The 275,972-nt window shown below is 45.9% G+C and overlaps 9 protein-coding genes and 1 long non-coding RNA gene across 42 annotated transcripts; 3 read left to right on the top strand and 7 right to left on the bottom strand.

Annotated features, from left to right (window-relative positions):
* Window positions 1-5,537: 5,537 nt before the first annotated feature.
* On the bottom strand, window positions 5,538-33,099 carry SYT5 (synaptotagmin 5). The gene is made up of 9 exons (XM_081836472.1): window positions 32,991-33,099; window positions 14,722-14,880; window positions 13,420-13,601; window positions 12,447-12,566; window positions 12,183-12,350; window positions 11,431-11,598; window positions 10,394-10,511; window positions 8,669-8,802; window positions 5,538-7,651 (listed from the first exon to the last, which is right to left on the bottom strand). The coding sequence occupies exons 2-9, from the start codon at window positions 14,870-14,872 to the stop codon at window positions 7,442-7,444; spliced, it is 1,251 nt and encodes a 416-aa protein (XP_081692598.1). The 5' UTR covers window positions 14,873-14,880; window positions 32,991-33,099; the 3' UTR covers window positions 5,538-7,441.
* Window positions 33,100-39,234: 6,135 nt separating this feature from the next.
* On the bottom strand, window positions 39,235-72,952 carry PTPRH (protein tyrosine phosphatase receptor type H). 3 transcript variants are annotated; one of them, XM_081836903.1, is made up of 19 exons: window positions 72,611-72,952; window positions 67,477-67,513; window positions 64,206-64,256; window positions 61,955-62,167; window positions 60,868-61,116; window positions 58,809-59,060; window positions 56,914-57,192; window positions 55,590-55,865; window positions 52,918-53,181; window positions 51,120-51,201; window positions 48,892-48,939; window positions 48,617-48,707; window positions 47,787-47,877; window positions 47,065-47,141; window positions 45,853-45,987; window positions 44,680-44,802; window positions 42,872-43,032; window positions 41,549-41,684; window positions 39,235-40,932 (listed from the first exon to the last, which is right to left on the bottom strand). In XM_081836903.1, exons 1-19 carry the CDS (start codon window positions 72,689-72,691, stop codon window positions 40,795-40,797), a joined length of 2,784 nt encoding a protein of 927 aa, XP_081693029.1. In that variant the 5' UTR covers window positions 72,692-72,952; the 3' UTR covers window positions 39,235-40,794. The 3 variants fall into 3 exon arrangements, 2 of the variants coding, with proteins under 2 accessions (XP_081693029.1, XP_081693030.1); XR_014150584.1 differs by having other exon boundaries at window positions 40,805-40,932; window positions 41,549-41,679; XM_081836904.1 differs by lacking the exon at window positions 48,892-48,939.
* On the bottom strand, window positions 51,902-81,344 carry TMEM86B (transmembrane protein 86B). Of its 3 annotated transcripts, XR_014150587.1 has the most exons (4): window positions 81,228-81,344; window positions 77,831-78,083; window positions 74,973-75,720; window positions 51,902-52,078 (listed from the first exon to the last, which is right to left on the bottom strand). XR_014150587.1 is itself a non-coding variant. In XM_081836917.1 (3 exons), the coding sequence occupies exons 1-3, from the start codon at window positions 81,257-81,259 to the stop codon at window positions 75,320-75,322; spliced, it is 681 nt and encodes a 226-aa protein (XP_081693043.1). In that variant the 5' UTR covers window positions 81,260-81,344; the 3' UTR covers window positions 74,847-75,319. The 3 variants fall into 3 exon arrangements, 2 of the variants coding, with proteins under 2 accessions (XP_081693043.1, XP_081693042.1); XM_081836917.1 differs by lacking the exon at window positions 51,902-52,078 and having other exon boundaries at window positions 74,847-75,720; window positions 77,831-78,078; XM_081836916.1 differs by lacking the exon at window positions 51,902-52,078 and having other exon boundaries at window positions 74,850-75,720.
* A 968-nt stretch (window positions 81,345-82,312) lies between these two features.
* On the bottom strand, window positions 82,313-138,250 carry PPP6R1 (protein phosphatase 6 regulatory subunit 1; the record flags this gene model as incomplete). 11 transcript variants are annotated; one of them, XM_081835891.1, is made up of 24 exons in its annotated part: window positions 138,094-138,250; window positions 116,827-117,059; window positions 115,139-115,325; window positions 113,472-113,609; window positions 112,561-112,626; window positions 104,012-104,124; window positions 103,160-103,273; window positions 102,401-102,566; window positions 101,778-101,930; window positions 100,771-100,914; window positions 100,225-100,289; window positions 99,293-99,408; window positions 97,356-97,441; window positions 96,755-96,844; window positions 95,997-96,094; window positions 94,772-94,795; window positions 93,839-93,896; window positions 93,593-93,741; window positions 90,964-91,115; window positions 90,064-90,238; window positions 88,957-89,039; window positions 87,558-87,654; window positions 85,341-85,466; window positions 82,313-84,980 (listed from the first exon to the last, which is right to left on the bottom strand). In XM_081835891.1, the coding sequence occupies exons 2-24, from the start codon at window positions 117,051-117,053 to the stop codon at window positions 84,977-84,979; spliced, it is 2,631 nt and encodes an 876-aa protein (XP_081692017.1). In that variant the 5' UTR covers window positions 117,054-117,059; window positions 138,094-138,250. The 11 variants fall into 11 exon arrangements, with proteins under 11 accessions (XP_081692017.1, XP_081692022.1, XP_081692021.1 ...); XM_081835896.1 differs by having other exon boundaries at window positions 85,341-85,463; XM_081835895.1 differs by having other exon boundaries at window positions 90,964-91,112.
* Window positions 138,251-139,955: 1,705 nt separating this feature from the next.
* Window positions 139,956-142,634, top strand: LOC309327907. Its single transcript, XR_014150669.1, has 2 exons — window positions 139,956-141,281; window positions 142,366-142,634. It is a non-coding gene; the product is annotated as an uncharacterized lncRNA (long non-coding RNA).
* Window positions 141,716-155,907, bottom strand: HSPBP1 (HSPA (Hsp70) binding protein 1). Of its 3 annotated transcripts, none has more exons than XM_081837456.1 (8): window positions 155,788-155,907; window positions 153,518-153,688; window positions 152,320-152,536; window positions 151,159-151,383; window positions 150,418-150,573; window positions 149,620-149,716; window positions 148,859-148,970; window positions 141,716-142,586 (listed from the first exon to the last, which is right to left on the bottom strand). In XM_081837456.1, the coding sequence occupies exons 2-8, from the start codon at window positions 153,644-153,646 to the stop codon at window positions 142,509-142,511; spliced, it is 1,014 nt and encodes a 337-aa protein (XP_081693582.1). In that variant the 5' UTR covers window positions 153,647-153,688; window positions 155,788-155,907; the 3' UTR covers window positions 141,716-142,508. The 3 variants fall into 3 exon arrangements, with proteins under 3 accessions (XP_081693582.1, XP_081693583.1, XP_081693581.1); XM_081837457.1 differs by having other exon boundaries at window positions 155,779-155,801; XM_081837455.1 differs by lacking the exon at window positions 155,788-155,907 and adding an exon at window positions 154,189-154,254.
* Window positions 155,908-162,395: 6,488 nt separating this feature from the next.
* Window positions 162,396-213,628, top strand: BRSK1 (BR serine/threonine kinase 1). 8 transcript variants are annotated; one of them, XM_081837362.1, is made up of 20 exons: window positions 162,396-162,529; window positions 166,082-166,598; window positions 181,022-181,116; window positions 183,953-184,038; window positions 189,020-189,160; window positions 190,606-190,722; window positions 193,192-193,225; window positions 195,380-195,448; window positions 196,128-196,274; window positions 197,609-197,640; window positions 198,396-198,560; window positions 199,471-199,568; window positions 200,435-200,585; window positions 201,400-201,460; window positions 203,862-204,285; window positions 205,406-205,454; window positions 206,520-206,643; window positions 207,663-207,843; window positions 209,635-209,724; window positions 210,720-213,628. In XM_081837362.1, the coding sequence occupies exons 2-20, from the start codon at window positions 166,481-166,483 to the stop codon at window positions 210,902-210,904; spliced, it is 2,367 nt and encodes a 788-aa protein (XP_081693488.1). In that variant the 5' UTR covers window positions 162,396-162,529; window positions 166,082-166,480; the 3' UTR covers window positions 210,905-213,628. The 8 variants fall into 8 exon arrangements, with proteins under 8 accessions (XP_081693488.1, XP_081693490.1, XP_081693491.1 ...); XM_081837364.1 differs by lacking the exon at window positions 162,396-162,529 and having other exon boundaries at window positions 166,048-166,598; window positions 204,078-204,285; XM_081837365.1 differs by lacking the exons at window positions 162,396-162,529; window positions 166,082-166,598; window positions 181,022-181,116 and having other exon boundaries at window positions 183,956-184,042.
* A 1,732-nt stretch (window positions 213,629-215,360) lies between these two features.
* TMEM150B (transmembrane protein 150B) lies at window positions 215,361-231,799 on the bottom strand. Of its 4 annotated transcripts, none has more exons than XM_081837480.1 (8): window positions 231,103-231,799; window positions 225,060-225,183; window positions 223,086-223,163; window positions 220,503-220,562; window positions 219,780-219,847; window positions 218,268-218,395; window positions 217,752-217,929; window positions 215,361-216,634 (listed from the first exon to the last, which is right to left on the bottom strand). In XM_081837480.1, the coding sequence occupies exons 2-8, from the start codon at window positions 225,173-225,175 to the stop codon at window positions 216,435-216,437; spliced, it is 828 nt and encodes a 275-aa protein (XP_081693606.1). In that variant the 5' UTR covers window positions 225,176-225,183; window positions 231,103-231,799; the 3' UTR covers window positions 215,361-216,434. The 4 variants fall into 4 exon arrangements, with proteins under 4 accessions (XP_081693606.1, XP_081693607.1, XP_081693605.1 ...); XM_081837481.1 differs by lacking the exon at window positions 231,103-231,799 and adding an exon at window positions 230,757-231,089; XM_081837479.1 differs by lacking the exon at window positions 231,103-231,799 and adding an exon at window positions 225,872-226,348.
* Window positions 231,800-235,038: 3,239 nt separating this feature from the next.
* KMT5C (lysine methyltransferase 5C) lies at window positions 235,039-262,833 on the top strand. 7 transcript variants are annotated; one of them, XM_081837408.1, is made up of 10 exons: window positions 235,039-236,051; window positions 240,434-240,539; window positions 242,984-243,130; window positions 243,289-243,454; window positions 244,013-244,122; window positions 251,383-251,546; window positions 253,679-253,698; window positions 254,343-254,479; window positions 255,025-255,209; window positions 257,188-262,833. In XM_081837408.1, the coding sequence occupies exons 3-10, from the start codon at window positions 243,021-243,023 to the stop codon at window positions 258,027-258,029; spliced, it is 1,734 nt and encodes a 577-aa protein (XP_081693534.1). In that variant the 5' UTR covers window positions 235,039-236,051; window positions 240,434-240,539; window positions 242,984-243,020; the 3' UTR covers window positions 258,030-262,833. The 7 variants fall into 7 exon arrangements, with proteins under 7 accessions (XP_081693534.1, XP_081693533.1, XP_081693538.1 ...); XM_081837407.1 differs by having other exon boundaries at window positions 240,282-240,539; XM_081837412.1 differs by lacking the exon at window positions 240,434-240,539 and having other exon boundaries at window positions 235,039-235,426.
* Window positions 262,370-275,145, bottom strand: LOC309327867 (T-cell-interacting, activating receptor on myeloid cells protein 1-like). The gene is made up of 7 exons (XM_081837459.1): window positions 274,804-275,145; window positions 274,640-274,675; window positions 272,932-273,222; window positions 269,731-270,021; window positions 267,959-268,072; window positions 266,797-266,834; window positions 262,370-264,910 (listed from the first exon to the last, which is right to left on the bottom strand). Exons 1-7 carry the CDS (start codon window positions 274,964-274,966, stop codon window positions 264,752-264,754), a joined length of 1,092 nt encoding a protein of 363 aa, XP_081693585.1. The 5' UTR covers window positions 274,967-275,145; the 3' UTR covers window positions 262,370-264,751.
* Window positions 275,146-275,972: the final 827 nt, after the last annotated feature.

The following is a 275,972-nucleotide window of genomic DNA, read 5'->3' as shown; positions in this document are numbered from 1 at the left end:
ACAATAGGATCCAAAATGCAGTAGTCTGATTGGTCCTAGAACAATAGGATCCAAAATGCAGCAGTCTGATTGGTCCTAGAACAATGCAGCAGTATGATTGGTCGGCAGGAGCCACCCAATCCAGCTCCAGATAGAAGTGCATCCACAACCTGATTGGCTTACAGGAGAAGTCCGGAATTAGCCAATCACGTGCAGCCCATTGTGTAAATAATGTATATAAAGCAGATACTGTGAGGGGACTTCCATTCCTCCTCACCACTATGAGCTGAATAAAGAGCATGAAATCACTTTGCGACTGAGTATATTTCAGTGACAATCTGTATTAGTGGCAATAAATACTTTTTTTCAAATTTAATAAGCCTCAGAAGTTCCGCAGTCCACTGCCTTTCCCCACGAACCTCCCAACCCCTATTTTCCACCTCTTTGTCTAACACTGCCATTGCCGGCACCAGTGGCTGCTCTCCATTTTGTCCACTATGGTCTATTATCACATTCCACTAGAAGCCTCATAAACATTTATTGGGTAACATATCCAGGACTGGCAAATATCCAGATGTTGAAGCTTCTTTCATCACAGTATCTTCAAGCTAGGAAGAACTTTCACTTGTTGGAAGCATCCGGCCAAGAACTGAGCAAATGTCCAGGAAAATCCTGATGTATGGCAGCCCATGTTGTTTTTGCCATTTCTCCATAAAAATAGCTCAAAAACAATTTTGCCCAAAAATCTCAACAACTTTGCCCCCCCCAAAGGGTTGGTGGGAGTCCAACAGTATCCAGAGAGAGCCAAAAGTTTCCCATACCTGTGGAGTCTAGCCACTCCACCGCAATGTGTTGATCTAAACATTATCTTTGTACATTTGTCATTTTACCCATTTTATCCATCTGCCCCCACTCTCCCATCCCTTGCCCATCATTTGATCCTTATGTATCCCATTTCCCCTCCTTTCCGATTCTGTTTTGTTCCTCCCTCTAATTGTCTCAAACAAATTAAATCTCCAGGAATGAAAGAGCTTTTTTATCCTTGTAACATAAAGCCCCTTTTTACTCTGGGATTGGGAGGGATTTGCTGAGGGCGAAAGATATTTAATGCAGCAGCCTGGGCGGTACGGGGTCGGCAGGTCTGTCCCCTGGGTTCTTACGCAGGCTGTTCTGGCAGGTGGCTCTAACTTGCTTTGCATGTACTTTTACCTCAGGCTGGGATTACTGTTAAATTGGGAAGTCTCTGTACACAATAAATAACTTGACAGATTAAGTGTTCTTGCAGCCACTTTGGAAACAAAGTCTGTTGTTGCTGTGTTCCTTCTAGCAAAAGATCAAGTCTCAGGCCCAGCGAAAGCAGGGATCTGTTTAGTTCAGTGCAACATAGGAATAACTAATGAAACAAATGAAATTAGCATACCCTCCAACATTTCTCTGATGAAAATAAGAACGTCCTAAGGAAAAGTGCAACATTCCAGGATCAAATCAGAAACCGGGGCGGCTGCTGTAAATCCAGGGTTGTCCATGGAAAATAGGGGCACTTGGAGGGTCTGAATGAATTATTCCCAGTGCTTTTTTCTGGGGGGACACAGGGGTACACATACCCCTAAACATTTTGTGAATCTAAGTTTGGTCTCATTGAGGGGCAGTAGTTCAATATGCGTAGGAAAATGAGAGTACCCCTAAACATTTTTTAGGGGGGGAAAGCACGGCTATTCCTCTTCTAACCTACATCAGGAGCCAGCCAGGAGTGGTGGTGGTCTGCAGGGCCATTAAGCCTAGGGTCTCAGGCTCAAAAGGGACTAGACACATGTGCATTTTCTGGCACTGGATAAGTTTCACAACTTGTTTTTATGCACATCAGACGAAAATGTGACACACACCCTCAGCTAGAAAAGTATTTGTGTGTGTGTGCATGCATGTCTGTGCTTGCATGTGACTCACTCTATTTTGGATGTCTTATTTTATTTTTGGGTGATGTCATTTCAATTTGTGTTATAGCTAAGGGTCTCAAAAGCTGGAGGTGGCAGTTTTTATTCACTTATTTACCTGTGCGTTTAGTTGTTCAGGCAAAGAACCACCTAAAGCATGCATAAATATCAGTAGATCAAATTCAAATGAGAAGTGGCCACTTTCCCCTCAACTACCAGTCTATGACTCTCACCTGAGTATAATAAGGAATAATAATGACCTCTTGGCTTTAATGGAATGGAATGGCCTCTTATACAGCCTTGAGAACGCTGGCAGTAAGGGCGCTGGTGCCAACCAGAAGCAATTCTTCACAAATCATTACACAGTGGGATTTTTTGTATGTTTCTCAGTCGAGCACCCCTACCTCACTGCAACCCAAAGCAATGACAATGAGAAGCAACACATTTGAAATATAGAGATCTCTTCTTTATTAACAGACAAAGAGTACTGTTTGGTCAAATACATCAATATTAAAACAGGCTTCAAAAGGGGGAGTGGAGGTGACTTTCAGAGGACGGCACCACTTAAATGGGTGGTTTGGAGGATTGAAGGGGATATTAGAAACAACACACACCAAAGTTACAAAGCCTTCTGCACTTTACACAATCCCTTCAATCGTTACAAATTACACAACCCCTCAAAACTTGGAGGTGGCCTGTTTTCATAGATGGGTATGTTGACCTGGGCACAGACATGCTCGCTGGTGCCAGATTGTTGAAGATGGATGTTAGCAGGGATTTAGGAAAAGGTTATGTTGTTAGTGGAATACAGTGGGTGAGACACACACAGCACAAAACTCACTAACAGATCAACACTGGCCTTCCTAAAAGGCCATTGCTTTGTCCACTCATCAGTTATCATGGACCATGAGGAAAATAATGGAAAATGAGATGGTAGTTCAGCTACCTGAAATGATCACCTTCTAGCATGGCATATTAAACAGTATACATATCCCCTTGGCTCTGCAACTGCCATCTCTTATTGTTGACGAACAACTGAAAATAAAAGATGTAGGAGCAGGGTTGAAATTAAGGTGAACCTGAGGAGATCAACAGAGCAGTAAATATTCTAAACCCAAGTGGGATGGAGATGGCGGTGCAATTCCATGAACACTGCAACTACAAAAACACATTGACTACACAACAAAATGGCCACCATGCCCCTTGGGTGGGCAACTGACCTTGGCCTAGTCTTTTTATTGGTTGGTTGGTTGGTTTTCTTTCTTTTCTTTCTTTCTTTTTTTGGTTTCATGTTTTAACTCTCTCTCCAAAGCATGGAAGGAGATAGGTTTTTGCACGTCTGCAGGAAGGTACTAGTTAAAGAAAAATAAAATCTCACTGCTTACAAATCTGGCATTGGAGCAGCAGTTCTGCTAGCCGGTGAGATTACCCTGGGTTGCACAAATAAGTGTTAATAGGTATTTCCTGTCTTGGATGAAATGAATGTGATGCGTTTAAAAGCAGGGCCTGAAGTGCTAATACTTTACAAGAGCCTTCTTTTTAAAGACTTAAGTGTACAGTGGTACCTTGAGTTACAAATGCCTCAGGATACAAATGCTTCAGGTTACAAACTCCTGTAACCTGGAAGAGTTACCTCGCGTTGAGAGCTTTGCTCCAGGACGGGAACGGAAATTGTGTGCCGACGACGCAGCGGCAGCAAGAGGCCCCATTAGCTAAAGCACACCTCTAGTTAAGAACAGTTTCAGGTTAAGAACGGACCTCTGGAATGAATTAAGTTTGTAACTAGAGGTACCACTGTATTTGGTTGTGAAAGGGTGCTTCTAGCCGACTTTTCAAGATATTCATCTTGATCTGTTTGCAGGGAGATTACACAATGCTGGCTATTTAATAAGCATTCATTCTGATTGTTTGCGAAGGGGTTAGACAATGTTGCATCAAGTGTTGTCCTATAGTTCCCAGTGCATTTTCATGTCACTTTCCTTACTGCAATAAATCCAATCTTTTGGGGAATCGGTTATGTTGCACAAGACATCCCAATCAACTATAATTGTGAAACCTGAATTTACCAGCATGTGACCAAATTCTACCCCAAAACGGTGACAGCCTGGAACTCTAATCTTAGAGGGAAGTCAGATTCAAATTTCACACGCAGCTCTGGGTGGTGGTGAGCCCTACATGATTTGCATTAACAGTAGAGCTAATCAAGCTTGTTTCTTTTGGAGTGCAGATGCACAACTCCCGATGTTGTACAATCAGATGAAAAGTAATGCGAACAGTGGCTTAGAGAGTTACAAAGAGAAAGTAACTGGGGAGCTCCTAAATTCCCAAATAATTGTGTGGAAATTTTTTAGATGGCGGGCAAAGAGTTAGTAAGCTGGCCTCCTGTGCCCTTTTCCAGTCACTCTGGCAAAGCTCCAAGTGGCTTGTATGCTTCTCTAGAATACCCTGTTACTCAGGAAATAAGTAATTTTGTGGACTATGGCCTGTAGACGCTTGTCGCTGCTCAACAGGACAGTGGCTTTCTAAGGTGACCCAGTATTGTTACAGTATAAGGGAGACAACGGTAGATGACTAGGGAAGGGCCTTAGGTCTTTGGTGAGGCATCAACTTGCATGCAGAAGATCCCAGGTACAGTTCCTGGCATCTCCACATAGATCTGGAAGAGACCGTGGTCTGGAATCCCAGAGAGCCCTGTCAGTCAGTGTAGACCGGAGGTCGCCAACGTGGTATCCCTCTAGATTTTGTGCACTACAACCCTCAACATCCCTGACCATTGCCCATGCTGGCTGGAGGTGATGGGAGTTGTGGTCCAAAACATCTGGAAGGCACCACATCGGTTAGCTCTGATGTAGACAATACTGAACTAGATGGTCCAATGAATGATCTGACTTGGCATAAAGCAGTTCCTATATTAATTGGACCTTCACAGCCAAGATGTGAGGACAAAACCAGCAGGATATCTCTCTACCTCAGAGATCTTTCAAAACATCTCTTCCCCAAACAAGAAGTGAGTGACTAAAATCCTTTCCCCTCCCATTCCCCTTTCTCCTAGTTGCTCTTATTTTAAAGCAGAGAGTTCAGAAACATAATACTGATTTGCTTCCCCATTTGAGGTACATTAACTTTGACTAATTTAGAGTTAGTTCTTCTGTTGCCAAGATCAGGAAGTTAAAGTCAACCATTTTGTTATATATATTTTTTAAAAGCATCGAGAGACTACAGAACTATAATTCTATAGTTTTATAGTATATGATATACATAGACAAATGTGCTGAGAAATCAAGAATGCTACAGCCTTTGTCTTTCTGCTGACATCATCAGCAAAAATATGCTTATAGATGAGACTAATAAAATGCTTGGTAACTTAGCCTAGAAATGGGTTCCTTTGAAAACTGGACCTCATCTGCAAATTGTCATTGGGAACAGATTTAGAACTCTTTCTACTATCTAAGCTCATTTGCTTGTGAGTTCAGTGGGCGGTTCAACACTGATGTTTACTTGTAGGCACAAAACCTTTGGTAAAAGGATTGTAACTGAGACCAGAAATGATGCTTTGTCAAATATTTGGGGTGGGGTGCGAGGGAAATAGAGCTTCCAAATATCAATATCAAAGGTTCTAGTTGGATGTTTTTCTTTCTTTCTTTTTTAATTCTTAGGCTTCTTTCTTTTTTATTGTGGACTTACTTGGCCTTTGACAGATGTTTTGGCCTAAGTATTTCAGTATTGCCTTCCTTTCCTATTCGGGCTCCATGCAACATGAAAGTATTAAAAAGAAGACCAAAGCACAGAGTCATGCCCAGAATTCAGATTTCAGATTTGGACAAAAGTATTTCAATTCAGGATTTCAAGCCCAAAACATTGGCTTGCTGGCAATCCCATTTTTAAAATAAAAATAAAAATCCAGCTATTAATGTACCTGCTAAACAGTTACCCAGCATATGATTATGTCTTAAACAATAGTTTTTAGAATTACAGAATATTTGCTATAAAACCAATTGATTTTGTATCATTGTCATAGCAAAGGTGTTGTAAACATGTTTCGATCCATGGGAAACCACTGTAAACCAGCTGTAAATCCTATAGATAAATGCTTTTTCCTCATTTATAAAATGCATCAAACTGGTTGCTAACAAACAGTAAACCCGTTGCAGTTTTATAATAAACCAGTCTTAAGCTTGTAGCAAAAATGTAAACATGTTGTAACATAGCAAAATTATTTTAAGTTGGTTAGTAAATCACTAGTAAATCTGTAGTTAATCTGCTTTAAGTCTACATAAAGCCTATAGCAAATTTTCTCTAATACTCATATCAAACATTTCATAAATAAGTTGTAAAGCATGTGCTGTAAAACGGATACATGGTTCTGTCAAAACTGTTATAAAACTCCAAATTAAGTCAATATAAAGTAGAATAAGCTATATACGAACAGCTTAATACGTTGGCTGATGCTTAAATCTCTGTTAACATCAACATCCATAAAACTGTTGTAATTTGGGAAGGGGACACCCTATAGTAAATATATGCTAGTAAACACATCCACAGTAGTTCTCCAAAGACAGCTAATTTTTATATGTCAGATAAGTATGTGAACATTTTGTAATAAAATAATTAGGATATACTACAATATGTTTTATACATGAAGCCCACACACAGCATATTTGCAACCTTATCCCGATTAAACTGTTTTAGGCAGTTTAAACTGCAAAGGAGGACCAAATTTTAAATATTTCATAACACAGTGGCCAGAAATGTAAAGCTATTTTAAGCATCATGTAGAGCCACGGTCAAGTTGCATTTTCAAACTATGTTTTAAAAGATTTCCAGTGTTTTCACCTAAGATCTAGCTTCCTAAATCAGTATTATAATGGAGTGTCCAAAAGTTAATATTATCAGAGAACAGAGTTTGCCGCAACTCTTTTGTAAATCTATTGTAAACACATTTGTAGGCATTTGTTTGCAATAGATTTACGTATGAGGTCTAGAATTTAAACATGGCACCAGAGTACAATACCCAAAATGTATATGAAATGGTGTCCTTTAAAGAAACCTGTAATGAACCTATAGTATACTCATAGGTAAAAAAAGATAAACAGTAGGTTTATTTGAGGCTGGTTTTCCCAAAGATGGCATGGTTAATGTAAAGATCGCTTTGTCAAAAAGTCAGCCTGCCTGGCACATAAGGTTCAGCTTTCAAGTGAGAAACCAATCCAAAAATATAAACCTGTGCAAGTTGTGTTGTAAGCCTCATAGTAAACCTATAGTAAATCTCTAACCTGTCTTAAGCTGCTAGGTAAGCTTCCTTCTTTTTCACACAGTGGATAAAAAACAGAGGGGTGTTTTATTTTCGCTCTCTTGGAGATGTTTCTTTTGTTTTCAACAGGAAATGGCTCTGAGAGAAGAGAGAGGCTCACAGGCTCTCCCCCTCCCCACACACGTGCACATTTTCAGGGGTGCCTCAACCACACACTCCCATTCGCTCTGGACGGGAGAAGCAACTGTTGCCAGATCCTTCGGCCAACAAGGAAGGGGCATCAAGAGGTCTTTATGCCAACCGCCACATCCACCTCTTCTTCAGGCTGCAGGGTGTGCCACTGGGCAATGGGTCTCCGAGGATTGGCCAGCATGTCGGACCAATGGCGCAGCTCGGCCCCCGTGGCGTTGCAGCCCACAAAGATCTTCCCGATGGCTTCGTTTTTGCCCAGTTTGTCATAATCCAGGACCGTCAGAACAACCTGGACTTTCTGTGAAAGGGGGGAAACAGGCACGATCAGCAGCAGAAGAGCAATAGGCGAGTTTAACCCTCTCCCTTCCCTCCATTTCCCACCTACAACTTTTCCCATCATTTACTCTCTCACACAGCTTGGCTTCCAGATGCATCTTTGCCAAATTGCTAGGGGAAAGCACTTGGGGAGTGGAGGTGAACAGTTTACCGGTGTATAGTGGCTGGTGGGTAAAGGATTAAGCATTCTCTGCTGAAAACTTCACCCTCTCCCCACCGCTTTGCCAAAACAATTGGGTCCTTATTATCAGAAGGAAACAAGATTTAAGTACTTTTGACCTGGGGAGAGGTTAGGACATCTAATTTTAATGAGGCTATGTCTTTCCAGCTCCTTAAAGCCTGGAGCTTTTCAAAGGGTTGCAAACTGAAGTGTGTGTGGGGGGGTATCTAGAAAAGACTGGTACATAACCCAGAACTAGCAGATTCTATCGTGATTTGAGGACTGGGTTTCTTTCTACTCACAGGAGCATATGAGGGATGCCGTGATTATCCCTTTTATCAATTATTCTTTTAAAAGTGAGATTGCCATAATTTGTAATGGCAAAGAAGTGTTCTGAAGATGTTGAGGGTCTTCCCAAATGTTATCATTAATCCACCCAGAGTGGGGGTGGGGGTGGGAGGATGTGCAAGTACTTTTACAGCCAGAACTCTCAGAATGAAGAAAGATCCACAACAGCTCAGCACCCAGGCAATAATAATAGCAAGCCAGTTAGCTATCTGAACATGCAGTGGATCAGTGACAAGAAACAGCAAACTAGTTTGCCCAATATGTCCTGACTTGGGCCCAAACAAATACACAAATGTAGATGCAAACTAACCAGACAGAAACCCCTATGCAAAATTCAGCACTTGTGCATAAGTGTAAAAAAGTAACTTTCTAGCAAGATTGCAAAAAGTTTGTCCACACATCTCCAGTTCAGAATTTACTGCCTTTGGGTGAAATGGGGGGTGGGGGTGGAGAGAAGGGTGGGGGGGTTACCTGGATTTGTTCAAATGGCACCTCAAAACTGAATGACTCGTTGTAATAGGGATTCAGTGTGTTTTTCTTAATGGTTGTTTTCTTCTTCTTGATACGTTTCCCTCCTTGCATGAGATGGATTTTAACATAGGGGTCTGGGATAGGAGTAGAAAGATATTTCAGAATCACACAGGGGTTCCATTATGCAATGTATTGCGGAAGATCTATGTTCCCATCTCCCCCACCGCTAATGAATTGTGATTTTGATGTCTATTGAAGGGCCACAGCTAAGAGGTAGTAGAACACCTGTGCTTTGCATGCAGAAGGTCCGTGGTTCAATTCCGGGCACCTCCAGGTATGGCTGGGAGAGAGCCCTGTTTGAAATCCTAGAGGGCACCTGCTGGTAATAAGAAGAAAAGCAACAGTCCATCTAGTCCAGGACTCTGTTCTTATAGGACTCAGCTATACAGCTGCAAATAAAACGTTTTAAGTGTGTTGTAAAGTGCAATATACAAATGTGACACTAGATGGCAACAGTGGGTTATAGGCAAATTCAATATATTTTTCAAAACATTAAAAAAAGCATTTTCACAGTACAGTATTTTTTATTATGTGCGCAGATTCCATACCAAGTGGCCACCCAGATGCCCATGGGGTCATGATGATGATTGTGCTTATTATTATTTATATGCCACCCATCTGACTGGGTTGCCCCAGCCACTCTGGGTGGTTCCCAACAAAATATGAAAAACACAATAAAACATCCAACAAAAAAGTTCCCTATGCAGGGCTGCCTTTAGATGTTTTCTAAAAGTCATGTAGTCATATAGTTGTTTATCTCCTTGACATCTGACGGGAGGGCGTTCACGCCACAGCAGACAGTAAGACATACTGAGAAGGCCTGGTTTCCTGTAACTTCAATTCTCGCAATGAGGGAACCGCCAGAAGGCCCTCTGAGCTGAACCTCAGTGTCCGGGCTGAACGACACTCCTTCAGGTATACTGGGCCGAGGTCATTTAGGGCTTTAAAGGTCAGCACCGACACTCTGAATCATGCTTGGAAATGTACTGGGAGCCAATGCAGATCCTTCAGGACCAGTGCTATATGGTCTTGGCAGCCACTCCCAGTCACCAGTCTAGCTGCCGCATTTGGGATTAGTTGTAGTTTCTGAATCACTTTCAAAGATAACCCCACATTGAGTGCATTATAGTAGTCAAAGTGGGAGATAATCAGAGCATGTACCACTCCGGCAAGACAATGTTCAGGCAGGTAGGGTCTCAGCCGTCGCACCATGTGGAGCTGGTAGACAGCCTCCCTGGACACAGAATTAACCTGAGTTTCCATGGACAACTGTGAGTCCATAGCAACAACACTCTCCTCACCTGTGACTCCCCAGCAACAGTGGAAGTTAAATATTGTCTGTCGAGGATAAGCTTATACTGAGCTGGGAGGGCCAATGCTCTAATTTGGTATATAGCAACCACAACCACCAATTAGACCCACAAATATGAAAATATACTTGTAATCCACTTCAAAGAAAAAATACATATTTAAAAAAGAGTAGCAAACCATAATACCACAGCACAACCGGTTATAGATCTGCTTCAGCCGTTAAGTCTTTTTCACAAATGGCTCCATTAGTCATAGAAACATAGAATCATGGAACTAAGTCTTTAGGAAAGGTTTCCAACTAAAAGAAACCCATGCTATGTCCTGATTCAGTTTACCACAATGGTGAGTTCTTACCTGAAAGGCCCCCCACATCCATTTTTTTCAGGTTTTTCGCTTCTAGCACAATAACTGTCAGCTTCCCAGCCGTAGGGACATACCGGAGAGAAAAGCAAATGTCTCCCAGCTTCTCGTGCTACAGAGAGGAAAATAGGGCTAGTTTAGAGCGAGGATGGAAGCACCAAGAGCCAGTCTCCATATTCAAGGGGTGGGTGGGTGATTTAGTGCAGGCAAAACCCTTCAAATGGTTGGCAACCTCCTCTCTGCCATCCACAGGATGCCAATTCTGTGGTCAGGACTCATGTGAGTCTCCTCCTCACAGCCCCAGATGTTGAATCATACAAACTCCACATGCCAGCGAGGTGAGGCAGTTAGAGTGTGGATAAATGAGAGCACAAAGTCCACCACTGACCTAAATTACCTCACAGGTTTGTTGCAAGCAAAAGAAAAAATGGAGAGTGCAGGAGAGCCATATGTGCTGCCTTGAACTCCTTGGTGGGATATTAATGTTAAATAAATGGGATATAAATGTAAATGTAAATAAATACACAAGTAAATTCATCCCAGCTATCTGATGTCAGCTGTTTATGGAAAAGAAGAAGAAGAGTTTGGATTTGATAGCCCGCCTTTCACTCCCTTTAAGGAGTCTCAAAGCAGCTAACATTCTCCTTTCCCTTCCTCCCCCACAACAAACACTCTGTGAGGTGAGTGGGGCTGAGAGACTTCAGAGAAGTGTGACTGGCCCAAGGTCACCCAGCAGCTGCATGTGGAAGAGTGGGGAATTGAACCCGGTTCCCCAGATTAGGAGTCTAACTTGCCCTTCACTCTAAGGTCCCAGGGTGAATTGCAACAATTAAAACACAATGTTAAAAACTGATTTAAACAACTCACAATCACAGAAACGAGGTGGGTCCTACAAGTATCAAAAGCTGGGGTAATAAGCTGTGAGTTCAGAATTCACCAAAATAACATGTAAAGGGCCCCAACTGTGATGTTCAAACCCGCTTTCAGAGTCAGGCACTTCTGAAAGAGGGTCCACCCTGATGGATCCCTACCTCTTCTTTCTCCGCCGACTGCAGGTCCCGCCACTCTTCAATGACATGGGCCAGGTCCACCGTGTTCATGGGGATGCGTATCTCACCAATGGCATCGTGCTTGGAGAAGCGGTCAAAGTCATAGACGGCCATGACGAGGGTCTTGCCGCCCAGTTCCGAGTAGGGGACCTAAAGGCCAAACACACAACGGGTTGATTAAATGGCAGACGGCATCGCAAGGGTGCGGAACCTCCCTCCTGAGGGTCAAATGTGACCCTCTGGACCTATCAGGCTCTCAGAACTCTCAGCAGGCCCCCACCCCCTCTGCTCAGGCCACACCCCCTCACAGGCTCTGCTTTGCCCCCTGAGTGTTTTGGCCTGGCTGGAAGGTGTCTTTCAACAATGATGATGCTTCTTCCTTGCCTGGCTGGAGGATTCAAAGGGAGTTATTAGTGTCTGGGTAGGCACTGGCTACTGTCCTAAGGAAAAATTTGCAATTTTTGCCCCGCCCACTCCTGGCCCCGCCCACCACTGATATATGGCCCATGGTAGTTTGCCCTGAAGGGAATGTTGCGTCCCCCTGCCTCTGTGCTATTGGTTGATTCAGTGGTAAAACTGTGTGATAGGGTGGGGAGGGAGAAGAGGATCCGCAAAGTATGGGGAGAAGCCAATGGTAAAAAAGGAAGGCGATGGAGTAGATGGGGAAGAAATGTTCAGCAAAGCTCAGGCACTTTGGCCAAAATGGAAGAGGGAACATACAGAGGACAACTCGCCTTAAACGTGAAGGACTCGTTGAACGTGGGGTTGAGGGTTTTGCGGTGCACTTTGGTCTCGTATTTCTTCTTCTTCTCTGGGAGCAAGAAGACTTTGACGTAAGGGTCCGAGGTGCCCCCAATGTCCAAGGCTGGCAGGTCAGCAGCTTGCAGAATGCCCACCACCAGCTAGGGAAAGGTTTAAGAGGAACAGAGGTAAGCTCCCTTGCCTTGGATCAGACCCCTGGCCCGTCCAACCCAGCTGGCAGCACTGACCATCCCTACCTGGGTGCTTTGGAAGTCATAATCAAGTGAGTACTGGAGTTTCCCCAGCTTCTCCTGGGGCTTTTCTTCCTTGGGCTCCTGCAGCAGAGATGGATCCAAATCTTCTATCTCAGGCTGGACCTGGGAGGGAGGGAGGGAGGGAGGGAGGGAGGGAGGGAGGGAGGGAGGGAGGGAAGGGTCAGAGCAGCCAACAGGGAAGTATTAGCATCAAAGACAGAGAGCAATCCGCACCATATATCTAAAGTACCCTGGGAACTGTAGTTCCCCCTCACACTGCTAATATTCTCACTGCCCATAAAAAACTACATGTGCTTTTAAGGTATGGTGTAGATCTGCCCAGAAATGTTGACGTATGTAACACAGCACAATCTACAATTCTTAAAACGCGCATGTTGATCAGGTATATAAAACGTATTTTGGAGGCACAGAAGCAAGCGCCTAATAAGGTAAAGATTAAGGGACCCCTGACCATTAGGTCCAGTTGTAGCCGACTCTGGGGTTGTGGCGCTCATCTCGCTTTATTGGCTGAGGGAGCCGGCGTACATCTTCCGGGTCATGTGGCCAGCCTGACTAAGCCGCTTCTGGCGAACCAGAGCAGCACACAGAAACGCCGTTTACCTTCCCACCAGAGCAGTACCTATTTATCTGCTTGCACTTTGAACTGCTAGGTTGGCAGGAGCAGGGAATGAGCAATGGGAGCTCACCCCATCGCGGGGATTCGAACCGCCGACCTTCTCATCGGCAAGTCTGTGGTTTAACCCACAGTGCCACCCGTGTCCCTCTATCAAGTGCCTAATAGGCAGTGCTAAATTGGTAGCAGCTTTTGTGTAGTTCCCTAGTTCAAAGTCAGTTTATATATGGGTTATGGATGCCTGCCTGCCTGCCTGCAAGTGTGCAAGTTCAGAAATATCTTAGGAAAGCGATGACTTCCCCTGGTGCCGTGAGAGGGAAGCAGCCGCCAGCCTTGACTCACCTTGTCGATGTAGCTCTTGCCCAGTTCCTTCACCTCCTTCATGTTGATCTGGGCCTTCACTTTGTCTTTGCCTTTCTTGCCTTTCTTCCTCTTGCCACAGCACTTCTTACAGGTGCAGAAGCAGCAGCAGAGAAGCAGGAGGCCGGCCACTATGAGGATGGTGGCCAAAGCCCAGGGCGGGACTGGAGAGGAGCAGAACAGAGAGGCAGTGAAGGTGGGTGAGCTTCAACAGCTTTACTCTCTTTTTGGATGTAATATATATACAGTGCATCTTCTAAGTTCTGAAAGCATGTTAGTTAATGCAACAATCTTGATGACAGCCCAGTAAAGCAGGCCAGAATTATCATCCCCCCACCCACCCCCATGACAGAAGGGGAAATAGTGGTTTGCCTAATTATACTGGAGGAGTTGAGATTTAATTGTGAAATCCTTTACTTCAGGGGTGAGGGAACTTTTTCAGCCTTCCCTTCTTGAGCAACTTCTGTAAGATATTCTGCTACAGTTGCTTTTGGTCCTTGAATAAAAGAATCCTAATGTTCCCTGAGCTGAAATGGAACTTACTCCCTAATAAGCATGCTTAGGATATAAGCCCAAGCTTAGTAGTGAGGCCATTTCCCCAAATCCATCCATGAGCCTTCCAAGCCCTTCCTCCACATGACGGTATCCTTGCAGGCCCTTGCAAGCCTTCCTGCTTTTGTGTCACTGTCACATTTGGGGGGACACCTCCCATTTCCCACTTCAGGCCTAAGCTCTGGCTTCTTTCTCCAGAGTTATCTAATTCCATGGAGCTCTGCCTGAAGAAAAAGCTTTCTGTCGATTATACATCTCAAAAGGTTCCGCTGATTAGGTTAGCGAAGAATAATACAGGCACCTGGACTGTTATAATGTTATATCCACACGTGGAACAAATATAAAGCATCCATCTCTAGGCCATGGGGCACTAATCAGGGCTATGTATACTTTGCATTAAAACTGTTAGCCAATATAACATCCACACTACACCCTTTAGCTTCAGAGATTTGACCAATCCAAGCCCATATATTTTCAAGCAGAGCTTCACAAGGGCAGGAGGGGGTAAACAAACTGGTATTTCAGTAGTACATTCTGCAAGCTTCCTTTGCTCCACTTGTATGGAATTAGAGGACACACACAGAGTCTTTGCGCGTTCTCTATGCAAAAATTAAAACCAAACCCTCATTTTAGTGCCAAGAAATGCCAGCGTATGCGACTCAAATAGATTAGGCATTGTTTGTATAATATCTTGATGCCCTCTCAAGCCCGTTTCGCTCAAGCTCTACCCACTTGGCAGGTCGCTCAGCTTGTTCATGAACTTGTCTTTCAAGTCAGAAAAAACGTTCTCTTTGGTGGGCATTTCGGTGGTGTTGAGGGACGGCTCCATCTGGGACTCTGTCACCTCCGAGTCCACCTTGGCTGACCTCCGGGCTGCATTCATTGTGGAACCTGGAAGATGAGAGAGAAGGAGAAAAGGCTAATTTGTTAACTACTGATGATTGCTGCAAGTGCAATCAGTTAAAAACAACAACAACAAAACCACCCTGTACAGTTTAACACCACTGACCCCATTCCCTAAGGTAGCGTCCCTTCCTCCCTTTTCAGATCCTCTCTTTGTTTTCTCATCAAGCCTTTGACTTGTCCCTTTATACCTTATACCTAGCTGTAAACAGGTCCAAGTTCTCTGCTTCTCTCCAAGTTCTCTGCCTTTGACTTGTCCCTTTATACCTTATACCTAGCTGTAAACAGGTCCAAGAGCTCTGCAATGCATCTCTTAATAGGTCACACTGTCATCACCTAAGATTGGGGTGGATGACCTTTTTCAGCCCGAGGTCCAGGTTCTCTTCTGGGCAACCTCCCAAGGCCCAGTGATGGGCACAGCCAGAGGCAAAAGCAGAAAGTGCAAGAAACATCACCTTTGTACAGTGGGCTTGTTTCTACACATACATACACATTTACCCTTCCTTGCCCTCCATGTAGTCAAACAAGAATCATTATCTGAGAAGGACAAAGTAATTATCAAGCCTCAAGCTTAAAAAGGTACCACACCCCTGGGGTGCAGAAAGCCACATGTTCTGGAACCCCAGGGTTTCTCACAGAGTCCTGCACACACAAAGGCTCCCCATATTGCTCCAGGCATTTGCACTGTATGGATAGACAGATGGATGCAAGCTGGAGTGGGGGAATCACTCAGCACAGTCCTGTTTTTGTTGCTCATGTGTTCTCCATAACTGTGAGAAGAACATCCAAACAGAGCTAAGGTTGCTGTAAGAAATTGTGAGGTCCTATATATGACCCTTTGGTTGGCATCTGAGGCCCTTCTCTGTGTGCCACCTTCACACGAGGTCTGGAGACTGGCAATGCAAGAACTGGCCTTTTCAGTGGTGGCTCCCCACTTGTGGAATGCTCTTCCCAGGGAGACTTGCCTGTCAACACTTTTTATATATATATTTTAGGCACCATGCAAAAACTTGCCTGTTTTTCCAGGCTTTTGGCCCTTAATTTGAAAGGTTTTCAAGTATTTGTGGCCTCTTTTAGTTGCGTAGGATCTGCAAGACCTATGCTTAATTTTTAAAAAAGGTTTTATTGATTGTGTTAATTACAATAACACAGTATTTCTTTTGCATCCTGGAAAGAAACTGGGAGCCAGCGCAGATCTTTAAGCTCTGGCAAGATGTGGTTGGCTCTACAAGTCTCTGTTAATAAGCTGGCTGCTGTATTCTGAGCTAGCTAGAGCTTCCAAATGATCTTTCAAGGCAGCCATCCAAGGCATTTGTCTTCTCTCTTGAATAAGCTTAGAGGTGTACAAGGTTATAATAATCCATTATTCATTTTTATTGTTTATTTTTCATTCATTTCTGTTTCCATCCATTCATAATTAGTTCATTCATTCATTGCTTTTCCCAGTGATTTTGAAAGTAAATTCAATCAGTCTCCTGCTGACTATAACTTTAGTAACGGTGTCCAGGGGAGCAGTTGCATTCATCTGTTGCAGCAAAGAGTCATGTTGCATCTGGAAGACTGATCCATTTATTCAAGTAGAAGCTTTTATGAACGAGAGTTGCATCTGGTGAAGTAGGCTGTCACTGTGAATGAAAGCTTACTTCCTAATAAATATGTTAATCTTTAAGGCATCACAAGACTCTGTCCTGATTTGTTCCAGAAGAACTAAAATTACCACCCCTGTGTAAATTGTTACCAAACTCTTTGTTGTTTTATAACTTTGCCAAAACACAAAGGAAAACCCCCAGCTTTACTGTGAGATAAACTGAAAAGGACTGCTTTGCGCCCTTTAGCAGAGCAAAGAGAAGGGCGAGAGGAGATGTAATGAGGATGATTTACAAATACATCTGGGGGATTAATACAATGATGAGATGGGGGGAACTAGGTAAAATGAGCGCATGGATAAAACCATAAACGGTTTCGCTCATTGGTTCTCTGGTTTTCTGGATCAGTTGCCCCAGGTTTGCCTATGCAGAATTGTGTTTTGATGTGAGATATTTGGGCAGGGGGGTGGGTGTGAAATGCATTAGGTCATTCTGAGCTAAAGTTTCTCATAATGCATTTTTTGGGGGGGGGTATAATCTCTGACACACACCCTCACCTCTTTCTCAGAGCCTTAGAAAAAGAAAGCCAAAGTACTGCAGAATTTTCTCTGAATATTCTCCATGATTTATTTTGTTATATTAATGTTTTTTGGTGAGTGGGTGGGTGGCTACCACCCCCAAGCACACAATGCCCTGAGCTTTGCTAGGTCCAGTGCACTGTGGAGGGTGGAAAATGGTGGCTACACGGTTAGCACTTGTAGCAGCAGCAGCAAAAAAACCTAAAAAACAACAACTTGGTAGTGGGGGGGGGGAGTTGTGATACTGCCATGGCTAATTGTGAGCCCCCATCCTGAAGAAACTGAGATAATTTACCCTCTCCCTGGGAAAAAAATCACTGAAAATGTCTGTGCCCCCCCCCCATTTCTCTTCCTTCAATTTGAGAGCCATCTGTGCCCAGCACTATGTGCAGCAGATTGTGGAAATTGACGTTATTGGTTTGTTTTTGTTCTTGTTTTCATTATAGATTTTGTGTTTTTTATATTGCAGTTTTATGTTGTGAACCACCCTGCGATCTATGGATGGTATACAATCTATGGGTGGTATACAAATTTTGATAATAATAATACTTTGTTTGAAAGCAGGAGCCTGGATCCTTGGGCTCTCATCCAATAGAACGGCAGTGTTGGGAAACCTTAGCCTGAGGGCTGCATTCTGGGAGGCAAAATGAAATATATATATTTGTACAGTTGGCTAGCTTCTGCACCCCCCCCCCCCAATATCTATCCTTCTGCCAGGCAAGTATGAATCCTTATCCTATCAGGACACATCCCAGCCAGGCAAAAGCACTCGCGAGGAGAGTGCAAGTGAGGGCTGTTAAGGAGTGTGACTTCAGAGTCCTGAGGGCCACACTGGAAGGTGTGGAGGGCCAGATCTGGCTCCCCCCTCCTTGCAAGAGGCTGTAGTGCATCTACATTGCAGAATGGGGGCGTGTTGCTTCTCCTTCCCAGTCTTCTTTCTCTCAGCTTCTCTGTCACACACACACACGCCCCTCACTCAAAAACAAAGATGTTCCCTTCTGCTGAGAGCCATCTTGCCTCAATGAGGCTTTGGCGAGGGGAAGGAAGACGCAGCTGCCGGGGCGCACGGACTCCCGCGACAGGGAAGCCGCTGATTGGACGGGGGCATCTCCCCTGACGCTTGATGGACAGAAAGGCAACAGCTTGCCGAGGAGGGAGGGAGGGAGGGAGAGAGGGGGCGGCAGCCCCTCGGGGACTTTCCTCGTAATCAGGCAGGCAAGCAGGCACGTAACGCAGGGACGCAGCGCTGGATTTCAGGACCTTGGAGAGCAGCAGCGCCCGGCGGCCATGGACGAGTGCGCTATTGATCGCCTTAGCAGAGGGCTGCTGCTGCCCCTCCTCCTCCCCTTTTAAGACACTCCATCTAGAGAACCCAGGCGTCCTGAGTGCAGCCATCTCTCCCACCCACCCCCCACCCCAATCCCTGCTTTTACTACCTAGCCTTTCCGGGGAAGATCGGAGTCTGGCTCCCAGCCACTCTCCTCCCTTTTAACTCACTAGCCCTCCCGCCCCGCCTCCACAGTGCAAACCACTCAAAATGGCCTTCTCCCTAGATCCCTTTAGAGTGGTAATGATTTCCACTCTAAATAATTAAGGAGGACCGAAAAGAGCTGGGTGCGGAGGGCGAGAGGGAGCCCGAGGGAGCGCCCGCCTCGGATTATCATCCCCAGCGCTTGGCCACCGTCTCTCCGCACATCAGACTGACAGGCCGTTTCTCTGGGTTGGACACTCCCGTTTATCTCCTGACAAATAGGCCGGAACGGCCTCGGGATTCGAAAGCAGAAGCCGCCACCCGAATAAATGAATAAAAGAGCACAGTTCAAAACCCAACTTGCTCCTGGCGGCAGCATTTGAACTCAAGACTCGCGGTCTGCTTTAAAAACAACATCATCAACTTCCCTCCCCCATTCTGTATGTGGCTGAAAGGAAAACATGAAAGAGGCACGGAGAGAGCTGTGATTTGACTCTTTGATTGGGGATTTTAAGGGCGCTGTTCTGATAGCCACTCACGGGGAAATTTACTGGTTTGGTTATTATGCAGAAGCTATATGTGCTTATAGTGGTTATGAGAAAGAGCTGTGAACAAGAAAGCCTGCATTTCAGACTCCAGCTGAGCCACATAGATAGATAAATGGTGATCTGCTGTTAGTATTGATTGCGGATGCTGCTTCCCACCATTTCAATAATAATAATAATAATAATAATAATAATAATAATAATAATAATACATCAAATGCTAGTCCTACTCAGAGTAGATCCTTTGAAGTTAATGACCTTGATTAACTTAGGAGTCTACTTTGAGTAGAACTGAATACAACCCATGCTGTACAATCCTGGCTTATAGGCAGGGCTTAAAGCATCTCCTGTTTCACATATAATGTGTATCTGGCTTAGCAAACCTCAGGCGTATTGCATAAAAATGTGGTGGAAAGAGCAGGGAAGGGGACCATGCAAACACAGTGGTTATTTGTGGTCCAATAAACCATGGTTTATTTTACTCACTGAGATCCTTCCATCTGAACTGGGCTATTGTGTGCAGGAAGAGTTAACTACAGTTCAATACACATGAAAGGATGGATGTTTGATAGAGAGGGGTGGATATTAGGGGGGGGGTTTAAGGAAAAGAAAATGGGAGCTGCATTTAACTCTCCATAGATTCAAAAAAAGAAGAGAGAGGGTTTTAAAATGTTATTACATAAATGACACTATTTATTTTTATAAGTGAAAGGGATCCAGTTATTTAAATATGCTGTGTGGGCTTGTTCTGACTGCCATGAACAGTGATGTTCACAGTCTATCAGGCACAATTTTACTTTTAAATACTGTTTCGGTTTTGATGGAGAAACTGAACGGAAGGGAAACGGCGTCTGTGGAGCCAGAAAGACACAAAGAAATCGATGGACTGACAGATGTTCTATTTATTAGTAGTAGAAAGCTCTGCGCTCTGCGCTCTTTGCTCCTGCCCTTCTCATCTCCACCTCCTGTGTCCGCCTCGCATGACAGGCCCTGAAGTCTGTCACCCACCTGCCACACTCATTCTGCCTCAGCTCACAGATGGGCTTGGCACGGCTTATGCGCTTCTCCACAGCCCAAATCCTCCAGACATTGTTTCAGAAGCAAGGATTTAACACCTTGCAGCTGCTGTGCAGAGAAAGAGATGCTTGAGTGCAGGAGATGATTCATGTCTTTACCAGGGGATGGTCTGGAGGAAAGCAATGCAGCTGCCTTGCTGTAGCTAAGCAGGTCTGGGCCTCACCTTTCCTCCATGGCAACACGGAAGCAAACGTTCTTCCAGGGAATCTCTCATCCAGGCGCTGAACAGACCCAGACCTGCTAAGAAACTGCATCCTGCGTCTTCTGTGCTCCCAAACTAACACCCTCCAAGCATCCTGCCATTGCAGCTCCACAGGAAGGTGTCTTCTATGGAGTCAGACTATTGATCCACCCAGCTCAGTACTGTCAACTCGGACTGGCAGCAGCTCTCCAGGATTTCAGGGAGGGAGCCCCTCCCAGCCCTATGTGGAGATGCAGGAGGCTGAACCCAAGACCTTCTGCATGCCAGGCAGATGCTCTACCACTGAGGCAGGGCTCTGCCCCCAAAGGATCACAGCACCTGCGGTAAATGGATCTTAGGCAGGGCTGGGTGATATCTGGTTTTCAACTTCTTGATGTACCACCAGCTAAACATCACAATATACTGATATATCACAATGTCTGAACTAAGGATGGAGCTAAGTACAGTGGTACCTCGGGCTAAGTACTTAAACATTCCGGAGGTCGGTTCTTAACCTGAAACTGTTCTTAACATGAGGTACCACTTTAGTTAATGGGGCCTCCTGCTGCTGCTGCGCCGCTGGAGCACAATTTCTGTTCTCATCCTGAAGCAAAGTTCTTAACCTGAAGCACTATTTCTGGGTTAGCGGAGTCTGTAACCTGAAGCGTATGTAACTTGAGGGACCACTGTAGATGCACTGGCTGGCTTCAAGTTTTTCTTCACATTGTGATTTCTGCATAGCGCGCGCGCACACACACACACACACACACACACCATGATTTGCAATACATTGCAAGCGCAGAATTATGACACTGATATCACAATATGGATTTCAAACCGGTTTGGGACGATATATCAATATATCACCCAGCTCTAGTCCTAGGTTAGAAACTCTGTTAATGTGATGTGGTACAAACAGTTCTCTAAGCAGAAACAAACATCTCTTGTGGGTCCTGTTGATCTTGGTTCCACAACACCACCTTTTCCCCATATGCATACTCATTTAGCACCAACCTTTCCTATCTGTGGCCAGGCCTCTGCCTCTGCCTCTGCCTTTTCTTTTTCTTTTTAAGAGAAACATATGAAATACAGTGGTACCTCAGGTTAAGAACTTAATTTGTCCTGGAGGTCCATTCTTAACCTGAAGCAACACTTTAGCTAATGAGGCCTCCCGCTCCCGCTGCGCTGCCAGAGCATGATTTCTGTTCTCATCCTGAAGCAAAGCTCTTAACCCGAGGCACTATTTCTGGGTTAGTGGAGTCTGTAACCTGAAACATCTGTAACCTGAAGCGTCTGTAACCCAAGGTACCACTGTAATATGATATGAGAAATGAATGTACCTCTGAGCATGTACAGAGTGGTTTCCTTTTGCCACTGCATCCTCTCCCCACAAACAACAGGAACTTCCTTCCCAAGCAGACGGCAGGACTCTCAAATAAATGTCTTGGGTCCATGTTAACACAGGAGGCGACCTACTGGATCAGGCCAGAGAACCAGATGCCTGTGAAAAGCCTGAAAGCAGGCCCTGGGTGCAACAGAGCCTTCTCCCCGCTTGTGATACTGCCCCCCATACTGTAAGTTATTTGGCCAACACCTGTAACTCGCTTCCACTCCTTCAGCCCCCTGCTCTCCCCCCACCCATTTTGCTTTTCATGTGGCAGTGGCAGGGAGAGGAGATAAAATGAGGCACATTAAAGAAAATGAATCTAATTTGCTTAATTTGCCACATTTATTTATTAAGCTGACTAATTGCGGAATCTCGGTCTGTGTGCGTGTGGTTTCAGATTTCCAGAACTCCTGTTTATGCAACAGTGTGTCCTGAGATCAACCCTCTTTTTCTCCCTCCCTCCCCCCCCCCATTTCCTGGACGAATGCGCAGTGACGCCCCTCTCCCCCAAGCTCCAGCGACGCCTTCCCAACCCGGGGGCCTGTTTCCAACTTGTCCCCAGATTTCCTGTCAGCTTCGGCTTCACTCCCCGTCCTCCAGTTTGCTCATCCATACTTCACAAGGCTGTCAGAAAGGAAGAGCCTTGCTGGGAGGGAGGAACTGAAGGGGGGGTGGGGGAAAACTGGCCATTCCCCCCCCCCCTTCTAGGAGAATTCGCTTCCTCTCTTGAGCTGGTTGACTCGGGTGTGCAGGGGAAGGAATCAGATTCACAAACTAAATTCTCCCCCCTCTCAAAAGCGCCTTCTCTTATTTCACGCCTGGTTTAAGTGCTGGAGTTAGTATTGTTTTTAAGGCAGGCATAGCAATAAAACTCTGAGTGGGGTGGGGAAAGCGTGCAATTCGCGTAGCTATGGAGGGAACTCCTTTTTCTGTGGGGGTGCAGGGCTCAGCGTCTACAGCAGAGATGAAGAACCTTGTTTTTTCCTGTTGAGAGCCATATTCCCTCGGGGGAGAGGGCAGTGGTCAGGGAGGGGCTACATGCCTGCATTGAGAGGTTGGCAGGACCAGAAGGAAGAGTGGGCGAGGCTCCTCCTTCCTCTCTCTTTCTGCCACCGCTTTTCTCTCTGCTTCATGCCTTCTTGGTTTCTCTGTGTACCACACCTTTCTCTCCCTCCGACACCCTTCTCTCTGTGTCAACCCTTCTCTCTCTCTCTGTCACTTTTTTCCCACCACCCCTTTCTCTCACACCCTTCTTTCTCCCTGCCCAGTGGGCTGACAGATGAGAGACTTCACTCTTGCCAGTCCTTCTTCCACCATCCCCTCCTCCTTCTCTATTTCTCTCCTTCTAGTGTCCCCTTCACACACAAAATGAGGCTGAAGGTTTTTCCTGCAGTTAGGCTGAGGGTTACATGCAGCCCTTGACCCACAGGGCCCTCGCTTTCAATCCCTAGCCTGCTCCAGTACAAACACTTTAAAGGTAAAGGGACCCCTGACCATTAGGTCCAGTCGTGGCTGAGTCTGGGGATGCGGCGCTCATCTCGCTTTATTGGCTGAGGGAGCCGGCGTACAGCTTCCGGGTCATGTGGCCAGCATGACTAAGTCACTTCTGGTGAACCACAGCAGTGCACGGAAACACCATTTACCTTCCCGCCAGAGCAGTACCTATTTATCTACTTGCACTTTGACGTGCTTTCGAACTGCTAGGTTGGCAGGAGCAGGGACCGAGCAATGGGAGCTACCCCATTGTGGGGATTCGAACCGCCGACCTTCTGATCAGGAAGTCCTAGGCTCTGTGGTTTAACCCACAGTGCCACCCGCGTCCCACAAACACTTTAGCTAACCCTATTTACAAGGGACAGTTCCCATTTTCTAATCATGACCCCTATTGAAATACTGTCTCTGTAATCCCCACCTCCCCTTTTGTGGTAAGGACTTTGTCCTTACCATTTGTTGCCAGGGCTAGTCACAAGAGCAGTCATGCTTTGAGATTCAGCCACCTCCTTCCCAATTAACACTAAGCAAGTCAATGAGTGTATCTCATCTCCAGAGAACGTGCAGCTTCACGCATTGTGTGCGAAGGTATCAGCAGCAGCACATTACTTGGGTATCTTCACAGTGGCGTAGCTTGGGGGGTGCAGGGGGGCCCGGCCGCACCGGGCACAACATCTGGGGGTTAGGGTTAGGGGGCGCAAATCCACGGGTTAGGGGGCCTTGCCCCGGGTGCCGACAACCCACGCTACGCCACTGTATCTTCAGCAGGGATGGAGAAGAACCAGTGGTCATCTGGATGTTGTTGGCCTGTCTGTTGGCCATGATGAGTAGGGCTGATGGGAGCCTGAGTCGTACAACCTCTGGAGGATCATTAGGCCCCACCCCCTAATCATCAACGTTGCCTATGCTTGTTTTGTGACTATTTGGTTTATGAAGCCTGGCTCCTGACTCTTGTCTCAACAGCACTACTTTGAACATCTCATCCAGGAAGTTGGGAACACTGTCTTCGAACAGAGGAACAAAGCATTAAGACCTTGCTCTTAATGTTGTAAACAGCAAGGAACATAATAGCCAGAGTGGATGGCAAAGGCCCAGACTCATTTTTCCCTCTCTGCCTCTTCCCCCTCCAAGAGCAGATGTCTTACCAGATTAGCAGTTTCAGTCTCTTGCCTTGTGGGTGGCTCACACTTACTCGCATTACACGTTGTGAAGTGTCAAGGAATAGATTGGGGGGGGGAGACAGAGAAGAGCATTTCCTTGCTGAGCTGGTGGTTGTTCCAGCAAAGGTTCACCTTCTTTACACAACAGATCTTTGGACTCAGTCAGTCTCACACGGCCGGCCCTACTGTGAGACAGGGTGCACCAGCTTGTTCCTGGAGGCAGATTGTAGGGTGCCACTGAAGAAGAACAATTTATCAATTGCCTAGTAATTCATGATCTTTCCCTCACACTACTAAGTTTGTAATGTTTTGTAGGGTCAACCCAGTCAGATGGGCAGGGTACAAATAATAAAATTATTGTTGTTGATGGTGATTACATCAATCAGTTAAAACTACCCTGTTTCGAATAAAAATGCAACTGCATTAATTGGAATATCTATCACAAACTTGGGGGAGGGGGAAGCCAGCTTCTCCATTGAAGGGGATTCGTGTTCTAAGATGGCAATGGCTGTGCAACATGAGTCATGATGTCTGGGTACAATGTCCAGCACTGGAAGTGGTATGACTCTAAATGCCACTTGCTCAGGATCACAAGTAGGGAGAATTGCTCAGGTCCTGCCGGTGGTCTTCCCAAAGGCCTCTGGTTGGCCATTGTGAACAGGATTTTGGACGCAATGGGCCTTTGAAGTGGGCCATCTTATGACCTTATGAGCACAGCCAGTGAAGTATGTATCTTTCCCTCTTCAGCAATATTATTTATTCACAGGTGCATTTATACAGATGTAATAAATTGCAGTTGTCTTCAGTTCATCAGCTAGAACTCAAACAACATCCTGTTTTTCCGCAGTGGCTAAGCAGATGCCTCCAGGAAGCAAACAAGCAGCTGCTTGGCTAATCCTTGGAGGTTATATTATCCTTGAATATGGAAGCCTATTTAGCTTTGGTGGACAAACAGGGCTTTGAAGCCACCTAAACCAGGAATCACCACATGGCAATGAATTCTGTAAGTTGATTTTTCAAAATAGGATAAAGGTAAGTGAACCACACTTGTTTTTACGAGGGTTGTTTATATACTGCTCTTAATTTAGATAGACCAGGGGGTCACCAACAGTTTTTAGGGCCATTATTTTTTTGAAGTACCATGGGCACAACCCACTCTGGTCACTTCTTGCTTACCATTCTTCCACCCAAAGAGACAGAAAATACACATGTGTGTACTCAGAAACACACTTCACTTTCCCAAGGGATCTGTGTAAAAGTTGAATATGGCAGAATTCATCCGAGCCACCATGAAAAGCACATAGAGCCGACACAGGAAGTGGGAAAGAGAACCACTCTTTCCACTTCCTCCTTCATCTCTATGTATTTTTCAAAGGAGAAAAAGGTATCCATCCTTGCAGGAGCCAAGCGAAGACCTCAAGGGTGCCATGCCACTAAGAGGTACCACATTGGCAACTCCTTATTTAGGAAATCCCTGAGCAGGTTCACAAATCAGGATGTTCAGTCTACATCACAAAATCAGCCTGTTAGTTTGTCGAACTCGTGGACAGGCTGCTTTGAAGGCTTATTTTGGTGACATTTTCCCTCTGGGGGCAGCAAATAGGGCAGACACAGACAAGGACTCAGCATCCCAACTAAGACTGTGCCATAACTTTACAAGTAAGGCGATATTGTGTGGCATCAGCACAGAGCTCATCCAAGTGAAGACGGTAGAGAGAGTGCCATAATTACATCACAATGGCTGTGCCAGCCATTCTATTCAAAGAAATTAACACAGAGACAAACATTTCAGGCTGACTGCCAAACAAACCCCCAAACAACTGGTAGCCAGTGGAGTAATGAGTTAGAACATGTCTGAGGCCTTTCTGCTGAGCCCTGGCCTACCACCACCTAGTGAGATGTGAGATGCGAAAGGAAAATAAGTGGCAGGAATACTCAAGATCCATATTATAAAACAAATCAATGGTTAGACCTTCTGCCTGTATGCAACAGATCAGAAGGATGGCATGCAAATGGCTGCAAATAAGCTAACGGTTCAAAATGTTCCAGGAAAGCTCTTGGAATTCAAGAACAATTTCTGCAGCGTTCTATGGTGAGATCCACTCTTGGGGGGAAAGTTCTGTGAGCAGAGCTGGGTTCAATGCAGGGCTGGCTTCTCAAACCACACAGCACAGCAAGGATCCTATACAGGTCTACAAAGAAGTCATTCCTTCTGGACAGAGTGGAGCTTACTTTGCAGTCTTTCTGCAGGAGGCACAGAATCCAGAAGCAGATTTAGCACAGTGCGAGCTGTTCCATCGCACCGAGCGCTGAGCCTAGTGGACGGCGCAGGGCATCACAACTATGGCAGAGGGATTTGAGCAGCACAGAAGGTGAGAGGTGGGAGGGCACTGAATTGTGGCCACTGAAATTTGAAAGACCAGAGTCTGCCCCTGCTGAATCCCACCCCTGCCTGAAATCTGAACCCCAGGCCTGGTCAGCAGGCATCTTGCTGAAGCTAAGGAGGTCTGGATCTTGTAAGTGCCTGCTTAGGCATTTATCCAGGCAAAGACATCCATGCTGCTTTCAGTTTCATCGTGAAAGAGAGATGGAATATAAGATGGGATGGGATGGAAACATATCCCGGAAAACGCAGAAGGTTCCAATGGACGGTCATGATTTTTGAGGGACGGATTCAGGAACATAACAACACTTTGCATTTGCATTCAAAGTGGATTAAAGGACCCTGTTGTTGTCCCAGTGAGACAGATCCAATTATAAGTCAATAACATACCTTTTGCAATTTGGAAAGCGATGGGGAAATGCATTGAAATGTGTGGGGTGGGTGAATCACCAATGAGAAAGATGTGTAAAATCAGGAGGAATGCAGGACGGAGGTTCACAGTTGCATCATGACAGCCCTGTAAACAGATCTGAACAAATGCTCCACAAAGACTGGACGTAGCGACGGCCTAAGCTTTGTGCAAGCAAATCAGGATGAGTGCTCAATAATAAATAGGTCACCTGGAGGAGCCCAGAGTTCCTGTTGACTAAATTACTAAAATGAGCCTGCAGGAACATTCTGGAGCTCCAGCTATGAAGGGATAGGTAGGCTGACTTCAAACTATTCTCTTGTGATATTAAAACCAGTGCTTTGAACTCCCTGGCTCATAACTCAACGTCTCACAGGGCAATCCTCTCTTTGTCTGCTCAGAAGGAAGTCCCGTTGACTTTAATGCAGGCATGCCAACTCTAGGGGGTGTTAGCCCCCCAATATTAATTAGCAGGCGGCTCAGGACACCCCCCCAATATTGAGGGGGTGGAGGAGACTGATATGCACAGCTGAGTGTGGTGTAGCATCAAAGGCAGGTTCCTCTTAAGAACATGAGAGGAGGTGCCGCCACTATTGAAGCTGCGTAGCACTGGGCAAGGCCTCCTCCCGACGACCCACACACATGCCGTGCCACTGGGGGCCCCCAGTCTTTGACCCAAAACAGTGCCTCTGCTCCAACGGTCTCTGGTCCCAAATAAGTGTTCATAAGGTTGCTCTGTGAGTCACTGAGCTGCTTTAGGAGTTTGTAACAACTTCCCAAGGGGTAGTTGCCTTCTTGTAGCAAAAACAGGAGAACAAGGTGAGCTTATGCTATACAGTGTGGTGTAGTGGTTAAGAGCAGTAGACTCGTGATCTGGGGAACCGGGTTCGCTTCCCTGCTCGTCCACATGCAGCTGCTGGGTGACCTTGCGCTAGTCACACTTCTGTGAAGTCTCTCAGCCCCAGTCACCTCACAGAGTGTTTGTTGTGGGGGAGGAGGGGAAAGGAGATTGTTAGCCGCTTTGAGACTCCTTTGGGTAGTGATAAAGCGGGATATCAAATACAAACTCTTCTTCTTCTCCTCTTCTATACATTCAAAGCAGTATTGTATCACTTAAAATGGTCATATGGCTTCCCCCAAAGAATCCTGGGAACTGTAGTTTGTTAAGGGTTGCTGAGAGTTCTTAGGATACTCCTATTCTCCTCACAGAGCTACCGTTCACAAAGTGATCTAACTGTCAGTTCTTCTTGGCACCCTTAACAAACTACAGTTCCCAGGGTTCAGTTTCTTGGGGGATGGGGAGCCACTGAGGTTTAAAGAGGAATCGCAGTGCTTCAAATGTGTCATGCCAGAGAGGCCTAAGTTTGCCAGTCTCTAAGACAGGGGTGGAGAACCTTCCGGATGTTCTTGGACTACAACTTCCACCAGTCATGACCACTGACCATGCTGCCTGGGACTGATGGGAGCTGGAGTCTAGCAACATTTGGAGGGGAACAGGTTTTTTCCATTCCTGCTTTAAGGCACCACATGCCTCGGATGATTTTAAGTGTTTGTGTTCAAAGTGTGTGTGTGTGTGTGTGTGTGTGTGAGAGAGAGAGAGAGAGAGAGAGAGAGAGAGAGAGAGAGAGAGAGAGAGAGAGACTATACCACTATACATAATACATATGATTAGGTTTGGAACATGATTAAATATGTAATCCCAAAAGATGTCCAGCTTGAGAATAACAGCGTTGTTGGTCACTAAGCTCTTTCCAGTTAACCCTCAGCCCATCCCCCCCCCCCACTCCCTGCATCAGAAAACGACACTGGAGGTGTGTTCGACCTTAACTCTCTTTCCAGCTCTAACTTGCTCCCTCACCTCTCAGAAGACTCAAGAGACCTGGCTTCCTCCCAAACCTCTCACCCGCTGGATTTCTTTATGTATTTTAAATCAAGGGATATTGGGACATCACCAGAGGCCTTCTTTGAATCCCAGGTGCAATGTATCTGGCTGTTTGTTTACTGGCAAGACACTGGGGGGCGGGGAGCACTCTGCACGTGGCTCGGAATGCTCTTTCTCACCACTCCAACCTTGCTAGGCACTGAAAGCGGGTTCTGGCCAGTTGTCCACTACAAAGCCCAGATCAATTGCCTCAGGAGATACTGGACTGGTGGCATGAGCTTAAAGTCCTAAAAGCTGGCTCAAATTAAGCCCAATAAAACCAACTGGATCCTTCCAGTCTTCCAGAGGAATCAGGACAGTGGTGGCCCCTGCCCTTTGGGAGTGGCAGGGTAGAAGGCAGGAGGCCCAAACAGTAGGTGGAGCTAGAGAGCCAATGAGAGGAAGGACCAACCAAGTCTAGATTTGTGGTGTCCCCCCCTCCCCTGCTGAGTTCTCTTCCTAAGGAAGTGGTGGAAGCTGACAGCCAGCTCCTGCCCCCCCCCCTTTAAGTAAGAAGGCAGGCAGGTGGAGACTGACTGAGGGCAAACTGAGGTTGGTGGGCAATGCCCCATTTGTCCTAATAGAGAAGCCTCCACTGAATTAGGAAGCTGAGTGCCCCTCTTCACCTCACCTGCTCTAATTCACTCCTGTTGGAGCTGGTTTCAGGGGCTCTCTCCTCAGATTTTACTGCAAGCTCTGAGCTCAAAGAAAACCATTGCACAGTGGAGACCTGCTGAGAGTCCAAGCAGAGACTTCAAGCACAGAATGAGAGAGAGAGAGAGGGAGTCGCCAAAGGGGCAGAGATGCAGTTTCATTCATGCACACACACAATGTACCGTATTTTCTGTGTATAAGACACCCCCATGTATAAGACTCCAAATTAAGAAAACAAGCCTCAGCACTACCCGTGTATAAGACGAGCCCCAATTTTAAACCTAATTTTTTGGTTAAAAAAACTAATCTTATACGCAGAAAAATACGGTAAATGCCTGGCAGAGGACTGGGGTGGCTGGCTTGGTGATATAGGAGCATTCACAGCAACCCTCTTGATCTCCTTAGGAAAACTATGGCAACCAAATGCAAGCCTCCTCTTTGAGCCATCTGCAGGGACACACACGCACACCAAGCGCAACACGCCCTTTGCACAAGCAAGGCCTGCAATCCTCCCTTCCACCTCCTTCCAAGAGTAGAGCGTGCACAGAGTGCTTAAGTGTGAAAAGAAAGAGGTGTGGTGGGGGGTTCTCCCATCTTTTCAGAAGCTGCATGTCACAAATCTAGGAGCCCTTGGCTCACAGCCCTATGGGAATAGAAGCATGCTGAAATGTTATCCATGTTAAAGGGTCTGATGGTTAATAATTTTTGAAGCACTGCATGGCCTTAAAGCTTAGCTTTGCCATGGCAGAATGTTCCCATTTTACAGATGAGGAAGTGGGACTAAGTGACTTGCCCAAGGCCACACACAAGTCTGTAGTGGAGCAAAATAGCTGGTCCCCCCCCCCTATTTTCTACCCATTGTGTCACTCCAGTTTTCATACCCAAAAATGAAGTCCTGACTGCAGCTGCTGTCCTCAAAAGCCAACTCACCTCCTAATAAGTGGGAGGGACGATAGCCCATCCCTCCGTTAAAAGGCTCTCCAGATCTTTCTCTGCCTGAGAGGCTTTATCTCAATGCCTGGAAGAGCTCTGTCTGCTTAATTTCTGCATATCATGCTATCAAAGAACCAAGCCAGTTGTTTCAATTGTTTCAAAGCAGCAATCCTAACGGGCGTGAGGTTTGTTGTATTGTGTTGCCTTCTTTTTGATGGTTGGATTTCTGTGCTTCTAACAGTTGAACCACAGACACAATGTTAATGCGTGGCCCCCACACCCAGCTAACATAAGGATGCACTGAGGAGAAAGCTTCACCTGTTGAATTCCTTGCCTGTCAAAGAGGGGTTAAACAGCCCTGCCATGAACAAAGGTGAGAAGCCAAAGCAGACGTTGAAATTTAGCACTCCTTTCTTCGAAGAATTTATTTCCCTTGCTAATTACAGGTTGGGCGGGGGAGCGAGGGGGGGTTGATTGGTACTCAACAGCTACTCTGGCAACATGTTTCCAATTTGAGCCCAAATCGAAATTAATCCCTTTTAATCACTGTCACTGAGCTGGGCTAACAGCAGTCGGTAGAACATGATACTCTTAATCTCTGGGCCGTGGGTTCGAGCCCCATGTTGGGCAAAAGATTCCTGCATTGCAGGGGGTTGGACTAGATGACCCTCGGGGTCCCTTCCAACTCTACCATTCTATGATCCAGTGTGATATTGGCCTTCCCCATACAGAGCATGCATGTGTATGGGTAGGAGAGAGAGAAGTTGGCAAAGCAGGAGATTTAGTGTTTCTTAACAGGGGCCAAACCTGCCTGGACACTCTGAAACGCCCCCTCCACTCTCAGCCAGTCTAGCATAGTGGTTAGGGCGCCAGAAGGTCCTGGGGAGGCCTGGGTTTAAATCTCTGCGTTTGGCCATGGATTTAGCTGGGTGGCTTTTGCGCAGTCTCCATCCTAAACCTACCTGGCGAGGTAGATCCCAGCATAAATTAGGGAGGAAGCCACAATGGACAACACTTCGAGATCTTTGGAGAAAGAGTGGAAGACTAATGACCGCCTGCCCCCACTCCCCGCAATTCACTCAGTGACGAGATGCTCTCTTAACGTGCTCAGAAGCCCTCTTAGCATTACTTCCTATGCTACAAAGCCAAGGCCTGTTACTGAGAGGAGGGCTCAGCCTGCCCTGACGCGCGTCGAGCTGGACGACACCTCCGTTCACCTCCGCCAGCTGTGTTAAAGTTCCGCCCCGCCCTGGAGACAACAGACCGCAGCTTGCCTCGCCGTGAATTGTGGATGGTACTATAGCAACTCCCATCGGCTCAGACGCCAGACTGAGGACGTTATTGCCAAATGAGCCTCTTTCGCCTCCTGCCTTCCCGGAGGATAGCCGAGCCACCGCGGACCCCAAATCTTGCACCCTACCCAGACTCCCTGTCGAAGTCTATCCCCCCAAGGAGATGGCAGTTGGATGCGTCTCGCTTTCCCCAAGCAGTGGCTGTTTCCTTTAAACGCCCCCTCCCTCTCTCCAGCCAAGCAATCCACACACCTCCCTTCCATCTCCTGCACGGTTGGGGGTCGGGAGACCCACATCTTCCCCTCGACACGCACCCTCCCTCTCCCATCCCCGTCAGGGGTTGCTGGCTTCCTGTGCGCTCAAGCCTTATAGATGGAGTTCACTTATTTAGATCGGTTTAAAAGGGGTGGGGTGTCATATTTGCAGCGTGCGAGTGTGTGTGTTGGAGGGGGGTGGGGGTCAACTGGCCATGCCCCATTGAGCTGCCGTGGGAAGGTGGCGGAGGATGCCATGATTCTATTAAGTTCGTATTCAGCACTCAGTTCTTCAAAATCACAAATGCGCTTTCTGTTGAACATGTCTCCCCCCGCTCACCCTTTTCGATGCCAAGCGGGTCTTGCCTGGGCACTAACGCCCTCCTGGGCCTCAGACCCCCCCCTGGCATCGCTTGGGTAGGAAAAACAAGCGAGCGTCCTCCTCTGTTTCCACCTCCCACCTGGTTCCATCCGCTGTGCAAAGCTCACCGGTCACGTCTCCTTGTTCGCCCTGGACACAGGTAAGCCACCTGCCTTTGTTCCCCAAGCTTTGGGGAAAGCGGCCCCCTTCCGGGGGGAAGGGGTTCCGCCCCCTGTTCTCAAGAGCCCATCCTGCCAACCCTTGATGGCTTGAGAGAGAAAGATATATCCTCTCAGGCAAAAGGAAGAAGGAGAAATTCAGCACAACTCATAATCTCTTGGGTGCGGAACCACCCTCTCTCGCACAGCACTCACTTCTGGCTAGAAAACCGAAGTCCCAAAGGGGCGCATCTTACCCTTTTTTCTTTCCGCTTTCTCGGCAGAAGAAGTGAGATTTGCTGGGCAGATCAAAGGCAAAGATAGGACGGAGGCAAATCAAAACTGTTCTTCTTTTGAAAAGGAGCAGCGCGAGCGAGGAAGAGCGCAGGCTGGTAGCTTATTGTGCTTGTGTGTTTGGGGAGAGCGAGCGAGAAAGCGCAAATGAGCTGTCCGTTTTCCGTGGTGCTGAAACGTTGCTGGCTGCGGGGTGGGGCCGGGAAGGAAGAGGTGGGGTTAACTAGAAAAGTGAAGAAAGGAGGGGTCGAGGGGTGTGTGTGTGTGTGTGTGTGTGTGTGTGTGTGTGTGTGTGTGTAGCGGGGGGCGGGGACGGGGCAGAGAAGAGATCTTCGAAATGCCGAATTGAAAACAAAGCCAGATCAGTTCTTAGAAGCGTTCAGGTGTTTATGGGTCTAACGCCGGAGGGAATCTTTTGAAAGTGATGATAGGAAGATGGCGGGGGCGGAACTAGCGTTAGCAGGTGGAGACCCACCCCACTGTTTAGGTCTTTGAGAGAAAAGGACCGAGCCGGAGAGAGCTGTCAGTCTGCCATGGGGGGAAAAGCAAACCCAGAGATTTATAGATATAGCCATATTATACCCGCAAACTTCAACCAGTTTCAAACAAGTGAAAATATGGCTTCCTCCTTCCACTTTGCGCCGCCCTCCAACAAACGCAACAGGGACCTGCTTTAAAATCCACTGGATACTCTCCTAAACACACAGATAAAGGGGATCCTTGCGAGGAACATGCAAGCGATTTAAGTTGCAGGAGGTGCAGATATGGCCACTATACGGTCCGTATTCGAGAGGTGTGTTTGTGTGCATCTCGGCATGTGGGGAGGGCCCTAGTTCGATGCGATAGCATCTGCCTTGCATGCAGAAGGTCTCGGGTTCAAGGTAGGGCTGAAACTCCCTGCCTGAAACCCAGTAGAGCAGCTGCAAGTCACTGTGACGAATACTCCCGCTGGATGAACCGGTGGATCTCAGTATAAGGCAGTTTTCCTATGTGCGCATGAGACAGAGAGCCATAAGATCGCCTATAAGCCACCCTTTGCCCACCATGCCATAGCAACCACCAGGTAGGTTCAAAAGATAGGCTAGTTGGGGAAGGGGGTCGGTCTATGCCCACCCCCTTCACCAAATGGTGCAGAGATTTTGAGCTGCTAAACACTGCACGGCGGAAGTCACCTCATCGGGGAAGATTCAGCAACACCCAGAGGGTGATCGTGTGGTGATCGCCTCTGGAAATTGTTTATATTGTACGCTGGAATCTAATCTGCGGAGCCAGGGGGAGGTTAGGATTCTGTTTGGGACGCATCAGATACACAGGTGAATTAATGTCCGGTGAAATAATGTCCGGAGAATTGTGAATTAATGTCAGTTAACGAGGATGTGTATGTGTGTGTAGAAAGAGAAATATTGAGGTGCGTGTGTGTTGTAGAATGATGGGCTTATGGTGGGGGTCAGTGTTGCGGGTGCGCGGAGCTCTCGGCAAAGTGAAGAGGTTTGTCATTCACATCTGCGAGGGAGAAAGGAGCATATTTCTTAATGTGACTATAGCACAGGGTATACAGAAAAGGACCTTACGAGAGCTGGTTGGGAAAGGCAGGAGGAGACGGAGAGGAAAGACGGCGTTGCTCTTGGCGACAGAAGGAGGGGCGCGCCGCTTGTATGAAGGAGAGGAAGATGGAAGAGGGCGTGTGCATGGTTTGGAGGGTGGACACAGTGTGGGAGGTTGTGTGAGATTGTGTGTGTGAGAGAGGAGAGACATGAGTGCCCTCCTGTGGAGAGAGCGAGTTCTGCTACTTACTGTGCCACCAGCGCGACGCGCGCGCGTCCCTGGTGGCCAAGAGTCCCCTGCTGGGAAGCAGCCACCAGACTCTGTGCGCTCTGGGGGAATCCAAAGCGAGGATGCCTCCAAGCTTCTAGGCTGCCAGGTAATCACTCTCCGTCTGGATCCCCGCACCGAAAACCCATCTGCACATTCCCCCTGTCCCTCGTGCAAGGCATCCTCGGATCCTTCATGCTTGAAGCAAGGTTTTCCTTTCGGGAGGTCTTGCCACACCATTTACCTCTGCGAAAGCTTCAGGGCAAACGTCCTGGATCATTTCCAATCAGTGAACACCCCATAGCTTCATTCTAAAAACATGCAACTTTTCATACCACAAATGTGTTGCAGTTCATTTTATATCCCACTTTTGTTTGTGTTTCTGTCTGTGTGCGCGTGCGTATGTGTATATATATATATATATATATATAGAGAGAGAGAGAGAGAGAGAGAGAGAGAGAGAGAGAGAGCCCCTTGATGGCCATGATGCCATCATGGTAAAATTGGGGAAGCATTGCAGAAGAAATGTTTCCCCAATGCTAACAAAGCAGAATAGTGTGTGGATGGTCCAGTGTCAATCCATCACTAAGGCGCAGTTATTGTGTCAAAGACATTTTGGTATATAAACAGTATACATTAAAAAAACAAAAGTATAATGTTGCAGAGTACAACCACAAAAACCACACCACCACACCAGTGTAGAGGGGCCTAGTGTCTCATTCTCCTCCTAAAGAATTCAGGATTCATGCTTCCAGCACCCCCCTCTCCTATCTAAGAATCCTGACTTCCAGCACCTTCTGGGGCCTAATTGCATCTATGAGTTCTAACCCTCACCACCACTCTAAGTTCTCACCCTCAGCATCCCAAGTCATCAGGGTCCCTAGACCTCACCCTCCATCCCAAAGGAACTCAGCATTCTTGGCCGGGCACCACCGCACTTCATCCAGCAACCATCCTAGAGAGAGCCCCTTGGACACCTGGCTGGCCTCCTCCCCATATCCCTTTAGCCGTGCTACAGCCCAGAGTCAGATGTGGTCGTTTGCAAAGAGCCATGACCTGATGTGTAAAAAATAAAATAAAAAAAATAGTGAGGAAAGATCTGACAGCACCATGGCAACATTTGGGAGCTGACACTTAGGTTGCCTCAGCAACCAAATAATTCTCTGTCCTTTCCATGAAAGGGGAGGGGGATGATTCAACCAATTTATCTTTCGGTAAGAGAGATGTTTTTAAAATGCCCACAGTCTAACTGGGTGAAGAGGGGCTTTAGGAGATTCCCCAGGTACCCCAGTCCCCGCAGCGTGGGGGGAGGGCAGAGAGCAGGGAGAGGAGTGTTTGGGGAGAGAAATGAAGACCAGCTTTCTGTATACATCAAGCACCTGGGCTTGCTGGCAGCATGGGAAATTATGTTTTCACTGCTTCTCGCGCAACCCACTGAAAGTAAGTAATTCATGCCCCAGCCATCATTGACTCACATGCTGCCTAATGTGTTTGTTTAAACTCTGTAACTTGTTGTGTCTTAATATATGTGGGAAGGGTAATGGTGCTAGTCTGCTGCAGCACAAAACAGCTATCTATGTGCACACAAACACACACACATAAACACACACAAATGTACCAGCATGTTTTCTATTTTAGAGCTGTGTCATCTAATGGGTTAGATTAATAAAAATATTATAATAGACTAAAACAGATTCGCTGGTTAATTGGATTGCATGTGATTTTTTTAAAAAATAAAATCAATGAAGAAGAAGAAGAGTTTGGATTTGATATTCCGCTTTATCACTACCCGAAGGAGTCTCAAAGTGGCTAACAATCTCCTTTCCCTTCCTTCCCCACAACAAACACTCTGTGAGGTGAGTGGGGCTGGGAGACTTCAGAGAAGTGTGACTAGCCAAGGTCACCCAGCAGCTGCATGTGGAGGAGCGGAGACGCGAACCCGGTTCACCAGATTACGAGACCACCACTCTTAACCACTACCCCACACTGGCATAACAGGAATAGTAGGTGGAAGTCATTGTTTCAGAACAGGAGTGGGAACCCTTAGCCCACCTGGCCTGAAAGGGGATCCAGATTTGTCCCTGGGGCTATTTCCCCCAAACTGCAGTTGCTTGCCCACCATCTTGTGGCAGTTCAAGGTTCCTTTCTGTGCCGGCTGGGGGGCTGCTTGCTTTGGACGCAGCTGTTTGTTGCCTACAGGGAACAGGCACATGCAGTCGAAGCAGCAGGACTTAACCCCAGCTCTCTCTCATTGCTTGACAGTTGATGATCGAGGTGGGAGATTAAATCTGGCTCAGTTTGGCTGTATGCGCCTGTTCCCTGCAGGCAACAAAGAGTTGCAGTCGAAGCAAGCAGCTCCAATCAATGAATCAATCAATAATAAAAAGACATCGACTGAGCAAAGGATATCTACGACTTCTCCTTCACCTAGCCCTGCCTGTAAAATGTAGCCTCCTTTCCCTTATTTCCCCACATGGGAAGGGGGAAAAAGAAGTGCTTTGCCAGCCCTATGCTCAGCATTTCCCATAGCACCAACCATAGGGCTGGCAATGCCCCTTGTGCTGGCAATGCCCCTACCTAGCTGGCTGTTGAGTGCCTGGGAACCCTGTGCAATGAATTTTGACAGGTGGGCATCATGGCCCGCCTATCCATCACGCAACGTCATGCCGGTTGCACCTGTCTGCCTAAGCTGGCCCAAGGGATGGGGCCTGAGAATGATCTGCCCCCCAGGACCAAAAAGGTTCTCCATCCGTTTTAGGATAAGAGCTGCCCTTTCTCTCTCACATTCACAAAGGTAGTCTTTCTCTATGGGGAGCAGCCCAGCAGAACTGGGCTTCTAGCTTGGTGGTACCCACCCTTTGGAAGTCCCTCCCATGATGCACCAGGCAGGCACGCTGCCCTTGTTGCCCTTTTGGCACCCGTTGAAGGCCTTCCTTTCCCAACAAGCCTTTCACAGCCCTTCCCTTGTAATGATGGAGAGAAAGAGACCACAGACCATGTCCTTTTATGATTCCCCATAACCAAAGAATTGATGCTTTTGGATTATGGTGCTGGAGGAGACTCTTGAGAGTCCCATGGACTGCAAGAAGATCAGACCTCTCCATTCTGAAGGAAATCAGCCCTGAGTGCTCACTGGAAGGACAGGTCCTGAAGCTGAGGCTCCAAGACTTTGGCCACCTCATGAGAAGAGAAGACTCCCTGGAAAAGACCCTGATGTTGGGAAAGACTGAGGGCACAAGGAGAAGGGGACGACAGAGGTCGAGAATTTGACCAAACTGCAGGAGGCAGTGGATGACAGGAGTGCCTGGCGTGCTCTGGTCCATGGGGTCACAAAGAGTCGGACACGACTAAACAACTAAACAACAACAAAAATTACCAAGATGCTCGTACAAGACCATTGCCCCATTTCTTAGAAGAATGCCCAGAAGTTCTAGCTTGGAGCTGTCCAGTTTACTTCTAGAAGACGGAAAACCAAAGATTACAGCATGAGTTACAAAATTTTACACGACAACGTATGAAATACATCAGTCATTCTTGCCTACTGGGTCTACATAGACTTTCTATCTCTTTTTCAAGTTATTAAATCTTCAGTTTTGTTTACCTACCATTTTATTTCTCTCTATTTTATCCACATTAGTATTTGTTGTATTAGAGTATGCTCATTTTTAACCGTATAATAAATTATACTCCATCCATCCATCCATCCTTTTTGTTTTTACATATGGAATTGTTTTTCATTGCAGATTGTTTTTGCTGTGAAATTGTTTTGAGATCTTTTATGGGAAGTGATTCATAAGTGGATTCAGATAAACCATCTAAAAAACCCAAAATAAATCAGAATTATGCTCCCCCCGTGGTACTGGCTTACTCATACGCAAATCAATGTAGATTTAATCAACTGATTAGCTGACCCAAATGCACACAGTGATCCAGCTGTGGCTGCAGTCCTACACCTCCAGCAAAGTCTACAATCAGTGGGGTGTCCATTTGTAAAATTTCTTCGGTTTGGCAACAGCCCTAATTTGTATAAACAATGACTTGTAAGTCCGGGAAGAGAGAGGCTGTTGACATTTGTGATGGGAGGGAAACTGACAGGGCTTCAAGGCATGAGCTTGAGAAGACGAGGCATCTGGAATACCAGAAGCCATGAGGAGGTTTTATCTACTGAGGATTTTCATACTGAATTTGCACCAACACCCTTTGTATGACCTGTCCTTGAAAATCATGTGGGGGAGCTGTTGCCATCCTCATCTTGGCTCTGGTTGTTGTGGGGATTTCTGCACAGGGCTTGTGTGAATCTGCACTCCTACGGCAAATGAGAATCGCCTCTCTGGGATGATACAAGAAATCTTTTGAAAACAGGGAAAGAATTTAATCCTCTCCAATTCCTTCTGCTTTTGTTTCATTACTTTGTGAATGGCATTCCCACCCCCCTACTCAATATATCTTCACAACAACCCTGGGAGGTACGTAGGTTCAGCTTGGACAAAACAGTGGGCATGAGATGGCGCAGGCCCAGTGAGCTTCATGGCTGAACCAAAGGCTCCTGAACCAAAGATTCTTCCTGTAAACACTACAGTGGATTTCATCACCATACCGTCAATATGCAACAAACATGCAGGCCACTTAATCTGCTTGTGGTTTAGTCAATTTTATCTTTTATTTATTTATTGCATTCATTTTTCGCTTTTCCTCCAAGGAGCTCAAGGTGGAGTACATGGTTTCCTTCCTCCCCATTTCATCCTCACAACAACCACGTGAGGCAGGTTAGGCTGAGAGGCAGTGAACAGCCCAAGGCCACCCAGTGAGTGGAGATTTGAACCCTGGTTTCCCTGGTCATAGTCCGGCACACTAACCCCTACACCACACTGGCTCTCAAGTCCAATGCTGTGGACTTATAGACAAAGTTGAATTCGTTTCTTCTTGGGGTGAATAACAGAATTCGAAAGGACCCCAGGGATCATCTAGTCCCCCCCCCCGCCGCAATGCAGGAATATGCAGCTGGCCCTTACAGGGATTGAACCGGCAACCTTGGCATTATCAGCGCCATACTCTAACCAACTGAGCTAAGTGGCTTTGACTTCCTATAGCTAGGACAAGTGGTTGCCAGTCATCGCCCACTGTTTGCTCTCTACACTACTGGAGGCTTCCCTGCTTTTGATTAAGCTCATTATAAGTTTCTTCATGATAGATCCTGCTAATTTCATTTGCTAGATGCGTCTTCTTTCGCTCTCCCCCACCCACTTTAACCCCTGGTCAACTCAGAGGTGACATTAAGCACATCTTTGAATCCTGTGTGTGTGATTCTCTTCCTCTACTTCTCCTTACCTTGGGAAGCCTGAGATAGGATGTTAGAGTGGTGCAGTGAGGAAATGGGGGGCTTGTCCCAGTCCCCCATTATGTTCCCCCACCAAAAATCACCCCCTCTCTCACACTTGAAGCTACCATATGCCTCCAAAGCTGCTACAGAAGAGCTACCACAGTCGTATCCTCAGATACATGCGTGCTGATCGGTTATTTCATTTTATTTGTAAAATTCTGTACCTGCTTTTCACCCATAAAGCCAAAGGACAGGTCGCTGCAAGAGCAAATCTGTCCATTTAGGCTCCTCTCAGCTTCTCAGTCCTAAGCTCCACATTTCCATTTCGTATGTTCCCGACAGATACAACGCGTGCAATTTAACTTCCAACCCACAAAGAGAGAAGGGGGCAGGGAGACACACACACACACACACACACACACACACACACCCCTCATCACTTCCTCAGCTGGCTGGCACAATCATGTCAAAACTGGGCTGGGGAAGGGGTTCCAAGTGAGTTTGCATCTCCTCTAGGAACCAGCGTCTCCCTCCCTAGGGAAGCACATCCCAAAGTCTGCTGTGGTTTTCAGGCCCTTGGGAACATGGGCCTCCTTGGCGCTTGCCGGGAGAAGAAGACAAAAGAAGACAGGCTGTCACACCCGGGACACCTCGTAGCCTTGCAGGGCCCAGGTGTTTTCATACACTGCCGTGTGCTCTGTCTTCTCACTGTCACTCTGAGGAGGAGGCTGGAGGGCGTCCAGGAGACATTGGTGAAGAAAGACGAATTGGGACTGCAGAGAAAAGAGGTGTTAAGGGTGTGTGGATTAGAGCACTGCCAGGAGGACAGAATTTCAACTTGCTTTGTCACATATATAGCTCAGGAAGATTCAGCTCTCTGTCAGGGCAGCTTTGAGCACTTCTTATGTCAAAAAGAGCCCTGCTGGATGAGGGCCATGGCCCATCTAGTCCAACATCCTGACCTCACAGGGGTCAGCCAGAGGCCCCCAATCAATGGGCTGTGCTCCTTCTTTCAGATGTGATGGATGGCGCAGATGTTTGCCTGCCTCCTCTTAAGTCGTTTAACAGAGAACTGAAGTCTCCAAAGAGAGCCAGAGGGAAGCTGTTTAGTAACTAAAGGTAAAAGGTTAAGTCCAGTCAAAGATGACTGTGGGGTTGCGGCACTTATCTCACTTTTCAGGCCAAGGGACAGCTTTCCAGGTCATGTGGCCAACATGACTAAACCACTTCTGGCACAACGGGACACTGTGATGGAAACCAGAGAGCATGGAAACACCGTTTACCTTCCCACCGCAGTGGTACCTATCTATTTACTTGCATTGGTGTGCTTTTGAACTGCTTGTTCAAGACAGATCTGCTTCACGTAACAACATATTCCGAGCCTCTCACCTCAGTCTGAATCATGAGCGGACGGTTCATCCTCAGCTTCCGAACGAAGGAGAAGACTCCAAGCTCACCTGTGACCTGGGCTTGGCGCAGCAGGGAGTCCAGGGAGATGAACGTCCCCGTCCGGCCAACACCTGCGCTGGAGAGGTGGGAGAGGGAAGGAGAGGACAGTGTCAACCAAGGCCACATTCCCACGACACATTTATAGCGCTATGATGCCACTTCAAAGAGTCACGGCTGCCCCCAAAGAATTCTGGGAGCTGTAGTTCGTTAAGGGTGCTGGGAGTTGCTAGGAGACTCCCTATTCCCCTCCCAGAGCCACAATTCCCAGAATTCCCTGGGAAGAGGTGTTATGGATAGTTAAGCCACTCTGGGTTGAAGTGGCTCTGCCGTTTGTGGTCCCTCCGCCAGTGGCGTAGCGTGGGTTGTCAGCACCCGGGGCAAGGCAAGTAATTTGCGCCCCCTAACCCGTGGATTTGCGCCCCCTAACCCTAACCCCCAGATGTTGCGGCCGGTGCGGCCGGCCCCCCCTGCACCCCCCACGCTACACCACTGCCACAAAGTAGTGCGAGGCTTAATCACATGGCGGGGAAGAAGGCAGCAACTGGGTCCCGGGGGCGTCTCTGATGTGACTTTACGGGCACCATTTGCAAGCGGGGAGCGGCACCCCATCCGCGCGAGCGCGCCCCCAGACGCAGGAGCCGCGCAGGCAGGGCTGGGGGCTGAGGCGCCAATGGAGGGGAGATGAAGGGCCTGCGAAGCCCTCGAGCACCAGAGAGCTGCTCCTGGTTTCGCGGGGGGGGGGGGGGCTCGGCCGGGGGCGGCAGCCCTTTTGTCCGCAGGATGGCAGCGGCGCCACCGGCCAGCCCCATTACCGGCCCGGCCAGCCTCCCGGGGCGCCAGGGCTCCGCCGCAACTAACACCTTCCCTCCAAAACTGGGCTGGTCGGATGTAGTTCTCTCCTGCGCTCAGCTCTGCGCTGGGCGGCCGCTGCATTTTCCCTCCCCCAGATAGTCCCTCCCTCGCTCTCTCTCCGCTCCGCAATGCACGCCTGGCACCCTCCCCCTCCACAGTGGGCGGCGACCCGGCAGCTCGGATCAGATTCGCACAGCCAGCACTGTGAGAGAGAGAGTGAGCCAGGACCAGGTAGGGGCAGAGAGCTCCGAGTGCGCCCCCAAAAATGTTGCGCCCGGTGCGGCTGGCACCCCTTGCACCCCCCACGCTACGCCACTGCCCTCCGCAGCCTTAGTCCACAGAACCTGTGGGTTACACTTCTCCCTGGCTGTCCCCTGCCCCGATCCTCTCTTCCCCTCCGCTTGGGTTTACCTGCAGTGTACCAGAGCTGGCCCAGCACCTCTGTGCTCCTCTATGTGGGCCCTCACGAGGTCTCGGAAGTGAAGGATGGTGCTTGTGATTTTGGGCACCCCATGGTCCGGCCACGACGTGTAGTGGTAATGCCTGGCCAGGTGGACCTCGGATAGGTTCACCTGTTGAGACACACACACAATTCAAGCACTTTCTTCAGAACCACCCCTGGGTTTCACCTCCGTTTCTTTCCAATTGGCACCTCAACATCCTGAAAGCCGTGGAAGCTCTCAGGTCCTTGTCACACCATGTGGTGATGGGGGGGGGGGGAAAGAGTTTCCGTTTGTTTTTATTTCCAAACTTCTATGATTCTGTATACCGAGGGTGTTTGTAGTTTATTTTGAAGTGGCTCTGTTCCGCTCCCAAACGCAACCACTTGAGCTTGGTGTCTGAGATAACAAAGTGGGACCTGCAACAAAATGTTGCAGCGTACCTTCTTCTCCCGCTGTCAGGGCTGGGCCAGGAGGTGGGAATCAGGTTCTGTGGGACGAGCCAGCGGTTGAGATAGAAGAGTAAACTACAACCGGAGGATGAACTTCAGGAAGCAGGATCTGGGATCAAGCTGGGATCAGGGCAAAAAACAACCCAATATACAGGATTGCACAACAGAATTCAGGAAGATCTTGTGGCTCAAGATCAGGAAGCCTCTCTCATATCCTGCCCAGAAACATCACATGCCCAACTAGGTGGGCAGAATCAGCCTGGGGTTCCTGAGGGTGCAGAACCTGCCACCTGTACCACACAAGACACCACACAAGGTAACAGTTGTCCACACATCCCAGTGGCTCGTGACACTTCCTAATAGCAGTGCTCTCACTCAGGGTTCTAGCAAGCCAGCCATGGGTTCCTTGCAAGGGGCTCAAACGCCCCTTCTTCTCCCATGTGCCCTCATTTTCCTGCTTTTTCCTGTATTTTTATCTTGTAAACTACCCTCTGAACTTTGGATGAAGGGTGGTATATTATTATTATTATTATTATTATTATTATTATTATTATTATTACTGTTTTTCAACTTTCAGCTAGGTTCTATAAGGCTGCTCATCCCCCAGTGTTTTAAAGGGTATTTTTGGCTTATGCATGCCTTGGGATTACTTCCACTGGCAGAGGAACAGGGGTGTGGGGAGAGCGCACCATCCCCAGCGGCACAATCCCAGTGGGGTGCCATTGCTGCTGCCCCCCCCGCGCGCTGGGCACCATGCCCCTGCAGGTGGCACCCCATGCCCCTGTGGGCTTTGCGCCATGCCCCTGGGACACGCCCCACACCCCTACCTGCTCTTGAAGCTCCGCCACTAATTACTTCCCTGTCTCTCAGTGACTCCCTTTTATTTTGTTGAGTTCACAATTAGAAGGATTGATTATTTCATTAGTATAATTTTTAAAGGGATATCTTTAATTAAAATTATGACAACCAGTGCCATTATTATTGTCACGATTATCATCACCATTATTATTTATCGTCATCATCGTTATTATTAAACAATAACAATTTGATTCACTTCCCAATCTTCACCCTAAGGTCCCAGGATGCGCCCCAGCAATTTAAAATACAACGCTAAAGATCAGAAAACTAAGAAAATAAGAACAGAGTGGGTCTCAAAAATCTACCACTCAGGTGTCAAAAGCTGCAGAAAAGAGACTGCGGAATTGGCAACAGCCTGTGTTGCAATGATAAAGCAATTGGATAAATATCGCTTCACAGGGCAGTTATTCTGGCAGAAACCATTTGGATGGAACGCCGGGGGAGGCGGTCCTGATCCCCACTCCGTCACCTGCTTGATAGTGAAATCCCGGATGGTCCAATCGGGGAGGATTGTCTCTGTGACGACGGACACTGTGATGTTGTCGTAGGTGCAGGGTGTGTAGTCCAGAGGCCAGTAGCGTTCACATTTCACCTGACCAGAAGAAGGTTGAGGAAGAGGCAAGGGGAGAGCCAAGAACGTTAGTGGAAGGACTGGCCTTGCGGAAGAGCGGAGCAACTGTCAAACTTTGGTCAGGTTTTGGTTGGGCTGCTGCAGATCAAGGGCTCTGAAGACCAGGTCTACATCTATACCCTCCTCACAGCAGCTGGGGAGTCGCAAGCTCTTTGGAATGCGCTCCACACTTCTGCTCCCTGCCTGATACTATCTGCTGCCTTTTACAAACATAGAAAAATGTCCATCACTTCTAGGGAGGAGAAAAAAAAGGTTTGCTTATTTGTGTAAGTTGCCCTCAAACGACAACCTACCATCAAATTGGCTGCTTAGCATCATGGCCTCATCCTGAAGGGGTGGGAACACGCATGCAACTATTCATAATGGAGAAAGGAAACAGGGGAAACGATGGCACTGAAGAGGATTAAGGAAGAAGAAGCAGTGATCAATCTCACAGGTATTGGGGAGGGGGGATTTCTATCCCACTGAAAAAACTAGTTTTGAACACCACCCCCCAAAGTAGATAATATTTTGTACAGCCCTAGATGGCTTGCCCCTTTTGAATGGGCAAGTAAACATAAAAGGTAAAGGACCCCTGGACGGTTAAGTCCAGTCAAAGGCGTCTATGGGGTGCGGCGCTCATCTTGCTTTCACGCCAAGGGAGCCGGTGTTTGTCCACAGACAGTTTTCTGGATCATGTGGCCAGCATGACTAAACCGCTTCTGGCGCAACGGGACACCGTGACAGAAACCAGAGCGCACGGAAACGCTGTCTACCTTCCCGCCACAGCGGTACCTATTTCTCTACTTGCACTGGTGTGCTTTCAAACTGCTAGGTTGGCAGGAGCTGGGACAGAGCAATGGGAGCTCACCCCATTGTGGGGATTCGAACTGCCAACCTTCTGATCGGCAAGCCCAAGAGGCTCAGTGTTTTACACCACAGCGCCACCCACATCCCCCAATGGGCACCCCCCAAGAGGCAGAACATTGTTCAAGCGGTTTCCTGACTCCCAGCCAAAGGCACAATTCTCACCCGTCCGTTCTCGGCGCAGTTAGTGAGCATGACCACGGTCACGATCTGCTGCTCCCATATCATGCGCCAGAAGTCGTACAGTGTCCCAGGCAGTGGGCCTTGGGCTGCTATGAACTCCTTTTCCCTCTCAAAGCCCTGGAGTGAGTAATGAGGAAGGAAAGAGAGAGAGAGCTTTGCCTTAGTACGGAATCAATGGGAAATCACAACGAAGAGTGGCAAAACTTGTTTAGACTGGGAGCCACTTTATGTGGTGGAAAACTGAAGGAGGCCACATTTCAACGGTGGCTGTGGTTCACACACACACATTCACATGCCATTAATATTCACCAGTTATCACATACGCGGGGACACCACCCCGTCCAGCTCCTGCTCAGTCTGCCCTCACCTGTTCTAATAGAAGTGTTGCCCAGATTTTTGGTGGCTGCTAACCAAAAATAAAGCAGTATCTGTACATATAATAACAATTCAAGAATGTCGGCACGCTGCACTTTGCTTTGCCACAGACAAGAGAAACTGGGTTCCCAGAGTTGTTGGGCTTCACAGCAATGTCAGAGGGTGAAGAGGAGAGAACCAGAAGCAGAACCAGAGACAGGCAGGTAGACAGCCCTGACAAGTGAACGGGCAGCTCAGGCAGGACGCAGAGGTTTGGTGAGCTTTAGGAGAGGAGGGGGTGCTGTTTTTGGTGAAAGTGGGTGCTGGGTGGCTTTGGCAAAGGGTGGTTGGGGTTGGGTGGGAGTAGATGGGACTGGCTGGCAAAGAAAGCAAGTGTGCAGCCCCTAGCATAACAGCAATAACGTGTCATTAAAAAATGAAACCAGCTCTTAAAATGACAGAGAAAGCAGTGAGCCAAAACAAGGATGGCAACCTACAAAAGCTAGTTGAAATAAAAAAAAGTTTCCATTGCTTGTCTAAAAGCAAGCTACGAAAAGTGAGAATAAGTGTACTCAAAGTCACTCTGTAGTGAGATGTGCAAAGTCAAAGCAGACTCTCTCTAACCATGAGAGTGTTGCTCATTAATGGGAGGTTAATGAACCCTGGGAGAAAACTGGAGACTAGTTGGCATTATATATTGGGGGCTGAGATATACCGTGCTAAAGTTGAATCCCAAATCTATGCCAAGCTTAACTTAAGTTATACAGTTTTTGTCAAGGGTGAATCACAAAGGGTCCCAAACCACATCTCACACAAAAATGCAGCCGGGGTGAGACTCACAGGCATGTAGCTTGCATTGATGTAATCTGAGTTGGGGTCTCCGGATTTGATGGTGAGCTGAACTCGCGAGTGGTCATCTGCAGAGAAGGAACCAAAGGGGTTAAATGTAAAAGCAGAGAGGGTGAGCTGAAAAATGGATAAAACTTTAAGTAAAGCAGTAAATATGGATTTACATAACTGAAAAGTGGCAGGAATAAGGTTGAGCAGCAGAGGCAGAGTGGTGTGGTGGTCAGAGTGTCAGACTAGGGTTCAAATCCCCACTCCGTCAAAAAGCTCCCTTTCTCTGGGCCTAGCCTACCTCACAGGGTTGTTGTGAAGGAAAAAATGGGGGGGGGACTATGTATGTCAAATAATTTTTATATCAAATGGGGGTCAGAAAGTGGCAGACGCAGGAAGAAATCCAGCCCTCAAGGGTCAATGAGCATCCCTCCCATTGCCAGAAAACATTATCTGAAGTAGTGGGGAATGAGTTTAGAAGTTTTCCAAATAAGTTCACTGATCTGAGCCAAAGCCTGCCTTACCCAAGAATTCTGGGTCAAGGGTCAGGTGACTCTCAAGCACCAATGACAGGCCCCTCCCGCCTCCTCCTGCTTGAATCTCTGGTCTTTTGAGGTTATATCTGAAACCACCGCTCCGTAGTGAGATGTTCAAAATTAAAGCAGACTCCTTTTGCTAAGCGCAACCAACAAAGGAAAAAACAGGGCAGGGGGAACGAAACTGACATGGCAGAACGTTGCTGTAGCGATTCTTGACTTGATTTTCAGGCCGCTCTGCCACGCTCTGGGGCTGTCCTGTCCCCACGTCCTGCAGCTGCTGTTGTGGGGGCAAGGAAAATAGAAATGGTGAAACAAGAGGCGAAGAGCTATGAAACAAGGCGACTCCTTCAGCAAAGCACGAACCCAAAGGTTCTTCTCTGTTTCTCAAAATGTATATAAGCAGTATATAAAAATTCTGACAAAAAAGAATGCAGCTGAAGTATTTAAAACAGTGGATATTTAAAGTATTTAAATAGTGGATATGTAAAGTATTTAAAACAGAACGACGGCTGAAATATTTAAAAGAGTGGCTGAATAGGGTCCGGGATCTCTTATATCTGGCAACAGCTCTCATTTAATTAGTAAAAGAAACAAGAGGGAAAGGACACACAAGAGTAATGTTTGTTATGAAAGCTGGGATTTATATTCAGTTTTTAAAGATCTTCTTGAAGCAAATCAACAAATAGATTCAATAAAAATAATAGAAATACAAAAATGGGCTTTATTCTTAATTTCTGGAATACCCTTTTCAATCTAAAACAAGGATGGCAGAGTATTTTCACTGCGATTTAATTTTAAATAAGCATATCATAGGAATGTAAATGGCTTATACTCAATCAGACCACTGGTCCACCTAGCTCAATAATGTCTACACTGGCTGGCAGCAGCTCTTCAGGGCTTGGGACAAGAGCCTTTCTTTCCCAGCCCTGCCTGGCCACGCTGGAGATCGAACCCAGGACCTTGTGCAAAGCGGGTGCTCTCCCCACCGAGCTACAGACGCCACGGCAACCTTGTACCTGGTATTCCTCTGCAAAACCAAAGCCGCTGTTGGAGAAGCGCTCGTGGCAGTAAGCTGGGAAAGCCAACACGGGCACAGAGTCCAGGGCTCTTCAGGGGAGGAAAAGATGGAACAGTTCTCTCTTTAAACCTCAAAGTTTAAGCAGGCAATACATAATTAACTGACCAATTGTGTCGCAGATAACTCGGTTCTGCCCCCTCCCCACATAAAGCCTGCCCCCCCTAAAATAAATCCTGGCTATGTCCATGCACCCCCATACCCCTTCATCCTCACCCAGGCAGTCCCATATCTGCTTTCTGTTTCTCCAATACATTCTTCGTCCTGCAAAGGAGACGGAAAACTAAGCAATGTCTGCCAGTGGCAAGGTTACCATCTGTCCTCTTTTCCCAGGACACGTCCTCTTTTTCAGGGGTAAAATTCCTGTCCGGGTGGATTTTTGTAAAATTTGCCAAAATGTCTCTGGCTATACTTTCTGGATGAGACATAGAGATGATTGGTGGTTGAAGACTTGCTTTCCTCTTCTCTTCTCCTGCCCCGCTCACAGTGCCAGATTTATGTACTGTATAAGCTAAACAAGCTCTAGCTTAGGGCCCCACTCTCTTGGGGGCCCCCAAAAAATGTAAAGAAAAAAAACCCTGGATGTACATTTCCAAAATGTAAGATAAACAACAACAACAACAAAAACCCTACATACAGCAACAGTGTTTTGTGTTGTGTAGGCTCCTCTGATGTACATATTTTGTTATGTGCAAAAGGCTTTAGATATCTGTTGGGTCCATAAATTACCATATAGCATATATTCAACACACAAAACAGCGACACACACAAAGGACAGTTGGACATATAAAGGGCCCCATTACCTTCAGTAGCTTAGGGCCTCATCAAACCAAAATCCAGCCCGGCCCCCTCAGCAATATATCACAGCTTCTATAGCCTACATATAGTAGGGGTATTTAAAAAGAGAGTCGTCATAGTGTCCTCATTTTTGTTCTTCAAAACATGGCGACCCTAGTGGTCTCCCCCCCTCCAAAAATAATAATCTCTAATCAGAACGCCTGACAGGGCACTATAGAATTGAAGCCTGGGGTACCCGAACCTCCCACTGGGGGAGCCATGGCACTAGACCAAAGGCCCTTTGTGCCAGTCCATAAGCAGAGCTGTGTAATTTGGAAATTACTGCGTCGCCCAAGAAATCCACACAGAGAGAAATTTGTCTCCTCTCTCATGACACTAGAACTCGTGACCATCCAAGGAAGCTGAATGTTGGAAGATTCAGGACATATAAAAGAAAAGTACTTCTTCATGCAGGGCACAGGCAGACTATGGAACTCCCTGCCACAGGAGGAAGTGATGACCACCAAAATGGTCAACTTTAAAAGAGGATTGGACTAACTCTTGGAGGACGGGGCTAACATGGTTCCTATATACATGACAGCAACGCTTTGCCTCCACTGCTGGAGACTTCTGAATACCAGGAGGGGAGAGAGCTCTTGTGCTTGGGTCCTGCTTATTGGTTCCCATAGGCATTTGGTTGGCCACTGGGCTGAAATAAAAAAATTAAGGATATATATATGTTCATGAATGTACCAACCAAGCACGTACATAGATAAGTGGACCACATGTCTGGAGCAGCACAGGAAGACCGTCCTGAAACCATTTTGACTCCCAAACTAACCAAATGTTCTCTCTGCAAGGAGGGAGGGGGTGAGGGAACCTTCCCATTGTCTCAGGAATTGAGAAATCACCATCTCAAAGGAATGGCCAGACTACCAGGAAAGGCAATCAGATAAGGCGTTATCAGATAACCTGGCAGACAGGAAAAACAACAACGTTCAAATTTCTGTTGCAGACCACCTTTTCTGTGATGTAGGTATGATGTTTGGGTGGGGGTGGTCTTGGGTTACACCCCTTCTGTGATGTATGCATGACGTATGGAGGGGTGGTCTTGGGCTCCAGGGCAGGGAATTAAAAATGTCTATATAAGGGCAGGCACACCTTTGTTCTTGGTCCTCCTCCGTCCTCCTGCGTGTGAGGGGAGCACCCTGTTGCAACAGCTTTAATAAAGATCAGGCTTACGAGCTGCTTTGCTTCTCAATATTCTCTGGCTGGCCTCCGTTATTTTCTCCTACCAATAGGGAACCTACAAAGGACTCTATAAGGGCTCTTGTGTCCCCCATAAGGAAATAAGGGCAGATTTTTGTTCATTACAGTGGGAACAGGATGCTGGACTAGATGGGCCACTGGCCGGATCCAGGAGGGCTGTTCTTGTTCTCTTATGACTTTTTGTAGCTGGACAGAAGACTTCAGTGCACTGCCTGGCCCTTTGCCCCCCATCCCTGCAGAGGAAATGCGTCAGGGGAAAATACAAGCCAATAAACGCAGCTTGTTTTCTTTTCCTATGTGCCTCCAGATTCAGGTTACGGCGCCCTGATGCTCCCCCCGCTCCCTGCTGGGGTCAATAATGCTGTGCAGCAGAAGCCTGCGATACTGAGCTTGCTCACCTTTTCCTCCAGAAATAGAACAGCAGCAGGCTGAGGAGGCCTGAGAAAAGCAGCACAGGGAGCAGAGTTTCAAGGATGACCCCTAAAGACAAAGAAAGAAAATGCTGCTACTAAGTCTGTGTGCATGTCTAAGTCGGGGATGGGAAATTCGTGGTCCTTCCTGCGTTCATAGAATCAGAGAATTGTAGAGTTGGAAGTGACCAGTGCAGGAATCGGTTACTCCGTGGTCCCTTCTCACTCTTAAAAGCTATGATTCTAAGCAGAGTATAAAAGGGATGCAGGTGGCGCTGTGGGTTAAACCACAGAGCCTAGGACTTGCTGCTCAGAAGGTCAGCGGTTCGAACCCCCACGATGGGGTGAGCTCCCGTTGCTCGGTCCCTGCTCCTGCCAATCTAGCAGTTCGAAAGCACCTCAAAGTGCAAGTAGATAAATAGGTACCGCTCCGGCGGGAAGGTAAACGGCGTTTCCGTGCGCTGCTCTGGTTCGCCAGAAGCGGCTTAGTCATGCTGGCCACATAACCCGGAAGCTGTACGCCGGATCCCTCGGCCAATAAAGTGAGATGAGCGCCGCAACCCCAGAGTCAGCCACGACTGGACCTAATGGTCAGGGGTTCCTTTACCTTTACCTTTAAGCAGAGTATAAATGAAGGAAGGTGAACAGAAAAGGAAGGGAGCACAGTTTAGTGGTCTGCTGAGCACCTGCTTGGCATGCAGAACTCCCCAGGTTCAATCCCTGGTAACTCCTATACAGTGGTACCTCGGGTTACAGATGTTTCAGGTTACAGACTCCGCTAACCCAGAAATAGTACCTTGGGTTAAGAACTTTGCTTCAGGATGAGAACAGAAATCGTGCGGCGGCAGCAGGAGGCCTCATTAGCTAAAGTGGTGCTTCAGGTTAAGAACAGTTTCAGGTTAAAAACAGACCTCCAGAACGTATTAAGTTCTTAACCCAAGGTACCACTGTATTATTTTAAAAGGATAAAGTCGCAGGCAATGGGACAGACCTCTGGCTGAGACCCGGAAAAGGCTCTGCTGGTAGGACTGATGCTGTTGGCCAATCTAGTCCACCGCCCCATTCTCACAGGGGCCAGCCAGGTGGCTGGGGGAACCTGCAAGCAGAATCTGAGCACAAGAACAGCCTCCCCTCCTGTGGGGCTTTCAAGCAACTGGGATTCAGGAGCATTGCTGCCTCTGGCCACAGGGACAGAGCATCATCACTTCTGTGGCTGGTAGTGACTGCTGGGGCTGATGGGAACTGGAGTCCACAGCATCCGGAACCCTGACAATGCCAGACTAGGCAAGCCGCCAGTCCCTGGTGTTAAGACGGCTTTGAACCCTCCCAAGTCTTTTCATGCATTTTGCACAGAACAGCCCAGACCCCTCACCCCAGGGTGCTCTGTGCCTGTTCGCCAAGGGTCAGTAATATCCAAGGCAACACGATGACCAAGTACAACAATGCAATGGTTCTATGTTTTCAAGAGAATCCACCAAGAGTGCACATTTTGGGACTTTCAGAGATTTATAAGATTTCTGTTTATTTGGTTTTTCAGAGAGTTTCATATATTTCATATTGTTCAATGTTCTGTATAGATTTTATAAAGAGTTTATATCGATACTGCATTGTTGTACTTGGTCATCGTGTTGCCTTGGATATTACTGACAATTGTTTGCAACACAGAGGTTTAATTGTTTGGTTCCTTGTTCGCCAAGGGTGCCGTCATTCAGAAAGAGAAGCATTTTTAAACAGCACGCTTCACCCCCAGCCCGGCCACTGAAAGGCTTGCCCAGATGTGTCTCACCTGCGTTGCTGGTGGTGCACATCTTCTGGGCGGACGCTGCCTCCTGCTCATACCAGAACGTCTGCACTTGGACCAAGTAGCTCCAGGCGGGTTGCAGGTTGTCAATCTCCGTCTCCTCTTTGCAGATGGTCCATTCCTGGACAAGCTGGTCTGACAGGCAGACCTGCAATTTACTGATCTTGCTGGCTGGGCACGTCCAGGACAATACCAGACGGTCGCCCCACATGGAGGAATCACACTTCAAATTATTCACGTGGTCTGGCTCTGTGCAGGTGGGAAGCAGAGAGTACTGTGGAGATATATATATATATATATATATACACACACACACACACACACACACACACACACACACACATATATATATATATATATATATACACACACACATATATATATACAGTGGTGCCCCGCAAGACAAACGCCTCGCAAGACGAAAAACCCGCTAGACGAAAGGGTTTTCCGTTTTGGAGGCGCTTCGCAAAACAAATTTCCCTATGGGCTTGCTTCGCAAGACGAAATGTCTTGCGAGTTTTTTCGACTCCCCCCCCCCTTTCCCCCTTTTTCTAAGCCGCTTATCCGCTTATCCGCTTATCCGCTTATCCGCTAAAAGCCGCTAAACCGCTAATAGCGCTAAGCCGCTAAGCCGTCAATGGGCTTGCTTCGCAAGACGAAAAAACCACTAGACGAAGAGAATTGCGGAACGGATTCTTTTCGTCTTGCGAGGCACCACTGTACATATATATATATATATATGTATGCAGGTTTTGGTGTCCTCGGGTGTCTTCCCGTGTAAAAGTTGGGGTGTCTAGGCGACGTTTCGACGAGGTCTCACTCGTCATCTTCAGGCTGGTGCTTTCGGCTTCTTGTTACTGGAACAGAGCAGGATCTCAGTGTTTGAGTTCCTATAAATACTGTAGAGGGGGTGTGGTGTATAGCCTCCAATGAACATTGGAGGCTATACACCACACCCCCTCTACAGTATTTATAGGAACTCAAACACTGAGATCCTGCTCTGTTCCAGTAACAAGAAGCCGAAAGCACCAGCCTGAAGATGACGAGTGAGACCTCGTCGAAACGTCGCCTAGACACCCCAACTTTTACACGGGAAGACACCCGAGGACACCAAAACCTGCATTCCTGTACCCGTGAAAATCTACGAAAGCAAATATATATGTATATATATATTGCATGCCCACAAACATGTGAGTCCCATCCTTTTTTCAATAGGACCTCAATAGGAAATGGATGAAGTTTCCAATTCTATTCTTTATACCCCGCCCATCTGGCTAGGTTTCCCAGGCCACATCTGCCAAAGACAGGGCAGGCCACCCATGAGACAAAATGAGGTAACCACCTTGGCAGGGGCAGACTTTGATAATATGGTGCCCTGGGCAAGGATAAAGGCTGGTGAGCCGCCTCCCTTGAATATTTCATATTTTCACAGTAATTCTTTTTGGTACAGTTGCTTTTTTATGGATCTTCTCAGAAGGTACCCATTTAAATATAGGATGATGATTGTTGTTGATGCTATTATGCTGAACCTGGGCAGCAGGATCTACAGGGGCAGCAGATCCAAACGTCAAGGAATGAATCACCTGTTTACCACCAGTCTAGGGGATGGCAGTGCCTGTTAGCTTCCTCTACTTCAGGTGTCAGGGACTGGATGCCCTTCTCTTGAACCTTCCCATGGGCAGGAGGACAGCATAGATTTAGAACAGTGGTTGGCAGAGGGGCATGGTCCAGAGGGGGAAAGCTGGGAAACACTGGGTGAGGCACAACTAGAAGAGGAAACACCAGGAGAGAGAGAGAGCTGGCCGATTCAGTGTCCTTGGAAAACATTCCTGCCCCCCCCCTTCGCCTAAGACTAGATGGGATTTGAGAGTGATAGAACAGAGAGCTCATTGGCAACAAGCTCAGATTAACCGACATATGAGTGACATTGATTAATGGGGACGGAAGGAGTGAATCCTTACTGGGAGCACGGCCATATTTTTAGAGAGATATGCATTCCTTTGTCTCTCAGTGTGATTATTAAAGAAACTAATTGGTAAGGCGCTCTTTCTTTTGATCCTGGGGGTCCTATTCCCCGAAGCCTGATATCAGGCGACATTCACACCACTGGATGGAAGTAGTGATTGCTAAACTGCTCTAGGAAATGTATGTCACGGACTGGTTGGATGCAGAGGAATAGTGGCAGGTCCAGAAGCAGAAGCAGAGGCGGAAGCCAGAGAGCCAGTGAGAGGTAGAGGCAATGAATCCTAGTTTGGTCCCCCTCGGCAAACCCTCCACCTCCTCTCTGGCACCCCCTGGTGTTGGGCTCCCTGCCTTCTGCCCACTAGTGAGCACCAGCCAACATTATTGGGTAAGATGGACCAATAGCCTGATTCAGCAACAAGCAATCGGGGATGGGGGGGAGGGGGCGGTGAGGCTCAACATCTGTGTGTGGCTGGGTTAGACCTTCCCTCTACTAATTTGTAGCATAGGCCACTGAATCACTTCAGTGTGTGTGTGTGTGTGTGTGTGTGTGTGTGTGTAGCTCCCCCTTGACCCTCGCTGCCTGTGGAACTCCTGCCATGAAAGTCGATGCTTTCTTGCATGCCAAGCCTCCCTTTTGAGAGAGGATGGGACCACCCCATTTTCTGCCCCCCCCCAAAGAAAACTGTAAGTACTTGTAGCCCCTTCTTGCAGAATGCCAACGCTGTACGCGGTCTTGTTTTCTCCTTCTGCTACGCTCAGCAAAGTGAAGGTGTAGTTGGAGCTTGGAGTGAGACCTCTCAATGTCATCTCCGTGGAAGTGCCAAGACGCATTTCTTTGTCGTTGGACTCGTTCAGGTTCTTCCACCGGAGCAGAAAGCTGCTGAAAGCTGAGCTCGGCTTCCTCCAGGATAATTCAATTTCTGTCTGGCTGCTATTGCGGACCCTGAAATCTGTAGGGGGCAAGGGGCCTGAAAGGAGGAGGCAAGATTTGTCAGGAGAGCCAAGTCACAAAGAAAGCAGAGGTTGTTGTGCTAGTCTACAAGAGGGGAGAACTGCCCCCCACCCACCCACAGTTAGGCAATGCCACCCCTGATTCATCCAGCCTGATGAAGAGTTCTGTTGAACTCAAAAACTTACACTGTTTTCTGACATTTGGGTTGGTCCTTATAAAGACATTGCCCAACAGCAGCCACCCCCCTCATTTACAGAGGTGTCTTTCAAACACTAGACGCAGCTTCTCCCTTAATGTGAGCTCATAAAATGCCACTCTCCTCTCTGTGGATCTGGGACTTCTTTTCTCCAGCTGCTTCTACACTAAGTGTAGAATTTCTTAAAAATTTTAAGAAAAAAAGCACTGACAACAACCTTGTAAGCCATGGCGGACTGAACTGTCATGGGGGCCCCTTCACAACAACGTCTAGGTAACCACTGTTATCCTCTTCAATGGGGTTGTTCCACGACAGATGGCCACACCTTCACAACATCTGTGCTACCAACTCTCAATCTTTGGGATTGTTGAAATATATTCACCAAAAAAATTAATCAAATTGAGTCATACAACTCAAACTGGATGTTCTAGACCCAAAAAAGTTTTAAGCACTGTGAACTAAAGTCGCTTCTGGGGCGCCTCTGGGATTAGGGGCCCTGAAGCTTAAGCTTCATTTTCATAGCAGATCACAGAATTGTAGAGTTGGAAGGGACCCTGAGGGTCATCTAGTCCCACCCCTTGCAATGCAGGAATATGCAGCTGTCCCTTACAGGGATCGAACCTGCAACCTTGGCCTTATCAGCACTAGGCTCTAAGCAACTGAGCTGATCCACCCTTGCCTGAAAGGTAAAGCTAGGTGGAGTGACCATGACTAGCTCAACATCTCCCAGTGAGTTTCATGGCTGAGTGGAGATCTGAACCTGGTTCTCCCCACCCCTAGTCCAAGCCTCCAACCACTACACCACACTGCCCAAAGTCCAAGCCATATTGCCCCCCCCCCTCCGCCAGACCATGACAGCTGCACTCACATGTCAGAGCCCATTTGCTGGCTTCTTTGCTCTTAACCCTGCCGATCTCAGAGGCCAGCTTCACTGAGTACAGGATCCCTGGCAGGAGTTGTGTGATGTTGTAGCTGAGGCAATCGACTCCAACCAATTCATTCCCCGACAGGTTTGCGTTTTTTCCGCCACACCAGCTCACGCTGTACGAATAGTGTGCGGCATTGAGGTCTTTGGGCCGATCCCAGGAAACAGGGATGCTGTTGGTCTCGCACTGCGACACGCTTATATTCTCGGGAGCATTTGGAGCTGAGGGAAAGAGCAGGCTCACTTAACACACCACAACAACCCCTGCTGGCCTTGCAGATGTTGGAAGCCCAGTGTCCTTAATCTGAGCAGCCCATCCCTCCAAGCCAAAGCCCACCATACTCACGCCTCGTCTCAAAATGGGGGCACCCTCAGGTAGCTGCTAGGGCTCTGGCGCCCCGGCTGGGCTCAATCCTGATTCCTGTCCCTTTGACTAGTGCTCTGACCACTGAATGACTGGGTCTGGGAGCAGCTGTCTAGCGTTCCCGCAACTTCCTATTGTTGTGGTGGGAAATTTGAACAGCGGCCATTTTAATTCCCCACTGTGACTCTGACATAGCGTTGCTGTGGGAAATTAGAGAGTTAAGGGGCCCACAAATCCCCCTCAGGCCTGGAGCTGGTCCTGATGACACATCCTCCAAGTATCCCCATTTTCCAGGATTAACAGAAGCTGTCCCAGTTTCTGATTTGATCCCAGAATATCCCGCATTTCCTTAAGACGTCCCTGTTTTCATTGGAGAGGTGTTGGAGGGCAATGGAGTTATGCGACCTCCAAGCCAAGGAGATAAGTAACTATACAACCTTTAGAAGACACCTGAAGGCACCCCTCTATACGGAAGTTTTTTTAAAAAAAGAAAAATGTTTAATTAAGCTTTCATATAAGTTGGAAGCCACCCAGAGTGGCTGAGGCAACCCAGTCAGATGGGTGCGGTATTAATAATAATAATAATAATAATAATAATAATAATAATAATAATGGAATAGTGTGGGAATGTTCTGGGGTGCAGGAGAGGATATATTGACTAATTATATCCTTATCCAACTTGTACTAACAAGTTCCCAAAATATCAGCAGAGTTTATAGACATTCCCCTTTAAGTACGCAACGGTAACGCTTGCACAGGTTCGCTAGAACCTCTATAATAATTACTCTGGTAATTTCCCCTTTGTTCCCTCTTAAAATACAAGACACGACACAGTCTTTATAAAAGTATAAAAGAGTTTACTCACGTTCTGTTCACAATATGATCCCAGAAGGTAGGCAGGCTTAAAAAGGTTACATACACTTAGAATCTATCTTGTAGCAAGATATTACTGTCCTCTCTTGGCTGGGAGCCAAGAGGGCATGTTGCTCCTTCAGAAGATGAAGATGGCAGAGAGGCAAGAGGCAAGAGAGAGAGTGGCTGCCTGCCCTGTGCTTTTATCATTACCTGCACAGGTGAGGCCACACCCACCTCTGGTCACATGCGGAGGAAGTCCGTCCCCAGGAAGTTTACCTGCTTGCTGGACAGACATCCCTCCCCATGTTCTAACATGTACACTCTAGGAATGTTGTCATTGACTGCTCCTGTGTTTACATCCCACAAATAGGACATCCCTATTTTCATTGGATGAATGTTGGAGGGTATAGGATGATGTGCTCGTGCTGATGGGAGTTGGAGTCTTGAGGGGCTACAGGTTTTCCCTCCCTGCTCCACAAGGCACTGCATGCTAGCTGAGGTCTGTGGTGCTGATACGGGAGCTTGGGAGTGTTTTCTATGTGACTCAATCTACTAGGGGCAGGAGAAAGTTCTCAGGGTCCTGGCTGCTGCTTCCCTTTCTCCCCTGGCCTCAGCCTACCTGTGGTGGCCTGTATGGTGCTCCCGATGCTGGAGATGTTGTTGGCAGAAACGGCAAAGACCTCAACATTGTACGTTTTGCCTGGTGTCAGGTTGTGCACCCAAAGCAAGTTTCCGGAGGTGTTGCACCACCCCGGCAAGCAGACCTTGTATCTATAGAAGCTGGCGTGAGGGTCCTTGGGCGGCGCCCATTCAATCTGCAGCGCATCCACTGTGCGATTCTGTATATTGATGTAGGGGACAGGTGAAGGGCCTGGATTGGAGAAACAGAAGGACCCTCTAGGCTCTTTGATACGAGCAGACCTACAGGCATAAGCTGGTCCTGTAAGAAAATGACACAGTGTGTAGAGCTCCTGTCCAGGGCTCCCACATGCCACATCATTTCCATGATACACCACACACACACACACACACACACACACACACACACACACACCCTATCTTCCAGTTTCCCAATTCCTTGCCTCCACACCTGTGAATCATCTGCCCTTGGCTACTGAAATGACAGTAGCATCATTCCACAGCTACCTGAGCAGAGCCTCTGCTATTTGTTGTGTTATGCGACACTGGCTATGTACAAAAGGGGCACCCCAGTAGCAATACCTACCTAGTTTGTGGGACTTTGTTCCGATGGAGACTCACATTTCTTTCCGCTGCTGGAGTTCAGGTAGCAAGTAAAGCTTGGGATAAGAGCGCAACTACAGTGGTACCTCGGGTTACAGACACTTCAGGTTACAGATTCCGCTAACCCAGAAATATTACCTTGGGTTAAGAACTTTGCTTCAGGAGGAGAACAGAAATCATGTGGCAGCGGGAGGCCCCATTAGCTAAAGTGGTGCTTCAGGTTAAGAACGGTTTCAGGTTAAGAACAGACCTCCAGAACGAATTAAGTTTTTATCCTGAGGTACCCCTGTACTTACCTTCAATTAACCAACTCTGCTGGTTTACTACTGCTGTGCTGAAATACTGACTGCCGTTTAATTACATTTAAAAGCTTGCTTTTATACTGCTGCTAAGTTGCCCTGCGGATCCTGATGAACGGGAAGGCAGGGCATAGCTTAAATAAAATTAAATATGCGGCATATCTAACCACACACACACACACACACACACAAACAAACAAACACACATTTATGGATCAATATGAGCATGCACACAACCAAGCTAGTTAGGAGAAAATTTAAGCAGGCTACACTATCAGAACACAAGATAACAACTTGTTCTCTATTCCTCAATGCTCCAGACATTGCCACACACACCTCGCCTAACATACAGTGCCTTGCAGAGAAGGGAAGGGAAACCCATAGCCCATCAAGACTCCAGCACCCATCATTCCCAGCCAGCATGGCCAATAGGCAGGGATGATAGAATCTATAGTCCAACAACGAATGGAGGGCCAGGGGTTGCCCTCCCTGCTGTCCAAAGACCTGGTTTCAGCTGCTGCTTGCAGAGTGGGGGGAAATAGATATAGATCACCTTGTGTGGGGTAATTAATAAAAGAATTGGCTGGATCCCTAGATCCAAAGTGCAGAGCTAAACACACTCTCCAGCAAAAGAGAGCCCCCAGCAGTGTTTTAAAAAGTCACAAAAGCAAGCAGCAGTGTAGCGTGGAGATTTAGGCTGTTGAACCTTTGAATATCCTGTTTAGTCTGCTACCAGAGCTTCCCATTTCTACCCCTCTTAGCATTGAAGCGACCTTGCACCTTAGTAAGTTTATAAATGCTTTACTTACAAAGTTCCAAATGTTCATGCATTTATCCATTGCAGCAGCAAAAGTAAACACAGGCAGAAATCTCGGGATACAAAATATAGCGAAATGGCTCTAAGCATGCAGTCTGAGCTTGTAGCGAGCAAGCTCAGATACCTCCTATCTCACATGGTGAAAAAGACGAAGAAAGGAGGAAACTTAACTTTCTTCTAAGAGCTGAGGGGGCGTGACCTGGCTGAGTCTAGGAGTACAATTCTACAATTTTAACCCCTTCATGCATTAACTAGCCCTAAGCTTGCTTGCTGTGTCTGACTGCAATTTCCAACAAGTAGAAGGTAATGGCGAGACTCACAGGTGAAGGCAGTGATGGATGATTCCTTGCTGCACCGTCCATCCAGTTTTCTGAACACTGTCATGTTGTAGTTCTGCCCAGGCGACAGTTTTGGGATGTTGGCTGTGCAGTTACTGATGCTGGCTTTAGGGACTGTCATAGCGCTGCCTCTGTGCGCCTTGTAGCAGCAGTCGTTGGAGATTTGCCAGTGAAGAGTTACAGAATGGTTGGTCTGGTCCCTTTGGGTGAGTTTTTGCACAGGACATGGCTCTGTTCAGAAGCAGAAGCAGAGAATGAGCAATCAATGAGCACTTCAACCCCACAGAACACTCCTTATAGGGAAACCAGGCCCAAATTCATTGCACCTATCACTGGGACCTTCTCTAGGGGGCCTTTGGACTGCCGCTATTTTGCAGGAGGGACACAAACGCAGCCTCAAATTTTTGGTTTGCGGAAAGAAAGTAGATCGAAGCACTCCGTTGCCCTAGCACAACAAATCCACTTAAAAGAAAAAAGAAGAAATGGGGTGTCTGCAGTTTGGAAAGTGATGGATGTGGAAAAAGAGGAAATGGTGGGGCCAGGGGATTCTAAGTCAGTGGCTCTCAAACTCTTCCCCCCTCTGACCCACACTTTGAGAATATAAATTTGCTCCTGCCATACAGACTTTTTTGTTGACAAAAAATACACTGGAAAACAAAAGGAAACAACTTGCAGCAGTGCTTGATTTATGACTTAAGATGGAATAACTCAGTCGGTAGAGCATTAGACTCTTAATCGCAATGTCCTGGGTTCGAGCCCCACGTTGGGCAAAAACATTCCTGCATTGCAGGGGGTTGGACTAGAATGATGATCCTATGATTCTATGATTTTACTTCGTAATATGAACATAGGACATCCAGAAAGTATAAATCAATGCAGCTACATATTCTTCAAGTGAAAGAAGATATTTTGATACTATACTACACTGATATGTTTAAATGTCTTAATTTTTTTTTAAAAAAAACGAGGGTCCTTTCATCAGTCTCATTTGCTTTGCAAAGGGCCTTTGGCATGCAGAACCTGGGTTCCCTCTTGACGCAGACTGTGGAGTGTGGATTTCTGCCCTCACCTCCGCACTCAAGGCAGTCAGCGAGTGAGGAACAGTTTTTATCCAAGATCACATGCTGTTGGCACCGAGTGGGAAGGCTGGTGCTGTTGACGCAGCCTGGATCCTGGTCCATCACCTCTGGTCTTCTGAAAACTTCTGTGACATTTGCATTATCCAAGGGACAGTACACAACGACAAAGTTTCCACCGACTTCCCCGGGGTATTTGCAGGGATCTGTGGCGGCAACGAAATGAAGGCAGGCGTTAGAGAAGCCTTTCCCCAGTGTGGTGTCCGCCAGACACTTGCTGGACTGCAACTCCCATCATTCCTGACCAATAGCTGTGCAGGCTGAGGCTGATGGGAACTGGAGTCCAACAACAGAATCTGGAGGATACCAAGGCGGTTGGGGAGCTAGTTTAGGGTGTTAGCCCCGCCTGGTCCTACTATATTCAGCTCTCCTTCTTGTGGGATATTGAGACATAAGTAGCAGTCAAGTACAACAGTCCTTGTTTTCTTAGAGTGGACATGCGGGGGAATGTTTGGTCCAACCAGTCCTCCTTCCTGGGACATACTTCCTTTTGCATGTGACTAGAGGTGGGTGTGACCTTACCTGTCCAGGTAACAAAAGGGCAAGTCACGCAGCATGCCCTCTCTCTTTGACCTCCTCCGTCGTTGGAGCAGCTTTTAGCTAGAATTGCTCTGTTGGCTCTCAGCCAACACAGCACACTGGGATTATCTCCATATGGGATAGATCCACTCTGTAACTAAGCCTGCCTTTAGGGATCCAACTGTGAACTGATGATGTGAGTAAACTTCTTTTATATACTTTACACAAAACTGTGGCATGTTTATTCTCTGAAGAGGGACATAAGGGAAATTACCAGGAATCTAATATTGAGAGGCTTAAACAAGCCTGCAACCAGCTATCTGCTGTGCATTTAAAAGGGGAATGTAAAACTCTGCTAAGTTATACAACTTGCTAGCGCAAGTTAGGAAAGATATTAATAAACAATATATCCTCTCCTGCCTCCCTGAACATTCCCACACTTCTCTCTTGCCTCCAAGGGCATGGAGGGCTTTGCAGGTTGCAGAGCAAAGACCACAGGGAGGCCCTCCCCGATGGAGCTTAAGACTGCTGGGGAAACAGCTGGCTGGGGAGGAGACTTAGGGGAAAGTGAGAGACCCATATCGTCAGTTCTGGCATCTGCTTTACTGGGGCCAGTCTTGCCGTAGGTTTCTCTGTTTGTATTCTGATTGCATGAATAAAGAATCAACTTTACCGCTCGTCTTTTGAGTCTCTGTTCTGACCTGCAGCTGAACCAGCTCTGACACTGAGCTTCTAATGTTTGTGCAGGTCCACTCCTTGATTCAGGCCAGTATTTAGGGGGAATGTCATAGCTCATTGGTAGAGCACTTGCTAGGCGTGCAGAAGGACTCAGGTTCAATCCCTAACATCTCCAGGTAGGCTTCAGAGGGAGAGGTGCCTATCTAAAGTCCTGGAGAGCTGCCAGTCCCTGTAAACAAGGTGCTGGGAACCTTCGGCCCTCCAGATGTTGGTGAATTACAGCTCCCATCAGCCCCAGCAAGCATGGCCAATGGCCAGGGATAATGTGAGCAGTAGTTTCCCAATATCTGGAGGGCCACATGTTTCTCTCCTGTTCTGTATAGAGGAAGCACATTGCGTGAAACCCCGGAACAGACCAGCTGCCAACCAGTTTCAATACAAATGAGCTAGAAATTTCAGGGGTCAGCAAACTTTTTCAGCAGGGGAATGGTCCATAGCTGTCAACATTTCCCTTTTTTAAAGGGAAATTCCCTTATTCTGAATATGATTCCTTGTAAGAAAAGGGAAAAGTTGACAGCTATGGGCCGGTCCACTGTCCCTCAGACCTTGTGGGGGGCCGGACTATATTTTTTTTAAAAAATGAACGAATCCCTATGCCCCACAAATAATCCAGAGATGCATTTTAAATAAAAGCACACATTCTACTCATGTAAAACAGCAGGCAGGCCCCACAAATAGCCCAGAGATGCATTTTAAATCAAAGGACACGTTCTACTCATGTAAAAACACACTGATTCCCGGACTGTCCGCGGGCCGGATTTAGAAGGCGATTGGGCCTACCCATGTGCTAGATGGATCAATAATCTGATTCAGCATTAACCAGCTCCTCGTCTTCCTGCTTCAGAAGATATTGAGTTAATATCAGATTAATCCACACCAGGAAGAAGCAACATCAGAAGCCCAGAGAAAGGTTGTTATTCTACTTACCTGCAGTTGTTGTGGACGGCTTTGTAGTAGTTATGGATTCTTTATTTTTGCCTGTTTTGGAGAGGCGAGGCAGAGGGGGAAGAGGCAAGTATGCGGAAAGTTGAATCTCCATTATGGATTATTCAGAAAATATACAGAATTGCATCTGAAACTAAAAGACCCTCATGCACACAAAGACACAGATTCTCCAGAAAGTGCAAAAGACGAAACCAAGCAAGCATAGAAACAAATTGGTAGCAAGCTGTGCCAAAATGACTCTCTTTCAACCCAAGGAAGGAGGCTGTTTCTTCAAAAAAAAAAAAAAAGTTTTAATAAAGCAAGAACCCGAATTTTAAAATTTTTTGGGGTGGACCCATATTTCAAGATCCGAAAGGGGATTCTGATCATCTTCTTGCTACTGCGTTAATGTCCAAATCAATCCAAATCAGTCCAAACAGAGTTCATAATTCTATCTAGTCTTATCTTGCTGTTTCCACATCACATCTTGTTCATATATTTTCTCTTTTTTCTTTATGATCTCTTCTGATAGTCTCCTTAAGCCGATAAACACCAATAATAATCCTGTGTGAATTTTTCCGTTCTTCCAATCCTCAAATCGAGATGGTTTCCATATATCATCGCCTTCATAGATAACATCGCTCTTTCCATCATTAATCTTGCAAAACTGTCGCTCTTAAGTCCCTCTGAGGAGTTTCACCCACAATATAAAAACAGCTCTATTTCTCTATTTCTCCTCCCAGACTCAAGTCCTCCTACAGAACTTCCCAATATGGCGACGGCATTTTTAACTGCGTCATTCCAAAGCTCTTATACATTCCACGCTCTTCTTAAAACATGCTTTGGTTCGAAAGTTTATCTCCACACAGCCTTAAATCCACAGCTTAAGTCCTTAAAACGACATTTCTGACTCGTGAGGGGAGGGGATTCTTGTTTAATCACATAAGGAAAGAAAGGAAAGTTTTTTCCCCCTCCCCCATCAGTCATCTGCCATACCGTGTCTTGGCGTATCTTCTCATGATTTAATCTTGTCTTGTTTTATCAGAGATCTCTTCTGTTAGCAGTCTTTACTCCCCCTCCTTCCTTGAAATACGTGCATTCCTTCATCCAAATTGTTTCTTTTGAAGTTCTTGCAGCGAGTGGCGCGGATCAGGGATGGCGTCCAGGAGCACCGGAATCCCACAGGAGGGCTTTTTGCCTAGTGCCCCCATCCCCACAAATTCGGGGGTGGTATAGGGCACAACAGGCAAGGCAGTCCCCCCCCCATCCTGGGGGGGGGGTAGGGAGGCTAATTACTCCCATCATAGCCTCCAAATTACCTCGTGTGGGTCGGAGAGATGTTATTGTCAGCCATCTTCCGATGCACCCCGATGCGGCTTTGTAATTCGGAATTTATGTGATGTGATTTAATTTGATTTGATTGGCCGGTTAATAAAAAAATATTTTAAAAAAAGAAGAACCCTGCTGGGTTGTATTAGAATCCCAGAATCCTGTTTATAGCTGGGGCCAGCTGGAAATCTCAAAGAAAGCCACATCGTCCTGGCACAAAGGCAACAGCAGCCTTCTTTATGTTTCTTCCCAGAAACTGGTATTAGTCAACAGCAGACTGCCTTTGAACATGGAGCCTCTATTCTATCTATCCTGGCTGGTGGGCATTGATAGACTCTAACTGGGAGCACAAGTCAATGCTAATGCTCAAAATATTGGGAAACTCTTAGAAGAATCAGCTATCTCATTATACATGACAAAGCCATTTTTCACCTTCTCACCCCTTGCTTTTTCCTGTGAGACCTATTGCAGTCGTTAAGAGTCGTCAACAGGCTCATCACAGCTATCTGCCAATCACCCATTCCCATCACCCTTCGGAGTAATGCCCCTCCCCACCTTCTCACTATATAGAAGGGTCTGGTGACTTCTGTTTCAGTGTATCTGAAGAAGTGTGCATGCACACGAAAGCTCATACCAAGAACTAACTTAGTTGGTCTTTAAGGTGCTACTGGAAGGAATTTTTTTATTTTGTTTTGACTATGGCAGACCAACACGGCTACCTATCTGTTTGTAAATATTATAAAACTAATGAAGGCTAGAATTGACATGGGTTTATAAACTTTGTGGTTTTCAGGGGTATCGATTAGGGAAAAAGAATAGAATTACTAAAAACTATGGGAAATAAGGGAATGGATTTGCTGATCAGATAATGAAATTAGAATACAGAAGGGGAGGTATGAGGAGGTCGGGGAAATTAGGCTTAAGAAAATAAGGTTGGAAATTATACTTGTTTCTTTTTGTTTTTTGTTTGTGTATGTTTTTATTGTTAAACTTTAATAAATATCACTAAAAAAAAAGATAGACTGATCCTCTACTTGCGAATGAGGCTGCAGCTCAGCAGGAAGGTTCACTTCCAGGCATCTCCAAGTAAGCCTGCGAAAGTCTGAAATCTTAAGAGAGTCACTGCTGGTCACTGAAGACAATTCTACGCAAGATGGACCCGTGGTCTGATTCAATATAAGGCAAAATTCCTATATCCCTCTGTGAATTTTTCTGATCATTTCCAAAAGCCATCTTTGCTAATGGCCATTTTGTAGTTTAGTCACTAGGATGCAGGGACTAACTTGCCCTTACTTCTTTAGTTTCCCCACTTGTCCCTTCTCACACTAGGCTCTCATTCCTCCAAACAGTCTAGAAACCCTATGGTGGGAAACCATGGGGTAGGGGAACTGGTGGTGAAAGGGTTAAGTGTCCTCTCAAATTGCCCCCCTCTCAAATTGGGGTTCTCAACATGGAAAACGGCCGTTGAGCTACCTTTACATGAACTTCTATGTAAGGCACTGTTTGCCCTTCAGGGTCCATCTAGACCAGTGTTCTTTGACCTTGAGTCCACAGGTGTTGTTGGACTACAACTCCCATCATCCTTGGCCAGTTTAGTCAGGGATGATGGGAGTTGTAGTCCAAAAAATATATATTTAGGGCTGGTTGAACACTGACCTCTGGTGAGTTCAGAGGTAGCTACTCTTCCGTATCGCCCTGCCTTGCAGTGAAGAGGATTTTAGCACTCGTCAAATGTAGTCATGCAGTAAAATGCTTTCCTGCAATCACCTAAGCTTCAGTACCTTTACATCAGCTTTCAGGCAGGCAATATTTCAACAGGTGCACCCCTCCCCATTGCTGCATCTCCACGTTGGAGAAAGTTGCACCTGCCGAATTTCCTTGCAAAGCTAAAGACACACACAAAACCGACATAAAAATGTTGGCTATCATCATAGAAGCAACTCACTGTGTTGTCCAGGCTGAAGGAGCAGCAGCAGCAGCACCTGGCAGGGGAAAAGGCATAATGTGAAAGATGTGGGGTTTTTTAATTCCCAGAAGGCCTTGCTCACAGATGTTGGCACTGTGATTCCCACGAACACTGTTTAACCTTGCTCATGTTATCGGTAGGATGCCTGTACGAGTTATTCCTCATGTATTTCAGAGCAACATCATCAAAACCCCCATCAGGCTGGACTTTCATAGAATCATCAGAGATGGAAGGGACCATGAGGGTCATCTAGTCCAACGCCCTGCAGATGCAGGAATCTTTTGCCCAACGTGAGGCTCAAACCCACAACTCTGAGATTCAGAGCCTCATGCTTTACTGACTGAGCTATGTTGCGGCTTCGGCTCCCCTGGTTGCCTGTCTCCACCTCGTGGGTTTTCAACATTATCTCCAGCTTTCTAAGGCGACGTGTAGTTAAAGCACACCCGTCGCCACCCCAATCTGGAATCCTGAGAACAGTTGTTTGTTAAGGGTGCTGGGGGGTTGTAGTTCTGTGAGCAGGAAACTACATTTCCCAGCATTCTCTGGGGGAAGCCATGTGCTTTTAATGCATGATGTGTACACAGCCTCAGATTCTAATGTTTTCCAACATGCCACCCTGGGGAGGGGGGTCTTCCCCTGGTACCCACAAGCATTCTAGGGCCCCTGCCTCACTGCCCCCTTGGTCATGACAAGGCTCGGTTCCTTCTTTTTTGAAAAGCCCATAGAGCTGGAGGAGGAAGTTGGAAGAGTTATACTCTTCCCCCACTTCCTCTTTCAGCTCTGTCTGTTTACTTTTCAAGGCTCAGATCCATTCTGCGGGATCCAACCTTTACCCAGAGCCATTGGGAAAAGGGAAGTCTTGATGTGCAGGCTTTCTGTCTCTCGGAGAGCGAGCGGGGACTGATCCAGGGGAGGAAATTTATCCAGATAGAGCAGCACCTTCTGTACTCAGTCAAAAATCCAAATGTGCTTGTGGAGGACCTAAAATATTTGTCACTCCCTGATCCTAACTGATACACACACACTGTACCTTCCAAGTGATCTGTGAAGTGCAGGTTGCGCTAAACACACTAGGGTTTGTTCAAAAACTGTTTTGCATTTCCAAGGTGAATATTTGCATTTACTGCTTTGTCCAGGGGCCCTGTCACCATATGGTGACAGAGAAGTCTGGGTAAAGATTATATTGTTATAGTTGACTAAACACTATGGACTGTTTTCTTCCCCTTTCACTCTTCCCCACCCTAAATATCCATCCCGAGGAAGAGTCCTGTATAGCCCAAAAGCTTGCATCATTTTTTCCACCCAATGTTATCTTTTCCCAAGCAAAGGTAATGTGTAGCTTGCTGTGTACTTTGAATGGGATTAGATGTCAAAACCAGTGTGTTATGGTGGTTAACGTGTTGGACTGTGACCTGGGAGCTCAATATTAAAATCCCCACCCCGACACGAAGTTCGCTGGGTAACCTTGAGCCAGTCACTGTCTCTCAGCCTAACCTACCTCACAGGGTTGTTGTGAGGAGAAAATGGGGGGGGGGGAGAGACGTACAGCACTTTGAAGTCCTTGGTGGAAAAGGGGGGATAGAAATCTAATAAATAAATAGATCCGGTGAAATATACTCGGAGTCGCGTGTAGATTTCATGCTCTTTATTCAGCTCACGGTAGTGAGAAATGCCAGTTCCCCCAAAACGTCTGCTTTATATACATTATTTACACAATGGGCCCTACGTGATTGGCTAATTCCGGGATTCTCCTATAGGCCAATCAGGTTTCGGATTCATTTCCACCTGGAGTTGGATTGGGTGGCTCCTGCGGACCAATCAGACTGCTGCATTCTGTATCCTATTGTTTTAGGACCAATCAGACTGCTGCATTCTGGATCCTATTGTTTTAGGACCAATCAGACTGCTGCATTCTGGATCCTATTGTTCTAGGACCAATCAGACTGCTGCATTTTGGATCCTGTTCAACTCAGTACATAACACCCTGCAAAGTCTGGCACTCAGAATATGTTTACTCAGGAGCATGCCCCATTGGTTCAATGGGACTTACTTCCAAGTAATGGTGCTTAGGATTGCAGCTTTAAGTCTGCAATAAAGACAGTCCACCAGCGTTTCAGCTGGTTTCTGCTTAAAGGAGAGAGCAAAAAGCCAGCTCACCATTTCCTCCTGTGCTGGAATATATCCCCAAAGCGTGCAAGTTGGAGGGCATGAGAAGGAGGAGGAGTTTGGATTTGATATCCTGCTTTATCACTACCCGAAGGAGTCTGAAAGCAGCTCATATTCTCCTTTCCCTTCCTCCCCCACAACAAACACTCTGTGAGGTGAGTGAGGCTCAGAGAAGTGTGACTAGCCCAAGGTCACCCAGCAGCTGCATGTGGAGGAGCGGGGAATCGAACCCGGTTCACCAGATTACAAGTCTACCGCTCTTAACCACTACACCACACTGAGCAGCTGGTGGTGACCTGGGTGCCTTTCACGAAACCCAAATCTTGTGGTCTGGGTCAGGATCAGCAGCCCTGCAATGGCTGCTTTCTAAACTCCAGCCTGCGAGCCGAGACTGTGGGCATTCTTGCGTAAGGGGAAAGGGCGTAGCTTGGTGATACAGAGGGAGTTCAAACCTGCCTTCTGCAGGGATGAGCTGCATCTCTAATTGCCCCACACCTGACATCGTAAATGGTGTGGGGCAGGTGACCTGGGGGGGGGTGGCCTTCTGGGCCATTGGGGAGGCCTGGCAGGCCAGATCTGGCACATCGATCAGAGGTTCCCCATCATCCCTGGTGTGGCACAAGAGAAAATTAATTGGGCACATCATCATCTGTAAGGCAGCCCTTCCAATATGCCATTTCTTTGCTGCCTTCAGCCTTTACGTTTTGTACCAGGAATGCCAAATACCTGTCTCTAGCAATTGTTCAGCAAACCTCTAACTGAAGCTGCCCAGGGACTTTTGCTGAATGGCATTTGTTTTCTTTTTAAGAAAACGTTATAGACAGGTCTTGGTCACAGAGCATTGCTGGATAATATCACGGTACATGATCTGCTATCTGGAAAATTTCCATTTTCATTCCGGTTTCCACTAACTGCAGAAAAGTAACACCGCAGCAGGGCTAAAGAGCTTGAATGTGGCTTTGGGAGACGCACTGTGGCTGCTGAAAACAAAACACAGGTTTCTAGCCCTCATTGATCAATGTTAATAAATACGATGTGCTCTCCAGGGCTGAGCAATGTAACAACTCCTTTAGAGTCCCCTTCCACCATTCTTGTCACGTAACATACACCTCACAGCCAATACACAGATGCACACCTGTAACCTGCTGTACAGGTGTATTTGAGCATCTGGTGGTTTGGTGAATAGGTGGTGTTTGCAATAAAAACAATTAAATCCCAAATGACAGTGTAAAGGTTGGTAGTACAAAGTCATATGTGCAATACAATCAGAAATCTTCTATGTCCCTCAGTCTCCCCCAGTCTGTTTCACCAACAAACTCACGCAAATACTCTTAGCCCATAGAATGATAATGTAAAGTCAAACATTTTGCCAGAAATACAATCTCTGTCTTGGATTAACTAACATAACTGATTGCCCAAGCCAATCTAAAATATATCTAATAGTATAGTGGTCTATGCAATAATTCATCAGATTTAGATTAAAAAGTAAAACCAAGGCTGGGTATAATAATAATAATAATAATAATAATAATAATAATAATAATAATAATAATAGGGGGCAAATGCCATTTAAAACATCTTGCCATTTTTACATAAACTGCTGTGTGGAGAATGCTTGTCTCTTAGTTTTTCTATGCAAGGATTGAATATAAGGATATTACTGTATTTGAAATTCCTTCAGACGAACAGATACCTTTGAAACACATTGGAACCTGGAATGCTGCAAGATTTTAAAATCCTATATATTTTATTGTGCATATATTTGTGAAAATGACATACAAAAATGCATTTTTGAAAATGGTTTTGGAAAAATGTGGATATTTGTATATGTGAATCAGTCAATCACTTTGCGGTGCTAATAGACTGTCCTTCTGTCGTTTTTTGAATTGCAAATAATGACTTTCCCATTATGTTATTTTTCCTCTAACATACCCACTCCTCTTTGTGTGCCATCCCCTACTACCTCCTGGTCCTGCCCTGCCAATATTCCAGTTCTGTTCTCAGCTACAGAAGTTAAAATGCTGATAGTCTAGGGATAGGGAAGAGACGAGATTCAGTTTGCATTTAAAGGCACAAACAACTGAATTGGTGCTTTCCAGAACAATACCTGAACTGAAACGCAGCCATCCTCCAAAATTCACATCACTCCATTTTTACAATCCAGTTCTCCAGCCAAGTAACTGCATTAAGAGCATTTACACAATCAAATGTCACGTCTAGTTTGGCTCTTCAACTAGCTGCTTTGGCCGCCCCACATTCAAGAACGAGACTAAGAACTAGTGGCTGAGTATTTCCTCCTCCCTCCGAAACACGTTTTCCTTTTATGTTGTGTCTTGCTGGGTGTGGGCAAGATGATGCCTACGCCAGCCTTAGATTGGGGTAGAGCCATAGCTCAGCTGTACAGCACCTGCTTTGCATGCAAAGGGTCCCAGGTTCAGCATCTGCACTGATAAGGCCACCAGAGAATCCTGCCTGAAACCTTAGAAAGCTGCTGTTATCTGATGTGCACACTTCTTAGATGAACAATGGTCTGACTCAGTATAAGCCAGATTCCTGTGTTTGTTTGTTTCTTGCATTAATACCCCACCTTTTCCTCCAAGAAGGAGGTGGTGCATATGGTTATCCCCCTCCTCATTTAGTCTCCACAACAACCCTGTGAGGTAGGTTAGGCTGAGAGGCAGTGACTGGCTCAGGGCCACCCAGTGAGTTTCACTGCTGAGTGGGAATTTGAACCTGGTCTCCCAGATACTAGCCTTTCGCTCTAACCGCTACACCACACTGCTGCAGCCACTTCTGGTATGCAGTGGGTCTATATCCAGGATCCTTCCTTTACCAGAGAGGCACAACCAACCCTAGGGATGAGGGAACAGCTCTTTATGCCAAAGAAACAGCTGAGTAGGGGGAGTGGGTTTGGGTTTGCTTTTGTTTTTATTTTAAATCCACTTACCAGCAGCAAGGGCAGCCAACCTCCTCTTGGGCGTAGCATGCAAGATGCCATCTGCCAACAGGCCCCAGGGTTGAAAACCATCCCCAGCTCCCCCAGAAGGGAGTTAGCATCCCGACACCATGCGCCTTTGGCCACTCTCTTCCTGATCTTCCTTTCTACCTGCTGTGGCACCTGTTCCCTTTTGGCTGGGCAGCAGCTTTGTCCCCTCCTCCTTCCACACCCACAACTCAGGAGGAAGTGAATCAGCCAGCGGCAAAACCACCAGCAGCAACCCACTGGGCAAACAGCTCCCCATTATTTTGCCCAGACTTGAAGAGAGCTGGTGGTTGTTGGTTTTGGGGGGGGGGGGTTTGTTTTGTTTTGTTTTTTTGAAGTCTGTCTCTCTCTCTGTTTCGTAGCTTAGTGGCAGAGTATCTGGTTTGCACAGAGAAGACTGCCAGTTCAAATCCCTGACATCTTTAGACTCCCTGCCAGAAACCCTGGAGTTCAACAATATCTGGGATGGGATAGCTCAATTGGTAAGAGCACGAGACTCTTCATCGCAAGGTTGTGGGTCCGAGTCCCACGTTGGGCAAAAAGATTCCTTGCATGGGGTTGGACTAGATGACCCTGTGGTCCCTTCCAAGTCTACAATTCTATGATCTGGAGCACCACAGCCCCCCCCCTTAAAATAATGTGGATAAATATGTTGGTTTTTAAAAGTAGCCCAGGTTGCTGTTTCAACACCTAAACCGGGGGGGGGGGACCTGTGGCTCTCCAGATGTTGTGGACTGCAACTTCCCTCAGACCTAGCCAGCATGGGCAAGCATTGGGGAGGATGGGGGTTGTAGTCCAACATCTGTGTGGCTGCCGGTTAGGCAGACGTGGAGTCTGTTCGCATTAGAGGCCGAAAACACAGCAAGGTCAGTTCCCCCCTGCTGCATTGCAAGACGCATTTGCATGGTATTGCTCACATCAGAGAAGGGGCAAGGGTGTCTTCATTCTCCACACGTGACCTTTTTGGCTTCCCTGCCCCTACAACCGCACAACCCCCAGAACTTGTATTCATGGAGCTGGCATGATAGAAGAAGAAGAGGAGGAGTTTGGATTTGATATCCCGCTTTATCACTACCCTAAGGAGTCTCAAAGCAGCTAACATTCTCCTTTCCCTTCCTCCTCCACAGCAAACACTCTGTGAGGTGAGTGGGACTGAGAGACTTCAGAGAAGTGTGACTGGCCCAAGGTCACCCAGAGGCTGCATGTGGAGGAGCAGAGACGCGAACCCGGTTCCCCAGATTGCAAGACTACCGCTCTTAACCACTACACCACACTGGCTCTCCCCGATAGGGTACATTCACTGCTTACTCCACATCCAGTTTTGTAGTTGAATTGAAACTGGCTTGAAGGAGGAAATATGCATCAAACAGCAGTATTTTTTTAAATAAAGTACAGGATCAATATGGCAAACGTCGTGTGAATATGACTTCAAAATCTAGCAGTAGGAGCTCATTGGGTGCAGAGTAAAAGGTCATGTGGACATAGCCCTGAGCTACATTAAGACACAGTAGGTAAGGTAATGCCTTTATTAGAATCGACTGAAAGAGTGAGCAAGCTTCTGTGTTTTCAATAACTCTTCTTCACACTAAAAAAGAGGCTGCGGGGTGTTGGTGGAGAATCAAAGCTGGACAGCGAAGCCTTCAGTATGGCTTTCAGAATCATGACCAGCTTTGTCCGTTTCCCTTAACCTTCCCCCAACTTGTTGTTTTGCTCGTCATCTAAAGTGAAGACGAGACAGGAGAACTGAGAAGCTTGCACACTGTTTTGTGACATTCCAGTCAGTCCCAAAAGGTATTATCCTAGTGTGGTTGTTGTAAGCCAAGGGTTGTATCTGGGGTTAGTTCTACTCAGTACAGACCCATTGAAATTAACGGACCTAACTGATTTCCATGGGTCTGCGACATGCCAAATGACACCACCCCTCATACATGATTTTTGGTCCTAAGAGTAGCAGATTGTGAGATGGAGAGAGCAGGTATTATCTGGGTTCATTTCCCTTTACAGTGGTACCTCGGGTTACAGACGCTTCAGGTTACAGCGCTAACCTAGAAATAGTACCTTGGGTTAAGAACTTTACCTCAGGATGAGAACAGAAATCATGCGGTTGCGGTGTGGCAGCAGCGGGAGGCCCCATTAGCTAAAGTGGTACCTCAGGTTAAGAACAGTTTCAGGTTGAGAACTTTGCTTCAGGATGAAAACAAAAATCGCTCAGCGGTGGCGTGGCAGCAGTGGGAGGCCCCATTAGCTAAAGTGGTACCTCAGGTTAAGAACAGTTTCAGGTTCAGAATGGACCTCCAGAACGAATTAAGTTCTTAACCTGAGGTACCACTGTATTCCTGCCTCCGCCCCCCACAATCTTGCTTTTGCTTTTCATGCTAAGCTGTCGCTATTGAATTTACTTGTAGATCTGCAAACACCCTGCATTATAGTGTGAAAGCTTATTGCTTTACCATAAACAAACTACTTTCCACTGCTTTGGAGAAAGTGCATGAAGGGAAGAGATGAGAAAGCAAAATTGATTTGGGGGAAGGGGAGAGACTTGAGCTCCTGAGAGGAAGGACAGAGCCTAGAAAGTTATAGCTGAACTCGGGAGGAGTTGGGAAGTCGGATGCCTGCAGTCCTTTCTCCTGCACACAAAATGGTTGAAACTCGACAGCAGTCCAAATCCTGCGCTCAGTTCTCCTTCTGAGAAACCTTCCGGGAGGACGCAGACACCGCAATCAAAGCCTGGGCTGTGAAGTAGGTGCTCATTATCAGGAAGCGGGCATGAGGCAGCGAGGAGGAGCAGAAGTGATGGAGGACGACAAACAGGTCGGACACAATGAAGATCACGCTGCCAAGCGAGGTGCTCAGCTGGGCTTCCGTGCGGGACAGGGCACGCCAGCACATGGTGCCGATGATGGCCGCATAGGCTGGCCCGGCGTAGGCAAAGACACCCTCAAGGCAGGGAAAGATGAGGATGACGTACAATGTGGCCACCAACCCCAGAACCACCAGGAAGGTGAGGGGCCGAAAGGGGCCCAGGCCAAAGGCTAAGATGTAGGAGACATGGCACGCGGCAAAAGCAGCCGTCCCTGTGAGGAGAGAAGGAGAAAAACACACACAGAGAGAAATTCGAATCAGTTTGCACTTAAAGGCTAATCTAGCTCTCATTTTCTGAAACAAATACGCAGACCAAAACGCAGCCATCCTTCAAAATTTGCACAAAATTTTGCAGTAAATTCAGTGAGCATAAAAACGCCTACATTGGTGGAAACACACACACAAAAAATGTACAGTCGTATCTTGGAAGTCAAATGGAGTCCGTTCAACTTCCAAAATGTTCAAAAACCCAATCGCAGCTTCTGATTGGCTGCAGGAAGTTCCTGCAGCCAATCAGAAGCCATGGAAGCCCTGTCGGACGTTTGGGTTCCAAAAGAATGTTCGCAAACTGGAACACTCACTTCCGGGTTTGAGGCGTTTTGGAGCCAAAACGTCTGAGTTCCAGGGCGTTTAACAACCAAGGTACGACTGTATTAGATTCAGGGGAAACCACTTTGCAGAACCCGTAAACAAAGCAGAGCTGTGTATTAGGAGACATTTGCAATAAAATGATGGGGAGTTTTTGTGAGGACTTAAAAAGAAAAAAAATCACAATCCAACATAGAAATGGGGAAGTGGATTTACAATTGGAAAAACGAGCAACAAAGGCCTTACCTACATTATACGACAGAGGTGCGTTTCCCTGAATAGAGGGATTGTCATTTAAACTACCCTGGGAATTATAGCTCTGGGAGGGGAATAGGGGTCTCCTAGCAACTCTCAGGACCCTTAACAAACGAAGCCATGACCACCTGAAGTGGCATGAGACTTTAAATGGCTTTAAATGGCCAAGGCAGGACCTGTGGCATATACAGTCTTGCTGCTGCCTCATCTCTCCTCGCCCTGGCATGGGGCAGCCCTTTGGCCAGAGGGAAGCAAGTAAGAGGCTCAGCCCCATCTTGCCATCCACGACCGACTCCACCCTTCTTCACATTAATCCTTAGATTTTACTAAGATCTGATGCCCCCGATTATCTAGGATGCGAATTAGATTTTAACATCCGTTAGATGGATGTTGCCATCAGCCAGCGCAGGTCCCAGAGGATAAATATCCCTAGATCTTTCCAATGGAGATGTTCTTCCTGACCTTTCTAGGAAATTATCCCGTCAGTCATTATATGTGTATTGCTGGTGCCCCCATGTGGCGAGAGATAGTATTTGTGGACGGATGAATTCAGATTTGCAGACTAGACAAGTCTCATTTTTAATAATAATAATAATAATAATAATAATAATAATGCCCTGCCCATCTGGCTGGGTTCCCCAGCCACTCTGGGCAGCTTACAGCATATCTAAAAGCATAATAAAAACATCAAGCATTTGCACACATCTGCTGTGGCTAACATACGAAGTGCTGATAAACATTCATTTTTTTCCGTCTTATTTGGGACCTGTTTTACTAGGTTGCCTAGATTCCGGCTATGGTCTTGATATCTGCTGGCGTTGTTTTGGGCACTTTTTTGCTGCATTTAGCTGCTATGTATGTATGTATGTATGTATGTATTTGATATTCCGCCCTATACCCGGAGGTCTCAGGGCGGTTCACAGAGCAAGATCAGAATATAAAAACCACAAAATATATATAATCAAAATAAAAACAACAACCCAATAACTTCTCCCTCCAAAAACAAACAAACAAACAAACAAACAAGGGCATAGGATGTCAATCAAAGCAAAGGCCTGCAGAAAAAGGAACGGTTTTGCCTGGTGCCTAAAGGTGTATAATGAAGGTGCCAGATGAACTTCCCTGGGGAGAGCATTCCACAGATGGGGAGCCACTGCAGAGAAGGCCCCGTTCTCGTGTTGCCACTCTCTGGACCTCTTTAGGAGGAGGCACGTGAAGAAGGGCCTCAGAAGATAATCTCAGGGTCTGGGTAGGTTCATATGGAAAGAGGCAGTCCTTGAGGTACTGCGGTCCTGAGATGTTTAAGGCTTTATAGGTCAACACCGGCATATATATAACTGCATTTCTATCCCATCTTTTCTGCAGGGAGCTCAAGGCAGTGGACACGGTTCTCCCCCTCCTTACTGAATCCCCACAGCGCAAACCTCGTAAAATGCAAACTGGTGGTTAACAGAATACAACAGGACTCCTCAAACATACCTGGAAGGAAAAGTTCTGACCACACCAAACAGATGTCCCCTACCGCTGAGAACAGCAGGCCTCGGAAAATGTGGCGGGCATATGGTGTGAAAATGGCCACGCTGTAGGCGTGGGAAGCCACGAAGAACGCCAAGGAAAGGACTGGGAGGCATTTGACGATGGCGCTCTGCACACTGTTCTCAGGAAGCCAGAGGATGAAGTACGACGTGCATGAGATGGCGAAAGGCAGCAGCTTATACAGCAAACTCCTTTTCTAAGGATGCGACATGAAAAGAGAGTTCTTCAGTGATTCCCCCCTCCTTTTAGCCCCTCCACCATCTCACAGGGCTTTTTCTGTGGTGGAATCCCGCCTTCTCTGCAGGGTGTGTTTTGTTCCTCCATTGGTTGTTTTCCAAAGCTCCTTACAGACTTGACTATTCCAATCTGCTTTCAGCTGAACAGGGTTGGTGGTTTATCATTTTAACTGTGTATTATGTTAGATGGTGGCTGTTTTAAGTTGTTTTTATGCTTTTAACAGTAGGATTCCTCACTCAGGCAATCTGGGCAGGCACTACCACCATTATTATTTCTTAAGGATGCCAGGCTAGCTTGCCCGGGCAGCGGCAGCAATTAAAACTGATCAGTCTGTTTTAATAGTGTTGGTCCTGTTGTTTTCTGTGTCTTTTAATTACTTTTGCTAATGGGGAGGTGGATGGAGGCAGCGGGCAAGGAGCCTGTTGGAGGCGGGCTCTGTTCACCCTCCTTGAGTGCCTTCCTGGCGCACCCCCACCCCACTCCAGCTGCCCAATCCACCAGGGGGGCAAAACACTTGCCCTACCCTGGGTGCCGGCAACCCACGCTATGCTGCTGCTTCCAGTTTCCCCATTTGATTTCAAACAGCATTGTGTGCTGTGCTTGGGCTGAACTGACAAGCAGGTTATATCAGGTTTCTTCAACACCTAGTCAAATATCCAAGAACTGCAATATGCAAACACATGAACTTGTACACTCCGAATCCAAAGTTTGTCAGAGAATGCAAATTCCTTGTCCTCACTCTTTCATTGTACAGTGGGGAACACAAATTGTGGATGCAGCCTTTGCTAACCCCAAAGCCTCTGCTGTTCATTTTGATGATTGGCCAAGTAATATAGATTGCAGTTTCCCAGTACAATAGTTAAAAGGTAAAGGGACCCCTGACCATTAGGTCCAGTTGTGACCGACTCTGGGGTTGTGGCGCTCATCTCGTTTTATTGGTACAGCTTCCGGGTCACGTGGCCAGCATGACTAAGCCGCTTCTGGTGAACCAGGGCAGCGCACGGAAACGCCGTTTATCTTCCCGCCAGAGTGGTGCCTATTTATCTACTTGCACTTTGACATGCTTTCAAACTGCTAGGTTGGCAGGAGCAGGGACCGAGCAATGGGAGCTCACCCTGATGCGGGGATTAAAACCACCAACCTTCTGATCGACAAGCGCTAGGCTCTGTGGTTTAACCCACAGCGCCACCCAGTTACCCAGACCAAAAAAGAGAGCTCTGGATCCATTGCAAAGCTTGCCCCCCCCCAAGTAAGTGTGTGTGTGTGTGTGTGTGAGAGAGAGAGAGAGAGAGAGAGAGAGAGAGAGAGAGAGAAAGAAAGAAAGAAAGAAAGAAAGAAAGAAAGAAAGAAAGAAAGAAAGAAAGAAAGAAAGAAAGAAAAGACAAGACACTGCTAGTATAAACACTGAAACTAGGAATAAAAATCCTGGGACCCAAATCCAAATGAGACGCCAGTTTTCTCCCTGCCATTGAAGTGGAGTGTTCCAGTTGTCTTGTTGACAGAATTTTATGGACTCTGAACACTCATGATAGGGAAGGTGCCATCTTTAGAACATAAGAGGGGTCCTGCTGGGTCACATTTCTCCAGTCCAGCATCCTGTGTTCAGTGGTCAGCCAGACACCTCTGAGAAGTCTGCAAGCAGGACATGAGCGCAACAGCACTCCTTGGTCCACGATCCCCAGCAACTTGTATTTGCAGGCATACAAGCCTCGACACTGGAGGTAACCGGCAACCTTCATAATATTAGTAGTCCTTGAGCCTTATTTTCCACGAATTTGCTTCATCGCCTTTTAAAGCTGTCCGCTTTGGTGGTGATGACTACATCATGTAGAAGCAAACTCCACAGTTTACCTATGCGATGAATTCTACAGTTTACTTATACACTGTCCCGAGATCTCCCACGGTTCAGCTTCATGGAATGGGCCCCGGCTTCTTTTGCACACAGGAGGGCTTTGGAAGAAACTCTCCACTTGCTCCATCATTTTAATGACCCAAAGAGGAGATGAATGGAAGGACTCCTGGCCCTGGAGGGGCTGGCAGAGCTTTGGGGGTGAGGCCTTCACTCAAATATCTGGATTCCTTAAGGACTCGGACAGTGTAGGAAACCTGGGTTCAAAGGTAGGGCTTTAGTGCACCAGGGAGTTTTGTGCAGTGTGTTTTAATAGAAAGCAACGCAAAGGGAGCCAGGATTCCAGAGTTCTCCATGAAAGAGAGGCGTGCAGCAAAAGAAAGCAAAAATCCAGGCGTCTTATCTGAGGCATTAACAGGTTTCTCAGAGGAAGACATTGCCTTAACCTGCTTCCGACAGTTAGTAGGTTGGGCTTAGCGGTTCCCAAACTTTTTGAGGCCAGCACCCCCTTGGTTCCATAAACTCACCCCCAGTGACCCCTGACCTATATAAAAAGCACTATTCAGAACATTCGCACTAAGGAAGATGATGACACAATGAAATTAAAAACAGTAACAATTAATTGTACATTTATTTAAAATCCAGTAAAAGCTATCTAGTTGACTTCAACAAAAAGGATGACCTTGATCCAGTGATATGAAAAAAGTCATTTACAACTCCAGTACCCGCAACCCCCATAAATCCCACTGCCTGCCAGGGAGAAGAAGAGGAGTTTGGATTTGATATCCCGCCTTTCACTCCCTTTAAGGAGTCTCAAAGCGGCTAACATTCTCCTTTCCCTTCATTCCCCACAACACACACTCTGTGAGGTGAGTGGGGCTGAGAGACTTCAGAGAAGTGTGACTGGCCCAAGGTCACCCAGCAGCTGCATGTGGAGGAATGAAGACGCGAACTCGGTTCCCCAGATTACGAGACTACCGCTCTTAACCACTACACCACACTGGCTCCAGCCACTGATCTAGCTCACTGATCTATCTCAGCATTGTCCACCCTGACAGCAGCTCTTTCCAGGCAAGGTTGTTCCTCAGCCCTACCAGACAATGCCAAGAATTGAAATTTGGCTCGTCAACAAGCAAAGCACTGAGCTATGGGCCCCTCCCCAGATCGATAAATCTCCCAGGGAGCCCCATCTCCCACCAGTGCCTCTCCTGTCTCCTTCCATCCACCCTTTGTAGCAGATATACAGACTCTTACGTTGGCCGCTGCCTTTTTCTTGTAATGGGCATCTAGCTCCAGGATATCCATGGCCACTCCTAGCGCTGGCGGTAACAGATGCTGCCTGATCTTAAAGCGGGTGCCAGTTATGCTTGCACCTTGCAGCAAAGTGGACTTTCAACTCCCTCAGGGTACAAGGGGCCAACTGATAAGACGGCAATCCATACCTGTCACACTGTCTCTGCTTGGTACCAGAGAAGTAATAGTAATAGTAATAATAATTTATTATTTATACCCTGCCCTTCTGGCTCGGTTTCCCCAGCCACTCTGGGCGGCTTACAACAAAATATTAAAAATACAATAAAACATCAGACATTAAAAACTTACCTAAACAGGGAATAATAATAAAGGCTTTGCCCCACCCCTGCTCTAGACCCTCAAGTTTTCTTTAAAAGAAACCATTACCAAGCACAAGCTGATCAATACTCCCCTGCTCACATAGGCAGGCCAGGAGGAACAAGCGGATTGGCAGCATCTTTCTTCTCCTTAGCGCTCTGAACGGCTGCAGCCATTTATTAAATAGTTGGCGTGAGGGGCTGCAGAGGTGGGTCATGAAAGAGCCTGGCTAATCACATGTGCACACAGGGCCGTCTTACCCATAGGCAGTAGGGGTGCAGGGCACCCGGGCGTCAGGCTCTCAGGGGCGCCAGGCCGAGATTCCAGGGCCCGAGAGTTGAGCCCGAGGAGGAGCCAGTTTGTCTGTTGGAGCACTGCAGCGGGCTCTTCTGCAGTGAGTTCGGGTGTGACTGAGCCAGCGAGATGCTGAGGCAGCCAGCCGGCTCTGCCCTCCTGGGCCAGTCAGCATCTCTGAGCCTAACCTACCTCGCAAGTTTGTTGTGAGAATGAAATGAGGAGGAGTACCACCACATACACCACTTTGAGCACCTTGGAAGAAAAAGGTGGTAATAAGTAAAATAACTCCTTCCAAGGTGGCTTCCTACATTGGTAGTATAGTCCATTCTCTAACACGGGTGGGCTTTTTTTTGGGGGGGGGTGACACATGGAGCGGGAGGAGGCAGCTAAGGAACTATTGTTTCATAGAAAAACGCAGAGAGCCAAGTCTATTACGGCCATAGAATCTCTTTATTCAAACAGAACACACACATACACACACACAGGGAAAAAGAAAAAAAGAAATTACTGACATGGCATGAACATGGCATGACGCAGACGACGCGAAAGGCCACTTCTGTCCTTTGTGGTTTAAGAGCTTCAAGAAATATTGCCACTTATATGGGGGTGGGAGAAAGAGGAAAGGGAGAGATGGGGAAGGGGTACAAGTTTACTGACCACCTGGAAGTAAAGAGGTGGGGTGAAGGGTGCTTAGTGCTTGCGCAAGGGAAAGGTCCCTCCACCATGACTTTGCTTCCTACCACGCTCAATGTCCTGAATCAGACCTCTACAAACCTTGATATTAGATCTTCTTGCCACCTCCACACATACACCAAGCCCCACGGGCACTGGCGTTACGTACCCTTCCAAATCTCAAGGTGTTCTTGGCTGAACTTTTTTGCAATGCTCTTGTCCCAATTCTGTAGTCAGAGGCAAGGGTGAGGCAGTGAGATTTTGTTTTTCCTTTAAACACTATAAAAAGGAGCTACAGAAAAGTCCAAAGCACGTCAACAGCTGGATGGGAGGCCAGAAGAGAGAGGGAAAAAGCAGTAATTCTGAGGCCTTTGGTGGAAAATACTGTTTCTAGGAGCCCCAAGATAAGAGGAGCAGGATCTGGTTGGGGGTGAGAATAAGAGCTCCTTGGCCTTCAAGGGAGTGTAACTGGGAAGCGGGGGGGGGGGGGGCATTTCTCTTTGGAACAAGGATTATGGAGAAGGGGAGGCTGCAGGATAGGTCCCTAGGGCATTCTACCAGGGTCATTTTGGTCTTTTGTGTTGTTAAGTGCAGGACTTTGAGCCAGAACTCTCAAAGAGGCAGGAGATTTTGGTTTTAAGTAGGTGGAGGGGGGCAGAAAACCCCACCCACACAACCCAAACAGATTCAGGGATGCAGGGGGAATAAACTGGGGGTCTAAAGTTACTTTTCTACAATGCACTTACTGCAGTTCTGCAAGGTGAATCCCACCACATAACCCCAGAGAAAGAAACCCTCTCTGTTTCTGATGACTCCAGAGGGGAAAGATTGCAATATTCGGATCCAGTGGTTGCTGCAGTTAGGAGCAGCGAGGACGTGGGCCAAAATGCAGCCACCAACTCTTTTATCGGTTAATGTGTGGTTGGTGTCTGTCGATCAGCCACAATGAAGCTGAAGGATAAGCCAATATTCACGGACAAACTCCCTGTTGGAGACTGGTGGGGTTTCTGAAATCACAATGGGGCTGCTTAGGGCTAAGGATCATTTCCAAAACCAGCTATAGAACACATGCTGCTGGCATGGGTATCATTCTCCCCCCCCCACATGTCTTTTTTGAAAAACGACTGCCATGGTTCCCCTCCACACCATGCTGCTGCTTGGATATGTGGGAGACTGTGGACTTCCTGTGGAGCTCTTTAATAGTGATAAGGAAACAAACCAATGCTGGAAGGAAAGTGAGTGGGGAAGGCAAAATCCACTGGGAGGAGGTCCAGCTTAAATCTCAGTGAGCCGGTGGACGTATGCTGACAGCGGGAGAAACAAAATGATGGAAACTTTAGGGTCAATCCAGATTTCACATGGTTGTACGCACACATCTCTCCTAAAAATTCTTTTCACTGAGTACACTGGTTGAAGAACCCCAAATGATGGTGATGTTTGGGGAGGCAGGCGGGGAATGGAAGCAACTATTTTCAGTCAGGAGACAGGGAAGACTGGCTCTGCCTCCCTCTCCTTGGCCACCCATTGCTTCCTCTTGGATATTAGCTTCAAACAAGCGTCACGAGGGCAGAAATATCCCGATTTCATCCCAGTGTGGAAAGGACAAACGCAGCAGCTCTCACACAACCACACCCCCCTCACTGCCCTTCCTAACCCTACTTGAGGCAGTGGTCTTCAGAGAAGCCGCTTTAGGCAACCTCCTGATCCTTCTTTACCCTGTGAGATAATTCTGCCGTGCTAATCTGACCTGCCACCCTGTGGGCAAATTTGGAGACGGGGGGGGGGGGGGCTGGGGAGAGAGGAGCTGTGGCAGACTTGTGCTTGCAGGTGTGGCTGTCGGGTAGAGGAAGAGCCCTCAAAACAGTGGCGAGATTGTTGCTTGGTGGTTGTTGTTTTTCTCCCCGCCCTGTTCAGTGTTACCCCCCTCCCCCATCAGAAGACCTCTGGTACGATAGAAGCATAAAATTTAATTGCATCAAAACAGACAGGTTTTGCTCAGTGCAGCAGTGTGTACGTATGCATACTGGGAGGGTGGGGGGGGATGTCGTAGGGGAAAGAGGCCAAAGGAGGAGAGACGGATCCCCCCCGCCCTGCAGAATTCCTGGGGCAGAGGCACTCTTGCTGGGCTGTGCCAACCAACGGGCCAGAAGGAGGAAGATGCTTTTGCGCTTGGGACGCACATCCGTTTCTCTCGCAGGTGCTCGCCGGTACCAGGTCCTGGTTTCTTCAGTGATTGCTCGGGGTGGGATAGGGGGAGAGGCTGGGCTCTTTCGCTGCCCCTTGCTGCTTTCTCTTCTGCCCCCTCCCCCACCTGCCCACAGGGGTGAAGGCACCGGAAGGACTGGGGACAGTCCCTGGCAAAATGGACTTGTTCGAGCAAGCAGCTGTGGGCCTTCCCCAGTGACGAGACCCACGGAGAGGCTTTATCTGGGGAAAGACAAGGACGGGGTGTGAGTGCATATTAACTATTTCGTCTACAGCTTACGCACGTCACGTTAAGGAGGAATACGGGTATTCCCACAGGAGGGAAGGAGCAGCTAGCTGCGCAATCCAGGAGTTTTACATCACGTGCAGAATTCAGCATCTCCTTTTGGTATTAAAAAGCAAGAACGAGCTTCTCGTTCGCATGACGTCCGAAGCAGAAGAGAGGTTCTGTAGCGGAATCCCACCCTCTTCCGTGAGCCATGGACTCCCAACCCATATCCTGGTTCCCAGATGCCATCCTTCCTACATCCTGGCAGGCAGAGCAATGAGCAGTTCGCAGGCTCATCTCCAGTCCCTCCTCACCTGGCTGCCGGCTGCTGCTGCTCTTCTGTCTGTTGGGAGCTGCTGTGCTGGGGTTGTGGAGTCTCTGTTGTCCCCTGGAGCGGCTGGGCGGAATCAGAGGTAGTTGGGGGAGGCTCTACTGTGCTGCTGAGGAAAGACAAGAGAGAACTGGTGGCAGAGCAGGAGTGAAGCATTCCCACCCACCCCCTTAGCCATGGCCTGGTCACACCACACAAATGTTGGAAAGGAGTGTCAAATTTCACATGACACACACTGTTCTCACAATCAGATTAGAAAAGGAGGTCAGATCTAACCAGTGATACAATCCAGGTCTTGAAATCTCTACCTTTCCCAGATACTGAAGATCACATAAATGTGGAGTGTTTGAGAGAGAGAGATCATCACACAAGGAATATGGCCTCTATATCTGTTTCGTTGCTGTGTTTCTCCTGCAGAAATTAATGGTTTCCAGCAGGGTGGATAAAAATCGATGTGTTTTTTTTATTTTAAAAAAATTGATTAAAAAAATATTAAATCAAATGTTTTTGATTTAAATTGGATTTTTAAAATAAAATGCTTTTGGAGGAAAAATCTTCCTAAAGATAGCTTTCTATTTAAGTTACATTATAGTCCAAAGGCTATTCATCAGGAAATAAGGATTTGTTTTAAGTTTTTTATGTGTGCTAAAACTCTGTTTAAAAAACAAATGTTTAACCACATCAGTTAACAAACATGGATACATATGCTATAGTGTTATTGTTTTAGTTAAATTGTTACTAAGGAAATGATTATTTTCCTCCTTCCAATAAAGTACAGAAGAAAGTTGTCCAAATATAAACCGTTATCTTATTAAATCTCACAATAATTTCATAATTATCTGTCTATGTATTTCTAATAGTATAACCAAACCAGTAATTTTTGATATAACTGTAAAAACTGCTCTGAAAATTTATTATTCCAAAAATGAAACCTTCACCTGGTTGTAAATATTAAGATTATACCAGCAAGAATGAGTCTTTCTGTAAAGAAATGATTTAAATCAAGTCTTACTGACTAGTGATTTAAATTCTGATTTTAATCAATTTGATTTAAATCAAATCCACCCTGGTTCCCAGGGATTACTACTGAAAGGGAATAAAGAACTACAAAAGGATACTGACAAGGTGTCAGTAACCTCCGCCCCATCCCCTCAAGCCAGATTAAGAGGCAAATTTTCCTTCACACCAGCCTTTAAAGGTTGCAGCCCTCTAACATGTGATGTATTTATTCTCTAGGTCCATCTTAACCTGCTTTTCAAATCACAAATAATTCTCCCGGTGGAATACAGTTCAAATTCAACAGTGTAGATAATGCAATAAAAAGAGGACCAGATAAAAATCAGAGCCAGCATAACAAGACAATTCCTTCTCTCTTCTCCCCTAAGTCCTAGTCACAAAAAGACTGACTGAAAAGGAAAGCTTCAAAATCACACGCTTTAAAAGGGACAAGCTCCCAGATCTGTAACAGTCTGGTGGTTCACATGTTACAGCAATCTATGGTTTAATGTGAATGAGCAGCAGGCTGGTGCCTGTTGCTGAAATCCCCTGCCCCTGCCATGCTGCTGGAAAACAAGCAGTGGCCTGGTTTGCCGTGCCACCCAAGCCTGGGGTTGTGGTTTCTTTCTCTTTTGTTTTTTAGAAGTAGGATCATCACGAGATCCATGTGCCCTGCTTGCTAGAGCGCAGAGTAACATTTACCACGGTGACCATCAATGTCAAAGGTTGATTATTTTAAAAAATGTTTTAACTCCACCAGCTAGACTATGTGTGTGTGTGTTTAAACACGTATCTACACACACAGATATATATTTTAATACTCTTCTAATATACCTGGCGACTTTTGGAGCATTTTGTTGATATTAGTGTACTTATTCATCTTAAAAACTGGGTGCCAGTGTGGTGTAGTGGTTAAGAGCGGTAGACTCGTAATCTGGTGAACCAGGTTCACGTCTCCGCTCCTCCACATGCAGCTGCTGGGTGATCTTGGGCTAGTCACACGTCTCTGAAGCCTCTCAGCCCCACTCACCTCACAGAGTGTTTGTTGTGGGGGAGTAAGGAAAAGGAGAATGTTAGCAGCTTTGAGACTCCTTCGGATAGTGATAAAGCAGGATATCAAATCCAAACTCCTCTTCTTCTTCTTAGCAACTTTTCAGGGGAACCAAGAGCCATCTGTGTCACGGATCACACCTAACCATCTTACCTGGCTACTGTTGTCATGGTGACGGGATTTGGTGGGTCACCCCCTTCTGGGGGGCCTGTGTCTGGAGTGGGAGGTTCCTGTTGAACACTAGAGGTTTCTGCAGGGGTGGGGTTGGGGAGAAAAAGAGGGAAAGAAGTTCAATAGTAAGTGGATAAAATGGTGATGGGTGTATCACGTCCAGAGGCAGCAGACAGGCTCAGAAAGGGTGATGTATGAAAGCCAAGCCCCTCTCAACTGCTGTAAACCTCACCTCCACAGAGCTGCTATTTCTGAGTTTACAGGCATAAACCGCCTGCATTTCCCCCCCTTAGGGTTCTCGCATTCATATGTACTAGAGACACACAGTAGCAAAGCAGAAAGCACCATAGTCATTGGGTGTTTAAGGAAGCTCACACGACTACGTGGCAGCAAACTCCTACAGCTGCACAAAAGAATGTGCTGTAGAAACTCCTGGACTCCCAGTGGGCTGGTCATCAGGGGAAGTGGCTTAGGGTGGAGAGGGAGTGGCGCAAAGGTTAGAAAGATGGGCTGTGATGTGGGAAGCCCAGGTCCAAAACCCTCCCTGCTCAAGGTATGAAGCTCACTGGAAAGACAAGGGCAAGTTTCTCTCTCTCATCCTAACCAGCTGCTGAGATGCTAAGGGAAGGGTCCATTACTCCAAACTGCCCCCTCTCTACCGCTGGCCAATTCTATGTTTATATTGCTACTGTTGCCTTATAGTCATTTGTGGAGGAGGACAGAAGTCCCTCGTTGACAAAGGGGAGGGGAAGAGAGAGGAAGGAGAAACCTGAAGGAATGGGTGGTTGGTCGCCTAACAAGGACCATGGGAGCTATGACTCCTCCAGGACCCCTGCTCTCCTGTCCCTGAAGTTTTCCAGCCAATTGGGGCCCTATAGCACTAACAAGGCAGGAGGTGGCTGCTGTGGTCACCAGAACTTTATTTTTTCATTTGGAGGTAGGTAGGTAGGAAATGTATTTTAGGTTAATGGCATCATCTGGGCCATGCCCTAGGTTAGAGCAGCCACTTCTATTAAGTCAGAGCAAGAGCAGCCAACTACAGATTTTATTTAGGTCACAGAAGTCCAACTGACAGCAGCTGGGTCCCAGTGCTACCATCCTATGGAAAGGACCGGCTGGCCAACTGTTTGCCTAAAGCACAATCCAAATGTCTTTGCCCTCCAAAAGGGGCAGATCACTTGGCAGAGGTGAGGGACTGAGACGTTTGGGCGAGCAACTTAGAAAATGTGTTGCTCGAGCGCTCGCATGTTTGCAACAGTAAGGGAAACCATTTCACAGTACGCAAACCAGCAGGTGCAAAGGAGTGTGGAGAAGAATAGCTGTGTGGGAGGGGAGAGAAGAAGCAACGCCTTACATTCAGAAGATGTAGGTCACCACTCACCTCCTGCTGTGGATACATTGCTTTGTGTCACTTCCTGAGGGGGGGCTGCAGGGGAAGCAGGGTCCACAAGTGCTTTGGGGGGCCTGGAGGCCAAAAGGATAAAATCAGAAGGTGGGGTCGGGTCTTTAATTTCAATTTAGTTGTATGCCTCCAACTCGTAAAATATCAAGGCTGTGCACAATATATGCAAGTACAAGAAAACAAAATAGCATAGAAAAAATGCAAAGTAATCACTAAAATGACTGTCTAACCAAGGAAGCTGAAATAGCTGCCTACATGAAAATTCAACAAGGTGAATGCCTACCTAATCTCTGCTGGAAGAGGGTCCCACAGCATGGGGCTGGAAACATTAATGAACTGATTCCTGGTTCCCATTTTTTTTCCTCCCACAGGCCATTTGAAAATGGCCACTTAATGATTTTTCTGCCTATCAGAGCAACTGTAATGTGCTATGCTAGATGTCGGCTGATTTTTCACTGTATTTTCGTAGTTTCTTTTATTTCTTACAGATTACATTACATTGTATTAATGATTTAAATTCCACAGAATTCAAATTGTAATGCAATGTAAGGACTAAAAGAAAGCAATAAAAATACAATGAAAAATCAATATGAAAATGTAATGCAATGAATGTGCCATCTCCTGTCTTCAACCACAAATTCACAACCATGCTGCAGGACCACCCAAATGAGGCTCGCAGGACGCTAGTGGATCATGGAGCACAGTTTGGGAACCCAAGTTCCAACTGAAGCCAGTTAGGCCTCTGTAATGCAGGGTCAACTAATGGTGCTCCTTCAGATGATCTTGGTGAACAAGCTGGCCTAAAAGGGCTCAGGCAGCCCTTAAGGTATCCTGAACCCAACTTGTCCAGGGCTTTGTATATTAACACAAGAAACTTCAACTTGGCCAAGTAACATATGGGCAGTCAGAGATGCTTTAGCAAGAGTCGTTCAGGTGTTGATGCCTCAAACCCATCTCCCTCAGTACCAGCCTCCCCAGTGACTTCCAACGGCTCGGCCGGTTCATTATCTCCCTCCGACGCCCAAATAGTCTCCTGCTCTGAACATCCAGCTGGTCTTAAACAGGTTAAGCCTTCCAAGGCCTCACCTCTCTTGCTGTATATGGGGTTCTGCAAATGAGACCCAATTCTTATCTGTGGTGGGGCAGGAGGCATCTGAGTTGGGACGATCCCACACCGCTGCTCCTGTGTCAGCTGCCACAGGCTGCGAGGACACCATAGATTCCGAGGAAGAATCAGAGGGGCTATCTGCCCAGTCAGGATCTGGGAAGAACAGATTAGAAGAGGAGGTCAGATCTAACCAGTGATACAATCCAGGCCCTGAAATCTCTACCTTTCCCAGATACTGATGATCACATAAATGTGTGTGTGTGTGTGTGTGTGTGTGTGTGTGTGTGTGTGTGAGAGAGAGAGAGAGAGAGAGAGAGAGAGAGAGAGAGAGATCACAAGGAAAATTGCAGGAAGACCAAAGCAAAACCTATCACTCTCCTGCTTGAATTACAAAATCCTCCAGTTTCAGATAAATTACCGTATTTTTTGCTCTATAAAACGCACCAGACCATAAGATGCACCTAGTTTTTGGAGGAGGAAAACAAGAAGAAAAATATTTTGACTCCCAGAAGCCAGAACAGCAAGAAAGCAGCAAGAAAGCCAGAACGTAGTGAAAGCAGCGATCCCTCTTGCTGTTCTGGCTTCTGGGATACCTGCATAGCCTGCATTTGCTCCATAAGACGCACACACATTTCCCCTTACTTTTTAGGAGGGAAAAAGTGAGTCTTATACAGCAAAAAATACGGTATTTTCCCATGTGGCTAAGAACTGGTATGCTGCTCACTCCCTCCCACTCCCAAAGCTTGTCTGTGTTGGATTCTGCTGTTTCTTATTTGCAACAGAGCATCCCCAAGTCAATAAGCAGATGTGACAAGCCTCCCTCTCACCCTCTACCAAATCCCTCCCTCGGACCACATGGGTTTCTCTGGAGCCCTGACCTCCTGACGTTCTCTCCACCTCCGTCTGTTCACCGCAACCGTTGCTGACATGTGTGGCATCTCCATCTCCCCCACCGGGATCTTCCTCCTCGCCTCCTTCTCCCTCTTCTGAGTCCTCACTGTCCTCACTATCTGTGCTGCCAAGGCTCCTGCTTAAAACGAAAAGGGAAGGAGGGGAAGAAAGGAAGAGAGATATTTCAGATCATGCGCACAGCAGGCAAGTTTCTCCATCCCAACCCTGCTGGACAAATGGGAGATACTAACCCCTCTCTCCGCACCAGAAACACACGAAGCTGCCTCATACGAAAATGGACCACTGAGTCCCTCTAACCCAGTATTCACCTACTCTGGCTGGCAGCAGGTCCTGGGCTCCAACCCCTGCTATGCAAGGTACTTTCCCCTGGAGCAGCCTTTGTCAACCTGTGAGTCCCCCTAGCTAGCGAGCTAGGGATGATGGGAGTTGTAGTCCAACAACATCTGGGGACCCACAGGTTGAGAACCGCTGCCCTGGAGGTTCTGAGGATTCAGCCTGGGTCCTCGCTATGCAACCTGTATGCTGCCAGACACCCTTCAAGCACTGACTGAAATGCCAGGAGGAGAGAGGAATGAAAGGAACCAGGGCTGTGAAGGAGAACAGTTCTTTTCTTCACAAGGAAATGGAAAGAAAACAATCCGATAGGATAAAATAATTTGGGGGGCGAGCTATTAAGAGAAATCCCTAGACGCAACTAATGAAAAGGAAAATTCCTAGATCTAGCTAGCAATGGTAGAAAATTCAAGCATAGAGTTCAGGAAGTTAATTTCTGGCAATGACAAGACTGGCCTCAAAAAGGCTATTGCATTTGGAAATGCTAATTGAGAAGGGTTGTAAAGCAGTGGTTGGCCCAGCTGCTTTGGACAGCAGCTCCCATCATCCATTATACCATTGGCCATGCTAGCTGGCGCTGATGGCAGCACCACATCTGAAGGAAAATATATTGTCTACCCCTCCAATAGGTTCCCAACAAGCTAAAGTACAGAGAGAGAGAGAGACAGAAAGCAGGAGCTCCACAGGGCTTTTATAAGATGTAGGCAACAAAACAGGGTCTCTCATTCAGTGAGAAAATTCCCACTTGTTGCAAAAAAGAGAAAAAGAATGAAACCAAAAGAGCAGAGACTGTAAAACCCAGCCTTCAGTATTAGAGTTATTAGACTAGGTAACGGGGGGAAACAACAGATCCCCCAAAGGAACATATAATTGGCATAAAACAGAGACCATCTTCAGGGGGACAAACAACGGCTGGGAAATAGGAGTGGGGAGAAGCAGACTTAAAAGACTGGCCACGTACATTTAGAAGAGGGAGGCAGATACTGTACACCAATTCATCGCAGTACAGGATTTCGTTACTACTAATAATAGTGCTATAAATTATTAAGCAATTTAGGCTGTGCTGAGTACTGTACAAATTACAAATTAGAAACCAGCTAGGCCCTGGCAGAAGGAGAAAAGGCTTTGTAGAAATGAAGCCCTTGTGGGCTTAGGAAAGCCACAAAGTTGCCGCCTTATTCCTTGACCGAACAACTTAAAACTAGGTAATAAAGCAGACCTGCGAAAGAAAGAGAAAGCAGCTTCTAGAAGACCTGCCTAGGCAAGCAGGTGGGAGAGGGCTGCTTCCCCATTTGAGGATGCCCTCTTCCCTATGAGCAGAAAGCCCTAGCACAGCAAGTCTAAAGAGGCCAACTAAAGCAGTCTTCACCAACCTGGTGCCCCCTAGATGTTTGGGGACTACAACTCCCATCAGTCCCAGCCAGCATGGCCGAAGGCTGATTTAAAGAGACAGGACACAAAAAGGGAGGGGGGAGAACAGGATGACAAGAACTGAGAAAAGTGCACTTTACACAGGACGTAACAAGACAATGAAAGCTAATTTTATAGGAGTCAAAGCAGGAGAAACATGAATTCATTGATATTAGTACATAGGATGGGCCTTCTCTGCAGCGGCTCCCCGTCTGTGGAATGCTCTCCCCAGGGAAGTTCGCCTGGCGCCTTCATTATACACCTTTAGGCCAGGCAAAAATGTTCCTTTTTAACCAGGTCTTTGGATGATCTAATTGACATCCTATGCCCTTTTAAAATGTGGTTTTGGGGGGGGGGGCTATTGGGTTGTTGTTTTTTATTTTTATTATGCATTTTCTGGTTTTATATCTTGATTTTATTCTGTGAACTGCCCTGAGACCCCAGGGTATAGGGTGGCATATAAATTCAATAAGTAAATAAATAAAATTAGGGGAAAGAAAAAGGCCAGTGCTCTGGTATTTACTGTTGTGGAGTCAGTCAATGTTGCACTTTACCAGCTGCATCTTATTCACTGTTCTGATTGTTTTAGCACACTTTAAAGTCATGTACACCACCTTAAGGCAGATTGTACCAGGTGGTTTATAAATATTTTTTACAAATATTAAATGCATGAAGTGTGCTTGGAAGAAGTTTATGAAAATCAAAGTGAGCACGATGAACATGAAGGAAAATTCTTCTGTGTGAAGGGAGGAAAGCAAGAGCGAAAGGAACCAATCGGCACCCTTAGTCCAAAGCCCATTTGGCACACCCCGGGAGCGCCAGGAGGTCTTTGGGCAGGGGGTCGTCTCCTACCTGACTGTGGCAGGCTGTGCCATACCAGAAGAGACAGCAGCCTCCTTCTCCTGCCAGATGTCCTCCCCGTCGGAACCGTCAGCCTCATCCTCATCGTCAAACTGCTGGATGCGCTCTTTGTAGCAGATGTCGAAGAGGTTGGAGTTGGGCTGTGAGAAAGGGGTGGAGGAGAGAGATGGATCAGAGCCCAGGCCGGGTGCAGAGGGGAAGCAAAGAGGAGTAAAGCTCTAGAGGAGCGGCTCTTACGCTGTCGTCGTCAGCATTCAAGGAGAAGGTGATGTTGGCCGTCTTGTCAAAGGGAGCACTGGAAGAAAACAAGAAGACCGAGATGAAGGTCAGAATGTGACTGCACGTAGGCACGGGAAAGGACCAAGGCCTAGTTTGGGAAAGAACGTAGCACTGAACCTACCGCGAAGCTTTGTTTTCTGGCGGGAGAAGGGATTGCCCCTCCCACTTGCTCCACTAGGTGGGGCCATGCAAATTAAGTTGCTCTTACCTCAAGAGATTGGAGATTGGGGGTGGTGGCATGAGACAGAGACAGCAGATTGCCTAAGGACATCTTAATTCATATAGAGAGGCAACTTCTCCCCACATGAGCATTTTCACAGATCCGCCTCTCCCACCTGGACAGGGTCCCCAAGCTAGCGTGCGCTTTGCCTCTGAACACTTCCCATAAGAAGAACTAGCTTCAGATCCCTTTTCTGTTCCTGGTATTATCTACGTAATGGCAGGGACAGCCATAGTGGCAGCCAGAACTAAAACACCCGTGAGTTGCTGTCAGGAGAGGAGAAGCCACCCAGGCTTCTACCAGCCATAGAATTGTAGAATCTAGGAACCTTTTGCACAATGTGGGGATCAAACCCATGACCTAGAGATTAGGAGTCTCATGCTCTACCAACCGAGCTACCAGTGTTTTTTCCATGCTTTTGTTGTTTTGTCCATCTTATTTCCAAAGGGTTCAGGGCACAAAGCTATACTTTAAAACACACATACAAGAGGGAAGCTCAATATGTGCGCATGCAGAATACACCTGGGCTTTCACTTCTAGTCTGATCTGCTTGGGTGGTGCACCCTTAACCGGGGAAGAGGTAGGTGGCACTGCACAGATGCGGGGGACGGATGTAGCCCAACACCCCCGCCTGTGGCTGGAGAGGAGCATAGCAGCGTGTTAGGCATTACCTTTTCAGCTGTCGGAAGTGAGCACTGCAGGGCAGATAGGCAGAGAGAGGGAGAGAGGGAGAGAAAGAGAGAGAGAGGCAGACACATGAAATCAGGGGGGCTGGGAAAAGAAAGACTGCCCTGGGGTGGGGTGAGCAAATTCTCCATGTCACCCTAGACTCCCTCTATTGCGCTATTTCAGCCCTTTGGAAAGATGGGATTCATGCTGAAGCTGTTGCCAAAAGGGGGGGAGGGGAGGCAGAGGACAAACTCTTGGGCAATCTTTGCTGAGAACATTAAATATTTAGATGGTAACAGGACCCAGGAATCCAAGGCACCTTCCTCTTTACCAGGCAAGATGATCTAGTTAGTGACTTGAGCAAAACACGTTTGGAGCCAGAGACTCAGGTGGTAGCTGGGTCTGGAAGAAATCTCATTCTTCCTCCTCAAGAACCTGGTCACCCTTCCATTCCAAATGGCTAACGGAACCTATCCTGCACTGCTTGTGGGCTTCTCGGAAGCATCTCAATGGCCAGAAAGGGATGCAGGATGCTGGACAAGAACAGCCTTTGGTTTGACCCACTAGGGCTCTTTTTCATGATCCATTTTTTTCCCCAGTGATCAAAAGAACGGAGGCTCAAGACTAGGCTGGAAACGTCTCCCCTTGCTTCCTGGGCCCTCCACCTGCCTTCTCAAGAGAAGACAAGCAACACTGGCTTACAGACCTCAGCCCCTTGCTCAGGATGAGCCTCTAACATCTCCTATAGGCAGAACTTCAGGACAAGAGGCCACAGACCTCTTGTCTACGTTGTGTCCCTTCCCAGGTCTACGTTGTGCATCTTTCTTACTCCAAGACAAAACGCCCGGCACCAAGTGCCATGTGCAAGTGCATGCAAATAACATGTGCCCCAGATTTTGCGGCAGGCCAGTGAATAATCTCTTTCTTGTTGGCAAGTACAAATGAGGCCAGGTGTCTCCACGCACTGCCAGCCCGAGCAGGTGCAATCCCATGTGGGGTTATGGACACGTCACCCCGTCCAGAGTTCTGACTGGGAGCCCCTCAGGACAAGCATGCTTCCTTGCCGGAACTACGCAGAAACGCTCCTGATGCTGCGTGCTATTGTTGCCACTGGAGGCTATGCTTATTCTCAGCCAAAAGAGCACAGAGCAAGTAAAAAACAAGACGATGACACACAAGCACGTCAAAGGGGAGAGGAAAGGGGAGGCTGTGAACCGAGTCACTAACTTGACATTCTCTTCTTGCTCGCCAAATTCCTCATCGTTAAAGCCAAAGTGGTCAATGAACGCCGAAGTCATCTGCTGCAGCTGGTAATCTACAAAGGCCTATAAAGAGGAGGAGGAAAAGGAAATGAGGGTAAATGTGAATTACAGTTCAAATGGAAATATGGGGGGGGGGGGAAGGGTATAGGAAGAGAGAGGAGGAGAAACCTACTAGGCCCAATGGATCTACCTAAATGCTGTATGAGAACACATGAATACAATAGTCATTCCCACCCCCAGAAAAACTCCTAATCCAAATCTGCCAAGTGAACCCTGTTTGAACTCAGCTTACAGGAAGGAGCTCATCCCAAATATCATTTGCTTGATGACAAGCGGCATCTGCCCAGCATTTCGTTTAGCGGTTTCATGTTGTATCACTTTGTAACCCACTTTTCTGGGTAAGAGATACAAAGCTGTGTACAAAGCAACTCATGAAGACAACAAAAAGGTACCGCAAGTGGCAACTAGGAGAACAGAATGCTAGGAATCCACATACAGTGGTGGTGAAGGGGGTGAGGAATGGGGATGGCAGGATACAAATTAAAGTTTGTGGAGAAGAAAGAAGAAAATCAGGGGAAGTGCCCAAAGCAGGCCTAAGAATTTTAGGCCTTGCTCCTGCTTATGGATGGGGAAATTGTTCTAGGTTTCTAAGCAAGCACACAGGTGGGAATGGTTCCAGCCCTGGCAAGACAAGGGGGCACAACTGGAAGGTGCTGCACTTGCCTGCTGCAGGACAGCCTCCTGAGGGAAGCTGAACTCCTTGAGGTCGTTCTCATCATCATCACTTGACGAGTGGAGATTGTGCATGTTAACCTGAAGGAAAGGAAGATGAAGGAATCCATTAGGTGAGTCTTCCGACGGGGATAAAACAAAACACAAGGCAAAGATTGAGTGGCCAAGCCCCAGAGAATCAGCTAATAGAACCTACTACTCCCCACAGAAATGGTGGGGAACCTGTGACCCTCCAAGATGTTGATGGACCAACTCCTATCATCCCTGACCATCGGCTGTAGGGCTGATGGGAGTTGTAGTTGTTCTATCAATTCCACCGCCGTCAGCCAAGCTAAGCATTTTGGCCAGCTGGAAAAGCAGCCCTTTAACCAAAAACCAAGTGCTTAACTCTGGAGCCCCAAAGCTCATTTTTCCAATGGCAGTGGTAAGACCTAGTACATGTGGCATGTGACAGTAACAGAGAGCGCTCCGATGGATGCGGAAAGAAAGGGGACCGTTTCCCCATTCTCTTGTAGTACCTTTTCCAGAACCCTGCCAACCATTTTATAATCAGGAGTGGCTGGAGTGTAAGACGCAAAGAGAGGGGACTCACAAGATCCACAGTGTTCTTCTTGTTAGTCTCCGACAAGGGCCCTGAGACAAACTTCTCCCACTGCTCCTGTTCCTCCTCAGGCAGCTCTGCAAAGTGGAACATGTCAGCTCAGGTGGGTGAGATGGCAGAAGGACCTTACTTTATGATACACATTGTGGTAGCAAGTGGAGATGGCAAAATACAAGAGGGAGCGGCCACACACGAATGATAGCTTCGAGTCAAGGAACACCTCCCATCAACCAGAAGAAATCTCCATTCCCTTTCCCCAGCTGTCACCCACCAGTTTCTCTCTTCTTACCAAGACCAAGATCAGCAGAGGACCATAGCTACCCTAGTTTGGGGGAATTTGGGATGAAAAGCAGTATAAAAATAAACCACCCTCTAGATCCAATAAGTTAATAAATCATTATGAAAGCTCACAGCAAGTGGAATTATGTGAGCAGTTAAACATTACTTTAGCCAATTACATTTGCTTCATTTGACAAATTCTATTCAGGATGCTCACTTGAATGTTCCCCCACAGGTTGGCTTGACCACTTCCAAATGAGTGCAAAGCAGTAGCTGTCACTGAATGAGGTCAAGCTCATTCACCATGTGTGAGCTGCCTGAATCCATTCCAAGCACATGAAATTTTGTTTAACATTGCTCCCTGTTAAGGGAGTAAGGGGAGAGGAACAGGATTTCATGTCTTTGAAATGGAAGCTCAATCCCACTCCTGAAATAATAGGGTCAGTTGTGCTGGCCGGGCTGTTGGGGGCATCAGATTGAAGAAGGCTGCAACAGTTTATGAGATGTTTTTCCAGAAAGCCCCCCTCCCCCAAACTGCTACTGCCTTTGAACATAAAGTTTCTATATATAAGCTACCATGGCTAGCAGCCATTGACAGAGCTCTACTTCATGGATCAGTCTAACAATTCCCTTTTAAAGTCATCTAGGATCAGACCAAATATCTGTCTAGGAGAAATGCTTGCAATGTATATTGCAATGGATGAAGTGGACTCTGATGCAGAAAAGCTTATGGCATGATAGATTTGTTTAGTCTTCAAAATGCCACAAGCCTCTTTTATAAGTATGGATGGTATGAGATCAGCAATTGCATACTAGGAACTATGGGGGGGGGAGGATTTTACATTCTTCCATGAGGTAAAAATAACAGAGCAAGCCATCAGGCCTTCTGTCTGCCCTCCCCATCTTCCCAATACAGACACAATCAAGTGGTGTCAACAGAAAAAGGAGAGCCCATCAGTTTTTCATGATTTTGACATGAATGCCTCTTATGGGCCCAAAACAATAAAAGCACTTTGTTACAACTTCTGAGCCATGAAGACAGGATCAGGTAGCGTGTTGAGCACTGGACTCTAATTCTGCAGAGATTCAGGTTCAAGTTCCCTTTCAGCCATGAAGCTTGTTGGCAGAACTTAGACCAGCCACTCTCTCTCAGTCTAACCTACCACACAGGGATGCTGTAAGGATAACATGGGGCTGGGGGCAGGCACCGCATACACCGCCTTCAACTCCTTGGATAAAAATCTCCCTGCCTCCCCCAAAAACCCTAATTTCCCAGTCTCCAAAGAATATAAATGCAGATTTCCAAACCTAAACAAATACACACCCATGGTATGCACATTTGCAGAATTATATAAACCCAGTTTTCTTTAACTTGGGTTCTTAAGGCTGAAGAATAGACCTAGAAAGGCAGTGATCTCCAGCTTCTGCTCAGATGGAAACTCCCTATATAAACAGCACATCCTACCCCAGACTCAGCGGCATTCCAGCACAGAGATGAGCCCCATATTTCTCCCACCGGAAAAGGCGAGGAGTGGAATTCCCAGAATGCTTCCATGAGCCAAAGAGCTTACGCTTCAGGAACAAAGCCCTTCAAGAATCATTTGCAGGGTACATGGCCCTGACCCCCCTGGAGCTGCCAAACCCATTACCTTTCAAGAGCTGCTTGATAAGGGTGGAGTGGGGCCACTTCTCTGAGGCTTGAGCTAAGGCATTGGCAATGCGGGTAAGGTGCCCCATGTAGCCCTTGCGTCTTCCCCCATCAGACCTGCAACAGAAGATGGGAGAGGATGGAGACTCAAGGTTCCTGCAGGCCAAGTCCCTTAGGAAATGAAAGGCACAGGTGGAATGACAGAGGAATGGGAGGCTTTAGAATCTGTATGGCCTTTGTAGGTTGAAGCTGGACAAACTGGCTTGATTATGCATAAGGGATGACCAGAAGGAACAGTCAGACTATTGCCCTGAACTGTAGAATGGATTGATCTCAGCACACTCCCACAGAAGATTAGAGGTTGTTGGAAGGAGTTACAGCAGCATGCATGCGCGCACGCACACACACACACACACAAACGTTTTTAAACAAGCAGTAGCAGGAATATTCCAGGTGCATGGAGGAGTATAAGTATCCTGAGCAGGAGGTCAGGACCTTAAGGAATGGAAGACGCTAGCAAGCACCCCATGAAACACTATGAGCAAAAAGAGCCTTGAAGGACAGACTATCCAAACCAGCTATTCTGAACTACAATTCCCATCACCCCTTACCACTGGCCATGCTGGCTGGGGCTGATAGGGAGTGGGGTTGGAGGGTACCAGGCTGAGGAAGGCTGCATTAGGAAATGAGCAGAAATAACTCCAGGAAAAAAGGGCACAGAAAGAGAGGGTCCGCCCACCCCAGTGTTATGTGACATTAGAATGCACTCCTAAAATTGCTGAATGCCATGGTTTGGAGATTCTGTATTCTGGAATCTTAGATTGCCATTGACGTCTGGGTCTGCCCAGGGCACTGGGTTTGTTCCAGGGGAGAGGGTTCAAGACCAGGGGAGATGGGGAGAGGAAAATCCAACCAAGACACCCCAGTACTCACTGTGATAGCTCATTTTCTTCCCAGGCAGACAAGATTCTTTGGATTAAGCGACACTTCTGCAGCAACTGCAGGGAGGAGCACAAAGGGGCTCATCACATAAGGGATGCCGGAACAGCAACACCACATTTCACTAAGAAGAATTCCAGTTTCTTAACAAGAACCCTAAAGGTTTCAAGCTTGCAGTTTAAAAGATTTCTGGTCCTCACTGGTGTACTGTAAAATCTAGACAAGTGTTGGTGGTTTCTGCTGAAACTGAAGAAAACTGCAGATAGAAGATTCTGGATGTCAAACAGTGGGAGCCTTTCCCAGCTAGCCCATTCCCAAGGTGGGTTGCAATCCAGTGACTTGTCAACTAAGCCCAGACAACCACTTTCAACCCTATTCTACTCACTGTAGTTTTCTTAGCCCTGAAAACTGCCTTGATCCTCAATTCTCATCTCCCACTTTTCACGTGGGATCACAACCTTTTGCTCCTTTCTTCAACAATTCATGCCCCAACTCATACAAAGAGCTTGAAACCAAGGGTACCCCACAACCAAAACCTACATGTTGGATGACAGGGTTCTCTGGGAGGGGCTCCGAGTGGTTCTCAATGGTCTCATCCCCAGCATGGGAACTGAAAACATTGCTAAGGCAGGCCTCCACCTGAGCGTGCAAGAAGTTGTTATATGTGTACTTGAAGTAGAGGTCCTGGCAGAAAGAGAGAGAAGGAGAATGAATGAATGAATGAATGATTAAACAAACAAACAAACAAACAAACAAACAAACAAACAAAGCAAATCAGCACTTTATATTGTCTAAATCCTACGACTAATTACATTCACCCAAGTTAAGAATTGGCCACTCTTTGAAATACCACTGTCACACAAAAAAACCCAGTGTTGTAAACTTGAAAATGTTAAACCACCAGCAACATTAAATCAGTTAAAAATATTTTCATCAGTAAGAAAAGAAACCCCCTCCCACAATTAACTGGGCAGATTTGTTTTTATTTCTTGTACTATGACTTTGAATCTGTCAACCAATAATACTTAAATTAGGCAATCTCCCTAGAATTTTTTTGCAGCAGCTTCTTTTTAAAATACAACTTTGTCCTGTATTTCAGGACAAGTCTTTTTTTTTTTAATGCTAGGGCTTGGTATTGTCCATCAAACAAATACAGTGGTACCTCTGGTTACGTAGTTAATTCCTTCCGGAGGTCCGTTCTTAACCTGAAACTGTTCTTAACCTGAAGCACCACTTTAGCTAATGGGGCCTCCCGCTGCCGGCGCGCAATTTTTGTTCTCATTCTGAAGAAAGTTCTTAACCTGAAGCACTATTTCTGGGTTAGCGGAGTCTGTAACCTGAAGCGTATGTAACCTGAAGCGTATGTAACCCGAGGTACCACTGTACTGCAAAGACAACAAGCTTTCCAGAAGTATTGTTCTTCCTCCCCACCCCTGAAAAACAAAAGAACCTAACAAGCTTTTCAAGCTCCTAGAAACGTATGCATATTTTACCCTGGGAGAGCAGTGTCTGAGGCAACAGCCAGCAGGTGCCGTGCTGCTACTCACCAACATTGTGTCGAGGGCCCCGAGCTCTATAATCTCATCCTGCAGTGCTGCATTGTTGGTGCCCAATGAGCTGGCCAGCAGCTTCACCACGTGCAGGCGCGTGTTGCCCAACGGAGGGTCCAAGATCCCCCACGTCGTCTGCAGGGACTCTTTCTGCCAGAGGGAGAGGGCAAGGAGAGAGAGCATTCCAGGTCCATCACAAGCCCCTATTACACCTCAACACTCCCTTCTCACCTCACTGCTGGGCTGTGCCAGAGAAGGGACTCCAACCGCCGAGAGAGGATAAATTCAGGATAAACTATAATCATGGAATTTTTAGATTCTTCCCCCTTTGCCTATAACGAGCCCAACCTGGTGCCCTTCGGATGGTCATGGGTTACAAACCCCCCAGCTGTGCTAGCTGGAGCTGATGGGAGTTTTAGTACATAACCATCTGGGGGGCACCAGGTTGGGGGAGGCTGTTTGAGGGCACTGTCTTGAGGATCCCACACCAGACAGAGGGGCTTAGACCCTTTGCACCCACAGAATACTATTAACTCTTGAAGTGGCCCTAAGGCCAAGCATGCTGCTGGAATCCCACCAGCGTTTCCATGCCATCGAAGCAAGTGCACACACAAACCAACCTTTGGTGGGTCAAGCAGCAGCTGGTGAAGCTCCCTGAGACGCTGTTTGATGGCAAGCAGAGTGCCCAGACTGGCTTGGCTTGAAGCCACTTCACAGTTGGGCCCGGTCATCTCCATCTGCCCCTCCAGGTTGCAGTAAAAGCCCCCCATGCCGCCCAGCTCCGTCCTGCAAAGAAGAACAAGAGCAACCAGCATGTCTCAACATCCAGATCTAAGGGCTTCTGCAAAGGACAAACCTCAGCTACCTCAATTCTATGCCAAGGAAATTCAAACGGTTTGAATAAATTATGCCAATCAAGTCAGGTGTCGTGCATTAAGCTTTGAATCCTTTTCTCCTCCTTATGTGCAATCCATTTTGCTTCCTGGATTCATGTTGTTGGAGGGGGCTGGGACTACTTGAGGGGGAAAGGTTGCATTTATTTTCAGACTTGGGAGTAGCAAAAGGGAAAACACATTTAGTGAAATATATGGATGCTGGAGCCCGGTGGCCAACAGGATCAGGAAATCATTCCCAAAGCCAAGAGCCAGGCGACAGATCCTGAAGCCCTGACCTCCCTACACAGCTGCATCCAGATTTACTGGGGATTTTTTAAAAGACCTGGCATATCTGTTTTGACCACAACCTTCAGGGGCTTAGGTGTTTTTGTTTTCAAAGGGGGAAAGTGGATAACAGGATGCAACATTGCTGTACTGCAAACAGGATACACCTGTTTGCATTACAACCTCTGCCTGTGCGTGTAAAAGACCCACCCCACACACCTGGGTCTGCGTGGCTCCAACAGGGTCAGCAAGACCTGGATCCCATTGACAATGACAGACTCGCTCCGTTCTCCATCCAGCATATTGCTTAGCAGCTGCTCAATCGTCTCCTGCCTTGACACGAACAAGAATTGAAACTGGTTATTAAAAAGGCCTGACACTCTCAGACGCTGCTTCTGCGTCTTTTTTTAAAACTTAGCAACGGCACAAGTATATGATAAAAAAGAAGAATGTAATAGCAACTAACAATAACTTGGAAGGTGAGACCCATCTGATATTCACAGCCACATCCTTGTCAGAGGCAGGGGCCCCTCAGTTTTTGATAAGCGGACTGCTGCACCTCAGCACCAGGTGAGGCATTGCTGTATAGCAAGCAGGGCCTAGAAGCAAGGCTGGGCCGGTTTAAAGAGGTAAATTATTGAATGCTGACTGTAATAGTCTTGCTGAATAAATTTAAACAACATTCCATTAATTAAATTATTTTTATTAAAAAAAACTACACCCCACTTTTCACCATCTAGGTGTCAAAGTGGTTTCCAAAGATCAAAGTACACATTATACAAAATCTAAATAAGAAAACGAACCTCAAAAATTAAAAAACCTCCGAAATACAAAGGTTTTACTCCATGTGGGTTAGTTTCAGTCCACATGCCCACCAAAATAAATATAAAAAACATTTATAACTGGAAATGCAGTCAGGAATTCAATATCAGAAAAATCTTGACAAGCAGATGAGTTACATTCCCCCCCTTTTCTAAATTTTTATCGGCATTAGTTGAGACAACCTTTATGCCTGGCCTAAGGGTCTCTCTTATTCCCTACTGCCAGTGCTGCTACTGGCTTGGTACTCACTTCTCCAGTGTAGCCAGTAGCTGGTCAGGCTCAGGACTGTCCTGGATTGGGATCATCTGCTCACGGCTCAGCCGGATAATGTCACATAAGGACTGTGAAGCATTGGAATGCTGCTGTGTAGCAGGGATAAGGAGAGAAAATGAGTTAAGACCTGCTCTAGAGGAAGCAATACTTTGACACACTTGGAGACTGTGGGTTGTATCAAATGCTCGCCCTACTCAGAGTAGACCCATTAAACCTGACTAACTAAGGTTCATTAGCATCAGTTGGTTTACACTGAGTACACCATAATTGGATACAACCCCATATTTAACCGATCACACTTTCCCTTTGGATGCTGTCCTCTTGCAGGATTACTCTTGAAACTAAAGACAGGTATGCAGTCTATTTAGCTGCCCTCCATTGCCTTAAAGCCCAGGGTTACATGCCACCTTGTCTTACTTGCAATCTGAGAATAATCATTGGAAGGTGCTCAAACTTCAGTAATTTTATTTGCTGAAAACATTTCCTATCCCGCCTTAAAGTTCCAATACAGCTCACAATATAAAACCACAAGACAAATGTATTACGGACAGCAAACAATAGAAACCTCATCAACACCAGACACCTCAAAACAAAGAGCAAGCCTAGCAAGGAACTGTCATCAGCAGGAAGGTCTTGAGAGAATAAAATAGTTCTTGCCTGGCACCAAAAAGTGAAGCGTATAGGAGCCAAATGAACCTTTCTGGGAAGAGCACTCCAAAGATAGGGTGCCAGCACAGAAAAGACTCTGTATCTTTGTTGATACCAGTCTAAGCTCTAATGGAGGGGCCCTCCCACTATAAGCTAAATCTAATGAGCACATTCTACAGATAATCTGGTGCCAAGCTGTTTATGGCATTATTTCCCAGTGTGCTTCCAAATAGAATTTAGATGTCTTTTTAAAACAAACAAACAAACAAACAAACTCTGGAAGGCTCACGTTAGTCACCTTGCTACTGTATTATGGACCAGCTTATGTTTCTGAGCAGTTTATTTCCGTAGCAGAAGGACATTTAAAAGTTTATATTTTTTTTTTAAATAAATATTTATTAAGGTTTTTAAATATAAATGCACATAATAAACAATCTTACTTCTTTCACAACAGTTTCATCACTTCTTTGGACTCCCTCACGTCTCCCGCTCCCATTTACATCGTTAAAAAAAATTTTTTTCCAAACAAATTATCAACTTGTTTACAATCTCATGTCCACTCATTCACATATAATCTAGCGCTTCTTCCAAAAAATTTTATATTTTCTTTAGTCTCACTTATCATCAAATTTAAATCTAGTTTAGTGGTGACCAGTTTTTTATAATCTAGCATCCTTCTTAACATTCAACCAAATTACAATGTTTTTGTAGATACATCTTGAATTTCTCCCAGTCTTCCTCCAACTTCTCTTCTCCCAGATCACGGATTCTGCCGGTCATCTCGGCCAGTTGCATATAGTCCATCAGCTGCATCTGCCACTCTTCCAGTGTGGGTAGATCTTGAGTTTTCCAGTTTTTTGCAATGAGAATCCTTGCTGCCGTTGTTGCATACATGAAAAATGTTCGATCCTTCTTTAACACCTTCTGGCCGACAATGCCCAGAAGGAAGGCCTCTGGTTTCTTTGTGAAGGTATACTTAAATACCTTTTTCAGCTCATTATATATCATTTATAGCATGATTGTATTTTTTTTTTTTTAATATTTTTATTAGTTTTACAGAATAATAAAGAACAAAGAATAAAATACAAAAGTTTCATAAATCATATTTCTTTTACAGATTCTTTTGGACTTCCCCACATCTTCCCGAATCTGCATTATTTATAATACCAACTTCAGCATTTTGTTATCTTATTTCGTCGCTTATTGTATCTTTCATTTTGTCATATTACCCATTTCAATATATTTGTAACCCAATATTCATAATACAAAGTCTTCAGCTATTTATTATCTTATTTCATTACTTATTGTATCTTTCAGTTCATTATTGTATCTTTCAATTCATTACTTATTGTATCTTTCAATTTCATGTTACCAAAGTCAAAGTTATTGTAACCATGGTCTTGTATATTGTGATTGAAACATAATGCAATAAAATTTTTTCTTAATTTCACCTCTCTTTTCTTGTGCCTTAATTTTCATTTCACCTAATTACCATTGCTGGGGCTAATATTTCCTAAAAAGTGCATTTTCTTAACATTCATACAGCTTATAATATTTTTGTAAATAGTCCTTAAATTTTTTCCAGTCCTCTTCCATTTTTTCTTCTCCCAAGTCTCGGATTCTGCCAGTCATTTCCGCCAGTTCCATATAGTCCATCAACTGCGTCTGCCATTCCTCCAGTGTGGGTAAATCTTGTGTCTTCCAACACTTTGCGATGAGAATTCTTGCTGCTGTTGTAGCATACATAAAAAAAGTTCTATCCTTCTTTAACACATTCTGGTCTACAATGCCCAGAAGGAAGGCCTCCGGTTTCTTAGGCAAGGTATATCTAAATACCTTTTTTAACTCATTATAGATCATTTCCCAAAAGGCCTTCACTTTCGGACATGTCCACCAGAGATGAAAGAACGTCCCTTCCGCCTCTTTACACTTCCAGCATTTATTATCAGACAGGTGATATATCTTAGCCAGCTTGACTGGGGTCATGTACCACCGGTATATCATTTTCATAATATTTTCTTTCAGGGCACTACATGCCGTGAATTTCAATCCGGTGGTCCATAACCTTTCCCAGTCCTCAAACATAATGTTATGTCCAATATCCTGTGCCCACTTTATCATGGCGGATTTGACTGTCTCATCCTGTGTATTCCATTTAAGCAGCAAGTTATACATTCTTGATAGTAATTTGTCTTTAGGTTCTAACAATTCTGTCTCTAATTTCGATTTTTCCACCTGAAACCCAACCTTTTTATCTGTTTTGAAAACTTCCCGAATTTGAGCATAATGCAACCAATCTCGCACCTTGCTTTTTACATTTTCAAAACTCTGCAGCTTCCAATTGTCACCATCTTTTTCAATTAATTCCCAATATTTTGGCCAGTAGGCCTCCATGTTAAGTCTCTTACGTGCCTTGGCCTCTGCCGGTGAAAGCCACCTTGGTGTTTTGCTCTCCAATAAGTCTTTATATTTTGTCCAGACCATAAAAATTGCTCTTCTAACAATATGATTTTTGAACATTTTATGAACTTTAACCTTGTCGTACCACAAATACGCATGCCACCCAAAAGCGTTATCAAACCCTTCCAGATCTAGGACATCAGTGTTCTCTAACAAAAGCCAATCTTTCATCCAGCAGAAGGCTGTAGATTCATAATATAACCTCAAGTCTGGCAGGGCAAATCCCCCCCTTTCTTTCGCATCTGTTAGTATTTTAAACTTAATTCGGGGCTTTTTGCCCTGCCAAACGAACTTAGAGATATCCTTCTGCCACTTTCCAAAACATACCACTTTGTCCACAATCTGCAGGGTCTGAAACAAGAATAACATTTTCGGCAAAACATTCATCTTTATAGCTGCTATTCGGCCTAACAAGGAAAGTTTTAGTCTTGTCCAAGTTTCCAAATCCCTTTTGATTTCTGACCAACATTTCTCATAGTTGTCCTTAAACAAATTCAAGTTTTTAGAAGTCAGGTACACCCCTAGGTATTTTACCTTTTTAACCACATTTAATCCTGTCTCTTTCAAAAACTCATCTGCTTCTGTAGACGTTAGGTTCTTTGCTAAGACCTTAGTCTTTTGCTTGTTCAACTTAAATCCCGCCACCCGACCATAATCGGAAATTAAATCCAAAACTCTTTTTGTACTAGAAACTGGCTCCTGTAATGTTAATACCAAATCATCTGCAAACGCTTTCAGTTTGTATTGTTTCACTCCAACCTCAATGCCCCGAACTGACCGGTCCCTTCTGATCATATTCAAAAGCACCTCCAGGACCGAGATAAACAATAATGGGGATAGAGGGCACCCTTGTCGTGTCCCTTTTTCAATATTGAATTCCTCCGTCACCACATTGTTTACTATCAATTTAGCTTTTTGATCTGAATATATTGCTTCTATACCATTTTCAAACCCCCGTCCCACTCCCATCCCTTCCAAATTTTTCTTCATGAACATCCAAGAAATATTGTCAAAGGCTTTCTCCGCATCAATAAAAATTAGAACCGCTCTAGTATTAATATTTGTTTGTAAGAGTTCCAAAATGTCAATAATGTTTCTCGTATTGTCAAACAAATGCCTACCCGGGAGAAAGCCTGCTTGATCTTTGTGAATCACCTCGTTCAGTACTTTTTTAAATCTATTTGCCAAAATATCTGCAAAAATTTTGTAATCCACATTTAGGAGTGAGATGGGACGGTAGTTCTTAAGTTGAGTCTTTTCAGTTTCTGTTTTAGGAATCAATGTGATGAAGGCTTCTTTCCACGTTTCTGGTGCCTTCTTACCCTCCATGATCTGGTTACATACCTCCGTCAAGGGTTGTATCAAATAGTCTTTCAAAACCTTATAATATTTGGAGGTAAGTCCGTCAGGGCCTGGAGATTTGCCTAATTGGAGGTTCTGTATGGCACTCTCGATTTCCTGCTGTGAAACTTTAACATTCAGGGTTGTTCTCATTTCCTGGGAAATTTTTTGTAATCCGTTGGTTTGGATAAATTGATCTATCTCAGATTCTTTCTGCGGCCCTTGTGCATAAAGATCTTTGAAATATCTCTGGAAACATTTCCTAATTTCTTCAGGCTTCTGAACCATTCTTCCTTCAATCTCTAGATTTGTAACTGTATTTAGTTTTTGTCTTTTTTTCAACTGCCATGCTAGCAGTTTCCCACACTTGTTTGCTGACTCGAAAGATCTTTGTCTCATTTGTTTAATTTTCCACTCCACTTCTTGGTTTATCAATTTCATGTATTGGGCCTGGAAAAATTTCACTTCTCTCAGCACTTCCTTAGACTTGGGCCTGGATCTTAATTTCCTTTCACCCTCACTTATTCTCTCCAATATCTTCTGCTTCTTTTCATTCCAGAGTCTTTTCTTTACAGTGTTTTGTTGTATGAGAAACCCTCTCATCACCGCTTTACTTGCGTCCCAGATTGTTCTTTTTTCCACCGTAGTGTTTACGTTTATCTCAAAATAATCTTTTAAAGTTTTTTGGGCCTTCTTCACAATCTCCTGATCTCTGAATAAAGTGTCATTCATCTTCCATCGGAAGGATCCGGTTATGTTTAGTCTCAATTCCATTTTCAAAGCATTATGGTCGGAGCAAGTTTTTGGGCAGATTTCCACTTTTCTAGTTTTAGGTGCCAGTCCTTTAGTTATCCATATTTGGTCGATTCGTGTCCATGACTGATGAGCTTCAGAGAAGAAAGTTCCTTCTTTTCCTAGGGGGTTCTTGACTCTCCATATATCAATCAAATCCATATTGTCTGTCATTTCAAAAAAAGTTTTAGGTAGTCTGCCTTCTTTTGTTATATTTACACTCTGCGACTTATCCATATTTACAGAGACAACCCCATTCATATCTCCCAACATAATGATGTTGTTATAGTCTAGATAGTCCAGTAAAGTCTCATGCAGCTTCTTAAAGAATTCCGATTTTCCATCGTTTGGTGCATAGATTCCTAATATCAAAAATTTTTCTCCATGTGTATAAATTTCAATAGCCAAAATTCTGCCTTGTTCATCTTTAAATAGAAATTTCGGTGACAGGCTCTCCTTTGCATAAATCACTACTCCTCTTTTCTTAACTCTGTCCGAAGAAATAAATTCTTGGCCTAACCTTTTATTAATTAGCACTTTCCGATGAAGCCTTGTCACATGTGTTTCTTGCAGGCAGATAATGTCCAATTGTTCTTTCTTCAATATATGAAATACTTTCCTTCTTTTTTCTGGAGAATTTCCGCCATTTATATTCCAACTAAGAAGTTGCAGAGACATCCTGAATCAATTTATGGGCCTTACAATGGGGTGTCTAGATCACCCGTTCCCGGCGGTGGCAGTGATGGTCCAGCTCCAGGCTGTTTGGTTTCTGGTGGTGGGGGTGGCCAAGTCGCAACTGCTCCTTTCTGGAGGTCTTCCCCGTTGTCGTAAAGAAACTTCTGCTGGTCCTCTGGTGTTCTGATTCTTATTTTCCTTCCTTTATAGCTGAATGATAGTCCTTGCGGGAACTCCCACCTATAAGGGATTGTGTTGTTTCTCAACAGCTTTGCCAATTCTAAGTATGAGGCTCTAAGATCCAATAACAATTTGGGTATGTCTCTGTAAATTTCAGCCTTTTTACCTTCTATCTCTAGGGATTTTTTGAAATGTAGGCCTAGTATCTTGTCTCTTTCTTCTCTTGATCTCAAAATAACCAAACAGTCTCTGGACTTGTCTTTCTTCACCGATCTGCCCAATCTAAATGCAGTCACAATTTTAAAGTCTTTATCTTCTTCTATTCCCCAAAATTTGGAGAATAAAAGTGTCAAAAATCCCTCCAAATTACCTTCCTCCAATTCTGGGACAGCTCTCAACCTAAGGTTATTCTCCTTGTTTCTCAATTCCACCATCGACAGGTAGGCCTGTTGTTCCCCTACCTGTCTTTGCAGGGGCTTGATTTCACCTTTAATCTCATCAACTTTTTTGCTTGCTTGCTCCGCTTTTTGATAGGCTTCCACAGCTAATTTATGGTTTTCAGCTGTAGCTCCTTGTAGATTCTCAATTGCCTGTGTATTCTGGGAGACCTTTTCAGATAATGCACCAATAGTAGTTGTTGCTTGGTCTATTTTTAGTGATTGATTGTCCACTTTTTGATTTAAAATTGCTAATTGTTCTAAAATTTGTTTCAAAACTGTGTCAGATCCTCCTGTTGCCATGTCCTCTTCAGCAGGCTGTTCAGCCTCCACCTCCTGTGCTGTCAGGACGGTTGGAACAGATGATCTGCGATGATGAGCTAAAGTTGTTTGGACAAGTTGCACAGGCTTCCTTTCTTTTTCTTTCTCTTTTTCTCTTTCTTTAGCTTTGGCTGCTCTTGTTTTCCCTGTGCCACTCATTCCACACCTGCCTCTTGTTCAAGGTCAAATTTTCCTTTATTCCATGAGAAAGCAAGTCCAGAGTACAAACAATTAAACCACAGAAATTCCAAACAAAGTATGTTTCCCAGGCCTCTGTAACTCCACAATCCTCTAGGGGGAGTATCTTAAAGTTTCAGGGAAGGAGAGGATTTTTCCGCCATTTAAAGTTTCTATAATCTCTTTTTTTTAATTTGTAATTCCAAGACAATAAGGAAGGTTCGCAGAGTCCTCTACTTTTTAGGCTAAAACCGCTAGGAGCCAGATTGGTAATTGCAACAGTGTTTTAAAGTCTCAATATATGTAGCAGCTTAAAATCTTGTTACTATAGTCCGCAGTTTGACAGCTCAGTTACGACTGACAGCCCGACGACTTGCGTTCTTGAAACAAAGTCCCAAATACAAGTCCCATAGGCAGAAATAAAGTCTCTCTTGGTCTTTTAAATAAGAAGACTGCAAATTCTGTAAATGCACAATAGTTCCACTTTACAAAGCTCCCATTTAGCGCCTCAGCGCTCCTCTGTGCCTTTGCTTTGATCTTGTAAGCAGTATCGGGAGACGGACTTCCTTTTACTCGTCACCCGTTTTCAAACCCGAAAAAAGATATTTTAAGTCCAAATTGTAGTTCACTTTACTCACGGGTATGTTACTTGCCAAATTGATGTTCACAGGAAGAAAGGTCGGCGCTCATCAGCAGCAGCTGCGCGGCTTCGCCTCCCGCAGAAAGAGCGATGAACTCACAGCGCCGCTCCCCCTTTCGCGCTCCGGAGCCCCTTACGGGGTCCCTTCCACACTTCTGGGGGAGTTCCTGGCGCCCGCCGAGTCCCACGGCCACGGGCTCCCTCTGCCCGTGGTTTTTTCTAACGGGTCGTCGCTATGCCGCAGCGAACGACCCTTTCCTGCGGAGCCCCTCTTCAGACAGTGAAGAGGACCGCCATCGCCGTTTCGCGCCGCCTCCGGAAGTCCCATTTATAGCATGATTGTAGACCATCCTTCTCTCATCTGCAGAAGGGATGCTTCACCTTTCTGCACAATTGGATAGACTGCTCCTGAATCCTCACAGAGGATGGCATCATGCTCCTTCTTTAATAGCTTAAATGCTATAAAATCTCCAGATACCATGTTTAGAATATGATACAACCAAGGCATGCATAAGTGGCACTGGTCTGCTTGATTTTGAATTACCAGTCGGGGTTGGTTTCACTAAGCTCGACTTCAAAATAATCATCATCACAAAATAATCTTGTAGACACTAAGGCTGCAATCTTAGATACATTTGTTTGGGAGAAAAATCCCATTGAATGCAATGGGAGGAAATATGGGATTAGGCTGCATGAAATACACGTGTTGAATTCCACCACAAGCATGTTTGGCTCCTACTGCGATCAGCTAACAGAAAGAAGTTCTAAGCCCTGACCACCCACCTATCCCACACAAAAACATACATTCTTTCCAATGGAGGGCAGAAGAGCCCCAGGACATACTTAATACTTACATTGTCATCTTTTGAAGGGTCGATCATCCCAATGAGCCTCTGCACAATCTTCTCCTCATTAAGCCACTTTTGATTGAGGGGAGGGGGTGAAATGAACATGGATGGAAAGGTTAAGCAAGTATATTTTACTCCTGTTCCAGTTACCAACCAAAACCTCCCAGGGACAGAAGATTGCAGTCATATGCGTTCAATTTTATCTTACAGCGATGACCTCTGTGCCCCATTGTTTCTCTAAAGGTTCTACCCATATCATTGGAATCTTATTGGTAAATGCCATGCAATTTGGACTTTGGGAGCCCTCAAAACACAAGACCTTCAAATGAGGATGATGTGAGAGATAAGCTTCCCAACTTAGGGTTGGCTATTCTATAGAACAAGAGTATTCTGAAATCAGGTATGTATCCGCATAACCCCTATGAGAACACCAGAGGTCAGTGCAGAGGTATAGAGCATGAATTCATTTTGAAGGGTGGCACCTCGAATTCCAGAACAGATGGCTGGTTGTTCAATAAGGAAACATGGACTAAATTTGTTTTATCACCTTTCAACAAAAAAGGGCAAGCCTCTATTTGGGTAGTTGATTCTGCTGTTTCTCTTACACTGCTTCTCCAGATAAGCAAACTAGAACCCACAAGAACAATAAACTGAATGCACCACAAACACCAGCATTTCTAAGATTCACATCAGGGGCACTTGGGGAAATAATGAAGATATTCTCCAGCTAAGCCTGTAGCTGGAGATCTTTCCCTTCTAATTGTGAATAGGGCAAATATGTTTCTAAAACCTTTCATTCTGTGAATGACGAAATGTTCAAACACAACAATTGAGGACTGAATGTGAAATTGTGCTGCTTGTCATTTCAAGAGAGAGGGAGGAAGGTGAGACAGGAGTGCCTGCAGGAGGACCCTTACATTGAACACATCTTGTCTGAGCTGTGGCTGCTCCACACAGGTGAGAAGCCGCAACAGGAGGTCCATGATGGCCGAGGTACCGATGTGGCATAGCAGCAGGTTGACAAAATCGTCCTTCTTGCGCAGGAAGGCAACTATCTGGAAAACAGCAGAGCAAGTGAGTGGGTGTGGAAGGGATGAGACGTGAAGGAAAGGAAATGAAAGGAGAGTCATCTCAAGTAAGCTTGCACAGTGTTGTGGTGACACTGGAATCAAACCTTGGAACAGAAAGGAGATATGGTATACATTTCTTATGAGCCAGTCTACAATTGGGTTCAAGTTCCTTAAATAGGTAAAGGCCATATTGGACATCTGTCTCATCATTAGGTTGTCAAATTTTTGCAAGACTGTTGTGGTGCAACGGTTAGAGCAGAGGTAGGAAACGTGGTGCCTTCCAGATTTTGTTAAGACTACAACTCCTATTAGCCCCAGTCAACAAAACCAGACAGTCAAAGATGATAGGGGTTGTAGTCCAGGTGTTGCTGGATGGCGTGGTTATTAGCTATCCCTGAGTTAAGCCGTTCCTGAGTTAAAGCGTCTGACTAGGACTGGGGAGGGAGTTCAAGTTCCCACTCAGTAAAGCTCACTAGAGGATCTTGGGTCACTCACTGTCAGCCTGACTTAACTTACAAGGTTGCATTGAGGACAAATGGGGGGCGGGGAAGAGAGAAAAAGTACATGTGCAATCTTAAACTCCTTGTAAGAAGAGCAAGATACAAAAACAATAAATACAGAAATACTGTTAGCCAATTTGAGTTTCTTCAGAAAGAGAAAGGAAGGTCAAGTCTGTTTATTTTTTTAAAATAAAACAATTTGAGCAGATACTTTTGGCATCATAAGGATTAAAAAAAAAAACTTGCTTGGCTACAGAACTTGGTAGGTGACCATGGGATAGTAACTCACCCAACATAAATCATGAGAAGGCCATGAAGACAGAAAGGAACACACACCATGTATGCTACCCTGAGATTCTCTGAGGAAGGCAGCATAGCGTATATAAATGGTTTTTAATGAATGTATACCAGAACTATTAAGAACAGAGGAGCAGCCCTGCTGAATCAGACTGAAGGCCCATGCAGTCCAGGATCCTATTTCACAAGCTGATCAACCAGATGCAACCCGAAATTCACTAGCTTCAAAAGCCCAGTATTGATACTTATTTCAAGTCACCATGAGATTATTTTGCGGCGTCATTTTCACATGATCAGTACTAATTCAGGGTGCATCTTTGTATGGTGACAGCTAGTATTTAGCACATCAGGGATTCTGAATAAATGCTTGAGAGTCAATAGGCTCCCCCATGTGGACTACATCAAGTGTTGCCACATGAGGATGTAGCAGTTAGAAAATATTCATCACGTATTTCCTAATGAGCTCACTTGCCAGGGCTTCTGTAAGTTGTTTGGGAGGACCTAATGAGCATTCTCAGGAGTAAGTTCCCTGAGCCACATGAAGCCATTTAGGGGACAGGGACATTTAATCAAAATATTTAAGGGCTGCCTTTTGCTAGAGCATCATTTAAAAATTCACACTGCAAATTTAAGGCAGTAGTATTAGCAATCTTTTAAAAACATGGAAGAGTTAAAACTGGCATGGCGCCCAACTGAGATGAGCACGTGCAAAGATACCTGATCAGTCTTGCGGTTGATAAGGATCCCCATGACCTTGCTGAAGAAGCTAGCCAGCAGCGGGTTGAGGATACCGCCAGTCTGCAGGAAGCCGTAGAGGCGCCGCAAGAGAGACTCGTCCTCTCCCAATGCGTCGTTTATCTGGGTGACGTCTGATGTCAGGATCTCACACGACACACTTGGATACCTATAAGAGAGAGACTTCTAAAAAAGCAAATACACAACCAGACCTGCTGCATAATCATCTCCACCAGCCTCTTCCTTTTGAGAGAACGTTGTGTGGCTGTGCTGGCCCACCTGCCTGGCAAGATCTATCAGTATCTCCAAAACAAGAGATACCTACCATATTTGTGTTTTAGTTTAGGACAAAATAATGTTCTGCAGCAAGATAATTCCAAATTCAGCCCCATGAAAAGCCAGTTCTTACAATCTGTATGAAATACGTCAGGAGGTCAGGAAGATTTCCTTATTCCACATACTTTATTCTATTTATTCCAGTCAGAGAGAGAGGACCAGGGTGAATACAGAGCTTTGGCCCATCAATCACTGAAAAGGTGTCAATTCCCTTCTTTGGTTACTGAAATTTTAGCAGACACTGATCATGTACTTTCAATATTATTTTCATTCTAGTCCATGTTTGTTTTAATCGAAGCAGGTTTTCAAACTGCCAAATTCTGCACACATCATCAAAATTCAGAGCTCGTACAGCAATCATGGAATATATGCACAGCTTTGTTATCAGATCAACAGGCCTGCCTACCCTCCCTCCCCAACTCCTACTCTAAGACTTAGTTGGCCACAACCCTAGAAGATTTACGATGCGGTGACATCTATGGCTTAATGCACAAATACACTAGAGAACTTTTCAAGTTTAAGTTATTAAGTTTCCTTTCAGTTGATGCATAACGCTTTCTTCTGACAGCAACCAGGTTTCATTCATTCCCAAGATGGTCTAAATATAGAACAGCTATATTTCTATTAGTGAAGGTACTGGGCCAGCTTGGAGGCAACATTCCAGGCTTTATAAGCAATGGTTTATTAATCTAGGAACAAACAAAGTCTGCACACTCCTCGCTTGCCAGTCGCCTTGTAGGTCAGCTTCAGTGCAGAGAGCCCAATTTGTTTTAAAACAGAATTCTCCCTCATGTTCAGAACAGGAACTGTGGCTCAACGCTAAGCAGGAACTCCAAGCCAGAGCCAATGCCCAGGTCCAATGTTTGCTTCTGGCACAAGAAACCATGGTTTATGAAGCCTGGAATTATATGCCCACCCAATGTCAAACCATAGTTCAGAATGTACAGGCAATCCATCATTCAGAGCTGCTCCTCTGTTCCAACTTCCCATATGCTCACAACTCACACCAAACCACAGTTAGCAGAAACTATGGTTTCCAATCATGGTTTCCCAACTTGCTGCAAATCATGGTTTGTCAATTCAGATATCACTTGGATTTATAGTTTAGCATGGTGTCCCAATAAAGCTGATGCCTTGACTTTCCCCATTTAAAAAAAATTAAAAAGCAGCAACCATGCAGTTTTCTACCACCCCGCCCCCATAGGCAGCTGAACCACTAAAGAACCAAGAGAGGGAAATGAACATGGGATATTTCTTCTTTGTTCTGGACATATCAAACAAACAAGTAAGAGAAGCTCCATTTTCCTCCAGCTCCCCCTTCCAAAACAACTTACTTGTAGCGTACTCTTTCGTCCACGTCCCCAGGGGGCTCCTCTGTCACGCAGGTGACCAGTGCTTCCATGTGCTCAGGCTGAACCAGGAAGTCCACCAGCTTGCGGTTGACCACCTTGCATTCCTGTAGCACATCCTCTTCATCCAGAAGTTCAAAAAGGGTCACGTTGCCACGCTCCAAGAGGGTGTCAATATGAGAGGTCGTGTGGAGGTCAAACTTCCAGAACATGGCTTGCTGCGGAGGATGGAAAATGAACAGAGGGGCCAATTGAAAACCAACCAACCAACAAGGAGATGGGAGATAAGCACATGCATCACAAGCTAGCAAGTGCAAGTCTCCTAAAGTAATCATGCATACAACTGTCCAGTACTATTTTTCTAGAAAAAGTGGTGCCGGAACTCACCACGAACACCTCCCTTGTTCTCTTATAATGACAGTGGTGCCCACCTGAGTTCCGGCAAGTTCCTGCTGAAAAAAAGCCCTGCAACTGCCCCTTCTTAATTTGAAACAAACCTTGCACAAAAGGTGGGGGATCAGAGCCTAACATAAAACTGTTCCCAATTGAAAACTCAATGGCACAGAGACAGCCATTATTCGCAGCAAGGGAAGAGCAATAACTGAGAGGATAAGGACATGGGAAAATCAATGGGACAGGTATAAACAGAACAAGGTAGACTGGGTGGCTCAGTGATAAAGGCTGTGGACTTGACTTGTGCTAGATACAAGAGAAACAAGGAGGAAGGTGGACTGGGGTGGAGCCAGCACATCCTGAGGTTCAGCCAGGTTGAGCATGTCAGCGTAGTAGTGCCTTCCATGCTTTTGGGAGTCCAACTCCTAGCAGCTCAAGTCAGCACGGTCCATTGCCAAGGATACTGGGAACATCTGGGGGGCACCATGTTGGCCACCCCCAATTTAGGGGTGAGGACATTTGGATCAAACTAGCACACCACACTACAGAAGGAAAACCAGATGCTGAAATAAGTACTAATAGAAATGAGTTCAGAGGAAGGCAAAGCAAAACGGCCAAGATCTAAGAGCTGATAAGTCATCCAACAGAATTCATTAAAGGCAAGCCGAACAGGAATGGAGGAATGTAGAGGACTCCATTGGGGCCACAAATTAAGCTGGAGCTGTGTGCGCGCCAGTGAGAAGCAAAAAAGGAATAGCAGATGCAGAGGGAGTTGTAACCTGAGCATTTCCCAGCTAAGATGCTAAGTGTCCAGTAAGGCCAAGTCTGGTGGGAAGGAGTTTGGATTTGATATCCCGCTTGATCTGGAAAACAATTGGCAAAATAACAAAACAAGGGGGACGAACTTGAGTGTGGCTGGTGTTGGTCACTCAGAGCAGTCTAACTATTCCTTAACTATGAGCTTTCTGGACACCCCTTCTAAATTTATGCAAGCTTCCCTTCCCCAGGAAATCATCTCTTCTACAGGTGAATGTGACAAATGTATTCATGCAAGTAGCATAATACTGTAAATATGTGAGGCAATTCACTGTTCACCAGGAGACCCAAAGAAAAAGAAATAACTCATGCCTATTGCCATTTCTTAGCGGACCAGCTCTAAAAAGAGCCAATGATCTTCTGAGTCCAACTACAGCTGACCAGTTGGTGGCTCCTGAGAGCCTAACACCTCAGAAGCTCCAAGAAATAAGAGGTATTCCTTTTATTTTTTCAATCTCCCGTTGAAGACTAATTGAATCAGAATTTATACTAGGACTAACAAACTGGTCTCTTGCATCTGCTGCATTCCTTATTGTTTTTGCTTTGGGTATGCTCTACAAGTGAACATGCAGAAATCAGTAGATTGGGGTAGCTAGCTCCTTGCTGGCAGTGGAAGAAAAATGTAACAGGCTCTCTCAGTGTCTTTCTGGAGTCTTATGAAGAAAGCAGAAACTCTTTCTGAAACCCATTCTTAACCAGCCATCATGGGAATTTTCAGGTGCCACAAATCTACCAGTCTTGACTGATAAGGAGAAAGACACTACCTTCCTCAACATCCTAGCTCTGACTGGAACTTCAACCTGTCTTGTAGTTGGAGAATTTCTGCTTTAAACCTATGGTGACTGGGAGTATGACAGAGTGACTGAAAAGAAGCAGATGGGCTGGTTTCACCACCCCTTTTCAATGTATGCTTTTGGCCAAATATGGATTACTAACCACAAGCAAAAGCCAAAAGGGTAGTAGTCATATTGTGAAGTAACTAACATACAAGAACAGCAGTAATGATCTCATGAGTCCACAAATGACACTATCTTCCGTGCCATCGTTTCTCATGCATGTTTTGCAGGTTTCCCTAACTACAGCTGCAATCCAAAGCGGCAAAAAGATTCTCTGTATCATCAGCGAGGGAGGGGAAAAACCAGAGAGAAACAAATAGTAACTTGGAGACGCCCCGCTTCCCTTTTCAACCCTGTTGCCACCACAACTGCAAAGGCCAAAAGTTTTCAGTCGGTTTCCAAGCAACCTTGACACAAGGCTTTTGCAATATAGCAGCACAGGCAGCCTGGCTCTGACCGCAGTCCTCAGATCAACTCAGAGAGACTGGTGTTCAGCACAAGCTGCCAGCACACATGGGTGGAGAGGGAGGGGGCAAAGAGGGGAGAAAGGTGGAGGCAGGGTTTGTGAAGTTCAGCCCTTTATTTTACAATACCTAGGCTCAGGAGGAGGTCACAAAAAAGTCTGTGAATTGACTTAACTACCCACAACTCATTTACCCTTGCAACAACCATGTGAGGTAGGTTGGTTATTAGTTTAACACATTTATGTAACCCCTTGTATCAGAATTCCAAGAAAGATTGTGTGCATATATGCACGCAATCTCCAACAGAATATAAAAACACTTGGGAGAGTTTAAATGTTTTTATAAATATTAGACACAAGACACAATTAAGTTGCCCAAAGCAACCCACCAACCATTAAACCAGAGTTCAGTCCCCATGGTTCGCTCCACACCATTTGTGTTATCAGTTACATTCAAGTCACAGTGCTGTACAGCATGTGGCATTTCAAATAAGACCCAGTCTCTGGCCCCAGGTCTCTTCTACAAAAAAGCAAATTCCTAGTTCTCACAGTGTCTGAGGAGGACAAACCCCCACAAGGGATAGAACTGTTACCACCTTGCCTCGCTTGTGAGCTTACCAGCTAAGGAGTGCTAGAGCTGACAGAACTTTAGCACTTCTTATTCAAACCTATCCGATCCCAGCCCTTCTTTGACAAATGCGACCTTTAGCCCAGGTGTCTGGTGTGCATGCAGGAGCCAGGCCCTGAGACAAATAGGACTTTGCAGGACTGGGGCCTTCCTAAGTTTGTTCTGAAGAGGCAAGGCACGGCCACACAGGTGAGGCCGATTAGTAACTCACAGCACCTGGTGGCAAGAGCCAGGAAGAGATGTAAGGTCAGCATTTTCCCTTTGGCTCTTTGCCACAGCAACACCTTCCCTGCCTTGCTTCTTGACCCTTGGACCCCTGACTTTGTGACTCCCTGCTTGTTGATCCTCGGACCCTTGGCTTCCTGACTCCTGGCTTCTGGACCCCCATTCTTGCTCCCACCCCGCCATCCTGCCCCCGGTCCTGACGTCCCCTACCGGGACTTTGATCGCCCGTGAACCGGACTGTGACACCAGGAAAGGATTAGGCCAGGGGTCAGCAACCTAAGGCCCATGGGCCACAAGTGGCTCACGGAGGTTGTTTAACAGGCCCCTGAGCCAAGCCGCCTGCTTGGCGAGTCCCCACGTGCTCCGCTAAACTGGCGCAGCATGGCAACTCGCTTCTGCGGCACCAGAAATCGTGTCTGCGCAGACGCCGGAAATCGCAGGCGCAAATGCTTGCGCAATGCAGCCCACAGAGGGATCTCCACTGGAGTGAACTGGCTCAGGTGAGGTAAACCTTGCTGACCCCTGGATTAGGCCACTGATGTCAAACATTTTAAGGGACATGCACCAACCAATGCAGGCACATCCCCCTCACAACTGCCATACGCAGTTGTGAAGCATAGCCCTCAGCTTAACTATATGCCTGTTGTCCATATAGCAAGGCTGGCTGTGAAGGGCAAGGGTGGGCAAGCCCTGCCACATATTTTAAGCATCTGTCCCAACATGTAAGCACCTGGAATTTTTCCAATCCTGTTTAGAGTGGAAGGCAAGAATGGAGGGGAAAATCATTTCAAGTTCTTGGCATTCAGCACTGAATTTGAAGAAACTAGCCCTGTCTCAACTCTTTCCTTGAAGTGGGAGACACACACCACATGCAAGTATTTTCAGTAACTAGGCACCAGCATCGAGTTTTTAGGACCCCAGGCTTCGATACATTAGCTATTTTCTTTCTTATTATTATCAAAGGCGGGGGAGATGCACATACACAAACCATGACACCCAGGAGGCTGGAACAAGCGAGGCCTTTGGTCTGATTCAACAGTGCTCTTTATGTTGCCAAGCAGCTCTTTGCTCCAGCGGTGCCTAATCAGGCAGTTTGAGAAGCGCCTTTAATGCAATTGCTCAGGGCCTTGAATGAAAGGGAATCTCCCACTATCTGTCATGCAATAGCTCCAGAAGGCGCAGCCTGACTCCACTCGCTCAGGGAAATGGCAAAGAGGCTCCCCTAAACACAAGGGGAAAGCAGCTTGTACGTCAGCCTTGTTGTAATTTAACAAACAGGAGATTTGCCCTCTTAATTCCTCTCTTCATCAGACTTGCTTGAAAACTGAAGAAAAAGTAAAAAAACAACCAAAAACCCACATCTTTGTGAAAAGAAAGAAAGAAAGAAAAAAGATTTAACTATTTTGGAAAATCCCTAGTGATTTGCAAGAGAAATCTCCTCTGAGCCAAGCCAAGAGAGAAGATTAAAAGCATGTGCTTAACAGAAGAGCGAAAGATTAAACTACATTTTATGCAATCCAGGTCTCAAGCGATTATGATAGAGAAAACTTCCCCACCCCCGGACACCTGTTGCAGAATCACTTTTGGTACTTTACTAGGGTAATAGGGTATAGCATAATTGGGTCTACCCACAGAACCACCAACCTTTACCCAAACTGACTTTGAAAACTTGCTAGGTATCTCCAAGCTCTGCTAATGTTGCACTGCCGCCTCTAATAGGTTTTGTGAAGATGTTATTGAAGATGGCATGGCTCCTTCCAATCTACCTTCCTTTATATCTCCAGGCTGAAAATATTCTTACATCTTTATGATTTCCCCCTTCTTACTTTGGCTGCTTGCACATTTATAAGCCCATTCCTCCAATAAGGTCAGTCAATTTGTAATCCAATTAACACAGTACCTGTTTAACAAGGCATGAAAAAGACTTTGCTACTTGTGAGCAGTATTTAAGGTCCTGCGTTTAGCAGTTCAGGTTGGTGGGGAGGTTCTACCATCTTCCTTTCAGCCGTGGAAAATGAGGGAAGGAGAACAAAAATCTGGAAGACTGGGGGCAGTTTTCTTCCACTATTCTTAAACACACACACAAGTGTAGCAAGGAAGACCTCTGCAGCAGCATGAATAGAAGAAAGAAATCTGCCAGAGAAAAGATTTTGCTTTAAGAAAAAATCTGCACTTTTCTGGGTTATCTTAGACTTGCATATTTGTCTTTACTGACCAAATATATTACTGTCTTAGATGGACCTCTGAAAACAAAGGGATGGTCTGTCCAGAAAATTCCCAGCAGGAGAGGACACAGTTGGGATTATTTGCAGGAGAACTTGATCAGGTACAAAAGTCGGGGTTGTGTGTGTGTGTTTTTAAAGACAATAATGAGCCAGTTCTCATGTAACACCAAGCCACGGCTTGGCCGTCCTCAGGATTGTAAACTGCTTCCTCCCCTTATGCACTCTGATTTGGCACCATGTCTGAATTGAGCCAGAAGCAAGGAGAAGACCTGCTTAAACCCTGTTCCTACCAGCTGGTTTCTCACACTGGGATGGTTCAGATGTAGAAACAAAGTCAGTTTAGCTACCAGTTCTCAGCCTTGGGGCCAGATGCCTCCTTTATCCTGTCCTCCTCACATGCTCAGATTCTCCCCACTCACCACAAAATCTTGGTTCATATTTATGGTTTGAAGGGAAAAAGTGAACCATAGTTTGCCATTCAGTGGAAATGTTTTGCAAGCTACAGTTTGCATGAACCAAGTAGTCAGGGAAAGACCCACACATGTGATGGGTGGTAGTGAAGGGAAAAGGGGACCATGTAAATCCAAAGCTCATATGGAATGATTTGGCCATTCAGTCATTACACCTGAGAAATCCCAATATCAGAAGCCAGCTATTAAGAATAGGAATTAGGTGTACATGATCCATGCTTCTTACTGAATTCAGGCATCTTGACAAACCATAGTTAAGGAAGCTGAACCATAGCTGAATGCTGAGAGGACAAAGCAAAAGCCAATAAGGAATTCAGAACCATGCTGGAATATATAAGGATATATAGCAATGTCTTCCAGCCCACTACTATCTACTAAGACTGGCAGCAGAGAAATGTCTTCCAATACCAGAGATAGCACAGCCCTATATAACCAACATGCTTAAGTCTAATTCATGCATGAAGGGGTTGACCATAGAGTAAGCTGGCCTGTCAGGCTTAGCTCACCTTGGGAGGAACTAGGTAATCAAGCCTTTGCTCCCCTTCAGTCCAACTGATGAACTCAGCATATGAGGTCTGAGCTGGTTGTTCCAGTTCAGATCGCATGGCTCTCACAAACCACTCTTGAGTTTCTATACCAATAATTAAGGAACTTTAACCACTTTGGAATGAAATCAAGCTTTACTGTCGGTGTAATTTTTCTCAATGCTGTATGGAGAAACACATTAATCTGTCCTTTAGAGAATTTGTAAGTAAACAATTTTTAACTTACCAAATGTGTGGTCTTTTTCTATGCTGGGGAAGAGAGAAGTTTTGGAACACACAAGATCATATTTTAAAGGCTATATTTCCATGCTTTACTTTGCTGCTGCATATTTTGTGATTTTAAATCTCAGCTGGGGTTCTTTCACCAAAAAGTACCTACTCCAAACCTGGATCTTGGAGTCCAGGAATTCTCCTTATATACCTATACCTTTTCCTTGCAAACAACATTCTTTTTATATTTCATGGCAAATCAGTAGCTTGAAATATATGTGAGACGGTGTATTGGCCAACATTATTATGGACTTGTAAACCTGTGCTCTTACTTTGACTACTGCTTTATCATGGTGCTGTTTCCCATCTAAAGCAAGTCATACTTAGGTCCCATTTGAATCAATGTGAAAAAATTAGCCATGTGTAATTTGGTTCCTACTGACCTCAATGGGATCCAGCTGCAACTAGCAGTCTGGATCCAACCCACTATCTACCTTGTTTAGATTATGACATACTATAATGGGAAGTGATGGGAGGAAGGGCTTATCCCCCACTGCACACACAAACACTGAAAGTTCGTAACCAATACAGGGAAGCAATTCAGTCCTTTTCTGCATTTGTTTTCTGGTTTTAAAATCTCCCTGAAGCAGTCCATTTAATCCTGCATTCGCTCGTGCTGAAAAATGGAAAAACAATCCCACCCTCAGGGTATGGAAACACACTTCAGCTTGTCATGCTCAGGAATAGAGTAGCATGAACCAGACAGTGCTGCAAGCTTAAGGAATAACTGGCTCTATACCTTTGGTAGCTGTGCCAAACCTTGAGAAACCAAATCAGGTCAGGCATGTAAGGTTAGATTCAGCAACTGTACCTTTTTGTGAGAGACCAATAAAAGAGGAATGGAACTCTTGAGACAGCCATCCCAGTAACTTTACCAGATTTCAAATTAAAACAAGCTAACAGCCATCTTCTTGGTGCACTGGAAAAAGTCAGTTCCAAGGCTGTATCCAAAGAGATTTTGGGGTGGTGGTTTTTTTATTTGTTTTGTTTTGGCTGACTATTAAAGCTTTATTTCAAAAACCGATCCTTATCTTTTAATGTCTCTGTAAGCTTTTTTTATACAACCCTGGACGTTTTGTTTTATTTTAGTAATGGTGGTCTTTTAAATAAAAATCTCTTAACCATGATGACTGCAAAATACTATTTAACTTATCAGTATAATAAAACAAATCGGCAGCAGTAAGATAAGGAACAGTGTACCTTTTACAGCAGTGGTAGGGAACTATCCCCCTCATAGCTAGCCTTCCAGGGGCCAGTGATGGGTAGGGCCAATGCAAAATAGGGAGGGGGCACCCAACATTCTCAAACCACCCCCTGAAAAAAAGGATTGAAGATCACTTCCTGGTTTGGTACATGGGTCTGAAAACAGCCTCCTACTGGAGCTAATGGGACTCAGCACACAGGAAGGGTTGTTCCTTCCCTCCCTAGATGTAACTCCCACATATATTGCAATTAAGATTGAAAACAGCTTTCCCTTGGAACTGATGGGAGAGACTGTTTTCAGGCCTAACTGTTGTGGGGTATATGAGCAAGTTGCATGTGGCTCAGGCCAGAGCTTCCCTGCCCCTGAGCTGCAGAATTCAGAATACTGAATCAAGAAGCTTTCCCTTTCAAATTTATAAGAAAGTTATAAACTATTATTTGTATATCGTACCACAGTTTACCAGATTAAAACCACAGAAATTCCCCCCCCCCCCAAAAAAGTTCTGAGTGGCCACTGCAAATGTGTGCAAATATCTGTCAGAACTTCAGCTTGGTTGAACAACAGAAATACGATTTTAACTTGATCCTTGGACGTGCCTTGGAACAGGTTAAAAATGATTCCCCCCCCCCCCACTTTGGTTGTGACAACAAAGAAAAATGCAGTGAACTACGACACAAAGTCTTCTCCCGTAGTGGCACAGAAGCACTGTTTGTTCTACTGGCATTTTTCAGTTAAGTAATACCTAAGCTGTGCTCTGTATGATTCTAAATAAAGGCTCAGTCACTCCACATTCATGCCCCTGTTCCAAGTGCTACATTTTTTTGCAGGGTAACAGGCTAGAGAGTTCGTAAAGATAAATATTAAGGACTAGATTTCAACAGGAGGAACTATTCTTGACAGGCATTTTCATAGCCCTGCTTTTTTTCAGCTTCTGATGATAATTAAACATAATGGCACTTGCTTAAAGATGTTTATATGTCCATAATTCATCCCTGTCCTTATTCAGCTTACCAATATCAAGGTAAGAGAAAACTGGCTATTTAAAATATTTTACATTTCACCTTGCAATGCATAATTTCCAAGATGACTTGCAAACATGTGTTACAATCACTACAAAACCATTAATAAAAGTGAAGGTGGCATCTCTTCTTCTCCAGAAGGTTGCTGCGATTCCACAAAATTCACTTTCCTCTTGACACCAAGTTTGGCAGAAGGCCCGTATGGTACCGATATAAATAGATTACGGTTGACAAACAGGTCTTTGTGGTATTTGGTAGCAATACTTCAAACAAAGGTTTTAGACAAAACAAAGACACTTGGCCAAAGATTTGGTTGGCAAGAACAACCTACTGCTAATTTTCCAGGCAACTTATTGGGGAGCAAACTTAGGGTTTTATCAAAGGGGATTCTAACCCCACACGACAGGTTCCTGGGCCAAGTGATGAGATTTGTCAAACCCACATTCTAACTTCCCATTTTTAAAAACAAAACCACCACATTACAGGCTGTGTTTAGATTTAGCTACTGGGCGATATCATTAAAAGGCAGGGCAAGGGCATTCCTTATAGTTCTCTTCTCATCAGTACAACCACCTGAAGCGTGTGATTGCTGCTGTTAGGACTGCTCATACCAGGTACACAAGTATCCCAACTAGTAGTATGGTCCACAGATAATAATATATTGGATGTCCCGGGCCTCAAGGAGATTAAACTGGCCTCAACCAGGCCAAGGCCTTTTCGGCTTTGGCCCCAGCCTGGTTGAACACACTATCGCAGGACATCTTTCCGCAGGGCCTGCAAGACGGAGTTGTTCTGCCTGGCCTTCGGTCTGGGCTCAGTTTGACCCCCTCTATGGGACCCTGTAAGTTACGGTACCTCTTTGGCCCTTTTACTGGCTCATGTGGGACCAACATGGATAGCTGGCCCTGATGTATACTTGAAGTTCCCGACCCCTATGGTTGTAATTCATGGGCAATCATTTAATTTTATCCTGATTCTAATTTTTAAGCTGTATTCTAATCAATTGTTTGATTGTGTTTTAATGTATTTGATATTTGATGTTAGCCCGGTCTTGGCTGGGGAGGGCGGGGTATAAATAAAAATTTACTTATTTACTAGAATCAAAACCAAGTTACACACACAATTAAAAAAAACCAAAAAACTTCTTTGCCAAGTTAGCTCACAGTGCTCCATTTGTATGCTTTATTCTGAACCTAATATTTTGTTTTTAAATGAAGAGCAGTAGTAAGTGGTATGAGGAGTGGCATGGGTGGGGGAATCTGACTGGAGGCCATGGGAGGGGACACAGCCACACAGGAATAAAGTATCTGCCAAACATCCCCTGCTTGTTGTCAAAATTCTTCCCTGCCCATTAGGACTGGAAACCTCTTTATTAAAATAAAAAGGCTGAAATTGCCAGGAATCACTACCAAAATCAGGTTATATGAACACCAGAAGACAAAGAGCCCTATTTTACTGATGGGAAACAAGAAGATTATGGCTTTCAGCAAGGAACTATTTGTTATACAGGTTTTAATTTAGCACACTCACACTACCCATATACACATCCACAGCTCAGTGATTCAAATTTCTTAATTTTTTTCTTCCGTCATACTCCAAACCATTTCTTGCATTTCTCATTTGTGCACCGGCACATACCCTATGATGTATACAAAAATGGCATTAATATTTCCAGGACACTTATTTACTTTCTCATTCTCAAACTTGCTCATTGCGCCAGAGTTCAGCCTAGATGATTTTCTGGCCCCACCCTCAGTTAGCGGGATCAGCCAAGGTCACTTGCACAACTCCACTAACGCTTGGCCAACTGGTCACAATTCCTTAATGAGCCCTTTGTAAACCTTTGTAAGTGGCAGGCTAAAAAGCCAGCTTGAATGGCCATAGAAGCAGAGTCATCAGGGTTCAGCTGAGGTGGAAGAGAGGCTTGTGTTGGGTCTCAAATTCACCAGAAACTCAAGCAAGCATCAGCCACAGTGTCACAAGCAGTTAACGATCATCGCTAAAGCATGCCAAGAATTAGGGCTTGCACAGAATGAATAGGGACAGTAGATAGGTGTGCTAGGAAATTGAAAAAGACAACACAGAATTGGGCAAAATGCAAGGCTTAGCCAGTGTCTAATGCCTAACAATGGATAGCAGGGCTAGAGAACAAGTGGGGAATACGTGGTTCTCCAGATCACTCACATCATCTCTGATCATTGGTCATGCTGCCTGGAGCTGATGGGGCAGGCGGGGTGTGTGTGGTGTTGTCCAACAACATCTGGTGGGCCAGAGATCCCACAGCCCTGGATTATAGCTTGGGCCTGGGATTTAAAAGACACAGGAGATGCTGACCAGAACTTCAGGGAAAATGGGAGGAAGGGCAAATACTAAAGAAAGTATTCAGCCTAAAGGAGCCAAAAGGGATAACCTGTGCATGCAGAGACTACGTACTCTCTACTAATGGATTGAGAGGGAAGTAAAAACTTATGAGAACCAAGAATATTTCAAATAGGCAGAACTCCGCTTGTTATGAAAGAGTAAGCTGGCCCAATCATGCCACACAATGTGGCAACTGAAAGAAGGCCTTTCTCAGTAGCAAATTATGGAACTCCCTTTCTCTAATCTTCCACTTCTGTTATTATGCCTTATCTTTATTTTGTTAGCCTTATTGAGGCATTTGCAAACAAGTCAGAATTTAAATACTCACAAAAAAGTAAGGTTGGGCAGGACTCCCTGTTAAAAGTATGCAGGGCAACATTTTTCAACACACATGACCCTTGTCACAGTATAGCAGAAGGTGGTCTCTTTTACAAGCCTCCAGTTTCACTATTGGCAAAGAGTTTAAGGCCATGTGCTTCCTCTGCTAGGATCAAGAGCTCTTGCTCTCTGCTAGCACAGTCACCTCTCATACACCTCAGATCATTTCCACAGTCATCATCCTTCACTAGCCGAGAAATTACCCTCAATCCCTGGTTGAACCCCACCCGCCCATTCTTACATTACCCTTCCTAAACCCACTCTATTACCTAGTCTTGATTTATGAACTTCAGTATGAACAAACGCCTGTCAGCTCCAGAGAACCTACACTTTTGAGTGTGATAGGTATAACCCCCCCCCCAGCAGGAACTCTTGCCCCCCCCCCCAGCAGCTATAGTTAAGACTTTCCTAGAGGGGAGGACACCCAGAGCCAATGGGAAACTTGTTGAGAGAGGGGATGAGTGTGTTTTTGAAAGACTGCATTGAACACCCATGCAGGAGACCCAAGACAGATATGCCCAGCTTTATCATGTTACTACCGTCTCAAATACCTTAGCTCCTAAACAAATCGACTCCTGAAAGTGAGTGTTTCAGTTTTTGAACGATTTTTGGAAGCCGAACATCCAGCGCAGCTTCTGATTGGCTGCAGAAGTTTCCTGCAGCCAATCGGAAGCCATGCTTTGGTTTCTGTATGTTTTGGAAGTCGAACGGACTTCCGGAACGGATTCTGTTTGACTTCCAAGGTACGACTGTATAGCCATTGTCAGTCAGGAACTCTGAAATGCTGCAGTGCTTTTTTTACAGTGTCCTCCCCAGCGCACCCTATCCGTTTCAGTCCAGCTATGCCATTAACTCTTACTCAAACTCCATGCACGCACAAGCATGTTGAAATATGTACACAGCACTAGGCCCAAGACCACAAACTGCCTTAAAAAACCCGATAAAAACTCAACACGCTTGCCAAATTCTATAATCAGAAAACCTGAATTCCACATTCTAAATTTATGACTAGGTGAGTAGGGGAGAGATCCAGGTTAGATTTTCTGATTCAGATTGTCGAGTACTGGGTTTGGCAATAACTGGAGTGTCTCACAGCAACAGTGAAAAGAGAAGTGCAATTTCTGTATGTGGGGCAGGGGGAAGAAAGCAATTAAGGTTACAGAGACATGCCCTACCTCCTGGACAAAAGGAAGCAAACCCAAATTATTTATTTCTGTTTTCCAAGTCTTTTGGTAGACCTACCTCTTACATTTTTAGGCTTTTCTTCATTTGCGGTGATGGCACATATATATAAAATAATAAGTGAAAAAAACAGGAATGAGTAAGAACAAATGCTTCCTTGAGATTCCGACATTGCAGGGGTTTGGACTGGATTACCTTTTGGCTCCCTTCCAACTCTACATTTCTATGATTCTATGTTGGTATCCCTTCTGAGAACCAGTAAGCTATAAAGGAATGTTGGCATGGGCTGGTGAGCACAAGATGGCATGATGGGTTGGGAAGGACAAGTTGGATTTGGAGCTCCATGTGAGATGGAAACAAGAGTAGGGCCATTTTTTAATAAAGAGCCTAACTAAAAATATATCTTGAGGACATAAGAGAAGCTATGCTGTATCAGACCCAGTATCCATCCAGGTCCAGGACAACAGTAGCAAACCAGATCCTTTCAAGAAATCCAAAAGCAGAACATGTAGGCACCAAATTATCCCTGTCTACATGCTTACTGACACTCAAAGAACTCCAGAAAATTGACACAGCAGAACTTTCCTTTGCAGAAATCCCTCAGCATGTCTTGTTCTTTTACATGTTTAATAATTCCAGCTTTAATAATGATTTCTACCAATTTATCCAGGCCAGAAACTAAACAGAAACCTGCAATTTCCTGCTCCCCAATGCATCCTTTAAAAAAAATATTTTAAAAAAAGGTGTTAAGAGTCCAAAGTGATATAAGGGAGCTATTAAGGCAAAATCCACAAAAAGAAGGGGCTTCTGAAATGATAAGGCCCACACCAAGAAATGGTGTTGCACTGAAACCATTTAATCACAAGGTCTAAAAATCTGCTAGCCAACTGAAGCTAGTCAAAACTGAAGCCAAGGTTCTTTTGATTCCATAAGAAACTGGCTCACTGAACCCAGGTCAGGATACCCTACTTAGGGAAACACTAGGTTCAGCTAACTACTGCCATACGGTAAAACTCGATTTGGAAGAGCTACTTTCACCACAGTATATACAATACAAAGACACAGAACCTGTTCTGGCCTCAGGGCGTCTTTCCCATAGAGCAGTGGTTCTCTGCAGGTCCCCAGATGTTGTTGGACTACAACTCCCATCATCCCTGAGCTTTGGCCTTGCTAGCTAAGGGTGATGGGAGTTGTAGTTCAACAGCATCTGGGGACCCGCAAGTTGAGAAAGGCTGCCATAGAGGCTAGTGGTGTGGGGCACCAGGGCGCCAAGTTCTGGAGGGCACCAGGGAAGAGACGGAGGCTGGACGCAGCGCCTCCCTGCATCAGCTCGCTGCCCTCGCCCACCTCTGCCATGGCGCGATGAAGCAGCGCCGTGCCTGGAGCCTCCGTCTACCGTGGCCACCGCGGCACAAAACAGCCAGCTGAGCTGGGAGGTGCCGTGTCTCCAGCCTCTGCCCACCTCCTCCAGCCCTGCCAGCAGCGCCGTCCTCCCTATAAAACTCTGGGAAATTGGGGGGGGGGTGCCGGAGGGAGCTTTGCACCATGGGGCCGGATATGCTTAAGACAGCGCTGTCTGGTCTCTGCCCCACTTTTCCACCTACAGAGCTGTCCACAGTACCAAGCAGATGCAGAGGATAGCCGATGTGGTAGCCTCCAGATGCTGATGTCTCCAAACCCCATCACCTCTTATCACTGTCCATACTGACTGGGGCTGATGAAACATTCAAAGAGCACCACACTGGCTACTCCTGTGCTAGAGCAGCAGCTTTCAAACTTCCTATCTTTGAGAAACCTTTCCACATCAGCTAGCCTTCCAAGAAATTCTTGTGCATTTTCCACAAAATCATCGGCCTGGTGCGGAGCACTCTAGGATCTGTTCTAAGACACCTACTTGATGGGAGTCACCTCTGAATTAACCAAGAATACGCAACACATACTATGCAATGCATGCTGTCAGGAACGACCAATGGTGCTGAGAAAGCTAACTACAGAAATTTATTGACCATTACTTGCCCCCTAACTAGCAATAAAGAAACCTGAAAACTACAGCTCAGGAGGAAGCAAGATAGCCTTTGAAACATGGTTAAAGTGACTAGCCCACAAATTTATACTGCATACTCATGCCTATGTTAACCTTTTGTGGATGTGGGTGGCCTCAAAATATGAGAACTGGTTCTACACCAATTTTTAAAATATTCCCCTGCCTGGTTGCATGGAGGCAGTTCTTAAGCTTCCCCCGGGTTGCTGTAATTATTTGCAATTGGAGTATTTACTCTCCAGTTATTGTGAACCTCAGATATTACATTTTAGCTCAGTATATTTCTGGTAAAATGCAAGTATTGACATCTGTTCAATTACAGGCTGTACATATACATGCACAAACACTCATTCTCAACACATCAAGGCCTTCTGATATTTAAAAATTATGTAGATTCTTTCATTGCCCATTTTGGATTCACCCTCCAAGTTCTTTCCAAATTCCCAGTTCTTATGCAACCTGAAGAGAGGTTTCTCATTTAATAGGATCATCTCTTAAGTATTTGTTTGCTTTGTTTTTTATGGCATTATGCATTACTCTATTCATTTCTATTTAGTTTTTTCATGTGTTGTACATCAGCTGGAGACACTGGAGTAGCAAGCAACTGACCAGTCTAATAAATATCATGATTTTTATATTTGTAGTACAGTACAGTAGTAGTATCGGCAACAGTGATAGTAGTAATACTGTTGACCATTTTACCTTGGGCAACTAGATGAAACACAAAACAGAATGGCCCACCTCTCAATCCCTGCCTTCCCTTCCTTCCTGCTACAATCCTATCCTTTACAGCAGGGCTGGGGAACCTGTGGCAATCCAGATGTTGTTGGACTACAACTCCTATTGTTCTTGACCATTGGGCCATGTTGGCTGGGGCTGGTGGGTATTTGACTGTTTTCAGCAATGTCTGGAGGGCTACAGGCATAACAACCCATGCTTTATAGCCAGATCTGTACTGCATTCCCACCACCAATGAAACGAAGTGTAGTGCTACTGCTGCCAGAAGTCAGACAGAGAAGCAAGAATTCTAGCTGCCACAGCACAGTGGTTCTTTGGCAGGGAAGAGCTAATTGCATCATCTGTGGTGGCCCCTAAGTTGTAGAACTCCTTTCCAACATAGGTGGCACCTTCATTACAGAGTTTCCAGTGACGGCTGAAGATACACCTCTACACCCTGGCTTGACACTTGAGGTGTATAGTTTCAGGACTCACCTTATTTTTGTGGTTGTTAAATTGTTCTTAATTTTATAAATGTTGTAATCCACTCTGGGACCTTAGGGTGAAGGGCGGGTCACCATCGTACAAGTGAACTACACTGTTGTTTCATCGTGGGAAGATACCAAAATTAAGCAGGGCAAACCCTGCTTTTCCACCAAGCAAAACAACTGTGGCTTCTCATTGAGTGCTCCTATATGACACACATTTGGCACAGTTATCCATCACTTTTTAAGGTGACCACAAAAAAAATGTCAAAGAGGACAGCAGTGCCCCCTGGGTGATCCAAAATATTTAGTGAAGGTATGTTCCTGAAAGACCCAAGGTCCCTTATTTGTGTAGACAGGGTATATATCTCAGGAGAACCACCCTAGGATAACATCCATGGTATATTGATTGTATAAACAAGACCCAGGTCAACCCACTCCCACTATCCTAAAGAGATCCACAGAACTTTTCTCGCAATGATCGGGCGGGGGGGGGGTTGTATATTGAATGGGCACCTCCTTACACCACAGCTCCATCAAAGCTTAGCAAAGGTGGCATTTGTCAAAACAACAGCTAATTTACTGTGGCACAATCTCTCATATCTGGCCTGTGCGCAACAAGCCCTTGTCCCTACTGCTGACTGAGCATAGAAGTATACATTACTCCTGCCCCAGATCAGTTCTGCTGTGGGAAATAAATAAGGATTTCAAATCCCAGGCTCTCTGTCAAAAGGTACTAAAAGAAACGCTTTGTTCGAATTTGAAGTCTCTTATTTCAATTACTTCCTTATGTGCTGATTGTAGCAGCAGGATTAGCTTTATGTCTCTTCTGCCAAAGCTGTCAAGGCAAGCTGCAGCTGTACATCTCCTACATTTAACCATGCCTAGCTGTGGATTTTGATCTCTTGCGGTAGGCTTAAAAAACAACCACCAGCAGCTCTGAGATATTGAACTCCCCCAGGTAAAGAAAGAAAAAGGTTGACGTGTTCCCAAGTTTAACGAAGGCACAGAGACAGATGGGTGGAATCCCCTTTTGCCTTTAATAGCAGACAGATCAATGGAAAGGGGACACTGCTGTCATAGACCTTCTGCATATTTTGATCTCACGAATGGACAGCAGCCAAATAAAAACAGAGAAATAATACAAAACACAAATACATACACACCTGACCAATCCTCCCAGACTCTGCCCTAAAGTAGGGAAATGGCCAGAGGATGAGAGCAGAGTACAAGGGGAAAGCAAAATATTATTCACCCAACACTTCTTAGTGTACCTTTTAGTTGAAGTCAGATCCAAACACTATACAAGCTATAAAGGTTCCCCTTGCCTCACAACACCCGCCACCAGACTCCTTGGACGCACTTCCCAATTAAGTGCTCCTGTTCTGTGCATTAGAAATGCAAACTTTCAGTTCAGGAGTATCCCAAAATAGGTGCAATCGTTAAGTCAGTTAAACATATGTATTTTAACAAAAAGGGAAATCCAACATAATGACAATGTGCAAATTCATGTCAAAGGATATACAGTACTGTACTCTATATCCGATGGGTAGCATCCAGGCTAATTTAACCATACTTCAGTTCCATTTATTTATTTTTGTGGAACTTAAATTATTACTGACTTGCCCACTGATTTCAAGGACAGCTAAGTTCAACTAATTTATGCTGAAATCCTACATGCAGGTGAACACCACTGAACACAATTAGATTCACTTCTGAGTAAACATGTACAGGGTTGTACTGTAAGACTAGATTCAACAATGCATGCACATCACATAACACAGTAGGCAAAAGTCACATGTCTCCCCAATATCTGGAGTTGATTCTACGCATGCTTAACCTGCTTACTATTTCAGCTCTATATTGCCACTAGATTAAACTAGCATCTCTACTTTTCGGATTATGCGCTGCTGCAATGACTTACTACAATAGCAATTATTATTATTATAATAACTATTATAACTACATTTATATGCCATCTCCCCCCAAGCTCGTAGTGGCATACATCTTCCCAGTTTATCCTCATAAGAACCCTGTGAGATAGGTTAGACCAGGCATAGGCAAACTAAGCCCTCCAGAGGTTTTGGAACTACAACTCCCATCATCCCTAGCTAACAGGACCAGTGGTCAGAGATGATGCAAACTGTAGTTCCAAAACATCTGGAGGGCCAAGTTTGCCTATGCATGGGTTAGGCTGAGAGACAGTGACTCGCCACCCAGTGAGCTTCATGGCTGAGTGCTCTCCCAGGTCTTTGTCCAACACTTTAACCACTACACCACATTGGTTCTCAGTAACAGAGTTTCTGACAGCTGGTGCATTTGCTTGACTAAGAAACTGATGGGGCTACCACTGGTGGGGTTATGGCAAAAACACCATTTGATCAGAACCCTTTTCTCCACCACCACTCAAAAGTCAAGGTAAGATAAGCACATAAAAATGTCATCACATTTCCTTGCTATTTAATCCTGTTATGCCACAGTAGCAGTGGAAATGGCTGTAGGTTCTGAAGCATTCTGCCCCAGTCCTTACTTGCCTGAGCTGCATCTCCAACAATTCAAACCAATATTCACTATTCACAAACTATGAGGCCTTTTCTACAGTTACCCAAGTAGAACTCCTCCTCTCTCCACAATTCTAACTTCACATCATTTCCCAGTGAGCAAGCACCCCATTCCAGAACCAAGCTATCTTTCATTTACTTTAAGATATGGGCAAATGCACACACATGATGCTGCAATGACTGTAATTCACTTAGCAGTCTTTCCTTGGTCAATACACCAGCAGTCTTGCAAGCTCACTTTCATGAATCAGCACTTTATAGTTTCATTTATTTTATTGACAGAATGAACAGAGACCAAGAGAACATCAGGTCCACAGAAACTGTGACAAGGACCATGAATTAAAAGACAAAAATAAGACAGAAGAGAAAGTGGAGCCCATTCCAGTTTCCTGTTTTGAAAGGTCCCAAGAAGTGGACACCTGCCCACATTTAAAGTAACCAAAAATATATGGATTCTCCTCCAAATAAATAGGGAACCTTTCTAAACAGGATTCACATATCAAGAAGGCTCAATAAGGAAAACATCCATGTGAAAGGAAAGCCAGAATCAAATTTCCTGATCCCCCAAATGCCACTCAGCCAGTATTTTAACATAAAATAAAGTTCATCTGCTTTTTCAACTTGTTAACATGCCCCACATTTCCAGGTGAAGCCATCTAAAGGTTAATGCAGTAAATTAAACCAACAATGCATTTTCTCCACAGACCTGAAAAACACGAGGCAACTCCCACCTAAGGTAGCAAACATATTCAAAGACAGCCAGTTCCTATCCTGCACAAAATGAAAGTTACTGTGAAGGGAGTCATAGAATCCCAAGACCATCAGAGAGGTCAGCTCCTGCCTTCAAGAGAGATGTGGAACCATTATTCCTCTGACTCACCAAATACAGCACCAGATTACAAACCACAGAAAGAGAGCAAAAATGACAAGCCATGTTTTTACAGCTTACCAGGAAAATAAAAGCTTGTGGAAAGAAGGGAATACAGTGTGGGGAAACAATCAGGAGCCCTCAGTGAACAGTACGAAACAGTCACAGAATTGTGGATGGAAAGAGGTTGAGAGATCAAGCTTTTCCAGGACATCTCTGTAAAAGGGAACCTAGGGTCATAGCCCTTAGGGTCATTCAATGTCAGCAGGGAGGCGTTAGTGGTCCATGTGTACTCAGTTATCAGAACTAAGTTTATCCATTAACACACTTTAACCACCCTTCTGTACACAGCAGGAAGGTTACAGAGTGTTATATAACAAGGGTGAAGCTTCAGTTTGCAATTTAAGAACATGTAGCATTTCTAATTCATGTCAGCAATCGTGAGAAGTACAGAGTAGCAATTATTTTGTATAGCATTAGAAGAAATAAACAGACATGGTACCTGTGGGCATTTCAGCATTAAATAAAAGACATGGTTTACTGCTAGTGGGGTGACGAGGGAGAAGTGGATAGAAAAAATCTGGAAGGAGTTAGGTATTGTGAGAAAAGCACACCTGGGGTGAGGACTGAATACCTAGGGCCCTGAATTCTTTCCCTCCAAGTTAATCAAACCCTGAATAGCAAGAAAGAATAGCAAGTCAAAATAAAGAAAACTGTGTGTGCATATGTGCACCATCACTAACACGCCTTAGAAAAATCACTAACCCAGCCACATACAATTCTCTGTCCTCAAGAAAGGCAAGAAAAACCAGGGCCTGCACCTTTCAAAAAGGAGATAAAACACCTGTTTATCAGTCTGACCAGCTAGCAAACATGACTCAAGTTTTTACAAAAGAAAAGCACTTCCACTTCAGTTTTCTGGGTTCCCAGTTCCCATCAAACGGGTTTTGAAAGGTTGGCTTCCCTGAACTTTTGCAGGTTGCAACAAAACGTGTTTGTTATGTTTTTTGGGGGGCAGCTGAGAGGGAGCCCTTTCTCCTCTTGAATAGCAACTATAGCAGAGAAACGGTCTCGCTGCTGCTGTTTCCAAAGACAGTAAATAGACTTTTATGAGGATGGAAGTGTAGAGAAGAAGAGGCTACCGGGGGGGAGACACAGATGAAGCCGCCGAGTCGGAGGAAGGGAGGCGGGGTGGGAAGGAAGGAAGGAGGGAGGGAAGGAAGGAAGGAAGGAGGCTCGTTACCTGACACGGAGAAAGAGGTGGGCCTCGGGAGGAATTACGAGGGGCAGAGGAAAGGATTAAAAAATCAACTATGGGCGTGCGAGGGGGAACACGGAGTGGGTGTGAAGTATAACAGGGGGAGGGTCTCCCTTAGGGAGCTCTAAAATGGCGGCAGCTTCCTTCCCACACCGCTCCCTTCTCCCTCACACACAGACAGTACAGGCACATATATATTTATGTATATGCATATACATACCTATATATATAGCACACTCCCGCCCCCGCCTTCTCTCTCCGCCCCCCCCCGTTTTCCTCCCCCGCCCCCTCCGCCAACCGCTCTCACCGGGCTCGAGCCCCCTCCTTCCTGCTCCTTTTTCGCCCGCGGGAGAGGAGCCTCTTTCGCTCGCTTCAGCCGCTCTTCACTTTCTTTCTTTTCTTTTCTTTTTTTTCTTTCTGTTTTTTCTTTTTTTTTTTTGCCTTCACCGCCGCAATCCCACAATCCCCCGCGCGCGCCTCCAGCGGCCGACCTGCTGTTTCCTCCTCCTTCCGCTTAGCCCCTCCCCTCTCCTCAACTCGGCGTTCTCTTGCCGATCCTCCCCCTCCTCCTCCTCCGCGAGCTCTGTAGCCCCGCCTCTGTCCTCCAACTTAAGCTCCTCCTCCTCCTTCCTGCTCCCCCGCCCCCTCCCGTTTGTCAATGGAGGGAAGAGGGAGGCGCACCTGCGCATGCGTTACGCTCCCTCGCCTCCTTCTGAGCATCATTTACTTAAGAGAGTAGTCCTGCTCCTTTCGATACTTCTGATCCCCAAGTGAAATTGCCACCTAACTCTTGCTGGCCTCTGTTTTACTTCCTGCCCCCCTGTGTATCCGCGCCCCCCCGTTCATTTTGTTTCTTCTCAACGATTTTGTACTGAAAGTTTCGTTGAAACGTTTTGTAGGCGCACCTTCAGATTCTTGCAGACAAATCAGCTGGTTTGTGGCACCTTGAAGACCCTCACATTTATTATGGCAGACACTTCTCTGGATTATCACCTCCTGTCCGGAAACCAATGCCCCACTGTGGAAGCACGTGTGGATCCAGAATTGCCCTCCACAGTCACTTACGGACTCATTGTTAAAACCGTGTTTATGGAAGACAATCTTACTCGGCTACAAGTGATCGCCAAAGAAGCAACAGCCAGGAATTTTGTTAGAGGGCGGCAGGACTTTTGTTAGGGGAGGCGGCGGCAGAACCGCTGTGACTGGTCAGTTAGTTTAGTATTTCTATTGTTTTATGCTGCAAAGTATTATCCTAAATTGCATGGGGGTCTTTTGCGGGCTGGGTGTTGTGAACTGTCGAGGTTAGAGTGTCATTCTTCAGGATTTGCTATTGTTGAGACATTTGGGCGATTTCAGCTGGGAACATAAGCAAACATTGGAGCTCTGCTGGATCAGACCAAAGGGAAGCCTTTTACAAAAAGGACCAGAGCACAACAGCAATTCCCCCCCCCCTTCCCATTGCCAGCAGCTGGCTTTCAGTAGCATCCTGTCTCTGAGAGCAGAGGTAGGATGTGGCCACTGGAGCTAGTAGCCACTGCAAGCCTTAGCATCCGTCAATTTGTCTAATCATTTAAAGCCTTTCGAATTGGTGGCCATAACTACATCCTGTGGGAAGTGAATTCCATCATTCTAATTATGTGCTGTGTGAACAAGTACTGGCTCAATAAGAGTGAGCTTGTTGCTGCTGATAAAGGGATGGGGAATCTGTGGCCTCCCAGAAGCTATGGACTCCCAGCTCCCACCTGCTCCAGTCAGCAAGGCCAATGGTCAGGGATGATGGGAGATGGCGACGATGGCAATTTATCACCCACACTTCACCCCAAAGTCCCAGGGTGGGAGTTGTGGTCCAATAACACATTGAGGGCCACAGGTTGCCCATTCCTGTCCTAAGTGGTTTGAGACCAGGATATCTGATGGCATGCCATACAAGATGTACATCAACAGGCTGTGTTCATTATCCACTTCTTCACTGTGTCCTGTTGTCTTTGGAAGTGAAACACAGGGCACGGCATCCTCAGTGGAAGCACTCAACTAGAAAGGCCCAGTTGGCTCCCTCAGCTATACTTTTCAAGTGAATTAATTTTAAAAAATTGCTAAACATTTGGTTCGGGTCTCTCCTGTTTTGTTTGTTTGTATCTAGTTTTTAAGGTAGTTGTATTCTTTCAATGACTGCAAGCCACCTTGGGAAGTCCTTTTAAAGCAGGGCGTAAATTCTTTTTATAAACCAGCTGTTCCACCTGTAAGGATGTTTCAGTGTGAAGAACTGCTGCTCAGGGTGCCAGCCAAACAGATCTTCCAACAGGATACTTCATTCCATTCCCTCTCCCACGTTGTTTTCCATCTGCTCCATCAGCTAACATTCCCGGCACAGTCCTCACTGAGTGGCTTTGGGGCTCCCACGCCCTTAGCCTAGGGGTTTCCCCTTTTAAAGTATTTGCTGTACTTCTGCAAAACTTGCGGTTCCTCCAAGCCTGCTAATACTCCTCCCAGACTTGTGCATAGACAATACCATTTTGACTACCATTTTCACTCTCAAGAGAATGGAGTTAGTTCTCAGTATATAGGATCACAGCTGGATCTCTTTAATGAGTTTTGCAAGGGTTTATCTTAATGTATCATCATCACCTGTTCATAATGCTACGCCTCTTGACGTCACTTGTAGACTTTTTTATTTTGTATTAAACCACTAGCAACCCAACTAAATAATAATAGCATGTGGACATTGCATATATGATACCACTTTGAAGTGCAAATCCATGGGACTGATTTCAAAGTAAAGATGTGTTCAAATAAATTAATACACCACATTTATCTTATATCAGCCCAGTTTCAAACTCAGCCCACAGCTCAAGTGCCATTTTAGCCATAGGTTTGGTAAGTGTGGCTAGGCTTATACCTGCCCCCATTCTCAGTCTGCCCTTTGTAAAATGCTAACCATGTACTTTTTCAGAGGACTGATGTGGAAATAAGCACTTTGCTCTGTTAAAAATTAGGAAGTAGGGAGCTGCCTTATATCAAGCCAGACCATCTGGCTTGATATAACCTACTTATAGATTTCAGGCAGGGGTCTTTCTCAGCCCTACCTGGATATGCCGGGGACTAGTTATGTGGATTACAGCCCACTCCCATGTAATCTTAGACTCATAGAATTGTAGAGTTAGAAGGGACCATAAGAGTCACCTAGTCAAACCCGCTTGGTACAGGAATCTTTTGCCCAACATGGGACTTGAACCCGCGACCCTGAGATTAAACGTCTTGTGCTCTACTGACTTGAGCTATCACAGTTGCCTGACAACTAAGGAGACAAGGAGAGTCCTGTAAGCTATTTGTGACATGGCACAACCAACGAGCATTGCAAATAATAATGGGGGGAAAGACACCGAGAACACTCTTTGGATCCTGGCCACTGTTTTGCAGCTCTTCATAATCCTGTCACTCGCAAGAACCTAGTTGGTACCTAGCTTTGTGGGAAGGCAGCTTTAAGGAGAAGGTTAGGTTAGTTCCTTCCCCATTTATAAAGTAAGACTGCTAAGCTTTCCCTCTCCTGTATCCCATCTACGTACATGCTGTACTAGTGGTGTATTTATTTAGGCTATGCTTCCCCCCACCTGCTGGTATTAAAAACCAGAGTGCAGCCTATATTATTCTCTTATGAGAAGCTGTGACAATATATTGCATTTTAGGGGTGCAGCCAATATTTGGGGTGGCTCATATTGAGGCCAATACAATCTCTTTCCTGCCCCTGTGATTACAGCTGGAGGTGGGGAACAAGCTGGTGATATTCAAAAGGCCAATTTTGAGTAAGGGGCTTCTTGTTGTTAACCCCTAAACTGAAAGATCTGCCATCTTTTCTTCTTCTTTGAAATGGAGACATCATTTTCAACGTTTTAAAGGCATTTGCTAGTAGGAAAAACAAAAACGTGACAGTCTTAGCACCCGAAACAGAAACTTGTTTTTTTAAAATAAAAAAAATGCTGAATAGTGAACACAGCAACAGCAAAGCAGAGTTGTGGGAGATTCAAGCTGTTTGCAATACATTTCGAGTTGTCACAAGCATTTTTTTTAAAGCTCCCCCCACAATTACCCCCGAGAAATTCTTCAGCTGGGACAAGCTTTTCCCAACTCTATCAGCAACTTTAAAAAAATGGGTAGAGTTACAGGTCCTTTGCAGCCAGATACACCAAAACCACCGCCCCTTTTGAACGAATGCTCCCCAAATATGTAACCCAGAGTAGGTTTGTAGAATAGCCAGTTCCCGGAAGTAAGAAGGCAATTCTTGATCATCTACTTTCCAAAAGGCACTCAAGCCTTCTCACCTGACTAAGCATCTTTTCCCTAATAACAAGCAGCGGAGAACAGGAAATGGGATTAGTTTTCCCTCAATTAAAAAGGAGATCTCAAGAGCCATCTCAAAACTATGGCTAATGAAGGTAGAACTGCCTGGGTGTGGCTGGGAAGGTAGATTAGCAGATGAATGCTTCTGCAGAACTACAGAGAGGAAGTTACGCAGCAACGGCTTATGAAAGTGTCTTCCTGCTGATCCCGAGGCTTAACAAGCCATGTATCTCGTTTCAGAGAGATCTTCTGTTACTGGAGCCTGTTGCCGGATCAGTGAATGGGAGGATAAACGCGGGCGTTTCCACCAAGCCTCTCCAACTGAGACAGCTTCCAAGTGCAAGCATGAACATCCAACAGCGTCAAGGGTTCTTCTGGGAAGCCAAGTTACCGGTCCATGCTGTTATCATCAGGCTGACCGTGGAAGCAAAGGCGCAGCAGGGCCTCACAGAAATCCAGCTCCTCCTTTAAAAACAAAACGAAATAAAAAATAAAGGAAGGGAAGAGAGGCAAGCTATGCTCCTTCTTTAACGGGCGTTCGGTTCTTTAAGTGTTTGCCTTGAACCTGGGAGGGCAGTGGAAAGTCTCACCAACCGCAAATAAAGCGTGTGGTGGCAATGAAATCACAACACAGCTGCTTTCTCCTTGACAGTGTGGTGTAGTGGTTAGACTGCAGGGGTCAGCAAGGTTTACCTCACCTGGGCCGGTTCACTCCAGTGGAGATCCCTCCATGGGCCGGATTTCGTGTGCGTTTGAGCATGCGCGCCCGTGATTTCCTGTGTTGGTGTTTGTGTTTGTGCAGACGCGATTTCCGGTGTTTGTGTAGACGTGATTTCCGGTGTTTGTGTCGGCACAGATGTGATTTCTGGTGCCGCAGAAGCGACTCCCTGTGCCGGTTTAGCACGGGGGCTCCCCGAGTGAGCAGCTTGGTTTGGGGGTGACCCATGAGCCGGTTAAACGACCCCCATGGGCCGCTTGTTACCCATGGGCCTTAGGTTGCCTACCGCTGGGTTAGAGTGTCGGACAAGGACCTAGAGACCGAGGGGTCCAAATGCCCACTCAGCCGTGAAGCTCACTGAGTGACTTTGGGCTAGTCAATTTTTCTCAGCCTAACCTACACCACAGGGCTGTTGAGAAGATGAAATGGAAGGCAGTCGAACCACCACATCTTGAACTCCTTGGAGAAGAAAGGCAGGAAATAAACACAGCCAACATATAAAAAAGTAAATAAATGCCAAGTGCAGGGTGAATTTTTTTACTCCCCGCCCCCCCCCCCCATCTTATTTTATAAGGGAATATTCCAACAGGCGACAACACACAGCCCTACCCCCAGTCTGAAATGGTACGGCTAAATAGGAGCTGGACCATCTTGGCTGCGAGTCCTGGAAGACCTGCTCGTTTGCCTTGCAGGCCACTTTCCACCTGGCCTGGGAAGGCAGGACCTGGACTGACTCCAGCTGCAAAAGCTGAAGCTGCAGAACAAACTTTTGGGTTGGGGTATTGTTTAGGTTTGTTGTTTTTTTTTCATTGGGGTCCCTTGTTGCTGTTACTGAATTTTTTTGTATCTTTGTTTTTTAGATCTTATCATGATTTAACGTGGAAGTTGTTCAATTTGGTTGTGTACTTTTTGAAAGGTTTTATTGTTTATGACTATTTTAGAGAATTTGTTCGCGACGTAAGCCATCTTGAGCAAGGCCTTAACTACTGAAAGGCGACATGCAAATAAAATGATGTATGTTGACCATTCTGCCTACAATTAACGGGGCTTATTGCGGCTCATGCTTCTGCTCAGCCTTGCTTATGGGCCACCAAAACCATCTTCCTTGGCTTGAGACTACAGCCCATACAGCTTCCTGTGGATAGGAATGTATTCTCAGTCTCAAAGCTTTCTCACCTCAACATGGAGATTTTTTTTGGAGCTGAACAGGGAAAATGGGGGGGGGGAGGTGTTAGGATTTTTTTATTATTATTTTAAAAAGAATTTAATGGCACAGTGAGGTTGTTCCCCATCCCCGACACTTACTCCATTATGCCAATTGTTTAATTATCAAGCTCGGCACAGCCTAATTGCTACGTTCAGGGAAAACTGTCGCTGGCTAACAGCAGGGGTGGGAACTTGTCTGTTGAGGATAAACACAAGACGACATGAAACAGAAGCAAGATGTCCGTCCGACCCCCACCCTCAAATCAAGCTAAAGAAGAGGACTTGGGGGCGGGGGAGATGGCGTTGTGACACAACCGCACTCGGAAATGAATGGCACGGTTCCAGGATCTGTGGCAAGGAAGCCAACTCAAGTTCCGCCCCTCTCCCCACTTCCTTGAGCAGCAGACAGAGAACCTCAGAGACAGCCTAGAGTCTTCCATGTGCAGCCTGTATTCAAATAGAAAGCCACCATCCGTCCGCGATTCTCAATGAGGGCCAAGTGACGTCACTCTATCCTTGGTATCTCTATGGTAAAAGTTCCATACTGCTTGCACTGGAAAAGAGTGTGTGTTACAGCTTGCTGTACGTTAAAAGAGAATTCTACCTTTGAAGGTGACCCGGAAACTGCAATTAATCCAGAATGCAGCAGCTAGACTGGTGACTGGGAGTGGCCGCGGGGACCACATAACACCGGTCCTGAGAGATCTGCATTGGCTCCCAGTATGTTTCCAAGCACAATTCAAAGTTTTGGTGCTGACCTTTAAAGCCCTAAACGGCCTCGATCCTTTTATACCTGAAGGAGCATCTCCATCCCCACCGTTCATCCCGGACACTGAGATCCAGCACCGAGGGCCTTCTGGCGGTTCCCTCATTGCGAGAAGTGAGGTTACAGGGAACCAGAAAGACGGCCTTCTCGGGAGTGGCGCCTGCCCTGTGGAACACCCTCCCTTCAGATGTGAAGGAAATAAGCGCTATCCTATCTTTAAAAGACATCTGAAGGCAGCCCTGTTTAGGGAAGTTTTTAATATTTAATGCTGTACTGGGGGAACTCAGCCAGATGGACGGGGTATAAATAATAAATTATTATTATAATTATATGAAAATGATGTATAGATGGTATTTGACTCCTACAAGACTAGCGAAAATGTATAAGAATACAACCAACATATGTTCGAAATGTAAAGTTAAAGAAGGTACATTTCACCATATGTTGCGGACTTGTAAAAACAGGCAAGGCCTACTGGGAAATGATTTATAATGAACTAAAATGAAAATGATATATAGATGGTACATGACCCCAGTTAAACTTGCTAAAATATACCATTCGTCTGATAATAAATGTTGGAAATGTAAAGAAAATGAAGGAACATTCTTTCACCTCTGGTGGACATGCCCTAAGGTGAAGGTCTTCTGGGAAATGATATATAATGAACTGAAAAAGGTATTTAAGTATACCTTCACAAAGAAACCAGAGGCCTTCCTCCTGGGTATTGTCGGCCAGAAGGTGTTAAAGAAGGATCGAACATTTTTCATGTATGCAACAACAGCAGCAAGGATTCTTATCGCAAAAAACTGGAAAACTCAAGATCTACCCACACTGGAAGAGTGGCAGATGCAGCTGATGGACTATATGCAACTGGCCGAGATGACCGGCAGAATCCGTGATCTGGGAGAAGAGAAGATGGAGGAAGACTGGGAGAAATTCAAAATGTATTTACAAAAACATTGTAATTTGGTTGAATCTTAAGAAGGATGCTGGATTATAAAAAACTGCTCACCACTAAATTAGATCTAAATTTGATGATAAGTGAGACTAAAGAAAATATAAAATTTTTTGGGAAGAAGTGCTAGATTATATTTGAATGAATGGACATGAGATTGAAAACAAGTTGATAATTTGTGTGGAAAAATTTTTAACAATGCAAATGGGAGCGGGAGACGTGAGGGAGTCCAAAGAAGTGATGAAATTGTTATGACAGAAATAAGATTGTTTATTATGTGTGCATTTATATTTTAAAATCTTAATAAATATTTATAAAAAAATATATATATATAATGAACTAAAAAAATGCTTAAAATAACTTATTTAAAAAAACCAGAGGCCTTTTTACTAGATATAATAGGAGAAGAATTACCGAAGGGTAAGAAAGTACTGTTTATGTATGCGATGAGAGCAGCAAGAATATTATATGCCCAGGGATGGAAAGAAGAGAGAGCCCCATCGAAAGAAGAACGGATAATGAAAATGATGGATTATGTAGAGATGGCAAGGCTGACCGGGAACATCAGGCACCAAGAAGATAACAAATTTAATAGAGAATGGCATAACCTTATAGAATATATTAAAGAACACTGTACGAATCTAAAAATGTTAGCAGGATTGACATAGAACTTGTAATTTAAAATAACAAAGGATAAAAATGAAGTATAATCATTTGGATCAATGTAATCAGATGCAGTTAAAAAAGGAAGATGAATTTTGGAAGCCAAGAGAGGGGTGAAGGGAACCCCATAAAGGTACTGACATGGACTATGGTTTTGTGAAAATAAGTGTGTGTGTGTTTGTGTGTGTGTGTATATAAAAAACTCTTTTTTCTTTTTGAAACTTTGAAACTAAAAATAAAAACGGAAAGGAAAAGTGTGTGTGTGTGTGTGTGTTCTTCAGTTGTGGAATGCCTTGCTTTTTGCTACTGTGCAACCACACTTCCTTAAAACCCTCCTTACAGAGGCCTTTTCTGACGTGTAGCTCAAGCACCCATTTCTGTGTGTCTCTGTCAGATGTCAAGCGCTTTAATGCTGCTTAATGGATGTGTTGTAAACTGCTTCCTGGGCACTGGGCAAGCTGATAAAAATAAATAAAATAAGCAAGTAAATTCTTCTGGCTGCAGTGCTAGTGCTAATATTAATAAAAACAATGATTTTATTATTTATACCTCACCCACCTGGCTGGGTTATTAAACACGAGGCTGATTTAGTACCAGAAAGAACAGAAATGAACAGAAATGGGACTTTACCCCAACCTCTAAAGAAATCTGCCTCTTCAGCAATAGGAGGCAGCTTTTTCCTCTCACCACTGGGGGGGGGGGGCTGGGAGCAAACATGCCTCTTATATATCACAGGGCCAGCCTCAGTTGGCTTACTCTCTCGCAGATGGGTTGGGGCAGCGATGGCTGGATTCTGGGGCCCCGAACGGCAGAGAACACCAAGCTTCCTTCTTAAGCTGTTTCTGTATTGTGCTATTATTAGGTGGGTGAAGCTGGGGAAACCAATCCAGACGGGCAGGGTATAAATAATAAATTATTATTATTATAAGCTCTCCGTGCTGCAAACCGTCTCCAGAAATGCACTTAAATGGGAATAGCCACACTGCAAGCTTCAGAAAGTTGGCCTTTTAAAAAAGATGCCTAGTGCCCTCTACTGCCCAGCAAAGTGGAGTGAAGAGAGCGACACCCTGCCACCTAGGCAAAGGAGGCGGCGGGAATGCATAGGGCAGGGGTAGGCAACCTAAGGCCCGGGGGCAGAATCTGGCCCAATTGCCTTCTCAATCCAGCCCGCGGATGGTCTGGGAATCAGCGTGTTTTTGCAGGAGTAGAATGTATGCTTTTATTTAAAATGCATCTCTGAGTTATTTGTGGGGCACAGGAATTCGTTCATTCCCCCCCCCCCCCGAAAATATAGTCCGGCCCCCCCACATGGTCTGAGGGACAGTGGACCGGCTCACAGCTGAAAAAGGTTGCTGACCCCTGGCATAAGGTAAAGGGTAAAGGGACCCCTGACCATTAGCTCCAGTCGTGACCGACTCTGGGGTTGCGGCGCTCATCTTGCTTTACTGACCGAGGGAGCCGACGTTTGTCCGCAGGCAGTTTTTCCGGGTCATGTGGCCAGCATGACTGGTGAACCAGAGCAGCGCATGGAAACGCCATTTACCTTCTCGCCGGAGCGGTACCTATTTATCTACTTGCACGTTGACGTGCTTTCAAACTGCTAGGTTGCAGGAGACCCCTGGCATAGGGTTTCATAATTCCAGGCTATTTTGGAATTTCACTTTGCAAAACACTGCCTTTTCCTTTCTCAACCTTCCTTCCCCACCTGCTTTAAAGTAAATGCTCTGGCCTCCATTGCTGCAGAGTCAGGATGAGGGCCTGGATCTGGCTGGCGGGCCAAATCCACACCCCTCACGGGCGACTGCTCACCTGTCATCGTTATTACGGCAGGTGACAACTTCAATGGGCGCTGGCTCCCACCTATTTGCAGGTGTGGTTTGGATGCCTACAAACCGACGTTTTTCTTATGCAGACCAGGAAGGCAGTTCACAGAGGGAAAATGTCAGTTTGCAGGCACTTTTTGAATTGTGGCCACACCTGTGTATGGATAAAACTCCAAAGTGGCTGTCTGTCAGTGCCGATCAGCAAGGTCCATTTGCCAAGAAACAATCAGGAGTACGATTTTAAGCTCCCGTTTCTGCAGCTGTGTCCGTACCTGACCCACATCTGGTGGTTGTTTGTGGAGGAACAGCCTTGTGGGCCAAATTAGGATTCCTGCCAAGCCTGATCAGAGCCTTTGGGCTGGAGGTTCCTAACCAACATTGGGAGAATAAAGCTTGAAATGGCTATCATGCTCAGCCCTGCACTTCTTCACTCCATGAAACATATTCAGGAAGCTGGAAAACTGTGGCAGCAGAATCATTTATTTTAAACCGGGAATTCAAGTTTCCCCGTTGGAAAAACTCATTGGCAGTCCAGACATTCGCACCAAGTTCATGCCACAGATTGGTGGGAAAGGGAGGGAAAGGAACCCACTTATTTCTGCCTACCTGGAACTCCTCCTGATCCTTCAGTAGCTGGCACCGCTCCTTTAAGAGCTCCTCGAGGGCCAAATCCGGCTCTTGACACTCCCGCACACCCTGAGGAAAATCTGTTACCAGGCTTGGGTGGGGGGCAAGGAGGCGGGGAGGAATGGGAGATTAGAGATGAGCAAGTGAGACCTGTGATCGTTGTGGATTCCTCTTCACAATTCCTGCCTGCTTGCCTGCCAGCCCCTCCATCAGGCTACTCCATTTCATCCCCCACACTTTTCCTTTCCAGGTGACACCCAACATCTCATAGCTATTGAGCATGCTCAGTCCTGATTGGACTGTTTTGTTCCTGTTTCTTTGCCCTATTAAGTTTCATTTCTTCAAAGGTTTTCCTCCTCTTTTAATTTCTGCAAATCTCTCATGCTTCCCCCAGCATGCTGATGCTTCCCCACTTGTTTCTTAGTAAACCCATTTTTGGCTGTGCTGCTGCCGGCATGCACTGTTTGAGTCCGCCAACAGAAGGAGTGACAGGGAAAGTCTTGTAGTCTGAAACAGTTCAGCCTAAGCTCACCCTCTACACCCTCGGTGAGAACTAGACTGGAGAACGCTCAGGCTTGTATAACTCACTTCATACCTCTGGCCTATAACAAGAAACAAAGCTCTCCTCCCCAAATAACTCAACGACACCAGTGCCAAGCATGCCAGCAGCCCTCAATAGATAAGTCAGAGATCCCCCTGGATCCTGGCTCTCATTCTCTGCAGCCCAGTCCCCTCGATACCTGCACAAGGCCCCCAAGACGTGTTCATGGAAAGTGCTGTGTTCAGACCGGATCAGGGCCACCAGCTGCTGGACCATCCCCATGGAACAGAGAGCCTCTGTGGAGAGAAAGGGGTGGAAAAGCTGAGGAGAGACACGTCCACTTACGGGAACATGCTGACGCCATACCACCTAGCTGGGCAGCAGCACAGTCCCCGCCAATGTGGGGCTTCCGAAATGCATCATTGTCAGCCTCCTTCAGCCAATTGGGCTTGATGAAGGCCTACTTTGGGGAAAGGCCAAGATTGGTGGGAGATGGCCAAGTCCACTGCGTGCAGCCACAACGATTTCACAAACTAAGGAACAGCTCTTTAAGGCATCCTTCTAAAGTTCTCCTCACAACGTTTCCGAGCACAGTTCAAAGTGTTGGTGCTGACCTTTAAAGCCCTAAACAGCCTCGGCCCAGTATACCTGAAGAAGCGTCTCCACCCCCATCATTCAGCCTGGACACTGAGGTCCCGTGCCAAGGGCCTTCTGGCGGTTCCCTCACTGCGAGAAGTGAAGCTACCAGGCGGAGGGCCTTCTCAGTAGTGGCGCCCGCCCTGCGGAGTACCCTCCTATCAGATGTCAAGGAAATAAACAACTACCTGACTTTTAGAAGACATCTGAAAGCAGTCCTGTATTGGGAGGTTTTTAATGCTTGATGTTTTTATTATGTTTTTAGAAATGCTGTAAGCCGCTCAAAGTGGTTAGGGAAACCCAGCCAGATGGATGGGGTATAAATAATGAATTATGATTATTATGATTATTATATTATTACCTTTCTGCTCTGGGTGGTTTATGAGGAGGTTCTGTAGGAGAAAGGCAGATTTCACCTTCAGCTTCTGCACATTGCTTTGCATGGCCCTCATGAGGACTGAGAAGCCATCAAGACGTAGGAACTGCTGAAGGCCAGCTTCCTGTGCTCTTACCAAACCTGGCAATGCAACAAGGGGCAGAGAGAAAGGTGGGGGGGGGGAGAGAGAGAGACAGACAGATTGGGTTCATTAGCAAAATGCAGTTCACAAAGATAAGTGAGGCCCCATTAATATGATTTTCACTCACATGTGGGGAAACCCTTGGCTCATTAAGCTCCCAAGCCTGAAATGGTGGCTTGACTCAGGGGTAAGGAAGCGGCCTCCTTGTTCCCTTACTCCATCTCCCATGAGCCACAGACAGCATGGCCAACAGTGAGGACTGATGGGAATTGTAGTCTGCCACATCTGAAGGGCCAGAGCTTCCCCCCGCTGCTTAGGTTCATTTATCTGGTAACGTAATAAAACGCTGAGCTCATTGCTAATGTGAGGGCTTTGCTATCCCAAGGGGAAAGCCAGATGAACCGTTTGAGGGGAGTGTGCATTTAATCCTCCCACCTCAATGCTTGGTCACTCAAACCACGGTTTACCCTGAAAGGAAAATTCAAACCACAGTTTACTCAGCTCAACGGAAAATGCAGGCAGTTGTATTGCTGCAGGACTAATTCATTCTCCCTTTCCAACAGGTCAGACACCCCCGCACTCACAGGAGATGGCAAACAGTGCCTTGATCCGGACGGCCTCGCTGGGATCGTGGTCTAGCAGCTTCAGCAGCTTCCTCATGCAGCCCAGCGCCAGGGCCTGCTCCTGCACCTTGGGCACGTTCTGGGCACAGGTGCCCACCAGGTGAGCAGCCCGCCAACGCAGCTCCTGCTCCTCGTGCTCCAGGTACCGGTGTGCTAACAGCCGCATGCCCTCCAGTTTGCAGAAGTCTGGAAGGACAGCAAAGGGGTCAACGGAAAGCAGGCAGCCCAACAGAATGGTAGGATATCTTGCAAACCCAGCCAGCACTATGACTTAGCTGTGGCTCACTGGGGTTACAAAGGGTAACTACTTTCCACCGTATAATCTTGGGTTTTCTGTGTAGAACACCCACCACATTAGGAACCGCTGAGTGCAATTTACTCTTTAATTTTATTTCTTTCAATCATCTATATATACCTCTTAACACCATAATCATAAATTGTGGCGCCCTCCCATCAGATGACAAGGAGATAAAGAACTATACAACTTTTAGAAGACCTCTCAAGGCAGCCCTGTATCAGGAATTTTTCATTTTTGACATTTTATTACGCTTTTGTATTTTGCTGGAAGCCACCCAGGGTGGCTGGGGAAGCCCAGCCAGATGGACAGGGTATAAATATTATTATTAATCTCTAGGCAGTGTACAGTAAGAGTTTAAAAAGATACAGTAAAGATAAAATCAGTTTATATTAAAAAAATCAGAAAGTTTACTTAAAAACCCTGCTGAAATAAAAAGATATTTGCCGGGTGCTGGATAGTTAAGGAAGAAGAGGCCTGTCTGATCTCTCCACAGAACGGGGCCTGCAAGATTAATGCATGGTTTCTGGCATCCCAGCCATGAGGGACCCTCAAACACTGATCCTCCTGAAGGCCTCAGTGAATCAAATCCTTAATGTATCATGAACCCAAGTTGTTAAGAGACTTGGAAATTAAGAGAATAATCTTGCCACCTCTAATATGCCCCTAAGGACATTTTTCACTTCTTAGATCTTAGCTGAATCTCAAGGTACCTTCTTCCCCACTCTCTTGCACACTCTCATTTTCCCTTGCGCGCGCGCGCGCGCGCGCACACACACACACACACACACACACACACACAGAGAGGAATGGGGCCTTTTCTATACCTGCAGCATTGTCCAAGTTTTCACACAGCTCTGCCAGAAGGTCCAAGGCACCTTCTCTGTTCTCAAGGTCTGAATGTGCTTCCTCTGAACTCTCCCCTCCACGTTCTGCTCCGGGGGTTGGTGGCTCCAGCAGCCTCAGACATTCCTTCATCTGTTCCACCTCGTCCACTTGCCCCCGGAAGGCCTCGACCATCGCCTCCTGCAACCACTGTCTCCGCTGCAGAGTGGCATAGGGAACAGAGGTGAATGAATAGGAAACATATTGGGAATTTCATATGCACGTGTCCTTCCTCTTCCTGCCAAAAGCTCACTCCTTCCCCCAGAAATAACCTACATTTTATCTCCTAGCCCCCATATTAGACACAACCTCTCTCCTAGAACAGTCTTGCTTTTCGGCACCTGCCAATCTAGTTCCTTGCATACACCACTGAGTTAGGGGAAGTTGTGCTTAGAAAATTGGCTTTTGGATCCTCGCCGTTGTCGTCAACTCCTTTTGGAGCTGCCAACTTTAGACAGGAGCCAAACTGTATCTCTACAGTGACCCTGTGACCCTCCAGACATTGATGGACTCCAATTCCCATCAGCCCCAGCTGGCATAGCCAATGGGCACAGATGTTGGAAGCTGTCATACAGCAATAGCTGAGAGGGCTCCTGGTTCCTCAAACTGGTTTCAACAGCGCTTTGACAGGCAGGCAATGCTGTCTTATCTCCATGCCCCTCCAAACGTCAGCTGCTGATTTGTGAATGCTAAGCGCTGCTGTTAAAGGCACAGGAGAAGGACAGCTTGAGATCTTTTTTTCCTAACCCCAAGCTAATTGCATGGTGCAATGGTTAAAGCCAGGAATGGACAGTGTGTCTATGTATGAATACATGAACACATTTTGCAAATTAGATAAGATTATGTATATTTATATATTTGAGATTTGTATTATTTTTATTTCTAGCTTCACAGCATTAGTTGGAAGAGCTTAGTAATGTAATAGCAACGCAGGGAAAATATTTGGATGATACCTCCTAGGATGCTTCTCATCCAACCTGCTCTGCACCTCACTAGATAATCTTGGGATTTAGCTTCCGCAATCAACATTAGCTTTAACGCTTCAGGATCGCAGGGCAGCACCTTCCTCAAACTCATTCCCCAGATCTAACAACCATTTGACCTCACCACCACCCCTCCTATAAAAGCCAAGCCACGCACCTCATCAGACATGGGTTCCATCGGGGCAGGTTCAGCGTTCCCTGCAGTGACTGCCATCTGCAGCAAGCCCTGGAGGTTGCGGGGCGGTTCGCGGGGTGGCTGGTTCCCACCAGCACCTCCTTCAGCCATGGTTGGGGGAATGCCGTTCCAGTCAGTAGGCAGCTCACAAAGCTTTAAAGAAAAAGGAGAGAGACTGAGAAACGAGCATGACTGATAAAGCAGGGGGTAGGCCTACCTGCCCAAGTTCATCCTGCCAAGACACTTACCAGGTGTGTCTTGGCTCCAGCTCTACTTTTGTGCAAACACCATTACTATACTGATAAATGGGACCTGCAACGAAGTGTTGCAGCGTGGAGTGCTCCCGTTCAGGGTTCCAGCCAGGGTATGCCATTCAGTCCCTACGCACCCAAAAATCAGCCAGCATTTCATGGCACTAAGTATTTTCAGTCCTCTCAATCGGCTGCTTTTGAGGTTTCCCCACACTTAGGGTTTCTCCCGCTCCCCAAGATTTGTCTGGGGTTTCTCCAAATCTGTTAATGTCTATTATTATTTAAATTTCTATCCTGCCCTTCCTCCCAGAGGACCATTTTGGCCACCTAAAGGTCCAGACTTGGAGAATGAGTATGCTGTTAGTACATACAGGATTCAGGCTTCCACATTTCCAGACTCACATTGGGAATTCTGCTGCTACCCTCTGACAAGGCCCAGGTTTCCATTCAAGCCTGAAAATGTAGAAGAGGCTCGTGGGGCTCTCCTTCCCCAGCTCAAAGACTGAATAAGAAGACTGGGGCTTGCTTGGAAACTGCTCTGCCAAGGAACCTGGAGCAATTTGGCCATGCAGCAATAAACTGTCAAGGACCTAGCCATCCTTTCCTGAAAGTGTGGCTCCACAACGAGGGCACAGGTAGCCACAACTTTTGGCTTGGTTATCGAGACCACGGCAAAAATCACACAGCTCTGAATTTATTTACAGAATACCTTCAAAGCACAGCCTAAAAGTCAAGACAGAGGGAGAAAGATGGAGGCAAGGGTAAACGCCACACCAAGATACCAAGGGGGGATAACCCCCCCTTTCCATTTCCCACTGTTTATAGCGCTCAGGAGTAAGCCACCTTTCTCCCACTGGATGCTATCTCATTTGCATCACCTGGGAGATGGTCTGGGAGAGGCCACAAACAGAATATATCTAGCATCCATAGTCCCCGCACAGAGCAACAAATCTCAGAAGAATCAAACTTTAGCTGTTGGCTCTGTGAGGTGGATTTTTTGGGAGAAAACAAGGCCTCTTTAAAGCGATGTGACACTTCTATAAATGTATTGTGTCGTTGGGGCCTTGGCCTGACCCAACAGGGCTCTTCCTTAAGGTTGGTTACTCTACTCCACCAGCCAGATGCTTCCATAGGAACACAGGAAACTGTATAGTATCAGTGGTCAGTCTACACTGACTGGCAGCAGACCTCCAGGATTTCAGACACGGGTCTTTCTCCCAACCCAGGAGAGGCCAGGGATTGAACCTTGGCCAACCCTTCTTCCCCTTCCAGCAAGCCCACTTGCCAAGGCTCAAAAGCCGCTAGCCCAACTCCAGAGTTTCCGCCCTACCTTCTCCCCACACTTTTTTAAAAAAAGTTTTAAATTACGTTTTGCAGTTTTATCATCATCACAATCAACATTATCTCAAAAACAAAATAGAATATAAATCCCCCCCCCAGCTCTCCCTCCCCCCACTTCCCTCAACTTCTTTTTCTGGTTCTTTGAGTGTTTGCTTCCCCTGCTTATTTTATTCTACCTTAATATTGCAATCTTCAACTTGAATATTATTATATTCTTAACATTTTTATACCATACCTGTTTTCATATTTCCTCTTACACTTTATTTTCCAGTTTTTACATCTTAATTTCTATGTTGCTGGTTGTACTTGTTTACTCAAACCCTGCTAGTGAGCCCACTTCTTTCTGTAAACACAGCATACATGGTTCCCAGTCTTTTTAAAAGTCCCTATTGTCCTTGTCTCACCTTCTCCCCACAAGTAACCAAGCAGCTTTTCATTTTTCTAAAAAAGATAAATCAGCTGTCTGGGGCGGGTGGGAGAATCTCCCCATTTCCCCCACCCCGGGAAACTTCTCCCCCGCCCTCCCTTTCGCCTCCCCTCCTCCAAGCCTCACGCACCGCAAAGGGCGGCCCATTCCCTCCTCTAGCCCAAACTGCTCCCTCCCGCCCCCAGCTCGCCCCTTCGCCCCCGGGCGCTGCCTTCCCCCGCCACCCCACTCACTCCGCAGGTGGCGGCAGCAGCAGCTCCAGGCTCAGCTTCTGGAAGCGGCCATCTGAGACCACGTGGAGAGGAAAGGGAGGAGAGCAGCGTCCTCTGAACCGGGGAAGCGAGGCGGCCCCTGGTGGCCGAGCGAGGGGGAGATCCCACAACCGGCTTCCCAATGCTGCTCGAAGCGCTTTTCCACCGGGGATGCGAAGCGTCATTCGGTCGGCGGGTTGTTGCTTTTTGCCCCCCGCCGCCGTCTGGGCATTGCCCCCCGCCGCATAAAGCGACTGCGGGGGAATTTGTGCGCCCTAAAAACAAGAAAGGATAGGCACATAGCTGCCACCTTTTCCCTTTTCTTGCGAGGAATCCTATTCGGAATAAGGGAATTTCCCCTTAAAAAAGGGAAACGGCTATGGGCGGGCAAAGCGCTTTCTGAGAGCGGGTCCCCAATGTGCACGCGGGGGCTAGCCAGGTTTTTTTGGGAGGGGTGCCCCGGGGTTTTCAGTCACGCCCCCAGCTAACTTGGCCCCCCACCGAAAAGGCAACAGTTCTTTGGACATATTAAGTAATGGGAGGATGAGGACCAGTCGTGTGATTTAGAATAATATAGCATCAGCTCAGGAAAGCCAAAAGTTTTGAAGGGAGGGGCAGCTGCCCCCATCGATAAAAATACATAGCAAAATGAGGTTCTGCCCCCCTAATAAAAGAGCTGCCCCCCTAACAAAAATCCTGAAGTGATTTTGGACCTTCTGTAATACGGTGCATTATGGAAGGCCAAACTCTGGCAACCCCGAGTGGATCTTCTCCAGGGCTTTTCCCCCCTCTGGAACTCGGTTCCAGCATCTCTCAGGTGGGCCCCATTTCCATCAAAAGAGAACATGGCGGCCATTTGTGGTGAGTTCCAGCGTGGATCTTCTCAATTGTGGATCTTGATTTTGCAGCCCCTTGGCTTCACACCCTGTGTGGCAGAACTGCCTGCACCACCCTAAATCTGGCGCTAACTTAGAGCCCTGCTTGTTCAGGTCAAAGGCCCATTTAGTCCAGCATCCAGTTCTCACAGATGCCAAGCCCACAAGGGAAACATGCGTGCAAAAGTGTGTTCTCCCTATTTGTGATTCCCAGCATCTGGGATTTAGAGGCTTACTATCTCTGATAGTAGAGATGGAATGTAGCCAATCATGGTTAGCAGCCATTAGTAAATTTATCCTCTGTGAATTTGCCTAATCCTCCTTTCAAGCCACCCCAAGGCCGCTTACATGCAATACCTTTAAAGCACATTCAAATCACGTTTCCCCGCCTAAAATAATTCTGGGTGCTGTAGGTTTTTTTAAGGGCGGCTAGGAATTGTAATTCTGTGGGTAGTCAACTATAGGGCCCAGAATTCTTTGAGGGAAAGAATACGCTTCAATTCTGCTATACAGTGGCGCCTTGGTTCTCAAATGCCTTGTTACTCAAACGCCAAAAACCTGGAAGTTAGTGTTCTGGTTTCTGAAAGTTTTTTGGAAGCCAAACATCCAATGCAGCTGTTGGCTATTGTTTCCAGGGCGCCTGCACCAATCAGAAGCTGCGCCTTGGTTTTCAAACATTTCAAAAGTCAAATAGATTAAGTTTGGCGTTTTTTCTTTTGCTATTTTGCGTTTTTGTTTTTGTGACTGTGTGGAATCCACTTCAGCTACTAATTGATTGTGTGACTGCGGAAATGGATAAAGGCCCCCAACCAAACAATGACTATCATTTAATTTTAATTTTTATAATCTACAATACTGTCTTATTTATTTTATAGTACAGTACATTGATTATTGCTTTCATTTTATGGATCAATGGTCTTGTTAAATTCCTGTTTTAGGGGTTGTTTTTAAAAGTCTGGAACACATTAATCTGTTTTGCATTACTTTCTATGGGAAAGCGCTCCTTGGTTTTGGAACACTTTTGTTTTAGAACAGACTTCCGGAAAGGATTAAGTTTGAGAACCAAGCTACCACTGTAAAGGCAATTCTGCTATGAACTGTACACAGCTGGCGTCACTACATCTTGTGGGAGTGAGTTCCATAGTTTTAACTGCATTGTGTGGGAAAGTAGTACTTTACCCTGACTCTTCCAATAGGCCGTGTATGATTTAGCTTCTTCAAAATACTGTAAGACAGCTTTGCTGTGTCACCCTCCTGCTCATCCTGCCTCAGATGGCACCTCTGATCCTGTAGTAAAGGATGTGGTGTGAATTGCTTTCCTTTGGTTTCTCAGGGCAGACATACAACAGCAAAGCCTTCTGTAGAAACTAGCTGGGTTTTCAGGTTACTTTACCTGAAACTGAGGTAAGGTACCCATGGCCCACTAAGAACAGAGATACCTTATCCTACCCAACTGAGATCTCCAAACTAAAATTCAGATCTTCATCATCATCTCAATTTCTTAGACATCTTCTAGAAAATAAATAAATAAATCTAGGTGACTTACAAGCAGTAGGGAACATGTAATGGTACCTTGGTTTAAGAACAGCTCAGTAGATGAACAACTTGGATTAAGAACACTGCAAATCCGGAAGTAGGTATTTTGGTTTGTGAACTTTGCCTTGGAAGCAAAATATGTTTCGCTTCCTGTTGAGTGTGTTCCATTTGTAAATTGAGTCCCCCGCTGCTATGGGAAAGCACGCCTTGGTTTAAGAATGCTTTGGTTTAAGAACGGACTTCAGGAACAGATTAAGTTTGTAAACCAAGGTACCACTGCATACAATTTTAAACATAACCATAACAACCAGTGAAGCTTACAGTTGTAAAACCCACACCATCCCATGAAAACCAGAAAGCATTGCAGTGGTCATTTAAACCAATCCTGATTCTAAAAAAATGATGATGATATTGTCTGGGAGTAGAATACAGTGGCACCTCTGGTTAAGAACTTAATTCGTTCTGGAGGTCCGTTCTTAACCTGAAACTGTTCTTAACCTGAGGTACCACTTTAGCTCATCGGGCCTTCCGCTGCTGCCACTGCGCCACCACCACACGATTTCAGTTCTCATCCTGAAGCAAAGTTCTTAACCCGAGCTACTACTTCAGGTTAGCAGAGTCTGTAACCTAGGTGTCTGTAACCCGAGGTACCACTGTAAAGTCTTACCTGGAGCTATAAACATAGTAAGATGGGCGCCAGGTGGACCTCACTGGGGAGAGCATTTTCAAAAATGGAGGGGTCATGTCCCGACCACAAAGGCTCTTCTTGCTACCCTCCAAACCTCTCTTGGAGGAGCATTTGGAAGAGGGTCTCATCCAGAAGCCCAGCATACTGCGGCCTCATTGGGGGCCACATACCCTGTCAGAGCGCACCAGGGCTGATGCCTTGCTTGGGTCCTCACCATCATCCTCAGGCACTACTCAAAACCCTCAATGGTGTGGATGCTGTTGGTCCTGGCAGTGCGGCAGCCATTGTTCTCATAGTGAGCTCGCAATGGCGGCTACCGTATTTCATTTTGCACGATGTTATAGGAAATAAAGATTTTGCGGTCACCAGGCCCCAGTCAGAACTAAGCAGGCGTTTAGCTTCCAGTCTACTGTGGCGCTTACTGCCTAGAGAGAGAGTGGGAGAGGTCTTTATGCGCCTCTTGGGGGCTTCTCATAGATCCCACCATGAGGACAGAATTCTGGACGGGCCTTGAGACGGATCCAGCAAAGCTCATCTCATGTTCTTAGGGTGACCAGGTGTCCTACTTTTCAGGGTGCAGTTCTGTATTTGAAGGGCAGTCAGCGGGGAGTGCTGTGCTTGAAGGGCCATGCAATCCCAAATCTGGTTTGAAGAGGAAGAAGGACAAGAACAGAGAGGAGCAGCCTTGAAGTTGACCATCACCCCTGAGAAGACTGAACTGGAACACAAGTCACGAGGTCAGTCTTCCCCATTATGTTGTATTTCTATTTAATTTTGTGTGTGTGTGTGTATTCTAAATTTGCATCTATGCATATAAGTCAACATGTACATTTTTTGTACAAATATTTATCCTAGTTGGTGCTTTTCTCTTGGCGATGATAGATCCCCTCCTTCATGTGCATAAAGTGGCCATCTTGTTGCTGCTGCTGCCGGATGAGCTGTGGAGCTGTTGTAGTGCCATTGCTACAAATGGGGAGGCAGGCATTAGTCAGGGGTAGGGGAATGAGGGATAACCAAAGACAGCCTGCACAGGGCCCTCCAAAATCTGCAGCTGGGCCTGCTCACCTACCCTGAGAATCTCATGCTTGAATAGTAATAACTATAATTACAATTACTTAGAAAGATATATGAACTGCTTAACCAAGGAGCTTCCTTCCGTATATTTCTTTATTTAACTTTTTTGAAAACACAAATTAATGATAAAACATAACGAAACAGATGCAGAGAGGGTGAGTATTAACATAAGAGGCTTAAGACAGCTCAATAATTATACTTACCGATAATCTTTACACTTCCTTTCTCCTTTAGAATTTCTTCACAGGGCTTTTCTTTGCAAGGTTTTGAGATAAAGAGAGAATCAAAGAGCTTTCTAAGAGGTGCATGTAATAAAACTGTAGGTAAAACATAAGGAAATCCACAAAATTATTAAAAAATAACCAATATTCACAAATAAAATTATTATCATTAAACCACAGAAAACAAATATCATCATGTCCCCCAGCTGTGAAATGGAACCAGTGTTTCCTAAATTGTGCTTTCTGACTGCAGGGTTGTGTTAGGTTGACTTGTGGGACCCTGACATAACATGTGGATAGCATAGCTTAGAGGCAGCAGACTTAAAACAGCACACGTGTTGCTGATCTGTGATCGTAGTGATCTGCAGCTGTAATAATCAAGACTGACTGACTGACAACACACAATAGCTGTGCTGGAAGGGAGCTTTTGTCTGAGGGTCCTGCCTCCCCACCCCTGCCCACATTCACCAGCCATCATTGGGCACTGCCCTACTTCTTGGGTCCCAAAATATTCCAACAGCCGGCGGCAACAACAACCCTGTTTTTGGGTTTTGTAGAAAACGTGTGGGGAATGCCCATGTCTGCACGCAAGGGAGAGGATGTCAACAAGATGGGGTTCCTTCTTCCTACATCGCCCAATAAAAATAAACTGGCCTAGATTTCTGACTTGGATTTAATCAAACAAACTGAACAACTAAGGAAAGAGGCAGAGAGAGAGACAGAGAGCTCGCGCAGGGATTATTTCTGCCTTGCAGACAACTTGAAAGTTCATCATATCTTCTTTCGAAATGTCAGCCGCTGCCTTCCTGTCCTGCTGGCGATATCTTTCCGTCCCTCACCTACTTTTGTTCCTAAGCTTGAAACGGCAGCATTGCAATGGTCAGGTGAGATGCAGAAGTGATGGGAGTGTAGGGCCCCACCCCCACCCCCCACACTTTCCCCTCCATCCCCATCCTCCTTGCACTCATTTTTGCCCTGACTCTTGGTCTGCAGACCTTTAGGGTGACTCCTGTTATGGGCAATAAAAAGAAAACAAAGGAGGCAGAATATCTCATTAAAAGAAATAACACTGCAAACTGGATCACAGCACAGCAGCAGCAGCAACAACAAAGGAATGAAAGTGTCAGTGGCGCAGAAATACAAAGTCAAGGTTGCAGGCCACCCCAGTCTCTGGGCACTGCGAGATTCCAGGGGTTCCAGGCATTTACCCAAGGTCTGTGTTTCCTTTTGGAAATGAGGCACAGCAGACTGTGGTGTCTTCATGATGCATGGTTTATTTACACATATATACAACCTGAGCCTGCGATGGAGGGGTTCATAGCATTTAGCACCCCGAGACGGTCTAACTTCTCCCATAGCCACAGCCTTGGATTCTAGCAGAAATCAGCCATGGATCCCTCTCTCTCTGCCTTTCCAGCTAGCAGCTTTTTCCTCTAGGTCACATCACAGTAAACTCTGCCCTAAAACTTCAGATGTGTCCCTCTAAATGTTGTAAGAGCTGCAGGAGGGGCCACATCCATTTGTCATCTGGCACAGAGCCCCTTTCCTTTGTTCTCTTAATGGCCCATCACCCAGTCAGTTACCTCATCAGGAAGCTAGCCTGGCTTGATTAGCTTTTAACACTTGCTAGGATTATAAGTGTCTGACACCCACAAATGCATAACATCAGTTTATGCCTGCTGAAAAGGCATAAATCATTTCTCCCCCTTTTGTTTCCTCCCTTTATTTAAATGGAACTTTTGAGGGTCTTTATTTTGCTCTTTACCCTGATGCTGCTTTAAATTGTTATTTGGTGCTACATGTTTTAGTGCGATCCTATGCACATTTACTTGGGAGTAAGACTCAGTAAAATATGCACAGAATACCCATGTTATTTGGGGATGGGTTTTTTTAAGATGGTGTCCCTGCCCAAACCATACCATATATTGCTTTGTATCATTCTGTTTTAATGTACCACTGTGTACTTTTTTATTCAAAGATGCAGTAGAACAAAAGTAACACACAGTGACTTACAGTAATAAATAAATAGCACACATTTAAACCAGCATATACAAATCTAAAACTCATTCATATTTTTAAAGGGCAGGACTAAAACACCCCACCCACTGAAGGAGGGCACAGTTAATTAAAACCCAAAGGCTCGGTAGAAAAGAAATATTTTTCCTGGTGCTTAACAATATATATAAAGTAATTCTAAATCATCAGTTCTCCAAAGGTAGACCCTGATGAAGCCAAAATGGCAGCATCCCCGGGCACAAGAAGAAGGGACCAGCAGGTCTGGGGAAACCCCAAGGTCTGCAGAAGTCCAAAATGGATCAGTGACCTGATTTGTAAGTGTCCTGTGTTCCTACATTCACCCCTCCCTGTGTCTGCTTGTAATTAAACGCACACAGGTATGGTTTATCAGGATTCCTTGAGGGTCACTTCCAGTCTGACCCTTGACCGAATGCATATCCTTGCCCTGTATATCCTCACCTCCTCCTCTGCTGTGCCAAACTATTGATTGTAAGCTCCTCAAGGCAGAGACCTGTGACCCAGAGCCAGCGGAATAAATGTTGCTTCTTGGCGGGGGGGGGGGCGGCAGCAATTACTTCTGTGCTGCCCCATCCTCTGCAAGTCAAGAGATGCATCTTATCTGAGGCTGGCCAAGTTAATTTTGACCCCACCCAAGTGACTATACAATAAATTTAATGACTAACTATTTGCAGCCTTTTTGCAACATCTAAAATTAGCTGCTGGAGGAAGGTAGCCTCAGTCTCCCTAGTAGGGACAGCCACCCACCTATTTTCTTGTTTCTTGAACTCTGATAATGCCTTTTGCGTGATTGGACACAGAGAAAGAGAGGATTGTGTGTAGAAACTAGCTTACTGCACAAAGGAAAAATTCACATCCATTGCCCTGCCAGCTTTTGCCCCTGGCCCCACCCACCACTGCCATGTGGCCCTTGGAAAGTTTCCAAGAAGGGAATGTGGCCCTCAGACTGCAAAAGGCTCCCCACCCTTGCTGCAAAGGGCCATGCATATTAATGATGCCCTATAAACAAGCAAACAGTGTGATGCTATGCGCTGTTCACTCCGAAGTAAGCTTTTCAGTGCAGAAGCTTAGGAAAAGCTTGGCCTATCGCCCAACATCCAAAAAACCAAAGTGCTGCACCAACAAGTACAAAATAACCCCTCTTCAGCGCTACAAATCCAACTCTTTGGTGTAACGTTGGAAAATGTCAATCACTTCTCCTACCTGGGCAGTTATCTTTCCACAAGGGCCAACATTGATGCCAAAATCCAGCATCACCTGAGCTCTGCGAGTGCAGCTTTCTCCCAATTGAAGTGCAGAGTGTTTGAGGATCGGGACGTTAGCAGGGAAACCAAAATGCTTGTTTACAAAGCTATTGTACTACCAACCTTACTGTATGCTGTGAAACATGGACCACTTATAAGATTCCATCAATGGTGTCTTGGAAAAAATTTACACATCACTTGAAAAGACAGGCAAACTAACACCAGTGTACTGGAAGAAGCAAAGATCACCAGTGTTGAAGCAATGATTCTTCAACATCAACTTTGTTGGACTGGTCATGTTGCACGGATGCCTGATTATCATCTTCCAAAGCAACTACTGTATTTCAAACTTAAAAATGGAAAGCATAATGCTGGTGGTCAACAAAAGATGTTTAAAGACTGTCTCAAGGCAAATTTTTAAAAATGTAGTACAAACACCAGCAGTTGGGAAACACTTTCCTGTGAGCACTCCAATTGGAGAACAGCCTTTACCCAAAGGTGTTGTGGGCTTTGAAGACACTCAAACTCAGGACGCAAGGGAGAAACATGCTAAGAGGAAGGCATGCTTGGCAAATCCACACCGTGATAACTCCCTCCTGGGAACCAATGTCCCCACTGTGGAAGGACGTGTGGATACAGAAAATTGGCCTCCACTGTCACTTACGGACTCATTGTTAAAACCGTGTTTATGGAAGACAATCTTACTCTGCTACAATTGATTGCCAAACAAGAATAAACAAGCAAACGGTGTGATGCTGTGCACTGTTCACTCCGAAGTAAGCTTTTCAGTGGAGCTTACTCTCGTGTAATGATGTGTAGGATTACAGCCTTATTCTGCTCTTTGAAGACTTTACTGAATCTACTCTCTGCATCCCTGTATCAAGCATTTCTTCCATAGGAGAGCAAGAAGAGATCCTTTGATATGTGTAAAGATCTGTGGATGGAGGTGCTAATCCAGCCAGTCATTAGAAAGAGGGACAAAACAAGACACCTGAAACTTCACTTAAAACCCATTACAGTACAGGCAAATTTAGATCAACACAGTAGCTCTGCTCAGATCAGGGTTTATTTTATTTTAAACTTTTATTTATTAAATTTATATGCCACCTTTTTTCTCTAAAGAACCTGAGGTGGCCTACATGATTCTCCTCTCCCCATTTTATCCTCACAGCAACCCTGTGAGGTAGGATAGGCTGAGACACAGTGACTGGGACTCAATAGCTGAATGGGTCTCAAACCCTTGTTTCCCAGGTCCTAGTCCAACGCCCCAATCATCACACCACATTAGCTCACTGATGGCAAAGTTTAGAGTGAGGCAGTCACTGCTTCAGATTCCATGGGGGGGGGTCCTCTTTTAGAGACCATTTAAGCCACCTATGGCTACATAGCTGCCATGCATTTAAAGCATATGATTTCCCCTAAAGGATCCTCGGAATTGTCACGGACCTACAATTCCCAGCACCCTTAGCAAACTACAGTTCCCAGTATTCTTTGTGGGGATCCATGTGCCTTCAGTGTATGCTGTGCACGCAACCTGTGTCTTTGCCATGAAAGGGAGGAAAGTTCCACCTCCTTTCTGGAGATCTTTTCCATCTCTGGAACAATGAGCCCTCCTGTCAGTGGCGTAGCGGGGGGGGGGGTGCGCGGGGGGGGGCAGCCGCACCGGGCGCAACATCTGGGGGTTAGGGTTAGGGGGCGCAAATCCACAGGTTAGGGGGCGCAAATTACTTGCCTTGCCCCGGGTGCTGACAACCCACGCTACGCCACTGCCTCCCGTTAGGTGTTTTGCTACAGTACTGTATGTTTGTTTGTTTGTGTGTGCTCCATCATATTAAAGCTGCTGTCTCTAGACACAAACCTGGAGACATTACCAACAAGCAAGTTTCAGCAGAGGCCTACCACCTGAGATTGCATGGCCTGTTCGCACAGGTATAGACAGATGCCCATCCAAAGAAATGGGGCTACAAAGCACAATTATTATTCTTTTGGTAAAACTCAGGTTCTGTGTCCTGCACGCTTAGAACTACACTGCTCTCTCCCAAGAGCAGAGTTACAGGTATGCATTTTCAGGCTGTCAGAGCTCATACTCATTGTTTGGAGGCGGTTGGAAGAGAAAGGAGGGTAATCTATCTCCCTCTCTCCTATGTGGCCACACCTGATCCCTTTTTAATACAGTGCAAGCCTCTTTGCTCATGCACACACACACACACACACATGCATGCATTTACACACTTTCCTCCCAAAATCACATAATCTCTCAATCGCATACATCTCTCTCCTGCAAAACCGCAGTTGCATCCTCTTCCCGCACACACACCGTGTAAAAACCTTGCACAGATAATATATCCCCACCACAGCCACACACCATCAGCAAATGAAAAACTACCTCCTCTAAACCTCGCAGATAAATGACACAATTTCCCTCTTGCCACAGAGGTCCTATCCCCGGTTAACCCCTCCCACCCAGCTGCTGCACCCCTCCCCGCTGACCCCTTCTCCCCCCACCGCACCCCGCCCCCAAATCCCCACCCCTTTCTCCTGCCTGGGGAGGAGGCGCTGCCTTTGTTCCGCCAAGGGTTAACCCGGATTGTGTCTGTCACCCAGTTGCCCGGATGCTGATGTAAGGGGAGAGCTCGAGAGATCCCTTCAGATTGCAGTGAGAGGAGGTGAAGGACCAGAGCAGAAGAGGCTCTCCACCAGCATCTTTCATCCACGGCAACAGCAGCACCAACAGCAGCATCCTTGGCTGGACCAGCTGGATGATGCTGGTACCCGGACTGTAGCATCCTTCATCCTTTTCTCGCCTCCCTTTCCCTCCCTGATGCCGAGAGCATCCCCCTCCCCCTAAATCCTTCAGGATGCCGGCCCCGGTATTGTCCCTATAGGGGGATATCAGGGGGGCCTTGCCTTGCCGTGCCTCTCCCCTCCCCTCCCCTCCCCACCCCACCCCACCCCAAATCCCCCGTCTCTTATTGTTGCTCAGAAGGGTGACAGACAAAAGCCATGTCCGGTGGCAAAGAGGCAGGTGGGGTCCACCCCTACCAGCCACAACAGAGCCAGCAGCATGCTCAGTATGTGGGGCCCTACCGGCTGGAGAAGACACTGGGGAAAGGGCAGACTGGTGAGTACTTGGCACCCTGCTGCTCCTGAAGGTGGGGTGGGGTAGGAGGGGCAACCCCAATGCCACAGAAATGGGTGCGATAGGAGAGCCCAGAGCTTCGTGTATGGACCAGAAGTGTTTGTCCCATTGCAGAATGAGGGTGGGGAAAGAGATCCGAAAAAGGGAGGGCAGATGCATTTCCTGTTGGGGAAAATAAATTGGCCGCAGTGGTGGTGGTGGTTGGCAAAAACTGAATTCTTTCCTGTCCTGGAGTTTATTGAGGAGAGCAAATGGGGAGTCTTGTTTGGGGCCAATGGCATCTAGGTTTAGTAGGTTGTCAGGAGAAGGGGGCAACACTTTGGGTGTTGGGGCACCTCTCTCTCTCTCTTACACACTGTTTTATTTGGGAGTGGAGTGTAAATGTTGGAGACTACCAGAAGGGAAAAGGTGTCTTTTAAGAGTTCAAAGGAGTGCATTAATGTTTACCCTGCTGGACTTTATTTGGGGTCCCTGTGCATAGCAGGGAAATAGTTTGCTTTACAGAGGTAGTAGATAGAAGAAGGGGGGAAAAGGAAGCGAAAATTTTAAAAAACAACAACAAATAGGGGCAGGTTTTGAAAGGGGTTGTGACCATCCCTGTACTTAGCAGCAAGTGCTGTTTGGAGATAGTTGGGTTCTTAGGATCACAGTGCTTTTGTGGTAGTTGATAGGTAGGTGTGTTTGTGTGTTTTAACACACATTAAATGCCCAGATGGAGTTTGGAAAGGGGAACGCAGCGAGGGCAGCGGTGGATCGACCATATTTTCTGGATGGGTTAGTTTCCGTACCTCTGCCCAGGTGCCTGTGCCCTGGTGGTTGGGGCCTGAAGCAGTTCTGTTTGGGATGAAGCAGTAGCTTAAAAATAATAATGCTGCAATGGCCAAGGTTGGTTGGGGAGGGAGGAAAGCAAGAAGAACCAACTGCTCCAGATTTATTCCATACAGATTCCCTACCTCCAACTCCCCTCCCCCCCAAAAAAACCCCTGTCTGGTCGGTGGAGAGACGGGACATACACCCATCTCTGCCTCCCCCCCTCCATCTCTATTTTGCCAAGGCTCTGTATTTATGAAGGGGCAATCTATAGGAGAGGCCTATAGATTTCTCTCCCCCCCCCATACACCAATCTTCTCCTGCTGCAGCACTCTGGATGAATGGAAGAGTGGTGGTTTTTTTTTTTTTTACTCTCTGCAGGGATGCCGATTCGATTGTGCGGTTTAGATTATGGGGCTTGGTTATGAGAGAGATTGCTTGAATAAATGCCTAAAGGCTGGGTAATATGAAAAACCGTCTCCTTCGGCTTCCTTCTCCTCTTTTTCGGTGGCAGTCAGTTGTTGGATGGAAGGCTGAGGATGGGAAGCGGGGAGTGCAGGGTGGCGGGGGGGGGGGGAGAGAACCATCCATCTCTCTGCAATGATGCAGGAAAACCCAAACCACAAGGCCTCTCTCTTCTCTCCTCTCTCTCTCTCTCTCTCTCTCAATTTGTGTGTGTCTGTGTGTAGAATGAGTATTGTGGCTTGGAAAGGGGGAAGATTACTGCAGTGGCAGAAAAAGACACGGTGACGGGGGGGGGGGGGGAGAAGGAGCCGGGCTATGCTTGTGTGTGTGTGCGTGCATGTTTGGGAGGTGGGGTTTTTTTGGGGGGGGCGGTTGTTTTAAGGAATCATAACAATAATAAATATCTGGAGCAGGTGGGTGAAAGAGACAGAAGAGGCAGCAGGGGATAAGGGAGGGCGGGATTTTGCTGAATAATCATTTCTGCACCGTGGCGGCAGGCAGTTCACGCAAAGACATTTCAGGAATCGCAGACTGAATGGGTAGGTGGATGGAGTCTTGCTGGGGGTGGATGGGATGAGGCCTAGCTGCATCCCGTACCCCAGAAGGAGGGGAGACCAGGAGCAATAGGACAAATGGACGCCTCCTACGGCGGGCGAGAGTTTTCTTGCTCTTCTAATTTTGCTTGCCGCCGTATTTCTAGCAATCTCGTTTCCTCCTTCTCTGAAGGAGTGTTATTATGGTTATGTGAATCCTCAGTTGGCAGGAAACAGCGGAAGTCCAGGCACCAGCAGTGACATGCCCAAGGTCATCTAAGGGATGTTGGTGGCAGAGATAGAAATCAAAAACTGGGCATATCCCTGTTCCTCCTTGGCTATCCTGTTCAGTTTTGGTTTCCCAGACCTGAAGATGCTGAGTAGCGAAATGATAATAACCATGGCCAACTTAACAGTGTTCTCCCACAGGACAGGTCACGCAAGAATTTGGCACTAGCAGTAATCAGAGACCTTAAATTCTGCAACTGGAATAATTAGAGTAGGCTTGTCTCCCCGCACCTCAGTCCATAGTCTCAACAATCTGAGATGCCAGTGGGTTGGATCCAAGTTGTTAAACTTTAGTCTCATTGACTAAATGAACGGGACTTAAGTTAGCCAAGATTAACTTGTCCTATTGATTTCAGTGGGGCTGAAGCTGCCTAGATCCATTGCCCTGGAGTGCCTTGGGCAAGTGTGTCAATCTTGGCTTATTTAATGTTTTTAAGGAGTAGACCTGAGCATTGAAAAATATATAAAAACATATACATATCAACAGACATGGGGGGAGGGAAACCTCATCACTTTATTCACTCTTTTGCTTTCCTTATGCTTCCCACCTTTTAAAAGGCTGTGGGACTCACCTCCCATGTATGATGTCTGGTCTAGGTATACTTACAGTACCATAGAAGAGGTTAAGGATGCCCATTATATATCTTTTCATTCGCAGAATTGGAGTTTATAGATACAAAACCAAAACCAAAGAGAGATGTAAACTTTTAACGTGTGGAATATTTGTAATTTAGGATCGAAACATGGGGAATCCCCACCCCAAGCTCTGATTCAATTTAAAAGGGTCACCGGAGGTCAGATAAAATTGCCGGATCCAGCCTATGGATTCCCAGTTGACCAGTCTACTGTTCTGTCCTAAACCATGACGTTCTGTGCCAGATTTGCAAATGCTCCCGCCATCGTTGCTAAGCTCACAAAACGTTGTACTAACCCATATGATCAAACTCTCTCTATTTACTAGAGACAATGCATATTTTCTGGTATGAGCCCTTAGTCAATTCCTTGCTTTTTTGGAGGCAGTGTGTTAAAATTTTGTTAGTGTGTGTGTTGCTTGAGTTAATTGTTCATTTTTCAGATTTGAGCTGCCGAGTTAGATCTAGAAGTTAATGGTGAATGGGTGGATTTCTTCCTTATGGTGGAAGACAAGGCTATCAGTGGTCACCAGCGATGATGGCTACACTTTGTCCCCATGGTTTGGAGGCAGTAAGGCTTTTGGGTACCAGTTGCTGGAAACCACAGGAGGGAAGAGTCGTCTTTGTGCTCAGGTCCCACTTTCCCACTGTGGCATCTGGTTGGCCACTGTGAGAACAGGATGCTGGACTTGACGGGCCATTGCCTTGATCCAGCAGCCTCTTCTTGTGTTCTTATGATGGATGCATCTTGTCTATAGTGCGCAGGTGTGTGTATATGCACGCACACAAACACGGTGGCTCTACCCAGTGACATTTCATTGCCTCCGAAGTATGTTTGGAACTGTTATGACATATTGCAGGCGATCGTGTTTGTCAAATATACTTCCAGCCAAAAGAACAACACCTTTTGGGGCTTTTAAATAAGTGCCTACCGCAAAATACACAGACACAGCATGTAGCAGGGTGAGTGGAGCCTTCAGCAATGTGTCATAGCATGCATGTGTTGGGGCGGCCGGAACAGGATTAGCTTTGAAGTGTCCCTGTTTTCATCTGGGAAATGTTGGTGGGTATGCTAAAAGTCCCTTCCTCCCAGATAAAGAACAAACGGGGGCAGCGGGGGGGGGGGGAAGCAGGCCATCCTTCCAAAGAGAGAAGACCTCCAACCAAAGAAAAACTCCATCCCACCACCCAGCAATTTTCAAAATAAAAATTGTGAGGGTCAGTGGGTGCCGAGAGGAGTTGTCTGTGGGCGCTATGGTGCCCACGGGCACCACATTGGGGACCTTGGTTGTATCATGTGAACATGGCAATTGTTTTCCCCTCCTGCTCCTATTTACATCCTTAGATATTTGGAAACGGTCTGCATATCCACACCTGTTCCTGCCCAGTTTGCTTTTTCTCTGCCTGTCCAACTTGTGATCCAGTAAAATAAACATAGCCCCCCATTTGGGGGAAGCGAGGTGGGACTTGATCCATCTTCTGGCTTTTCTGATGGGCTGCAAAGCAAGGTATGGCCAGGGTGTGTATGGGGGAGAATCAGAGAATGTAGGGACAGGTTAGCTTGCGGCATATATTCCTATACACAAGGGGCTGTCCTTATTGTTGTGTATCCCCGCCCCCCAGTAAATTAATGTCCACATTTTTCCCTTTTTGTAAGTGCCTTTTTCAAATTTTGCTAGCATATTTCAGGAATTGTCACGATTGAGTCCCTAGACATGAAATCTCTGGAGTGGGTGATTCTAGTGTACATGCATAAAAATGCAGGCACATGCACACTAAAGGCTCCCGCAGAGAGCACACCTAATGCCATTTCTCACACTGCAGTTCTAAGGTATTTCAAAGTATTGATTGCATAGTGAAGTAGGTTTTTTCCCCTAGTGTGTCAAGTTTAAACCAAAAGGACCGCCATCCTCCTTGTCTTTGAAATCGGTGAGGGACGGGCTATTGCAGAATAAATAGGTACATCATACCACTGGCGATGAAAAGAGCTCAGCACTATGTAATAGTGGACGGACTGGGGCTTCCAAAGTGAGCTTTGGTAGGATCATAGAGCCAGGAGGTATCCCAGAGGCCATCTAGTCCAAACCTTAACATGTAAGAAACCTGCTGCTTCAGCATCTGTGTAAGGTGACCACCCCGTCTCTGCCTAAAAACCATTCTAAGAAAGGTACCGTATTTTTTGCTCTATAAGACTCACTTTTTCCCTCCTAAAAATAAGGGGAAATGTGTGTGCGTCTTATGGAGCGAATGCAGGCTGCGCAACTATCCCAGGAGCCAGAACAGCAAGAGGGATCGCTGCTTTCGCTGCGCAGCGATCCCTCTTGCTGTTCTGGCTTCTGGGATTCATAATATTTTTTTCTTGTTTTCCTCCTCCAAAAACTAGGTGCGTCTTATGGTCTGGTGCGTCTTATAGAGTGAAAAATACGGTATCTACTGTCCAACAGTTAACAGCATTAATGTGCATACTTTCGTCTTCAGTGTATAGATTAAACCTCCTCTCCTTGTAATTTGAATCTGGGTCCTGCCCTGTGTTCTATTGCCAGTTTTTAAAATTATTACATTCATATTCTGCCTTTTTTCCCAAGGTGGCTCTTCCACCCCTTTTTATTTTCACAACAACCCTGTGAGGTAGGTTAGGCTGAGAGGGAGTAGCTGATCTGAGGTCACCCAGTTAGCTTCATGGCTGAGTGGGGATTTGAACCCTGGTCCCCCTGGCCTTAGTTCGACACTCTAACCACTACACCACACTGGCTCTGTGTGCTAATCCTTCACATCTTTGAAGATGGCTGTCCTACCTGCTCTGTGTTGTCCCTTCTCCAGGCTAAACAGACCCGGCTACACTGCCTGTTCCTTATAGGACTTGATCTCCAGGCCTCGGTCTGGACACACTCCAATTTGTTCATATCTTCCTTAGACTGTGGTGCCCAGAAATGTACACCACGCAGTGGTGAGGGTGCCCGTGTGTCCTGCGTTACAGAAGGCCATCCTTTGTTTGAAGAACTGTCAGAGGACAGGCCTCTATTTGAAGGCCTGACTGGTCCAAGGCTGGTTTAAAGAGAAAGAACCATCAGAAGGGAGAGCAGGGCAGGCCACCAGGTTTCTCCAGCAACTGTTGCTACCTGTTCAGCCGACTAGACAGGCACACAGTATTGCAGGAATCCTGGAAACTGTAGTTTTCCCCCTTCCAGAACTGCAATTCCCAGCACCCTACAATTCCCGGGATTCTTTGGAGGTAGTTATGTATGGTGTGCATGTAACCCACAACTCTTCACAGAGACAAGTAGGTTTTCTCTCTTCCCGCTACTCAGTCTCTTCCATCCCTGCCCATTTTTTAATGTTATGTTATTGAGGTATTGTTTTTCTGTTTAAGTTATAGTTATCATTTCTACATTTGCATCTTTGATATGCAAATTGGTGTCCTCTTGTGACCTATTTTTCCCGGAGGATGCTTTTCCTTTCCTTTCCTTTTTAAAAAACCATTTTTTTTTGCATTTTGTATTTTACATATACAAATGAAATAAAAACATAAACATATAATCCCCTTTGACTCCCCCCCCCCCAGCGCCATTGCGGATCATAATATAACAAGCTTTCCCACTTTTTTTTTTTGCAATGCTTAAATGCCAACATTACCGCAACAGAACAGAGTAGTACCACACCAACTGAAAACAGGAGAGTTGCAAGGATGCCCTTGTTTTTGTCTCTCAGATTTTTTTTTTATTATGTACTTATTGCATTTAAACCACACCTTTCTTCTCCAAAGAGCTCAAGATGGCATGTATGGTTCTCCCTCTCCTGATCCCCACAACAACCCTGTGAGGTAGGATAGGCTGAGAGGCAGTGACCGGTCCAAGTTCACCCAGTGAACTTCATAGTTGACTAAGGATTTGAACCCTGGTCTCCCAAGTCCTAGTCAAACACTCTGACCACTGTGCTCTGAAACCCTGGATGCCTGACCCCAATGGGATATTCCAAGCTCCCTCCCTGAATTTTAATGTTTCTTTTCTTTTTTTAAGTTAGACGTTTTACTTACGAAGGTGTAAGGAAAAGCAGTCAGTCAGAATTCTACCCAGTTTTACCCAGAAAGAAGTAAACTTGCTCCTGCCTTCCAGTGTGAGGGCCAAAGAGCGCAAAGGCAAGCAGGGGAAAAAGGACAAGCCCATGGCACTTGTTTTTTAATTAAATGTAAATAATGTTCAATATAATGAAATAACTTCGAGCATATCAGACCACCAATATCTGTACTCTGGATGATTTGCAAGGATTCTTTTGGCTTCTGGCTATGGGGTTTTTTGGGGGGGTGGGGTGCAGACATCAAGGTCCTAGAAGGCCACCATCAGTGGCTGGTGGCCTGCATTTTGCTTGGTGGGCTGCAAATTACACAGCCCTGCTCTAGGCTAAAGACAATCTCTTCCTTCAGCCTTCTTGCATGTGATTTGTCTGGTCTGCTTATTTTGACAGCCGCACCACACCACTATGACACCAGATCTAGCGACATAGATAGAGTGCGTGTCTTTTTTATTTTTTTTTTATTTTCTGACAGGCTGAAAAGATGTATTTGGGTGTGAGAGGGTTTAACTTTCTTTTTTCCCATGACTCAGTTTGTATTCTCACAATGTGAAGCTGAGTTTCAAGGTCAGAGAGAGAGAGAGAGCGCGCGCGCGCGCGCACACCTTTTGGAAGTTTGTATTTTAAACACACAGACCCTGCCATTGTTGTGAGGCTTCCATAGCTTATTTACCAAAAATAGTGTGTATTTTCTGACATTTGCTCCTGGTAAACCACTGTCCCTATTTTGCCTTTGAAAGGGGGTACAGTGGTGATGATGATGGTTTATTTTAGGATGCCTTTGCTTTCTTTCAACCTTGTTAGTAAGTGGGACTTAAAAAACAGGAAGCAGTTATGTCCCTTTTGCTAATACACTCAAAGAGCCAATGGATGGCAAGCTGTTGTAGAGTCAATGAGTGGTGTTCAGCTCAGGTTGCCAACTTTTCCAGCTGGCTCTGCAGCTGTGGGTTTGGCAGGGTATTGTATTTATTATATTTTCATCCCACCCTACTTTAAAGGATCTCAGGGTAGTCTACAGAGTTCCACCTCACTCACACACCTATCTTATCCCCACAACCGCCCTGCGAGAGACCCAGGATCACCCAGGGAATTTCATCATGGCTGAACATGGAACATGGGATTTCTGAGTTCTAAATCCAGCACACTGTCCATTACACCACACGGGCTCTCACGCTGCCACATGCTGTTGCTTTAAGTGGCATAGGTAAAGGTAAAGGGACCCCTGACCATTAGGTCCAGTCGTGGCCGACTCTGGGGTTGCGGCGCTCATCTCGCTTTATTGGCTGAGGGAGCCGGCGTACAGCTTCCAGGTCATGTGGCCAGCATGACTAAGCCGCTTCTGGCAAACCAGAGCAGCGCACGGAAACACCGTTTACCTTCCCGCTGGAGCGGTACCTATTTATCTACTTCTACTTTGACGTGCTTTCGAACTGCTAGGTTGGCAGGAGCAGGGACCGAGCAACGGGAGCTCAGCCCGTCGCAGGGATTCGAACCGCCAACCTTCTGATCGGCAAGTCCTAGGCTCTGTGGTTTAACCCACAGCGCCCATCCGTGTCCCTTTTAAGTGGCATAATCCACAGCAATTAACTTCTGTGATGGCTCCTCAGGCAGTAGAGCATGAGACTCTGAATCTTGGGGTTGTGGGATTGAGCCCCACGTTGGGCAAAAAGATTCCTGCATTGCAGGGAGATGGCCCTCGTGGTCCCTTCCAACTCTATGATTCTACCTCTGCAGGGCCAGCCCCGCCCATGAAGCCAACTGAAGCAGAGGAACCCTACAGGGCATTCTCCTTGGGGGTGCCCTGCCTGCCACCAGTTGCGCAGTGGCGGCTTCTGGCAAGATCTTCTGGCCGGAAGCTGCCACAGACATGCAACCCTGGTGGTGGTAATAATAATAATAATAATAATAATAATAATAATAATAATAATAATTTATTACTTATACCCCGCCCATCTGGCCGGGCCTCCCCAGCCACTCTGGGCAACTTCCAAAAGAATATTAAAAACACAATAAAACATGAAACATTAACAACTTCCCTAAGCAGGGGTGCCTTCAGATGTCTTCTAAAAATCAGATAGTTGTTTATTTCCTTGACATCTGAGGGGAGGCGTTCCACCGGATGGGCGCCACTACCGAGAAGGCCCTCTGCCTGGTTCCCTGTAACCTCACGTCTCGCAGGGAGGGAACCGCTAGAAGGCCCTCGGAGCTGGACCTCAGTGTCTGGGCTGAACGGTGGAGGTGGAGACGCTCCTTCAGGTATACTGGGCCGAGGCTGTTTAGGGCTTTAAAGGTCAGCACGAACACTTTGAGGTAGTTGAGGCTATGGTGGCCTGCCAAATGGAGGCTATTATTTGTATAACTTTTTTGCTGGTCAGGCCTGAAGAGGGCACTGAAGCCTAAACCACACATTCCTGGGCTGCTTATCATGCTGTTCTGCTCTCTGGCCCCTGAGGTACCTGATCTGTATATTCCCTGATATGCACACAAACTGCCCCATGGCAGGGCGGCACCTAGGGAAAGCCCTTATGGCAGAGGAGGGAAACCTCTCCTAGCCCAAGGGCTGCATTCTGTTCAGGGCCGTCATGAGAGAGCTGAGGGCCAGTGGTGGGCGGGGCCAAAGGCAAAAGTGGGTGGAGCAATCGATGCTGACACACACGGACACACCTGACCCCATCACCTCCATCCAGGAAAGCAAGAGGCATTGTCAGAGTCCACAGACGCATTCCAGCCAGGCAAAAACACTGAAGGAGGAGGCAAAGTAGAATTGGGGGCGTGTGACCTGGGCAGGCCTGTAGAGCTGCATTTGGCACCTGGGCCTGAGGGTCCTCATTCTTGCCATAGGGGCCCACAATCCCTGGATTCTAGAGGTGTTAACATAGGAGCATATACCAAGTCTACACTGACTGGCAGCACCTCTCGAAGGTTTCAGGCAGGGGACATTCGCAGCCCTAGCTGGAGATGCCAGGGATTCCACACATTATGCACGTGAAGTCGATTCTCTGCCGCTGAGCTTAGCCTGCTACATATATTCAGCATTCATAGAGGATTCTGCCCAGGCCTCTGAACATCTTGATACCAGAGAGCAAATGTATGGCCTCAAGTTTTGGCACGAATAAAGAAAGAACTCAAGGTGATGCGGTATGGGCCTAACAACGGGTACCATTGGCTCCCAGAGCCCAGTTAGATTTGCTGGGCAATCGTGTATGTCAACTGCATTTTGAATTGTTCACATACAGTGGTACCTCGGGTTACATACGCTTCAGGTTACATACGCTTCAGGTTACAGACTCCGCTAACCCAGAAATAGTGCTTCAGGTTAAGAACTTTGCTTCAGGATAGGAACAGAAATTGGGCTCCGGCGGCGCGGCGGCAGCAGGAGGCCCCATTAGCTAAAGTGGTGCTTCAGGTTAAGAACAGTTTCAGGTTAAGTACGGACCTCCAGAACGAATTAAGTACTTAACCTGAGGTACCACTGTATAAGGTGGGAGTGAGATCTATGTTTTATGCCATAAAGGAGCATCTGAGGGAGCAGAGAAACCCGTTTCCTCACTTGCTTGGCTCACTTCTGGTACTGGGGCTGGCGGGGGGGGGGGACGGGGACAACTGCTGTTCAGGGAACAGCTGAAACTCGGTGTTAGACCATCCACTTTGTGTGCAGAAGGCCCCCAAAATATTTAGGAATATGGAATTCATGCCAGCAGCATCTCCAGGAAGCGCTAGGAATGTCCCCTGCTTCAAACTCTGGAGAGCCTTTGCTAGTGAACATAGACAATGCTGAGCAACAGGAGGTGGACCAAGCGTCCGACTCAAATCCTTTCACTCAGCCTGATGTGTTTGCAGGGAGATCAGACGTTGCTGACAATCTGATGGGCATTTTTATTTGTTTGCGGAGTGGTTAGATGACGCCCCACGCTTTCCAGTCACTCTCCTTATGGCAGAAAGTCTGGTCCTTTTGTGGGGAAGTGGGTTAGTTGGCACAAGACCTCCCAGTCAACTTTTAATTGTGCAGCCTGAATTGGCTGGTAGGTAATTGAATTCCACCCAGGAAGAGTGACAGTCTAGAAGTGCCCTTGGTATAAGGCAGCTTTCTATGTCCTTATGCTTAAAAGCAGCAGAGTGTGTCAAGGTAAGGCAGGGAAGCATGATGGAATTTTTGCTCCCTTCTTTCTTTCTGTGTCAGGCATGCAGCCTCCCTCCCTCCTCCTCAATTCCTGCTTGCTTTATGAAGAGGGCAAGCTTGTATTTCACATGTGTTTGCCCAGCACACAAAGTTTGGCCCCAAGATGTAAGACCCTGGGCTGAGAGGAGTAGGGAATAGAGAAAAGAGTCTTGCCTTACAATGTTTTGTGCACGCTCCTGTATATTCTGCATGCAGTCCACTCCCAGTGCTGGTTTGCAAAGTGGTTTACACACAGTGTTAGCCACAATGCAAATCTATCCAGCCATTTCTTCTGAAATATTGTATTTGATGCATCCTCCCCCAAAACCAGCTTCAATCCAAACTGAGCTGCATTTCAAGCAGGTAATGTGCACACAGCCTGTGTTTCTATCCAGCCCTATTTGCTAGGTGGGAGGGGGGGTATATAAGTGGCCTTCTGGGGCAGGGGCCATTTGAAACTCACCACCAGTCCTTGACTGGCAGCTAAAATTGTGCTTTCTCCAGAATTACCCATGTGATCATTGGCTTTTTTCTCAGGGATCTGCTGATCCCAGGTGAGGTGTCTAAAAAGTCCCTACAAGGCCCGTTATTGACGGAACTTGTTGCTGATGCCAGGCTCAAGCTAAACTGGAGGTACTCCTCGAGCAAGGGACAAGGGTCGTCCAGGATAAATTCCCCCTCCTCAAATTCACCATAGTCTTTCTCCTGTGGGACAGGGCAGTATGGGCAAAAGTGGAGCAGGATGATGGCAACATTTTTAAATGGAATCCCCTGTAACGATCACTTGTTTATCTCATATATGCCATCTATTTTATCAAAAGGGACTTCTTTGACACTTGACTTTGAAAAGGGATTTGTCTTGTTCAGAAGGGGAACAAACCGTCCTAACCCAACCTTTTCCAGCTGTGCTGACTGGGGTTGATGGCGGTCGTAGGATGCCTCCAGACCGTCAATATTTTGCAGAAGGGATTCAAGCGCCCACCAGGAAATTGTTGGCTTTGCATAATTAAAGTGGATTAAAGCACTCTGTTGCCCTAGCACAAGTCCACTTTAAAAAAGTAGCCAACTTTTTGCAGTTAGGAACGGGGAAATGTTGAATGAACAAACGACTAACGGGAAGACATATAAACTCCACACAAGCAAATCAGGACGAATGCTCATTGTTGTATAACAATGTCTCCAGTAGATTGGGACAAATGCTTAGTAAAGACTGGATTATAATCTAATCTCCACATAAACTTTGTGCAAGCAAATCAGGGTGAATGCTCAATAAATACATCATCTGGAAGAATACATAGTCCCAAACATCTGAGGGGAGTCAGGTTGGAAAAAGTTGTACTAACCTTATGGGTTAGGCCAAATTATTGTGAGCTAATAATTTTGATGAGCTAATTTGGAAGGCTGGTATAGAGTATCCTTTGTTAGGGCACAATGGTGGGCTAGATCAGAGCCTGTTATCCAACAGCTTGTGGACTGATTCCAGTCTGTGAAATATTTTTTTAGCAGTTTTAGTAATCTCACTACATTCAATGCCCCTTTCAGACATAAGGTGTATTTTGGAGCCGTTAGAACAGGCACTGATCTGGGATAATTTTGGGGCAGCTGTTTCTAATTCATAGGATTTATTTGAGAACTCTTTAGAAGTCCTTACAGTGATTCATCCTTTGCAAGGGCAGGGAATAGGCAGGGAATCTGAATTAATTGGGGATCCATTCATTACGTCTGGGAACCTGAGAAATAGTGACGGTATTCAGTCTCTCTTTTGTGTGGTGAAAGGTACTGTTCTATAGTTGCCATCATGTATAGGGCGCACTGCCAGGCATATTTAATTAAAAATGAGAAAAACAAAAATATCCCCATTTCCTGCAAAATAAGTATTTAGTAGCATAGTCCAGAGTTTATGCTGTCCGTTGAATGTTGAGCTGAAATATAACTGTTGAGTAACAGATGTAACTTTCGCTATGGAAAAATAATAAAATATTATTATACTGTACAAAATAGAGAGAGAGAGAGATGATGCAAATGCTACCAGTTCTTTTTAACTGGTGATATCAGGAACCTGGGATGTCCTGTACATGAAGTGTGGCTCTGCCACTGAGCCATGGCCCCTTTCTCCATGATCCAGGTGGCTTCATTACCTGCCCTCCCCATCCTTAGAATGTACTCACAGTCAGAGTGCCTGATGGGCAGAGAAAGGTCCAGCTCTGTTTCCTGCAAGGGCAAACGGACTCTGTATGAGCTTCTGCTGAAACCTACTACTCCTTGAGAAAGCGGGGAGTACAGAAAGCAGCATACTGAACATGGTCCCTTCCATGTGAATCGGGAGCACAATGTCTTCCAAAGTATTCCTGAAACACATTGACACCAGAATTTAAGCATTTCCTTGCAAATCAGCAACATATATTGTGACACACTCCCTGCCATCAGGGGAAGCACTGATTTCCTTTGGATAAGATCGCAGAAGAGTTTGGCTGTAATCCTACATGGCATTTGCCTGGAAGTAAGTGCGGGTGGTGCTGTGGTGTAAACCACTGAGCCTTGGGCTTGCTGATCGCAGGGTCGGTGGTTTGAATCCCTGCAGCGGGGTGAGCTCCCGTTGCTTGGTCCCAGCTCCTGCCCACCTAGCAGTTCGAAAGTATGCCAAAAAGCACAAGTAGATAAATAGATACCGCTCCAGCAGGAAGGTAAATGGCGTTTCCGTGTGCTGCTCTGGTTTCGTCAGAAGCGGCTTAGTCATGCTGGCCAAATGACCCGGAAAAACTGTCTGCGGACAAATGTCAACTCCCTCAACCTGTAAAGTGAGATGAGCGCCGCAACCCCAGAGTCGTTCGCAGCTGGACTTAACTGTCACGGGTCCTTTACCTTTTAAGTTGAACACAGTGAGACTTACTTTCAGGCAGACAGACCTAGGATTGTGGCATAAAGGTCTCTTTCTAATATTTACATTGTTTGCAAATGTGCTGGGAGATCAGAGGTGTAAACAAAGCTCACTGCGTTCAGTAAGTCTGCACAGAAAGTGTGCCTTAGGTCCCTCTGTTACGTCCGTATGTGCAAGCCTCTAGTCATGGCATTAATCACTCCAGAGTACTAAAAAAAATAATTAAAGCACCACCCCGTTGCAGCCCTTAAGCTGCCTACGGTGTATGATCAAAATAACCCGATACAAGAGGTGGGGAATATGTGACCCTCCAGATGTTGCTGAACTACAACTCCCATCAGCCTCAGCAAACATGGCCAGTGGGCAGGGATGATGGAAACTGTAGTCCAGCAACACCTTGAGGGCTACAGGTTCCCCCCTGCTCTGTATAGAGGAAGTACATTTTGCACCTTTTAAAGGGGATACATTTGGTGGGAAGGAAATTTGACTTACATCATCATTAATCTGCTCGCATTGTTACGATATACTGCATTGTGACAGATCTTCTCTGGCGCTTCTTTTCGTTTCCATAGGTCTGGTGAAGCTGGGCGTACACTGCATCACAGGGCAGAAAGTGGCAATTAAGATTGTGAACCGGGAAAAGCTTTCGGAGTCAGTACTGATGAAGGTGAGCATGTGGGTTTGTTCGTTGGGAATGGTGTAAGGGCAGCGAAAAATGAAAATGGAAGCAGGTGGAGATGAATGTGCAAGCCAGATATAGATATATATCTATATAAAGTACCTGCTGAGTCTCAGTCTCTGGCCCTCCACTTCATCTTTACAGAAATTTCAACCCAGGTTGCCTTGCCAGATGTGGTCAGACACATTCACAGCCTACACAGCATGGTTTGGAATGAATTTACTAGCAGGTGGCGCTGTGGGTTAAACCACAGAGCCTAGGACTTGCCGATCAGAAGTCGGCGGAGCTCCTGTTGCTCGGTCCCTGCTCCTGCCAACCTAGCAGTTTGAAAGCACGTCAAAGTGCAAGTAGATAAATAGGTTCCGCTCTGGCGGGAAGGTAAACGGCATTTCCATGCGCTGCTCTGGTCCGCCAGAAGCAGCTTAGTCATGCTGGCCACATGACCCGGAAGCTGTACGCCGGCTCCCTCGGCCAATAAAGCGAGATGAACGCTGCAACCCCAGAGTCAGCCATGACTGGACCTAATGGTCAGGGGTCCCTTTACCTTTTACCTCACTGCAGAGAGAAGTGCAAAACACTATCAGACTCTCGCCAAATGCAGACATTGGTGAGTTAGAAAGCAGGAAGAAGATGCAGAAACTAGTAAAAAAATGCCAGGGTTGTTTGTTGTTTGTTTGATTTGGATTTCATAAGAGCGGTACGTCCTCTTGAAGGATTGACCCTATAAATTCCTTGGCTGAAAACGAGAGCTGAGAAAGCGCAGAAAATAAAACAAGATTAAAAATGGGCGAGCTCACGCGGTTCCCGTATTCCAGACTTATTTTGCCAGGTGTCACGTGATACAGAAGGCCTGCCTTGTTTCTGGACTAGCATCCTTTGCAAGGTTTAGCATGAGCTGATGGCATCACGAGCCTTCATCAGTATACTAGGCCTCAGTCCAGGACTTTGACTTAGTCCACATGGCAGCAGTTTAATCACATGGTGCGGATCAACTTAGTTGGAGCATTTCCCCCTTGCGCTGGTGTGATTTCTCCCCCCCTTTCCTGAAGTTTGTGCTGACATGGAGAAAATCCCTGAATGACGAGCTGCTCCACATGCCATGTGATATTAGCTATGTTATGGAGCAGTTTTGAGCAGTTTTTCTGTGGAGGCTGTAACATGTAAAGAACACACACAGAAACCCCTGTCCATTTGTCAGACCGTGGGAGAAAAGGAGCTTGAAGCTTTGAAACGAACAGTGAAGATGTTTCTCAGTACGCCCTCACTTGCCACTCGCCAAGGCCAGAACGAAACATTCAGCAGCTGACACAGTCCCATGTCCCCTTCTGATATACCAGGTGGGGTGAGGGGGGGAGGCTTTGCACACCCGGAGGCATACGCAAGATTGGAAGCGCCGTGTCTGGCAACACCCGGTGGTGCCCCAGCAGAGGCAGGCTGGCAAGCTGGAGACAGACAGGCTAGGAGCCGAAATCTGGAGATAAAAATGGGGGACCAGGTGGCCTCCCTCTGCAAGACATTGCCAGGCTGAAAGAAATCAGCAGGTCTGCAAGCCTTTGGGCTGCTTCAGTTGACCTATTTATGGAGCATTTGCCTTGATTTGCTTGCACGAAGTTTATGTGGAGTTTAGATTATAATCTGGCATTTATTCTGATTTAGTTGTGGAGAGGTTACATGACAATGAGCATTCATTCTGACTTGCTTGTGGGGCGTTTATACTTCCCATGAATCATTTGTTCATTCTACACTTATAACCACCTTTCTGCATCATTTCGCTAACTGCAAAGAGGCTGATTATTTTTTAAGTGGATTTGTTGCACTAGGGTGACAGAGCTCTTTGATTGCACAAACCTCAATTTCCCAATTTAGGTTTGGGGTCACGAAGAGTCGGACACGACTAAACGACTAAACAACAACAAATTTCCCAAAATGTTTGACTCCCTCCTGCAAATACATATACACACCTTAAATATCCCTCAATAGCATCAGGTTGGCCCAGCAGCAGCATCTGACTTCCTAGGCTTGAAGGATCATGGGCTGTCATGTCAAACTCCTGGCTGGAGGGACCTGTACTTACTTATTTATTCAATTTAATATACTGCCCTTTAACAAAAGGTCTTGGGGTGGTGTTCTCTTAGACTAGCAGCCTTGGTGGCCGTGTGAGCCACTGCCTGGTTTAAAGTACTCCTGGGTCAATATTTGTAGTGCTGAACATCAAAAGTTGTATAATCCATGCCATAAATTTAAGGCACATTGCTTCCCCTCCAAAAGAAATACTGGGAACTGTAGTTTACCCTTCACAGAGTTACAACCCCCAGCACCCCTACGGTTACTATATTTCAAAAAGTAAAAACCAGACAAACCCCAAAGTTGTGGAGCTTCCCCCCCCCCATGCCTAAAAAACACAATTTTTCGATTGACTTGCCTAAGATCCAGGACAAAGCTCCGCCTTCTGGAAATTCCCCCTGGACGTCAATTCCGCCTATGTGCTTTAAATGTGCATATGATGTGGATATAACCCACAGTTTCTATCAGAGCTTTAGACACAGCCAACCTGGCTTGTCTTTCTACTTTCTACTGAGTCACATCCACCACTGTCCGTTTTTTATTTTGTTTGATTGAGACCTCCTCCAGCTGGCTGGAAACCCACTCCAGGCATCTTGCACAAATAATACCTCATAAATTATTTCAAACTCTCTTCTTTCACGGAGAACCCAGGAGGAAGCTCCTCTTTTGTAGATCCTAGGACATGGGCAGTGCTCAAAAGAGTTTGTTCTTTACCCCCTGTATATAACCACACATGCATTCTCTCCCTCTTCCCTTCTAGGTGGAGCGGGAAATTGCCATTCTGAAGCTGATTGAACACCCCCATGTGCTCAAACTCCATGATGTCTACGAGAACAAAAAATATTTGTAGGTATTTATTTGCAGATGGCCTCCCTCTCCCCCCCAGCCCCGCCGCCATGTTCACATGTCCGCATCAGAGTGGAGCAGAGCTTCCTATGAGCAAATCACTTCATAGCTTGAATGGGGGGTGGGGGGGTAGTGTACTTTGTTTGTTGATATATCTGCTGAGGATCCTCTTTCCAGGACAAATTCTGGGGATCCCTTCCAGTCAGGGTTGTAGCCACAGGGGATTGTGGTCCACCTCAGGGATATTCTAAACTTCTTCCCTGAACATTCTGCTTCCTTAAAAGCAAAACAAAACATGCTAAAGCTGCAATCCTAAACACAGCTAATCTGGGAGTAAGCTTGGTTCATTTAGATGGGCCTTACTCCCAGGTAAGTGGGGTAGTGGTGGTGGTTGTTGCTGCTGCTGTTATTATTATCATTATTTTCCCCAGTGCTTTTTTCGGTGGGGGTGTGCAGGGGGATGCATACCCCTAAACCATGGGTGGGCAAACTAAGGCCTGGGGGCTGGATCCGGCCCAATTGCCTTCTAAATCCGGCCTGCAGACGGTCCAGGAATCAGTGTATTTTTACATGAGTAGAATGTGTCCTTTTATTTAAAATGCACCTCTGGGTAATTTGTGGGGCATAAGAATTCGTTCATTTTTTTTTTTTTTTTCAAAATAGAGTCCGGCCCCCCACAAGGTCTGAGGGACAGTGGAAAAAGTTTGCTGACCCCTGCCCTAAACATTTTATGAATCTAAGTTTGGCCTCATTTAGGGGAAGTATTTCAATATGAGTAGGAAAATGAGAGTACCCCTAAGGAAAAAAGCACTGGTTTCCTCCCCAAATAATCCTGGGAACTGTAGTTTACCCCCTCACAGAACTACAATTCCCAGCACCCTCATCAAACTATGGTTCCCAGGAATCTTTGGGAGAAGTCACATGTTTTAAATGTGCGGTGTGTTTGCATGCTTAGCCTCCTTCCCTTTTACCTGTGGAGAGATGAGGAAAAAGCATGCTGGCAGGGTTATACCGAATTGCTCCCTAAAGGCCATGTTAACGTTGAACAACTTAGAAAACAAACAGTTACGACCTTCCACGACTCCCTCTTAATAAAAAAAGCAGCCACAAGAGGTCCTGAGCGGGATCAGGGCATTGGTGCAGGGAAGGGAACTTAATTCTTTGACCTTGCGCTGCTTCCTTGCCAAAAATCCCCTTCATAATAGCATCTTCAGGTACAAATAGCAGCTTTTTCCGTTGTTGTTAAGAAAGGGGGCTGCTGGGCCTTAATCACTTCTTAAAAGGAGCGTGCTTAATATAATAATGCGAAGTCTGACCCTGAGAAGTAATTTTAAACGTGGTTAGGCGGCTGGCGTCTATGTTTCTGGCTGTTCTGCAATGATTTCCCCTCCCTTGCTGCAACTGCGTTTCTGGCTTTGGGCCTACTTTGGTGTGCTCGCCAGGCCATACATATGGCTTCTGGAAGCCAGGATGCCAACATGTGATAAATAATAGCTGGGGCCTGTGAGTTTGTGGAGCCGGTTCATGCTTCTGTCATGCTCAGAGCTGGTCTCCTCCTTTCTCTGCGCTCAGTCCCAAAGCACCGCCAAGTCCTCTCCCCCTTCACACCTCCACAAAAACCCACTGCTCCCTTTTGCACAGACGCATTGCTGGCAGCTAGGTGCTTCTTTTTCTCCATTCGGATTTGAAGCTGGTTCAGGGGGGTCGGGGAGGAAAGCCACATCGAAACGACATCGTTTGCTAAGAAATGACAAGGCAGGTGCTGGTTAGGCGTGGGTTTGTGTTTCATGTTGTGTGTACACACGGCGGGAGCCACAGGCTGAGCAAACTGACGATTTTTGTGTGTGTTTAGTGCGACAGAAATATTAGCTGCCGAAACATTTATTCGCGGAGATCAGGTGAGAGTAGATGCCTGGTTTCTGCGTGTCAAGTCTGCTGTTAAAGGCAGAGGGACGGGATCCGTAAAATAACACGTTTTTTTAAAAAAGAAAAGTGTTTGGCCGATCCCATCTGCTTCTGAAATTCTTGGCACCGTCGGGTGGTTTCCTAGGTAGGAGATAGCTGTGTTGCTGCATGCGTGTGAAGATCGCCAGAGCGGCAGAGCCTCTGTGAACATGTGTGTGTGTGGTGTGTGTGTGTGTGTGTTGTGTGCGAGAGGGCCGTCCAGAATACCAGGCGGTGCCAGACAACTGGCAATCCCCACACATAAGCTCTCTTTGTCATCCTCCTCCCGCTGACACAATGGGAGGAGGTGTTTGTGGGAGTGAGAGAGAGAAAGAGGTTGGAGGAAGAGGCTGCTGCCTTGAGGAAATAATTTTGCATTGTAAAACCATTTGAAATGAAATTCAAAATGTTTCCTCCGGGCAGCTTCTTCCTCCCTCCAACCCCTTTGTGTCTTACCTATAGGTAGGGTATTTTCCGTTAGGGAAAATAGACCTCAGTGCCTGGGGCCTACGAAACTCCCAAGGGCCTATGGAAAAGTTTGAGGCCTACAAAAATCCAATTAAAGCAGGTTGTTTGGTTTAGCGGTTTATGAAATCATTCCTCGACATAGAGGTATAATATGTATTAAGTAAATGTAAATTAAACATTAACTTTGAGGCTGCTTTCACTGGCAAAATCACAGGTGACTTTCATTTTTTAATTTATTTATTTTTTGCTAAAGCTCATTCAGTGGAGAGTAGTGCAAGCAAAGAGAGCCTTGAAGTATTCTCTTGCTTATAGAGATTAGGGGACCTATATAACGTAAATATCTATCACTTGATCTATTTGGAGATCTACAATTATGAGAGTGCTTGGGGCCTGCAGCTACTTTAATCTGCACCTGAATAAGAGATCTCCTTTATTGGCAAAAACTATTTTGTGTGTGTGAAGTGGGGAAAGAGTAAAGAAACTTCCAAGCTCTCCCAAGATAGTTTTTTGGTTGTTGTCTTTTTAAATCACTTCCCTTAGGCTTCCCCATTACAACCTTTGAGAATTAGGTCGACGTGGACTTGAAATGTACTGTAATTTAATTGGTAGGGAGACAGGAGGTAAATAATAAATCTATGGCCTTTTAAATTGTGGGGGGTATTTTTTTTTGTTATTAATTTTTGTGTTTTTATATTGTAAACTACCTTGTGATCCTCAGCTGAACGGTGTTATAGAAATATTAATAACAATAGCAATATTAGTGGTGGTGGTGCAGGGCAATCTTGAATGCATCTGCTCAGGACTGAGTTCCAACATAATGCTAAACCGTGGTTTGTTTTAATCATGTTCAACAAACTGTAAGTTGCCTCACAGACGGCCAAACAAACCATAGCTTGTTTCTCCAGGGCTTGGTTTGTTTTCCAGCTGCTTCTTGCCAAGCAATGCCTTTGGAGCTTGGTGTGGGTCTGGGACAGGATGGCCAAACAAAGTACAATTTAGAAGGCTGGACATAACAGCAAACCATAGTTTTAAAAAGACATGATTCCAAAAGTCCACCATAAACTATGGTTTCACATGGTTAGTCTGTTGGGCCAGGTTGACATATTCAGAGAAACCTTAGTTAGGCTAAACAATCCACGGTTTGGCCTACTGTGCAAACCAGGTCATTGAACTGATGGGATTTTATTGCTGAATAATTATGCCTAGGAGTGCCATATGATGTAAAATTGGGAGTGAGAACCATTGAACATTGCGGGGACTTACTTCCAAGAAGAAATGCATAGGTTCATGCTGTTGCAAACTGCTGTAATGTCCTGAGAGCCAAAGACCACTTTAGACATGGCGTGGAAAGCACTTATAATAATAATAACAATAATAACAGTTTATTATTTATACCCTGCCCATCTGGCTGCTCCCAACAGAATATTAAAAACACAATAAAACATCAAACATTAAAAGCTTCCCTAAACAGGTCTGCCTGCAGATGTCTTCTAAAAATCAGATAGTTGTTTATTTCCTTGACATCTGATGGGAAAGCCCTCTGCCTGGTTCCCTGTAACTTCACTTCTCACAGTGAGGGAACCGCCAGAAGGCCCTCGAAGCTGGACCTCATTGTCCGGGCTGAACGACACTTATATGTTTAATATATGGCATGCTTAATGTAATGTTAACAGTCCTGTGTGAGATTGCATACATGTGTATTTAGCTGCATGTGGTGTTGTACACAGTATGCCGGCTGGGAACCTGAGGCTGGTTACACTTTCCTCAGTGCAGATGCAACTAAGCAAAGTGTGAAGCCGCTGCTACCACCCATGACTTGTACATTGCCCAGTTTTTATTTCATAGAAGTGCTTTCCATGAGGCAATTTTGTCATGTTTGCAACAGCTGTGGCTTCTCTCTTTTGGGTTCTACAGCTACAACAGCTGGTGTCTGCACAGTGTTTTGGGATTGCATAACAGCCGGTAATTCATCTTACCCAAAAGTGACTTGAAGATACATTGAACTAAATAAAAAAATTCCTTCCAGTAGCACCTTAAAGACCAACTGAGTTAGTTCTAGGTATGAGCTTTCGTGTGCATGCACACTTCTTCAGAGTGTATCTGAAGAAGTGTGCATGCACACGAAAGCTCATACCTAGAACTAACTCAGTTGGTCTTTAAGGTGCTACTGGAAGGAATTTTTTTATTTTGTTTTGACCATGGCAGACCAACACGGCTACCTATCTGTAACTGATACATTGAACTACTCATCCTTGTTCTTTCTATAGCAGGGATGGGCAACCTATCGCCATCTTGATGTTGGCACTCCAACTCCCATCAGCCACAGCCGGCGTTGCCAAAGGTCTGGGGTGATGTGAGTTGTAGTCCAACAGCATCTGGAAGGCACCAGGTTTCCCATCCACTTTCTGTGGCAAAGCATTTAGCTTTCTTTTCTCCCAGTCTGCTTTGCAATTGCTCCAGCTTAGAAGGAATTCGGTGAGGTTGTTCTCAACAGGAGGCCTGATGGATTCTCATGACCTCTTTCCCGATTTTCCCTGCTTCTCGGTCCCTCTGCCTCCTTCCGCGTCAGATACCTTGTCTTGGAACATGTCTCAGGAGGGGAACTCTTTGACTACTTGGTGAAGAAGGGACGCCTCACACCCAAGGAAGCCAGGAAGTTTTTCCGACAAATTGTCTCAGCTTTGGATTTCTGCCATAGCTATTCTATATGGTGAGTATCTTCCCTCGTCTCCTCGGCTGCTCATTGCCTGTTGCTGTTATCACATATTGCTAAGTAACTCTTTTTTTCCCAGCAGGAAAGGGGGGAAATGATTTTTCTTATGGTTTATTTTTCTTCTGCTGCCATAGCATTTTGTTCCCTTGGTATTGTGTAAGTATTGATTGTGTTGTATTCTGTCTATGAAGCTTTATTTCAAGTCCTCATTTTGTAAGCCACTTTGAGCTATCAAAATAATAGCTTATCTGTCTATTTATTTAATCATCATCATAACCATCATGCTGTCCCATCCCTGAGTCGCTGAGACTGTGTTTGGATCTTCCACTGCCTTATGGACCACTGAAATGTGCTCTGTGGCTGTACAACCAGAGTGAGGAACCTCTTTCAGTCCAAGGACCACATTGCCTTGTGGGAGCCCATTGCCGGTTGTGGGTGTGGCCAAAGGCAAAAGTGGGTGGAGCATTGGCTGTGACTCCAGTCTTAGCCTTTATCCAGTAGGTTATGTCCCAGCTGTTCAAAAGCCAGAGGTTTTTCTCTCTGCCTACACTCCTCTCTGCATCTTTCCTCCAAGGCAAACAAGAGGCATTAGCAAAGCTCAAGGAGTTTGTGAGAAAGGCATGAAGCAGAGGCCAGTGATGGGTATAGCCTGGAAAGGGGTGGGTGGGATTTTGAGAGAGTCCTAGGGGTCAGATAGTGAGGCCTGAAGGGCCTTAGGTTTCTCTTCCCTTCTGCACAGTCCAACCAGACCAAGGAGAAGCCATTACCTACTCTGTTCTGCATGTTGAGCTGCTGTTCAGGGGTGAAGAGACAGTGATAAGTTGGCAACTCTCGTCGCAACAATTGTAGGCTTAGGCTGATTGAAATATGCAGCTCTAGTTTCAGATTCACTGAGGAGGAAGGAGAGGCTGAAGTGAGCAAAGTAGAAAACAAAACCTCTGGCCACTTCAGGAGCTCTTGACTTACTTTGCCCTGATCTTAGTATGCAGGACAGTTTCTATAGTAGGGTAACATGATGAATTGTGAATAACCCAGGAGAGTCAGCAAGGAGGGCTAGCTGAAACACCCTGCTGTTCATTGTGTGTTTTGGATGATTTCTCAGGGTAGCAACTCTGGGATAGCTACTTCTTATTCTGATCAAGCAAGCCCCAATGCCATTTCCATAGCCATGGCAACTAGAAACTTGTTCCTGTTTCAAAAAGAAAGCTTGGGTTCTCTGAAATCCAGCACATTCCCTGGCCACTGGGCCACAAGTCCGATTCAGCACCTGTGTTTAAAAAATCTGCTCAAGGGGCAGGGAAAAGCAAGTCCATTCTGATCGCATTTCCTTCACTGGGATAATCCCAGATGTAGCTACTTGACTGCAAGGGATGTTTCGCGTGCATGTGCCTTTTGTGTCTCCCGCTGACCAGTCTCCTTTCATTTTGTTTGGACCTCCCCAGCCACCGAGACTTGAAGCCGGAGAACTTGTTGCTGGATGAGAAGAACAATATCCGGATTGCAGATTTCGGCATGGCCTCCCTGCAGGTCGGAGATAGCCTGCTGGAAACAAGTTGTGGGTGAGCCAAGCTCTAATGTGTGGAGGGCTGATTGGAGGGTTGCACACAACACCACAAAAGAGAGGAGGATGAGGATGAGGAGTCAGGCATCAGTTGATCCTTGTTTGGCAGGAACACCAAAAGCACCGCAGGTGTTTCCTGCAGGGAATACCATAAAACATGAAGTGGGAAGGAAGCGCATGTCTGCAAACCCAGAGAAGCCGGCACATGTCTTTTTAAGAAATGTGCTTCCTTTTCACACATGATGGGGTTCACTGGAGTGTCCAGAAATCAGAAACATCTGCTGTATAGTATGTGAATCACTCCTGCGTTTGCAGCAGAGGGGTGGATTTTGGGGGGGATTTGCCATCCCTATAATAGAGTGGCACAAGGGTCTCATCCAAGGAATGACATCATCTGTGTCACCTTGGCTGTGTTGCCATTGGTCGACCCTCCCACCTATCCCTATGCTGTTCTCTTACACCCTTCCCAGGGAACAGAGGTACAGTAATTCACCGCTTTCTCTGGCCCACACCACCACGGCTCTCCCTTGCTCCACCCCCTGCTCTGGGATTCCCAAACCTGATTGGTAGCCCTACCAGTCACTCTCCCATTAAGGCTGTCAATCTGGAAAAGAAAGAAAAAAATATGCTAGCAAAAAGAAGACAGATGTGGGCTCTGGTTTTTCACACTGCAGCTTCTCAAGTTCAGCACTGCCCAAACTGAACGTGACGTCACTCACACATTTAGTAATTTTGTGAATTGTTTTTTTTTAAAAAAGGAAATAGCTACTGTGTGCTTGCCTTCCCACCCCCGATCCAGGTCGGGACTGTGCTGTCAGGGGAGCAGGGCTTTAACTCTGTGCCCTGACGCTTTTCCAGTTCTGATCAGCCCTCGCACCTCTCTGGCTTCTATTTGGTGAAAATGGCAACATCTCTTTTGGGACAAATAGCAGCTGTGGGAAAGCCTGATCCAAATGGGGATTGTGGTTAAGGCCCCACTGTCTTCATGTCACGGTCTAAATCTGAATTTACTTCCCCCAACTGAAATATGCTTTGTTTTGTTGTTTTTAAAAATCACGTAACTACTGATGGCATGAATAATACCACGACTGGTTTTTTGGCCCGAAAGTGAACTTCGCTTGCCAGCTCTTTAGCCTCAAAGCTGGGACATATTTCGTTCTGGGAGGAAGTGAAGGAAATGCTTTGAGATTGCCTAGTTGCAGCCACATGACTGTACGTCCTTTATAAAATTTGTGGTTGTTTTTTATAATCTGTATTTTATTTGAATATTATTATTTTTTTGAAAAAAGTTGCTTTTTCCTGTTTTGTAAGCTGCTGTAAATGCCAGTGTGATGTATAGGCAGTGTAACCCCCCTCCCCAAAAAACCACCCCCTCACATTTAAAATAGATAAATAATGAACACCCAAAGCACTTCCACCATCACAGCATCAACACCATACATTCAAAGCACTTTTAGCACACATTTAAAGCACACCTATGGCTACATACCTGCCATAATTTTAAAATACATGACCTCCTCCAGAGAATCCTGGGAACTGTTCCTTACCCTTCACAGAGCAACAATTCCTAGCACTCTTAACAAACCACAGCTCCCAGGATTCTTTGGGGGCGAGCCGTGTGCTTTAAATGCAATTTAAGTGTATGGTGTCGATGTGATGACACTCCCCAGAAAAAAATGGAGGGCAGTGCCAAGGAAGGCTGAAGAGTTGTTCCATGTGCTTCATGTGTGCTAGTTCACGTGCTTTAAATGTGTACTAGGGGGATGCAGGTGGCACTGTGGTCTAAACCACTGAGCCTCTTGGGCTTGCCGATCAGAAGGTCGGCGGTTCGAATCCCCGCGATGGGATGAGCTCCCATTGCTCTGTCTCAGCTTCTGCTAACCTAGCAGTTCAAAAGCACATCAAAGTGCAAGTAGATAAATAGGTAAACGGCATTTCTGTGCACTCTGGTTTCTGTCACTGTGTCCTGTTGCGCCAGAAGCGGTTTAGTCATGCTGGCCACATGACCCAGAAAGTTGTCTGTGGACAAACACCGGCTCCCTTGGCCTGAAAGCAAGATGAACTTCGCAACCCCACAGTCGCCTTTGACTGGACTTAACCGTCCAGGGGTCCTTTACCTTTACCTTACCAAATGTGTGCTAAATGCGCTTTAAATGTATGTGCAGGCTCCTTCGCTGCCTCAGTCTCTCTTCTTGCCTCCTCATGGCCAGCCTCCTGGGCCTGGCAACTGAAACCACCCAGCACTTGTGGGACAAGAATGAACAGGGGGAACATTTCCCCTCCACAAATACATCTTAGGTTTTGGGGGTGGTGTGCTTGTGGGTGGGTGGGTGGGAAGAAGTCCCGCAGGCTCCTCTTCACATGCTTGTTTGAACCCAAGGCCCTGGGGGGGTCTGCTTTCTTCTGCGTTTCACTCTTCCTCTGTCTCTCTGTCTTTCTCTTTTCTGCCCCCAATGCTGGGCTGCAGTTCTCCTCACTATGCATGTCCTGAGGTGATCAAGGTAAGGACTCAGGCCTAGTGCCCACACCCCTCCCCTGCCTTGATGGCATCTCCTTCCCTCTTGCCCAGGGATCAAACCAGGGGGTCCGTCAAGCCTGGCACCAGGCTTCACTTGGGTTGGGGTAACGGCTTTCCAGTCATATGTCATCATCTTCTACCCATTTCCCATGGAATAAGCCCCATGGATCTGGGTGGGGCTGATTTCTGAGTAGGCATGTATAGGATTGAACGGTTGGTTGCTTAATTCGTTAAAACAAGAAAGTGGAGAGCAGTTTTGGTTGACTTAAAAGGAGACTCTGTTGAATCAGTCAACGGATTTCAGAAGTGGGTCGAATTCAAACCAAACTAGTTGCACTTACATTCCATTTAAATAAATGTGAAAAGGTATTGGTGATTGACTTAACACCCATTGATTCCAGTGGGACTTATGGGCAACTAACTCACAGTACAATCCTATGTTTGTCAACTCAGAGGTTAAGTCCCATCAAGTTGAATGGGAGTTCTTCACAGGTTATAGCAGGGAGGGGGGGTCAAATGTGGCCCTCCAGGCCTCTCTGCCTGGCCCTCAGGGCTCTCCCCAGGCCATAGTCCATCCAGAGCCACAGCCTTCACCAGACATGATCCACACCCTCCTCAAGTGTTTTTGCCTGGCTGGAATTTGTCCTTGGGCTCTGGTCATGCTTCCTGTTTGTTTGGATGGAGGGTAGGGAGGTGGGTGTGGAAAATAGCCTTCTGCAGAAAGGCAAATTTCACATGTCTCGGTCTGCCCACTTTTGCCTCTGGCCCTGCCCAGCCCTGGCATGTGGCCCCCAGAAGGTCGCCAAGAAGGAAAGGCGATCCTTGGGTTGAAAAAAGGCACATAGGATTGTAGCAGTTGCGTGGACCTAGTTCAATTTTTCTTCCTATAAGGATGTAACAAACTGCAGATAGCAAGCAGCATTTTAAAAGAGACACCCCTTCCTATGTGTGAAAGGTCATGTATCCAGGATGGTGCCTGGTGCGATTCAAGCTTGTGTAATTTAATAACGGAGTAAAGTATGCCATTTTGTAGAACGATTCCCCCCACTTATATTCACATTTGTGTAGATTTAAGTGAGTAATTAATTGATTAATCAACTTCAACTCATATGATAAATTTACCTTTCCTTTTTTAACTTGGCGACTGCTCTAATTATATGTGGGCTTGGACAGGGGAAGGTGTTATTGGAGGTGACTGGTAGTTGCTTGTCTCTCATCCCTCACACCCTTTATGACTGGGAAGGGGAACCTGCGACCTGCCTCCAGGCACAGTTGGACTCCAACTCCCATCAGCCCCGTCCAGCTGACCAGGGCTGATGGGAGTTGTAGTCCCATGATAGAGGTCCATAGGTTCCCCATCTCTGCTTTAGCAAGGCCTTGCTCTGTACAATATGGTAGCTTCTTCTGAAAAACTTCAACACTCTTAAAGCACCATAAGCCCCATTCCAGAGCTGCTAGATCTGAAATTTAAATTCAGTGACCTGGAGGATATCTACTGAATTCCTCCCCCCAGAAATAAGATGTTTTTGATGCTGGGAAGAAGCACCACCCACTTGTGAACAGGGGCAGAGTCGCCCTCCTGGTGCAGCTCACCTGGACAAGGCTGGGTCAGGGCGGCTGCAAGGTCAGGGCTGCAGAGAGACACTGGTGGGAGTGCCCGATTGGCTGTGTCGGCGTGTCATTCACACAGCCCAGCTGTGCCACCAGCTCATGCCAGCCCTGTCTGCATAAGCTGCAGCAGAGCCAGTGATGAGAGGGTGGCTCTGCTCCACTGCAGCAGCCACTACTGCTTGTGGAGGGTATTGGGGAAGGGGAACATCAACCAGTCCTGGAAGATGGGGAAATTTTAATCCCTTCTTGATGGCCATAGACTGGAGCCAGGAGACAATAGAGCTTGCTGAGTAATGGACCAAGGGAGGGCAGGAGGAGTTGGGGCAGGTGGCAGTTGGGACAAGGTTCTCTCATCCTTGTAGAGATATATCCCCTTCCCGCCTGTTCTTAACACTTGGGCGAGCCTTCCACTCTCCACTCTGATTTCTTTATTGTCTGTCATTCATTCCCAGCCAAGCTTTCCCTGTCCTGCCCCTGCCCTCCCAAGTTGCCAACCCACCACATCTCTCTGCTCTTCACTCCTTAGGGGGAGAAGTACGATGGACGTCGCGCTGACATGTGGAGTTGCGGAGTCATCCTCTTTGCCCTGCTGGTGGTAAGGCTGCTCCCCAGTAAATTGCCAGGCTATTCAACACCCCCTGCCCGCCCCCCACCATGTTGTCCTCCCTGTGGCAAAGGTGTTCCAAGGTTGCTCAGAGCAACCTATGTCCAATGCCGGTCCTACTCAGAGCAGACCTGTTGAAACTAATGGACATGATGGACTGAAGTTCACTGATGTGAATACATCCAGGTATTGTTGGACTTCTTCTCCCATCAGCCCCAGCTGGCACGACCGATGGTCAGAGATGATGGGAGTTGTAGTCCAACAACATCCGGAAAGCCACAGGCCTCCCATCTCTGAGTTGCATGTGCTTTATTTATTTACAAACACATTTCCGTGCTGCCACATTACAAAGTATTGGGGTGGAGCACAACACTGAAACATAAAACAACAACTGAAAACAATACAGATAACCATTAACTATTCCAAAAATTAAAAATGAAATGGTTACAAAGGCCTGCCAGTGTAAAAAGATCAAGATCTACAAGTCAAAAGTGAGGGTGCCTGAAGAACCTCTCCTGGAAGGGACAGGTGGCACTAAGTGTCCAACATCTAGAACTTGAATTTAAACGCAAAAAAACCCCCAAACCCATTCTGCATTTGAAATCTCAATACTGAAAAATCTGTGTGAGCTTTCATTTTGGGGTCGGTTCTCTCGCCCTTTGTCCTGCAGGGAGCGCTACCCTTTGACGACGACAACCTACGCCAGCTGCTTGAGAAGGTGAAGCGGGGGATCTTCCATATGCCCCATTTCATCCCGCCCGACTGCCAGAACCTCCTGCGGGGCATGATTGAGGTGGAGCCTGAGAAAAGACTCAGTGTGAGTAATCCCAGCAGTGCAAACACTGTTAAAGTAGGGTATGGGGAAGACATTCGATTCATTTTTCCTTTAAAGGCGAATTCACCTGATTTGCATTTTCCAAAACAATGTATGAACCAAGAGACAGCCATCTTTTTGAAATTTGCAATTCTCTGAATTTTACAGTGCACTCCTGCAGCTGAGTAATGTATTCGGAAAATTCATCTACTAATGTAAGATGTGTATAAACATTTACAAATATATTTAAAATTTACAGGATTGTACTTGAAAAAATATTTACCCAAAAAAAATTTTTAAGGCACACTTTTCATGTATTCTTGTACACATTACTTCAGTTTTTCCAAACAAATTACACAGAATCACACATTTGTGCAAACAAATTACACAGAAAAAAATGGAGACAAAACAAAACAAGAAGTAGACATATAGAGGTATAACTATCCGTGTGTGTGTGTGTGACATACAAATTGCATTATATTAGGGAAAATGTAAGTACTAGAGAAAATATGCTTTGCAAAAATGTAGATATTAGGATAAATTATTATTATTAATCAAAATTGTATACCCACTTCGTCTGAAGATCATAGGCTGGTTCACAACACGAGAAAACAAAATACATAATAAAAATAAGAACTGGGAACTAATTGGCAGCCAGTGCAGTTGGGCTAGGATTGGTGTTATATGCTTAAACTATATTGCCACGGTGAGCAACCTGGTGGCCAAATTCTGCACCAGCTGAAGTTTCCAAGCCCTACAGATAACGCCCTGCAGTAATCTAACCTGGATGTTACCAGAGCATAGATGATAGAAGTTAGGTTATCCCTGTCCAGATGGGGACACAGCTGGGCCACCAGCTGAAGCTGATGGAAGGTGCTCTGTGCTACTGAGGCCACCTGAGTCTTGAGCAACAGCAAGGGATCCAGGAGTACCCCCAGGCTGCATTCCTGCTCCTTCAGAGGGAGTGTGACTCCAAGAGCAGGCAACCTCCCATCCAACCATTAAAATGCTGATGAGTTTTCATGAGGGTTTTTAAATTGCCCCCTCCCTGCAAAGTGATGCAGAAATGTGGGGAGCTGAACTTAAGACTGGACAAATCAGAAACTAAAACTGGTACATTTGCCCATCCTTAGTTGGAAAAGAAGCAATAACATAGTTTTGGGTGGGGAGCTCTTCAGATCCGACATCCACTTTCCTGGGACTAAGCCTCGCCAACCTCAGTGAGGCTTTCTTTTGAGTAGACTTGTAGAGGATTGCATTTACTGTATAGATGATTTAGGGAGAAAAGGTTTCTAATGTTGTTGTTTCCCCCCCCCCCCTTCATGTGGCGACTTTAGCTGGAACAGATCCAGAAGCACCCATGGTTCTTGTGAGTACCTCCAGATCCTTCTCTTTGATTCCCACCAAGTCCCAATATTTTCTAGCTTCACTGGGTGGAGATATGTGTGTGAGGTAGGGGGGGGCACATGGAGAAACTAAACCTAGGAGATGGGCAGAGTATAAGTAGTTTCTCAGTCAAATACATCCCTGGGTTTCCAAACTCGGGTCTGCAGCTGTTTTCAGACTACAACTCCCACCATCCCTAGCTAGTCAGGGATGATGGGGATTGTAGTCCAGAAACATCTGGAGACCCAAGTTTGGGGAACCCTGCCCTAGATCTATCTCATTGATGTCTGAGCTTCCAGCTTAAATATGTCCAAACATAGCTTTGTATCCATGAGCGCCAGAAAAGCGAAATTCATATTCACGATAGTGGGTTTGTTTTGTTTATTTTTGGCTATAAGCTGTTACAACAATACTAAAATGCTGGTGCAAAATAGAATCCTGAAACAGTATTTCCATGGGCACGTAATATATAGATTCTTTTCTGGACCCTAGATCATGACAAAAGCCATGCTTTGTTATACATACAGTATGAATTGTTATACATACAATTAATTGTAAAAAAAATTGCATGGGGGGGAGAAAAGCAACAACCCTAATCCCAACCTCAAAACTTGACATACACACTCCGCTGTGAAAATATAAAGCCGGGCTGGCTAGCATTTGCCAACCTGAGGTTGATAGTCGCTTTTGGCCAAACCTTACTTTCCTCTTACATGGTCTGTGCTTCTTTTCTCCCAGGGGAGGTAAGAATGAACCAGAGCCAGAGCAGCCGATTCCTAGGAAGGTGGCCATCCGACGGATTCAGTCAGTCAGCGAGCTGGACCCCGACGTGCTGGAGAGCATGCACTCCCTTGGCTGTTTCCGCGACAAGAATAAGTTGAAGCAGGAGCTGCAGACCGAGGGGTGAGAGATTGGGGCATGTGGCTGGAATGGGGAAGGAGAGCCTGTCTAACGTTTTGCACATTGCACTGTGGGGATGCACTGAAGTAGTGGAGCAATGCTCTGGGGGAGGTTTTATATTTTTTAAATTTCCTTCCTCCTTTCCTTTCCTTTCTGAACCCAAGGTGAGATATGTGTGTTTCCCAGGGCGTCAGCCATCCAGGCACTGATCAAAAGCCAGCCCTGCTTTGCCTCAGCAAGATGGTAGTCTCATGTGCTTCAGAGCTTATGACTGGTGTGTAAAATGGTTTGTAGGCAGCTTAGGTTCCCTGCTAGGAATTGGGAGCTATAGGAGGAAGGGGGCTTCCAGACAGCTGCTGTTTGGGGGTGAGATTCCGTCATTTGCAGGCAAATTCAGGTTTGCATAATTATAGTTGATTGGGATGTTCTGAGCAACAAATCCACTTCCCACAGAGATTGGACTTTCTGCAAGAAGGAAAGTGACAGGAAAAGGCATTAGACAATGTGGAGTAACACTTGCTTTTCTAACGCATAGTTTACTGGTGCTGTAGAACTTTTTTTATCTAACATGCTGAATGAATAGGTTTTCTGGAAATTCCTGAAGCTAGGGTTGTTCTCACAGAGAAGTCTCAGCACTCCTGCAAAACTACAGTTCCCATAGTTCCTTGAGAGAAGTTGCAACAGCTTTTGCACACTAGCTCAAACTGCCCATAGGTTTGTGGCATGGGTGTGTTCTACGAGAGGTGAAGGAGGGCTGAGGTTTAGTTCTTGGCAAAAGCATTGATGAAAAACAGAAGAATCAGGAAGCAGCAGGGAGGATGGGTGTTAAGCATAAATATCTGGGTTTGTAGGGAGGAAGCTGCTGGCTGCATCCTGACCCTGTTCCCTCAATTTCTCCCCCTCTCCACTTCAGGGAGAACCAGGAGAAAATGATCTACTATTTGCTCCTTGACCGCAAAGAGAGATATCCCAGCTGCGAGGATGAGGATCTGCCTCCGCGCAATGATGTTGGTGAGATGTCAGGGAGCCCGTTCCCGACACACGTCAGGGTGTGGGAGTGGGAGGCTTGTTCCCAGGAATCCCAGGGAGATGCCAATGGACACAGTGCTGCCAAAGGATCCAAAAGACATTTTCGGAACACCCTGGAGCCCCCTTCTTAACAATGGCCCTTGAGAAAATGCTGCTGGGTTGATAGGCAACCTTCCAAGGACTCCCTCCCTCTTTCCATGTCTCATTTGGGGATTTTGCCTGTTTTGGGGAACCTGGAAAGATCTGAAAGGCAATGAACAGGTGTTGTCACCTGTGCAACTGGGTGTGAGGAACCTTTGGCCCTCCGGCTTTGGTGCTGACCTACAACTCCCACCTCCCTACCCATTGGCCCTGCTTGCTCAGGCTGATGGGAGCTGTAGTCCAGCAACATCTGGTTGTCCAAAGGTTCCCGACACCTGCTCTAAACTACTCTAGGGTACAGTCCTTGAAGACATTCTCCTACAAGTATCCCACTGTTGCCACCACATCTAAGCGAGAGCTGGATTTTTGTGCATCCCGTCATTGAATGCATTGCAGACTTCTGTTGGTGCCCTGAGAACTGCATTTCTCATCACCATTACCCCCTCGCCCAATACATTACTGTGCCTGGCCCAGTGAAAGCAGTATGTGTGTTTGAGAAAGCAGAGGTTGGATGGCCACCTGCCATGGGTGCTTTAGTTGAGATTCCTGCATTGCAAGAGGTTGGACTGGATGACCCTCGGGGTCCCTTCCAGTTCCACAGTTGTATGATTCTAACGGAGAGGGAGAGAGAGGTGGCATCAGCGTATTTGGAAATGTGGCTCTTTGAGTACTGAAGTACTGCCTCCCCCCCCCCCCATTTATTCTAGACCCTCCTCGGAAGCGAGTCGACTCGCCCATGCTGAACCGACACGGGAAGCGCCGACCTGAGCGGAAGTCCATGGAAGTTCTGAGCGTCACCGATGGCGGTTCTCCTGTTCCGGCCCGAAGGGCCATAGAGATGGCACAACATAGCCAGCGGTGAGTATGTGTTTAGCAGCGACGCTTCCGCAGCCTGGCATTAAGAGGCGCCATTGCATTTTTTGTGTGCGCTTCCTCTGCTCCAGGAACTGGGAAGTGCAAATATTTTAACCTTTGGTTGCCATCCAGTGGCTGCACAAGGAATTCAATGTACAGTGGTGCCCTGCAAGACGAATGCCTCGCAAGACGAAAAACTCGCTAGACGAAAGAGTTTTCCGTCTTTTGAGGTGCTTCGCAAGACAAATTTCCCTATGGGCTTGCTTCGCAAGACGAAACGTCTTGTGAGTTTTCCCCCCCTTTCCCCCCCTTTTTCTAAGCCGCTAATAGCCGCTAAACCGCTAATAGCGCTAATCCGCTAATAGCCGTGCTTCGCAAGACGAAAAAACTGCAAGATGAAGAGACTCGCGGAACGGATTAATTTCGTCTTGCGAGGCACCACTGTATGTTTACTGGACTAACAAAACTTTGCTGTCTCTTGCTGGTAGTTGCATGTAGAGCAGTTATTTAGCCGCCTCTGGCTCTTTGTGTTAACATTTCATTTTTAATACTTAGTTTCTGCCAAGGAGGCAAACACAGAGTTTGTTTAACACTTTCATGTCCCGTTCTTCAGTTGTTAGAATTGCCCTTGTGCATTGTTGATCTTTGCTGCCCCTGCGGGTTGTGTTGAAAACTGCACAGAACTGCAGTGCATTGCTCCCCTTACTGCTGTTTCTGCAAAAACATTTTTGTGTATCTCCTGCTTTTTTCCTGTGTGTCTCATCTGACCCCCCAAGACGGTACTAACCCTCAATATGGCTTTCTCCCCAACTAACAGGTCTCGATCTGTAAGTGGTGCCTCCACTGGCTTATCCTCCAGTCCCCTCAGTAGCCCCAGGGTGAGTACCTGAGATATTGGAGAAATTACAGAGTTGGGGAAGGGAAAGGGGCAGAAGATTGGGTGGTGGGCAAAGGTGTTGTGGGGCATAGGGAAGGGGGGGAGTGGGTTTTGGAGGGACTGGAATTTGGAAACAGATCTGCAGATCCAGCAGCCTCATTCACATCTCATCTTGCACTCAGTTCAAGTTGGTGAGGGGAGGGAAGAGGTGCTCAGTCAATCACTGGTTCTCCTCACAGTGGGGCTTGCATACACGGCAGGCAGAAAATTAGCCAAGTGCATATCACTCCCCCATGCACCCCTCTCCCCCCTTATTGCATCCCCATGCCAGGAGAAAGCTGGACCTGTTGAATTGCCACCTGGTACCTAGCTTTCAAACATGCCTGGCCTCTGTCAGTGAAATATAGTAGTGACCTTAAAGAGAAAAGGAGAGAAGACATGTGTAGACTTTGATGAGGGATGTCAGAGAGAGAGAGGGGGGCTGTGTACACACCACACATTTAATGCACACCCACACCCACACACCCTTGCAGAATCTTGGAAACTGCAGTCCATTAAGGGTGCTGGGAATCGTAGCTGTGCGAGGAGTAAGTTACAGTTCCCAGGATTTTTTTTGGGGGGGGAGCTATGTGCTTTAAATGTATGGTGTATATGCAGGTAGGGTTCGATGAAAGGGACAGGGCTCAAGGTTCTGTGGGAACAAGAGTTTGAGGTGGAGTGCCTTGAAAATGTGGGCAGGTCCACAGCTAGATCTGGAAAGTTGGAGGCAAGGGGAGAAACCAGTTTGAAGTGATCAAAGGGAAGGCAAAGGGCCAAACTAGGCATGGCATTAAGCACATGATCTGCCCATGTGTGTGCTTGGTTTCTCAATAGCAGCTGGTGGGGGAGGGGGGAATCGAGATCGGGATCATGGTATGGGAAAGAAGGGATTTAACTCTTTGCTCCACCCACAGCCCTGATCTAAATCTCCCCGCTCCCCTGCATGCAGCTATTTTTTGCCTTTGCTGCTAATTGCAGTTTTTCTCCTGGGGTAACAAACAGCAGCCCCAGAAGAGCAGGGCAGGGAGCTCTGGATTAGAAAGATGGTGGGGACACGGGGTCAAATTCCCTCCCTGTCCCAGATCACAGTGCTGATCCAGACCTCAGAACTCCATCCCTCACCTGTGCACTCTGTGCCTGAAATTTAGTAAACGAAGGCATACGTAAGAGGTTCTGCTGTGTGTGCTTCATGCCACGGTTGGTTTGGCTAAAAGTAGCAACAAGCTGTAGGCCAGGTAGCATTGGCAGTGCAGCATGTTGGCTGTTGTGGAAGTAGGCAAAGCCCTTTATTGTTTGGAAGCAGGTTCTTAGTTGCTACTAGCTGCACAGAAGGCAGAAATCGAGCTGGTACAGCTTTGATCAGCACGACACCTCCATGCCAGCGAAGACCTCAGCCCTTGAACTGCAGCCTGCCACAAAGTTAGTAAAGGTGCACAGAAGCAAATGGGGGAAGAATCCCTTAGAAGAGGAAGCTTATCTTTACAGTAGGCTGGCTGTTGAGGGTTTGACTGCCTCTAGGGTGAAGGGCAGGTTCCCTGTGAGAAAGGGGCAGGGCAGCCTTCCCCTGGTGCCTTCCAGCTGATGCAGACATTCCCTTGATCTCTTGGGCCTCCTGTTTCAACTGCCGGGCTGTTTTAAAGGGATTCCTCTGTTAAAACAATCATGCACATTTATATTTTAATATTTTAATGGGATTGTTCTATGCTGTATTTTACTTGTGTGTTTTAAAAAGTATGCTGCATTCTAACCATTGTGCAAATGGGGTTATATATGTTTTGTAAGCTGCTTAGGAGCTGCCTGGATCTTAAGCAGCATGTAAATAAATGAAGATGAAGGTTGATGATGATGCAGGCCAGCTCTGGCTCTCTCATCAGTCCCAGCCAGCTTGGCCAGTGGTCAGGGATGATGGAAGCTGGAGTTCGACAACACCTGGAGGGCACCAGGTTGTGGAAGGCCACTTTCGGGCTTGGAGCAGCTGCTCTGTAGGAAAGGGTGGCTGTTTGCGGGAGGAGGAAGCAGAGGGCTGGTCTCCCCAGGAGGCAGACAGGCAGAGGAGGACATAATATCAAAAAAAGCGATGGAGGGGAGGTGGAGTAGTGGATGTCAGGTTTGCTGCAGCGCAGGCTGGCTGGAGGGAGACACATAGTCTTTGGGCACCACAGATATCTCCCCAAGAATGCAGAGTAGGCTTGCCATGGAGCAGGCAGATCCTTACGAAAGCAGGCCATTTGTCACGGGCCACAGAGCGAGACTCTCTTTGGGAGCAGGCTTGTGGGGCTGTCACCTGCCATTACTCACCCCCCATCTCACGGCTCTCCCCTCCTCACCTTTCTTCCTCCCCCCCCACTTCTCCCCACACCCAGAGCCCCATCTTCAGCTTCTCCCTCCCATCGCCTCCCCCGGCCCCTGCGAAGACTCAGACGCTTCCGGCCAAGGGCAGCCCGGCAGGGGAGCGGGCCCTGCAGAGCCGGCGCTCCGCCCCTTTCCCCTTGCCCCCCAACTCTCCGCCCCCTCACCCGCCCTCCTCTCCCCGCTGCTTTTTCCCTTCTACTAAACCCCCACCCAAATCTGTGCTGCAGGTCACCCCCCACCCCTCCCCTCGGGGAAGCCCCCTCCCCACTCCGCTCGGCACCCCTGTGCACACGCCCAAAGAGAGCCCCAGCGGCACCCCCGGAGGGACGCCGCCCAGCAGCCCGGGCGTGGCGGGCGTGGCCTGGAAGACCCGCCTGAACTCCATCAAGAACAGCTTCCTGGGCTCCCCGCGCTTTCACCGCCGGAAACTACAAGGTGAGTGGGCAGTTCTGCCCCCTGCTGGGGAGGGTGTTTGCACAGGCGCATGCGGGTGTAGCAGTTGTGTGTGCCAAAGACAAATCAAGGCACCCATGGTATAAAAGCAGGGTTGAAAGAGGGATTGTGAGTGACCCATCCTTAACGCATGGCAACTTTGCCCCATGTAAGGAAGTGTGTGAGATGTTCTAAGGGAGCATCTAAAGCACTTTCCTGCACATGTGCAAGGGCAGTGAATTCTGGCAGGCAGAGGAGCATTCAGAGGGTACAGCTGCATCAGGACCGATGTGTGCCTATGACTGGGGATGATGAGAATGAAAGAGAAAGAGCTCAGAGAGCAATCAAAAGGGCGCGCACGTATGAATGAAACGGGAGTTTGCATCATGCCGTTGCGCAACAAATTGTTTACATGAAGCTGAACCTCTGTGGTCCAGCAAACCAGATCTTTATCTCTCCACCCAATGGGCCAACTTTGACAGGTGGGCAGGACCACAGATGTTATAACGAAATCAGGGATCTATGATTCCAGGGAAAGCTAGCTTGCGCAGCAGAACCAGGCAGGATGAAGTCCCCAACGATCAGCTGATGTCATCTGCCTATTGGGATGATGTCATCTGATTGATAGGTGGGTGTAGTTTTTCGGGGGAAACAGCCTCTTGGGCTAAATTGGAACCCATGGCAGGCCAAGGTTTGCCTGTGGGGTCGAGGTTTTCCATCCATGGTATAAATTATATGTCAGACATATGTAAGAGAGGGATGGAAACATGCAAATAGGAACTTGGGAAGCTGCCTCATACTGACTCAGAACACTGATTCCCCCTAGCTTTACTGCCTACACTGACTGGCAGTATCTCTCCAGGATTTCAGGCAGGGAGACTCTCCCGGCCCTCCCTGGAGATTCCAGGGATTGAACCCAGGACCTCCTGCATGCAAAGCAGATGCTCTACCACTGAGCTATGGCTCTTGCCCAAGCAAGACTGTGTGGAATCCTAGCCATCCCTGCTTTTGGCCTCAACATCTAGCAGCAAGTGCAGCTTTGCTTTGAAGCACTGGAGTGGGTGGGAAAGAGGTCACGCACACTCCTGTTTTACATTTCATGTTTCTCCTCCTCGCCCTGCAGTTCCTACACCAGAAGAAATGTCCAGTCTTACTCCAGAATCATCCCCTGAGTGAGTATCAGAAGGCAGTGGTGATAAGGAAGGAGATGAAAATTCCTTTCATTTCCCTTCCCTCCTTGTTCTTTAATTTCATTCCTTACTGGCTGCAGGGTTGTATTTAGGAGTTGGCAAGACTAGCCAAGGGCCCAGATCCAGGGTGGGTGTGCAGAAATGGTGCTTCTGTACTCTGGCTTAGAGTGGCTGGGAACGTGCATGCTCCCTGGGCAACTCCTCCACTGCTCTGGGCAGCCAGGCAAGGCATGCAGGTTCCACTGGCAAAGGGACAGGGGAATTGATACATCTCCTTTCCAAGAGCACAAGGGAGCTTCTGACTAAATGTGTGGTTGTTGGCATGGGGAGATCCAAATCTCCCCACCCTCCACCTGCACCAAGTGGACTCATCGGAGTCAGACACAGGTCAGCACGGAGAATGCAGGACAGTGAAGTTAACTCTTTATTCAAGGAAACTGCATAGAACACAGCAACACTTCCCAGTAAGTCTTGTCCCTTTGGAGCAGTTGCCAGGACTGAAGGTCCCTGCCTTCCACCCTTTCTAAGGCTCCTCCTCTCCCGGATGTTTCCCAAGCGGTTTCAAACTGCGTCTGTACACATCTGGCCTCTGTTCTGCTCTCCTCATTATTCTGCATGTTTCTGCAGCAGGAGAGGGAGACTCCCTGGATTCTTCATCAGCCTCTTGCGCCCTCCCCTCCTCTGCTTCAGCCTCAGAGTCTGAACTGCTCTCTGTCACAGGCTCTTCCTGCTCACTAAACCCTGCTGCCCCATCAGCATCCGGCACCTACTCCCAGTCCTGTTCCTCTGGCCTCTCCTCAGTGCCCCACCACCAGTCCCTGTGCTCTGAGCTTTCCTCTTCCGGAGTTTCCCTTGGGGTTCCCCAGCTGGTGCCTCCCACCTCTCCTATTCGTCCAGCCAGTCCCTGACATGTGCTTCTGTGGTTGTGCAGTTGCCACAGGCTCAGGGTTCAGTGGCAACAAGTGGTCACCTCTCCCACCTCTCCTTCTTTGCCGTGCTTATTTGCAGGCTGTCACAGTCTTCCTGTACTGCTTTTGCCCCTTTCAGACTAGCCAAGAAATCCTGGTTTGGGAATTTTATCAACCTAGACAAAGAGGAACAAATTTTCGTGGTCATCAAAGACAAACCCCTGAGCTCCATCAAGGCTGATATCGTACACGCCTTCCTCTCGGTGAGTCCTGAAGGCCCAGGAGGGGAAGAATGTGTGTGTTTGGGGAGACTGAAGAATAGGATATGGAGGCAAGTAAGACAGGCCTAAAAAGGGACACGGGTGGCGCTGTGGGTTAAACCACAGAGCCTAGGACTTGCCGATGAGAAGGTCAGCGGTTCGAATCCCCGTGACGGGGTGAGCTCCCGTTGCTCGGTCCCTGCTCCTGCCAACCTAGCAGTTCAAAAGCATGTCAAAGTGCAAGTAGATAAATAGGAACCGCTCCGGCGGGAAGGTAAACAGTGTTTCTGTGTGCTGCTCTGGTTCGCCAGAAGCGGCTTAGTCATGCTGGCCACATGACCTGGAAGCTGTACACCGGCTCCCTCGGCCAATAAAACAAGATGAGCGCAGCAACCCCAGAGTCGGTCACGACTGGACCTAATGGTCAGGGGTCTCTTTACCTTTACCTTTACCTTTAAGACAGGCCTACTGGGTGCTGACAACCGCAGTGGAATTAGCAGGACCCTGGGAAGGGATGAGTTCCATCCGTGGTTTGTGGATAAAGATGGGGGAGAAATTAGAGATTCCATTTGCCTTTAAAGGCAGACTTACAAAATCCACACCTTCCAAATCGATACGTGAACGAAATTATGGTCAACTTTCAAAATTCACACTTCTCCAAATTTTGAAATGCCATTCTCCAACCATTTAAGGTGTACAGAAATGCATATATGTTAGGGTACAGTATTAAGGCGGGAATGCAGACATTATTGAAAAGAACAGGGGAAAAATAGGGGAAGTTGCTCTGCAGAACTGTGCATGTTAGGCTAAAATTTGAAAGGAGCAGGTGTATATTAGAAGGAATTTGGACTAAAATGCAGGTGAATTTTTGTAAGGACTTTAAAAAATAAATAAATAAATAAATCACAAGCCGATGTGGAAATGTGAAGGCTAGAAAAATGAGAAATTGATAGAAATGGATGGACCGTTTTGCCCAATGCTGCCTGTAGGCTGACATCTCCTGCGTTCCATCACATTCACAGATCCCCAGCCTGAGTCACAGCGTTGTATCCCAAACAAGCTTCCGGGCCGAATATAAGTCGTCGGGTGGCCCCTCTGTCTTCCAGAAACCCGTCAAGTTCCAAGTCGACATCAGCTACTCCGAGGGTGGGGAGGCGCACAAGGACAGCGGGATCTACTCGGTCACCTTCACCCTCATCTCAGGTGAGTGCCCTAGGATCCTCCTTTGAGTGGCCTTGGGGATTTGTTGTGTTTACTGGACACCTTTAATGAGAGAAAAATCACTATTGGCATTTATTAAGGATTGAAAACTTCTTACTGGCTTTTTGTGTGAAAGAGAAAATGAACTTGTAATATCTGGATATGAAGATTGGGAAAAAATTGGTTTATAGAAAATAGAGTAGTTGGATATGTTTGAGTGAATGCTGTATTTAACTGCAGGATAGAGAACCAGAAGTATTTTTTTTAATCTTTCTTCATTTTCTCTCTCTCTCCTCTCTCTTCTCTATCACTTTCTTTTCCTTTTTCTTCTTGTTTTTGCTTCCGTTCCTTTTTTAGATTAGATTTCAAAAGCATTTCTTATATTCTGGTGTATTATAGAAAGATACTTTGTATTGGGTATGAGCTTCTGTATATCTTGGGCAAGTATTAATAAAAATAGATATTTGTGGGGCAGCGGAGAGTTGATTGGATGCCTCCTCTGTCCCTCTCTGATACTAAAACCTAATCACCTTTCAGTCTCTTGGAGATGTGTACACTTTTTCTATTTACTTGGGAGTAATTTAAATAATGATGGCCACTAGATTCATTGAAAGAAAAATGATGTTTCCAGCTTTTTAGTAGAAGAGATAGGCCATACCCCTCACAGGCTTACATTTCCTGGGATTCCCTGGGACCCCCAGGAAAGGACTGTTTTAAGAAAAGCAGCTTCCATCCATTATCATTGCAAACACATGGCTGGAAATGTATGAGCAAAGTCTCCTGAATGGCTATTATTTTGGGCCCTGTAACTTGCCTTTCCACATGATATCTCCCTTCTTTGAGACTGCCAACTCTGCCTTCAAGATTCAGCGAAAGCTGATTCCTAGTGGCTTATTTGCAGTTCCTGTGTCTTGACAACAGGAGCAACACATGGTGCTGCTGAATTCTAGGGATGTCCCACAGAGCTAGTGGGGTTTTGTTTTGTTTTTAATGTTTGGTAGTGGGTTATGAACAATGCAAGGGAGATTCTCACATGGGGCATGTGTATCTTACTATTTTACACCAGCTTTCACCAGTTTTGTGGTTTCTCCCAAAGAGTCCTGCAGAATTCATAGTTTCACGAGAGGGCAAAGGGCCCTGTATAGAGATCACTAGCGCCTTGCATGAAACAGCTACCTTTTAAACCAGCTAGAATCTGTAATGTAGATATGCCCACGGTGGGAAAGGGGATCCCAGTTCCCTTGGAGGGAAGATCAAAGTTCATTTACAGGAACTTCAAACACCAACCTCTCCAGAGGCAACATAGCACCTATCCCAAAGTCTAAAAAGGGCACCAGCGTCTGACTTGGGAATCCAAATTCATCCATTTCACAGTTGTTACTGGCATATTGCAGTGCTGAAGCGAGTAGACTATGAGTGTGTGTGTGTGTGTGTTTAATTTATTTATAGATAGGAGTGTGTGGTGGTGTGAGAGAGAATGGTTTTTAAAACAGCAGATAGCACTTCAGACAAGTTTGTTCTGGATCCTAGAAATAAGCAGTTTGTTCTAAAACCATATATTGAGTACGGTGTCTAACAAAACAGAGATGTTAAAGCCTTAATATCTTTAATATTAATACAGTCTTAAACCCACCCATACAGAGTTCAGCTTGGTTTTAGGATATGCACTGCTTATGAGTGCATCTTCCCACCATGCAGCCCTAGCAGTGTCCTGCTCCTGGAATCTTGTCTTTTGGAGGATCTCCAGGAGCCCCTGTTCCTTCCTGACCCTGAATGCCTATGTCTCATTCTTAGGTCCTAGCCGCCGGTTTAAGCGAGTTGTGGAAACAATCCAGGCGCAACTGCTCAGCACACACGACCAGCCTTCTGTGCAAGCCCTCGCTGGTAGGTGTTTGAAGGGGTTTGCTCGACCTTAGATGGATGCAGTCTAGCAATGAGCAGTGTACTAAACACTGCTCTTGCCCATGCTGGTTTTTGTCAAGAGGCATTTTCTGTTACCTGTGCAAATATTCCCTGTCCTGGTGGTGCAGCTGCTGCATGGCATCTCATCTTGTCCTCTTATCTCTAGACCGTTTGCTGCAGCACATTAACAAGGCTACTTCTTTGGAATGGGGTATCTTGAAATTTAGGGCCCCTGGTTGCATCTGCAAAACTTTTGGTGCGGTCACACTGCTTCATTTCCAGTCAGTAACTTCCTGCTGGAAGTGCCTGGCATGCACTGGTCCATGGGGTCACGAAGAGTCGGACACGACTAAACGACTAAACAACAACAACAACTTCCTGCTGGAAGCCCATAACGCTTTATACCACAAACGTTCTGGTTTATTTTTGTGCCCCTCCAGACAGCAGTGACATGGTAGCATTAGGGAAGGGCCATAGCTCAGCCCTAGAGCATCTGCCTTGCATGCATGAAGTCCCAAGTTCAACTTCCAGGGAGAGAATCCTGCCTGAAACCTTGGAGATCTGAGCAGTGGTATGACTTGATTTAAAGCTGCTTCCTATATTCTTAAGAAGGCATAGGTAAACTCAGCCCTCCCGATGTTTTTGGAACTACAACTCCCACCATTCCTAGCTAACAGGACCAGCGGTCAGGGATGATGGGAGTTGTAGTCTCAAAAAATCTGGAGGGCCGAATTTGCCTATGCCTGTTCTTAAGCTTTGTAGAACAAACTAAAGCAGATGAAACCCACCTCTAATGCACTATTATTATGCGAAGAACCTGTTGCAGAACACACCCATATTTAAGCACCATAGTTACTAAGGGACAGGAAGCAGGAGAAAAGGTGCTGTTGGATCTTGGTTGTTCAGAGCAGTTCCAAAGGGTATGTGTGTGTGATTGCTTGTGAAATTCCCCTGATTTTGCTTCTCTCCGCTTCCAGATGAGAAGAACGGGCAGCAGTCCCGCTTGCCAGGCACTCCAACCCGCAGCTGCCAACCGTCTCGGCGCTCTGAATCCGACGTCTCGTCCGAACACCATCGACGCGGCTCCAAGGACAAGAAGCTCGTCTCGTCCAACGGGACTCAAGTCCAACAACCACCACCCCCGTCTCCACAGCAGCCGTGACGTCTGGGGCAGGGGGGCAGCCTGAGGGCGGCTAGGGGGAAGAGCAGCCGAAGGAAGCCCACTCCGCGCCCCTGGAAATAGCTGGCAGCCGCTCCAGATGGACAGGAGGAGCCAACGAACCTGGACGGATGGGTAAAAGGCCCTGCACCAGAGACGCAGGCAGGGGCGGGGCAGGGCAGGGTGGGGTGGGGGTTTGGTCCAAGTTTTAACAACTCCGTCTCACCCCACCCCCTGGGGCGGAAAGTCGCCATCTTGGGAGCGGCCCATACTGTGAACTTGTAAATAGTTAACAACAACAACAACAACAACAACAGAAAACAAATCTACAAAAGAACCGAAGGGAAAGAAAAGAACAAATTATGGAGACTAAAAGAAAGGATGGTGGACTGGAAAAAAAGAAAAGAAAACAAACAGAGGGGGGAAGGAAGAGGAGGAGCAAACCGGGCAGGAGCCGGTGGGGTTTGGGGTGGGGGTTTAATCCTATCCTTTTGGTTGGGGGTGGGAGTGGGAGGGAAAGTGGGTGTCTTTATTTACTTGAGCCCTTTTCACAGACTCCCTCCTGATTTCTGTTTTGGTTCTTTCCACAAGACATTCTCTTTCTCCTGCTTTTCCTTCTGTGGCCTCAGAAATAGTACACCCCCCCCCTCCCCCTGTATTCACAGGTTCATGGCGACAGTGACTAAAATCAGGAGACAGAACTAGTAGCAGAATTTGGGTTGTTGGTTTGTTTGTTTTTTAACAATCAAGCGGAATATACATTTTATGAAATGGATAAATAAAATTGGTTGTCGCAGGAGAGAAAGTAAAAAAACGTTTCCCTTCTGTTCCAACTTCTCTTTTAGTTTTCCTGCTCTGAGAAACTTAATTAGGCTAAAGAAAGGAAAGCATTATCGCCAGTTGGCGTAAAGCTTAAATATTCATTGGAACAATGTTCAAAAACCAAAGTTTGAAAAATGCCCCCCCCCCCGCCCAAATCTGAATTTCCGAATATATGTGATTTTTTGGGGTGGATGTGTCTGGCTGTAACTATTAAAGCAGTTTACTGAGAACTTTGCAAATTTACACAAAGGAGCAATTTGAAAAATATATTTAAAGCCAAAAATAACTTTGAAAGCTCTGGCAATGTCAGCAATCCATTTTTAACAAATTGTTACTTTTTTTAAAAAAAAAAAGGGTGTTTGCTCACCCTCCAGGAATAGTCAACAACATTCCCAAATTACCATTCTTCCGTGTTTTTAAAATATAGCCAGTGCTTTGTTTCTAGAAAAATAGGTGCCAGTACTCAGCATGAGTTGTTATAGTACCGTAAGTGCCACACTTTTTAACAATAACAAAAAGAGGCACTGGTACTGCACACCCTCGTGTACCCCCTGAAGAAGTCAAAGCACGGCTTACAGCACAATGTGACCACTTGCATTTTCCATTCCCATCCCTAACTTTTTATTCCGACTAGGTGACAAAAGTATCAGACTTATGCAACCACTCATTACAGTCACTGCTGGAAGGATCTACATGATTCCTTCATAGACAGCGCAGTATGAGAGCAGGATTCAGCAAGAGCTGCAGAGGAGAGAATGGGATAGGCAGCTGCACTGACTTTGTTAGCTTAAAAAACAAACACTACCAGAAAGCCTTCAGTTTCCAACGTTAGAAATATCATGGCTCAAAATAGAAAAAGGTGTCTAGAACAAACCAGGATCAGATTTGAATAGATGTCTCTCACTCCTTTCAAATACATGTTCTTAGTTTATGCAGGAAATTTTATCAAAGCCATTTGGGCTACTCCTGTGTTTCTAAAAAGAAAAAAAAGGGGGCACAGATGAGTAAAGAATATCCTCTACTATCTCTTCCTGCTCCGCTTATCACCCTACATTAGGCCCTCCTTTCAGTATTTTCAAAAGCTCATCTATTGGTCTGCAAAGTTTCCAAGGATATAATTGCAGCCTAGCTTCTGTCTCGTGTAATTTTAGCAACCCTGCCAGAACTCCGGGTGGGTACCTGACTCCCCTCCCGTGTCCCCGCTCTCCCCGCTCCATTTTCCTTAAAGCTGGGCACCTATATGCACAAGGCACTATGAGGAGGGGAACAGACGGAGGGGGGAGGCTTTCAGAACATGCTGCGGTCTTGACAGAAGGCAGAGGGACCCCAGAGTCACCAGGCTGAGGACCTTAATGGAGGCATATGGGCGTCAACTGGAGGCACAAATCATGAGGCAGGATTCCTTTCTGGACCATGAGTGGCATTCGCAAGAGTGTGGAGGGTGGGAGCTGCAAAATTGGGAGCCAATGGGCATCCATCGATATGGGGAAGGGAGTCCAGGTTGGGTGACAGTGCAATAGGGTGGTGATGGTGGATTTTGAAAAAAGCAGTCCTGCTCCTACCATTCCTCCTCCACCACCACCACCCATCCTGCTCTGGGCGGCTCTCTCCTCTCAGCTGGGGGGGGGGATGTGGGTGATGGCGCATGCGGGCGTGCAAATGGGCAGGAGACAACTATGTAACCTCCCCCCGCCACCCTCCTCCCGCCACCCTCCTCCCTGTGTCTGCCCATCCTCTCTCCTTTTGTGAACCCAACCTTATCTCTCGCGCACACACAACAACCCCACAGCCCATCTTCTCCCCACCCTTCTCTCTGGCTGTTCAACACCCCACCCCCACCCAAGCCTTTCATCTCCGGGGGTCTAATTATTGCTCAGAAAAAAAAAATACAGTCACTCAAATGTTTCCCATGCTGCTGAGACTTGCCACGTGTTATTTCTGCCCAAGCTTCCGGGGGATTGCAGCCCTTTTGGCTTCCAGCTGGAAGGTGATGAGGTGGGGTTGTGAGAGGGAAGAGGGAAGAGAGGGTTTTTTAGGGGTGATGGCTTTGGTTAGGTCAAGGGTGCATCTTCACAGGGCTTTCACATGTGCAATGATACTGGATGGTACAAGGGTAAGGTGGCCTTTGCACACACACATATCCCCCAAAAGGAAGGTTAAGAGTTGATGAAACACCAAACATTTACATCACATGGCTTCCCTTCGAAGAATCCTGGGGGCTATAATTTGCCCCCCTCAGCTGCTCTTCCAAGCACCCATAACTACAGTTCCCAGGATTCTTTGGGGGAAGTCATGTGCTTTAAACGAATGATGCGTAAACAGCCGGAGCCATCCCTGGGGCCATCAACAGGTGGGGACCTATTCAAATCAGATGAGTTTCCACATTGGCTGTTTATGCATTGGCATGGAGATGCTGGTTGTGTAAACAGAGACTGTGGCTCCTGGAAATGATGCCTGCAGTGTGTTTTGTGAGTGGGCTCAGGACTCTGTGGGTATGCGAGTCTGGGATGAGAGCATGCCGGTTGTGAGAATAAATGCGGACAGAAGTGTGGCTGGTGGGGAACACGAGGATAGGCGCTGTCCATATGGCAGAGAAGGGATGCTTAGTGCACAGTATGCCAAAAAGTGGCTAGATGGTGGTCAGTGTGTATGAACCTGTGTGCAAGCAGGGGCGGGAGAGAGAGAGGGGAGCGCCTGATTCATGTGTTACTGCAAAGTGGCAGGGGGTGCCTCCATTTGGCTCTGTCTGGTAACATGCAAGTAAAGAAGCCCCCTGGCTATGCAAAGGTTCTCAGGGAAGGGCAATGCTAGCACAGGAAGCAACACGGAAAGAAAACATCAGAAAGAGTTCCCAGAGCAAACGGGCTTTATGTATCCCATGTGTGGGTATAGCAGGGGTGGGATTGTTGAATGACTTCTCTCTGTCCATTGGGCCATGCTGACTGAAGCCAATAGGAGGGGCCAGTAGACTGGGTGCTGCCCGTGCAGGTGGACCATGGTTCGTGAGAGAAAATGGGAATGTAGGGGCACGTGTATATGAGAAAATGGCAATTTTGCACTTTTCAAACTCCCCTTGGATTTTGAGCTGCTGCCCAATGAAACACAAGTTTTCTCTTCCATTGTGGCACATCTTGAGTACAAGAAACTGCTTTGTGTCTTTAGATCAAATCTAGAATTCCTACCCTTTCAGCCCCAAGTCTCTTAAGCCTTCTGAGGACTCTTCTCAGAGAACTTGCCAGTGGTCTTCAGCTCATTTAAACACCACATGTAAATTGACTGGAATTGTATCAAGCCTGCCACGCCAGCTCTGATTTAGGGCAACGAAATAAGCGCTTCCACGGCTAGCTACCCAGTACTTTCACTTTATTAACTGTCCTTTCTTAGGAAAGGAAAGGAATTAGACTGGAGGTTCAGTTCGTAGCTATAAAGTAGGAATAACATTTACTTTAACCTCAAGGCAGGGGTCTTGGGCACTCCCATACCAGAATAAAGTCTAGCAAGGGATAAAGATGAATAGGTTTTTTTGCTTTTGTTTAAAAAGAGTTTCTCACATTAGGTTAGAAGGACCTACTTTTCCAGTCGTGGAAGAACGGATTGAGCAATGCCCCATTGGGAACATAAAAAAGGAAGGCAAGACTTCAGTATTCATCTGTATAATAGGATAATACAACACCTTTCCTAACAGGAGAGCAAAGATGCCTACTTTTCCATCAAAGGAAGGACACACATAGTTGTTGATACTGCCAGAGCATGATGAAAAAGAACTTGGATCCATGCACATGGGTGACTGGAGAGGTGTGTGAGAGCTTTAAGGAGCTGGACCTAGTCTTTCTGGCACAGTATCTTATCCACCCACCCAACAGCTTCAGAAACGAACAGTTCATCTGTGTGTGTGTAGAGGCTGTGGTTGAAAGACACAACCGCCGTGTCGGGATACTGTTTAAACTGGTGTAAAAATATGTGCCTAAGCAACTCACACAGTTTGACCAGACCGTTGGCTGTGGCAGCAAGATTCGTTGCACCAAAGCAGGCTGTGGAGGAGGTAGTTGGGGTTTTTTTGGTCTTGCTGTCTTCCCCTCCCATATATTACTGTGGAGGGAACCATGGGAAAGAACAGCTCCTCACAGCCATCTGTGCTGCAAAGAGTTACTAGGCCCATCCACGCGACAGAGAAAGCAAGGCCTGGGCACATCAGCCAATGGCGGGTGCTGATGTGTGCGTCACACAAAGATGGGCCTAGGACCCTTCTAGATCACTATGGTTTTCATATACAGCGGGGTGGAGATGGGTAAGATGAAGAACTGGCAGTGGCAGGGATTTTGCAGCCACCAGTGGGAGGATGCTAACAGAAAATAAAACAAGACACTTTTAAAATGCTGGTTTGCAGAGATGGTTGGTGGGTCCTTTTGTGATGGGAGGTGAAGAGTTGCCCCTACTCAGCAGAAGGCGGTGGCTAAATGTTATGAAGAGCACCAAGGAGGAGATTTGTCTGAGATGAGTGACAAGTCAGGGAGACTCTCCAAAATGGCCAAAAAACCCCGACTGTAGGCCGTCCCACAAGGGAGTCCCACACCCCAGCAGAAAAGCTGGGAACTGCTTCACTCGCCATCAGAGGACATGGTGGGGCACGATCCGGTCCACTGGAAAAGGATTCCAACTGTGTGGAAAGTTTTGCAGAGACCCCTTCTTCCCCCCATGTCCATAGGAGGTATCAGAGAGGGAGAGTCTGTGTTGACGTCTGTATGTCTTGAGCTGCTTGGTCTGCCCGCTGGTGATAGACGTGAACTGAGCAGGTCCCCATGTGCCAGAAATCCACTGCAAAGAGCCCAAAGAGAAGGAAGAGGACCATGGCCAGGGCCCATTCGCAGTAGGCCGACTCAGAATGCAGCTTCAGGAAAAAGAGCACAATCGCTGGGATTAAAGGAGTCAAGGAGAAAGGAGCCAGAGCTGGTGCATCTGTTATTCCCAAAAGAGATAAAGGTTGCACACACACCATGCATTTAAAGCACGTAGCTTCCTCCACAGAATCCTGGGAACAGTAGTTTACCCTTCACAGAGCCACAATTCCCAAAACCCTTGAACTACAGTTCCCAGGTCTATTATTATTATTATTATTATTATTATTATTATTATTAGGTAGAATGTGCTTTAAATGTACGGTGTATATGCAGCCTTAGGCAAGACTGAGGAGAGGCCAGACCTAGTTCCACTTTGTTTTGGATGTGAGGCATTTCAAGATGCATTTGGTAGGCCGCAGCCTCCTTAACGGCCACTGTTACCAGCTTGACAGGGAAAACGGGCAAGTAAGCAGTGACAACAGCAGGAGATTTTGCTGCTTCTCCTTTGCCCGCCCCCCTTGGGCCAGTGGGTGGGTGAGCAAACAAACAGGCAACAACAGAGATAGCAAACTGCTGCCAGTGATGTCTGCTCTGTCCCCTCATGCCAGGCTAAGGGCATTTGCCTTATCATGCCAACGCCTGGCACCGGCCTCAGAAAAGTCCCAGGTTCTGGGCTGCCTGGGCTCCTAATGAATATTAAGAACATTTTTAAATAAAGTTCTTTGGGACCACTTGAAGCCAGTCCCTAAGGATACGATTGAGTGTGTTTCCAGTTCTGTATAGCACATCAAAGAAAACCCAATTGAGGCCAAACAACAACTTGGTGCAACAGATAATAGATGTGAAACCTCCAATCACACTACCTATCAACTAATCCCAAACTGCTTCATGTTGATAATAATGCAGATAACACCTGTCTCTTCCCTTAGAACACAGGAAGTTGCCTTATTCTGAGTCAGACCGATGGTCCATTCAGGTCAGTATTGTCTACACAGTCTGGCAGCAGCTCTCCAGGATTTTAGGCAGGGAATATCTCCCAGCCCTGGAGATGCTGAGAGACTTGAACCTGGGACCTTCTGCATGCAAAGCAGATTCTCTGCCACTGATCTATGGATCTTTATAAAAGCCCTCCACGTACTCCGCAATTTCCCCTCCTGCATCTTTAAAGACAACGCTCTAGTTCAGGATACTGGCAATGAGAAAGGCAGAACCACAGAAGCTGAGGGAGAATCTGAGGGGCCCGATCCACCATCCTCCGTGCCTGGGCTTCACTCGGTTAGTCAGGAATGTTTGGACCCAGAAATAAAGGATGCCCACCACAAAAGCCAAGAAGGCCCCAATTAAATGGGTTTCTATCTGGTTTTTTTCCTGTAGGGGAAAGAGAACAGAGTAAATCAACAGAGCCAATCCCACCCCACCAAGGCCATTTCATGTTCTAGTTCATCGAAATCCTTTTCAATGAAATTCACAAGCCCCAATTTTAAGACAAACCACGTCCCCATCGCCTTTTTAAAATGTGTAGAGATGTGCGGGAAACATCCTAGACCCCCCCAAATACCCCACAATCTTCCGCATCCCTGGCATAGGTGAGATGGGTGGGCCTCTTCTGACTACCCCTGTCATCTGAGGACCATCCCTACAGAGACCTCCTCCTCTTCATTTTAGGTAAGGCTTGTCAATACCCCTCCCCATCTGCAGCTTCTTACCTGGAAATTGCCTACAATAGACGACCCGAGGGCACAGAGTAGGCCAAAAATGAGCCCAACTAGATTTAAACGGGAATGACAGCCATAATCCCGCACCTGTTGGTATTTCAGAAAGCAGATCACCGTGCCTGGAAGAGATGTCAGTTATTGAGGCTGATAAGATCCATCCTTTCATTTGCTGTCCCAGAGCTACCACATGGTCCATACATGTCACTGAGAGGCAGACTCTAAAGTAGAAGACAGCCTTTCCCTCCATAAATTTGCCTAATATTCTTTTAAAGCCATTCAAACTGGTGTCCTATCATTACATACTGCGGTAGCAAATTTCATATTTCAACTATGTGCTGGGAGAGAAGTTACCTTATTTTCTTTCATCTGTCCTGAATCCTCAAAAACCCTTTGGGGTCTTGTATTATGAGAGAGGGAAGAAAGCCTCTCTCAATCCGCTTTTTCCAATGATAATAATTCTGTACACCTGTATCATATTCCCCGCGCTTGCCTTTCTTCTAGACTAAAAAGTCTCAACCTTTCCTCATGATTCAGTTGCTCCAATCCCACCGTTATTTCGATCGTAGAAGAGGAGTTTGGATTTGATATCCCGCTTTATCACTACCCGAAGGAGTCTCAAAGAGGCTCACATTCTCCTTTCCCTTCCTCCCCCACAACAAACACTCTGTGAGGTGAGTGGGGCTGAGAGACTTCAGAGAAGTGTAACTGGCCCCAGGTCACCCAGCAGCTGCATGTAGAGGAGCGGAGACGCGAACCCAGTTCCCCAGATTACGAGACTACCGCTCTTAACCACTACACCACACCTGGCTCCTATGCCAGGACTACAATATCCTGTTTAAGGTGCATCTTCTGAAGTGTCATTGCAGCACAGATTTGTTTACAGGGCTTACAGGCCTGGTGGTTTTCTTTTCAACTCCTTCCCCAATGAATCCCTAACATGGCATTTGTTCCCCTCCACACATGCACCTGCTGCACCGACACCATCCTAACTGGGCATCCTCCACAGACAGAAATATGGACAGTTATTGACCAGAGCTAAGAATTAAAATGGGAGAGGAATGAGCCTCAGGCTCAGGGGACAAATGTGACCCTCGTCATCTCTTTATCTGGCTCTCAAGAGTCTCCTCAGGCCACACATCTTTCCAGCCCCTCACCGGCTTGGCTTTGCATCTTCCTTGAGTGTTTTTGCTAAAGGCATCCTTGTACTCGGACAATGCCTCTTGGATGGAGAATAGAGAGGCGTGTGTGTATGAATCTCTGTAGAAACCAGCCTACTGTACCAAAGGTAAAATTTGCATTAGTTGCTCCACCCACTTTTGCCCATGGCCCCACCCTCCACTGGCAAGTGGCCCCTGAAAGGTTGCCCAGAAAGGCATGTGGCCCTTTGACCAGGAAAATGTTCCCTGCCCCTGAACTAAAAGGTTAGGGCTGTCCCTGATTAAATATGGAGCATTGGAGGCACATGGTGGCAAAAGGAAAGAGACCAAGAGAGACAGGGCTTACCTAGAAAAGCTCCTAGATTAAGAACTTGACCAAAGACACAGCTCTGGGGTGGGGAGGAGCCACATGTGCTGGAGGAAGACAAGGGGGGGGGGAATTCATACAGATTGCAGCTGAGTTTAGAAGCTGGCCCTTTAGACTCCCCCCGGCCCATCAATAGAAGCAATTCAATATACAGAAACAGCCCTAGTTCATTGGTCCTCCTCAGCTAGTGTGGTGGAACTTACTCCTGGATTGCAGCCTCATCCAAGGTGGGTCACAGCGCAGCTGCACTGCTACCATCCATATACAGAATAAAGTATAAAATAAAAGAGAGAAATTGGTCTCCAAATGTGTGTTTGGGGTAAAGGGGAGTCCTGGGGCTGAAAATGATGCACACCAATTGCTGGGTAGTCTAGTTAGGCCTGGATGGGGCAATATTCCATCCTCCTCTAGGCTGGTCCAGGCCCTCCTGCCTCCTGAAGTGAAGGACACAGTGGCACATCCTCCCCATCACACACCCCCAAGCCATTTTGGATGGGTCCGATGGAAGTTGTAGACCGGAAGATCTGGAGAACTTCAGGTTGGCTATGGCCCGCCTGTTCCACAAGGTTTGAGGCTGTCACTCAAAAGGGTTCTCTTCAATACAGAGAATAACTTGACTTCCTGAAAAGAAGAAAGCTAGAGAAGGGTGTTTCTTTGGGGGGGGGGGTGGAAGACTTTCTCAGAAACCCAGTCAAGCCATACCTGATATATGGAAAAGCTTCTGTGATGTTTACAGATCCATTTGCAACAGCCATGGCATACCTGAAAAGGGGGGGAGGGAGGAATCTCATTAATTGGCTGGAGTTGCCAAACTAACGCTTGTTTTTCAAATTCTTCCCAATAAGTTTAAAGTATACTCTGTCACACACTTAGTCCCTGGTTTTTTTATTTTTGAATAATATTATATCACTACACTTTGTAGCCAAGACTGTTCTTCATCAGAGAAGCTTGCTTGTCAAGAAAAAAGAAGAAAAGGGGGGGGGGGTGGAGCAGGAAAATGACATATGAAGGAGAAAAGGGGCAGCAAAACAACAACAAATCTCTAAAGTACTGTACAGTGAATAGATTAAAAGGGAAAATATAAACATATACATTGTCATTCCAAACATGTAAAAACAAAGCCCACCTCTCAATAAATTTCCTTCCTTAATTATTATGTATTGCATTTCTCTACTACAACTGATTGGCTAGGAAAACCTGGCAAACTATCTTAATGATAAAAGTTACACACTTGCACACACACACACACACACACACACACACACACACACACACGGTGCCTCCAGACTGTCTCTGCTTTAAGGTGGGATTTCATCCAAAGTGGCAAATTTCGGTTGCGCAATTATAGTCGCACAACAAACCTGCTCCACTACCCCCCAGAGATGGGCCTTTTTTGCAATAAGGAAAGTGGGTGAGGACACATCCTTTGACACAACATCAACGGCTAAGGGAGCTGGGCATGTTTAGCCTGGAGAAGAGGAGGTTAAGGGGTGATATGATAGCCATGTTCAAATATATAAAAGGATGTCACATAGAGGAGGGAGAAAGGTTGTTTTCTCCTGCTCCAGAGAAGCGGACACGGAGCAATGGATCCAAACTACAAGAAAGAAGATTCCACCTAAACATTAGGAAGAACTTCCTGACAGTAAGAGCTGTTCGACAGTGGAATTTGCTGCCAAGGAGTGTGGTGGAGTCTCCTTCTTTGGAGGTCTTTAAGCAGAGGCTTGACAACCATATGTCAGGAGTGCTCTGATGGTGTTTCCTGCTTGGCAGGGGGTTGGACTCGATGGCCCTTGTGGTCTCTTCCAACTCTATGATTCTATGATTCTATGATCTAACCTCCAAATGAGTGCTTGTTAAATAGCCAACATCCTCTCATCTCCCTGCAAACAAATCAGAGCGAACACCCAATTCATCTGAAAGTGCCCCAGAGTTCATGAGGCAGTTTCCTTGCAAAGAGAGAATCCTGGAGGCTTGTGGGTGGTTGCTGTTTTAATGTGCAAAACAGAGGGAGAGAGACAGCTACAGAGCTAGCCTCCACCTGGGAGTAGAGGGAAGCAGTAGACCTGGCAGTGCCTTGTTAGAAATTAAAGGCTGCCCACTGTAACTACACCTCTGCACATTTTGTCCTGTGGCACAAAGCGTATGCGCTGCCAAATCAATGGCTACTAGCCATGGCAACTCTGCTCTGTCTCCGTGGCCAGAGGCAGTAATGTTTCTGAATACCAGTTGCTGGAAACCACAGAAAGAGAGAGGGCTCTTGTGCTCAGCTCCTGCTAGATACCCTGCTTCCCATGGGCATCTGCTTGGCCCCTGGGAAAACAGGATGTTGGACTAAATGGACAACACCTGCACACCAGATGAAATTGAGCCAGCTAGCCTAGTTGGCAAGCATTTGTTACGATTACAGGACTTTAAAAACAGCAGCACCACAGAGGTCCAGATCCTTTGCATATGGTGACCAAGCTGGCTCTCGAAAGGTTAGCGAACTAGGTGTGTGTGTCACTATATGGTTGCCAGCTTGCAAAAGAAGAGGAAAGAGAAAGCTCGTCCCTTTAAAATAGGTATTTGGCGTGCAGATCTCAGCAAACAAGATCTTTGCAGTGAGCTGCAATCAGCTGCCAATTGCTGCAGATCAAAATGCTGCTAAAGGGGTCAATTCCATGTTGGCACCCTGCTCTGTTTGAACAAAGTCCCCTTTTCCACTAGGAATTTGACCTGCAGGCAGCGAAAAACTTTGCTGGGTTGTAATTATCTCGTATTGCAAAAAAGAACGCAAGAAAACTGTCTTGCGTCAGGCCCAACTATTTATCCGTCATCCGTATTAGATACTATGACTGACGGCAAATCTCCAGGATCTCAAAGAGCAGCCGTTTCTATCACCTGTGACCCGATCCTTTCACCTGGACCCGCCAGCAACGGAACACTGAAGCTTAGCTCAGGGACAAAGCTTCTGCCTCGTATGCAGAAGTTCCCAGGTTCAATCCCCGGTGTCTCCAGGTAGGGCTGGGAGAGATCCTCCATCGGAGACATTTAAGAAGCACTGCTAGTCGTTGCAGACAATCCTGCACTGGATGGACTCGGTGTATGGCAGCTTCTTAAGTTCAGACGTTCTACCATTGAGCCACGCTCTTCCTATACCAGATTGGAGTTGACATGATCCCATTTCCCCAAATCCAGCTCTATCACTGCTGGGCTTAAAGCAAGCACACAAATACACATACATACACACTCCCACATCCCACCTGAGAGTCAACCCACTCCGCTTTGCTTATTGTTACTCACACAACCCAGAAGCCGACAATACCTCCTACAGCTAGGAGCACAGGAAGGAGAGCCCAGAGCCACATGGTGGCGGAAGACCTAAAGGCAAAAAATATAAGGAAACCATCAAGAACAGCCTGAGATTCTTGGGTTCTTTGGGAACAAGGTGGGATAAAGCTGAAGGAAGCCTGGGGAGGAGACCAGATCCCTGGACTCTAGGAACCCATTGTGATTTGGTGGCCTTGAAAGAGCAGAAAGGCCGAATCCTAAAATTTCGGGGGTTTGGGAAGTAGGTTAGGTCACAGCAAGCCAGGATTCCTGGGTTCTCTGGCTAAGCCCTTGATAACTGGAAAACTCTGCTACGTCCAAGGGGCCTTATTGCTCCTCACTGCCTTGCTCTGCACTGCAGGAATTAAAACAACAACAACACTAGAAAGACTTCTGCTAATGGTATACTAATAAACTCCCCCGCCACACCCCTCACTCAGCCACCACCCAGCAGGGCTGAGCTCCTGCCAGTAATCAAAGCAAAAGATTTTAAAGCAAAAGTCCATGGGAAGGTGGGGAATTGCCCTGAAATCAGAGCAACACCCTAGCTACATCATCACTTGGAGACTGGCACAGACCTGGCTGCAAATTATACTGCGCAGCAGCAACCAGGGGCGTCCGAGCAGGGAGTTTGAGAATCAAGGTTTTTGGTTTATGTTTCCCTTCTGAGTCTTCAGGAATATCGCGGGATTCCTTACCCAAAAATTATCTGCTAGCTGCGTCCTTTTTTCTCCGCTCAGAAGCACGTCTTTCTCCCTGGCAGGTAGCAAGGCTAGTGTGCCAGCGCTCCTTCCAATAAACCTGCCCCAACTCCATCTCTGGGACGGGGCAAAGGGCATTGTGAGGGTGCTATCTGCCTGTGACTTTTGTCCCAAGGCGTGCCATTCTGCTGCCACACAGATGGCGCTTGGAGAAAGAGGGACCACTCGGCGGCGTGACGCAGTTTATCAGCGCAACGTGTGCTTTTCTAACGGAGAACCACGGTTACTGGATTCCTTATGAGGGATTGCTCCAGACTGGCATTTTCCGGTGTGGATCTCTTCGGCAGCATGCAAGTGACACAATAATAGTGCATCAGTGGTGGAATTATACTGGACTGTCCACACACCCCACTCCACTGTATCAGTTGTGATGCTCCATCAATGTCACCGCATTTATTGCCACCTGCAGAGGCGCTCTTGCACCATAGTGCTACCAAAGTGAGAGAACGAGAACTGTGGAACATTTGCATTGGTCTTGAAAGGCTGCAGGGTTTCAACAGGAAGTTATGGGATGAGGGCTGTTAGGAAGTGAAGCAGTACGCCCTCCCTGAAACTTCTGTGAATGCAAGTAGTATTGAAAGCAGTATCGTGCATAACTGCCATGCTGAGCACAAATTATCATGGATGCACAATAAAAAAGGGTAGTCAGGCAGGGAGAGGAAGGGAAAGGAGATCTGGGAGTACAGTGGTACCTTGGGTTAAGAACTTAATTTGTTCCGGAGGTCCGTTCTTAACCTGAGGTACCACTTCAGCTAATGGGGCCTCCCGCTGCCGCCACACAATTTCTGTTCTCATCCTGAAGCAAAGTTCTTAACTCGAGGTACTATTTCTGGGTTAGTGGAGTCTGTAACCTGAAGCATCTGTAACCTGAAGCGTATGTAACCTGAGGTACCACTGTATAGGATTAGAGGAGTGAATTTGTGGGAACCAGGAGGGAGGAGTGCTGGGTCATTATGGCAAGGTTACCAGGAGCCGGAATAGGTCAGCATATCCAGAGGAACATTCTGGAAGTGGTGTCTTGAAATAAGAGAAGAGAGGAGCATCACGTTCTGTACCTCTGGCAGTAAAAAGTTTTGGGATGTACCTATTGCTGCAGCAGCATAAGTTCTGCTCCCACCAACGCAGCTGTGTCTAATATTAGTCTGCCGGCTGCAAGGTAAGTTCACCTGTTGCCGATGTAGCTTACCTGAGGTCCGAGAAGTTCTTTGGCAAGTTTCTAGGGACCTTGACCTGACGAAACTGGAAGAGGGTTCGTGGAAGTCCTTGGCAGGCTGTCCAGGGCACGCAGGTATCGCAAGGCATTTTATGACCTGAGGATGAAAAGAAAAAGTTGCCCTATTTTATAACCTGTGAAGTGAACCTCTGTTTAGCCTGAGAACAGCAGGCTACGGTGATTCGTGTGACACCATGGGGAGGATTCCCTTGCATGCAAAAATGGTGGAACCTGCTATTGTAAGATGTAGGGGTGGCTGCTGAACCGGACAGTGTTAAAAGGGGATTGGAATTGTAGAGTTGGAAGGGACCCGAGGATGATCTAGTCCAACCCCCTGCAATGCAGGAATCTCATCTCAAGCATCCATGACAGGTAGTTCTTTCTGCCTAGGTGCAGAAGCTCCCTATTGAAATTCATTTTGCTAGTTTGGATCCCAGTTCCCCAATCCGTTAAGACCATCTTGAATCCAGATTCTGTCTTCTGTGGCATTAGCTGCCCTTCCCAGTTTGGTGCCATCTGCAAAGGGCTCATCCATACAGTGGTACCTTGGGTTAAGAACTTAATTCGTTCTGAAGGTCCATTCTTAACCTGAAACTGTTCTTAACCTGAGGTACCACTTTAGCTATTGGGGCCTCCCGCTGCCGCTGCACTGTTGCCACGCGATTTCTGTTCTCATCTTGAAGCAAAGTTCTTAACCCGAGGTACAATTTCTGGGTTAGTGGAGTCTGTAACCGGAAGTGTCTATAACCTGAAGCGTCTGTAACTCGAGGTACCACTGTACTTACATTTGCTTTGCACTTTCTAAGCACAAGTCTGGACTTTCCAGATCCGTATCCTGGTTTGTTGTTGTCCTGGCGCTTTAACCCAGGAATATCCACGTTTTACTGCTGAATGGCAGTCTGCAGAAAACCCATATGGCTAAATGCGATTCCTCCAGCACTGGGATTCATGTGTGGGAGAGTTGCTCATGTCCCGCCCACATGGCTCTCATAGGCATCTGATTGGCCACCATGAAAACAGGGTGCTCGGCTTGGGCCACATTCACACCACACATTTAAAGCACTATGATACCACTTTAAATAGTCATGGCTTCCTCCCCCAAAGTATCCTGGGAAGTATAGTTTGTTAAGGGTGCTGCTGAGAGTTGTTCCCCATACAGAGCTACCATTCCCAGAACCCCCTGTAATTGACTGATTAATTGACTGTTAATCCACTCTGAGAATGAAGAGACGACTAGCAGAGCCGGAACATGAATGGTTACACAAAGGTAAGAGTTTCCTCCATTTCTCTGCTCACTTTTTGCCTGTCCTTCTGGGAAGGGTGTTTACAAGACTGGGGCCTGAAAAAAGGTACTCTTGGAGTTGTGGAAATACTAAAAACTCAATGATGGCAGACAAAGCGAAGAAGGAAAGGATTGCAGTTTTCTCCCCACAGCCCCCAACTGAAAGCTTGAATGTTTAGCTCAAGACAGTAATAACTGTATAGATTGATTCCTCTGAAAGAAAGATAATAGTTGGAGAGGCCTAACAGAGACACACAGCAGGGGAGGCTGCCTTTGCAGGGATCGATGCAGAGATGGAAGATGCGCTGAATGATTCTGTACGTGGGCTTTTTTTGCTTTGTTGTCGGAGAAGGTGGGTAGATGAGTCACTGAGCAAATTGACAAAATTGCAAACGTAGTTTCTGTTAACAGAGGCTGAGAGCGACAGAGACAAGAAGCTAAAGGCAACAGAGGAATCTGGATAACTCCCCACCCCCACCCCGGCCTTGCTATGTTTGTTTACTTATGGACGTTTCACCAATTGTAGCACAAAAGAACAATCTGTGAAATGGGTAGAGTTTGCAGTGGAATAGATCAAAACAGAGAAGCAAATGCTTTTTTTCTAAGTTGTATTGGGAGTTAGGAGGTGTCTTTTGTCAGTTCTTCCCTACTAATGCTATATTATTCAGGATTAGACTCATTTCTCCTTAATTAAGAGCACCGTAAAAATGGCCGTTTCTATACTTTATCCTAATCTTTGGCAACTTGGTGTCCTCTAGATTAAATGTGTTTGTGTGTATCCTGCCTTTTACCCTGACAGGGACTCAAGCTGGCTTACAGATAAAATTTAGCGTCAAACGGTTTAACAGGAGAAAAAGATATATATATAGCAGACACTGGTGAAAGTTGTGTTTAAGCAGGAGCATGCCACTTTTTATTTTTTCAAGAGAAGAAGTACACTTTTAAGGTTTTTTTTTTTTTGGGGGGGGGGGGAATCACTTTAAAATCCAGGAGGAAATTCTTGCTACTAGCTTAAAATCTAAAAAGGAGAGTTGAGCAGACAGAGCAGCCTTCCTGTTAGAAAAGGCGTTAATATTTGTAAAGGTGCAGCTCATTCTTTCACCACTCGATGGAAGCACTTACCTCCCAATACTTTTGATCACAAATGCTTGGTTCAGAGAGCACCGATTTAATAAAGAAATAAGGCTTGCAAAAGGGCATCTATGCCAGAACGATCTGACAGTTGCAACATCTACACAATTCTGGTTCCAGTTGGAGGAGGCGATATGTTCCTCTCCAAATAGCTGTGTAAGGCAGGGTCAGGCAGGGGATCCGTTGAGATTATTTGCAGTAGATCATCCTGCCTTCTGGTTCCCAGTTGTCTTGCCAATAGCAACAGCTAAAATGCCGCCACCCCAAAAAAAAGGTTGCTTAAAAAACATTGAGGGAATGAGATGTTTTGAATTCCATCAGTCCCTGCCAGCTATGGTCAGTGATCAGGAACTTGTCAAACTTCTTCACACAGTGCTGGGCGGGTGGGAATCCATTATTATTATTATTATTATTATTATTATTATTATTATTTTGCTTAGTGTGAATGCTTGAAGGGCACATCTCACAGATGCGCACTAACCTCATTGAGCTCAGTCCCAACCAACACCCCATTTCACCTGCAGCAGCAGAAAAGAAGCACTTCACACAGTGCATAATTAAACTATGGAACTCACTGCCACAGGAGCCAGCGATAACTACTAACTTGGATAGCTTTAAGAGAGGATTGGACAGAATCACGGAGGAGAGGGCTATCAAAGGCTACTGTGAGGACAGGATATGGACCATCCGCCTGTTCCCAAAGGCCTTTCTTATGCCCTTATGTCATCCAAGGACTACTCAAGTGCACCAGATTGGGAAAAGGCTGGCTTAAAAGAGTTTTGTGCTACGTTTTGCTGTCCTTGCTGCTTGAGCGAGAGCAGGGCAAAAGCAAGAGCCACTTGCCTTGTGTTCTAATATCAACATGTCGCCCTGCAATATTTAAGGTACACCAAAGGGACATTCAAAGAACGTGACCTCCCCCCCCCCCCGAATTATGGTTCGTTAAGGGTACAGTGGTACCTCTGTTTAAGAACTTAATTTGTTCTGGAGGTCCATTCTTAACCTGAAACTGTTCTTAACCTGAGACACCACTTTAGCTAGTGGGTCCTCCCGCTGCTGCCGCGCGATTTCTTTTCTCATCCTGAAGCAAAGTTCTTAACCTGAGGTACTATTTCTGGGTTAGCAGAGTCTGTAACCTGAAGCGTCTGTAACCTGAAGCGTCTGTAACCCGAGGTACCACTGTAAATAAATAATGGTCAGTGGCACGAAGTCTCTTGTAACCTAATCTAATCATGGATATGCAATGTGTCCCTTTTTTTTACTGGGAATTTTTGGCCTGCGAGGAGGAAACTACAATTCCCAGATTTCTTTGGGGAGATTTTATGTGCATAGAATGCACTTTAAATGTGTGATGTGGATCCACTGGGGCCATTGAGCAGTATAACCTTTCTGATTGCTTCTGGCCGGGGTGGGCCTGGGGGCAAGCCGTTTGCTGAGAATCCTCACTTCAGGAATTTGGAGTCACTAGGTCAGCACGTACTGCTGAGAGACTGCCCAGGTCTAAGACTGCCTGCAGCCAACTGGTTTTATGACCCATTTTATGACCCACGGGCAGGACTTTTTTTAAGACTCAGTGAAGCCTAGGGGATAAATAGTCAGCTGAGGACCCCCTTTCATTTGAGAGTGTTGTTTTTCTCAAGGTGCGGGCCCCTCCATGTGTGAGGCCTGGGGCATTTGCCCCCATTCAACACACCAGAAGTCCAAATCACTTGTTGTTGTTTAGTCGTTTAGTCGTGTCCGACTCTTCGTGACCCCATGGACCAGAGCATGCCAGGCACTTCTGTCTTCCACTGCCTCCCGCAGTTTGGTCAAACTCATGCTGGTAGCTTCAAGAACACTGTCCAACCATCTTGTCCTCTGTCGTCCCCTTCTCCTTGTGCCCTCCATCTTTCCCAACATCAGGATCTTTTCCAGGGAGTCTTCTCTTCTCATGAGGCGGCCAAAGTATTGGAGCCTCAGCTTCAGGATCTGTCCTTCCAGTGAGCACTCAGGGCTGATTTCCTTCAGAATGGAGAGGTTTGATCTTTTTGCAGTCCATGGGTCTCTCAAGAGTCTCCTCCAGCACCATAATTCAAAAGCATCCATTCTTTGGCGATCAGCCTTCTTTACGGTCCAACTCTCACTTCCATACATCACTACTGGGAAAACCATAGCTTTTACTATACGGACCTATAAATCACTAGAATGGTGCATTTTATGGCCCAGGAAGCAAATGGCTGTATAACCTGAACTTCTGATGTAGCCAGGGGTCTGCAACTGTATTTATGTTAAAGCAACAACAACCTTTTGGTGCCTTAAAAGACCCACACTTCAATCAAGTTTTTTTCTGGGTCCCAGAAAGAAGAACTTTCACATTACTGGCTTAAAACACAGCTAGGTCGTTCTTCTCCTCAGTTTGGATTGAAGCTGGTTGGAGTGCAGAGTAAGCGGGTGTCTACGCGGGTGTGATTAGTTTTCAGCTGCAGTAAGGCTGGATCAGGTCCATGGCTCATCTGGTCCAGCATTCTGTTCTCACAGTGGCCAGCCAGCTGCCTGTGGGAATCCTGAAAGCGTTCTCTCGTCCTATCGTTTCCAGAAACTGGTGTTCAGAAACAAGATTGTCTCCAACCATGAAAGTAAAACATGGGATTAAGGGGAGCCATTGATTTTAATCAAAACTCTTGTTGTTCCTTCTCTCTCTCATACGCACAGCATCCTCCCTCTAGTTAGAAGAGGAGGGATGGGTTGCCTTCCCCAAACTTTGATGGCTTTTTCATTCCAAACATTCCAGACCCTCTGTTTGTAGGAAACCATATTCTGTCAAAGAGCTCCCCTAAGGCCATCTTGGGACATGAAGAACCATTTAACATTCTTTTCTCAAATCCCGGACTATATTCTGACATCACTTGAAGGCAAAACTACAGTGACAAACACAGTAACAGGTCGCACTGAGAACCTGCCCTGCTTTGAAGTCTCTTGATGCTCTGTGGAGTGAATTTTGTTTGGCTTTTAGCACTTTATTGGGAAATGTACAGGATATTAAGAGAAATCCAGGTTTGAACTTAGCCCCAGTTTTGGAGGAAGAAGCTAAATGTGTCAGAGAGAAAAGACCATCTGCAAACAGCAGGGTTTCGATTGCTATTCCAAGAACATTTAACAGACAAAGGGGGAAGAAACTTCTGGTATGTTGTTAGTGAAATGGTTCATTAGGTGGGGCTGTGAGAGAGAGGGAAGAATGATAACTAGATTTCTAGGGTGGCAATATTATATTCACTTACCTTTGAGTAAGCCCCACAGGTTTCAACAGGACTTCCTTCTGAGTTGTCATTTATTTGTTTCGTTAAAAGCATTTCTGAACCGCCAAACCTTCATCCAGTTTTCTGGGGTAAGACACTTATCCCAAGTGCATTTTTCATTGTACAGATTACACGTGAGTAAACCTACAGGGGAGCCCTTCTAGAACATGGTTACAAATTGTCACCTCCATAGCACTCCCAAACTTTAGTCAGTTACCATTTCTTGTTTCCTTATGGAAACAAGTGTAAAATGGCCCAGGAATGCATTGTATTTTGCCATTGCATTACTCCAGCCAGTGGAGGCTTGTCCATTTGGACAATTGCTCACCTGTGTTCTTACTTCCATCCAGCCCAGGGAGTGGTACTGCCTTCCAGCTTCCTCCTCCTCCTTCTCAGTGCTGCCTTCCTAGAATTCAGCAGGAAGGAGGTTTGGAGGCAAAACTAGAATGACTTGGGTCTTTCTGCTATTGGCTCTGGCTCCACCTGCTGTTGACCTCTCCACCTTCTGACCTACCAGTCTCAGTGGGCTCCAGCCACCACTGATTGGTGGACTTCAAACAGTCATGGCTGCCCCCCCCCCAATAATCCTGGGAACTGTAGTTTGTTCAGGGTACTAAAATCGCCAGGAACCCCCTATTCCTTTCAAAGAACTACAGTTCCCAAATGAGTTTAACCTTCTTCCTAGGGATTTCTGGGAACTGTAGCTTTGCGAGGGGATGCATGGAGTTCTTTGTCACCAGGTGAGTGGTTAAATACAAGTTGCCAGGTAGCAGCAGCTTTGTACATAGAGCCTGAAAAGCTACAAAGGGAACTGTGTTGGGCTGCCCTCTTACATATTGCCCAAAGGCAAGTCATCTAACACTTGGGGGGGGGGGTTAATTTGTATATTTAGATCATGGGTAGGCAAACTAAGGCCCATGGGCCAGATCCAGCCCAATCACCTTCTAAATCTGACCCGCGGACGGTCTGGGAATCGGCATGCTTTTACATGAGTAGAATGTGTCCTTTTATTTAAAATGCATCTCTGGGTTATTTGTGGGGCATAGGAATTCATTCATCCCCCCCATATAGTCCGGCCCCCCACAAGGTCTGAGGAACAGTGGACCGGTCCCCTGCTGAAAAAGTTTGCTGATCCAATTTAGATGCAGATTTAGAAGAGAGAACTACAATTGAAACAGAGGTATGTCACACCATAGTTGAGAAGGCTGGTCCAGGTGATCTGTGCTCCTGCTTAGTCTGCTCTCAGGGTGGTCTCCCTGCTTGTGCCTCTTTACATTTAAATCAGACTTGGACAGGACCAGCCTCTGAATAAAGGGCTGTCCTATGGAGAGTAGGGGACATGACCACCCTACAGTCTGCTGCCTGAATTTAGGCCATGGAGAATGCTCTGCGCTCCCCCTCACCACCCCTTTTTTGGCACTTGTTCCATCTTTGTCCCACAGTCTTATTTAAAGGCCTTATTTAAAGATTGTTAGAGTGAAATGCCGGAAGGTGTGCAGCACTGTGCAGAAGTCAGTTATACCTAGATGTGTGTGTGATACATCCATTTCGGCAGGAAGGAAGTCACTCCAGGACTGGTAATACACAGTACAGTGGTACCTCGGGTTAAGAACTTAATTTGTTCTGGAGGTCCGTTCTTAACCTGAAACTGTTCTTAACCTTAGGTAGCACTTTAGCTAATGGGGCCTCCCGCTGCTGTTGCGCCGCTGCCACGCGATTTCTGTTCTCATCCTGAAGCAAAGTTCTTAACCCGAGGTCCTATTTCTGGGTTAGCGGAGTCTTTAACCTGAAGCGTCTGTAACCCAAGGTACCACTGTAGTAGCAACTGATGCCACAGTGCAACACTGTCTCTGTGTATTGCATTTGGCTGTTTATTGTTTATTGTAGGTCTGAGAAATCTGGTTTGCATACAAGGAAGTTCTAGCATTTAGCATTTTAGCTGCCTTGCCTCAGCCGTTTCGAGGCCGTACCCCCTGTACACATTTATTTTCTTTCTTTATCTAGGCGATACAAGGTGGCTTCCATCTTATAAATATCAAAACACAATCGTTATTAAACACTTGCCATAAGGGTGCAATAGCACTGGACTAAACTGCTGGGTGTGTAGCTGTACACTGCTGTCAGCCTCAACCCAATCTGCACTATTAAAACTGTCCTACACTGCAGGGCTGTTGTAAGGCATACTGTTAGCAAGCTTGCTCAACATATAATATGGGAATAATATACCCTTGGTTTATGAAGTGTTAGGGAAGGGGTAGTACTTCTGGTGGTGGACATGTTATACTTCTTTTGGCATCGTTTGTCCGCCTTTGGTTCTAACTTATCTAAAGGCTGTAGCTTGGTGTTTGGCATTACCTATTTCTTCTGACCTTGATAAAGAGAATTTGTTATTTTTTTCCATTTACAGCCATCCCTTCAACATGCAATCTCAAGGCAGGCTACACACAGTCAAAACTGTTTAGAAATTAACAAAACACACAAATTAAGACCTGAGATAGAAAGGGCAGGAGCTCCAGTCAAAGGTGTTGATATGGACATGGAATGGAGGGGGCTACCTTTTGCATGCTACTCATGAGCAATGGCCTTGTGCGCTCTGCAAGCTGCTGGACTTAATAATATTACTCACTATTGCTGCAATGTTAGGTCATCCTTAGAAATTCACTAAAAATCAACCCTTTGACCAGGCATCCCCAACCTGTGGCCTTCCAGATGTTTTGGCCTACAACTCCCATCATCCCTAGCTAACAGGACCAGTGGTCAGGGATGATGGGAATTGTAGTCCAAAACATCTGGAGGGCTGAAGGTTGGGGATGCCTGCCTTTGACTGACTCTTTTCAAATTGATGACTCTTAGTCAGTCATAATGGGATGCAGGTGGCACTGTGGTCTAAACCACTTAGCCTAGGGCTTGCCGATCAGTAGGTCGGCAGTTCGAATCCCCATGACGGGGTGAGCTCCCTGCTCAGTCCCAGCTCCTGCCAACTTAGCAGTTCAAAAGTACGCCCAAAAGTGCAAACAGATAAATAGGTACCGCTCTGGCGGGAAGGTAAACAGCATTTCCGTGTGCTGCTTTGGTTTCGCCAGAAGTGGCTTAGTCATGCTGGCCACATGACTCGGAAAAACTGTCTGTGGACAAATGTCGGCTCCCTCGGCCAGTAAAGCAAGATGAGCACCACAACCCGAGTCGTTCACGACTGGATTTAACTGTCAGGGGTCCTTTACCTTTTTTAGTCAGCCGTAATCCTTCAGATGTGCCACCACACACACCAAGCATCCCTCTAAGGTGCCATACCTGACGTTGCCAGAGATTCCAGGAAAGTGTTACCTGAAACACAATACTCTAGACACAAAACCCTTCTCCAATGTGGAATGCAACCCTGCCTGAACAAATAAAGGTGTCAAGGGATGTCTTCCTGACAAAAGGATATGTAGATATTATCATTGACTTGTGTGAAGGTGAATACTTGAACCAGGGGTCTGCAACCCGCGGCTCCGGAGCCACATGTGGCTCTTTTACACCTTTGCTGCGGCTCCGGGGCGGATACTAGCGAGGGGAGGAGGCGCATTGTGCGCCCCAACACTCCCCACTGTGGCGGGCGCTGTACTGGCTGTGACGTCGCATGGGGGAGTGAAGGGGAGTGAAGAACACACACACAAAAAATGGTAACTTGTTAATTTATCGTTTATTTCTATGAGGAAGAGTAATTCTGAGGGGTCAAACAAAGAAATAATAAAAAGTGACAAAAAAGTTATTTTTATAATGACGAGTTTTGCGGCTCCCAGTTTTTTTTTCTTCGGAAACGGGTCCAAGTGGCTCTTTTTGTCTTAAAGGTTGCAGACCCCTGAACCATGCATTGACAGGGGCATGTCAGAAATCTCAGATGCTTAACACCACCCCCTTTCTATGGCATGTTGATGTTCTGGTGACTGTTAAATATTTTATGGGAAACTTTAGAAAACTTTAAAGCTTCATGGACCCTCTTGTTCTTGTTCTTCTCTGCATGCTTTGAGGGTTTGAACCTTTGTTGAGACAAATAAAGATCAGGCCTCTGGCTGCTGTTTGATTCTATATTTGCTTGGCTGTGTCTGTACTGCTTGAACCTGACCGATCCGCAGGAGGAAGTTGGGAAAACGCTTTAAGTATAATGCACCCCAAGAATTTGACTTTATCAGTGTGCAAAAATTCTGGGCTTCTCCATTAATTTCTATGGGCAGCTAGCCTCAGGGCAACCGGAAGCTCTTCGGTACACCTCTCTTCCGTGGGTAGGCGGAACTTTACGGACCAGATCGTGTTGGGAGGAAGTTGTCTGAGTGACAGCAAAGCGGACCACTAATATTTACTACTCGACAGGGAAAACGGCAAATAGATCAGGCAGACCAATAGAAAGCGCTAGCATTTTGGCGGAAAATTTCAAATGTCAGGATACTTAATAAGAGACGGTAGAGGGAACATTAGTCCGTGGTGCCCCTGCTCCCCAGCAGCTATTAAAACGGAATTAAACAGCGACTGGCACCGTTGCCCCTGGTGTGACGAAGATCCAATAGAAACTGAGGAAGCGGAAAATTGCGGCGAAGAGCAGTGAATGGCCCAATGGATGCCGGAAATGTGCGTCAAGCATTGATAAGCGTCTTATTTGGCCAATGACAAGCGAGGTGAGGTGGGGCTTCTTGGTGTGGGCGGCAATAGTTATTTGACTATCCAGTTATCCAATGGGAAAGGTATGATGTTTCTGGAATTCCAGCGGCCATTGAGTTGGGCAGCGGTTCTTCCAAAAGGGCGCGACTGAAGGAGGAACATACGAAAATTTGACAGACACCAAATTCTCCCAATAGGGGGCTGGGGAACCGGGCTGCGTCCTCATTCGACTCTGTAAGGCGGGACCAACATTAAACAGATACCAGCTTCGCCCAATCGGCTGAGGGGCGAGCGCCCTCCCGTGAAAGGCGGGAGTCTTCCCGGCCTAGTCGATCCAATAGGAGCCCTGGAGGGATTTTGAGAGGCACTTCCCTCCGAGCCAATCAAGCCCTCAGCATGCGGGTGGGAAAGCGGGGCAGGCAAGGCTTCGCTCGAGGGGCACAATGGACGCACAACGGGAGGGAGGCGGGAGCTGGCTTTGATTGACGGCCCCGGCCGCCCAACGGCGCGTCGCGGGAGCCGGGCCGGGGAGTGACAGGCTTTCAAAGGGGCAAATGGCGCGGGGAAAGGGGAGGGCGCGCGGCGTGATGCGGTCGCGGTAGCGATAGCCGCCGAGAGTGAGAAACAGGAGCGCGCGGGCAGGTAGGTGAGCGGAAGAAAGAATGAAAGGGATCAGAGCGGGGGGGGGGGGGAGAAAAAGGAATGTCCGTTGGGGGGAGGCCTGGCGCGCGCGCGGGCTTCGCTTGGAAGGGGAGGGATGCGCGCGCGTCCGGGGGGGGGTGAGGAGGGAAAAGAGTCTCCCCAGCCCTATTTCCCTCCCAGTATGTGGGGGGGGGGTCCTTGTGCGTGGGGATAAGGTGGTTGTGAGGAGAGGGGAGCCTGAGGTAAAAGCGAGGGCTTTTCCCTCGCAGTCAGGGCGGGCACTCGCCTCGCCTTCTCTCACCTCACTTTTTAATCCTAAATTTCAACTGCTCACCCAAACAAAGACTCGCACGAAAAGGACTCGCCCCAACGCTTGTCTTGTCCCAAGTTCCAGTCTTCCTTTAAAAAAAGTCTTTTCCCTGAAAGAGACGAAAATGCCCCCCCCCACGTGCCCTCTCCTCTTTCATCTTAAAATGCCACACACACACACCGTCAGGAAAAACTAAGAATACCGAAACACTGGAGAGCATCCTCGGCTCCCTATTTCCTTTTTATTTCTTCAGTCTCCCTGAAACCCTGAGAAGAAACCCCTCTTCCCCAGATTTCCCTGCCTTTCGCCCTGTATTGTGACACCTTTTCTCTCCCCATTTCCAGCCCTAATTACTTTCCTGCCTTCTCACACATATCTAGGACACTCGCCTCCTTTTTCCCTCTCCTGCCAACTACAATCTGAAAGGAGGACTAGAAATATAAACAACTGCTGTATTACAGAGCTTTCCACACTTCTCATGTTGGTGACACGCATTTTAGACATGCATCATTTTGTGACACAGCAATTCACTTGTACTAGCAAACCGGAGGTTAAACTAACCCCTTTCCAGCCCCGGGAGGAGCATGGGGAGCGTTCGCACAACACACCTACACACTGCAGCTGACACACTTAAAGTGTCATAACACACAGTTTGGAAAGCTCTGCTGTATTAGTTAGACCAGGGGTAGGCAACCTAAGGCCCATGGGCCACAAGCGGCCCACAGGGGTCATTTCACCGGCCCACGAACCGAGCCATTTGCTTGGCGAGTCTCTGCGTGCTGCGCTAAACCAGCACGGCGCAGGGACTCGCTTCTGCGGTGCCGGAAATCGCGTCTGTGCACGCCAAAAATTGCGCCTGTGCAGAAGTAGACATTGGAAATCATGTCTGCGCAGACGCTGGAAATCGCTGCTGCGCGCACTCACATGTGCGTGTGATCTGGCCCACGGAGGGATCTCCGTTGAAGTGAACCGGCCCAGGTGAGGTAAACCTTGCCGACCCCTGAGTTAGATAAATTCTCTGGCCTAGTTCAAGGCAATTACCTGGCCTCAACCCATCAGGCTTTGGAGCCAGAACACATGATGCTAGCACTGACTGAGCACGTGCCCATGTAAGTGGTCTGCACAAGGTGCTTCTTTCTGTGTGTAAAGTTACCATGTGTGGCAGCCTACTGGCTTTTTGAGTTGTCATGCCCACAGTGACTGACCTGAGCCAGTGAAGTACTGTTGTGCTAACTCTACAGGTGAATGGGCCTATCGGTGTGGTAAATACGCTTATGCGGTTAGCCACATGAGGGGACACTTAGGTTACTAATTAGCAGGGTGGATTAAAAAAATCAATGATTTAAATTTCTTTTATTGGCTTTTTAAAAATTTAAATTGGATTTTTAAAATAAAATGCTTTAAAGATAGTTTTCTATTTAAGTTACCTTATAGTCCAAAGGCCATTCATCAGGAAATAATAATTTGTTTTAAGTTTTTCATGTGTGCTAAAACTCAGTCTAAGGTTGTTGTTTTTTTAAAAAATGCTTAACCACATCAGTTAACAAACATGGATACATTTGCTATAATGTTATAGTTTGGGTTAAATAAATTGTGGGTGACCTGATGGGATACCTGCCAGAGTCTTCAAAATGGGTAGAATTGAACTTGCACAACAACTTCACAAGCTCATCAAAAAAATCTGGGAGAAAGAAGAGACCCCAGCAGAATTTAGGGATGCCAAAATCATCAATCTCTTTAAAAAAAGGTGACAGAACTGATTGCGGAAACTACTGAGGGACCTCTCTATTAGCTGCAGCCGGAAAAATTCTTCCAAGGATCTTAGCAAACCATCTCTTAACAATATCCAAGGTGACCCTTCCTGAGTCTCAAAATGGTTTTCGGCCTTCTATGGGGACAATGGACATGATTTTAACCGCTCAACAGCTTCAAGAAAAATGCAGAGAGCAAAACCAAGCCCTGTATATGGGGTTTGTTGACCTGACTAAAGGCTTTTGACACTAAATCGTAATGCCCTGTGGACTGTCCTTCTGAAAATTGGCTGCCCAGATAAATTTGTGAACATCATTCAGCTCCTCCATGATAATATGACAGCAACAATCACAGATAACAATGGCTCTCAAAGTGAACCATTTACAGTGGGATCAGGTGTTAAACAGGGTTGTGTTATCGCCCCAACTCTGTTCATTATTTTCATTGCCATGATCTTACACTTAGTCGAAGGGAAACTCCCCACCGGAGTAGAAATCATATATCAAACAGATGGAAAGCTCTTTAATCTGAGCAGGCTGAAAGCAAAGAGTAAGGTTACTGTAATTTCCGTCATAGAGCTTTAGTATGCTGATGACAATGTAGTGTGTGCATGCTCAGAGGATGACCTCTAAACCATCCTAAATATCTTCGCAGAAGCTTATGAAAAGCTTGGCCTATCGCTCAACATCCAAAAAACCAAAGTGCTGCACCAACAAGTACAAAATAACCCCTCTGCAGTGCCACAAATCCAACTCAATGGTGTAACATTGGAAAATGTCAATCACTTCTCCTACCTAGGCAGTTATCTTTCCACAAGGGCTGACATTGATGCCGAAATCCAGCATCGCCTGAGCTCTGCGAGTGCGGCTTTCTCTCAATTGAAGTGCAGAGTGTTTGAGGACCGGGACATTCACAGGGAAACCAAAATGCTTGTTTACAAAGCTATTGTACTACCAACCTTACTGTATGCTTGTGAAACATGGACCACTTATAAATGCCATCTCCAACTCCTTGAAAGATTCCATCAGTGGTGTCTCCGAAAAATTTTACACATCACTTGCGAAGACAGGCGAACTAACACCAGTGTACTGGAAGAAGCAAATATCACCAGTGTTGAAGGAGTGATTCTTCAACATCAACTTCGTTGGACTGATCATGTTGTGTGGATGCCTGATTATCATCTTCCAAAGCAACTACTGTATTCCAAACTTAAAAATGGAAAGCATAATGCTGGTGGTCAACAAACATGTTTAAAGACTCTCTCAGCAAATTTTAAAAAATGTAGTACAAACACCAACAATTGGGAAACACTTTCCTGCGAGCACTCCAATTGGAGAACAGCCTTTACCTAAAGTGTCATGGGCTTTGAAGACACTCAAACTCAGGATGCAAGGGAGAAACATGCTAAGAGGAAGGCACGCTTGGCAAATCCACACCATGATCAACTCCTGCCCGGAAACCAATGTCCCCACTGTGGAAGGACGTGTGGATCCAGAATTGGCCTCCACAGTCACTTACGGACTCATTGTTAAAACCATGTTTATGGAAGACAATCTTACTTGGCTACAAGTGATTGCCACAGAACAAGATGATTGGTGGATGAAGCTTGGATACCTCAGAAACCCTCTGTTAGTTGCTTGCTTGGCACTTTGAGAGCAATCCTTCACCGCTGTTATGAGCTAGATTCCATGGTTGATGGAGCTCCAAGCCTGCTTTCCAGATAGTCGTCTCTTGCTTTGGATACCTTTCTGAAGCACTGGGAGACAGTACAATACCTGAGTCAAGAATGAAGTGTCTCTTACATTGTAGAAATTTTAATGTCCTATGGAATGTGTTCCTAGAATGTATCAATCTTTGTGTACTGACTTAAATGTGTGTGAATAAATCTGGTAGTCCAAGTTTTCTTTTTTTAGAGATCAGTGATGAGGGGCTGAAAAATTTCCAGTGTTTTGTTGTTGTTGTTATTGTTATTATTGCAGAAAAATTCCCATTAGTATACATTAGTAACAATGAATGGATGTCAGTTGCAAATACCATACAATTAAAGTCCAATTTTAAAGTTTTTAGTTTGTTTATTAAATGCAAATGAACATTCTGAATTAGATCATTCTTGAAGGCATCAGGAAATTCTCTGATGCAAATTAACTTAACTCATTTTCTCTCTCCAGAAAATCTACAAATGGGACTTGGTAGCTATCCTACTGTAGCTCTGGCCGACCTTTGCTCAGCATTGACCTGCCTGGGAGTTGCTTCTTCAAAGGCAGAGAGTTGTATCCCTGAACAAAGCAATGAAGTGATTATAGTCTATTTCTAAATGTAGGTCATGACTGCTGTCTGGAATGACATGTAGTGGGCAGTCAATGAGATGACCTCAGGTTCCTTTCTGAGTTGTATTCTGGAGATCCTCATGTACAACCAGGAAGCTAGTGAGTGACTTAAACTCACATGTTATTTTTGGTTGAAAAATTTCTTATACATAAAGAAGTTAAGTGTCCCACAAAGGCATCAATGCATGTTCCCTTGGTGGAAAAATCCTAAATGGAAAAGTAGCATTTTATATTGGCACATAACAACATGTTCTGTGCAGCATTGTTGGCTGAAAAAAGTTGACATCGGTTCCTAGCTAGCAGTCATTGTTCAAACACTTCTCTTTTGGTCTCTTGTTCTTTGGGAACAAGTGTTCCTTTATCAGTGTCCCTGGCCCTCTGGAGAGAATGATACCCAACAGCTTGCATCCCTTTCTGTAAGTAATCCAATGTGCTCTGGTTTCAAGAAAGCAAGAAACAGCTGTACTCTGTCACAGCTTCCTAATTTCTCTGTGCCCAAGCACAAATGAGGGGAATTCTTTCCCTTCTTTAAGCCCTCTGCATGTGCCAGAGGATTTGGGGTAGGAATGAGGCAGGCTAATAAACCAAGCTAATATCTGTAGGCCCCTGGTGAACAATGCCTCTTTCCAGGGAGATCCGTTGGATATTCCCTCTTGTGAGGTTGGATTGATGTTGGCTAAATACATGTAGTGACCCTTGCTATGAGGAGCGTATTCCCACAGAAAGTTCTGGACAACTGATGTTCTAGAGTTGACCATAGTATACAACCATTTTGTGTATCTTGAGAGTATGTGAGGTTTAGTGATTTCAGGTTTTTGGGGGGCAATAGTTTTTATCGTAGCATGGTTTTGTCGGCTTTTTTAATTGGAAAAAGTTAAGTATTCAGTGTTTACAAGAGGGGCTGTGTAGAAATATAACTTTTGGAAAGTAAAAATATTTGAGTAGGAGGTTTTAAAGCTGATTTTTGGGGTGAGGAGGTAACAGAGATATGAGGTTGGATTGAATAGATTGGAGACAGAATTCCTGGCATGATGGATTTAATCAAGTCTCTTATATGAGTTCCCATTTAAATAGGGTGGCTTTAATAAGTGTCACATGCAGACTTTTCTGTAAAAAAATACTATGATTGCAGTAAGACCAGTCCGTTAAAAACATGTTTTCGTTAATCACTTTGTTGAATAAAGATTAGCCCAACGCAATCTAATTTTGTGGTTTATTACAAATGTAAATAAAGTCTTGCTGAGCTTGTAGTTCAGGTATAATGATTACAGTTTACAGTACAGTGGTGCCTCGCAAGACGAAATTAATTCGTTCCGCAAGTTTTTTCGTCTAACGAGTTTTTCATCTTGTGAAGCACGGTTTCCCATAGGAATGCATTGAAAATCAATTAATGCGTTCCTATGGAGACCGCTTGCCAGGCTGGCGGTGTGGAGAAGGGCTTTTCTCCCCACCGCAAGCCTTCAGGACAGGTACGGGAACAGAGGGGAAGGTGCGCAGCGCTTCTCTTCTGTTCCCGGGGCTTGCGGTGGGAGGAGGGTTTTTCCTCCCCACCGCCAACATTCAGAACAGCCTTCCGAATGTTGGCGGTGGGAAGGAAAACCCTCCTCCCACCGCAAGTCTTCAGGACAGCCTTCCGAAGGCTGGCGGCGGGAGGAGGTCTCTCCGCCCCGCCGCCAGCCTTCCGAGCAGCCTTCCGAAGGCTGGCGGCGGGGCGGAGAGTCCTCCTCCGAAGGCTGGTGGCGGGAGAGGCTGGGGGCGGAGAGTCCTCCTCCCGCCGCCAGCCTTCGGAGCAGCCTTCCGAAGGCTGGCGGCGGGAGGAGGTCTCTCCGCCCCACCGCCAGCCTTCGGACAGGTACGGGAACAGAGGGGAAGGCGCGCAGCGCTTCTCTTCTGTTCCCGGGGCTTGCGGTGGGAGGAGGGTTTTTCCTCCCCACCGCCAACATTCAGAACAGCATTCTGAATGTTGGCGGTGGGAAGGAAAACCCTCCTCCCACCGCAAGTCTTCAGGACAGCCATCCGAAGGCTGGCGCGGGGAGAAGGTCTCTCCGCCCCACCGCCAGCCTTCGGAGGAGGTCCGAGGACAGTGGGGAAGACGCGCTGCGCTTCCCCGCTGTCCCGGAGATTTCCCTATGGGTTTTCGTCTTGCGAAGGAAGCCCATAGGGAAATTCGTTTTGCGAAGCGCCTCGAAAAACGGAAAACCCTTTCGTCTAGCGGGTTTTTCGTCTTGCGAGGCGTTTGTCTTGCGGGGCACCACTGTACATAGCAAAAAAAGTGGTTACTGAGAATGTTATATTAATGCCATGAGCATATTGGAAAAAGAATAATGTGCATTTAAATAAACCTGTGGGCAGATCTGCATGCACATGCATAGGGAAACCAAAGATTTCAGAGAATGCAGATGCGGTTTAGGGTTGAAACATGTTTCTACATAATTCATTACCTTCTTTAATCTGAATTTTGGTAACTAGGAGTGGGGATTACGCACTGACTCCAACTTTCCTGCGTGTGTTCACATCTTTGACTCTGTCCCCCTTTCTTGCAGGTAGCACGGCTGAGTACAGCATGGTTCTGGAAGGAAGATGGGTTCTACTCGTGTGACTGCCAAGGAGCTATGTGAAATTGATGATCTAGCTACAACACTAATTCTCGACTCCTACCTCGGCTTTAAGACCCATAAGATGAACGTAAGGTGAGGGCCTAAGGTCTCAAAGACTCAAGAAGATTCCACTTGCAACACAGGGCAAAACAGAAATTGAGGGGGAGTGGTGAGGCTTGGGATTGAGGGGGATAAGGAAAGCAGTGTGTTTCAAAGCAAACCCAACTCCTCTCTATTTCTCATCCCTTCAGCCCACTCCCAGCCATCAGAAGAAAGCACCATTTGCGGGAAGCAGTAGAAGCTTTCCGGAAGCGCAAGGACCTAGACATGGCATATCAGGCCTTGATGCAAGGTGGATGGGCCTGCCAGTACTTTGCAAAGCGGAGCCGTCAGCAGGAGGCTGCCTTCAAGACTCATGTACAACTCTTTTACCTCTTTGCTATTTCGGGAGAGGGAGGGTGAGAAAGATGTCAGAATCTGAAAGTGAGCATGGGAGGGATTGTTTTGCTTCAGATATGTGAAAGAGCCCTTGGGTCGTATTTCACATGAACCTTTACACCAACAGGGATATGGAGTACAGACAGAGGTCATTAATTAGCAATGCTAATCCTCAAAATAGTTCTTCATGACACATACCTGCTGACACTGCTAGGTCAATTAGTCCAGACATTCCACAAGTGATAACATTGAAATTCTTGATGTATCCCTCCAGCAGTTTTATGTTGCAGTTTCCCTTTTAAATGCGGATTTTAAAAAAATAATATGAGTGGCAGTTTTGGCTGTCTGTTCTTCTCTGAAGCACTTTCTCTAATGCCCCACTCCCCATCAGATCCTTTTTTTGCTCCAGCTGATGGGTAGGAAGACTATGATAGCTCCTTGGTTCTTAGGAGAAGCATTGGCTAGACTTCTGATGAGGGGGTAAGCAGGAAGCCAGAATTACTAACTGGGAGCCAATTGTTTATCTCTTTTCTACAGATATTTCGTTACCTTCGCATCTTCCTTCCTGAGAGTGGTTTTGCCATCAAGCGCTGTACCCGGTATTCCCTGGAAATAAATGGTGCCCGTGTGGTCGCTACAAAATCATGGTAAGGTGGTGGTGGTTTGACACCCCTTCCATGTTACACCCTTCCACTTGCTAGTATTATGTAACCTTATATGGCTTACAGTAATGATGAAAACATTGAAATACAATTTATAAATCATAAAAACAATAACAAACAATGCAACAGAAAATACAAATCATCTCAAACCTTCAAGCAATATCAATAGTATTTTAACGCAATTCTAAAAGTTTAAATTAAAACATTTTTTTTAGGTCCTGGGAAAATAAAAAGCTTTCCAGCTGGTACCAAAAAATCACCAGGAAGATCTTTTTGGCTAGCAGTTGCCCCAGCTGACAAAGTGTCAAAGTGACTTAAGCAGATGTGCAGCACAAGGAGCCCAGGGGCACCCCACTGCATCCAATGAAATCCTAAACTCTTAGTAAACAAAAATGCAGGTAGAATGCAAGCAGGGGTGTAGAAACTTTCCAGTGTTTTGCACTGTTTGTAACATGTATGACTATCTCCCTCTTGGATAGAAGTTGTTGGTGTGCTGGAGGCTCAATGAGCTGTTGATTCTCTGGGAACAAGTTCTCAAAAAGGCCCTACAGTGTTACCTCAGGTTACATACGCTTCAGGTTACATAACCTTCAGGTAACAGACTCCGCTAACCCAGAAACAGTAGCCCGGGTTAAGAACTTTGCTTCAGGGACTTCCGGAGGCGGCGCGAAACAGCGATGGCGGTCCTCTTCGTCGTCTGAAGAGGGGCTCCGCAGAAAAGGGTCGTTCGCTGCGGCATAGCGACGACCCGCTTGAAAAAACCACGGGCAGAGGGAGCCCGTGGCCGTGGGACTCGGCGGGCGCCAGGAACTTCCCCAGAAGTGCGGAAGGGACCCCGTAAGGGGCTCCGGAGCGCGAAAGGGGGAGCGGCGCTGTGAGTTCATCGCTCTTTCTGCGGGAGGCGAAGCCGCGCAGCTGCTGCTGATGAGCGTCGACCTTTCTTCCTGTGAACATCAATTTGGCAAGTAACATACCCGTGAGTAAAGTGAACTACAATTTGGACTTTAAATATCCTTTTTCCGGGTTTGAAAACGGGTGACGAGTAAAAGGAAGTCCGTCTCCCGATACTGCTTACAAGATCAAAAGCAAAAGTACAGAGGAGCGCTGAGGCGCTTAATGGGAACTTTGTAAAGTGGAACTATCGTGCATTTACAGAATTTGCAGTCTTCTTATTTAAAAAACCAAGAGAGACTTTATTTTTGCCTATGGGATTTATATTTGGGACTTTGTTTTAAGAACGCAAGTCGTCGGGCTGTCAGTATGTAACTGAGCTGTCAAACTGCGGAATATAGTAACAAGATTTTAAGTTGCTACATATATTGAAACTTTAAACGTTTGAAATACTGTTGCAATTACCAGTCTGGCTCCTAGTGGCTTTAGCTTAAAAAGTAAAGGACTCTGCGAATCTTCCTTTTTGTCTTGGAATTACAAACTAAAAAAGAGATTACAGAAACTTTAAATGGCGGAAAAACCTTTTCCTTCCCTGAAATTTTAAGATACTCCCCCTAGAGGATTGTGGAGCTATAGAGGCCTGGGAAACATTTTTTTGTTTGGAATTTCTGTGGTTTAATTGTGTGTACTCCGGACTTGCTTTCTCATGGAATAAAGGATAACTTGACCTTGAACAAGAGGCAGGTGTGGAATGAGTGGCACAGGGAAAACAAGAGCAGCCAAAGCTAAAGAAAGAGAAAAAGAAAAAGAAAAAGAAAAGAAGCCTGTGCAACTTGTCCAAACAACTTTAGCTCATCATCGCAGATCATCTGTTCCAACCGTCCTGATAGCACAGGAGGTGGAGGCCGAACAGCCTGCTGAAGAGGACATGGCAACAGGAGGATCTGACACAGTTTTGAAACAAATTTTAGAACAACTAGCAATTTTAAATCAAAAAGTGGACAGTCAATCACTAAAAATAGACCAAGCAACAACTACTATTGGCGTACTTTCTGAAAAGGTCTCTCAGAACACACAGGCAATTGAGAATCTACAAGGAGCTACAGCTGAAAATCATAAATTAGCTGTGGAAGCCTATCAAAAAGCGGAGCAAGCAAGTAAAAAAGTTGATGAGATTAAAGGCGAAATCAAGCCTCTGCAAAGACAGGTAGGGGAACAACAGGCCTACCTGTCGATGGTGGAATTGAGAAACAAGGAGAATAACCTCAGGTTGAGAGCTGTCCCAGAATTGGAGGAAGGCAACTTGGAGGGATTTTTGACACTTTTATTCTCCAAATTTTGGGGAATAGAAGAGGATAAAGACTTTAAAATTGTGACTGCATTTAGACTGGGCAGATCGGTGAAGAAAGACAAGTCCAGAGATTGTTTGGTTATTCTGAAATCAAGAGAGGAAAGAGACAAGATACTAGGCCTACATTTCAAAAAATCTCTAGAGATAGAAGGTAAAAAGGCTGAAATTTACAGAGATATACCCAAATTGTTATTGGATCTTAGAGCCTCATACTTAGAACTGGCAAAGTTGTTGAGAAACAACACAATCCCTTATAGGTGGGAGTTCCCGCAAGGACTATCATTTAGCTATAAAGGAAGGAAAACAAGAATTAGAACACCAGAGGACCAGCAGAAGTTTCTTCACGACAACGGGGAAGACCTCCAGAAAGGAGCAGTTGCGTCTTGGCCACCTCCACCACCAGGAACTAAACAGCCTGGAGCTGGACCATCACTGCCACCGCCGGGAACGGGAGATCTAGACACCCCATTGTAAGGCCTACAAATTGACTCAGGATGTCTCTGCAACTTCTTAGTTGGAATATAAATGGCGGAAATTCTCCAGAAAAAAGAAGGAAAGTATTCCATATATTGAAGAAAGAGCAATTGGACATTATTTGTCTGCAAGAAACACATGTGACAAGGCTTCATCGGAAAGTGCTAATCAATAAAAGGCTAGGCCAAGAATTTATTTCTTCGGACAGAGTTAAGAAAAGAGGAGTAGTGATCTACGCAAAGGAGAGCCTGTCACCGAAATTTCTATTTAAAGATGAACAAGGCAGAATTTTGGCTATTGAAATTCACACACATGGTGAAAAATTTTTGATATTAGGAATTTATGCGCCAAATGATGGAAAATCGGAATTTTTTAAGAAGCTGCATGAGACTTTACTGGACTATCTGGATTATAACAACATTATTATGTTGGGAGATATGAATGGGGTTGTCTCTGTAAATATGGATAAGTCGCAGAGTGTAAATATAACAAAAGAAGGCAGACTACCTAAAACTTTTTTTGAAATGACAGACAATATGGATTTGATTGATATATGGAGAGTCAAGAACCCCCTAGGAAAAGAAGGAACTTTCTTTTCTGAAGCTCATTTGTCATGGACACGAATCGACCAAATATGGATAACTAAAGGACTGGCACCTAAAACTAGAAAAGTGGAAATCTGCCCAAAAACTTGCTCCGACCATAATGCTTTGAAAATGGAATTGAGACTAAACATAACCGGATCCTTCAGATGGAAAATGAATGACACTTTATTCAGAGATCAGGAGATTGTGAAGAAGGCCCAAAAAACTTTAAAAGATTACTTTGAGATAAATCTGAACACTACGGTGGAAAAAAGAACAATCTGGGACGCAAGTAAAGCGGTGATGAGAGGGTTTCTAATACAACAAAACACTGTAAAGAAAAGACTCTGGAATGAAAAGAAGCAGAAGATATTGGAGAGAATAAGTGAGGGTGAAAGGAAATTAAGATCTAAGCCCAAGTCTAAGGAAGTGCTGAGAGAAGTGAAATTTTTCCAGGCCCAATATATGAAACTGATAAATCAAGAAGTGGAGTGGAAAATTAAACAAATGAGACAAAGATCTTTCGATTCAGCAAATAAATGTGGGAAACTGCTAGCATGGCAGTTGAAAAAAAGACAAAAATTAAATACAGTTACAAATCTAGAGATTGAAGGAAGAATGGTTCAGAAGCCTGAAGAAATTAGGAAATGTTTCCAGAGATATTTCAAAGATCTCTATGCACAAGGGCCGCAGAAAGAATCTGAGATAGATCAATTTATTAAAACTAACGGATTACAAAAAATTCCTCAGGAAATGAGAACAACCCTGAATGTTAAAGTTACACAGCAGGAAATCGAGAGTGCCATACAGAACCTCCAATTAGGCAAATCTCCAGGCCCTGATGGACTTACCTCCAAATATTATAAGGTTTTGAAGGACTATTTGATACAACCCTTGATGGAGGTATGTAACCAGATTATGGAGGGTAAGAAGGCACCAGAAACGTGGAAAGAAGCTTTCATCACATTGATTCCTAAAACAGAAACTGAAAAGACTCAACTTAAGAACTACCGTCCCATCTCACTCCTAAACGTGGATTACAAAATTTTTGCAGACATTTTGGCAAATAGATTTAAAAAGGTATTGAATGAAGTGATTCACAAGGACCAAGCAGGCTTTCTCCCGGGTAGGCATTTGTTTGACAACACGAGAAACATTATTGACATCTTGGAACTCTTACAAACAAATATTAACACTAGAGCGGCGTTAATTTTTATTGATGCGGAGAAAGCCTTTGACAACATTTCTTGGATGTTCATGAAGAAAAATTTGGAAGGGATGGGAGTGGGACGGGGGTTTGAAAATGGTATAGAAGCAATATATTCAGACCAAAAAGCTAAATTGATAGTAAACAATGTGGTGACGGAGGAATTCAATATTGAAAAAGGGACACGACAAGGGTGCCCTCTATCCCCATTATTGTTTATCTCGGTCCTGGAGGTGCTTTTGAATATGATTAGAAGGGACCGGTCAGTTCGGGGCATTGAGGTCGGAGTGAAACAATATAAACTGAAAGCATTTGCAGATGATTTGGTACTAACATTACAGGAGCCAGTTTCTAGTACAAAAAGAGTTTTGGATTTAATATCTGATTATGGTCGGGTGGCGGGATTTAAGTTGAACAAGCAAAAGACTAAGGTCTTAGCTAAGAACCTAACGTCTACAGAAACAGATGAGTTTTTGAAAGAGACAGGATTAAATGTGGTTAAAAAGGTAAAATATTTAGGGGTGTTCTTGACTTCTAAAAACTTGAATTTGTTTAAGGACAACTATGAGAAATGTTGGTCAGAAATCAAAAGGGATTTGGAAATTTGGACAAGACTAAAACTTTCCTTGTTAGGCCGAATAGCAGCTATAAAGATGAATGTTTTGCCGAAAATGTTATTTTTGTTTCAGACCCTGCAGATTGTGGACAAAGTGGTATGCTTCGGAAAGTGGCAGAGGGATATTTCTAAGTTTGTTTGGCAGGGCAAAAAGCCCCGAATTAAGTTTAAAATACTAACAGATGCGAAAGAAAGGGGGGGATTTGCCCTGCCAGACTTGAGGTTATATTATGAATCTGCAGCCTCCTGCTGGTTGAAAGACTGGTTTTTGTTAGAGAACACCGATGTCCTAGATCTGGAAGGGTTTGATAACGCTTTTGGGTGGCATGCGTATTTGTGGTATGACAAGGTTAAAGTTCATAAAATGTTCAAAAACCATATTGTTAGAAGAGCAATCTTTATGGTCTGGACAAAATATAAAGACTTATTGGAGAGTAAAACACCAAGGTGGCTTTCACCGGCAGAAGCCAAGGCACGCAAGAGACTTAACATGGAGGCCTACTGGCCAAAATATTGGGAATTAATAGAAAAAGATGGTGACAATTGGAAGCTGCAGAGTTTTGAAAATGTAAAAAGTAAGGTGCGAGACTGGTTGCATTATGCCCAAATTCGGGAAATTTTCAAAACAGACAAAAAGGTTGGGTTCCAGGTGGAAAAATCGAAATTAGAGACAGAATTGTTAGAACCTAAAGACAAATTACTTTCAAGAATGTATAACTTGCTGCTTAAATGGAATACACAGGATGAGACAGTCAAATCCGCCATGATAAAGTGGGCACAGGATATTGGACATAACATTATGTTTGAGGACTGGGAAAGGTTATGGACCACCGGATTGAAATTCACGGCATGTAGTGCCCTGAAAGAAAATATTATGAAAATGATATACCGGTGGTACATGACCCCAGTCAAGCTTGCTAAGATATATCACCTGTCTGATAATAAATGCTGGAAGTGTAAAGAGGCGGAAGGGACGTTCTTTCATCTCTGGTGGACATGTCCGAAAGTGAAGGCCTTTTGGGAAATGATCTATAATGAGTTAAAAAAGGTATTTAGATATACCTTGCCTAAGAAACCGGAGGCCTTCCTTCTGGGCATTGTAGACCAGAATGTGTTAAAGAAGGATAGAACTTTTTTTATGTATGCTACAACAGCAGCAAGAATTCTCATCGCAAAGTGTTGGAAGACACAAGATTTACCCACACTGGAGGAATGGCAGACGCAGTTGATGGACTATATGGAACTGGCGGAAATGACTGGCAGAATCCGAGACTTGGGAGAAGAAAAAATGGAAGAGGACTGGAAAAAATTTAAGGACTATTTACAAAAATATTATAAGCTGTATGAATGTTAAGAAAATGCACTTTTTAGGAAATATTAGCCCCAGCAATGGTAATTAGGTGAAATCAAAATTAAGGCACAAGAAAAGAGAGGTGAAATTAAGAAAAATCTTTATTGCATTACGTTTTAATCACAATATATAAGATCATGGTCACAATAACTTTGACTTTGGTAACATGAAATTGAAAGATACAATAATGAACTGAAAGATACAATAAGTAATGAAATAAGATAATAAATAGCTGAAGACTTTGTATTATGAACATTGGGTTATAAATATATTGAAATGGGTAACATGACAAAATGAAAGATACAATAAGTGATGAAATAAGATAACAAAATGCTGAAATTGGTATTATAAATAATGCAGATTCGGGAAGATGTGGGGAAGTCCAAAAGATTCTGTAAAAGAAATATGATTTATGAAACTTTTGTATTTTATTCTTTGTTCTTTTTTATTCTGTAAAATTAATAAAAATATTTAAAAAAAAAAAAATAAGAACTTTGCTTCAGGTTGAGAACAGAAATCGTGTGGCAGTGGGAGGCCCCATTAGCTAAAGTGGTGCTTCAGGTTAAGAAGAGTTTCAGGTTAAGAACGGACCTCCGGAACGAATTAAGTATGTAACCAGAGGTACCACTGCATTCCCAATCTATAATACAGGGAGGGAAATAATATTCAGTAAAGTGAACTTAAATTTGCCCACCATCCTCACCTACTGTACACTTATGGGGAGCATGACAGCTGATCTGTGATGCTTGTGTCTTTCTCCCTGCCTATAAGGAAAAAGAATGACAAACTGGAGCTCCTGGAGGGTTATATTACAGAGCTAACAGAGCCAGACGAGAGTCTCCTGCGGACTGGTGAAAATGACTTCAGCATCATGTATTCCACACGCAAACAGTGTGCCCAGCTATGGCTGGGGCCTGCAGCCTTCATTAATCATGGTATGTGGAAATGTGCAGCTGGTCCTGGCTCTGCCTCTGAATTGTTGTTCCATAGATCTTCTCATAACTTCTGCACCTCCCAGAGTTCTAGTGCCCTACAGCCCTTTGACTCCATCTCTGCATTAAGTTTTTCCATTAATTTTACTGTTCATGTGGGCATACAATGTAGACTATGAATTACCATAATCTATCTGATGTGGGTGGGGGAATGAGGAACCAGGACCCCTGCTGTATTAGCATTTCCCTACTTGGGGAACTTTTGCAGACTTCCAGTGCTTATTTACATTTTGTTTAGGCGACATGGCTGCTTTTCTGCTACTCTAATTATAATACCAAGGTCTCCATGGGTGTTATTGAAAGCAGTAAATAAATGTGCAAAGGTCCAAGTAGCTTCTACAGAAGAAATCCAGACATGGCGTAGTGTCATCCATTTAGATCCATCATAGTTGCTTTCCTGTGTGCATGAAACATACCATAACTGCTGGATGTGATTTATGTGCAGGTATAGCAGGTCCCAGATTAACACTAGAAAGTGCCTTTCAGTATGGAATGAAATTGCAACAAATTGTTTTTTTTAAATACTTTTACTGAAGAAAACAAACCAATGTATGTCCATAGAGTATCTCATTATAATGCAAATTAAAATATTGAATTCAAAGGTGTCCGTTTAACTGCGTAAATCAGAAAGAACAGATAATTAAATTCCTTCAGTTGAGTTTATCAAACTTCCATGTGTTTGTCTTGGAAGACAACACTTTTTGTTTCATAATTGTTTTTAAATTTTTCAATAAAGTTTGTAAAAGCAAACAAAAAACCCAATAACTTCAATCTTAGCAGCTTGTGGGACCCATCAGAAACCAATCCATAATAGAGAGGGTCAAATAAAGTTTCCAGTACTCATTCCGAGCTGCTTGTAAAAGGTTCCTTTTTCTTTTTCCAAATCTGGTGCATAATTTGATTTTTAGTATACACTTCCTAAGGATTCTGTCTATTTTGGCGAGTACAGGAAGAATGTAAGGAGGATGGGGAATGAGTACTAAGATAAGTGGGGTGTAGGAACAGGTTTGCTTAAGGTGTTATATGTATTTTTAATTAGCTTTCAAGTTGGTAGGATTTTTGTTGGAATTAATTGAAAAGTGAAGGAATTGGTCATTCCAGTGAACTCTAGGGTGCAATCAGTTGGTACATTCCATAGGAAACTGACTTACAGCAGTCAGACTATTTGATCATTGGTCCCAGCATTGTCTACTCTGACAACAGCTCTCCAGAGTTCTTCCCACCATCTACTACCTGGTCCTTCCAGCTGGAGGTACCAGGGACTGAACCTGGAACTTTCACTGAGCTATGTTAGGTCCCTTCATTAAAAGCCCAGTAAGAATTAGTTTTTTAGATTGCTTATTTTAGCACCCCATTTATGTGACCTTGAATGGAAACTTATTTCCCCTCCCCAAGAGTTATTAATGGCTGAAAAGCCTATCCTTTTCTGGACTTCAGGTAACTAAGATCATGTGATCACTGAAACAGGATTTAGCTCACTGCAGAAGGCAAGATAAATCCTACGCAGTGTACTTGAAAGTCTCCTCCCTCTCTGAAGCACACTGTTTTGTTCAGCTCCCCATTCCCTAGAGGCTTTGGGATTTCAGCAGGAGCAACAAGCTAGTCTTCACAACCTTAGGAGGCTAGAAAGCTTAGAAACTTGCCTTCAGAAAAAAGTGAGAGCGCTTATTGGGGTACTATGTTTAGACCCCACACCTGCCAGAGCATGATTTGAGGGCACACAATGCAGTCACCCTCCTGAAGCGAAGCAGCTTTCAATGTGACTGGTATATAGATTGGTGTCTGGCTGGGAACTTAATGAATGCTGCCGTGTTATTCCTTGACGGAAGGCTGGAAGGAGGTTAGGTTATTAGTGAAATGATAATTTACCCCAACTTGTAATTGCTTTGAGAGAAAGCAGGATGCATTGTTGAAAAGCAACAGCATACTTTTTCTCTTCTAGCCTGTTGCTGAGATGTAAATAGTGTCTGAACAAGTGGACTATCTTTATAACTTGTCTCTGCTTTTTTTTGGAAATCTCTCTCCACTACTGCCTATCCCCCATATAATTTGCCCCTCACTGTGGAACCTCTCAGACTGCAGGCCCAATTGTAAGGTAAGTCATTTTGGCTTATTGCTAGTAGAGGTGGCACTCCTTGTTTTAGATGCTGAGGCTTTGCATTTGGGACAAGCCACACAAACTCATTCCTAGAACTTATTTATTATTGTGGTGTGTGCTTTGGGTGTAGGATATGTTGGAAGAGGTTGAAAAAGGAAGCAAGTAATACCTTGTAAATATTTGGGAGAGGAAGGAAGCTGTATGACTTTAAAAAGTTCCCCCTGCTGAGTCCTGGCAGTTTCTCTCCTACTGGTTCTCCCACCCAGTTTCTCTTCTACTGCTTCTCAGGATGCTGAGTTTCAGCCATTGCTTCACCATCATAAAGGCTAGAAGCATGACCCTCATTCCCCATAGTTCAGGTCTAGAAAAAAATTAATTTCTTTGCCTCTTTTCATACTAGCGTGCTGTTTCTGAGAAGTGCCTAGAAGCCCAGTGTCAGGAATTTCTGTGTCTGCAAATAGAGTCTTGTGAAAATAAGAGCTGGGTCACTTGGGATTTCTGAGAGGGAGGGAAGAGGAGGAGTCTGCTAGTTGTCTCCCTCCACACCCCCCAGAGAGCATCCTGAACCTCTACATTTCTGTTTTTTTTCCCTGTTTCCTGCTGTTCCTTCCCCTTGTACATTGTTTGTCTCTGTACTGCAGTTTGTCCCAATGGATGGGAACACTGCCTGCGTCAAGGTGCTGCGGGACATTGAGCCAGATGATGAGATCACATGCTTCTATGGCGACGGCTTCTTTGGAGAGGACAATGAGTTGTGCGAATGCTACACTTGTGAAAGGTGAAGGCTGTGGGCAGTGAAGTCTTAAGGAATCTCAGCTGGGGAATGGGTGGTATTTCTAGTGGTCTGATAATATTACTGTGCCTGTGAGTTGCAGACTGCCCAACTGCTCAGGTACAGAGAAGCTCCATCCTCAAGGGATAGGAGCACCCCTGGGGTTGGTTGCTAGGTAGCACAGTTTGGATGGCAGCTATTTCCTCCTGGGCTGTCACATAACCTTTTAAAGAGCAACAGCAGCACCTAAGGATTGGGGGAGGATATTATACATACTCTTCCACAGGAGATCAGTGAATGATCTCATTTGTCACCTGTCCCTTTTTCCTTCCTCCTTCCATAAAAGCCTATAATGGTTGCTATGTCTTGATTTTCTCTTATTGTTGGTTTTCTTGTAAAACCAGGCTTCAAGGGTGTGTGTGTGTGTGTGTGTGGGTGTGTGTGCATTTATACACATACATACAAGCCAGAGTGAACTGCTTAGTAAATGCAGAGCTCCATTCTTGTGCAGTTACACACCTCACCCAATTATCAACTGTTTCCTCTTTCAGGAAGGGGGAAGGAGCCTACCGCCTCCTGAATCAAACACCTCCACAATCTACCTCAATCAATGATAACTATCTGCTCAGAGAGACAGATGGCCGTCTACAGCGGTGGAAACGTCCGTCATACAAGCTGGCCCGACTCAGTGTGAAAGTGGGATGCAAGGCCCGGCGCAGGAAAGCAAAAATACATGGTGAGATGTATAAGGGTTGACTTGCTGAAACAAGATTTTGTGGGTTGCAGTTCTGTAAGGTAACATGGGGCTTGAGCATCTGCTCAATGTAGCCTTGCAAAAGAGATGAGCCTGCTAGTTTGCACCCATTTTCTCCCTCCCACGCCTCATCAAATTCAGCACAAGAAAAATTACTCTAGTGCTATTACAGTGATCTGTGTGGTGAGGAAAAAAAGTAGCACTTTCCCCTGAGTTGAAGTGGGGTTAATAAATCTTCTTTGGTAGACACATGTTTCACATCCACACATTCTGTGAGTCTCATGAATTAGGGCCTTTAGACAGTGGCAGTAATGCATCTTAGTAGATTTACCCAGCAACTAAACATTCACACAAGTTTTTTTAAATGCGGTGTTTATTGAACACACACACACACGCACACACACACACAGAGGGAGAATCAAAATATACAGTTGCAACACTTCAATGGGGAACAGCTAATGATGTGTATATTTTGGTAGTGGGGAGTAGCTCAGCAACAATATACACTTTTTTTTTTGTTTGGGAGAATTAGCTACCGTATTTTTCACGCTCTTCTCCCCGCTGCCCGCCTGCAGACCAGGTCCGGGGACAGCAGGAAGACGCGCTGCGCCTCCCCGCTGTCCCCGGAGCTTGCGGGGCTGGCGGCCGGGAAAAGCACGCGTCTCCCCGCCGTCAGCCTCCAAACCACATCGGGAGACAGCGGGATGGCGGCGTTCCGCCTCCCCGCTGTCCCCCGACCTTGTGGGACTGGCGCTGCGGCTCTCCTGAAGCCTGGAGAGCGAGAGGGGTCAGTGCGCACCAACCCCTCTCGCTCTCCAGGCTTCAGCGAAAGCCTGCATTCGCCCCATAGGACGCACACACATTTCCCCTTCATTTTTGGAGGGGAAAAAGTGCGTCCTATAGGGCGAAAAATACGGTAAGTATTCATGACTAATCTAATACACACACACATGACATATATACAAGAAGGAGCAAGGATTCAGGGTGTAAGAGGAGGAGTGAGAAACTGGAGGGGTAGGTCTAAGGCAGTGTGGAGTTCTGAAAGAAAGGTGTGCTCAGCAATGTTTGGAAGAGGCGCACTAGCCTGCTCTTTCTCTCTGGGCCCACTTGTCAGAGCAGGCCTCAGTAATGCATAGGCAGGGAGTACCAGGAGGTGGCTTCTAAAACAGTCACACACACAGCATTGAAGATAGGAGGAGGGAGCAAATGTGGAGGCTACATTTTGTAGAGGAAAGATCTCCAGATTATAGTATATGTAGCAAGAAATAAATTTGCCAGCCTTGGTAGACAATCCTGAAGAAGTGGAACTGGGGCATATAGCTCCTGGATTAGGTAGGAAATAAAGGGACAAACAGACAAGCCAGAACCCTGAAAAGGGACTTCTGAGCAGCTGGCACCAGAATCTCTACTTCAGCAAGCAGGGATCCAGAGAAGCAGGAACCAGGAGAGACTTGAAAAAGCATTGAGCAGCTGCACCAAATAGGGAACCTGGGAGGCAGCAAAGGAAAAGCATGGGGAGATAACAGTCAGACCCTGGGCTCTGTGCAGGCAGCAAGAGTGATTTCAGCAAGTCAAGGTGACCGTGTAGTACCAGAAGTATCTGTGAAGCCTAGAGTTTATATACCCTCAAAAACGAGAGTTCCAAAGCAACTGCAATTCATGGATTTTGTTTTGCGGAGACAAGTGGTGACACTCACTCTTCAGCTAGTTTTAATTAATGATCACATTTTCAGAGGGGGCCCCTATTGTAATGATAGCTGATGGTATTGTATTGCCCAAACCCATGTACTGTGCATATGACTTGCAGCATCACCTCTACTGAGGTGTCCAATTTAACTCTTAAAGGTACTTTTCTCTTCAGGCAAAGGGTCCAGTGGCACCACTGCTTAAATAGGTGACAGCTTGGGTGGTGTGGTGGGGAGCATTGCTCTTAGGGCTGACCTCCCTTCTCTTCCTCCAGCTGCTCTCCGCAGATCCGCCTTTCGTTGGTACCTGAGGATACTAAAGCCTTTATGTATCCCCCTGCACAACTGCTTGGGCTGCACAGCTCATAGCTGCAAGCTCAGTAAGCAGCCACTGGTGCATCTACAACGCTGCCCTCCTTCCATGTTCCCTGCATCACATCTCCGCCGCTCTTCACGCAGGAAGAGCAGCCACTTTGAGACCCAGCAAAGCTTCTTCTTCACAAGGACGTACAATAGACCTGAGAGCCCGAGCTGGGCAGACCAGAGCAACTTGGTGGTGAATCTTGGCAAGAGAGTGCCCCTGCACTGGGAAGGCTTGCGCAGAGAAGCGGTGCGTGGGATTGGTGAGAGAGAGCCACATAGCAGCAACGGGGAGCTTAGCCAGGGGGCTGAGGAGCACCACACAGGAGATGTGAAGAACCCCGCTGAGATCATGGGGTCTCATGGATCAGGATCTGGAGAACTATACTCAGGGGACCAAGAGATCCTTGGCTCTACAGGCTCTTCCTCCTCCGGCCAGGTCTTATGCAGAACAAGGAGCATGACCCGACGCCAAACTTGGGATTTGCCCAAACCCCAAGTCTCACTATCAGCAGTAGACCCCAAACTTTCCCAGTATGCTCATGTCCGCTTGGAGAGCCCCCTCTTTAGAGGCAGGCAGTGCTGGCAGCAGCCCCCTCCAGACAAGGGGAAGGAGGAGTCGACAGAGGAGCATCCTCCTCCAAAGCATATTGTTTCCTTTCCCCCTTTTGTGCCACCCAAGCGGTTTCGACTGGTCGTAAGCCACGGCTCCATCAACCTTGAAGTGGCCTCCAGCTCCTGTGAGGAGTTATCTTGATCTGGATGGTCTCCAGGTCCTGCAAAGGCTCCCTCAGCTGCTTGCGGAAGCCTGATCCTTGATAAGCCAGTGCAAAACCTACCAACCAGAATTTGCCTGAAAGCATCTGTTGACTTTTTCATCTTTGTCCCAATCACCTTGTATGGGGGTGAGAAACCATCGCTTTTGTTCTGTTGTGATGCTCACAAAGGGCTCAAGGATATATCTGTGCTAACAACACCATCCTGTGTTCCATTTCCTCTCGTTCTAAAGCAGATTTACTTTCCGTTTTTCCTCCTTCCAGGGTGCTCCCTCCATCACACTTGTACTCTCACTTTCCTTTTTAGAAGCACCCTCCACAACCAGGCCAAACCTTGATCCATTACCCCTGAAACTTAAGCCATATAGCAGGCTGCATGGATGTCTGGGATTGACTCTCCCTGTCATCTTACCGTGGAACTCCGCTTGCTTTCTCCCAGGCTCCTTTCACCTTTTGACTCCAGGTATCCCAATGCTCTAGTTTGTAGCAGTTCAACCATGGAACCACATGGTGCTTTTGCTGTTTGTTGCCCCTAAGGAGGTTGTGAGGCTGGTGAGAGTGAAATGACTGGCGGGTAAAGGAAGCCTACATCTAATCAGGGAAGCCTCTTTAATTCTTTGTAAGAAAACCAGCAACCAGAAGTGCACATGCACATTCAACCCATGCCTATTCAGCCCATTTAGCCTGATGACTGCTGTTTGCTTAAACAAGTTTATCTAGGGAACTACTCTTTCTTCTCTCCTCTTTCTCACTTTCTACCCCCTCCCCCAAACTGCTTTTTAGGTGCCTACTGTTACAAGACATCCAATTTTCTAGTTTTTAAAGCTACTTTTGTATTAGTCAGGTCTGTCTTGTCTCTTCTCCCTGCTGGGGCTTTTCAATGAATGTGTACTGGGGCTTTTTACACTGTTACTGACCTTTAAGGTATTCATGTTTTTATACTTAGATATGGCTGAGGTTAAATGGGTTTTTTAGAATACCAGTGAGTTTGATAATTTTATGCAAATATTTCACACTGTAGTCAAGTGGTAGAGAATGAAATAATTGAACTTTCCTAGCTCTGATCAGAGGATTCCTTGGCTCAGGGGCATTGTGATAAAGGACCTTCCTTCTGTGAGGTGCTGGCTTGGACTGGATAAATGGTTCTTACTCCTCTGGTAGTGGTTGGGTTCAGTTCAAATGTCATTGCAGTACAGTAAATAGATCGTCTGTATTTTTGACCTGTGGTCCTGTCTGGCAGTTCTTGGGATTTCCAGCCTCTTTCTGAGCTACATTCAGCGGGGTACTTAGAAATCTAGTTGAAGATTAGCTGAAGATGAGAAGCCAACAGGTGGGCTGTATTGCAGCCAGTCTTTTTTGGAGAATTCTTGCTTCATTTTGCAGCCATTTTCATAGCAAGATTTGTGGTGTTGACTTTGGAAAATCCATAGCCAGGAATCAGCAGGACCTGCTTTAACTTTCTCTTTTCTCCCTTCTTTGTCAGTTTTGTTTCCAACTTGGTGCATTTCAGTCTTAATGCCTTTTCCATATAGCTTCTGAAAGAGATAGGTGTGCATCTGTGAGTCACTGCTGTTTAAGGCTGCAATTCTATGCACACTTGGGAGTAAGTCCTTTTAATTTGGTGAGAGTTCCTTCTAACTGTGGATAGGATCTGTCTTCTGGATGAGTTTTTGAGCTCTGAAACAGAGAAATCTGTTTTTAGAGCTGCTTCTAGAGTTTTGCTTGGTATCCGTGTTGGATATATATTATAATCCAGACCTTCTGTTTTTAATTGTTCTGCCAAGTACCAGTACTGATTTTTTTAAAAGTGATATTTAGGCATTTGTAGGTGAGAGTTTCAAAAGCACAACTGCAGCTAGAAGGAGCTGTAGCTGCTCATTATGTCACAATAAGGAAATTGTATTTATAGTGCAGGGATAATATTTTGAACTTGGTTGTGTGAGTGTGAGGACTTAGCTGTGGAGAAGGGTATTTTCCTTCACAACGAAAAGGCTGAAAATCCACAGACCTTCAGTCATGAGCATTTTCATTAATGGATCTGAGAGGGAGTCCATTATCTGTGTTGTGGAGAATGTTGGTAGATACTTGCAACTGCATATTCATGTGAAGGCATGATAATTTTGTTAAATAAACAAAAACATAAGAGAAACTTGCACAACTAGGTAATATAAACAACACTCTCTTTCATATACCCTCTTTATGCTGGTAATTTGAGCTGTTTCCACCATCATTCATCTTAATCTGCAAAGTTGCCTTTGTGCACATTCTCTGTTCCACTCAACTTGAACTTCACATATGTATATACAAAGTATAGCTGAAAAGTGTTGGTCTGTCAAAGCACACTGATAGTGTGTTGCTCATTAAAACAGTTGATATACAGCTGAAATTGCACATCTTTTCCTGCTCTCTCCAGTTCACTTTATGTATGTTAATACATATTTCAGACGTTTCCCCCCATAACTTCTCTAGTTGTTTAATACCAGTTTTGTTTGTTGTGGACAAACAATCCCAGTAACTACCTGCCTTCTCAGTAGTCACGCCCACCCTGTGGAACGTCCTTCTGTTAAATGTCAAGGAAATAAACAACTATCTGACTTTTAGGAGACATCTGAAGGCACCTCAGTCAGATGGGCAGCTAATAAATTATCATCATCATCCTTATCCTTATCCTTATCCTTATCCTTAATTGTTTAGGTACAGTGACTTGTGGTGCAAGTTATGTGGTTTATGGTGCTCATTTTGTGCTGATATGTGATTCTGTGCCAATAGTCTTGAACCAAATTTTCACGTTACTATGAGATAGTAATCTTCATGTTTGGAGAAAGAGTATGCTTCGTCAGAACAAACTACCAAACATTTACAGTAATAATATTGAGGAATATTACGAGGTGTGCATTTTCACTTGTATATCACTGTTTGTGCTAAAAGGTGATCTTTTTTCCTGTCCCCTGCAGCTGATTTTGGCCCTTGCTGCTGGGAGCGCCCATGCTTCCTTCCCTGTCTGCTACCCTTGTCAGTTTGTGTTGTTCCATGTTTGTTAATAGTAGCGGATTAGTACACAGCCTTTAGGTAGTACTGCTGGGGTGGGGTGGGGTGAGGTGGGGTGGGGTGGGGAAAGAGAACCGAAGGGGGTGAGATGATCAAGGGCTTTGTGTTAGGGAAAGGTTTGGGGTGGGAAGGGTGGATGTTGCTAGCCAGGACACTGAATGCTCCTGTTGAAGGACAGGCTGGGGCTCAGTTTTCACCTGTTGGTGCCTCATGTTTACCCATCTTTTAAGGTGGATTTACTCTTTAAGCTACCTCGCTTTGAGAGGGGGAGCATCAAGTCATCCCTTTAGGCTCTGTCTCTGATCTTCTTTGCTTTCAGTCCTGTGTCTGTTTAGTCTTTTCTCCATGGCTTTCACATGGGTGGAGGGTTGCTTGCCTTTAAACCTCAGAGTGGTGAACCCAGTTTTCTTTGACTCTTGCATCCCATCTTAAACAGCTTCTCTGTCTCATTCCCATAAAAAACTTTATCATAGCCAGAGCCCTTGTCATTCTGCCTCTGCATACTTCGCTCTCCACACACACCCCGACACACCCTTGTATGTTAGCATTGCTTCTTCCATCCTCTGTAAGGTTTATAACGCATGCTTTTGGCCTGGAGCCAATCTGTCGTCTTTTCAAAAGAAGACCCCACCTCCCCTAAAATTCTGCTCAGGGAGGTGTCAAGGCACCTTGACCCTTGCCAGGGATGGAGGATGAATAAACTGTGTGAACTGCCCTGAAATCTTTTGATGAAGGGCAGTATATAAATTTAATAAATAAACAAGCTAGGCACTGGGAAAGGTCTCTGGATGGCCGGGTTCCTCAGGGAGTAGTGGGGTGGAGGGCTTTAGAATATCACCATCTGCTCCAATATTTGCAGTTTTGAACTGCAGTGTGTCATTTATAGAACTTAACTCTTGTGGCAAGTTAGCTGCTAACTCCAGCTCAAAATCTCATTTATAAGGGAATGGATTGCTCATGCCATAGTATACAGCAACTAAAGTGAAGCATATGTCGCTGCTCTACCCGCCTCCTAATTTCCCCAGTGCTTTTTAGGGCTTTTCCAGCACTTGTTCGTTTACTTTAGGATTAGAGTTTTTTATAATGAACTTGGGCAAGTCTGGATTTTTTTTATTTTCACAGGAAAGAAGATGCTGGAGTGTATTCAACAGGGCTATATGTACTTTGCAATAAAACAAATATCTAGGCCAACATAAACCAAACTCTGAACCTGTATAAATTGTGAAGCTCCCGTTTTCCTACTGTTACTTTGTTTCTGTTTTGTTGGTCTGGACTGTGTACGGTCACTGGAAATTTTGAATAGGCTCCCTCCCACCCACTCCACCTTTCTGGCTTTTGATACTTCACATACTTTGAAACCTGTCACCACAGCCTTAAGGGCTAGAAACTTCCATGGAAGAGTTCAGCTTGGCTTGCACCCCGTCTCAGATTTGGCATGTGCAGGATGATGTTAGAACATGTACAGTCCTGGCTTAGGAACTGGGAGTGGGTGGGGGAGGAAGGGGGCCTTTTTAATAGTGCTGTATTGGAGAGGGTGGTTGGAGGGTGCTCGTGACTCCAGGAGTGGGAAGCTTGAGGCCTCAGGGTAGTTCCTATCCCCGTGATCAGGCCGGTATCCTGTAGGGGCGTGAAGGCAGAAACTTGTGGTTTTGTATTTTTCATGGTGTGTGTATGTGTGTATTAGGGGAGCATAATACTTTTTAAAATACTTGATTGGAATAAAGTATTTTAAAGCTATTCCTCTGTCTTGGTGATGTGGCACTTAGTGCATGAGCAGGTCAATTGCAAGATGAGATTGTAGTTGCATTTGCTGTTAACAGTTGTTTGCAGAGTATTGGATCATTTCAAAAGGCATGGTTCATTTGTCTTAAGCCTGGCATTCTCCAAGGGTAAGAATAAATAAATGCTTTTCTAAAAAATGGACTGGTTGATCAATGGAAGATCAATAAATGCTTTTAAAAAAACAGGAAAATGGACCCAGCAAACTAAGTTTGAATGGCAAGAACTAGCAGGTTTGGCATATTACTTCCCTACTTCCAGAAAACCCTGTAACTCTTAAGCACCTTTCAGTTTGTGGGCAACGGTACGCTGGTTACAAGCCCAACAACACCAGACTCTTCTGCATTCGAATGAAAGAGGGGGACAAGATAAAAATGGAAATGAGAAAAGCATCTTAAAATAAATTGCCAATCATCTCACCACTTGCATTATTACTCCGTAAAATTCTAAGAAGCTTGGACTCTAAAAGCTTGGACTTTTCCCTAGTTTATAGATATATGGTTGTTCTATGTGCAGCCAAGGAAGTATCTTCACCTGCCTAGCTCAGCTGTGAGCAACAGTTTCTTTTGGCAACTAAGGCTACTATATGAAGCAGTCCTTGATGACTTCTTAGCCCCAGGACATAGGAACTGTCATTTCAAGTTAGGAATAGCAGGGTGGAGAGAGGTAGTTGTCTGCAGCATCTAAACTGTCCCCTCCATTTGGCTATTTACCGCCAACTCTCCTAATTCAAGGAGGAGAGGGAGGGGAAAACAATGTCAGATGCTGCCTTTTGCATTGGTTGGGCTAGTTCTGTTTTTTAAATGCTTGGTTTGCAGACACCATATTTACATTTGATATGAGCTTCTTTGAGCGCTGCAGTTGAAAAGTGAAACATAAATCTTTGACATAGGTAAGTAAATAAATAGAAACCTAGTCCACTCCTAACATGGCTTATATTTTAACATTTGCTGGATCCAGGAGTTCAGGAGGCTTGATTCAATTCTAACACTTGCTGGATCCAGAGATTATAAGCTGTCTGGCACTCACAAACTCATAACAATGCAAATATTTCTGATGCCTTTTCAGCTTTCAGGTTTTAAATAAAATGCACACCTGTAATACAAACAGCCCTGTTATCCCAGAGTAGTCCAGTAGAGGGTGCCATTGGATCATTTGAAAAACTGTTTAGCTTTTCTTTGTTTCGTGTACAAAAGTACATCTGCTGCCAGAGAAGAGGTCTTCTGCACCAAAGCATCTTGTGATTTTTTTTTTTAACGACTGAAATTTGTAACCACACAATATGTGATTAGGAAAATGACAAGGCAGGTATTTTATATTGGATGCTACCTAAACTACAACAAAAACACACTAAATTAAGCACTTTTTTATTTGTATAAGAAAGAAATAGTCCATACTTATGAGACACAATAACTACCATGTATCTTGTGGCTCTGATTCAGTCTGGATAAGCGGAATTCCATTTTTGTGTGTTAATTTGGCTATGAAAAAGGTGGGTGTTCACTTTAAATGGAATTTGTGGGGAACTGGAATGGAATCCAGCTGCTGTAGGCTCTTTCTCTCAGCCCAACACCCATATGTGGATCTTTCTCTGCTTTTAAATAACATATACATATGTAATACAGTCGACTCTCAACTAACACATGGGTTACATTCCAGGGATAGAGCATAAAGTCAAAATTGCAGAGTCAAAAAACACTCTCTGACCACTGTAACAGATGTCACAGCTTTTGACCACTGGCTAGCTCCCCATGACACCTGACATCCACATTTGTGATTGTGTGGATAAAATAAGCAGCGCTTGTACACATGAAGCAGCCTTAACATGTTTGACCCCAGAACTCGGAGCATATGCAGCATCTCTGTGAAGTCTTGCCTACCGACCTACCCTGACTTTGTCATGGGCCAGTGTTGCATAGACACAAGGTTGGGGGACACTGGCAGGAGGAGCTGCTCGCTTGGTCCTTAGTGAGTTGTGGTTCAATACAGCGTAGGAGACTTCAGCAGGGTCTGCTTCTCGGTAAGGTTCTGGGGCCTACAGGATGGGTCAAAAAAAAGAGAAGAGATTAAGCTAGCAATCCAGGGGTAGATGATCTGTGCCCCTCCACATCATGCTGGACTACAACTTCCATCATCCTGACTATTGTCCATGGTGCTTAGGGCTATCAGAGGTTGGAGTCAGGCAGCATCAAAACAGGGACCCATTGCATATCCGTGATGTAATCGTAGATTAGGTTACAAGAGACTTCGTGCCACTGACCATTATTTATTTACTAGGAAAAAGTGCCTGGCATTGCCAGGGAATTCTTAGAAACAAACCAAAGATTTTTAAATCGACAATATAATTTGTTAGTTTTAAGGCTGAGTAGAGGCCCCAACCTGATCCAGGAAACATGTGATCCGGATCTAGCCCTGAATCAATATGTTGGGGGGGGGGGGAATGTTTAGGTTTTTGAAGAAGGGGGATGTGGAAATGAAACACTGCATGTCTTTTCTCCTTCCTCCCACCCACACTGGAACAAGAGGGTTCAGTCCTGCTGGGTGCCTGGTATCTCAGTGTTGATGAAATCTAATTTCTCCGGCTGAGGAACTGTCATGCCCAGTTTGGCAGTGATACCTCAAGGGGTGTCTGAATGCACAGAGTGCAGGCAGACAAACTATTTTCCAAAATGCATAGTAGATTGAGCACAGCCACAAAGGCAGCTTTGAAATTTAATATTAGAAATCAGGCTGAGTGAGACACGAGCCCAGCCTTCTACCATAGCTGTCAAGTGTCCCTTATTTGAAGGGACAGTCCCTTATTCCAGCGCCATGTCCCGCTGCTGTCCCTTATTGATGGATGGCCCTTAAATCAGTGTTTCCCAACCTTGGGCCTCCAGCTGTTTTTGGACTACAACTCCCATCATCCCTGGCTAGCAAGACCAGTGGTCAGGGATGATGGGAATTGTAGTTCAAAAACAGCTGGAGGCCCAAGGTTGGGAAACACTGCCTTAAATGATGTCCCTTAAATTTCAAAGGAAGCAGCTCCTCTCCCTCCCTCCCTGCTGGCCAGGGAGGAGGGAGGCTCCAACTATGTTGGTCACCCAATAAGAAGTCTAATAACGACTGGGGGGTGGAGCTTGCATGCCTTGTGTGTGGCTAGTTAATGCAAGCTGAGGGGGGGGGGGTTGAATGCTGGACACCATTTTGTTGCACATGCTGCTGCAAACTTTGCAGTGCAAAGCCAGGCCGGGGAGCCATCTTAAGTTGAGGCTGCATAGGCCTTGTGGTGCATGTGATTCAGATTCTATTCAGTTGAACCTCTGGTTACAAAGTTGGTTGGACAGTGTTCTCGAAGCTACCAGCATGAGTTTGACCAGACTGCAGGAGGACGAGTGCCTGGAACAGGTGAGGCTGCAGGTCCCTTATTTTCAAGGCTGCTGGTCCCTTATTTTCAAATCTGTAAGTTGACAGCTATGCCTTCTACAGCCCGTCCTTCAAATGCTTTGAACCACAACTCCCATCAACCAGATATTGGCTATGTTGACTGGGGTCTGTGGGAGTTGTAGTTCAAAATAACTGGAAGGCTAGAGGCTGCAGAAGGTGTTTCCCATGTCTATTTCATGAGTTGGCGCTGGATAATTAAGAATGTGACGGCTCTGCTGAATCAGACCAAAAGTCCATCTAGTCTAGCATCCTGCCTCCACCAGTTGCCCATCAAATGCCCACAAGGAGAATGAGCACAATAGCCCTTTCCCACATAGGATACTGATGTTTTTACTGTACCCTGGCATTGCTTGGCCATGAAACATGGGCTATTAAAATATTTCTAAATACTGCATATAAAAAATGGAGACATATGCTTTTCTAATAATAGAGTTGGGATTTAACAGGAAGTTCACAATCATGATAAAGGTGTTTGTTCATAGGAATTTTTCTTACCGTGTTCATTCTTTGAGGCATTTCATTGGCAGTGGAACCTGTAGATCACATAGATAATTATGAAATTATCTGCCTTGTCAATTTCAAATTAGAACTAGCAATACTGATCATTCCCCGCCTCGTCCCCCAAAATGTTAAACTTCCTGTTAGTGGAGGGAGCTTCTTGGGCCATAATTACTCTCCAAGATTACCAGTGAGGAATGCTAGAAATTTTATGAAATGGAAGGTAATCCGCCCCGCCTCCCATGGAAAAATAAATTCCACAGCTATATTTCCCTGCAGCAATTTTCCATTTCTAGAAATGAATTTGTTTCATTAAAAAATTAACAAAAACTAAAAATAAATAAATAAAAGCCAAGTCATATAACGCATGGGTACAATATAAATCTATTTGGGCAACAGGAATGGATTCAATGCCAGTCAACTATTAAAGTCAAAGTTTGCAATTAAACTTTCTTCAGGTGACTATACCCAGGAAGCACGTATCATTAAGCATTCTGATCTATCATGCTGAAATCTGACTTGAATCTCAATAATGTAAGGGAAGTGTATGCTACTGAGTTATATAGACTTGAAAAAATTTACTGATGTGCCAGTAAAATAACTTTGAGTAGGGAAGGACTGTTGCTTAGTAGAAAAACACAGAGTTACATATTACAGCTTAGCCTCCACACATTCACACTTTCTGTCTTTCAGCCTTCCGGGCACTAGGGGGCAGTGCCTGTCTCATTTAGATTAGTGAGAAGGATGTTACAGAATGGCATGTTGGCTAACAGCTGCTTTCACCATGAGTTGAAAGTGCACAATTTGGCAAGAGAGGGCAAGTTTTACATTTATGCGGAAGCATGCATAGGATTAGTCTTTGCAACAGGTTGGTTTCATTTCAAATTGAATTGAATTAGAATTGACTAATCTAGTAACGACCGAATGGTTACTTAGTTTTGTTTCAGTTTAAACGTGCGCAGGATTGCACTTTGCACTGTAAAGCAAGTGCTGTAAAAGCTCTAGAATTAAAATTCTACATTTAAACTTTATTTGCAAGTGTAACGACACCCCCACCCCGCTTTAAAGAAGACTCTTCTTTTATATGGGGCCAAAAACACACAACATTGATGTGCAACTCAAGGTAGCAAAAATTTCCTGCATTCAGAGGTCCACTCACCTTTTCTTCTTTTCCTGTACAGTACAAAGATAAGCAGGAGGAGGAGGAGGAGGAGGAGGAGAAGGCCTGCTGCAATGCTGGCCCATATTATTGTCTTGGATTTCTCAGGCATATCTGCAAAATAATTCATGTCTTGAGTGCCAGCACTGCAGATGTTTTAACTTAGCACCTGCAGGCCGTGTCAGAAGCTGAAACAAACCTGCTGTCATAGAATCATAGAACTGCAGAGTTGGAATGGGCCCTGTGGGACATGTCAGCATCGCCCTTGAGCCAGTGTACCAACTGGACTCATGCACTACAGCCCCGACTGGGCTAGGCGAGCTGGGTAGCACTGCCAGAGACCTCCTTTCCCACAGGAACAGGTCACAGTGCTGTGGACTCACAGCTTGGAGCTGAGAGCACCGGATTCACTGTCTCAATAATACAGTCGTTGCGCAGCAGCGTTTTGCAGAGTCTTGCAGAGTATAAACCACTCGGAGAGCAGCTCTGTAAAATATCCTCCTTTATTCTATAACTACAGCTATGATACAAACTATATACAGAGCTAAATATTCTGAGCATAAATCAATGCTATACTCTGAGTGCCTGCAGCTGCTCTTAGCAGCAATCTTATCTATAAACACGATCTCTTGCACTCTCTCTCCGACACACTGACTGACTCTCTCTCACACACAGACTAAACTCACTTGACTAATTAAGTAGAGAGCAGTACATTGCTCCTCCTCTCTGTAGAGTCAGCAGAGACCTCAGGAGATTCTTGGATATGGGAGGGGTGAAATCTCCTCAGGACATCTAGTCCAACCCATGCAGGGGCCACCAACCTTTTTGGGCACAAATAAGAGAAACTGGCATGGGCAGCTCACAACCAAGCACACACTGCAACCTATTCTACTGGACACAGCTTTTGGAAGCCTAATTTCAATGGAGGGTGGAAAGGGATACTGCAAGCACCGTGCTGCTGACCCCTCATCTACAGGTAAAACTCGGAAAATTAGAATATCGCGGAAAAGTTCGTTTATTTCAGTAATTCAACCTAAAAGGTGAAACTAATATATGAGATAGACTCATGACATGCAAAGCGAGATATGTCAAGCCTTTATTTGCTATAATTGTGATGATCATGGCGTATAGCTGATGAAGACCCCAAATTAACAATCTCAGAAAATTAGAATATTAAATGAAATCAGCAAAATAAGGATTGCAAATAGAGCTATATTGGACCTCTGAGAAGTAGAAGCATGCATATGTACTCAGTACTTGGTTTGGGCCCCTTTTGCATCAGGCAAGTTTGCTGGCCAATCAAGCACAGTAATTTTCTGAGATTCTTAATATTATTGATATTCTAATTTTCCAAGTTTCACCTGTACTGCCACAAGCCTCCCCCAACTTCGTACATTTGATTCCAGCTCCCATCATCCATGGCCATGCTGGTCACCAGTACTGAGCCAAAAGGACCAGTAATCTGACAATCAACTTTGTTTGGCTATCTCTTCTCAGGCAGAGCAAGGCCCTGAGAGTCTTTCTCCCGGTCAAGCTGGGACACTCTGTGCAACTAACATGGGATGCAAACGATAATAATGCCCTTTCAAACGCAATCCTGTTTCATTTCTGATCCTGCTTTTAGAGAAGTGGTGCAGATGGAGGCTAAGAAGCTGGTTCCCCTCCTTCCTTGCAGTGTGAGTCTCAGGCCCCTTGAAGCTCCTGCCTCCTCCACAACAGGGAGCGAGACTTGGATGGCAGGGGAAAGACAAGTACCAAACCAATCTTCTCACCTCTTACAACCAGCTCCGTGGCATTACTTGTCTCTGACCAGGCAAAGGGATTTCCCCGGCGGTGATATTGGCAGGTGTAGTTTCCTTCGTCTTCCAACCCCACGTTGAAGAAAGGGAACTCAGTTCTGTTTCTCTCTGACTCCGTCACCTGCGATGTTATCAGTTCCCCGGATTTGTAGAGGGAGAAGTTCAGACCCTCTTCTGGCCCCTGGCACTCGATGGTGATATTCTGTCCTGGGGAAATACGTTCGTCGGGTAGCACTTTGATGGAGGGTTTGGACAGGCTGGGATCTGGGTGCAAATTAAACACTGTGAGAATGGTATGGAGGGAAGTGGCTTAATATTCTTCCCCTGCACTCTGCTGCTTTTGATCAGATCAGCAGAAATATCTGCAAACTAGAACTATGTCCTTTTAAAATGTGGCTCTTTTGGGGGGTGGGTGGGGGTTATTTGGGTTACTGTCTTTATTTTGATTTTATATGTGGTGATCTTTTTCTGTGAACCGCCCTGAGACCTCTGGGTATAGGGCAGTATATAAATTCAGTAAACAAACAAACAAACAAAACAAACTGACTTTTAACACATAATTAAAAAATGCTTAGAATGGCTCTTTGCTTATGAAAAAAGGTTGTACGTAGGGACTGCTACTGTTTTGTCTTTAATTAAAAATGTCTAGAGCAGTTGTAGAGAATTATTGGTCCTCCAGATGTTACGGACCTACATGCCATTGGCTACACTTGCTAGGACCCAGTAACATCTGGAAGGACAAAGGTTCCTTCCTAGTCTGCATCTATCTATCTATCTATCTATCTATCTATCTATCTATCTATCTATCATCTATATCTATCATCTATCATTATCTATCTATCATCTATCTATCTATCTATCTATCTATCTATCATTATCTATCTATCTATCTATCATCTATCTATCTATCATCTATCTATCTATCTATCTATCTATCTATCTATCTATCTAATCTATCTATCATCTATCTATCATCTATCTATCTATCTAATCTATCTATCATCTATCTATCTATCATCTATCATCTATCTATTTATCATCTATCCAAAGTAATAATCATAAATAAATAAGAATAAAAATGTGCACCCCACCACCGAGACCATTCCATTGTAACTATCCAACCTCCCAAAATTTCATCACCTCTTAAGATGGTTTGACCCCTTTCTGTTTTAACACGACAACTTCTACAAACACCTTCCTGCAGCTTTCTTCAGAAGTTTCCAAGAGCCATGCACACCACACTCCCTTCTTCAATCCCAGCCAATCTGGAATATTTGATTCTATGCAAATTCTCCACTGGATGTACAGATGTTGAAAACGCAGAACACTCCCATTTCAGACCCTTTTGTTACAATAGGTGGATGTATTTTGAACCTTACTTATTCTGTTAATGCGTCGGCTGTCACTGAAATCTGAGCACAGTTCAACAAAGGTTGTTTTGTAGCAATATCTACATTGGTAGAGACCCCCTTGGAATTCTTGGACATTGTCAAAGCCAAACACAGCCTCCTTTGTTGCTGTTTTCTCTGTCAGTTTTCTCTGCTGCCTATCTGCACCCACTTGTATATACAAAGAGAACAGCCTTGGTAAGTTGTCTTCTGAACCGGAGGCTTTTCTCTTGGGCATGGTAGGCCAAATGATTCCAAAGAAAGATAGAACATTTTTTATGTATGCAACAACAGCAGCAAGAATTCTCTTGGCAAAGTATTGGAAGACTAAAGAACTACCTACTCTGGAAGAATGGCAGACCAAGGTGACTGAATTTATGGGACTGGCAGAGATGACCGGCAGAATTCGTGACCAGAGGAGAGAGACAGTGGAAGAGGACTGGGAAAAATTTAAAATTTATCTTAAAAATTGTTGTAAAATTTCGGAATGTTAAGATGTCAAGGGATTTGATATAAAGAATTACAGCTGTAAAAATTTAAGCTTAAGAAAATTTTAAAGAGAATTAAATATAAAAATTGGATGAAGGATTGCTAAAAAATTTTAAAACAAGGATGCAGTGAAGGGGAGGTATGGGGAAGTCGTGTTATGTTTGTTTGTTTTTTGTTTGTGTTGTAAAATTAATAAAAATCATTTTTTTTTAAAAAAAAGGTAAGTTGTCTTCTGCCTTGCAGCTGATTTTGACATTCCCCTTTTCGGCAAGCATTTCAGCTGAATTCACTGCGATGGAAGGCTTGGGATGCAGTTTTCCTGCACATGGAGGAGAACAAGGGTGAGATTTGAAAGATGCAGTTCAGCCTTCTCAAATCAGTCCCAGGCAACAGTCTGTCATATGGGAGAGGTTTGCATGTTCTGGGAGAATGTAAAATACCGAGGATGTTTAATCCCGAGGGTAAATGTTCATAAGATCTTGATGCTTCTAAGTTTTTTGTTTACAACTTCAGTTTAGAGATGGGTGACCTGGCACCTTCCACACACCTACAACACCCATCATTGGCCAGGTTAGGTGGGAGACGGGTTCCTGAGAAGAGTTACTGTTTGCTGCAGTTCAGTGTGGCAGATCCAGGAAATCTTATAAGCTGAGTTACTGTACTTTTCTGTTGCCTATTTCAATGAACGCTGTAGAAAGAGTTAAGAACCAAGTATTTGGGATCATTGGTCTCATATGCATCTACACTGAATATCATGTGTATCTAACTGTGTGATTGTAATTTTTATTTAAGACTCACAGTGCTTTTTCCTGGAGGTACTTAAAGGCATGCAGTACTGGCACCTTTTTGCCCCCTCAAAGAAAAGCACTGGTTAAGAGATTTTGTTGAATTTATGGCATTTCTGTTGAATTTATGGCAATATCTAGTACTAGTGGAGAACTCTTGATAACAACAACAACAATATATTTTTATATCCCGCCCATCTGGCTAGGTTTCCACTCTGGGCAGCTCCCAACAGAATATTAAAGACACATTAAAACATCAAACATTAAAAACTTCCCAAAACAGGGCTGCCTTCAGCTATCTTCTAAAAGTCAGATAGCTGTTTAAGTCTCTTCCCAGCTGCTTCTGCTGTTCTTAAAGTCATGATCTGGAAAAGGCTGCTAGGGCTGGAGGGAGCGACGAGGCAGGTGGGAAAAGCCATTGCCTGATGGCCAGCAAAATGTCTCTCTCTCCCCCCCCTCCCCTTACATGTCAGTTGTGAAAATAGCATAAAAAGGCTAAGCCAGGCTCTCACCTTTTATGAAGACTTGGACAGGATCACTACGATGTGAGCACCGTCGATCATACCTTAAGCAATAGCTACACGTATAGGTTCCGCCATCTGAAGCTCTTGCATAGGCAGTCTGAAATACAGCTGCACCCCACTCCCTCTTCCAATTGGCTGGACCAGTAATTCGTGAATCTTTGTGAAGATAGTAGAATGCATCTTGATGGTAATTACTTGAACACCGTAAGATGATATTTCCCCCCAGGCTGACCACATTTGTGGGAGCCACTGAGATGGAAGGTTTAGTGTAAAGTTGTCCTGGACCGAAACAGGAGAACAAAGGTGAGATTTGGAAGATGGATCACCAAAGAGGAAGACAAAAGAAAGCCCTGACTTTACCACATGCTAATTTGTATGTAAAGATCCACATTTATAAATAATTACTAATTTTTAAATGAAAATGCGGATTAGGAAGATGGAGCATCTACAAAAGTCTCACCAAAGAGGAGGATTAAAAGAAGGCCCTGACTTTACCACATTTGAGAACCAAGGTATGACAGTAATTACTAATTTTTAAATGAAAATGCATTATTTCCACCCTAGTGGGGAAGACTGGGGTCAGGTGAGCTGTGTGTCTGCTCATTCCACTGTTCAGCTGCTCATGGTGGGTGGGCAACTTCAAGACCCCCTCCTGCTTTCCTTTCCTATGGTTTTTAAAACTGAACTTGGACAGCTTTTCAAAGAGAGGACCGTCCTCTGTAATGGCCACCTCACTGGCCTATCAGAATGAGTTGGTAGAAGGCACTCTCTTCTACTGCAGCTACTTGAGCTTTGTCATGCAAGTTCCCCCAGGAGCCAACCAGATGTCTGTGGGAAGTCCAAGAGCAGGACTGAGAGCAGCAGAGCATTCGCCACACTTGCGATTCTTAGCAACTGTTCTTCAGAGGTATCCTGCCTCTGGCCGTGCAGGGAGAAGGTTGCCATCATGTCTAGTTGCTCAGCCTAAGGTTACACTGGGGGAATTGCATTTTGTGTGTAGATTGTCTACAGGCAAAGGAATAGGGATGGGGTTCATACCATGGATAATATGGATTGATATAAAATATAGATTATGAAATAATATGCAGTTGTAAATGTTGACAATAGGACTCATGGAGGGGGTGGGGAGAAGTCTCGAGATTCAGAGTAGCCAAAGGTGATCCATTCCGGAAGACCGCTCGACTTCCGAAATGTTTGACAACCGGTGCGCAATTGCCAGTTGGCAAAATCCATTGAAAAAATGGGAGAAACACGCCTCGGAAGCTGTTCGACTTCTGAGGTGTGTTTGAAAACGGAACCATTCACTTCCAGGTTGTCGTTTGAAAGCCGAAACATTCAATTTCCAAAGCGTTCAACAGCTGAGGTTCCACTGTACAGTTTATCAATATGCATTTGGATTGTTACAAATTTTTTTTTGTATATTTAAAAAAATATTTTTTTAAAAAAATACCTAATTGAAAAATCAATAGATATACATTTTGACCAAAAGAGAGAGAGAAAGAAATAGGGATGGGATGTTCCTGTACCTTTAATATTTGTATAGATCAGAGAACATTTGGTAGGCCTCTATGGTTAACATGGAGATGTTTGGAAATTGGATTTGGTTGTGGGGGAAATCATTGCAGTTTGCTCCCATTCTGCTCCCATCCATCTCCCCCTGGCCCCATGTTCATATTTATCACCCGAAGAGACTCACCCCCAGAGATCTGCCACTGTCCAGCTAGCAGGAATCCTGGAAAGGAGATGATTGCATTAGCAGCAATGTAGCTGAGCAGCAGGAACCACAACTGGGTCTCCGGTCCTTCCACCCGGCCGTTGCACAACCCCCAGTCCCTTCACCCTTTGATCTGAGATACCAACCGATAAAGAGGATGTTGAAAGAGAGCCTCATGATGAAAGAGCACCCAGCCCTGTAGTCCAGTGTCCTGTGTCCCCCAAGATGTGTGCTGTCCCCGGAATGAAGATCTTGGAGGGAGGCTGCAACATGGCTCTGCAACACTGTTCTTCCCTTTGATGTACACATACTCTGTGATGCACAGTTGAGCAGCGCTGGAAGTGCCTCGCAAGCCACTTCCCTTTTTTTCCTACCACACTGCAGTCATATTCTGCAAAATCAGCTTGGAGGAGATCATGTGCTTTCATATATACTTGCAATATTGGAAGGGACCACTCGGGTCATCTAGTCCAACCCCTTGCAATGAAGGAGTTTGTTTGGGGTTTTTTTTTGCCCAAGTTGGGCTTGAATCCACAACTCTGAGAATAAGAGTCTTGTGCTCTACAAACTGAGCTATCCCAGATGCTACTAGCCCAGAGACAGAAAGAAGAGAAATGGCAAACTAAGCTGTTAGCCTAGGCTGAAATGGCAAAACTGACCAGAAAACTCAGAGACCAAGAAGACAAGAAATTCAAGAAAGAATGGGAGAAGTTTTTAATTTATTTAGGAGACCACATCTGCAAGCGGATGAAAACATTAGCAGGATTTTAATCTCACTTGTAATGTAACAAATACACAGATGATATGGATAGATACAAAGCATAGACTATGAAATAATATGCAGTTGTAAATGTTGACAATAGGACCCATGAATGGGATGGGGGGGGGAGTCTGGAGGTTCAGAGAAATCTCATTTTATGGATATGTATTCGATATTGTAATTAATTTACATTTGTTAAATAAAAATGGTTTCAAAAAAGAGAGAGAGAAAACTAGATCACTTTTGGCTTTCACTGAGTTCGGTAATGCTATTTGCTCAGTTCAGGAAAGGACCGGGGTGGGAGTGGAGTGACTCCTCTATGTGGAAAGGTTGCAGCATTTGCGACTGTTTAAAGGGAGAGGTGACATAATAGAAGTTTATAAAATCACACACGGCATTGAGAAAGTGAGTAGACCCCCCTCTCACACACGAGCCCATGGACACCCAAGGAAGCTGAGTATTTGAAAATGCAGAGCAGATCAACTGCTTCACGCAGTGCAGTGCTAAACTATGGAACTCTCTGCCACAGGAGGCAGTGATAGCCACCAAAGTTGA

This window comes from Podarcis erhardii (genome assembly GCF_964252035.2).
Source record: "Podarcis erhardii genome assembly, chromosome: 13".
Lineage (NCBI taxonomy): Eukaryota > Metazoa > Chordata > Lepidosauria > Squamata > Lacertidae > Podarcis > Podarcis erhardii.
This window is presented reverse-complemented; position numbering and strand designations above follow the sequence as displayed.

Excerpts from the sequence above, each read along its gene's own strand:
- TMEM86B (XM_081836916.1), bottom strand. The coding sequence starts at position 81,278 with ATGGATATCCTGGAGCTAGATGCCCATTACAAGAAAAAGGCAGCGGCC. Across the intron at positions 78,084-81,227 it reads AGAAAAAGGCAGCGGCCAAC|AAAAGGAGTTTGCTGTATAA; the intron begins GTAAGAGTCTGT and ends TCGCATCCTTAG. Across the intron at positions 75,721-77,830 it reads GTCAGAACTTTTCCTTCCAG|GGACGGCTGCTTTTGCCGCG; the intron begins GTATGTTTGAGG and ends CTCTCCTCACAG.
- BRSK1 (XM_081837362.1), top strand. The coding sequence starts at position 166,481 with ATGTCCGGTGGCAAAGAGGCAGGTGGGGTCCACCCCTACCAGCCACAA. Across the intron at positions 204,286-205,405 it reads TCACCGCCGGAAACTACAAG|TTCCTACACCAGAAGAAATG; the intron begins GTGAGTGGGCAG and ends CTCGCCCTGCAG. Across the intron at positions 206,644-207,662 it reads TCGTACACGCCTTCCTCTCG|ATCCCCAGCCTGAGTCACAG; the intron begins GTGAGTCCTGAA and ends TCACATTCACAG.
- SYT5 (XM_081836472.1), bottom strand. The coding sequence starts at position 14,872 with ATGAATGCAGCCCGGAGGTCAGCCAAGGTGGACTCGGAGGTGACAGAG. Across the intron at positions 12,351-12,446 it reads ATGACTTCCAAAGCACCCAG|CTGGTGGTGGGCATTCTGCA; the intron begins GTAGGGATGGTC and ends ACCTTTCCCTAG. Across the intron at positions 11,599-12,182 it reads ACGAGTCCTTCACGTTTAAG|GTCCCCTACTCGGAACTGGG; the intron begins GCGAGTTGTCCT and ends TTTGGCCTTTAG.
- TMEM150B (XM_081837480.1), bottom strand. The coding sequence starts at position 225,175 with ATGCCTTGCGATACCTGCGTGCCCTGGACAGCCTGCCAAGGACTTCCA. Across the intron at positions 218,396-219,779 it reads TAATCTAGGAGCTTTTCTAG|GCACGGTGATCTGCTTTCTG; the intron begins GTAAGCCCTGTC and ends CATCTCTTCCAG. Across the intron at positions 217,930-218,267 it reads CTATTGTAGGCAATTTCCAG|GAAAAAAACCAGATAGAAAC; the intron begins GTAAGAAGCTGC and ends TTTCCCCTACAG.
- KMT5C (XM_081837412.1), top strand. The coding sequence starts at position 243,021 with ATGGGTTCTACTCGTGTGACTGCCAAGGAGCTATGTGAAATTGATGAT. Across the intron at positions 251,547-253,678 it reads TGCAGCCTTCATTAATCATG|ACTGCAGGCCCAATTGTAAG; the intron begins GTATGTGGAAAT and ends GGAACCTCTCAG. Across the intron at positions 253,699-254,342 it reads ACTGCAGGCCCAATTGTAAG|TTTGTCCCAATGGATGGGAA; the intron begins GTAAGTCATTTT and ends TCTGTACTGCAG.
- PTPRH (XM_081836903.1), bottom strand. The coding sequence starts at position 72,691 with ATGGTTTTCAACCCTGGGGCCTGTTGGCAGATGGCATCTTGCATGCTA. Across the intron at positions 47,142-47,786 it reads CTACAGCAACGTTCTGCCAT|ATGACCACTCGCGAGTTCAG; the intron begins GTCAGTTTCGTT and ends CCTTCTCTGCAG. Across the intron at positions 41,685-42,871 it reads CCAGCTCTGGTACACTGCAG|CGCAGGTGTTGGCCGGACGG; the intron begins GTAAACCCAAGC and ends CCACCTCTCCAG.
- LOC309327867 (XM_081837459.1), bottom strand. The coding sequence starts at position 274,966 with ATGTGTACATCAAAGGGAAGAACAGTGTTGCAGAGCCATGTTGCAGCC. Across the intron at positions 274,676-274,803 it reads TTTCAACATCCTCTTTATCG|GATTCCTGCTAGCTGGACAG; the intron begins GTTGGTATCTCA and ends TCTCCTTTCCAG. Across the intron at positions 266,835-267,958 it reads GTACAGGAAAAGAAGAAAAG|GTTCCACTGCCAATGAAATG; the intron begins GTGAGTGGACCT and ends TGTGATCTACAG.
- HSPBP1 (XM_081837455.1), bottom strand. The coding sequence starts at position 154,233 with ATGGAAACCTGGGCCTTGTCAGAGGGTAGCAGCAGAATTCCCAAT. Across the intron at positions 152,537-153,517 it reads TGGAACCCATGTCTGATGAG|CGGAGACAGTGGTTGCAGGA; the intron begins GTGCGTGGCTTG and ends GCCACTCTGCAG. Across the intron at positions 151,384-152,319 it reads AAACTTGGACAATGCTGCAG|ACTTCTGCAAACTGGAGGGC; the intron begins GTATAGAAAAGG and ends CTGTCCTTCCAG.